Source organism: Malus sylvestris, chromosome 13 (assembly GCF_916048215.2).
Source record: "Malus sylvestris chromosome 13, drMalSylv7.2, whole genome shotgun sequence".
NCBI classification, from domain to species: Eukaryota; Viridiplantae; Streptophyta; class Magnoliopsida; order Rosales; family Rosaceae; genus Malus; species Malus sylvestris.
The window spans coordinates 8083-239362 of NC_062272.1; the positions used below are offsets into that span (position 1 = coordinate 8083).

A 231280-nucleotide genomic window follows, 5' to 3' on the forward strand; every position below is an offset into this window, starting at 1 on the left:
ATTAAGAACGGTTTTCGCCTACACATTCATAGAATCGTCCTCTATCCAAATTTTCCAAGAAACGGGATAAAATATATTGAGGATAAAATATGTCCTCATAAAATTACGTTTAGTCAACGAGAGACATTTTCATCTTTTCACTTCTCGATAAAAAAAATGCATATATTTTTAAAATTTTCAGGGTATTACAGTTGATTGGTACTCTCTACCAATTTATGATGAGTACCATAGTAACATTTTGACTACGATGGATGAAGACTTCCATGTCCAGTTTCATCAAGAGGTAAAAGCTTCGCAATTGTATCAGAATTATGTTTGGGAAGATTTTGTTGCTCGTGCATCATGAGAAAACCTTGGAAAATAATAGTTGCTGAGTTTGATTCTGAGCTTGGATTACTCTTCCAAGCCTATTCATCACTAGAAACTATTTGGAAAACTTACTTGCATGCTTTGAAGTCAAGTTACATTATGAATAGATTAAACAACACATGGTTTGGAAGGCTGCAATGGAACTTGCATCAACTTGTGGGCAAGAACACTTGGAAAATTCAGAAGTTTCTTTTGCTAATATGGATGAAGTGGAAAATATTGATTGGTCATCCTAAAGATCTAGGAAGACTAAACAAAACTCGAGGACAAGTTTTCTTCGAGAAGGGGAAAATGATGCAGGACAAGAAAAGAGCAGATGCATTTGGAATGGAGCACATAAATTTTCAAAAGATGAATTCATGTGCTGAAATAAAGAGGGTTTTAATACAAATGGCTGATCAGGTTAATTACAAGGCCTTTTTTTTTTTGGCTAATCATAACAGCTAGAGCATTTTTATGGCTGATAATAGCCTTTGTTTATGAAATTTTCAGTTTTAAGTGTTTTTATGTTTATTGCATTTTCAATTTCTGAATGTAAGTTACAAAATGGTTATAAAAACCATTTCTTTGTGTAAGATGGAGGGGTTGGATGTTTTTTATTAATGAAATTTCTCAAAGTGTTTCTTTGTTTTAGTTTTGTGTCTTTCTCTTTGTGAGATTGTTCTGCTTTGTTCTTCTAGTTGTCTACGTTGTAGACTCGTACTAGGAGACGGGGTTTTAGGCAACCCTAAGGGAAGGTACCCCTGTGGCAAGGCAACCTTAGGAAAGGTAACCCGAACCAAGGCACCCTGAGGCAATGCACCCGAAGGCAAGGTACCTTTAGGGTGCGTTTGGTACGTGGGATGGGACGGAACAGAGTGGGACGGAACCGTTCCGTCCCACGTTTGGTGCCTTAAAATTGTGTGGAACGCGCGTCCCACGGAACGAAAAAGGGTCAGATTTTGGTTCCCCCTCCCCCCCTGGAACAGGTTTTTCCATCCCGTGGGACACAAATTTTTTTTTTTTGGACAACAATACCCCTTTTATTTTTCATTAATTACATTGTCTACCTCCCTTCTCTCCCGTAACCTCCCTCTGTTCTACCACAAACCCAGTAACCCAATCCCTTCGGGTGCGTTTGGTACGTGGGATGGGACGGAACAGAGTGGGACGGAACCGTTCCGTCCCACGTTTGGTGCCTTAAAATTGTGTGGAACGCGCGTCCCACGGAACGAAAAAGGGTCAGATTTTGGTTCCCCCTCCCCCCCCTGGAACAGGTTTTTCCATCCCGTGGGACACAAATTTTTTTTTTTTTGGACAACAATACCCCTTTTATTTTTCATTAATTACATTGTCTACCTCCCTTCTCTCCCGTAACCTCCCTCTGTTCTACCACAAACCCAGTAACCCAATCCCTTCTTTCCCGTAACCTCCCTCTTCATCCACCACAAACCCAGTAACCCAATCCCAGCAAACCCATCCGACGACGACGACGTCACCACCGTCACCAGCAAACCCCTCTTCTTCTCCGGCGTCGTCACCACCGTCACCAGCAAACCCTCTTCTTCTCCGGCGCCGTCACCATGGAGCCGTCACCAGCAACCCCTCTTCTTCTCCGGCGCCGTCACCATAGCCAGGCCGACGACGACGACGACGCTGCACGGAGGATGATGACGACGTTGCAGGGAAGACGATGACGACGCTGCAGGCCGACGACGACGACGACGCTGCACGGAGGATGATGACGACGCTGCAGGGAAGACGATGACGACGCTGCAGGGAAGACGATGACGACGTTGCAGGGAGGACGATGACGAAGCTGCAGAAATTGATTGAAATGAATTTTGGGATTTTTCTGTGTTTGATTTTGGGATTTTTCTGTGTTTGATTTTGGGATTTTTCTGTTTTTTTTTTTCTTCTTGTAATTGTTTGCTGGTGACGAGATCTGAAATTGATTGGAGGGTTTGCTGGTGACGAGATCTGAAACTGGATTGGTTGCCGAGAAAACGAAGGAAAACGAAAACTGGGGTCTGATTGTTTGAGTTCATACTCGCACTCAGCAATTGTACAAACAAGGCTAAGTTAGTCACAGAATAACGAGTACCACACAAGCAGATTGCGCCAAATAAAAAACAAGGACAATGTTACATGATCTCAAATTGAATACAAAAAAATGAATGAAAATAAACACCGATAAACAACATACACTTGGGCAAACAAAACATTTATAGGCGCCTCAACTATTATAAGGTGTAACGGCCAAGTGTCAAACATATAATCTTGTATATTCCATAAGTGAATAGGAAAGATGCCCTTGACTCCGTTATACAAGTCCAAAAGAAGATACACGGTATTCAGACGTGAGGGTTAGCGGGAAGGGAGCGACCAATAAGTCTGCACTGTTCTGGAAGCAAAGAAGAAATGACTTGCCCGTTGAGTGGAAAAAGCTCTCCATCAATACCACAACCATTGTGGGTGTGCTTTCCTGATACCTTAATCTTCACTGACTTTGCCTGCAATGAAAGATAAAATGAGAATCCCCCTATACAACTTACTGTAAATTATTATTTATCAAGAACCTGCCCAAGAAACAGGAATTAAAAATCCCAATCCGTCCCAACCCCTAAACTCCAACACAAGGGAAAAGTTACAATACAAAATCCAACCAACGATGAAGCCACTTACTGTTTGCTTGAACTAGAAATGCACCAAAAATTGTGAAGTTTTGTGGTTCAATAAATGCAGTTTGTCAAACAAAGTGCAAAGACATTACTAAAGTACCTTGACATTTTCCACGTATGGCAGTGAAAGGTGTTTACCCATCTGCAGTAGCATGAAAAATCTCAAAAGCCTTAACCGCCCACTTCCATGAACTAGGAGCAAATCCAAGGTGTTGTCATCATGCTCAGCTTTTGGCGCCACCACTTGAGAACTCTGAACAGTTCTGCAAGCATGATTGCAAACCAGAATACCGAGGAATTGACCCTTCGTAACAACCCATTTATCTTCATACCTAGGAACAACTTCCTTTTTTCCTGCGTCCACATCATCTGATGGCCCTGGTAATTCAATAGGATTTTCCACATCCCAATTAGGTTCACTGTCCCACTTGGGTTCCGCATCCCAAATTGGACCTGGATCAGACAGCGTTGATGATATATCCTCTTTATCATTTGTTCCAGCATTGCACCAAGAAGATCTGGAGGCATCATGTGTGGCTGTCAATCCAGACCATCCTTTATCTGCTCTCGACTTAGAGCGGGTCCTTGGCCAATTTGGAGTTGTTGACAGAGGAAGCTGAGGATGAATAACTTCTGGCTCTGCAGTTACATTGCTCCTTCCCGTTGAAAGTCGTTTTGATTTCGGATCTAGGCCACGTACGTACTCAGATGGTTCAATGCTAGCATGACTGCTACTGCAGTTTGTATCCAAGTCTCCACCAGACATTCGAGTAGGAGTCATGATGGAGTCGATACTTGACAAACTAGAGGCTCTTGGAATCCCATCCGTGTTTGATCTCCTCATGATGTCTCTGTATAGTTCTGACATGTCAACTACTTCCCTTTCTGAGAGTTTTCCTTCTACGTCCTCTTTTAAAGCTGGAAGATACTCAACTTCATAGCTGTACTTTGGTAGGCACAAGAATTTGAGAAATCCAGCAACAAAATAACGAAGAGGACCAAAGCGCTTTTGGTATTTCTCAGAGAGCTCCAATACTGCAACCAGTCCAAGAAGAATTAACATTCTAACAAATATAATTTCCCCACACAGACTTATTTTGATTACTACAAGTAGACCAAATTAAGAAATGTTGTTCTCAGAGATCCAACTCATCTATCAATCACCAATTGATCAAAATGCTAGGAAATAATCTAAACAACATTATTGAACAACCAGGCTGTGGGAAAACTGAAAATTTTTACAAATACACAACAGAAGGAGACAGCTCGACAATTTTTATATCAGATGGATCTAAAGTGACCATCGACACACAAGACAAACAATAAATACTTAGAAAAACCAAAAACATTCAATCCAATTAAAGTAGTTTTGCTAAATCCCAACAGCGACTAATTAATAATGAGAATCAGAATCAGACAAAGTATCACATTAACAGACCTTAGCCACCAAGTTTGCTAATAAATATGCATTACAAAATACCATCACTCAATATCTAGATGGAACTTAATCATATGCATTAGGAATTACCATCACTCACAAAACCATAATATGAGACTGTCATCCCAAAGTGAATAACGCCAGTCTGAATCCACTCAACAGCAAAAACATCTGTAGCTGTAAGACCCCCCTGAAACCAAGAAAACAGCACATAATTTCTACTTCAATGAATACTTTTTAGTTTTCAAATGTGTCAACAACCTTACAGATAAATGTAGCTGATAGGTAATTTCATAACTCAAAAAATGGAGATAATAAATAATGGGATCTTAAATGTTTATGCAATGCAGCTGATAAAAAGTTAGCTGGAATATTGTTGGGTATTCACAAGTGTTGAATTTGATTGTCTTCCCTTTGGTGTATTTGGGGTGTTGAATAACCATCCCTTATCCATTTCATGCTATTGGCAAAGGCATAGAAGGGTGAAGAGTCTATTTAATTAGTGTTTTACAATATTTTAAACTGTTACAAAGTAAGTTGCATTGGTCACACACTCACCTAGTTGATAGGAAACTGACTGCAGCGAATTTAGAGAGCTTCCCATGCACACATAAGAAATTGAGGTTAAGACCTAATTGGTAAGAGGTTGATTACCAAATAACTACAGAAAAATTGGATAAGGTACCAAAAGAGACTTTGTTTTTCATTGTAAGAGTATTAATTTTCTATTAATACGTTTTTACAACCATAGTATATTGTCAAGTTTAGTATATTTGGGTTTTAAGCCTTCAACTCTTAAGCCTAGATACTAAACTCTCAACAGAATTCAATACATACATTAGAATAACAACAAAGTACACCATGACTCAATCACAACTCTGTGATTGCCAATCAGTCACAATTGTGTGCTTGCCAAGTAAATCGTGCCTCGATCACAATTGTGTTAGTTAAAAAAAATGTTGTGGGTCCATCTGAATGGTTGGCAGTTCGAACTCTGGATATGTTATAGCTCAAACTGATTCCTTCTCTCCACGTCCTCCACACTACTATTTAGAAGGAAATAGCCTTTTAACTCTTTTCGCCGATTTTATGACTTTGGTGATGTTAGGCTGATATTTCAGAGTAAGATTCGAGTCATGGCAACACAAAAAAGAAAAGTGAGACACACGGATCTATGACTTACGATGTGGTTGTAATTTTGCCTTGCATGTAGGGTAGTTTTTCAGTTCATGCGAGCATCTATTTGGTGTTGGTCTAAAATGGGAAGTCAGCCTAATTGATGGAAAATTCTACTTTGTAGTATATACACTACAACTGAATGTAATCTAATTTCTTTTATTAACATGATGAACCCTAAATACATTACCTTGACAATGGCCATTGCAGCAGAAACTGGATCTCTAACTCCAAGGACTGTCCAAACTAATGAATTATCAGAACCAGCAGGTATAATCCCAATTGGTATAGAAATTCCTTCTTGTTGGTTGTCTCTACTTAGTAAACCATTTAGAACCTGTACAGAAATAAAGTTAATGAAAATGTATAAATAAAGAAAAGGCCAAAGTTTAATCCATTGAATTCAACCAAGCCAAAATAGAAGAAGAAAATAGAATATGGGAATTTTTTTATTTTTCAAATTTCTTAGCCGTCAAACTCCAAAAAATATAAATGCGAGGTTGTTTTTTCATTTTTGTTATTAAAAGATACAAGATATTCATTAAGAAGAAAAAATAAACTGCAGCACAGGGAACAAGATGTTCCCTAAAACTACACCTGAATAGAGAACAACAAAACAGAAAATCAATGAAAACAGAACAAAAGAACTCATACACAACAGTGCTCCAATAGCACGAAAGAACCAAACCTCAAATTCTGAGAAAACTGAAGCCAATAAGGACGTTAACAAACAAAATGTGTTCCACAAATGATTCACAATCCTTCCCCTAGCACCACTAAAAATACTCCTATTTCTCTACATCCAAGCAACCCGAAAGTATTGCCTTCACAGCACCAAGCCCATTTTCCTATCTCCCAAAAACTCCGGCTTCTCACCTAGAATTTTGCCCAACTCAATTGGGTTTCCCAAAACAGCCTTATCCACAGAAAACAGACCGTTAAATGATTCAAGACAAAAAACAACTCAGTCACTCTCCTAACTCCAAGTCATTCAAGATTTTTTCAAAACCCAACAATCCCAAGACAAAGGAAAAGATAGACGGCTCAAACACAAACTACAAATATAAGCATTTAAAGATCTTGATAATCTATATGAAGGAGAAAAAAGAGAAGAGAAATATTTTCCCCCTTCCATCCCAACACCTCACCCTTTCGCCATTCCCCTAATCCAAATATTCAGAATAAAAAAAAAAGACTTCAATCTCCAATTTTTTTTTTCTGGTCAAATTGAACCTCTATAAATGACGTTAGAATCCAAGCCATCCTCATGTGGCCCCTATTTACTCTTAATGACATCGTACCAAAAAATCATCCTCCACTGGAAATCGCCATAACTATTTCCCGAGTAAAGCCTTATTTCTCTTCAGCAAGTTCTCTCCATCGCACCTAGACTCTTGCCTTTTCTTTCACTTTCGTCACCACATACCATTTAGCCATCTTAAACCCTTAAATCCTCATTAATGATGTTACCATACCCCTTCTTCCTATTTCCTTTTTGCACAACTCAATTTGCTCAACTCCAACTTTAAACTTTTAGCTCGGTTCCCTTTTTAATAACCTCCCAGCTTCAACTCAATTCTCTGAATGCTTCTTTTTCCCCAAGTGGAAACGACAAAATGTCCAACTTGCCCATCAAATCTCCCAACTTCTCCAAAACATTATGATCTTTTGCAATTATATTCACCGTCCAGCTTGATCCACTCCAGATCCTACCACAGCTTCTCTTCTTTTATACAAACTAGCTCCCCACCACACTCCAATTGCCCAACATCTCTTCATGCTTCTAAATATCTGATTTCCCTGCATTTTGTGTGTCCCCTACAATTTGTTGCTGTCCACAGTCCCAACCACACTGACTTTCACCTAAGATCTCTGTCAAATCATCCTCTCCCACGTCTGGTATTTCAGCTTCATCCAAAGAGCCATCTTCCTCTGTCAATGCACCACACTGGGAAGGATTCTTTCATCATCCTTGGTTTCAGTTACAAAATCTATAGCCCCCCATGATAGAAAATGACAGTTTATGGAAAATATTTTCACATATATGGCGGTCCTATAATCAATGCATGCTTTCATTTTTTTTGGCGCTAAATCATTTTAATGGTCAAAATATGTGTTGTAGACAGTTAAAGTATCTGTTGTGGGGTGGGGGGGGGGGGGGGTTCGTCGTGGAGTGAAGGAGAGAGAAAATAATAAGAATCATGGATAGGTACCGGGAACATCGAAGTAGCAAAGGATTTACCTCATTAATAATTCCATCACCCCCAACACAAATGATTCCTGAAAATAAAAAATTATAAATGCACAAAAGCTATAAAGATGACAAAGAAAATCAGAAAGCATAAGGAAAACCAAAAATAAGCAATGTGATTAGATATTGGATTATGTAGTAGTACCATCAGGACAAGTGCTAATGTCAACAGTAGAGGCAAGTTTCCTAGCATGACCTGCAGACGTTGTTTTAACTACCTCCACTTTGAAACCTGCAAGCTGTCACAGTTCACAGCTCCAATATGAATATAAATATGACCACAAGCTCTGGAAGAGTGCATTAACACTATCACGATTAGAGATGCAGTCCAACTCTACCATTGAGTTCAAATATACAAAGAGGAATTATAAATACTTATTTCCTATTAGATAGCTACATCAATGGGTGACATACAACAGCTCAGTTTAAGAGTCGTATCCATCAAATAAAAATAATACTTCTCCTGAATACCAAAAGGCACTATAATCAATATATAGGGAAAGGTAACAGAATATACATCATACCTTAAATATAGGTTCAACGACGTTGTGAAAAACCTTACTTGAACGGCCACGTCCAGATCGTGGATTTAATATAACAAGCATTTTTGGCGGACTCTTACATTTGAAAATTAATTCAGGAGGAGTATCAATTGGGATTAATTCTGAAGAAGCCTGCTTTTTAGAAGATAGCAATGGATGAGGCAAGCAATTCACATAACACTGCTGATCAGCAAACCCCCCAACCCACTGAACTGCCTCTTCTATGCTAGAAGCCGAGAATCGAAAGTCCTTACGTCTTCTGCGAGGCTTTATAAAACATGGAAGGCCACAAGAACCCTTTTTCAAGGGATAAGAATGCACGGTGAAATGTCTGAGACCAACATGGTACGAAACCTGTGCAAGAAAATAAAAACATTACTGTTTCCTACTTCATTCCAAAGAGGGAAAGGCAGCCTTGTGATTTGTAGCTGTTGTAACATTCAGCTATAGGAGGAGGAAGTTCTTACTGAGATGACATCATCAAGATGCAGCATGTGAGAACCCCAAATTAAAGCCTTACTGGTAAGCTTGCCAGCAACAGCTTCCTGGTTGGGAATATCAGCAGAGGAGGAGGTGGTTTGTTGTGCATCAGTAGAAGAAGAAGTGTTTATACTGCTGGTTTTTCTTTTGTCCAACACTAATTTTCCGGTGAAGACGACATAACCCAACAGATCAGACTTTTCATCTCCAGCAGCAGAAGCCGGAATGTCAATCCTGTGCTCGAAGGTCTTTAGTGTGTTGGGATCCTCAGTGGAGGCAGGGGTTGGAGTCTTGGAAGCCTTGATCTTCTGTCGCTTCTGTTTCTCAGGGAAGACAATTGGGGAGGAGTGTTGGCCCCCAGTTGCAGTAGCTATCTGGGAGCACAATCCCAGTCGCCTGAGAGACTGCTGGGGCGTCGTTACTCTCAAACTGTTCTTGGAAACTCTCCCACTCTTCTGCATATTATTTATATCTTTCTTTTCTTCTTACTTTTCCTTGTAAAACCAGAATTATTATTCTGCTTATGAATTGCAAAAGGGGAGATCGAGAAAACAGACGAAAGATGTGTTGTTAGTAGGGATAGATGAGCGGCAGCAGCTGGAGAGGAGGTTTCAATCCCAATTCTAATAGTGAAACGTTGATTACGCAGTAACTGCGGCATAAAAATGACTAGATCAACCACCCTGCATATTTATTGTTTCGAATTAGAGGTTAATTCTTCATCAAAAATGGATTCATTGAGCACAAATCGCCATTTCTACAACTGGGACCGGAATCCTCAACAAGTCGAAAAATAATTACAATCCTATTACAATTACAATTACACTTACAATTACAACAATATAAGATATAAAAAATAATCGAGACTCAATCCGCTGGAATTGAGGCAAAGGAAGAAGGGGGCGACTTACGAGCTGAGCTGAGCTGAGCTGAGCCGCAGGTCCGTCTTGTTGCTCAGCCGAGGTGGAGATGGCGATCCTTCGGAATACAAAGTCGCACACTCAATCAGACCTGAAATGGAAATTCAGCCCGCTTTCCTCTTCTTCAGTCGGTCCGCGTCGGGGTCGGCCCTCAATTATCAGTTTTTCCTCTCTTTTTCTATTCACCGGGTAAAGGACAGGAACTGAAACGGAGCTAGCTCCCCTATTATCTTAGGGAGTCGTTCTATTTGGACCAGTTGGTCGTGCAAGTTTTTCTATTTTGTACTTTTTCTTTTGATATTAATAATTATTATTTTTAACGGCACATTTTTTATCATAAATAATTTTGAAATTGGTCTAATTCATCCTTTGATCATTTAACTGAAAAATCGATCAAAATCATTTTTAGATTTAACTACCGTATATCAATGTAGTCTCTCATCAAATTCATTAAATTTTCTAGAAGAATGCTGGCCTACCATACAAGAACCACACAACTAATAATTTTGTGTCACATAGAGAGTATAAAAAACACTCTTGAAAATTAAAAAAAACTAGAAACCAAATAAGAAATTAACAACCTTCCCTCCAAATACTAGTTTTCTCCTTTACATTTAGCATGCAATGACTGGTTGGGTGAAATGGCAGATAAATTGCAGAGAGGCAAACAATCGTTTCACTGTTTGATTTCTCTTCAAAAAAAGCTCATTGCCATTAAGGAATATAGTCTTCGTCTATTTGTTTGATTAGTTCAATGACCAAATGTTGTTTAATTTGCTTAATTTTTTTACAAGGGTGATCATTTAGACATTGCAGAGTGGGTCCAAATGAACGGTTAAAGTCTCATTAACCTACTGGTCAGTTAGTTTTTAATTTCAACGACACACCGCAGACTCGAAATCGATAAAAATTCATAAATATAAATTGTGAGTTAATTAATAATTAAAAGGAAACTAAAATAGGGTCAAATTAATCTCTCTTATAAAAAGAACTTTTTAAAAATATATATATATTATTATAAGATGAGAGGAGAGAGTTCAAACTATTACAATAATTTGGAGAAAAGACACTTTCAAACCAAAACCGCATAGGTAAAAACACAACACTCTATCAACTAAGCTAAATAAATAATTTGATCTCATCCCACCTATCATTTTGATTGTCTAGTTCATAAACCTGCAAAAAATATGGAGTGGTGAACTTTAACAACTCAATATGGACGTACCTTATAAAAAAGACTCAATATATACATGAACATTAATTGACAAAACTAAATTAAATGTCATGTAACACGTAATTCAACTATAACATGTTATCAATAATCAACTATATGGGTTATATTTCATAATGCAACTAATTAACTTCAATTACTCAACCCGTTAATCTATATAATAGAACAAGTAGACATGCATTTTCCATACTTGTAAGTCAATCATTCCAATTTTTTTCTTTTGTTAGTCATCTTTCCTCAACTCCTTGTACCCAACTCCAAAATACCCAATAAAAATCATGTGCACTTTAGGCTAACTTGAGACCTGGTACATAACAAAAGTTAAACTCAACTACACAAAAGATTCTTTCAAATTATCTCAACTTCATAATTTCGAACTATTATCTCAACTCCATAATTCCAAACAACTATCTAAAATGAGTGATTCACAAATTTGTCTCATTTATTTTTATCTTTAACATATATCACAATATATTCTCAATGAATAACATTCTAGCATAAGCGTCAAGGGTGGACAGCTAACCACTTAGCTCTGGAAAATTCTCATACAAAGAGCAGTTTTTCTCACCCATGGATTCAAGGAGGAAGAAGAAATTTATAAAAAAAAAAAAAAAAAACTAAATCATCTAAGACTATAATTCCTAATAAACTTATGACAACTCATCATGGGATGGAAAAACCTACCAATTTCCCCTTCGAGACCATTAGAAAGGTATACCAAAATAGGATTGCTCATCTTGATCAAATTCCCATTGATATAATTTCTCATAACTAGGCTCCCTCTGATTGAACTACTCGTGATCAAACTCTCACTGATTGAACTACTTGTAACCAGGCTCCCCCTAATTGAACTACTCATGGCAGATTCCCCATGATCGAACTACTCATAACCAAGCACCTCCTAATCAAATTACTCATAACTAGGCTCCCCCTGGTCGAACTATCCATGACCAAACTCCCTTTAATCGAACTTCTCTTTGACCAAGTTCCTACTTCTCTTGACCAAGCTCCCTCGATCGAAGTACCCATGACTTGACCTTCTCTGATCGAACATCTCTTGACCAAGCTCCTCTTGACCAAACTTCTCTTGACTAGACTCCCTTTGATCGAAGTACCCATTACCAAACTCCCATGATTGAACATCTCAACTTCATTGGCAAAGGAAATTATAGAATTTTTTACCATAAAACATCGCTCATCTTCATCTTGGTCCAATCAGCATCAGATATATTGGTTGCTGTCTCTTAACACCTTTAATAAAGCATGTCCTCCATTCTTGATTTTTGTGTAACCCCATTTGAGCTGTGTGGTGTCTCTCATTATCTCATAGTAGGAAGGGTTGATATGCATAGTTGCATAAAGAAGCGTTATTGGTAAATTGCAAAGTGACCTTTAAATGAAGAGCTTTTTAGCAATTACTCAATAGTTGTGGTTATATCATATTGGTGTACCATCCGTGTACAGGTCATTGAAAAATATCTCCTACTTTAGCTAAATTCGAAGGATTTTCGTGTGGGGCAGGGGTTTGGAGAGCGAGTTGAGAAAAAAAGAACGCAAAAGAAAGACTGGGTGTGCGTTCACGGAGAGGGATTTACTAGATAAGTGGAAGATAGACGGACACAGGAGCAATGAGTATCGCAACAGTGGCAGCCGCCGCCTCTTCATCCCTGAGCGCAGCAGCAGATGTGGGACAGATGAAATCGTTCTCATTTTCTTTCCCTTCTTGTTGGGCAGTTTCATTTTCACATCACAAACTCACTCCCACCCCTCCTGCCCACTGCCCACGGAGGAGGAAATTAAGTAGAAGGGTAATTTGCGAGGTCGCTGCCGCCGATGTATCTCCATCAACATCATCAGATGAAGCCACCGCCGCCGCCGCCTCCTCCAAGATCGGAGCTAGGGTTACAGTGAAGGTGCCTCTGAAGGTGTACCACGTGCCCAGAGTTCCGGAGGTAGACATTACTGGCATGGAAGGTGAGCTGAAGCAGTACGTTGGGCTGTGGAAGGGCAAGCGGATTTCAGCCAATCTCCCTTATAAGGTGCAGTTCGTCGTCGACGTTCAAGGCCGTGGCGCAGTTAAGTTCTTCGCCCATCTCAAGGAGGACGAGTTCGAATATCTTTAATCAATTTCGGTATCAGTCTCTCTCTCACCTCACACATTATATATCAAATAAATTATAGTTATATTTATAATTATAACTGTAATAGCAGTTAGTTCTGTCTCGTTTCAAAGAAACTGCAACTGCTACGTATTTAATCACATTCACATGGATCAGTCTGATCTATTATTATTTCTCGAGCATTGAGCAATATGCAGTTGAGTTTTCTTGTTCGTTAGCCTGCCTAACCTCCTAGGCTCCTAACCTCCTCACCTCCTGCTAGATAAAAGTTGCATTCGCATTGATGCAGCTTCTGACAAAAATTTGTTGCGAATGAAATAATAGCAACAAGAAGTTGAAACAGATTGTGTTGCCTCCTTGTTTCATTTCACAGGCACAGAGACTATTGTTGTTCATCAATCGATTGCCTTAGTTTTTCTTGATAGATTGAACTAATGATTGTTAAGATGGAGAACACTCCAGTTTGGTTCAAGCTTAGGCCATGTTTGAGCATTAATCTTTTAGCTTAAACTCCGGGCAACTTATACAAAGTCCAATCTGGAGAAAGGCCAGATCTGGAGTGGTGACAACTGACGAGCTTATAGCTTATCAGTGTCTAAAGCCAGCTATGAGAACCCCGCACTAAATAATTTAATAAACGGTTACTTTTTTTTTTTTTTTGCCATTACGGTTCATACAAAAGTAATGTTGTCTCTCGGGACTTGGAATGGTAATGGAAACTGCCTTCTAATCCGTAGGAGCCTCCACCCAAATTATACATTGTTCAGTGTTTTCTGCGTATGCATTTCAACTACCTCGCTTAAGAGTTAAGTGCCTGCCTTTATTGGTTCACTGTTCTGCATAGCATTTCACCTTCCAATCGCTTACGTTTTGAAAACAAGAGATCATATTTGCAACTAAATGCAGCACTCTTTTATAAAAAGAGTTTCAATATACACTCTTATAATTTTTCAATTTTTTCTAATCTTAAATGTACTCATCTTAAATATACCAATTTATTATATGTAAAATGTACAATTTTTTAATATAAAATGTACCCATTTTTTTTATATAAAATCCATTCAATTTTTTTCTAATCCATTTTTTTTAACTTATATGTGTACATTTTATTTCGTTAATTTGAAAATGTGTCCATGCTAAGTTTAATAGAAGAAATTTAATAATGTTATTAAACCTAATATTTTTTTTTTGTTTGAAAAATGTACCCATATTTTGATACAATAATTTTTTTTTGTTAGTTTTGATGAATGTATCCATGTTTATATATTTAATATTTCTAATCTCATAAATTATAGGTTTTATTTAAAATCTCATTAATATAAACAACTATAATTTTTAATTTTTAATTTAAAAATATAAAAACCTACATAAAAATACATTATCACATTAATGTCAGGGACTTAAAAAACTAAAAACCACCGAGTTTCAATCAAAGAACATTGGTAGTTAGGAACCGCATCCGAAGTCTCTTTTTATATAATTTTAATTAGTTATTGTCCACATGGCACAAATTTGACATCATTATCAATAAAATTTTGGGACGCACAGTTAACACATTATTATTTAATGATCAAATTGATGGATTGACTAATAGATGTATGACATTAATTTGTGTATGACATTGCAGTGTTTAAAAGACGCAATATGAGATTGCCATTGAAGGCAAACTGGAGAATGCAAAATATAATTTACCAATATATAATTGTTAATGCGGCCAAAGGATACAATTTGATGCTCAGATTAACCCATAAAAATAGAAGATACGATTGGATGCTGCCATGTTGGTTACGAGTGAAACGGAGTGGAGCGATCTCCACTAAGCAGAAATGGATGGAAAGTTCCCAAAACTGCAAACAGGACGTAGAGTGACATGTCGTCAATTAGACTCTCGTTTTAGTTAATAGTTTAGAGTTAGCTTGTACCAGTTCTCCACTTAGGATTAATGTACAACCAGGGACTGCCCGAGCCTGCCAGGCCACAGAACACAGAGAGCATTGAACCATCAGGGCGGTGTTGCAAGAGAGAAGAGGGGTTCACAACTCCAAAATGCACAAACTCCCTCCAAACTGCACTTTCACTATGCACACTTTTTCAGTCATGAAATTTCCTGAAGAGCTAAATTCAACTCTTGTGCAGACTTTGCAATTGATCCTCCTCTTCTATGGGTAAAAAAGAATGCACAAAAGAGTATTGACATCTCCAGCATAATTAATTAAATGAGGGAAAAAAACCCCTGTATTGAAGCAAACTAAAGAAAAACAGGCACCTGGTAAGAGCAGGCAAACTGCATTTGACCTTTTCAAGCTCCATAAAACAGATGTTGCAACGCTCCAGCCTAGGATAACCATTTCAAATAGATAGCCACCTCAAAGCTGATCATGGTTAAATCTAGATATAACGTAAAGAAAAATGTATATCAGAGCAATAAAAAGCATACCTTTTCTCGGCTTCAATATCAACGCCAACAGATGATGATGCAGATATTGCTGAATAGATCACAGAACCAAATACTCTAACCAACTTGAGCAGCATTTCCAAAGAAATGCCTAAATGCCTGAATAAAGATCAGGCCCGTCAAATAAGTATCAAAATTGCAGATGAAAGATCCCAAGCACAAAACCTAGTAAAGAATGGCTGTGATTTTATTTGTTAATCAGGAATGTTATTATTGCCTATCAAATTCAGCTTGACTACCACAAGGGGTCTGTCATTCTACCACAAAGCAACCAGACCCAGGATCATATATATTCTTCACCCAGGTAACATCCATCCTTCACCGGAAAATTGCTACTAGAGGCCCCTCTTTCACAGCCACCAACACCCTACCCCGTTTTTTCTTTCTTGATTTCATAAACAATTGTTCTAGTTAGTGATTTTATGGGCAATAGATGGCATGTCACAATTTCATTCATACCAAACCTGTGAATATGGTGCCCCTAGTGCACCAGAAATCCACATGCCATTCCATTTTAAGGGGAAAAAAATAATGTGGTGTCGAAGCATCACTCCTAAAAGAAATGATTGAAAATAAATCACTTCAAAAGCACAAAGCATATTTAGTTGAAAGAAACAATAGACTGGTTTCCCAGAGACAACTTGCACCAGCTTTTCCAATTTCAAACCCAAAAGTGCGACACGCTCAGAAATCCACAGAAAATTATAACTAAACAAATGAATGGATGATACTTCTATGTGTATGCATAGCGCTTTAAAAAACACTGGGGAGCAGAGGACACCTATGACATAGTGAGCCCCCTTATGCGATAGAACAAAAGAAAAAGACAACAAGTTAAAAGGGGAATGTATCCCATAACTCGGATATAACAGAGGAAAACCAAAACACAAATGTATTACTTATGTGCAGCTGATCATAAATAAAACTCAAAATGAATATATAAAAAAGAAAAGTTTCTGGAAGCTGTTTGATGTCATTAAGATTCTAGAAGGCCCACTACCTGAATCCGAGACAAAGACCCCAAATAAATAAAAAGAGAAAAAAGGAAGATACTGCTAAAACTTCTTACCTATCCATGTTACTTTCTAGAAGGCCAGTGAGGAGTGGCAGAAGACAAGTGCATATATCCAGCGTGACAATATCAAATTTTTCTGTCATAATGCCAACTACATCTGCAATGACCTGGATTAAAAGCACAAACATTATACAGAAACTTTAATTCTATACAATAACTAAAAGGGATGATTGCTCCACATTCAATAGTATCTAGAAATTGAGGGCTCAAGAAAAACTTTAGTTCTATACTTACAGCATGATCAGCCATCTTCTCCATTGCACCAAGAACCGCCTTAACATCATTCCTTTCCCAATATCTATAGACTACCTGCAAAGAGCTACCAATAACATTCATGAATTTATTAGGTGATAGTTAAATGTATTCTGTCAGCAAATTGTCACTATTATTATTGTAACTGAGCAATGATTGGTAGTTCCTCATTGCAGCTCAGCCGTTCTTATATAACCTCCCACAAGGAACCATTAGTTTGAAACCTATCCCAAACCCTAGGCCCCTATCTATCCCCAACCTATCTGCCATTCAAAACACTACTAGCATAAATAAAAAATTATAAAAAATAAATAAATAAACACACTGAAATAACTGCTATTAACAAAACATTCAAAACATCTCGCATTTCTGTGGCTACAAAGATGCAAACAGAAAAATAAAGCTCAAGAAATTTTATAGAAGGAAGAAAGATGGAATACAATGAATTATTGAAAGATAGTTGATCTAAGCTTTGTTGACAACCCCAATTAACAAGCATTGAGCTCCCATCAACTTACCAATGCCCAAAATTCATGTAAAGAAAGAAAAGATGCATATAGAAAACAATAGCACCACATAAACACTTAAAAATAGTCTCAAAACCAATAAATATAACCTGTAATTTGGCAAGACGAGATTGCATGGAGCCAACAAATAGATTGTGTTTTTCCAGGAGATCTGCAACAGCATCCTCATCACTAGCAGTCACTGTTTCTTTTTCAGTAGATGTAGGATAACCTCGTTGCTTAAACTTCAAACAAAAAGAAGATGGTATAGGTTACAAATTTTGTCCACCAAAACAGAACACCATCCAGAAGTTATCATGAGAAAATGATCAATCTTATACACTTCCATGGTCTCTACTACAGTGCTCTATCCATGGTTTCTAGTCAGTCCTCATATCATGACATTATGGGGAAAGAAAAGTACATTGAGAATTGGGCAATCAATTTGCAATTAAGTTATCTCATGGTTAATGTCATTCTTTAAAAAATGACAGAATATTCCCATGTCATTTTCTTAAGTGCAATATGTGATGTGTATCAAGAAAGAAAGATGGCACCAAAAGGCAGAACAAAGATGCGGCCATACCGCAATTAAAGGGGTAATGTTTGGTGCAGATGCTGTTCCCATGGTACCATTGGAAGTAGGTCCCTCGTAGTTAGAATTTCTCTCTCTTTTCTCCCAATTTACAGCAATTGAGCGCATTCTCCCTAGATATACCATACAGAGCTTGGGTCATACTTCACTAGACTAGTCTTATAAATGACGCACAAGCAAAAACACTATACCTCCTCTTTGACCTTCAGCAAAATGTGCATCTCCACTCACCTTGTGCCCTGGAGCCTCATCTTAATAACAAAAAAGAAACAAAAGTGAAAAAAATAGAAGCTTAAGGTTTGACAATGACACTCAGTCTCAAAGGTATGAAAAAGATGGACAAACCCACATGTACAATGCCATCAGCCATTAAGGTAAACATTACAGATAATATAGAATAAAATACTATACAACAGAAAAACCAAACTAAAACACATGGGAAATGACGACAATGAATATGCAAAACATACACATGTTCTTATAACAGCCATTAAGAATGCGCATATGGAGAATCCATTTTCAGAGTAAGGAATTTTCCCAGTCCCTTGGTTGGCAATACCATCCACAAAGGGTTAGTTGCTTATTTTGGTTTTCATGATCAGCCGTCCATCTGCTTGCCTTCACACTAGTGACAATTCCTTTCTTTGCGTGACTATCTGATAAAAACCTATGTGGAATATTGATTATCAATCATTTGAGGAAATGAGATGCTTGTGGTTCTACTGTATGCTTGGTTCATGCTACCAGCCTTGTACAACCTTTACAACTGATTATGAAAACTGTTTTATTTCCAAGATAATGCAAGAAACCTATAAGGCTATTACATTATTTTGGTATCACAAAGCAATTATTGAAGTAGGGGGTCAGGCAGAGGGGAGGGCGACCTCCCAATTCACACACACGAAGGTTTGAGCAGCTGATATTATAAATTTAATATTTACAATATTCTGCCCATAAAGATATTTAAAGTATCAATATAATCTCCAGTGTTCACACATTGAAGGCTTGTGTAGCAGAGACTAGAAAATCATCAGACTTACGATAGTATGGCTCATTTATAGACATGTCAGTGATGTATAAACAACTTCAAAACAACCACCCCAAGAATCAAGATCCAAAATTAGACTAAATGACAATATATTGAATATATTGGATATGAGTGGAAAGCGTGCTACCAAGATTAGATACATACAACTTTCATGCTGGTAACTCGCAGTCGGCTCCATCATTGAACTTGTTTCATGCTTCCCAGGCCCAAAACATATATCATCCTTTGTGTTTTTTTCAGCATGTATTTCCCGAGTTGAATTTATAACTGTTGAGAAGCCATTCTTATCTGCCGCACTGCTTAATTCAATAGCCTTAGAAGCAGGGGATTCAGACACTGAAGACACAGCTGGCTTATCCACTTCTTCTCTGCTATTGGACAACTTCCGGAGATCAGTTGCCTTTGACTGCAAAGAAAACGCCAGTGGCCTTCCAGCAATGCCAACCTCTTTTCTAGACTCAGCTGACAGCTCCGACCTCATACTAGTTCTTGGGACAATTACAGGTATGACATCAGACTTGTTAAATGTTGGAATATTAGCTGTTGAATGGGTCTTAGTAGAACTCCTCTTCAGGGTTGTTACAGTAGGAACTGCCACTGAACTAGCCGCAATAGTTTTTGGACTGGAATTCAAATTGATCCTTTGAGGAGTAACAGGAAAACTTCCTGTGGCTTCATTCAGAGGATAATCATCAGGCATTAAAAAGTCAACATCAGACTGAAGTAATAACATAAAGAAATGTAAACAAGCTAAGGTAAGATCTGTGATAAAAAAAAATTCTAAGAATCTCAGTGACACCACAAAAATTAAAAATTAAAAAGGCTAATAGTTTGCCTACATGCAATAATTTTTGGCTCCTTAACGAGATCTGAATTCTGAGAAACTGATAACCTTCCAAGAGACTTTGTTTCCTTCACTAAACAATCTGAATTGTGAGAAATAGATAACCGGCCCAAACTAGATTTAGCAGCATTTTCATTGAGCACGGAGAGATTCCCACCAGACAATGATTTAGATTCTGAGTGCCCACTCAATCTGCTGGCCTTACCAATTGCATACGGTTCTATGCGCTATACCAAGCAACAGATAAGTTTGAAATCAATAGTTAATAGCACCAGGGCTAGAAACCAAGAAAACACTCCAAGAACAAAGATAAACTGAATAATACCAAGATGTCTACAACCCACACTCCAACACAACTCTGATTGTATGAGCATCCAAGAAGCTTTCCCTCATGAACAGTAAGATCTGACAATCGAGACCATCCCACCTCCACAACATCATGGCATCTTATTGGCTCCCACGAGAAAACCTACATAGTAAAATTATAAAGTATGCATATCTGATAATCCTGATTATTATGAAGGATTATATGAGCTTACCTTTAAACTTTCATGCAATCCACAGAGTAGGGCTCTCCCATCCGGGCTAAAAGTCAAAGAACGCACTCCAGTTGTCTGTTAGAAACTAGAAATGAGATAGATAATCTCCTTATAGAAAGAAAATCATGAGAATCTTAATTTCTTGGCAATATGGACCAATATTTTTACTAAATAAGAGCCAAGAGCAGTATTCATGAGGTACACAGTACCTCAGGTCCAGCTGAGCCAATTAGCTCAAAGGTTTCGAGGTCCCAAAATTTGACTGTCCTATCCGCTGAACCTGAAAGGAAGTGAGGAAGGGAGAAGAAAGCAATATATGTGAAATACTGTACAAGGACAGATGTGCAGTGTAAATGATTACAGATTACCAGAGTTTACAGTTTATATGCAGGAATAAAAGCAGAAGTAATAAGCACTTTATATAATTTGAGCAGCATGTTATGCACATTTATTGATAATTGAAACAAACCACACAACTTTGAAATGACACTATTATTTTTACTTTCATAACCGACATTGACAGCAGCAAAAGAGCCACTCTAAGAAATGAAGCACCTACTGTAGACAGATCGACTCGCAAGTTCCCATTAAAATAGGATACACACATGAAAATTCACTTGTCAGTCATTGGTGTTTTGGGGAATCTTGAAGACGTCAAGGTCAGAACATGGTAGAATATGTACATGACTTTTCTATGGGTAGAGTTTAAGGCGATCAATAAAGTAAAATCAGCACTGATATTGAAATTTCAGACATACAAATCTACGTTTGGAAAGGAAAAATGTGTCAAAAATAGAAAAACTCAACAATGTTCTTTAACAAAAATACTAACAACAAAGCCTTATCCCACTAAAAGTGGGGTCGGCTGTATGAATCCTAAAACGCCACTATGCTCGGTTTTGCGCCAAATCTTCCGTTAGCTCCAACTACTCCATGTTTTTTCTTAAAGTCTCTTTCCAAGTCTTCCTAGGTCTTCCTTTATCCCTTTTGCCTTGAGCCTTTATCTCATAATCACATTTTCTAACTTGAGCATCTGTAGGTCTCAATGTTTTAAAAAACTAGCCTCGGGGCACGCCTAGGGCACCTTTGAGGCTGGGCACTAAGGCTAACGCCTCTATTTTGCTGGAGTGGGCGAAAGGCTTCGCCGGAGCCGCCTAGGCACGCCTCAGGGGTTTTTTTTTTTTTTTTTTCCAAACTCCCAAACCCAAATTTTGGGTAGGGTTTTAACTGCCTCATACCTCTTCCTTGCACTATTCCGCCGGAGCCGCCTAGGCATGCCTCAGGGGTTTTTTTTTTTTTTTTTTCCAAACTCCCAAACCCAAATTTTGGACAGGGTTTTAACTGCCTCATACCTCTTCCTTGCACTATCGTCTCCCTGCCTTTTTTTCTTATTTTTATTTTTTTTAAATAATGAAGGTGTGTGCTGTCTGCGTGCATTATTATATGTGTGCTCATTGTACTTTACATCCTCTATTATATATATATAATATAATATATGTATATATATCACGCCTAGGCCGGGCTATCCCTCAAACGCCTAGCCCACGCCTTTAATACATTGGTTTAGGGTTTAGGGTACATTGGTAGGTCTTCGGTTCACACGTCCAAACCACCTGAACCGATTTTCTCTCATCTTATCTTCAATTATGGCCACTCCTACTTTACCTTGGATATCCTCGTTCTGGATCATGTCCTTTCTCGTGTGCCCACATATCTACGAAGCATTCTCATCTCCACTACACTCATTTTTTGCACATGGTGATGCTTGACCGCCCTACATTCCGTGCCATAAGCATTGTTGGCCTTATTGCCATCCTATAAATTTTTCCCCTAAGTTTGATCCCATAACACACCCGATGCACTCTTCCATTTAATCCATCCAGCTTGTATTCTATGGTTGAGTATCTCTCAGTTAAAAAAGTAATGTGTTTAGGTCTCGCAAAATAGTTGCTACAATTTGTAAGTATATTAATGTGTATCTTTCCGGACTCATGTCCCACCCAATTAGCCTATGGGGACTACTTTGTAAGCTTTTACTGTCAGAGTTAGTAAAAGAATCTTTCTAATTTCTCTATTGTAGTGATTCCAATCATGTTTGGCATGATGTCATGGCCAGAGTGATTCCAGATATCTTCTTATATCCATATGGCTTCTGATTGTCATCAATGAGATTCAAACCTAGATATATCCAGATATTCCATCTTAAGTCACATAAAGATGTCTCGGAAAGATATTCATATTCCAACTTATATTTATAGATTTTGTTGCCCCATTAAACAACACAAAGCAACAAACACCAGGGTATCCAATGATCAAACTGATCCAGTTAAGAACCAGATAATAGGTAAACCGATTTCAATAAGAAATGAAAACAGCAGGTAAAACTACTATACATAGCAAGAAAGAAGCAGCCTATAATGAAGCAATGGCCTATGTTGAGCTGTAGGATGACAAAATGGCACTTCAATATATAAACAATAATCCGATACCTCGCAGGACTATCAGAATACACCGAGGATATTGACACCCATACTATAATATACAGCTAATAACACCAACTCAACGCATGACTGATGAGTACAAAAGAAGATCACTAACCTGTTGCTAGCAGAAACTCATGGGGATGAAAGTCTATGCACTGAACTTGGCCCTCATGACACTTGAAATCATGCAGCATCTTTCCAGCAGTCAGGTCCCACAACTGTGAAATAATAGACTTTAGTTTATATGTTGTCTGAAGAAAATGGCAAATTGCATAATTTGTCTAAAGATTACATGTATCAACATCCAAAATAATGGCCAAAGAAAATAGAATTAATTATTTTGCAAGAGGAAAGAAATACTAACCTTCACAGTGTTGTCCTCTCCACAAGAAACAACCCAGCGGCCATCCGGGGTAAATCTGATAGCATTGACCCCTCGTGTATGGCCTTTGTATGTGTGAATACACCCCTTCTTCCTGATATCCCATATTTTGAGATTTGTGTCTAAGGAGCCAGATGCAAAGAACTCCCCAAAAGGATGAAAGTCCACAGATATACAATTGGATCTGTGACCGGTAAGTGTGCGAACAACTACACAAAAAATCACATAGCAAAACCAATAAAGGATATAAAGACAATTTGACACCATAAAATAGATATCTAAAAAAGCTCCAGTACAATTTCGGTTGGGGGTGTTCTCTTGTTTGGAGGAATTTAAATTAAAATATTGCAAAAAAAAAAAAAGAGAACAAACGGCATACTCTTTGCCTCCTCTAAATCCCAAAGCTTAATTGTCCCACTTGCAGCTCCTGCAGCTACTAAGACCTCTGAAGAATCAAAGCTTACTGAATCAATTCCACTGGTGTGTCCAGACAAACTCTGGGCATGAAGGCACGTTGAGAAGATAAGAATTAATGAAATAACAAATTTGTTCCAAGTTGATAACTATACAATGTCGCTGGAAAACTTGCAGCAGCATCAAATATTAACCTCAAAAGGAGAGAGGGAGCGAAGGTTACCAGTAAGGCATTGGGTTTCCCAATGGCCCAGAGATTGACCTTGTGATCTTCTCCGCCGGTGACAAGAACTCTCGAAGATTTTCTGCCAATCTTGAGGCAATTCACAGCTGCAGAATGTGCTACAAATTCCTCTGAGCCACACCACAGGTTAAGGCTAGAACTATGGGAGATATTATTCTGAATCTGATACCCATACATACACACACACAACAGTGTGTTCAAGTATAAAAAGCAAAATCATAGATTGTGTGTGCGTGCAATCTACAAATGAAGGAGGGAAACTGTAGAGCACATAGCGAAATAAATAAACCAAGAGGAGGATACGTAGCTTGTAAGCGCGTTTAGTAGTCATGGGGGAAGAAGAAGAAGAAGAAAAGAGAAACCCTAGCCGCCCTAGGTAAATATAGCAGCAGCACTGACCAAACCAGTCTGCCGTGGTCCACACACTGAAATCAAATCTCAAATCTCAAATGTCAAGGTGCTGCTGAATACGATGAGGACGGTGATGATTGTGGTTCCATTCCGGATCTCGAAGAATTCACTGCGTTCCGTTCCGTAACGTTCAGTGCCTTCACATTTCAAAATTGAAAATTCAAATACAGAACAAGTTAAGGGATAAAAGAGAATAGATCGGGAGAAGAGAGCGATAGGAAATATGAAGAGTAGAATACAGAGGTACATTACGTTGAGGTTTCTCTCTTTTGTCGCTGTTGCTGCTTCTTCTTCACACTCTCAAAGTTGTCACAAAATCTAAAATTACATTTCTTGTCAAAGTTGAAATTGAAAATGTACGCGACAGAGGGACAGAAAGACGAAAGACAAAGGTACCGTACAGCAGAGAGTAGTAATTAATTAGTAATTAGAGTATTCTTAAAAGATAATTAAAGTTGGATGAAGAATTTAGTAGTTACTGTTACAAGCGACAGCGACTCAGCGAGTATCCCTCTGCTTCCAACTCCAATTTCATTCATTCATTCCCCGGAGCAGACAAGACCAGAGCAGAATAGATTGCTCAAATAAAATGACAACGGCGGGGCGAGTGGCAGCAGCAGCGCCAATATAATTAAGTGCACGCAGAAGCACACGACCTTGAGCCGCTTTCCTTTCACGACCTGGGTATGAATTAATTGGTTTCAAACTCCGTCTTTACAAGATTTAAAATTAAAATCTGTTGTATTTTTTTTTCTTTTGTTGAAATCTGAACCCTAAACTCTCAAAAAATACAAACTCTAACCCACCACACCCCACCCCGGACCCACCCAAAGTTACAAATGGGACAGTTATAAATTTAAAAAAAAAATACTTTTATTAAGAGCTCAATTAGAGAAAATCTCTCATCTGTCCCCTTTCAATCTTCTTTCTTTCAAATATTTAAAAATAAACTAACGAAAAGTTAAAAAAAAAATTAATTTTATTGAAAAATAACAAATAAATGTGTAATGAATAGTACTAGAAAAATGTACAAATGCGATTTTTCGTTAAAAATAAACAGTATCGAAAGTGTTTCGTTAAAACTTCCAATATTTTATGTTCTCATTTTGATTTTTTGTCACTTCCATTTTGCTACTAATATCTATTTACTCATCACTTTTTTTTGTCTTGCGCTTCCAAAAACTATATGCGGTCATTTCTCCTGCTAATCATCATAAGCTGATATTTGCCTCCTTCCCATTTGGAGGGAAATACTCCTTTTCACTGGCCACATGGTTATAGTTTATATTCAAATGTCATAATCAAATAGTTATCTATATGCGTCGAACAGATTAATTGTTATTGTAAATAGTAATATTTTAACGATTAATAATCAATTAATTTAATTCATATGAATTACTAAACGGTCTTCAAATTAAATAAATTTTTGTAAAGATATATCTTAAAGCGTGCGTCAAGATGACGAGTGGGTGAGTAAAAACAGCATTGCCTGCTTGTATCTCCTTCCTTCCCCAAATCAAAATTGACAGGACTGGCCACCCATCACTCACCTTCCTCAACTCTCCACCTTATCCAATTTTCTTTTCTTTTCTTTATGGGACGAATTCTCGTTTCCTTTTCTTCATTTTTTATATTTTATTTTGGGTTTTCAATATGTTTTTCATTTAATGTATCTAATTCTCATACATTTTGCATATATATTCATGAAAGTCAGGTTTAAAATGAGTCATGTTACCGATCCAAGACAACCTAATTAAAATAAATAAATAAATTATTGGACGTACACACATGTACATACATTATGTGAGAGTCACTTTTAACGATCACATACTTATCTCACTTTGTTATAAATTCATTAGAGATGTTATGACACACCCCGATCCGGAATGTCCGGACTCCGAATTGAGCTGTTCTGGCCGACACTAGGAGGGTGACGAAGCCATAAAATGTAGTGATGTGGAAAATGTGAATAAATTTGAACCTAAAAGTGCCTAAGCATAAGAGTGCGTTTGTGAGCGAGAATGAACTCATTTCACACGTGATGTCAGAGCATAAGTAAAGTACAGTCAAGCATGATGAGAATTATACCCAAGAAACCTTAAGCATAGTGATGTTTGTGAATCTTAAGCATAAGTATGAAATTTGTGTACAAGCAAAACAACCCAAGAAACCTTTTAAGTCCGTGGAAAGAAATACCCAAGTTTTAGAGCTTATACATTGTGAAATCTCATTCCTGGATTTCATTGTTATAATCTACGTATTTGTATTATTGAGATTTTATATTATTTTTCGAGAAATTATATTAATTTATTTCGATTTAGATTTTAATTAAATTAGTTACAAAGTTTGAAGTTTGGAAATTAATTATCTAAAATTCATTGACCTTTCGAGGTCACAAGTAACGTTTTCGAATAGATCTTGAAACTATAAGCCCATAGGTGAAAACTATTTGCGAATCCAGACTATAACGGTATAGATACGGACATTTGAAATTGTGTTACTAAACTATAGATTTTAAATTTATTTTAAACTCCTACCTTGTGGGAAGGAGACCAATCAAAATTTATGTTAATTACCACCAATCAAAAGGGGGAATAAGGAGGGAAAGGAGAGAGGTGAGGAAACACCCAATCAACCTTGACCTGATTTCAAATCCCAACCCGGTTCCTTGACCCGGTTGTATCTCTTCCGTCCGACTTCCGATTGAGGTGATCTTGGTGTCTATGGAAAGCTCTCGGCGAACCCAACATATTTGTGGTATTATAGTTCTCAATTTCTAACCCAATTTTACAAACCGAAGCCACAAAGTCCACGGTTTTCCGGAGTTTTCTCATTTTTTCGTTGAATCCGACAATGATTACCGTCAATCACCACCACCAATAGACTCCCCTCAACCCCTGGAGCAAGGCCCAAGCATTGGATTAGGCGACGGAGTTCGTTTTGGCAATGAATCGAGGAACACCCATTTCTAGGTTTTATGGCGGGTTCGAGGGCAATTGGAGCTTTTCTCGGCCAAATTGGACTTGGCCACATGTATGAAACTTGCTCCACTCACTGAGATCTATTTTCTTGTAAAATTTGGTAATTTTTTGAAATAGTTAAATTTTCCGGCGAGTCGGGCGGCCAACCGCCACTCGCGGCAGCGCGTGCGGCGGCGCATGGTCAGTGGGCCGACGATGTCTTTTTAAGTCCAATTAGATGTCCTGAATTCATAATTGATATCCGTATGAAGTGATTTGATTGTTTGAACTTAGTTTCATTATGATACATCACTTCATCAAAATTTGAATCGACAATCCGACCGTTGGATTGTCGTCAAACTTTAATGCGTTATATAACATAATATTTGAGGATTATTGGAACTGATAGATCTGGAATCCGAAGTACGGATCTTCCCGAATTAGATTTATAAGTTAGTAAAATTAATTGTTAACCGCCACCTAATTCTAGCAATTGGATAATTGGAACTGATAGATCTGGAATCCGACGTACGGATCTTCCCGAATTAGATTTATAAGTTAGTAAAATTAATTGTTAACCGCCACCTAATTCTAGCAATTGGAGGAGATCCGACCGTCGGATCGTAATGAGATTTTAGTACGTTGTTCTTTGAGCATAATGTGGTTCTTAGGAAGTTACGGATCTAGATTATGATATGCGAATCTTCCGGATTAAATTGCTAGGTTGTGGACCCCACCGTTGATTTTTGGTCAACATGTCTTAAACCATTTGAATTACTAAAATTAGTGAGGCTTTGCGGACTTGTCTCAGCAAGTGACTTTAATATATGTGATATGGTGATTACTCGATTCTTTATATTAACATCCTTTGTGGATATGACATGGTTTTATAAATGTGTTTTTTGTTAAAATGTGATTCTTTTATAATTAGCCATCGATCTATTTTATTAAATTTGATTTGATTCATAGATTGGTAATATTTGTGGAAAAGTGATTCGAATTGCATATTGAAATGTTTATGAAATGTGTTTGAAAATATATATTTGAAATGTTGAGAAATGCGAGGGCTAGTAAGGGACCGTTACCCTAGTGTCACGGGGTTAGGTGACACCGAGTCTGCACCATGTAGTAGTGGTACATGGATGATCTCGCTTGGTTACTCCGCAATGGGGGACCATATTATTTATGGATCGCGCTTGGTTAATCCGCGATGGGCAATCCTTATGGTCATGTATACTTAGGAGTGATCATGCTTGGTTAATCCGCAATGGGTGATCTAAGGGTGGGTTCGGTTCCATTCGGTTCAATTTTTGGCCGAAATCGGAAACCAAACTGAAGTTATTGTTCGGTTCGGTTTTTTTTCAGTTTTGGTTTTTTTGGGTTCAGTTTCGGCCCGCTTCAGTTTTTTTTTATTTATTTGAAGCTTGAAGAACATGCTTCCGTGCCTTGAGCATTCTTAGTGAGAAATCAACCTGCAACATCAGTTATTAAAATTAACAAACTTGTAGTCAAATCCATGAAGCATTCATATAATGAACGCATGAATTAACAAACATGCAACATCAGTTATTATAAAAAATTAAAAAAAAAACCCACAATTTATTCTTTTTTCCAGTTCACCCAGAAAACCAAGAATTAAACCTTTACCTCCATCTTGCAGATCGAACAAAACAAAATCAAATACATACCAGGCAAATCCCGTGGCTCACATTTGTAGAGGTCGACCTCTGGGATAATTTCTAGCTCAATGGTGTGACCATTGATTTTTCGATCTAGATAGTAAGCAACAAGCTCTTCATCCGTTGGGTAGAATATGAATCCAGGAGGAAGACTCATGGGTGCCATTGCAATTCTCTTAGAGTGTGAGAGAGTTGAAGTTAAATAGAGAGAGAGAGAGAAATGATGACTCATGGGTGCCATTGCAGTACTCTCTGAGAGTGTAAGAGAGTTGAAGTTAAATAAAGAGAGAGAGAGAGATAGGAATTGGGAAAAATGGTTTTTTCAACTAGGGTTAAGGAAAGATGAAAGATGTGAATTGGGAAAGATAAAAGATGGGGATTGGATGAAAGATGGGAATTGACAACGTATTAAACAATTACGATCCAGCTTGTTTTAAATATGCTACTCATAATGGTATTAGCAATAAAAAACTTGCTGTCAAGATGGTTGAAGTGGAAGATACTCAACCAAGTGGGAATGGGTTAGAACCCCTTTGGGTGTAATATTTTTTTTTATAATTAAAATATATTCGGTTCGGTTTTTGAACCTTAAAAACCGAAACCGAACCAACCTAATTGGTTCAGTTCAGTTTTTTTTCGGTTCGTTTTTTTTTTCAGCCTCGGTCCGGTTTTTTTCAGTTTTTGGTTTTTTGAAAAACCCACCCATAGGGTGATCACTGCCTAACAGTTTTGTAGGTGTGACTCTACTTGGTTAATCCGTGATGGGGGATCACTACCTACTTGGTTATCTTGACCTTGCTTGGTTAATCCGCGATAGGGGGTCACTACCTACTTGGTTATCTTGACCTTGCTTGGTTAATCCGCGATGAGGGGTCACTAGTAGTCCTGCTTGGTTAATCTGCGATGAGGGACCATATTATTTATGGATCGTGCTTGGTTAATCCGCGATGGGCGATCTTTATAGTCATACATACTCAGGGGTGATCATACTTAGTTAATCAGCGATGGGTGATCACTGCCTAACAGATTTGTGGGAGTGACTCTGCTTGGTTAATCTGCGATGGGGGATCACTACCTACATGGTTACTCAGGGGTGGCTCTGCTTGGTTAATCCATTATAGGGGGCCACTTCCTGTTTGGTTACTTATGTAGGTTTCGGCTGAACTACATCCACCTAGCCCTAGTTTTTAATGTATATATGAACGATGATTTTTGAGAATTTTATGATTTGAACTAGAAAAACCGTTGGATGTCTGGGTGACTCCTTTGGAGTTTCCAGTGACTTAACTATGATTTCGTAAAAATATGATTTATATTCGAGGTTTATAAACGGTGATCGATGGTCTTTCTTTTATTGAATATCACATACTTGTATTATTGTCACTCACCCGAGTTTCGCAGTTTATCCAAGTTCTGGTTGGCTAGTGCACCATTCACCTGATGTAGGCACTGATTATAAATGTGATAAATTTGGGTAGACTATGAGAAACGCTAGATATTTTGGATTCCGTTGACTAGTCTGGAATCCTTGCTCTTGTTCATTTCCATAAGGTTAGTCTAGAACCCTAGATTCGAGTGAATGAGAATTACCCACAATAGACCTTGTGAATACAAATTAGAATTACCATGTTATTATTCATAATCCAAGTAGGGAATTATATGGAGTTCCTTGGTTAAATTCGTGAATTGATATGTTATCGCATTGTTTGATTAACGTAATTAAATGATAAGATCGTGCATCTTTGATTCATGAATTGATTAATTGAGGGGATTGTGGAATGATGCTGGATATGAGTGTTGTTATTATGATTATTTTAGTTGATCAATGTTTCTAGAGAATAATATTGTGCATTGTTAATTCTTTAAGATGTTACACGCTATGAGTTGTGATTTTATGTGGGAAACATGATGATTTATGTGATGGATGAAGTGGAAATATTAATCGTCATGTGGGATTGTTATGTTGGATATCATTGTTATTGTTATGATTAGACTTGTTGATAAATATGGCTAGAAATATGATTGTGCTTCGTCGTTTGTTCTTTGAAATATTGCATGATATGCATTGTGGTATATTGTTGGGACATAACGATTTATGTGATGAATATTCGAGTTTAGTGAAATAATGAACTACGAATGGCTTGATTCCTATTTAGGGTACGTAGGCAGTCTAACAAGGATGTTAGATGCAGCCATAAAGTCTACGAAGAATTATTGCTTAGTTGGATCTTAAGTTGTGTTTTGCCATTTCCCGAAGGCGGGGGTATGTTAGAAATAAGGGTATTTAGTGACGTCACGTGTCGATCCTGGACGTATGTCGAGATCGGGGCGTGACATACATAGTGATGTTTGTGACTCAAATAGATTACCTACTAGAGCTAATAATAAGTATTTTGTCACATTTATAGATGATTGTTCGAAGTATTGTTATATTTATTTGATAAAGACCAAGGTCGAAGTATTTGGTAAATTCAAGATTTACAAGACATAAGTGGAAAATCAATTAAAGAAAAGGATAAAGAGACTTAGGTCAGATAGAGGTGTTGAGTTCACTCTTACCGATCTTAGTGTTTTTTGTAAAGAGCATGATATTATACATGAAGTAACCGCACCTTATTCTCCACAATCAAATGGAGTTGCAGAAATGAAGAATATGACCTTACTGGACATGGTGAATGCAATGCTTTTGAGTTCTGGATTACCAAAAAAAATTGTAGGGTGAAGCAATTTTGACTGCATGTTTTATATTAAATAGAGTAATCATTAAAGACAACACTACTACTTCATATGAAATTTGGAAAAAGAGAACACCAAATCTTCAAGTCTTGAAAGAGTGGGGGTGTTTGGCTAAAGTTGCAATCCCAGAACCTAAGAGAAAGAAGATAGGACCTAAAACTGTGGATACTGTTTTCTTAGGTTATGCTCATAATAGTAGTGCCAATAGATTTTTAGTCATCAACTCTGAAATAAATGAAATTTCGAATAACACAATATTGGAGTCTAGGGATGCAACATATTTTGAAGACATATTTCCTTTCAAGACTTTAATGCAAAAGCAAATGGTAGACAGATCATGCACTAGTACTGACAAAGTCTCTACAAGTATTAGCCATCAAGTTACAAATGAAGAAGAACCTCCAACAGAACTTAGAAGGAGTAAGAGATCTAGAGTGGAGAAGAACTTTGATGATGATTTTTATATTTTTTTAATTGAAGGTGATCCAACAACATATAAAGAAGCCATGATCTCTGTCAATGCTCCATTTTGGAAAGGAGCTATAAATTGTGAAGTTAAGTCTATTTTACAAAACAACACTTGGGAGTTAACGAATTTACCATCCGGTACTACACCAATTGGTTAAAAGTGGGTTTTTAGGAAGAAACTGAAGCCTGATGGAAGTATAGACAAGTACAATACTAGGCTAGTAGCCAAAGGATTCACTCAAAAGAAAGGAATTGATTATTTTGACACTTACTCTCATTTGTCTAGGATTACCACAATTAGGATCCTCATAGCATTAGCTTCTATACACAATTTAGTAGTTCATCAAATGGATGTTAAAACAACATTTTTGAATGGAGATTTAGATGAAGAAATTTACATGGAGCAGCCCGAAGGATTTATAATGAAAGGTCAAGAACATAAAGTGTGTAAGTTGGCTAAATCGTTACATGGGCTCAAGCAAGCTCCTAAGCATTGGCATGAGAAGTTTGATAAAGTCATTTCAGAATATGATTTTGAAATTAATGAGCATGAAAAGTGTGTCTACTACAAGGAATGCAATGGACAATGTATTATTTTATGTCTTTACGTCGATGATATATTATTATTTGGAACAAGTTTGGAAATTGTGAAAGATGTTAAGTCTTATCTATCAAAGATATTTGACATGAAAGATCTAGGAGAAGCCAATATTATTTTAGGAATGAAAGTAGAAAGAACACAAGCAGGTTTTATTATAAACCAATCTAGTTCAATTGAGAAAATACTTAAGAAGTTCAACCTTTTCAATTGCAATCTTGTCTTGATACCATATGAACCAAGTGTGTGCTTACTTAAAAATAGTGGTGAACCCGTGTGTCAACTCTAGTATTCTCAAATGATTGGGTCTTTGATGTATATAGCAAATAAAATTAGACCTGATATAGCTTATGCGGTTGGAAGGCTAAGTAGATACACTCATACTCCAAGTAAAGAACACTGTAATGCTTTAAGGTGAGTATTTAAGTATCTAAAAGGAACTATGGATTATTCTATACACTATAAAGGATTTCCTTATGTTGTAGAAGGGTACAGTGATGCAAATTGGATCACTAATAGCTCTAAAGTGAAATCTACTTCAGGTTATGTATTTTTATTGGGAGGAGCAACTATATCTTGGGGATCTAAGAAACAAACAATAATTTCTAGATGTACAATGGAATATGAACTCATAGCTCTTGATACTGCATGTATAGAGGCTTTTTGCTTGATATCCCTTTGGTGAGCAAGCCTATACTTGCCATCTCCATACATTGTGATAATAAGATCGTGATAGATTTAGTGAGGTAGACACATACAAATAAGAAATTAAATAGACATATTAATGTTAGATACAAATATGTGAGAAGCTTGTTAAATAAAGAAGTTGTTTCTTTGGACTATGCGAAGTCGAAAAAGAACATTGCAGATCAATTGACCAAAGGTCTATCTAGGAATGGAGTCCTAGATTTGTCGAGGGGGATAGGCTTAAACCCATAAGGAAGTCACCTAGGGAAGAAGCTCAACCTTTGTGATTGAAGATCCCATGAAGAAGGTTCAATAGGTAGAAACAATCCATATTGTGTGACCTATATTCCAGCACTCTAAAATAGGAGATTTGAAATAAAATCCCCTACGCATCCCTATGACAATTGTGCTGATGATATGTGATGTTAAGGAAGGACATTGTCCTGAATGAGTTCCAAGGCAGGCAATCTCCTGCAAAGTACATGTCACATGTACTCTTGGAGGACTCACCTAAGTGAGAGTACTCGTGAGGCTGCGACTGTGATAATTGGGTTGTTCTCTAAAAACACTCATGAGAATCAAGATTAAGTGCATGACCATTAATAGCGCTAACCCACCCCAAGTTTTTTATCAATACTATGCGTGTCAAATGTTGTAATATGACTTAGTTCACTATGATTCATTCAAATGAAAATTATGAATACTAAGTGTAGGTTCAAGTCCAAAAGACACCTACACCCATTGCATGGTATACAAATTGCCCAAACTTCCGTTTCTTCATTTGTGTCTATTTTATTCCTCATAGAGTTTTGAATATTGTGGGGGATTGTTGGTTATTTTAAATTTTTTAATTATATTTTATTTTAAAGATTCAAAACTTATTATTATTTTATTTTATTTATTTTTAATATTTAAGAGTTGTGTTTTATCTGAAGAGTCATAATCCTTTTCTAAAAGGGTATGAGAAATCCTTTACATAAGAAACCTCAGACAGAAAATAATATACGCTAAAACCTTTTTTGTCTTCCTCAGTTCTCACATCTTTGTCAGTCAATTTACATTTCTACTTTATAATTTTTGGGCAATTGATCACTACTTGGCAATCCGGCCTGTCGTTGGCGTGCATAACAGATCAAACATCCTGTGAGGCTTTGGGTTTTATCTTGGAGTTGTAGGCACCGCCTTAACCTGCACGTAGGGAGGTGTCTATGGCTTTAGGGCAGCGACGTCACGCCTCTCTTTGGTTCACAGGCCATATATTCTTATTCCTTTTTCCTAATTTAATTTTAATAAGTCTGATAGTGATTATACATTTGATTTGTTATATTTGATCATATAAATAGTTGGTATATTTCTGCAATATATTTCACATTACTTTAGTCTAAAGAAGGCTTTTCAATTGCACTGTACCAATGAACAGTTTTTGGAGCCGAATTTCACTTTATTTACGAGGCTGCCACTGACTCTCTCCACCGCTGATCTTCATGCCGCATGTTGATGATCGTGGAAAGGCAAGGTGCGATGGTCATTTTAGTCTAGGGTTTCGAACGGAGTGCGTGGGTTCGAGACTTTCATTTCCTTTCTAAAGCTGCAGTGGTACTCGGTGACACCATGCTGTCGGGGGAGAGAGAGAGTGAGCGAGCAGAGAGAGAAGAGAGGGAGGGAGGGAGGGAGAGAGAGATAGGGATTTGGTGAGAGGAAGGCATGCAGCTTGCAGGCAGACAGAGTCACAGGGCGTGTATGATTCGAGGGAGAGAAATAGAGGGGATTGAGTGGTGATGCTCGATTTGGGAAGAGAAAGAGAGAGAGAGAGAGAGGGAGAGAGCGATTTTGGGGTTAGGCGAACTCCTTGACAGCTTGCAGCTCCATGCTCCGTCTCCAGATTCGTTGCATGTACCAGCCGAAATGGCTAGGGCCCTGTGACTAGGGATTGCAGAGGTACAGAGAGAGGGGGAGTGGGTGGGAGTTGGGATGGCGGTCGAGTTCAAGTCTGGCTTGGGCGACGCCTGGTACGACGTCCTGATAGTGAAGGACAGCTGTGATCGACTGAGAGTGAAGTTCGTCGGCTTCGGCGACGACCATGATGAGGATTATGAAGGTGAGCGAGTTCAGGCGGAGGTTCAGGTAGGTGTCCGTACAAGTTCAGGACACGGAGTGCATCTCTGCCTCCACTAATACGGCGCCGTTTTCTCAGCACCACCACCACCAAAGTCTCAAAGAAATGGGCCGTGAAGGAAGTGACGAAGTCCAATTTTCCCGAGTTCCTGGAGGAGTTCAAGAACCACGTGTCCACTTCCGACTTCGTGCCCATCTCGCTTCGACACCGCCGACAAGTCGTATTGCAAGGCTAACTACATCGCCGAGCGGTTCTACCTTCTCCAGTTTGCCGCCTGCTCTTTCACTCTCAGAGCCTCCAAGCTTAGCCCTTAACCTTCCGTACATTCTCACTATGCCTATACATACACATATAAATTTATATGTATGCATCTATAGAATGTGATTTGATGATGTGTGTTTGCTGATTTTGGTGCAGATACAACTTCATACTGTTCCCAGGGGATGTATTGAAGATGGGGATGCCAACTTATAGCTTTTCAGTTCAAACATCACATTTGACTTCCATGGCGGAAGAAGGTTTTGATTTCAATGCCTGCATATATAATGGTAAGTCTCCCCTGTGAAGTTTTGGTGTTTAATTTCACTCCCCAATTTCTAATTTTGTGGAATATGATTTTACCCAAGTTAACATTTTTACGAAAACTAGAGAAGTTACATCAGTTAAGAAATTGTCTTGATGAATTTGGGAAAGTGTAATTTGGGATTCTGCAAGTTTGTAACTTTTGATGTTGTTATGATATTTTGTGTTTTTTTTCCTTCACGGCAGCTATGTTGGTCTCTCCTCACCTCTCCTTTTTGGTGCAGAAGCGTGGATTACATTCTGCAGATTTGATTTCATTCCTGGTGGAACTTAGTTTTCATGTTAATGGCGAGGTATTAGTTATATGCTCTTTATACATGACTATTCTCTTGCAGTAGCATATGCTTTATTGAATTCCCCCATATTTTTTTTGGCTTATTGTTATTTCCGACTAAAATATGAATAGTGCTGCAGTAAATGTTGCCATAAGAACTTTTCATAGTATTCACTTTTTTATTTCTTTTGTAGAAAAGTGTTTTCTTCCATATGGAAAGTTTCTACCTGGAATTAATCTCTCACCTCAGGTTAAGGTCTGTACTGAATCTTGATGCTTTGGAACATTTCTTTTAGTTGTAAATAAGAAGTGTGTTAAATGTTTATGAGTGTTGTATTGATGTGCAGGCACTGAAGGCAATGTTGTCTCCTGATTTCAGCCTTTGTCTCTGCTTAATTCCAGAAAGAGTGGTATAGTTCTCTCATTTGCTTTCCTCTTTCAGTTTATTACATACTCGGTTACAATTTCTATATTTTCTTTCACTTGGGTGACCGGGGTTTCAAATAGGTTGTGCACTCTGTGTGTGCGAGCCAGAATTGTAGTATGGTTTTCAAGTTGCGTGTTTATTCATGTCTCATTAGTTTCTGGTTCTCTCTTTTATCATCTCGACAAATTTCGTTATCAAAATTTGAGATATTTTTGGATGTTGAATGTTTTTCAATGTTGGCCAACGAAGGTTATTCAGCTAATTCCCTCTGTTGTTTACTCTAATTCTTTATTAACAAATGGATGAGCAGTTTAAGACACTAATTGTTTTATCTCACTACTTGGAATTATGTTTGTCTCTGTATCCAAACATTTGACATGTTGTTAGTTTAGGTCATAGGAAATCATAGCCACGCACCTTACCAGCAACAAATAATTTTCATTTTAATGGAAAGGGCTTCAAAACTTTGCATTTTAATAAAAAAAACCAACTAATAACTTTATTTAACGATAAGAACAAAAAGAAAAAAACATAAAATATAAACATGTGTGCCCAGTTAAGTTTCATAAACAGTGTAGTACTGTTCCTCTGTCATCTTCTTTGCTGAGGATTTATTTTGAACCTCGCGGAATCAAAAAGACAACTTTAGAGCTGAAGTTTGATTTTTTTTCTATTTAGTAGTGAATTTGTCGCACGGTGGAAATATGTGGAATGATATTTTTGCCTTTCAATTCTAATTGGCAATATGCTACGAATTTAATCTCAGGTTGCATTGTTTTTGTTATTATGTATATTCTTGATTCGTGATTGTAGATGAAGATGGTTGATATTGATATACACTATCTATCTGTATTTGGTTTTCCGTTTATTTAATTTGGATCGGGTTTTGGAAAATTATCTTTGGTTGCTGCATCGGCGGCTCAGTTGGCTTGCAAGTGTAGTCCAGGCAGGCACAAAAGAGATCACTACTTAGGTATTTTTCTATCCATTCTTAAATTTGTTAGATGCTAGACGATTGCTTTGCTACTGCCAGGCATTTATATTGGATATGAGATAGGTGGAGTATTCTGAATTTGGACACATTATGCTAATGGTGTCATTAATGTAATCCCATCTTTTGGACACATTATGCTAATGGTAATCTCATCATGCTTAATTACCATTCTTTCTTCATGTCATTATATTCAAAGCATTACCATATTAGATAGGTGGTGTTAGCACATAATCCCATATGTATCTTAGACTGTACTATTAATATCATGATCTGAACATAAGGGATTAGCACAGTAATCATACTCGGTAATCATGTTATGCCTGACATCAAGGCATGCACTATTAACTTCCAATGGTTAACGAATTGGGTTTTCTGGAGTTTAAGTTCTTGGATCAATTTGAGATTTCAAATGAACCTCTGACCTACTAACCTTGATAGAGGGGCAGAGTATGAAGAAAATTGTGGGCAATGACTGTCTAATTCTTTCACATGAATTAGCATATTTCATTCCCTTAAAATTAAAGGCAAACTAATGAAAAGGGCTTGAAAACTTTGAGTTTTAATGATAAGGACAAAATAAAGGGTAAAGTGAATAGTACCAAGATTGATTTTTTAGTGTAAAAATGTGGTTTTTCATTAAAGTGAACAGTACCGGGTGCTTTTCGTTAAAGTTCCCTAAAATTAATTGTAAGGCTACACTCACAATGGGTTAAATGTTGAGCTCTGACTCTCTAATACTTTCACATGAATGAGCTCGGACTCTCTGATGTTTGTTTATAAGTTTTTGGGTTAATTTTACATTGTAATTGTTTTCCCCTAATTTGAATGATTAATTGTTGAACTTTTCTTTCCTCCAAATCCTCATGTTTTCATATTGACAAGCCAAAAGAAATTGAAGATGCAAAACTGGTAATTGAAGCTTTAAGAAGTAAAGGTGTTTCTGCAATTGGTGTTGTAAGCTTTTGTTGGGGCGGTGAGTTCATTTATCTGCTCTCCATAATGTCTATCTATTTCCTGGTTTATTAGTATAATTCCAGTTTAATAATGTCTCATATGAGGAAGTGCTTATTTTCCTGCTCAATTCATTATGGCATAGGTTTTCATATAACCTTGAATTATGTATGCTGTTTCTAGGCAATGCCCGTGCGATGTTATCAAAATATTATATGTAAAATATGTTGGTTGGCAATCCATTGGTAGTATATCACAAAAATAATAATTGAACGTGTTTCAGTTGCCTTATGCATATATTATCTTTCACCCCTCATATGCAACTGAGACCTATTGACCCTTATGGGGCCGGGTATATATGTGTTATTTTATGAAATTAATACCATGATTTATTAGGTACACCCCACAGTCATGAAGACAATTGTATGTGGGATTTGTAATCACACTTGAAACATCACTGAAAAATTAATATCCCCATTACGTTTCGATGAGACCAAATCTGTGTGTTTTGAGTTCTTAAGAAAAAAGATTAACTGAAAAATTAAAATAGTCCGCATTTATATCCATATCGAAATTCCAAAGAATGTGTGTTGTATTATTGTCATAGCTTTCTGATTAAGTAGATATCAGAGAGTAAGTATGAGACAATGTGAATAATTAGAGGAAGTTAAAGACATCTTTGCAAGTAAGCAAAAATCTGACCATGAGATAATTGGGTTTTAACAAAGAGTTTAGAGAGAGAGAGAGAGGAATAGTATCATATTTGATGATCCCAATCGTTTGTACGCAAATATTACTTTAGTCTAAAGAAGGATCCTAAATTGCTTTGGCTGCTGAAGCCAATTCCAAAGAGGGCGATGTCTTCTACTTGCTCGCCCAAAGGTTCCCATATTTTGCATTTTTTTGGTTTTTTTTTTTTATAAATTTATTTATGAAATTTGATGACTAAGTTTTAAATAATGAGAAATTAGTTTTTCGCTGTGAAATGTTCATTTTTTTATGTTTCTATTAAAACAATGAAATCTTAGGAGGGTGTCGTCAAACTAAGATTTTAAAGGATTTTAAAAGATTTTAAAAGTGATAGATTTGATAGGATTTAAGATGATTAAAGAGTCCTACAAAATTCATATGGATTTTAAAGAATTTGAATGAATTGTGGTGGATTGTGGGGGGAAGGATTTGAAATCCTAGGGGGTGAGGTTGGATTCTTTTTAGTTTTGGTTATATATAGTTTTTGCTTTCAAATCCCACAAAATCCACAACTTTTTAAAATCCTTTAAAATCTCAATTTTTTTAATACACGTAGATTTGGATGGATTCTAAAATCCTTTAAAATCTTTTAATTGACTACATCTAGATTTTAATGGATTCTAAAATCCTTTAAAATCTTTTAATTGACTATACTAGGATTTTAAAGTCTTTTAAAATCCTCTCAAATCCAAGTTTGACTACACCCCCCTTAATCTTCTATCAAATGGGCTGTAATTTCATATGTTCTAATGTAAACTGTTCACTGATTATGGTTATAGTGGGTTGGTCTGAATTGCAGGATTATTAAGGTCTGGAAAAGTTGTAGCCTTAGATGGACCAACTATTTGAGGCCAGACTTGAAGAGAGGTCTTTTATCATAATATGAGGAGAAGATATGTGGGACAAAGAGGTGAGCGAGAGAAACGGTGAGGTTTTATTTTCTGATTTGGATTTTGAAATTGAGTAATTTTCTGCTTTGTCTTTTGAGTAGGTGTGAGATTTATTTTCATGCCAGGGGTTCTAATGGATGGATCGGATGTAAAATTTTCTTTTCAAATTTCAATCCCCCCTGAATCTCTTCATTCCAACCAAACATTTGAGGATTTGGTTTTAATTGTTTGTTTGGACTTTGATCTTTTAACCAATTATTTGGATGCTAGGAAAATTTACATGCTATTTGGATACTAGGAATATTCATGGAACTCAAACAAGATTGTTTTCATAATTTTTTGAGAAATGTGGAATTTTGTTTAAGATGGTATTGACTATTTTTCAAAATCCTATAATCTGGTCAAAGTTCTGAATTTCTATTAAGATCAATATTAGTTGTTTTTGGTTCAAGAAATTTTATAAATCGTTTTTGGTTCAAGAAATTCCAACATTCTTTGTTGGTCCTTGAAATTTTCATTGGTATTGAGTATAGTGGTTTTTGGAGCAGGTTTGCATGGAAGATGAGAAGACGATCTCTGTGTCCCTCGAAACAAGTATTTCGGGAAGCTCGATGATTCGACTATGTTTCGCGAACAAGTTTGTTCATTTTCTAAATGTTTATATTTAGTCTATTTACACGCAGGTGTTAAGCCATACATATATAGATGTATGCCTGTTATTTGTTTTCCCCATAATTTTCATATAATTTATGAAGAATGTATAGGAACGACAATGATCGAGTGGATTATGCGAGTCTCACCGTATAAACTGTAAATTCCACATGATTGTTCCCCTTACCCCTCTCAAAACATAGTTTGGGTGGATTAACTAAGATATGTGTAGTTAATCTTTTTGTTTGTCTACAAGTCATGGTTTTGAACTTTTGATGCTTGGTGACTAACAATGTTACATATAATTAATGGGGCAGGCAGTGGCACATATTTAGGCAGGGCTTGGTGAGGCAGACCCCAGATGATGTATGCCTACACTAGCATGACCAAGGTGGTTAACCCTGCTGGCTGGAGCGATGATAAGCACCCTGAATGTAACAAGTAAGCAACCTATGTCAATTAAAACATGATTAAACATTTTCATATAATTAGTTTTGAGAGTCAATAATATAATTTGAAATTGCAGCAACGTGGCCTGCGAAGAGTACAAGTGCATGGGTCCAGGTTCAAGTACATATAATAAGAGAAATTTGAGCAAAGAACTGACTGACAAACAAGTCAAGGCTTTTATTAGCCTTGGATATATTCAGGGTATGGTTGCTTCCTCCTCCAAATCCAAAAGTGTAGTTATATATATATATATATATATATATATATATTACATATATACACTATTAATTTTGTTAGTACTAGGGAAATAGTTGATTTTTCTAAGTGCATATATATATATATATATGTATATATGGGTTCGATTACAAAATTCTGTCGATTGAAAATCATACTTTATGTTATCATTTACTTGGTACATGAAGATGTTTCATTTTGAAAATGAAAGATAGACTATACTTGGAACAAAATTCTTGAGACTGTTGAGGTGTGCCTTTATAAAGCATATTCTCAGCTTTTAATGCATTTTCAATCTGATCTTTAATTTGTTTCAATTAGGCTCATGAAGCTTGATTACACTCTTCATTTTCAATTGTACCAATTAGGCTCATAAAGTGGTTCAAAGGGCTCCAAGAGCTTGATTCACCAATTTTTTACTTTTCATGTAAAACTTCTTTCAAAAAGCCAAAACATCTTTCATTGTAAATAAATTTAACCATAGGTAACAATCTTTTATCCCTTCTTTTGGTTTTTTCCTGCATTGTTTAGGTGGTGAATTGCGCGGAAAAATGGGGGAGAGGAGTACAATTTATTTAATTTGAGCAAAATAGTAGCATTTAAGCTTAGTTGAGTTGGATTGTGAGAATTAGAGTCAATAAGGCGTCCTCTGTTTATATCTGAAATCTGAATTCATTGAATGATCAATGAGGTTGTAGTGAGAGAAATTGAGAAAGTCAAGAAAAGACTGTCCATACAGTATGTTGTATGTTTCGGGATATCTGAACATCTTAATTTCTGCTCAGGTTGCTGAAAGTTTGTAATTTTACTTGCTGTAGTTGATTATGTCTGCCACACAAATGGTTATACAACAATGTGTTAACAAAAAATATGATTAAAAATAGTTGATTTGTAGACCACAAATGGTTATACAACAATGTGTAGCAAAGAATATGATTCTAATGTCGATTCGTTACAACAGAAGTGAACTTTTTCTACTTTAAGCATGGAATTTTTGCTTTTGTTTTTATTGTTGTTGTCTTTATTGTGGTTATCTGACTGATTAATTCTCCAAGATATATTGAGCAATATCGTGCTGCTCAAAGAATTTCGTATGTGTTCTTTTCAAAAAAAAAGAATTTCGTATGTGTTTACGCGTATTTTTGTACTCTGAATAATTCGAATCAAATTCCATTGCTCCTAAGCTAAGGTCAGAATTTGTAGCATATAAGGGAAGGTTAGCAGATACTTGCCAATTATCCAAAACTAGATATTAAGGTCTTTAAGCTTAATATCTTTTTGTATGTGTAGCATCTGCTTGGAAAAGGTTTCAACTTTAATGTCTGTACGTGTTATTACTCTTCACTGATTGTCAAGAACCAGGATTAAAGAAAAGCATCCTTTAAAGTTTAAACTAGAAGGGGGCAGGTTATAAATTACAGGTGATATGAAACTAGAAATATAGTCTTATAATTTGTGTCTAAAAACATAATAAAGGATATTATGTCCATCCATGATAATAATAAGATTTTTATTTATGTGGTTATGAGTTTGAAGTCTCTTTGATTAAACATTTTCTTTCTCACTCAGGGGTTTACCATGAACCACCTCTTTTTGCAGCTACTATACTTTGATCAGGAAGAGATTGGTGGATTGAGCCTTTGCCTACAAGTACCAAGACTTTTCATCTTTAATTTTGTTTGATTATGAATTATTAGCGTAGTTAGGCACTACAATAAGATCATTCCTTTGACTGAACTATAGAATATAGATACAGATCATTCCTTTAACCTTTTCCTATGTATGCTTTATTAGCTGACATTACAGAATATTCAATTAGCATGGGTGATTGTATTGTTAACATAAGGGATCTCTTTAAATTTTTTATTGTGTATTGACCAATTGCAGGTAGACGGTTCTATGCTCACATAACTTTCCTGCTTGATTCTTCGGATGCCTTCCGTGCAATGTTTGAAGGTGGTATAATTTTCTAATTTCCCCTTTGCAGCAATTTCTCTTTCTTTGCTTGCATTAATTTTGTATTGTTTTTTTTTAAGAATTTTTTGTGCATATTTTTGGGAATTTTTATTTGGTTAGAGAAAGGGGAAGAATATAAGGAGAGGAGAATTATAACCTTCGAGTTTCTAAAAGTTTTAATGCGTTTCGCGTCCTGCATTTTTGTAACATCTGTACAAGTTGTCACTTAGATCTTTTGGTTTCCGGCTACTTTAGTTTTTCAGTATTGAATTGTAGGATTAAAGTTTTTGATTGAGTTCTTATTTAATTCCAGATTGGAATGGGTACAATCTGAGCACTCCTAAAACTGAAAAGTTCTCCGTAGATTGTGAGAATGGCTGTGTCAGATATGGTTTATCGTCTATGCAAGGATGGCGTACCACAATGAAGGATGTTGTGATTACATTAAACTTTTCTCTTCCTATTAGAAGTTTTCAAACATAAATTCTTTTACGTCTCTTCTCAGAAGTTTCTACTGTTGTATCCTTTTCCGTTTTTATTTAGCATGCTATAGTTTGGATTCAACTAAATATGATTTTACTTGACATATTCAATTGATTGCATAGATCTAATTCCATTGGCGGATTATTATCTGTCCTTAGTCTGAATGTGTCAGTAAACATTGTTTGTTTCACCACCAAGTACGATTATTGAAAACATATATAATAGAGAATTTATTTACTTTTTGATGGACATACTAGAGAATTTGTAAACATGCTAATAGAAAATGCTCTTGATACGCACTAGAGAATGATGTGATACATATTCCGGGTCCTATACATATAGTTGCTGTTTCTTATGGAAACAGAACTTTTTTGGCAACCATGTCTTTGTGATCAAGAATGTTCAGTTCCTTCCTACTAATTATGCAATGTCTTTACATGTTAGCTCAGTTGAATGTATATAAAAGCCAAGCTGCTTATCTTATCGACCTCATTCACTCATATGTCCCTCTGTTCATTCATGATTGTGTTGAATTTATTCAGGTTAAATGTGTCTTATTCATACAGTTATACCTGAAACAGTGGTTCCCGCCGCAACGCGCGGGCTTATTTTCTAGTCTTGTACTAAATTAAAGAGAGTTTGGTTACTCTTGGAAGTTGGAATATACAAGGCAACATCACATTTGGATTTAGTTATAGCGGCTTCAACTTCAAATGCTGAATCTTTTCTTCAAGCAACAGTCATGTTGAATGCTAAGCTAACATACATGCAGGTAGGTCATAGACACACTACCACTGAAACAGATGAGATTGCACAAGTTTTACTCATTCCCTTGAGGGGAGGCCCATCCGCCACAAGACGCAAACACACACACATAAAAATCAGCGGAGAAGAGGAACTAATTTGCTTCCTCCAGATTGTTATTAATAGGAAATCAAGTTTTGGTCAAATGGTAAATAGGAACAGCTCGTAGATTGTAAACCATGAATGCGACAAACATTAATAAGGGAGACCTCAGAGACCTCTCATCAACACCATGAACATTCTTATTCAACTGAACTCAACTCATACATGGTTAAGACACTGGCTTCAAAACATACATTTTGCATGCATGAGAGTCCACAGTGGCTGTCAAGTTTCCGACAAATCGTGCCTTCAATGTCTTGTGCTGCATGACAGCAAGGAAGGTATCAGTAAATATCTCCCATAAATTACAACACAGCTGCCAAAAGTAGCAAGAATTGAGAAAAAACAGATGATTGATAATACAAAGGATTAGTATACCTCCCAGAGGTCTCTTGCTTCAACAACACTGTTTGTCGGGATCTCAATGTCATCCCAGTGAGCTGTGACCGCAGTTCGCCAAGGGCCTCGGTTGACAAGGAGTAGAGCTACTCTGTATCCTGAAAGGGGCCCCGCCCAAATCTGTTCATTCAAATTTCAGAGTTATACACAATGACAGAATACTTACGTTATGTATACATATCACAAGAGATTTGCTGGCATTTTCATTTTTACCTCGAGATCCCCTTCTGATCTGACCTTTTTAGCTTGGACACCAAGTGGATCTGTTACAGTTAACCATCATAAAAATCAAAATTCCGTGAGTTCTATTAGTGCAAACTTGATCGTTCACTTCACTCACTAGGAAGGAAAATCAGTGTCCGTCCAAAGCTTGTACTTACCTTGGTTTACAGAGATAACCTCTTTATTTGCAATGATTTCCATGTTCTCTTTTGTGATATTCCTCACATCGCAGCCAAGAAGAAGGGGAGCCTGCAACACAGCTCATGTGTAACCAAACAGATGACCTAAAATTGCACATTTCATATAAAGAAGAGCATCTAGCATATTAAACGTTTATGGTACCTTAGAAATGGCCCATATGCTAAAATGGACTACATATTCATCTTTTGTCATTCCTCCATTCCCCACTTCTAACATGTCGGGATCTGTTCAAATTTTCAGCAGATAAATAAGATTAACCTCTTAGTGAAACATCAACACTCAACAGTGTGCCCAACCCAAATGACAGTATATGTAAAACTGGGTTGTTGGTTGCATTAGCGGAATATTCACCATTCCAGCCACCAGGTCTGGCAAATTCAGCATAAACTTCATTCATGTCGGCCCTAGAGATCATACTGCCAAGCAAAATGCCAGAAAAAAGGTATTATGTGAGAGTGAGACCCCAAAAACATGAGACCAAATTGAGAGTCAACGGAAGCACATGCATGTTTCTACCTTTCCCATGTATCAGAAATGTCATTAGTAGTTCTCCAGCTATTTCCTACTTTAGCACCCCATTGAGCAGGGTGCAAATCTCCCCTAAAAAACGAAATAGAAAACAAATTTAAGAACTTAGGCCTATTACTAAGAAAAACACGATACATGGTTCTTGAGTTTAAGCAAACAGGACCATTACCATTCACAAAGTGAAAAGAATATGGGACGACCTGCTTTCATCAGAGCTCGGGTCATTACAGGGTACCTACAAGAAGAGTTGAAATATTTGTAGAAAGGTATTTGTCATATGGAGACCTTATCCTGGGAAAATTAAGTGCAGGCAGGAAAGTACTTTGTGCGGTATCATCATAGCTATTCTAGGTATTTTACCTAACAGTTGGCTTGGAGTCATCATTATTACAGTTATCATACTTCAAATAATCAATTCCCTGCAAAGAAAGTGCATGAGCATTTCAAGATTCTGTGACAACATATCGTCATTGGAGATGTTATGACTCCCTTCGATTGAGTGAAGTGATTACAACATATATATCGTACCCAAGCAGCAAATGTTTTGGCATCTTGCTCTTCGTGGCCAAGTGAACCAGGCATGGTTTTGCTGCAAGTGAAGTACCTGCAAATTATAAGCGAATGTACTATTTGTTTAGTTGTACTTCAAGTATATATCAACATTCAAGAACAGCTCTACATGCAGTATGTATTTGTAATGGGATGGGGTGTATGAGAGTTAGATGTGTTACCCTGCATCTGAGTAAATTCCTAGCTTAAGACCCTTGCTGTGAACATAATCCGCAAGAGCTTTAATGCCTGATGGAAATGTTGATTTCTTGGGCACTAGATTGCGCTGCGTATGAAATTTTATGCATGTTCAGTACTTTTACAGCCGAGCTTGTTTGTGATGAAAAATAGAAACAAATACCTTGTGATCACGAGCAATTTCGGCCCAGCAATCATCTATAGATATAGATAGCATCAGCTTTTATTAAAATTGGAAAGTACCAAGCTACCCAAAAAACAAAAAAAGAGAGAAGAAGGATACCTATGTTAACATAGGTATATCCAAGTTTAGAGAGACCAGTGGAAACCAGTGCATCAGCTGTCAAACCAACCAGAGAAATTAAGCAAGCTTTGGAAACAAAACATGGCTTTGATGAATAGGCAAGAGTTAAGTTGCTGGAGTTACCGGTTGCCTTGATGATTTTCTCATCGATTTTGCAGTTGAAGTGATTCCAACTATTCCACCTAATTAAGCAAGCAAAGAAAACAACATTAATTATTTAATCTTAATCCCACAAGCTTGCAAGTATTTGAATAAAATTGTAGTTGTGGGTTGCGGCACATGTTGATACATATAATATCAGGATTTAAAAGCAAACGGTCTCTTGTTGATATATATAACACTCCAAGTGTGTAAAAACAGCAGAAGGAAAATAAATTGCTTCCCATTTCGTAAGTTTGCTGAAATGTATATATCTTAGAATCTGATCTGACTGGCTGTGGCTGACCATCGATTAAAGGAGGCAAGAATATTAATTTTATGTAGTTTGTAAATGAGTAAAATTCTACCCCATGGGAGGAGTGAGTCCAAGTCCGTTGGCAAGCAGATTTCGTCTGAGTTGCGAAGAAGCTGCTGCAGCTGAAGCTGAAGAAGCAAACGACACAACCATTGCCATTATCAACAACATCACAATCATCGTCATCATCGTCACTAGTGCACCATGATCACAATCACCACCATCCTTCTTCCCCATATTGGCTGCTGCTGCTTCTCCTTCCTTACTGTCTCTTACTCTACCACTCACTCCCCTCTAATGTTGACTCACTTGACCAGATTCCTCTGCTACTAATACTACTACACTCACTGATTCTCTCTCTTTATCTTAGGATAACTGGATAAGAATGCTCTATATCCAAAAAAAAGGAAATTAAAAAGAGAGGATCAATTCCGTTGGAGAGATATAAGGAGATACGAACTTTAAATTGTTTTACACTACAATCCCGTATTTTAGACTTAAAAAACCGAAGAAAAAAAAATAAATTAAAGAGTATAATAAGATAAGAATTCCACCGTTGTGTGGTGTTTTCGTTACGGTAAATATTTTCACCTTAATTTTTGTCAAAGAATTCCGCCATATAAAGAAAGTTCGCGTAACTGGTAACTAGCCAATAAGGACAAATAGTGAAACCCTCTAAATTAGTAACATTAAAAATATTTTCTAACACCAAATAGTAAGTAAATAAATAAATAAAAATATTTTCTAGATTGGATTGGGGACATATAAAATATTTAATTACATTATTGAAAGTGTGGTCTGAATCTTCAAATATTCAATTAATATTTGGAAAAATGGAATAATAAATTAAAAATCTTTGGAAATAAAGGATTATTAGGATCACCGTACAATGTATAACTTTTAACGACGAGGAGAAGAGAGTGACCTGCTGAAAGTGAACGTAGGTTGAATAAATAGACACAAATGAAATGGAATTACATACACTCTGACACTCACATGGTTTTCATGCGATGCGCGATGCGTTGCGTCCCGAATCCTGACCAACTGACAAAGGCCTTCTCTTAGCTAGCTGTATTCCTCGAAATTAGCAATTGACACCACCCTTGGCTATCTGAGCTCCAATCTTTATGTCACCTTCCTTCTCACTCGTGGTGTGATCAATAAATGGTTTATGGTCATTGTAGCATTCTGATGTAAGATGTAACAATAAAACTTACACGTGTAAGTTGTTCTATATTGTGGTCTGGTCACAATGGCTCTCCTAGCTATGAGCCTATCTGCCTTCGCTACATGGCTCCGGACTCATCGATTCTTGTTGGCGTTGCATTTGCATGCGAAAGGTTCTTGAATACGGCACTTGGATTGGGTGTGAGTGCGACAAGAGGGTGAGATCAACAGAGAAGAGGGGTAGGGCAGGTAGGTTGCTTTTTGTCTCTTTGCATGAATGCTTGGTGGGTGGGAAGTGGGCCTACTGCTGTTTTGAGCTTTACGACTGCACAGCGCACTAGGGGTAGCTAGCTTTGGCTTTGGAGGGAATCTACTTTTCAATCGATTGTATTAATTTATTTATTTGCACATCATCACCTTTGTCTTAGGCTTTTGGCTTCGTCTTCGGCTTTAAAGGGAATCTCTCTAGCTTAATATGTAAGGTCCAACCACATACTATTCAGCAGTGAATGTGCCAACAGGCCCAACACCTAACATAATCAAGACCACAACCAGAAAAACTACAACAGTGCACTTGAGCGAGGGACTTTAAATGTTCCATGGAACTTGGGGTAAATTTGTTAGGAATGCACCATTGGGGTAAACTTTGAAATGACTCCTGGAAATGTCATTCCAAATCCCATTTTATGTTTTTTAGTGTTCTTGTAGTCCAGTTTTCAAAACTGGCTTGAGACTGAACTTCTTTGGTATTTTAAAAGTCTCTCGTCCAAACACAGCGGTAAGATTTCCCCGAGCTTTATTTCTACACCCGGGCAAAATCAAGCATACTCCCATAATAGCTCATAGCTTGTGCAGCATAAAGCAATAAAAATGTAGAGGTACCATACCCTCTCACGTAGCTTCAGAAAAGAAAGGTAACTACTACACTTTTCAGTGCTGTGATCGCTAAAACGTAATAAGGGGCTAGAAACCAAAACCCATTTAGTCCATCTCAGCCACATTGCTTTACCGTGCAAATGTTGGTACTCTGCAAACCTCAGTTTTACTTTACCACACATATCTTAATAACAGAGGCGACTCCAATGCGATGAAGTGCCACCACAGCATCCCCAGGCGTGCACAATCCCCTCTGTGTTGCTGACTTCAGAGCAGCTTCCAGGATCACCTCTGTGGATTCTGCATCGGTAGCTTTGGCAGACCCTTCAGCCAATAGAGGAATCAACCCCCTGTAGATCAGGCTATGTCTTGCCGGAGTCTCATCACTGCAGGTCCAATCAAAGGAGTCTGTGGTCAGAACTGGAACCACCACTGACAGTATAGGAACAGCTGGCCGGTACTTCACCACCAATTTGGCTGTGCTCCCACCTCTTGTCAACACAACAATGAGTTTGGCTCTGGCCTTATTGGCTGTTCTGACAGCAGAGGATGCAAGACTCTCCAAATGGCTCATTGGAAGAGGCGTCGACTTCATCATCTCCTTAAAGATTGCCCTGTAATCAAGGGAAGATTCTGCCTCAATACATATACGAGCCATGATTTTCACGGCGAGTTCTGGATAGGACCCAGCTGCACTCTCACCACTAAGCATGACACAATCAGTGCCATCAAGGACAACATTAGCTACATCTGTGGCTTCAGCACGGGTTGGCCGTGGAGACTTGATCATGGATTCAAGCATCTGAGTGGCAGTGACCACAGGCTTGCCCACAAGATTACACTTATATATCATCATCTTTTGTGCCAGAAAAATTTTCTCAACTGGGATTTCCATTCCAAGATCACCACGGGCAACCATGAATGAATCTGTCTCTCGCAATATCTCATCAAAGTTGATAACTCCCTCCTGGTTCTCAACCTATAAAAACCACAGCAAACTTAACTGGTAATTAATGAAAAAAACAATTAGACATACAAACCCAAAAAGTAAAGCTACGGATCATTTTCTGACATCAATGCTGGGACAATCGAACATTAACAGCGAGGTTACTGGTGCATACCTTTGACATCAATTGTATGTTATTGGCATGGGGTCCAAGAACTTTACGGACATTAACAAGATCTGATCCCTTGCGTACAAATGAAAGAGCAATCATATCAATCTTGTTGGGCACGCCCCATTCCAGAATATCTTCCTTATCCTTCTCCGTCAGTGTGGGAAGATCCACCACAATACCAGGAAGATTGACATTTTTTCTTTCACCCAGCATTGCAGTGTTCTCACAGCGGCACCTAACTGTACCAGCTGCTGGATTACAAGATAATACAGTGAGAGTAATGGTGCCGTCTGCACATAAAATGGTATTTCTCGGCTTCAAATCCACAGCCAGCTTCTTGTAGCTCATGGAAATCATCTCTTCATCCCCCTTGATGCTGTAATAAGTAGTAATAGTAATTTCCTGCCCTTCCTTAAGTTGAATGGGTTTTCCACCCTTGAGGAATCCAGTCCGAATCTCAGGCCCCTACGAAAAGTGGAAGTAACAAGCGCTCAGTTTCAAAATGTGGAAAGTGGAACATTATTGTAGACCAGACCATCTTTAATTATTGTTAGAGTTTGTTAGAATGTGGATTAACAATTTTTTTATATACTAAAACTTGCTGTCATATGTAGGCTTTTTCCACCTGTAGAGCCAGCATGTGGATTCAACTTAAGATTGAGAGGATTGTGATTGCAAGAAATTGAACGTGGGATCTAATGCTCCGATACCATAATGTAGTAGTTTGCTTTCTAACAGTTATATATATTTTAGTAGAGGCACGAACTTAATCTTGTAGCAATTCTTTCAGTTGTAATAGTGACCAAGCCTACCCAGTGTTGTTTCTCTCAGAAACATGGGACATAAATAAAACAACTTTCAACCGTTTACTGATATAGACCACTTATCTCAAGAGGATGTGAATAGTGAACTACATGAATCAGCCAAATGATATTGGTAGAGGCTCAGAAGCTAAATTCTGGAGCAAGGAACTAGAAGATATGCAACCCTTAAAACCATGTGTGGGCATCGAGGCCCAGGTGATAAATATTCATATTCATGTATCCATTCCATTGGAGTAGAGTGGAGTAGAGTAGGAAAAAGGCATCATATATGGATAATAATAGGACAAACACAAGAGTCGAATTGGATAATAACTAAGAAGAGGATAATTAAGACTAATGGTGAATAACACAGAGAGACAATTAGACAAGGCTATTTATTTATTCCTTCATTCATTCCAGTAGTTCACCAGAAAGCAAAGCGGGAAAACAAAAACAAACAAACAAAAACAAGAGTAGGATGAAAATTACACAAGTGAGGGTATATATATGTAGCTGCAGAAGTATGTATGTATAGGAAAGTGAAATCGAGAAATTAATTAGGAAATAGAGAGATAGATAGGGACCTTTGTATCGAGCATGACGGCGCAGAGGATCTGAGTGTTGTGCATGGCAGTGCGGAGATTGTCGAGGGTCTCCTGGTGGTAGTCGTGGGTGCCGTGAGAGAAGTTGAAGCGGGCGACGTTCATGCCAGCCCTTAGAAGCTTCTCGACCATGGGGACGGAGCGGGAAGAAGGGCCCAGGGTGCAAACGATCTTGGTCTTGGGGATGCGGCCGTCTTTGGGGAGCTCCTTGAGTATTCATTCTATGTCTATGTTGGCCATGCTTTGAAATCTGAATTTGATTGACTTTCTTCTCTTCTTTTCTCAGCTAGATAAGATAGATAGATCTTGGATCGATGATGATGATGATGATGATGATTTTATCTTCCGATTCGAAGTCGATTCAAGTCGATTCTGAGCTGAGATTGATTAGCAATTAGCAGCACACAAACAAAACAAAACAAAACAAAGGAAGCCCTTCTCTCTCGGATTTTTACCTTCAAATTCGTAAAATAAAAAACAAAAAAAATAAACAAACAAACAAACAAACAACAAATAAGAAGTAGCAAGGTTACCAACTTAGTTACCAAGCCTTGCTCGTGGCGGCGGGGGCAGCTGGTGTGACAGTAGCAATAGTAGTACGGAGGAGGAGGGAACAGTAAAGTTGAAGAGAGGAGGCAATCACAAATCCGAGTGAGCAGTTGGGGAGACTGTCTGTCTTTTGGTGAAAGAGTAAAGTAAACAGTGGGCTTAGAAACTAGTGGACTAGACCGGACGTGAAAGAGTAATGTAAATAGTGGGCAACTTTGAAACCGGTGGACCCCACTAAGATGACAAAAATATGCTCAATTTTTGTCAAATCATTTTGGCCTATTTTTTATTAAACTGAGAATAGTTTTGTCATTTTAATCTTTATTTAACATAACTATTCATTGAATGATCAAAATGATTGATAGTGGACAACTTTAGAGCAACTCCAGCGTTGCTGGTTGCTCGGGAGACAGGCGAGGAGAAAGGGCCCGACGGCCGGGGGATGGGGCTCCAGCGTTGCTGGTTGCTCAGGGGACAGGCGAGGAGAAAGGGCCCAAGCGAAAGGCCCGGCGGGGATTGCCAGCCCGAGAGCCTAAGGGCTGTGTGACGTATGGCTGATGTGCGACATCGGTGCATGCGCTCAGTGTTCTCTGCGTCCTCCTTCCTCCTTCCTCCTCGTCCTCCTTCCCCTCCTCGTCCTCTTTCCCCTCCAGCTTTGACGAGGATAATAACGAATCTGGGCCGTTCGATGGAGAGCACAAAATCGCGAGGGTTGTAGACGGAGATCGGAAACCCTTTCTTGGCGATGTTGAGGGCGAGATTTTGCCCCATGACTGCGAGGCCTGCCATGCCTATGTGCGACAGAGCTGGTGAAGCTTCCATGGCTGCTGCTGTGAAAGAGAGAAAGAGAGAGTGAGTGAGAGAGAGAGAGAGAGAGAGAGAGAGATGACCGGTCAAAATTAGGGAAAAATAATAATATTTTATGGATTGGGTGAGAAAAAAAATATTAATATTTTATTACTAATTGCCAGGGGGAAGGGTTCCAATGGTGGAAATGCAAATGACAATTACTGTTTATTAAGGGCTGTTACTGTTCACTAAGTGGATTGAATAGTGGATTGCCAGGGGAGGGCTCCAAGGGTGGAGTTGCTCTTAGGGACCACTTGTATTGATTTCAAATCTCAGAGAACAAAGTAAAAATTGTGCAAATCTGGTGGACCATTTTGACTAAAAAAGCCTTAATTTTTTCATAGAGAAAGAAAGACAAAAATGAAAGTGAGAGGAGATGAGGGGATTATGAGAGGAAATAATTTTATTCCATAAATATAAGGGGTATTTTGATATGGGTCCAAAGTAATTAAAAATTGGACCTATTTCAAAAGTAGGCCTATAAAATTGGACCTATTTCAAATTTTCCCTAAATAGAAACTCATCCGAAGAAAATAAGAGACTCAATCGAACATTTTGAGAAAATAACAAGGAGAGCATTGGCCTAATAAAATACTAGCATTTGCCTACGCACTTTGTGTGTATGAACACATTTTTTAGAAAATGAGAATGAGAGAGGGAGAAAGAGAACATGAGGGAGTTGGAGGTTTTTGTTTTTGTTTTTGTTTTTTTTTGTTTTTTTATAAATATTGGAGGTATTTTAACATTACATGTAGGTGATGTTTCAATAAAAAAAAATTAAATTTCGGACCTATGAAATTACATTATTGCCCATCATTTTTTTTGTGTGATAGAAGACTAATTTGTTTTTTCACCTTCTTTTAGTTGACAAAGAGGGTTTTATTAATTAGTAGAGATTATTCTTACCATCTATTTGTATCATCTTTTTAATAAAGATGAAACCTATATGTATTAGTGAGTCACACCTCTATTTTAGAGATTGTAAACGTAACATTACTCTTGGCCCAAAAACCTCTCATTCATTCAGCATTATCCATTTTTAGGGTGTATTAAATTGGGATTTTGAGAAATTTTAGTGGATTTATAAATTCATGAATTTTTATAGAGTTTAATTGATTTGTAGAGATTCCATGTAAAATTTTGATTAATACACTACGAAATCTCTCAAATTCCTTTTAGGGGGGGTGTATTCAATTGGGATTTTGAGGGATTTTAATTCTTTTAATGAATCAAGAGGTATCAAATCAGAATTTTAAGTGATTCTCTAAAATTCAATGTGTATTCAATTAGGATATAGTTTATTAAAATTTTTAGAAATCCGGGTGTATTCAATTAGAATTTTAAAGAAGTTTATAACGTTTCAGATATATTCAATTATAATTTGAATTTAAGGAATTTGGAGAAGTTGAGGAATTAGAAGAAATTGGAGAGATTTTGTAGTGTATTTTAAGCATCCACAAATCTCACATATCCCCATGAGATTTCGAGAGAATTGAATCAAAATTTTACATGAAATCTCTACAAATCAATTAAACTCCATAAAAATTCATGGATTTACAAATTCATTAAAATCTCTCAAATTTCTAATTAAATACACCCCCTTAATTCCTCAACTTTTTCAAATTCTTTAAAATCAAATTCTAATTGAATACACCTAGAATGTTATAAACTTCTTTAAAATCTTAATTGAATATACCTGAATTTCTAAGGATTTTAATAAACTATTTTAAAATCCTGATTGAATACACATTGAATTTCAGAGAATAACTTAGGGCTCGTTTGATATCCTACCCAAAAACTTTGATTGTTCCTAAAAATAATTTTCAAATAACATCACTTAAAAACATTTTTCTTTTAAATCTCAAAATTTCAAAAATCTATTTGGTTGAGTTTTTAAAAATAATTTTTTTAGTTTGAATTCAAATTACCTTGAGCATAAACTGAATGAGAGAGAGAATTGGGAAAAATGAGAGAGGAAATAGTTGGCGAGGAGAGAGAAAGACAAGGAGAGAGCTAAGAGGTGAGGGAGAGAGCAAAAAATTACGATGAGAAGGTGAGGAATGAGAAGAAAGAGGGTGATGATTACGATGAGAAGGTGAGGAATGAGAAGAAAGAGGGTGATGAGACAAAGGCTGAGGAGAGAGAGAAGACTGGATGTGACGTGGGGAAAGAGGAAAGAGAGGGTTGGGAGAGAAAAAAGAAAGGGTTAGGGGAGAGCAAAAAAAAAAATGTTAAGGAAAAATCAGAAAAAAACTCTAAAAACTCATTTTTAATGTTTTTAAGAAATAGTCTATGTTTTTATGTTAGTTTTGAATCCAATTTTTTAAAAAAGTTCTACCAAACAAGAATTCAACGCCTAAAACTCAATAAGTGTTTTTCAGTTTAAAAAGTTGAACTTAAGTAGGATACCAAACAAGCTCTTAAATTCCTGATTGAATACCCCAATATTCATTAAAAGAATAAAAATCCCTTAAAATCTCAATTGAATACTAAGCAAAAGCAACTGCAACTGCAACTGCAAGCAAATGTTCACCACAGCAGCTACCATCGTCATCGTCCTCTCTTTCCTCTCCTAATTTGAATTGAAATGTTAACAGAAATATGGGAAAATCTTGATTCCGACTCCAACATGTGTTATTATCTCCCACTACGTTTAACAAACAAATGATTGTGGCACATCAACATTCTCAATTGAACCAAAATACCAAAATTTGTATATATATAGCAGACCTAGGAAATTCAGACCCTCTAAAAATGTATGGCCATCCGCTCATTGCAATCATAACTTTTCCCCATTTTTAGCTGTTCATGCAGCCACCAACTTATTGTCGTTTTGGTAGCCATCCGTATTGAAGTCCATAAGTTCCTGAGGTACGCCAATAGAGCTGTTAGCCATTTCTCTGATCATTGTTTTAACAAACAGTTCCCCTGCCCTATACGAGGACCGGACCTGAAAAATTAATAGATGCAAAGATTTTTTCACCAAGAATGGTAAACTAGGTAACTGCATTCAAACAAGAATAGCAAAGAAAGATAATCCACAACATCTATAAAACTGACGTTAATGAACATCTTACCAAGGGCCCACTGGCTACATAACGAAATCCAATAGACTCCCCATATTCCTTCCATAAAACGAATTTCTCAGGGGCAACATATTCTTTGACAGCCAAATGTAATGGAGTTGGCTGCAACAATTTTAAGCAACTTAAAATCATAATCTTTATCACAAAATTCTACTGGGATATAACTTAGTCTCATTTCATGATTGCCTCAGAAACAGTAAAAGAGGATTGCTTATGGAAAATAAAAACTACCATGGGCCAGATTACAGCCATTCTTCAAGCATACAACAAGAATTAGACTGTCAAAAATCCAAGTCCAACCTTGGACACTCAAACAAAACGACACCAGCCTTACGGTCTGTAAGTTCCAATGTATTTGCATGAAAGTAATCAAAGCTAAATACATGAAAGCTATGCATCTTTAACCAACCTGTAAATATTGTCCAAGTGTCAATATATCAACATCTATAGCCCTTAAATCAGCCATGGCTTCCTTCAGCTCATCGTCTGTTTCTCCCAGGCCCAACATTATAGAAGTTTTTGTTATCATCCCCTTCTTGCTTTGTTTTGCATGTCTTAGAACAGATAAGCTTTGCTCATACCTGCATTACCACATTAAACAAACTTCTTCAGCCCATTGACTTCAGTTCCTAGTATACGACAAATACATACAAAGCCTGGACAAGTATTGTTATGGTCCTTTTTAGCTATCATTTGTGTGACTTACCTTTTGTTATGATACTGTTACCTGAAGTACATGAAAGTTTAATCCTAGGTGGATATTGTATCGTTGAATGTTATGTTAAACTTGGAGCATGCATAGCACATATGTGTCAAGGCCATATTTCCAAACATGATTTTATGAGAGAAATATGGTATGCATGTAAATGATTTAAAAAATATGTTTGTACAAAAACTGATGCACGTCATATGGTGCAATCATCTGGGTCGGACCACTTATGCACTTCTGTACGAAATACATAACCGAAAGACTTTGGATCGGGAGTGCAGCTAGCTTACCCAGCGCGAGGGTCTCTGACAATTCGCTGGAGGCGTTTGACAGTCTCAATGTTGTGTGCAAAAACATCAAGTCCAGAGTAAAGCAGAGTGTGTACAGCCGTCAAGTCACCGCGAAAGTCTGAAGTTAAACACTCAACCATGATGTCAGGCTTGAGAGTCTGCAGAGTCAAGTGAGTGTGTAAAACATTGTATTGTTGTATTGTATTGATGAATGTAAGAAATTATTATTATTAATATTATTATTATGTAAGAAAGAAGTTGTCGATTTTGCAATGCTCTATATGCTCGTCTGAGAGTCTTTATGTTATGTTAAAAGCTAGGTCATCAGACATGATATAATGCATTCAATCAATCAAAGTAGTGAAATTGAAGCAAGCAAGCTGATTAGTTAGCAACCAACCAACCTTGAGGGTTTGGACGGTGCGAGCAAAATGTCCGCTTCCACCGTCGGCCAGGTCATCGCGGTCGACACTGGTTAAAACAATATAATCGACGCCCCAGCTGGCAACGGCGGTGGCAGTGTGAAGAGGCTCCATGGGATCTGGAGGTGGAGGGGTCCTGCTGGTCTTGACGGCACAGAAGCGACAGCCGCGGGTGCAGGTGTCGCCGAGGAGCATGATGGTGGCAGTGGAAATGCCATCGCCACCTCCATTCCAACACTCGCCGATGTTAGGGCACTGGGCCTCCTCGCACACCGTCTTGAGATTCAGACGGGACAAGGACTCCTTGACCTCCTCGTATTTGTGTCCCTGGGGGGCTTTCTGCCTTAGCCATTCCGCCTTCTTCACATTTGGGTCTCTCCCCGTGTAAGGCCCCATTCCCGTTCCCGTTCCCGCCGCCACCGCTTCACATCGTATTCCTCGTCGTCGTCCTCCTGATCGCACATTCAAGGCAGACATCCGGCCTTTCGGAGCCTCAATCGGGATTGGGCTGATTGGCCAAAATGATGATGAAACTTGGGATTGCAGCTGAATCATCATCGTCGTCTTCGATTCCTCCTCAATTTCCTGTCTAGAATACCTAGATTTCTACAACCCACCAATCTAATCCAGTCCAGGAGCTTAGGAGTTTGGACTTACCACTCTGCAACTGCAAATACAAGGTCCAGGTGTGGAAGAGGAGGGAGAGCTTGTCATACCTGAAGGCGCGCTCCAGTGCATTGCTCTTGCAATCCAGGAGGAGGGAGAGTTTCCCCGTCGATCTAAAAAATATTTCAGCACAAATGACGGAAATTACAAGGGGGAGCAAGATTACAAGAGGAACCCCACTCCAACACCGATACTCTCATCAATTTTACCACATGTCCAATTTGTCCAATTTGTTAGGCGTGAGGTATTACCACAAAATGACTTTAACACTCCTCCTCATGTAAGAGCAAGTCCACCCTTAAGGACTTTGCGCCAGCACCAGCGCATTTATCCACTCAAATGAACAGTAATAGACTGGAGTGAACAGTAATAGGCCAAGGCATCTCCACCCCTAAAAAAATGCGCTGGTACCCAGCACATTTATTTGGTGTGTTTTTTTTTTTAAGTTTATTTCGGATAAGATTTTTAACCAATTTCAGATAAAATTTCAAATAAACTTAAAAAAAAAAACACACTAAAATAAAATTACATACTCATCAAATAAACTAAAAAAAAAACACACTAAAATGAAATTACATAAACTCATCAAATACACTTTATTCTTCAACCACAAGTTTTTTGGTATTTTTTTTCACACAAAAAGTATATGAAAGCTTTGGTAGAAAGTGTAGAAAATATTGAAATGTGGTGTAAGGTGGAAGATGAGAGTTAGGTATTTATAGAAAAAATAAATAATTTTTTTTTTAATTTTATGTATTTTTTAATATTTTTTCTGTATGTTTTAATAAATTTTAATTAGTTAATTAACGTGGACCGTTGATCTGTGATCGGACGGTATATTTTAAAAGTAAAATTTAAATTTTTTTTACCGTTGGAAATCCAACGGTCTAGAAAAACTAGCCGTTGGAAATCCAACGGATATAAGAATGCCACGTCGCTGATGGGATCCGGAGCACAAGTGGGCTGACAGCCCTGTCGGCTACTCGCGGCAGCGCCTGCGTGAAGCGCACGCGCCAGGCAAACTGCCCAGCTTCTTGCTCAGTCTGTTTTGGGCTGGGCTCTTGCCCAGCTCGGGCTGGGTACCAGTCAAATTGAGGGGTGGACTTGGTTGACAGGGTGCTGGCCCTATTTTTCTCCTGGGTCCTGGGCAAATTCCACTCCGGTGGAATTGCTCTAAGGACTTTAACATTTCCCCTCGTGTGTAATCTCATTTAATGGTTTACACAGTAGAGATCCATACATCGGTAATTGAAACTCAGAAGTTGACTCGTGATTCACACGTGGAGATCCACACATCGGCGGCAATTGAAACTAACCAGTAACTCTGTATATCCATTTAAGTTTCGTTAAGCAGGATCTAATGTATAACAATAACATATTTGTATTATCTCATTTTATTGACATTAAGTTGTGAATTAAGTGAAATTAACCAGTAACTCTGTATATTGAAAATTGGTATGGCCACAAGAATTTTATTACAGGTTTATGAAATTAAAGTCAAGCATTTGTATCCTAGTCTTAGCAGGTGGTGTTATTTCTATCAATATTTCACTCACATTTTGAATTTGCTCATGATTGTAGAAATGCAAAACTTGGTTGTTTTGTATTTATGGTTTGTAGTTTTGATATTTCACATTCACTCTCATTTGGTTTTTTTTTATATTCTGGTTTTGCATGCTCTATTGCATCACGTTTTGCTTGCCTATTACTAATTTATTGGCTGTTTCTTTAAATAATTGTAGTTGGCTTGTAGTGTATATACATGTGTAACTGACTTATACAAAAATGTCAAAATGACTATTTGATTTAAAACCTTGGTTAAATATCCTAAATGTGGGGTTACATGCATGTTATTTTTTATTGATAGAGTTTTTCTTATTTGATTAAGACGATGATAATTATTTAACATTTGTCAAGAGAACTCAATGGACCTATGAATTTCATATTGAATAAAATATAATTAGAAATTATGGGGTTGTCTCCATTTTGGTTATATAGCTTTAATGTGGCGATTACCAATTTTTAATTAGTTTATGCCAATTAATTATGTTGATTAATATTATTTTTCAAGTGAATTATTATATTCAAAAAAGCTTAGCTCTAGTTTGGTATTGAGATGATTTAAAAAAAAATGGATATAAAAAAAAGTTAGAAGAGTTTTTGATGTTTGGTAAACTCTCAAAATCAGTTTTATTTCAAAGTTGTGAATGAAAATAAGCCCAAAACTTAAAGCTGGAAATAACAGCTTCCAAAAACCAGCTTATGTTCAAAAACACGGGTGAACAGTAATATTTAATGAATTTTTCAATAACGCAAAATTGCCTCATCCTTTCCTCACACTTTCAGAACACGCCTCTCGTATCAGCATGCCTCTCGCACCCAAACCAGAAAACTTCATTCCTGGCGATCTCTCTTGTTCTCCCAGCGATCTCTCTCGTTCTCCAGGTCACGTTCTCCGGCTCGGCGTCCTTCCTCTGGTAAGCTTCTCTTGTCTAAAATTTTGTTATTCATTTGTTTGGATTTTTAAATTTGGGGATGGGAGAGTGAGAGTGAAAGAGGGGTGGGGGAAAAAGATTGGGGATGGAGGGTCGGGAACAAATTAATTGGGGAAGGTGATATGGTTTGTGGAAAAAATTAATTGGGAAAAAAATTAATTGGGGAAAAAATTAGGGTTTGTGGAAGGTCTGCTTCTGATTTATCTTAGGGTTTAGGTATATAAGAAAGGATGAAGCTCTGCTCTACTTCTGATTTGTCCTGCTACTGATCTGTGAACTCTGCTCTGCTTATTGGTGGATGCAGGTTTTTAATTATTTAAGCTTAGTGTATATGTTGTCTACTATAATTTCTCTTTTCGGGTTGATTTTGTGCATATGATCCATCTATCCTATCCTTATTGGGTTAAGGTTAGGCTACTCGAACAAGTGCCTAATCTTAAGCGCCTTCATGTGCAAAATTGGTTGTTCATAGTAATCTTTTTATATCTCTGTTATGATCAATTGTTGTTCATATTGTTTCGATTGTGGTTAACTTAAGGTGGTTTTGTTCTTCTTCTGTTGTGTATGCAAACTATGGAAAAAATGTGAGATATATGTAGCAATGTAGTTGGTATTGTGATTACGGGAAGGCTTCTCGTAGATTGGCGAAATTTGGATTTTTTTTTTTTCGGACATGGTGGTATATCCATGTATTTTTGAATGAGACTCTTAGGAATTGAAAGAGATAAGAAATTAATAACATGAGAAAAAGTAAGGCCTTAATCCTAAAGAAAACACAAAAACTGCACACCAAAATAAATGAAAACTATGATTTGAATATACGTATGGATGGCGCAGGAGCAGGAGCATGGGGGGCATACCTCTGGATTTGTTCTAGATCAAACAACAACCTTTAGAAGGTTTCTCTGCATATCGGTTTAAGCCAAATATATTCTATTAGAGGGGCACCTCTATAGTTGTTTATATGTGTAAAGATCCATGATAATCCTTTAGAGTTAGATAAATATATTACACTGCTCGATTTGGGTAGCACCATAGCAGTATTGTCATGCAAATGTTTTACCTCAAGTATCTAAAGATGTTTGCTCTGTTGTCAATGTATTAAACTGCTCCCTGTCCAATGTGTTTGACATATGTTAAGTCAAGGAATAGACAAACTACAGCACAGTCATCTACATTGGAAGTTGGGTACTTCTGTCTCCACGCTCGAACTGCTGTCTCTACCAGTGCTCGAGCTGCAGAAGAACGTGCTCGGGCTGTTGTTATAAATCTACCACTTCTTTGTTAGAGAGGACATCCCAAATCTGCCAAGAAAGTTTTAATCTTAGATTCCAAGAGCACGAGGAATAAGAGGGGGAAAAGGAAAGGAAATGTTATATATATCTTTTGTAAGTAGCATAAATTAGCTGGCTACGCACCCCATCAGTAGCCAGGACTATAAATTCATCCCTCTCTGTGAGACGCCAATAGGATACATCTAGTAAGCAAACCACAGTTGACCATAGTATGCATTCCTTGTATACTATTGCAGGTAGATGAAAGCCATTATCCAATGTACAAGGAAAATTCACTCTCTAAAATTTATGAGAAGTTATTTCTAATATTTCTGGCCCCAAGACCTGTCATTGAACTGGAGCATCCAGTACGCAGGTGTTGTATCAGTTACTTCTGACATTTATCTTTTTCTTTGTTGGGAAAATATGAATTTACGGTCTTTGCTGAATGTTGGTGTGGCATAAGACTTCTAGCATTGAGTATTTATGTGTGTTTAGGCGTTTCCAGTCCCTTCGTATATTTACTTTAGCTCACACTACACTGTTGTAGACCTTTCTAATACTAAAGTTTTTTCTTGGTGTATTTTTCCCCTAATGTTAAAGGGCATATCATGCATTACTTACGAGAAAACAACACACGATGCCCTGTTGCAGGTATATTTATTTTTTGTTCCCCTACATCGGTTGGACTTATACTTTGGTGAGATTGCTAAACCCTTTTCCTTTTTCCTCCTATCAGCTTGCCCTGCGAAATTGAAGTCAAATAAAGTGAAGGATGATCCACTGTTAGCCGCTGATATTGATGAATTGCGTAAAACGCAGAATCAGAATGTCACGGCTGATGTGATGGACATCACTGAGTTTGAAGAGTGATTGGATGATTTCGGGATGTGAAAAGTTTCTAAAATGACATTTCAGCTTTAGCTATTTCAACATGCTTTTAGGTCGTTGTGAAGTAGTCGTGTATTCTGTAGAATGGTTTTGTATAGAGTGACCTGATTTTATGATATTGCATATGTAGTACTAGTAGTTGAAAGCACTTCCAGTTCCTTCTCTCTGTTGAATTCTTTTAGACTGCATTTAGACATGTGCGTTAACATGAGGCATTTAGTTGGATTTCCTAATTCAAATTGTATTGGATAAATCTCATTATTCTATATTTGAAGTGGTTTAGAGAGCAACTGTGAAAGAACCCGTTAACCTAGTTGTACAATGAACAAAGTTGGAACTCACAACTTCTATGGGCCGTGCCATTAGGAAATAGAATAGCGGTAAGTTTGATGAATGCATCTAATTAGACTATTTTCAGGTATATTAACAATATTGTACTAATGAATCCTAGCAATTTAGTCTAAAATATTTCAATTGAAGTAGTTTGTCATACTAATTAATATTTAAGATAAAGTTTAAATATTTTGCTTTTAAAAATAACGTATATTTTGTAATTCACCTTTATTTGTTAAGAAAATTAAATTAATGGCACATATAGTATTTTACCCTTTTTGGTCATTTCACATAGTCATAGCTATTTTACATAAAAGTTTACCAAACATTATAATACTGCTTTTTTTTTCTTTCCAAAAGCACTTTTACAAAAAAGTTTTCCAAACACTCTGCTGTTTTATTTCACAACTGATTATTCTCACAGCACAACAAAATTTTTTTTTTTAAAGCACAGCAATACTAAACTAGCCCTAGACTAGTTTTCGAAAGTCAATCAAATCCAATCATGATGAAAGGTTTGTAGAAATTCACATTTTTGCAATATGACTATCTACTTTAAGGTATGTGATTATTCCTGTATTTATTTGAGACTTTCCTAAATTTGTGGGGTGGTCATAGGAGCAAGTTTTGCATAATAATATTAATTTACTAACACTTCATGTGTGGCAATTATACGTTATAGTGTTCATATATAACGGATATGATTTCAATTCCTTACCAATTCACTAACAATAATATTATTAGCAAGTATGGCAAACGGGCTACGACAGAAGGCTTTATATCCTTTGGATACGTACTAGTTTCAAACTTGGTGCAAAAGCCACTATTGGCCTTGAGAATACTATATAAATTGTGGGGGTTTGCAACTTATTAGTTCCTAAACCATTATTAATTCTATAAGCTTTCTACTGAACCCAAAAGATACGTAGAGTATCCTAGCTTGCAGTCATGATCTGATGTCAACAACACCCATTTGAAATATGTATATAACTAGAATAAAACATGTCATTGCCTCTTCTTCCTTCATTTGTCTCTTTGGCTGCTATGCTGCTTCGACTATTCCAGTAAATTTTATTTAGACAATTTCTTATAACTATTGGCATATGATATAATCTTCTTTTGCATTAGCTTTACCCGTGTGATATAGCATGGTATATTTAATTCAGTTTTTACTCTCAATTTGTATTCGGTTTATAATGATCATCAAAGATGTATCTTAATTATTAAAGGAGTTATGATGGCGTGCCATTGCTAATTGGCCATTACTGCTTACTCATAATTTTTATTCGTGTTTTGACATTTACCAGCATGCTATAATATCTATGAGATATTGTTGAATACTTGCAAATTATTATTTTTATATCTTCAACCTGTGGGGTGGAGAGTCCCTTCACGGAAAAGTTTTTTTGCAGATGGTGACATACTAGAAAAATGTGGGGGTATATCTCAGCACAAGGGATTGGAAAGTTATATTCTGGGTACAAAACACATAAGAGGTAGTCTTGATTAATGACTGATGTGTGACATGCAGGTTGAAGAGTTGAGGCTAATTAAGTGCCTAAACCTGTTTGAGTTTTTCAATTATTTATGGGAAAGACCATTGTATATCCCCCTTTACGGAAGATGTCAAGTTTATCTAAGTCTGTATAGTGATAGCCTAGGGATAGCTTGAGCCAAATATGAATTTATTTAGGGAAAGGCATCCTCTCCGGATCCCTTTTCACCTAGTCCGGGATCCGGGTCGTTGAAAATTTGATCCAACGGTTACAAACAAGAGGCCCCTTTAAAAGTAATAATAAATGTAGCCGTTGGATCATTCCAACGGTTCGAATCCTGAACTAGGTGAATTTGGTGGAAAGGAATTCGAAGAGGATCCCTTTCCTTTATTTAGCATATGCATATGCACTTGTCATAATTAATTTGATTCTTCCCTCTTTCTTATTTTCTACAAATAGGGCTAAGAGAATAAGACAGGTTACATTTCAAATTGACTAATTCGCATATTTCCTCATTGGTTTTTATGGCTGCTATATTGTTTTCCACAATGTCAATACAATTTAATTAAGAAACAATATAGACATGTAAATTTTATAGCATTTTAAATTGTGGGGGGCTTTCCATTTCAATTTTGCTTGGAGGAATTAAAGTAGATGCTTTGTACGATTATTAGTATTATAAATGAGCTTTACCATACATCTTTTAGATGTAATCACTAATGAGTTTGTTCAAGTGAAATTCAGGACATCAATGAAAATTGTTGGGGTTGGAGGAGAGACCCTGCGTAAAGTGGGAGCCTTTTGCACTGGGTACGACCTTTTTTTTTTTTTTGGAGGAGAGCCCGGTATGCTGGATAAACTTTGACGTACTTGAAAATGTGGGAGTATGCTAAGTTTTTTATTTGGGCAGGTGTACCGAAAGTTCCATTGACCATTCCAAAGGCATATTCTGAATGCTAAATAATTTGAGGTACTATATAGTTTATATTAATTAGAAATGAATGGTAATTTTTTTTTTTTAAACAGCTTATGGTAACGTTATACGTGCAAATGCCATATTATGTTGAGAAGTCATGCTTGGGAGAGACAGCTTAAATAGATATGCAGGTGCACCTTGGATTGGAACATGAGTTGACACTCATTTGGAAAAAGATATTTGGTGAGGCTTAACAACATTTTTGTTATATCCCATTTTATATGGACGTGACCCTGTGTTTGGTTGAGAGATATCCCACTATTGTGGAAGACAACAATGTGTTTGGTTTGAGGTATCCCACTAATTGTGGAAGAGACTATAAATTTATCTGTGTCTGTGTGGCGATAGCCTAGCTATAAGAGCTTGAGTTAAATATAAATTTATTTTGCATATATGCATTTGACATAATATGTTTGAGGTCAGAAATGGATCTAGCTAATCCTCTTACAAATCCACTAAACTAAATGCTAGTGATGATTATTACATCGAGGAGGATGAGACGTATGCCTATAACATCAATCAAGAGTGATGGTAACCCAACCAATGTGAATGGAGACCCCAAGAAGTAGGTTCATATGGGTAAGAACAAGTCACTTGTTGATTGGGCGTGCTTTATCAATTTATATCAATAACTCTATTGAGAGTCTATCCATGTGGTGTAGAGAGTGCAACTACAGTAGCTTGTGATGTTAAACTTATGTTCTTAATGAATACCATAACGTATATATACTTGGTGTGCTTGACTACAATGTACATTTGATGGATTCACCTATTTGAGTGTGGGAGTGGGGCCGTTTCCTATGAGAGCTTAGGCAGGTTCTCTAGAGCATTTATGAATACCCAGGTGGGCGCATGGCCTATTCGCGCCAACCCGCTGAACATGCTCGATTCCGAGGATTCAATGTGGATGGTTAGTCCTATGATTCACGCAAAGAAATATTGATTAATAGAAAAGTTAATTTTCACCAAATTTCTGTGAGTTACGGCTAACTCGTCATAAGGCTTGTTCATAGTCCAAAGATATCAGTACTGACGTGTTGGATTCTCACTTTCCTTTGGTACTTCCTTGTCCTCTTTAAACTTGTGTTTCTCAAATTCCTTTTGGTGATTCGATTTGTATTTTGTAATATGTGGGGGATTGTTGAAATTTTTAATTGGGTATTTCAAAATACAACTCTTCATTAGTAACTTTAATATTATTCAATTTGTTTAGAAGTCTTTATTTCAGTTTTTTATTAGTAAAACTAAAAACTGAAGCATTAACTAATTTATAATCGTTGTGGCTATAATGTCCAACGTTCTAGACCTTGTTAAATGGCCTTCATGTATAGCCTATTTGTCCTATATATAATATCATCCTCTCTTTGAGGCAAAGGTGATTTTTTGTGGAGTAATCATCTCTTTCCTTCAACGGACAAACCACACCTAGTTAAAAACAGTCCCACCATCTTCTCCTCTCCTAATCTCTCATATTATCTCAAATGCTATTATAATTTCCACCTTTTATATGTTAAAAGAAAGAATCGAGTTGTTCACTCGATTCAATTATTCCGAGTGTACACTTACAAAGATCATAGATTGTTGTATTCTGGAGAGTAGGGCACCATAATCTGGTACACCAAGACATTGTCTTAGAGGGGTAAAGTCTACTCTTAAGGACAACGACTACACGTTTCAACCTAAAATCTTGTCTAATCAAGGATCGACGAAGAACGTTCTATAACTACAAAAGATAAGTATTTTATCTTATTTGGTTATTTTATTTAATAAAATTGTGGTGAGAAAATTGTGATATCCTAATATTAATTTTATAGGATTTGTTGTAAGAGAAGTAACATCCAAATCGCCAATATTTCCAACAATTGATATAACTAGAAAGATAATGACATGCCCACTAAAAGCTCGACTTAATGCCTTGAGGAAAACACTGAAAATTAAGATATTGCGTGCACTTGGATTATTTATACTAAGACTCCACAATGTCAAAATCTCTAGATCAGCCAATCTAAACTTGTTATAAAGTGGAGCAATAGCTCTTTTGCTAACTCTGTTGGAACTTTCACTCATTTTTTGCCCTTTAAACCCTTTTATTTAGAATGGAGAATCTAACAGAGTTAGCCCAAGGGATCATTGATCTATATTATAACAAGTTCAAAAAAATAAATCAAAGCTCCAATTGGACCACAGTTTAAGAACAATTACTCCAATTTCTCTATAGATATAGATGATACACGTACAGTATGAAATCCGTACCATAAACCCAATAAAAACAGCCGAAAGTGCAAATTCGAGTAAACTACAGACCCTCTTTCTTTTGTCAAGAAACTATAAGCATTTAATTACCAAAATTACAACTGCATGGCAAAGTACAAATTAGAAAAATTACGAATATTTGAATGTAGCATCGCCTTATTAGAGGTTACTGAGTTGGCCTAGTAATGTGGGTGGGTAAAAATAAGATGATGATTATGAATAGGCTACTCCATGATTCGAAACTTGAAATGTAACCGTAAAGAATAGAAAGTGAAAGTTCGAAGGTATTCAACCCATTATTGAAAGTTTATTTAACACAAAGGACCCTCAAACTTGTTTGACGCATTGCTGGGAAGGGATATATCCACCGTCGAAGCTTTAGCGTTCGGCTTCACCAGTATTGCATGGCTTTTTTTTTGTCTTTCACAGATCGAATACCTTCGAACGGTAGAGATTACAGTCATTATGGACGGTAGAGATTACAGTCAACTCCACGAAGTTGGACTGCAGGTCGATGATGTGTGCCCAAGCAACTTGTACATCGCCACCTCATATTACTCCATCTCCACATATATCAGTAATTTCTCAGTACATAAATCCAACTAGTGTCATATTTAAAAGTGAAGTTTAAACAAAACTTTGACAAAATTTGAACTCATGCTGTACTGCAACCAAAAAATTTCCACATGATCATGAAACAAATGAGAATACGTCTATAAGGCGCGCCTTTGAGGTACTAACAAGCCCTCCCTCCTCCTTCACAACTTTACTTTTCCGTGCCAAACAAAATGGATGTGGTGCATGTGAATCAAGGAGAGCCCCGGCCAGAATCATCTGAATCTGAACCATCAACCATCTTTTCTAACGAATCTATGTCCACTGCTTCAGAAAGCGTATGTATCCGTAATTTATCTGCATCTTCACTGGGAACAAGAGAATATAAGAAGGAAAAACATTAGTCATGAGCGCCGAAAACAGAAATCTTAAAGTTTTGTTCGGATCACAATGGCATGGACATTTCGTTTTCCCTCATTCTTTTACAAGAATTCAAAGAGCTGAATATTAGGGATAGAGGCCTACTCTGTAACACCAAATATTTCTTTGACAATTAAGGAGCTATCCCTCGAACAGAACTCTGGAAGCTGCAAAAATTTCCCATGAAGATTATTAACATATTATACTCCAAAAACCCTGATTTTCCATGAAAATAACTAACCTACCAAACTAAAGGTAGAGAATTTCCAAAATAACCATGATGTATCATCATAAAATGCCTCAAGAACAATGGAGCTTTTGTGATTATCCGCAGATTTCCCAGAAAACTTTTATGCTCTTCTACAAATCTGGAGTTATACTGACGCGGCAAATTTAGTGTATAAATTTCCAGGACAATCACTAACTCACATCATGCTTCAGCAAAAGTTCAGAATCTGAGGCTATGATACCGAAATGACCCATTTCTGTGCACACAATTCATAGTTTTAATTCAACCAGTGGAGTGGCGTCACATGTTTCAGCCATAACCCTCACGCTTCTGACAAACATGTTTAACCACTCCAAGGAGCAGTTGGGGACATAATTTTTTTTTTTTGACAGCCCTCTCATCACAATATGCCAATCATGCAACCAAAACATGAAAAGGGGAATAGGTGGGGAATAAATATCCTTTGAATACAAAAGTTTCTCCAAGGTAGGAAAACTGGTAAGGCCCTATTTGGAAACTTCAACAAATATGTGCAATATTTTTTTTTTCTTATCAAAAGGTAGTTTTCCACCATGTCTGACTGGACGAAACCATAACTGGAAGAATACCACAATATTTCTTTCATGTGACTCTATACGAGTAAGATTTCTAGTGACAATACAGGAAAGAGAAAAGGCGGGTGAGAAAAACTGAAACATACAAAAAGTATGTCAAAGTTATCATTTTGAATGTTCAGTCCCTTACCTCTGACAGATAGAAAACCTTTCCAAACAGGGCTTGAACAGCTAATTTTCTCTTGAAACCTCTTTCAGTGTAGCCTGAAACATCCATTACAACTGGGCCTGGAAACCGAAAACACGTTGTCAGCAACTGATAGCAAAGTTTTGGAAGGAATTTTTCCAACTTTTCATGGTATGGTTTTGTTATAAGGTTAAACAGCCAATTAGTTTAATGTATTTTGAAAACACATGGATTAAAGAAACAGTACTACGCTAATAAGATGGACAACAACAACATCAATAGAGTAGTATTAGTTGAAAGAGCGTTTTTGGAGCGCACTAAAAGCATCCATCTTTGGTATCTCATAGGTAGGAGGAAGTGATCTACTTTCACAATGTGTCCTCGTCAGATTATATATGTTCCCATCGAAAAGGCGACGATATGTAATTAGACCAAACGGGGTTATGAAAGCAGTTGTTCGATGAGCCAGCTTACCTTTGTCTCGTACAATTCTTCTTGAAATTTCATTCAGAATTTCAGCGACTTGAGAGTCATCGAACATGGAAGCTTTTCTGAGCTGAATTAAGTTGGAAACCACATCTGGGTTGAATGATTTTTCATTCAAAGTATACCGAATGTACTTTCGCAAAATTTCCTCCATGCCAAAACCAGTCTGGAAATTAATTAGCAGTGTGTTGTCAAACTCAAAATGGCAAAGTGTACCACAAATGAAAATTTATAAAAGGACACAGTACTCATTCAGTGGATAAATTTTTTATCAATGTCAGAAGAGATATACAGCTGAACTCGAAACTCGAAAGTGCTCCTCCAGAAAAACCATGAATCAAATTGAACGAATAAATAATTTTGAAGAATAAGACAGCAAACGCACTTGCTTGGTTCAGCAGTTAACAAAAGTGTAATCACGATATGGCAAATTATGACACTGCCTCTGAATTGCATATGTATTAGTTGTAGAAATGTCACCTTCTGCACAAGTTGGTTCAAGACATCGGGTTTGACTTCTGCACCATTCTGAAACAATTCGTCTATTGATTTGCATAGCATAGCATTTTTATTCACCTGTTTTGTTTGTCACAAGACAATTAATCAATCAATCAATTAGAAAATCATTCATAAACCCCAATAAACAGTTGACAGGAAAATAAGGAGAAGATGAAGAAGAAGACAATTGACCAGCTTCTTGCGTTTATGTCGAGGGGAAGAAAACTTTTTGACGGTCTTGACAAGGGCAATGACGAAAGTGAGACCGGCATAGGCGAGAGGGAGAGCCAGAATCCAAGGGAGAGAGCTGGTGCCCACTCTGGGTCCAGGAATCGCCTGTGTGACGGAGCCCGTGAACTCTACCACGTCCAAGGCCTTCTCCTGAATCCACGGTAGATCCTCTTCCACCTCTTCCACTGCTTCTTCTGCTTCCTCTTCTTCCGCTGGTGCTGCTTTACTGGTTTTGTTTCCACTGGAATTCGAATTCGAATGCGAATTACTCTTCACCGCCGCCGCCGATACAACGGCTGAAAAGGATCTGCTTGCTCTGAGTGTCAGACTGAGAGGTCTGAAACGACGACAATTAGAAGAAGAAGGAGAAGGAAGTACGAATACGGGACTGTTGGCGGCGAGGCCGCGGGGAAGCCGTTGCAGTTGCAGTTGGGAAGAAAAGCAAGTCGCAGAAGCAAAAGCCATGAGAAAGTCCCTTCACCTCAATTCGCTTGTCGCACGGAGACAGGCTTAAATCTACCCTGCAACCTTATTCTTTCGAAAATTGTCTCTCTTCCCCGTGGTAGTTGTGGTTAAAGTGATTTTTCAATCCTTTATGTTCTACAGAGTGATTTTTTTTTTTTATACAAAATATTTCAATTTGCAAATTGCAATAGGGAGAAAGGTTTTAAATCTAAGTAAATTGTAGCAATGATTTCTCAATTTTAACTCAATTGAAGCAATTGTTTCTCAATTTTAACCCAATTGGAGTAATGGTCATTCAACTAAAAATTCATTACTATTGATCCCACAACTCACCAAAATATGCAGCTATGATCTTTTTCGTCAACTCCATTAGAATTTCCGTCAAAATGAGTCACGTGCCATTACGTGAGGCTAAATCAATGGTCAAATATGGAAAATCAAATAAGAAAAATTGTACAATGGTCTCTCAATTTTAATCCAATTGGAGAAATTGTCCATCAACTTTAACTCAATTGGAGTAATGGTTCCTTAACTTTAATTCAATTGTAGCAATAGTCATTCCAACATAACTCATTTTGACAAAATTGACGAAAAGAACCATAGCTACACGTTTTAATGAGTTGATGGATCAATTGTAATGAATTTTTAATTGAATGACTATTGCTCTAATTTAATTAAATTTGAGGAACTATTATTACAATTTACTCTTTAAATCTAGAACGATGGCTAAGGAGTGCACAATTCATCACTTGTAGTTGATTTTTTATTTTAGTTTTGGAATGAAAAATCACAACCCAATAAAAAGTTGAACAAAATACTACGTAAATAATTTCAAAAGCTTGGTCGAGTGAAAAAGGAGTAAAGGATTGGAACTTTCTTACCAAATTTGCAAACTAAATAATGTGGTTATAAATAATTGGATTATTAATTAAGTGTCAATTAATATGCTTGTTTCTTATTAGTGACACATAATTTAATTTGTAATTTGGTTTAAAAAAATTGATCTCCTACTTTTTATGAATTCATTTTTTGGCGATATGATAAACAATACCGGACTACACTCCCGTAGTTCAAATAAAATAAATAAAAGGAGGGGACATCTAAGGATTTCAAGGAATGAAATTTGATGCATTTATTTTTTATAAACGATAGAAAGAAAAAAATTGATGCATTAAGTATATCAACATTTGGTAATAATTATTATAAACTTAAAAAGTAACTAATTTTATAAAGTATAAATTTTGATTTTTTTTTTCTAATTTCTCAAAGAAAATAGATTAGAGGGATTAGAAATGTATCACATGAGCATTGCAAAAGGCATGCGAGACAAATTGCAAATGACTACTTGGAAGGAAACATTTACAAGTTCTCTTATATACATCTATAATGCTCATGTGATGTATTTTCTAATTCTTCCTATATAACTTTTTGTGATTCATTTCTTCTTTATTTTGCCTAAATGTTGAAATCTAAAAGTTCCATCACCCAAACTAGGGCTGGGCATTTAAAATAAAAAACTAAGTCAACCGCCCGAACAACATCGACAATTTGGTTTGGTTTGGTTTTTTTTTTTTTCGATGGTTAAATCGAACCGCATCGACTTTAATAGGTTTGACAATCGGTTCTCAAAATTCTTAGGGTACGGTTAATCGAACCGACCCGCATATATTTTGTTTTATTTTTTTAACCATAATTAATAAATGTTCATTATTTACGAGTTACCGTCTTTCCACCACATGAAAACAAAACCTAATTAGTTTAAGAGTCCATTTGGAGAAGAACAGGGGGACCATTTGGAGAACGCAGCAGATGATGCTTTAGTGCTTACCTTGGGCTCCTTCATTTATGTTTTTCTTTAAGCAATCACTCATATTGGTGTTACGTTTTATAGCTTTTGGAGATAATTTTGTTATGTATTTTTATCTTCACACAAACCTGAACCGACCCAAACCAACCCGCCACTGTCGGTTAACCGACTTGATATGTGACATCCCACATGGCCCAGGGGAGTGGATCCTGTAAACTTTATATGTATATTCTCATCTCTACCTAGCACGAGATCTTTTGGGAGCTCACTGGCTTCAGGTTTCATCGGAACTCCGAAGTTAAGCGAGTTCGCGCGAGAGCATTCCCATGATGGGTGACCCATTGGGAAGTTCTTGTGTGAGTTCCCAGAAACAAAACCGTGAGGGTGTGGTCGGGGCCCAAAGCAGACAATATTGTGCTACGGTAGAGTTGAACCTGGGATGTGACAATTTGGTATCAGAGGCAATCTCTAGCCGGAAGTGTGCTGATGAAGACGTCGAGCCCCTAAGGGGGGTGGATTGTGACATCCTACATCGCCTAGGGAAATGGATATTGTAAGCTTTATATGTATATTCTCATCTTTACCTAGCACGAGATCTTTTGGAAGCTCATTGGCTTCAGGTTCCATTGGAACTCCAAAGTTAATCGAGTTTGGGTAAGAGCATTCCCATGATGGGTGACTCACTGGGAAGTTCTGGTGCGAGTTCCCAGAAACAAAATTGTGAGGGTGTGGTCGGGGCCCAAAGCGGACAATATCGTGCTACGATGGAATCGAGCCCGGGATGTGGTGGGGGCCCGGGCGGGGATGTGACATGATCGGTTTTAGACCTAGTTTGGTCAGTTTTGGTTTGCAATTTTGACCCAACCGACTAAGTCGGTTTGGTTTCTATTTTGGCCCAAAACCGACCCAACCTAACCCGTGCCCACCCCTAACCCAAACATATACCCAAGAAATTTATTAAATTCATATATAGGAAAACCTTTGCATCTATATCAAATGAAAGACATAACCACCATGGAAACTTTGAATCCCAACTAAATGTAAAAGATTTATAGGTCTTCCGTACTATGCCAAAAAATTGAGTTCGAATCTAATTAATTTGGTAAGAATCAAACTCCTGCAATGTAATGAAAATTTGAGTTCTATAGGAATGATTCTAGTTCTTGATTTTATCTTTGGAGGTGGATGGGGAACATTATTGGTGTTGTTTTTTTTTTTTTTTTAATCCTCTCTAAATTATGTTAGAAGTTCATTTAGAAAGTCCATTGGAGATACACTTAGAATATTGTATCAGTTCCCTTCAAATCTACTAAATTATTCTTTTCTAAAATTCTTTAGATTGAATATACATGGATTTTGTATAAATTTCTTTAAAATTCTAGTTGAGTGCATTCGAATTTTTGTGGACTTCTATAAAATATCTCAATTGAATATATGTACATTTTTCATACACACAACTAAAACCTCCCAAAATCTCAATTAAATGCACAAAACTCTTCAATTAAGGTCAATAAAATCAATTCAAATCAATTCAAGTCAGTTCCACTTACTAAGCTAATCTAAATTACTTATAACAAAACTCTTTTTATCAACGAAAAGAGAATGAGAAGACAATTTGGTCTTCTATCACAAAATAAAAATCGTGGGTAGTAGTATAATTTCGCACAAACCAAATTTTGTTTGTTTGTTTTTTTTTTCTTTTGAATCTTTTGATACCAGCGCCTCACTTTTGAATTTTTTGGACTAAACATCTATGCCTTTTAGAAATTTGATTAAAAAAAATTATTTTATAATTTTATGTATTAGAATTAATTATTTCATGTACCTACCCAAAATCTCACACAAAAAAAAAAACACACACCATAGCAAATTTCCTATAATCTAGCCGTTTGATTACCTTCTCTCCCTTTATAGATAATTGTATATAAAAAAAACATGGTTAGATTCAGTTTATTTTCACAATAATCCCTATAATATAGCAATGATTATCTACGATTTAAAATATTATTTTTTCTCAACGGTTTAAAATATTTTTAAATCTCACGAAATTAAACATACCTAATAAGTTTTTCTTTTAGTATATTAAGAGAAAATAGGACTAAAAAAAACATAAAGGTACCAATAAACAATGTGTATGAAATCTAACGTCCCTAAATGAAATATAGTGTACCAATATCAACAATATGTTGTCAAACGTACCAAAATTGTAAATAAATGTACCAATCAATGATTTTTACAAATTTAAACGTACCCACCGATAATAGGCTTTTTATTCAAAATGGTCACTGAGATTTGCATAACTTCTCGTTTTGGTCTTTGAGATTTGAAATCGATAGAATTGGTCCCTGAGTTTGTCCACCATCAATCATTTTGGTCATTCCGTGAAAAATATCCATCAAATAAGAATAAGATGACAAAAATACCCTCATTTTTTGTCCAATCATTTTGGCCTACTGTTTATCAAAATTGAGGGTAGTTTTATCATTTTAATCTTTATTTAACATAACTATTCACGGAAGGACAAAAATGATTGATGATGGACAATCTCATGAACCACTTATGTTGATTTCAAATCTCAAGGACCAAAGTGAGGAGTTATGCAAATCTCATTAACCATTTTGGTTATAGCCTATATGCATAATGTATTGTACATAATAGTAGTTAGTCAACAACTATATGTTAAAAAAACATCAAAGAAAAATAGTTTCACAAAAAAATTGAAAAAATTACACAGAACTTGTTATGTTGGATCACAACTATTTGAAAAAAAAAAAATTTGTAGGCAAAGCGCTTTAATGAAATCTTAAAAAGGCACAAATGTTTAATGATATAGAAAATTTGTAGGGGATATTAATTTCCTCTTTTTTTTCTTCAAACCTCACCCGCATGTCATCATAGTATCTCTAATTTAAAAAATAAATAAGGTTTTTTTTATTAGCACCCCACATAATGTTGAATACACTACAAATTAAAATTTAATATTAAATAACTTATATACCCTAATATGCATTGATAGTTTTGACCTTATAAGGTTTTAAAAAAAATTAAAAATTACTAAATGCTCCCCAAATGACTTTTAACATGTATATCACAATATTATTTATCTTCTTCAACTCTATAAACCACTCTCACTTTCCATTGTAGAACAAAAAGCCTAACCAATGAAACTACAAACCCATTGATTGAGAAAAATTATTTTTGATGAGTAGAACATGAAATCGACGTTTCGGAAGCTTCCCCTTGTTCAAAATGTACCGTCATAAGTGGTGAAGTTTAAACTTCATTGGTCTCAGATTACAGTCATCGCCTTCTTTTGCAAAGAAACTTCTGCCGTTTCACTTTTGTATGGTTACCCAAACATGCAGCTTCTACTTTCCTCTATTTGATCCTCTATAGCAATAAGAAAATCCTGGTATGACTTGAATGATTCTGTAACAACTGTACATAGCACAGAGAAAAAAAAAATCATTGTGAAGAGTACCGGGGGGTGTATGGAGAAAATATGGGGTGTGTATATAGAATGGTAAGGTGTATGTTGAGAGTGTGGGGTGTGAGATTATTATGGAAAAGTATGTGGAGGTGTATAAAGAAAAAATTTAGTTGAAAAAGCAAATGTAAGGTATATTAAATATATAAAGTGTATTCAACAATACGTGAGATGTTAATATAACAAGCCAATAAATAAACCCCATGTTGGAACCAAATTTGCATATTTTCTCTCCCTCTTTCTCTCTCTCATATTTCTCTTCTAATTCTCTATTTTCAATTTTTTTTTTTTTAAATATATTTACACACATGTAGTGTGTTGAAAAGAGACTAAGCAATCTTTGCACTAACCTTACATTTGGACCTTTCACTTGATCAAATATCAAATGTCATTTTGTACACGAAAACAAAATATGAAAAACAAAAGAAATATTTTGTGACCCTTACAACTTAACCGATTTGATTGGTTAAATTATGCATAAATTGTATTGACTTCAATTACTAATATTTTAAAATGGAATTAACCAATTTATACTCAAAACCCCCAATTCAAATCCCTCTGTTTTTTTTCTCATTCTATTTCATCCAAATTTATATAACCAAACAAAAAGCCTCAAAGAATCTAAACCTTTCTTTAGCTGAATTATGTGTGGAAGTGGAATAATGTTTAACCATCTTTCTAATAAGACCAACTCAAATTGCTTGGGCATCTTCAATGAAAGGCCAACTTTAAACAAAGTCAATGGTCACTGTTTGTTATAAGAAAAGTAAAATAATAAGAGAGGTGTAAGAGGTTTCTCCTAAAGCTTGGACTTTGGACTTTGAGATTCTCTGGACCATGTCGGGGGGTAGATTTTGTAGTCGTCATCTTTCTTAATTTTATCTTCTTCTAAATTGTCTTGAGAAAAGGCATCAGGATTAGCTTTAATACAATTCTGCAGAACTACAAATGGATGCACACAGTCTGATCCCTGTAAATATAAAAAGGACAAACAAGAAAACCTCATGTTAACTACTAGCATATTTACACTGACCTGAAACAGACCAGCCACCTAATGATAGTGAGCTTTATGAATTTCCAACTTGTAGTGTTACATAACAAAAACCTTATTCTTACCATCTATTTGTATCATTTTTTCTAATAGAGATGAGACATGTGTTGGTGGACCCTACCTCTATTAGAGAGATGATACAAATAATGGTACAAATAGATGGTAAACGAAACACTACTCCACATCCGCTAGGCTAGGTTACGGTTACCACTTACCAGAACGTAGAAACAGATCAACATGATAACTGACCAAGTAAATAGCATCTATTTTACAATCATAATCAGAATTGGTAAAGATCAATTTTCAAGAATTTTTCATTTGGAGGAAGGGAACAAATGAGAGAACGAAAATTGAAAAATGCGTTTTGCTCAAAATTTTCACCAGGTCTCTCCAGTCTCTTTGGTGACTAGATGGACGTATCTTCCATTTATGGGTTACTAAAAATCCAGGTCCACAGGCAGATGCATATCCTATCACTGGTACCCAACCCAATTTTAAAGCACAGGGGTCAGAGTTGAGATTACCTTTTCTTCCACTGTGCTCTTAAGATAACAGAGAAAAGCCTCTGAAAACTGAAGTCCGCAGGGCCCACTGCGTAAGCCGGCTATGCAGGGGCATTCCAGTGCCTTGTGAGCCTTGGCATCAAGAGACTGCAAAGTGCATAGTTGGACTAGTTGGATGGCCAATCATTCGTAAGCGAAAAGCAAATACTAAACGTATGCCCTTTTGAAAAAAATGTGCAATAAAAGATACACCCCACCCTGCATATCCCTTTTAAGAGAAACAAGTTTGGGGTCTTTGAAACCAACCTCATTTCCGTCATTGCCATATGCTGCAGCTTCTGTAAATGCACAACATGGCAGGAAGGAATGTCAAGTATTACATACTTTGTTAAGTAGTAGATGATGAAAAGAAACAAAGTTCCAGAAACTAAGGCCCCAGTATTACTATTAATGTATGATGTAGCTCAAGACACCCGTCCCAACCAATAACATGGCGGTCTGTATTATTAGTATACAGGAGAGTGTTGTGGAGCAAATTAAAGAAAAATTTGTCTAGAGTCTAGAAACACTTGTGAAGCGTCTGTCTGAAATCAGTTGCTAGGGCTGGGATCTTTGTACTGAAATCCCGAAACCGACCTGAAACTCCCGAATCGACTACCTTAAAAAACCAGAAGTCCCCAAAAATTTTAATAACCGAAACCGAAAAAAAACCCCAAAACTCGGTACGGGGATCGGTTACTCACTAATTAAACATGCAAAAATTAATTTATCTTCGATGAAAGACAGATCCACATCTTTTTGTTTTGATCACTAATTAATCATGCAAAGGGCTGATAATAACAATAAGAAGAAGAATGTGGTTTTAGTGGTGGCAATTGGCAAAGTAAACAATTTACAATCAACGTATTATTGTAGCCAAACAAATTTACTAGTCTAGTGTGTATATAATTAATTTATAGGTATATACTCAAGGATAGGACTTAATAATTCTGCAGCAAAAATACATATTCAGATTATTCCAATAATAAATCAATTCTAACAAGTTCCGGGAAGAAATTCACAAACACCCAAACAACGCCGTAAATAAATCACAAATACCCAATAAGAAATTAATACACACAAATTATATAGATAGGGCAGCGGAGAGGAGAGACTGTAGCGAAAGAAAGAAAGGTACCCACCGGCAATAAGAGAGTCTGTGGAAGCGGAAGGAGAGGAGGAGGATGAGGAGGAGACACCAGAACCAGAGTGGCGATCCGCTGTTGCTGCCTCGCTTTGAACTTGACCCATCTAATCCGTCTCCGCCCGCCCCTTCCTCCCGAGTCGGTCTCTCCGCTCCCCAGTTGTCACATATCATTACCCTTAATAGAATTTGGAAAACTCAGTCAAATCCCCACAGCCGGTCAAATGGTCAATAGTCAACAAATTAGAATATGTTGGAGGAGATGATAGACGGCCAAACCCATTAACTTCCCAAACCCAAGACCCAATAGTATACGTACTCGTCTCTTATTTTGTTTATAGAGCATTGGGCGTGGTCCTGGGCCCATCATCAGCTTCAGCCCAAATTTTAAAATAAGGCGAGCTGCAAGGCGCCTTGCCGGTGCGGTGTTCGTGGAATCTCCCGCGATCTAATTTCTCAATCTTGGCACTGTTGATTACAATTCAAGAAAAGGAAAAGGAAAAGGGATGGTTGTTCATTTGTGAAATTACTGGAAAAAGGAAAGAGAATGAGGAAATCAAATGGGTGGGAGAGCAGACGACGCGGCATTGGCATTTGGCAATTTATAGTATAGCCTAAGTCTAGGGGAGGGAATGTGTGATGTGTTAGTCTAAGATTCTGGTATATCGATCCATGACAAGAAGAAGAAGAAGAAGAAGATAGGTAGGGTTAGGGTTATGGTTATGGTAGAATATATGGACAACGTGAAGTTGGGAATGCTGGACGGTTTCTTGACGAGAAACCATCAAAAATCCCTGAAATTCCTTTTCAGCCGCAACAAATCTCCCAATGCGAATGACAATGGAGACGATGACCCTTCCTCTGCTGCTCTCAATTCTCCAAAATCCATTCCTCAGCTCTCTCCTTTTGCTAATTCCGTCGTCTCTCGCTGTTCCAAGTCTGTCTTCCTCCCTCTCCCAGTCTCCCTCCTCTTTTTTTCTTTATTGTTATGAATATGCTGCTCTGTTATTTATTTATTTTTTATTTTTTTCTTTTTACTTGGGTCGCTCGAGAAGCTTCTTCCCTTCCATTCCCTCTACAAGCATGTCCATTGTCCAAAAACCAGCACTGCATTTATGCTTCATTTGTTTTGCCAATTCCACCCTATAATGCGACTGCACCCATCATTTTATATCAATTTTTTTATACATGTTCTTCTTTGATTTGATTTTAGCATGCTGGTGCTGGTGTTTGGATATTACAAATCATATATCTGAATGAATGCCTCCGGTCCTTGATTTTTTTGGTCCATAACTATTACCTGGATGACGCAAAAAGAAAGATAAAATACATGTTCTTTTTACTATTTCTGCCCCTATTATTACTCTCCTCGTCATTGTTATCATCATCATCCAACGTAAAAACATTACATCCATGAAATCCATAGATTTCGTTGTGATAGTAAGCATCTACTGCTATGTATTATTGGTTTATAGTCTAACCATGATTCATTAAAATACATCTATACAATCTGTATCCTAGTAATCTTGACGCTAAATGCATCTCACCTGCTGCTGCAGGATTCTTCAAGTCCCTACTGAAGAACTACAGCATCATTTTGACACACAGCTACCCGAAAGTGTTAAGGAACTTTTGACTTATGCCAGGAATTTTTTGGAATTTTGCTCATACCAAGCACTCCATATACTGAGCAGTCATCCAGATTATTTGAATGACAAGGAGTTCCGCAGCTTGACATTTGATATGATGCTTGCGTGGGAGTCGCCTAGTGTTGAGACTAAACCCCAAGACAAAGTGAGGCAGCCTCATTGTTATTTTGGATCACTAAGGGTTTCTTTTCCCCCCTATAATTTGTCAGAAACTCAAGTGTAGCTCTTAAATCTTATCTTCGTTTCTGTGAATGATCTTCAACTGCAGGAAACTACTTGCAGTAACCAGGAAGTAGAAGACGAAGATGGCTGGTCAATTTTTTATTCAAGTTCTACGAATATGGCCGTGCAGGTTCTTTTTTCGTCAGTTTCCTCGTTTCTTTGTCTGCGATGAACACATTATTCCCATCTAACCGAGTTCTGTGCATAGAATGGGCTAGTTTCAACTTTCATCTTATTCATTCAGTGTAGTTACTACTTTGAAAAACTAATTTGTGTTTCTCCTTCAGGTTGATGACAAGAAAACTGTTGGGCCAGAGGCCTTTGCACGAATAGCTCCTGTTTGTGCTGCTGTGGCAGATATAATAACTGTCCACAATCTTTATGATGCCCTCACAAGTTCTTCAGACCATCGACTTCATTTCCTTGTATATGACAAATACATACGAAGTCTCGAAAAGTATTTTTTTGGTCCTTTTAGTTATCATTGTGTGACTTACCACTGCGTTTTGTGGAACTGTTACTCAAAGTACATGAGAATTTAATCCTAGGTGCTTGTCCTGTCGTTGAATGTTAAGTTAAATTTGGAGCATGCATAGCCCATATGTGTTAGCCATAGTTCCAAACATACTTTTATGAAAGAAAAATGCTATACACGTAAACGGTTTATAAATTATGTTTGCACAAACTGATGCATATCATATGTGAAATAATCGGGGTCTGGCCATGCATGCACTTCACCTTGTGTGATGAGATGAAATTGGTGTAGTGAAGTGGACAAGAATTCCACCATGATAGAAGAGAAAATATCCTATTTCTCGTCTATGGTAATTCTAGCTTTGGTTAGATTTTAAGGTTAGTAGAAGGCACACACATGCACATGCACATGTGCGCTCATCAGTTCCAGTGGCTATGGCATGTGGATTTTCTACTTTCTATCAAATATAACTAAAAAAGTGTTTGCCTTGTTATTGTGTCTCGTCGTTTAACCTTATTGATGTCAAATTTTTGTCTATTAATTAATGGCTCTTTTGCAGGGTCATTAAGGCTTCCAAAAATGCATTGGCCTCGTCCATTGAAAACCTTCAGCTTACAGAGGGAGAAATTGTCCTTGATGTTGATGGTACAGTTCCCACTCAACCAGTGCTGCAACATATTGGCATGTCTCTGTGGCCTGGTAAGTGATTGTATTCGGGAAGGTGGATCTTGCGTTAAGTAAATTAGTTTTTAAAACCATAAACTTTAGAGCTAATACAATTTGGAGACATGACTAAACCTTGGGAATGGTCTACTTCTTATATTATAAAACAAGAACCCCTCATGGCCTCCCTATAAATATTATTGGAGGGAGGATTTTCTCCGAGTGATTTTGCTACAGCCCGTCATGGCCAAGTGACAGTTAAATTTTTTTTCATCTTTATCTTTCTACGTTTTTGGAAATCCTATAATAACCAGCTCTGCATCGTCCTAATGAGGACACCTTCCCCAATTTTGAACTTATAATATTTTAAACGGATGCTTTATGTTCTTTTCCTGAAAACTTTGCTAAACAGGTTTGACTAATTCGGGTCATGGTCTCAATTATAGCAGGCTCCATTTTATGTATTAAAATTTTGTATTATATATAAAACTGGAAAGTGTTGCTCATCCAATCTTTGTTTATCTAGGACGGTTGACACTTACCAATTCTGCACTGTACTTTGAATCATTGGGAGTTGGTTTGTATGAAAAAGCTGTTAGGTACGATCTGGCAACAGATATGAAGCAGGTCATAAAACCTGAATTGACTGGACCATTGGGTGCTCGGCTTTTCGACAAAGCCATTATGTACAAGTCAACATCTGTGTATGTGATATATCTCGTCTAGCCTATATGGAACTTGTTTTACTCTATGATCGTGAGCTGACTCAATTTTTTTATTTGATTCTTTTATTCTTTATTTGCAGAGCAGAGCCAGTTTATTTGGAGTTTCCTGAGTTCAAAGGCAATTCTCGCCGGGACTATTGGTTGGATATTTGTCTTGAGATCTTGCGTGCACACAGGTTCATTCGGAAAAATAATCTTAAAGAGACTAAGAAATCAGAAGTACTGGCAAGAGCTATTCTAGGCATCATCCGATATCGTGCAGTTAGAGAAGCCTTCCATTTCTTTTCATCCCATTATAAAACCTTACTTGCTTTTAACCTTGCTGAAAGTCTTCCAGGGGGGGACTTGATTTTGAAAACTTTGTCAAGTCGCTTGCTGCTTTTGAATTCCGGTGCTGCCCAACATGATCTTTCTGGGAGTCCACATGCAAAATGGCAGCCAAAACTTTCTCCAGTTTCACTTATAGCACTTACTCAACTTGGATTTATGTTACAAAAAGATGTACATCTTGATGCAGAAGCAATAATAGTTGGAGATGTTTGTGTTGGTGAGATTAATCCCTTGGAAATGGCAGTGAAACAGTCAGTACTGGACACAGGGAGGGCTGAAGCTGCACAGGCAACTGTGGAACAAGTGAAGGTGGATGGAATTGATACAAATGTTGCAATAATGAAGGTTAATATTCAATTTCACTTGTTAAATTGGGGTTTCCATGCCAATATAACTTTTACCATTCTTACAAATTAGTAATAGTAAACAAAAGTGGATAGAAACATCTGAAAATTCCTTTGAAGAATGAATCTATTTGTAGTGCTTTTAGTTAGTGACATAGATTGCATTTGTTTTGTTCTTCATTGCTGAGGAAAAAGAAAGCAGTTTCTCCCTTCCCTAGCTGCTAAATATGATCTTCAATAGGCAACAAGTGCATTGTCACTCCTGCTCAACCAAAATATAGAAAAATTCGTTGAACCAGTGCAGTAATTCCAGAAACATGTATTGATGTGAGAACAAGTTACTGTGATTAAATTTTGTAGAATCTTTTTGTTACACTTGGGTGTTTTGTTTCTGCTTTAATGGAACCCCATATTAATATGTGGATAGAGACAGAAGTACTGAAAACAGATTGTATGCAGCCATTAAGTTTTTTGGTTCCACCCTGTACCTTTTATATCTTTGGAAGTGCATCCCTTCACAACTTTTACTCTGGAGGTATAATGTTTGTACTGCTTATGTAAAGATTATTTTGTACTTGTAGGAACTATTGTTTCCAGTGATTGAATTAGCTAGCCGGGTTCAAGTTTTGGCATCATGGGACTACCCTTGTAAATCAACAGCGTTTCTGATGTTGAGCAGCTACTTTATATTAAGGTAACTTGTCTGTGACTGGAGATTTCTGTGCCTGGTTCCAAGAGTATGATTTATTTATTTATTGCCCCTTACGGGGAAAAATTACCTCTCTTTTCGCAGTACAAATGGAGAGCTGGCTGTTAAACCTGGACTGCCAGAGCATGGGGCCTCTTTGTTTTGAGTTTGAGCCCCACATGAACTTTACAGTCTGGGTTTAACCGACTCTGTCAAGTTAGTGCTGGAACTAGATAGGAGTTGGGTTCCCCTATTAGTTCCTTAAGAACAATTCTACTTTATATAGAGGAGTTTATTGCATGGTCCCCTCAATTGGTACTGCAAATAGAGAGGGGTTGGGATTTCCCCTATTAATTGTTGCTTGTGTTGACCTAACTATCCCTCAATTCCCATTTCTTCTTTAGCTTTAGCTTGGATGGCCAGAAGTAATGTAATGTTAATTTTGTTGTACAGGGGTTGGATCAGATATATATTGCCATCAATTTTTGTATTCGTCGCGGTTGTTATGCTCCAGTGCAGGCACTTTAACAAAGGGAAACCTTTAGAACCATTCAGAATAACACCTCCCCATAACCGAAATGCAGTAGAGCAGCTGCTGACATTGCAAGAAGCCATCACTCAAGTTGAAGCATTACTTCGATCTGGGAATATTATTCTCTTGAAGATAAGAGCTCTCATGTTTGCGGTTCTTCCACAGGTATACTTTTGAAGCCATGCCAAATTATTCTTAAGCTCTCATAGGGCGGATTGGCCTGTTTGTATTTCCAACATGGTCGTGTAACATTAGAATTCAAATTTCTATTAGGAATTGGTTTTCTCTCTCCCGTCGATGCATTACATATCATAATTGGTATATCTGCAGGCAACGGACAGGATCGTTCTACTACTGGTTTTCATGGCAGCAGTGTTTGCATGTGTGCCATTGAAATATATAACTCTGCTAGTATTTCTGGAGGCTTTTACAAGGGAAATGCCATATAGAAAGGAAAGCAGCGACAGGTGGTTGAGGCGAATTAGGGAATGGTGGATCAGAATACCAGCAGCTCCGGTTCAACTCATTAAACCTGATGATCGCAAGAAAAAGAAATCACTTGACGATCGCAAGAAAAAGAAATCATAAAACTTTGCGTACGGTACAAACAATGCTATCAGTACTAGGTTGTAAATGGCCAAATGTGGTTCTATTTCCAGTTCAATTCGTACCCTTGTTTATTTTTGTACACAATATCCAGTTAAACTTTACATAGATGGATAGGGTTCTGCAAATTCTATTGTGATAATAAGTACATTAGAAGGGGAAAAGGGGTGCGCACACTATTTTTTCTGTTACAGTGAAAAAAATCAAATATGACATTCTATTCCTATCTCATTAACCCGCATTCAACCATGTAGAATTGTAACCAGAACCAAAAACTACGAAAATAACCATGCTGCTTCAGGTTCATGAGGGTAGTACCTATACCCACATCAGCTCCACCTTCATCGACTTTTGCTTGTATGGAACAGGGGCATCAGCGAGACAATAACTCTACCAACGAGCCCAGGTTTCAAATTTGGCCACTACATTTTAAGTTTCGGCCCCTTTTTTAAATTTTAGGCAAACTTAAAATGGCAAATTGAATTTAGCATTGATGTTTTCGCTGGCTTACAAACAAAACCCCGTACAAAACCTAAAATATGAAAAGCAAGGGGTGTGTTTAAGACATAATGAGTAGAGATTATGCATTTTTTCCATTAAACGTTATCTGGCCAAAACTCCCTGAAAAAGGCACGCTCAAATTCTCTCTCCTGCAAATTTTTCTCTAACTCCTGCATCTTCTTCATCTTCTTGGAGAGTCCCTTGCCTTTTCTTGATTGCCCCTCCTAAACACCAACAGCATAATTAGTAGTGCAAGAGTGTAGCCGGTTATAATGGTCAGCTTAACTTCGCTCTTCCTTCTATGATATATTGTCTAAATCATTGATCCACCACCTTTCTTTTTCAATAATTCTAAAAAGAGTTTCTTATTGATTGCCTCGGAGTTACGTGTTTAGAAGAAGATGAGTTGATGAACAACAATATTTTTAAAAATAAGCTCCATCGTCTAAGTCCTGTGTAACTTCATATTTTTCTAACTATTTTCATCATGGAAAACAGGAAATCAAACAAAAAAGAATTCGGTTTCTGAAATATTGATACACATGCAAATGAACTCACCTGGTCATTTTTTTTATTCAAGGCAGTAGAATCAGGGGGCTTTAGCGCCTTCTTTAACTTTTCTGCTCCCAGGCCCCGTTTATTATTCTTTAAGTAAGTCTGTACAGGCTCTAACCTTCCCTGTTTCATAGAAATAAACTAGTTAGATATCCCGTCTAAAAAACTAGTAGCACTTAGCAGTTAGCACATACTTACGATAAACTCGCTAAACCCCATTCCATGCATCAATGATTTTCACGTGCACCGAATAAGCCCACCAGGCTTGGATTGAAATGATATTATTTACCTTGCACTTTGTATTAGTGCCTGACAACTATTTCAGCCCATTGATGCGTAGTGGTTACCAAAATGAACTTGTTCTATTACTTTTTTTTTTTTTTTGGTTGAAAACTTGTTCTATTACTTGATTAATGGTAATGCTACCTACTGCATGTAGCAATGGTAGTGGAGGTATCACCAGAACAATAGTGGTAGCGGCTTCAGTGGTGATCCTAATGGTGTTGTTAGGTCATAGTTGTAACAGAAGTGGACCAGAGTTGTGGCTTTGGACATTACAATATCACCCTTCTTATGGAACTATGTATTCCACATGCAAGGAAGATGTATGCTTAACAGAAAACAATCTGATACTCTTGGATCCGTATTACAAACAGTTTTCTATGCATATCTAAAATGTGTCCTTTTCTAAAGTATGCTTGTTGGGGTTCATACCTTGGGTACTAGAATGTGTCCTTTTCTGCAACTGGAGTACAATTATACAAGCATACACAATTGACTGTCTCAATGATTGTTGACCGATCACAAAATAAGCTCATGCATGATTTCAAAACAAAATTAGTTGAAAATCACATGCATAACATAGAATTGAGAAAGCAGTTCAGACAAATAAAGAGGTTACGTGTCAATTTCTATAACTACTCAGAACACTACAACAGTCATGTTCAGGAATCCAGAAAAAAGTAAGTCAACAGAAACCAAAGCTTACACAAACAAGCGAAGGTGAAGGATAGTAATATACTAATAAAGAGGTTACTTGTTGAAGTAAAGTAGGAGTGAAGAAATCAGAAAGATGCTAATATATTAACCTGCTCAGAAATCCCAAGACCAGTTCCTTCTTTCCAACCATGTTTCTTCAAAAGCTGCACAAGATCACCCACAAGACAGTGAATGCATGACCAAAGCAAAAGGAAGAATAACATTGAAAACAAAGAAAGGAACTATAAATAGAAAGACAATGGGGGAATACCTGAAAGCCTATATTGGAGGAATTGATGGCTGTTGATGAACAACTTGAAGACATCATGCCGTTTCCCATACCTTCTTCCTCCTGTACCAAATGCATGAAGCTATTGTTCTGAGGTTAAGAGATAACAAATAATAATATACTACTCTGGCAGCTCTCCAATGGTTTTATACAAACTGGGTTATGTTTGCGTCTTATCATTTTCCTCAAAATTCCGATTTTCTCATTCTTTCACTTAGATTTACAAAGAAATTATCACTTACATCATTGATGCACATTCTGTTGTAACATGCGGTCTCGTTTAGTTTGCTTATGCACGCTTCTCTTACAATGGATTCAAAAACTAGTCTTCTAAGTTTCTTTAGCTCTTGCCCGCTTTTATGATTTTCTTGTGCATAATTTGTTTAGGAGCCTAAACACAAGCTCACAGGTCCTAAAATGGAGAAGAGCTGAAGTTTAAAAACAAACCAGAAAGCAGCAACAGCAAATGAAGCTAACCTTTTCATACTTTCGTCGACTAGAATCTGAAATTTCAGAAACCGGCAAGAATTTATTTGTTGAAGTATCTGCTCCTATGCCGCGTTTGTTGTCCTTCAAGTAAGCTTGAATAGGCTCTAGCCTACGCTGTTGACATGATAAACATGCTCACTCAGCTATGAACAAAACATAAACACATAAACACACAAACATGTAAATATATATATATATAGCTATATGTTCCGTGTGGTTTTAAATTAGATTTAACATATAACTTTTCTTGGCTGGAGCCTGGAGCCTGGAGGTATTAAGAAAAATTAATGGTTGATTGTACATAACGACGGATTTGATAAAATAAAGAGCTGCATCTGCTTCTTCAAAAGCTGCCTCCCAATTCTAATAACATATAATCACTTTAATATAAAAATTAATTCGAATCCTAATTTCGTACAAACGCTACAGCGGCTACAAGTCAGTGGATACCTACCTGAAACCCAATATTGGAGGAGTCTATAGCTGGAGCTGAAGAAGATGACCGCACCGTTACCGCCTCCTCTCCCATGAACACACAGATGATTGATGGCTTTCGTCCAGTTTTTCCTTTCTTTCTTTTCCCTTTAACCAAAAAGAAGGAAAAAATACATAAAAGTCGGGCTAAATTTGCCCAGCCCTAAATTATTGGAGCGCTGGTGGACCAACCCAGTTATTTTCTCGTCACATTATAATTTGAGTGTTTTGTTCCCCTTTAACGTTAAATTTCACCTGCTATAAAAATTTAAAATTATAATGTTATTTTCCCACTACTATTAATTTCTAAGATAGCTTCTAATATGTTATTTTTTCACTCACTATTATTTCAAAAAATTAAAATGTTATTTTTCTAACAACGAACTCTTCTTTAACAATAATTCATTAGCAACTAAATGACTCTCCACATACTCTGTTGTTGTGTAATTATGCACTCTAATAACAATCATCATTAGCTTCTTACACTTTGGTTGGAAATGGCATCCATATTTTTCATTCTATAAATCCTTCTATCTTCATGTTTTATTTCTTTTTGGCCAATACAGTTTACATAGTGTCCATTATTTTCACAGATTTTAGTTCTGGGTGATTTGAGTCCAACGTTGAGTTCATGAATCTTCAATCCACATATTTACATTTCCAAAACTCAAATATAAGTTTTGACTTCAATCATTTCTCTTCCAATACAAAGACTTAAATCTTAAAACGCTAAATGTAAGATGACCATCATCATGTTAATTTTTTTCATCGCTATAAAGTATGTGAATATCAGTCATTTTTTTCCAAATTATTTACAATACGTTGGGAGTGAAAACATTCACATTGGCAAACGGCCTCGTGCTTATGAGTTGGAGTGCATTCATAAAAAAATATAAATTTTTAAAAACTTTAGAACATTTCAAATGGGGATGTCAAATTAAAATGAAATTTGACATTTTTATAGTTGATGTGCCAAATAATATTTTGTAAAATCCACTGTTCCAACTGAGATGTCAAATTTGTTAATAATAAAATAATTAACAAGTGAAGAAACAAAAAAGAAATATGTGAGCCCAATATTAAAATAAAATAAATTGGCGTTGCCTTCAAATTTAACAACAAAGTAGAAATAACAAAACATGTAAGATTTTAGTATCTTCTAACAAAGTGAAGAAATTTCTTTTTAATGTTCCTCCACAGTCTCTCATCCTTTGGAATCAGACGATCGACTTTTTTTTTTCTTTCCATCAAAACAGACTACATGGAATTTTGACATATAGTTTAAGGAGGTGTATTCAATTGAAAATTTAAGATATTTTAATGGATATATAAATCCATGAATTTTTATAGAGTTTAATTGATTTGTAGATATTCTATATAAAATTTTTATTCAATTCCCTCAAAATCTCATGGGAAGAGGTGAGATTTGTAGATGCTTAAAATATACTACAAAATCTCTCAAATTCCCTTTAATTCCTCCATTTTTCCAAATTCTTTAAATTCAAATTATAATTGAATACACTTGGAATGTTATAAACTTCTTTAAAATTCTAATTGAATACACATGTATTTCTAAGGATTTTAATAAACTATCTTAAAATCCTGATTGAATACACATTGAATTTCAGATAATCACTTAAAATCCTAATTGAATACCCCTAGATTCATTAAAAGAATTTGTTGATGCACAAAACCGGAGGTCTTGGAACAACGTAAATCCAACCGTGAATCTGCAAGTAGTGTAAATAACACAAGATTTATCGTGGTTCACCCCAATGTTTGGGCTACGTCCACACTGATATTGTATTTCTCTGAGATGATTGTGAGGGAGAGAACCTCTGTAATGTGAGAAGGGATGTGAGAGGGTGAGAGGGCTTCAGGCCTAAGAGTTGGTCTTCTCTAATTGTGAGGAGTCCTTTTATAGAATAAGGGCTCCTCACTTATTACATATTTGCCCATTCCATAATTACATTTAAGTCCTCCGAGTATTTGTACGAGATCTGAATACGGAGGCCCTAAGTATGGTATAAACAAAATTAAAATCCCTCAAAATCCAAATTGAATAAACCCCCTAAAAATGCTCTTACATGTATATAAGTTAATTAATATCAAAATCTTTTATGAGTGTATTTGTGCTAATAGAAAAACCCATGTATATGTATTACAGGGTTTTCGCTTTTAGCGAAATAATAGAATAAATTTTTTTTGGCTAAATATCCAAAATGGTCTATGAGATTTGCATAATCAATAGAAATGGTCATTGAGATTCAAAATCAATATAAATGGTCTCTGAGATTGTTCACCATCCATGCTTTTAGTCTTTCCATTAAAAACCCTTCGAGCAATTTTCCAAGCTTTGTAACTCAATCGATTCTTACCAAATTCGATCCATAATATATTAAAATGAAGATAAGAAAATGTAGAACAAGATTATACCTATTTGGAAGCCCAATGTTTGCCGGAGATGCCCGGAAAATAGCTTGAAAGGTGACTGGTTCACAAGAAAACTGGAAAACTCGACGGTTAACTCACCTTGTTTTGGTTGGAAAACGACTCGAAAGTGGTTAACTATTTTCGAGTTAGCTACTTTTGAGCCGTTTTCCGGCCAAAACACAACCATTTAGCCGTCGAGAAAGGTACCATTATATTCGTCTCATTGAGAAATATGATTTTCGTTTTTGAATCACTCGATTTCGTTGAGTATTGAAGAAGTTATGAATGTTTAAAGTTTACATAGTTTCAGGCGAACCAGTCACATTTCAGGCTATTTTCCGGCCATCTTCGGCAACCATTAGGCTTCCAAATAGGTATAATCTTGTTCTACACTTTTCTATATTCATTTTGATATATTATGGGTCGAATTTGATTAATAATCGATTGAGTTACGAAACTTTGAAAATTGGCCAAAGAGTTTTTAATGAAAGAACCAAAATTATGGATTGTGGACAATCTCAGGGACAATTTCTATTGATTTTGAATATCATGGACCATTTCTATTGATTATGCAAATCTTATGACCATTTTGGATATTTATCATTTTTTTTATTTTTAAAAAGGAAAACTAATAAAAATGGTTTGAAAACTTTGAATTTTAACGAAAATGACAAAATAAAAGGAAAAATGAATAGTATCAAAATTGATTTTTTAGTGTAAAAATATGATTTTTCATTAAAATAAACAGTAGCAAAATTTTTGTTATTATTATTATTTTTTATTTTATTTTTTATTTTTAAGGACAGGTCCCACCCATCCCATCGGTTTATTTGGTAAATGCGTAATTGGCAACTCACGCAGGCGCAGCTCGTGTAATTTCGTAGGTTTCGTCTCTCGTTTGGGTTTGTTGCTGAAACCCTAAACAGAGAGGAGAAGGAAGAAGAAGAGATGGATTTGGACCAGTGGATCTCAAAGGTGAAGGAAGGACAGCATCTTTTGGAGGACGAGCTTCAACTCCTATGCGAATACGTCCGTATTTCTCTCTCTAGTCTCTATCTCTTTTTTTCCTCTATCTACAATTCTACATTTAGGGTTTTTACGCATATCTGAGTCGGTCGGTCGCTGTTAAATTCAAATTGGTTTTTGTAATCGCCTTGTCTAATCCGTTTGATCTTTCGATCAATTTGGGAATCCGATTTCTATATTGTTTCCTTTTAAAATTCGATCACTGAATGTAACTTGTTCACTCAAATTTTGTTCACAAGCGACCTTTGACTAGCTGGTGAGCTTGAGTAGCTAATAGACGGATGGGCTTCAAGATTCAAATTTCAATACATACCCCCTTTGTATAAAAGTAGAAAAAAAAAACCAACTTTATTTTGTTTTTGGTTCCCCCCTCCCTACTCCCTACCTGCATATGTCTAGGTTTGTCCATGCTTATCAGAGTATGTTACGGTTCAGTTCATTACACAATAGTGATCGTTATTCAACACTCTTAGTCGTGCTCACCATAGTTTACAACAATCTTTTTTTCATTACACGTCCATTACTTGATTGGCAAAGATAACTGCTTTTGGCTACCGAAATCCTGCACCTGAAATACCTAGTTTGGACGGCTAGTGTTACTTTGTGATTTTCTCAGTAAATATAGTAAGTTTTTCAAAATTTTGTGCTGGATTTGATGATATGAATGTCTCATGCATAAACATCTGCAGCGGTTGGAGTTCGTACACTTGTGCCTGTCAATTCTGACTTCCCTCTCATATCATGTGAGTCTCACCATATAACAGTGGGTCCCACACAAATGTCCTGAGAGGGAGGTAACTTATAACGGGATCATACAATAATATTTGCACGCACACATTAAAGCTAGTTATTGAAAATGTTGGGATCAGTTTTATTCTTCAAAGTGCAATGTAGAAACATTCCTGTGGCTGTGTAGGTTGTTGACTTTGGTCTTTTCTAATTGTCTATGTTTTTATTTGGTGATGGTGATCTGCTTATGAATAAATATAAATAGTCCCATGAGTGGTAGTTTCAGGTTTTATTATCTAGAGGAGATTTATAATTTTCATTGTCGTTGTTTGTCATTTTTATATCATAGGTAAAAGAGATTCTTATTGAGGAGTCCAATGTGCAACCTGTAAACAGTCCGGTCACAGTTTGTGGTGATATTCATGGCCAGTTCCACGACCTAATGAAACTTTTCCAGACTGGAGGCCATGTACCAGAGACAAATTACATATTTATGGTATTATTTGTATTTTTTTGTTATTAAATTTGATAAAATCTCTGCACGTCATCTTTAATACATCGTTTAGTTGTCTTCTGGGGGTGCTAATTTATTCCTGGCTTGTTGGCAGGGCGATTTTGTTGATCGAGGTTACAATAGCCTTGAAGTTTTCACTATCCTTTTGCTTCTTAAGGCGAGGTACAAATTTTTTAGACTTTTGTTGGAAGAATGTGTTGTAATAATGAGGTCATTACTTTTCAAATGATTACTTTAAGTCATGCACACTACTTTAGTGTTTTGGTACTTGTGCACCATATCCTTATGCCTTTGATGTGCATTGCAGCCCTATGATATGTCGTCTATGGTTTAGTTATCATTTGGGCCAGTACTAAATGGATAATTTCAGTAATAAGAAAGAGTCTTGGAAGCTATCAGTAATGGCATTTTATGTTATAAATTGGTGAAGAGTATAATATATAACCTATGAAGCATGGATACAGATACAGCGATGTGATACGACACGACATGGAGATTTGAAAAATATCTAAAAATTAAGATACGATATGCTATGGATACGACAAATATATATATACATATATATATGTAGCAAGAAAATTATACAAATTAAAACATAATTCATCATTCAAATTCAAGTTCATTTGAGTTGTTGGAGAAAAAAAGTTGGAAATCTAATCCTCTTTATATACTATAGAAGAAGTGTGAGAGTCGTATTCATGGTTTTAATTAGAGGGAAGCTCCTTGTATTCATCAACTTTCAATTATAGATGTCTCCTATTAATTTTCTCCTCCTCATTATCTTTTTTGAAAGTGTAAATCTATCCTAAAAGCCGGATACGTGTATCCCAAATGTGGTATACGCGTATCCATCAAGTCAAAGTCGTGTCCATTGACCATGAAACATATCCAACAAGTATCCAAGAGTATCGGGCAAGTATCGTTTCCGATCAAGATCAAATATTGGATGTGGGATAAGCGACCAAACAAAAGTATCCGTGCATCATAGTATATAACTATAGATAGATGCACACATATTTCACATATTTCATAGCTTACAGTTGAGCGCATTACACCAAGGTACCCAACGTTGGTCTGTTTGGTTATGAAAGGCTAAATTGCTGTATGCGTTCTACCTTTTTCTTTCTCTCTTCTCTCTCTCCTCTCTTCTCTCTTCTCTCTCTCTGGTTATCATCATTGCTTTTTTTGGTGGAGGAAGAAGGGTATGGGTCTGGGAAGATGTGCAGTGATGGCTATTTTTTTGGTAATTTTGAGGGAGAGGAATAGAAAGGATGTTTGACAATGTGATGGTCAGGAGGTGGATTAGTTGGGGGAGAGGGTTTGCTTCTAAACATCTGTATGGGATTTGATCTCTTAAGAGTTTGGGGATGGCTTTTCTTTTGCGGTACTTTTTTTTTGTTTTATATCGGAATGCAGCTGTTTATTGCTGGCTCCTGTTCCTTTGCTTATGTTTTTAGGTTCCTGGTGCATTTTGGAGCTTTCTAGATTTTTGATCCGGTGACATCTTGTCCATTGCTTTTTAGAGTTTTGTTCTCTTAAGAGCCTTGGAATGGATCTCCTTTAATGCTTTTTTGTTCCTATAAAAATTAGGCAGCTTTAATTAGTATGTACATCAGGAGACGATGAATTGAATGCTAGATTGCTTTAATTTTTTCCTTCTCTTGTTGACAATCTCAATATTTATGAGATATTTATGTTTTTCTTCTCGTAGCTAATGTTGTCTTCTTTTACTTGTGGCTATAGATATCCAGCTAATATTACCCTTTTGCGTGGTAATCATGAAAGCAGGCAACTTACCCAGGTATGATATTATTATAGATTGTATAGTGTTTTGGAACAGACAATTATTAACGATACCCTCTAGAGTTTTGTTAGATACTGAAATTGGGAGCAAGGGTTTCAATGTTGTTTTTCTTTGCTTACATGTTGTTCTTTTGAATATTATTGTGTTAAAGCTTTTAGTGGCTGAAATGAAATTACAGTTAGTGTGTTCAGAGGTACTTTAGCGTACTCTTGGTGCCTACGATACTCAAATATTGCAATGTAATGGAGGCCTAGTATAATGAAATTGTGTTACTGGCATTGTTGGTAGGATCAATCTTGTTCAATTATTATTTTTTATCGGTGCTAGGTATATGGCTTTTATGACGAATGCCAGAGGAAGTATGGAAATGCTAATGCCTGGCGGTATTGTACAGATGTTTTCGACTATTTGACGCTATCGGCAATTATAGATGGAACTGTAACCTTCTTTCCCTCTCGTCTATGTATATGTGTGTGTGTGTGTGCGTGTATGCAAATATCTCTTATCTCTATCTCTGTGCGTATGCATATTTGTAACTTTGATTGCGTGCTTTTTGATAGTAAATATGTTTTATGTGGATTGTCATCCCAGGTGCTGTGTGTCCATGGTGGACTTTCTCCTGACATCCGAACAATTGATCAGGTAAACCGTTTTCGATTTGTATTATTTTTGTTCATATATGTAAGCATTTATGTTTTTCATGCATGTTGCAGCAGCTGCCACTCTGCATTAGCCACTTCGAATGGATATCCAATAACAATTTTTTAGATTGTGTAGTTATGTGTGTTAAACGATCGAAAGAAGCAGTGATTCCCTTAGTGTTGGATTCTGGATCACTGGGTTCATGCTTTACCTTGTGAACTACATGTCTATGACCTTGCTTTCAAAGAAGTTTTGTTTATTTTTGCTTTTCCGTTTGCATGAAACATCATCATCACTGTACATACCTTTTCGTTCATCATCACTGTACATACCTTGTCGTTTAACAGATACGGGTCGTTGAGCGAAATTGTGAAATTCCACATGAGGGGCCATTTTGTGATCTCATGTGGAGCGATCCTGAAGATATTGAAACATGGGCAGTAAGTCCACGAGGAGCAGGTTGGCTGTTTGGGTCCAGAGTCACTTCTGAGGTAATAAGTTCTGATTACTAATCAAGTAGGAGAGCAGTAGGATACTCCCTGCTCTCTCTCTCTCTCTCTCTCTATTACACACACACACACGGGCGCACACACACATCACACCCATACTAAAGCTTAAAAATCTTGTTTTCTGCAGTTCAACCACATAAATAATCTAGATCTGGTTTGTCGAGCACACCAACTTGTTCAAGAAGGTCTTAAGTACATGTTTCAAGATAAAGGCCTTGTAACTGTGAGAGTTCGAACCTCTTTCATTGATTTTTTTCCTAATATTCTAAAAGTTTGATTGAGTAGTTGGGTTCTTGAATTTTGCAGGTCTGGTCTGCACCAAATTACTGTTATCGCTGTGGGAATGTAGCTTCTATCTTGAGTTTTAACGACACTATGGTAAAGATTACTAGCTTGCCTATTGCCTTTTACTTAATGGAAACTTTTAGACTCACTTTTATGATATGTGTAAATAGGTATCTTTTTGTCACCTTGACTATGTGCATAGCATATTTAATGTTGATTGTTTCTAGTGTCTGAACCACTTGGTTCTGAGAGACTTTCCAACATCCAAGAGCTGACTATTGCCATCTTCTAGAATCTCTCAATTTTAGACTCTGAACATATAAACTTTTGAAGTAGCTATACTTGGTTCGGGATCATTAGAAGGAATGAATTAAATCAATGCATAATTTGGAGAGTTTATAAACTCATGGTCAACCATATTAACACGTCCAACTTCTAAAATAAAAAGAAGTTCGTATGTTACTTGCATGAGAATAACTTTAAGCCATGCACCATGCTGCTTTTTGTTTTGGTGATGGAGAGAAGTGAAGCTCAGTTTTTAATATCCAATCATTCAGTTAGAACTTAGGGGCATGTTAATTTTGAGGCCATACTTTTTAGACATTTACTGCTTATTGTGTTAGTTGTGCTATATTGCTCTCTTCATTTGGTCCCAGAGTTTTTGGCTATTTCATTATTTATATTTATATTTATTGGAAAGTGCAATGGATAAGTAGGGACGGGCATTGGGCCAAAAAATTGGTCCATAACTCACTAACTAAAGGACAAATAATGGTCCTTACCCCATTAAACCCATTTACTAACATAATGGGTCTATTTCCATGTCTGGTTGCTGCCATGTACACCTGAAACTAAAGGACAAATAATGGTCCTTACCCCATTAAACCCATTTACTAACATAATGGGTCTATTTCCATGTCTGGTTGTTGTCATGTACACCTGAAAATAGCGCTTTTTTTGTTGTAATTTTTTACATCAAGTAGAATCCATAGCGTTTGTGATGGTTGGTGTTTTGTCGTTTAAAACAGGAGAGAGAGGTGAAGTTTTTCACTGAAACAGAGGAGAACAACCAGATGAGAGGACCGAGGACAGGAGTACCTTATTTCTTATGATCATTTGGAGTGATTACCTGCGTCATTTGTAAAATCATTTTAAGTCTTGGTATAGTTGTTGAGAGTACTGGAACAGAGAAGAACTTGAATATGTCGGTCAGTCGCTGTTGGGTGGATCTCCTTTCTGCTTGACTGTAGGTTTTCCATCTGGTCTGTCTGGCTGCTACACTATTTTACATTCATGGGTTGTGTATTACTTTTTTTTAGGTTGCTAATTGATATTCAATTCTTAATCCATGCCCGACGCATTTCGTTATGTTTCATTTCTGCCCTGTTTTGCAATTCATGTCTAGTGTATTATGCAGCAATGCGCGAATTACAACTAGCTTTTTGTTATTTAATATTTACGCCTATGTCCCATTTCAGTTCGCATCTTACATTTATTCTTGACGTGTATTTCTTGTGGAGGTTGAAGTAATCGTAATTAATAATTCTCTAGCAGCTAGATTTTACGAATACATTTTTGTTTTTAGGAATGGATTCATATTTTAACCCTTATACTTGACGAATCAAAATTCGCATCCGACAGAGTTTCGTTATGTACAGAGTTGTTTTATTTGTCTCTGCATTTCAAATGATATAAATAATCAGCCAAATTGAAAACGCTGACATGTTTCCTAAGGTTAATTAAGGGGAGCGGCGTTTGATAACTATTTCTTTTTCAATTTTTAAGTTTTTTATTTTCGTTTTCAATTTTCATCCTTGAGAAATTTTAAATTATTTTTTATTCACTAAGAATAGGACCGTCCCTGTAGAATACTAAATAGGCGTCCGGAAAGAGAAGAAAATGAGTATTTCCTTATTTCGGGTTCTAATTCTAGATCGGTGCAGTCCACTCGACTCGACTCAACTCAAATAGAACACTTTTGATTAGAAAGTTTCGACTTTACAATGCAGAGAGTAATTATCCCCTTACCATCAAAGTATAGTGCATCAAGTTTTTTTTTTCATAAGGAAGTTTGAAAACCATGTCGTTTTTTAATTTTCAGTTTCATGTCTTTTAAAATTGGGACAAAAAAAACTTGATAAAAGTTTGAAAATCACAATACAGGAGGGTAGTAAAGTGAGTAATAGCCCAATAGAAATGACTCATAGTGTAGACATTCCTCCTTACCAATCCCATCCCATCCCATCCCATAAAATTTTAATGTTTTTTAGAACATAATGTTCGTTAATTTCCATAACTCCATTGAATGTCTTAAATATTTTGAATTTGGTTAATATATTGCAAGCATGAGCTATGAATAAATACTTAAAAAATATACTGCTTGGGTCGTTGAAGTTCGATGTGGATGGGGCCCACAATTAGTCTATATTTTTACCACAATGAGAAATCCTTTAGATAAATGGCATGTATATATATATGGGAAGGGTTATTGACACTTCAAAAATCTCATTATACACTCCTCACAAGTGTATTTTTCTTGCTAAATATAGAAAGTTTGGAGTGTAGAATGAGAATTTTGGAATGCCAATAACAATTCCCTATATACATATCACAATCAAAATTGCATAGACAAAAGCTAAGGCGTAAATCCCGACTACGCATATAGAATGAGATTTTTCAGTGTTACTACGCATGCATAACGAGATTTTTTTAGTGTGCTAGGAATACGATTAGATAGTAATAATGCAAATAGTTGAAAACTTAAAAAAAAAAAATTAACCAATTTATCATGGAAAAGTTGTTAAAGAAGAATCCATATCAGAAGTAACAAACAAACAAACAAAACAAATCAACCATAAAATCTTATCTCTTTGCTTGGTTCAATCCCAACAGAATAGACGGACGACCAACCAAAGTTAAACCAAAAGTTGATTACGTCTCCTCCATTTGTCGTCTACCATTTTCTTGTGCTCCTCTCTGTAATTTTCCTTTCCCTTTAGCTTGAGTGGATTTCTTTTCAGAACCAAACCCCGCCAGCCAGCTATAATCACAATCTTATATAATCAATCAAATCTATGCCATCCGAGACACCAACACCGTCGTCGGAGAGCAGCCATGGCGGCACCTACCTCCAAAGCCTCCTGGACACGGCCCGCCCCTTCCTCCGGGGTGAGCTGGAGTCCGTTGACAAAAATCTGCCTTCTCTGGTGGCCGTCCTGCGCTCAGTTGGAGCTGGCGAGTGCTGGCATAAGCACGGCACCTTTCTCGAACACCTGGTTGACATCTACCGCATTCTCAAGATATGGAAGGCCCCTGACTCTGTCTGCCTCTGCGGCCTCTTTCACTCCGCTTATTCCAATTCATATGTCAACCTTGCCATCTTTGATCCTTCCACAGGCCGCGAAGTCGTTCGCGCCCATGTCGGGGAGGCTGCGGAACGCTTGATTCACTTGTTCTGCATTGTCCCCAGACAGCCTCTCATCCATGACGACCTTTTGTTCCACTACACCGACGCAGAGCTCGTGGAGCATCTCAAACAATCAGAGATGTCGCTGCAGCAGTTGCAGAACCAATCGGAAGCCGCAAGTCCGAATTGGAGTTGGAGGAACAAGGTGCAGTGTCTTGTTCCTGCAAATGGGGTTACAGTGAAGCACATAAAGACTGGGGAAGATGTGTTGGTATCGAGGAGGGTACTTGCAGTGTTTGTCCTGATGACAATGGCAGATTTCAGTGATCAACTCTTTGGTTTCCAGGACGAGCTCTTGGATAACAAAGATGGTCGCCTCGAGTTCAGGGGCAACAACTATGGAGCTCTGTGGCCAGGCGATGGCAAGCCAGGGCTTTGGATGAATTCCATATCAAGGATGGCTGCAGTGTACACTTTGATAGTGAGAGAGGAGGAGATGTTTATCCAAGAGAAGAAAACTATTAGTTCTGTTAATGCTACTGCTGGAAGTGGAGGAGGAGAGAATGCCGCGACGGACAAATGTAGAGATGAAGACATCGAGCTGGTGGTGCCACCAGTGTTTGACAAATGCACAAGGGTTCTCGATGCGAAAGAGCAATTGGCTGCAAGGGAATTGTACTGGGAAGCTGTTTGTGATGTGTCTCAAAAACAGGGAAAGAAAGGAGAGGAGGACAGAGCTGAGGAGTTGCTGTTGAGGTGTGTTGAGAAGAACCCTTTTATTGGGGAGCCGCATGTGGTGTTGGGTCAGGTTTATTTGACAGGAGCAAGGTTTGAGGAGGCGGAGAGGGAGGCAGAGAGAGGGCTAACCCTGATGCTGGAATGGGGGAGTGCTTGGGACAAGCGGATGACTTGGGAAGGTTGGATTGCTTGGGCAAGGGTGCTCCTCATGAAGGCAAAGGAGAGAAGTTGGCCACAAACTTCCTGGGGCATCCTCAACTTGGGCCTTGTCAGATAGGTCGAGGCTTCATCGCCATCGCCAAGCTTAGCCACCGCGTATCTACGTTCAATAATTAAATAAAGGGTGCCTCCTCGATGGAGGCTCCATCGTATCATCATATATACGTGTATCAGTCAGTCACTAGTGTGTGTGGATGTTTTTCTTGGTGTTTGGTACCTACACTGGCCAAGTAGTCATAACTAATAATGTTTGGTGCCATCATTCTCAAGTTATCATGTTTGTTTTCGGTTGACTTAGAGTGGTTTCAAATTGGTATTTTCATCAAAAGCAACCCAAGTAATTCAGATAGATGGTCTGATAAGTAAAAAACATTTGCCACGAACCCAGCATTTAAAGAGAAGATGGATTTACCATTTTCCAAAGTGAGAAATTCGATCGGAAGTTGGCTGGCATTCTCCCCTTGCCTCCCCTTGCCTCCCATCCCCTCCCCTCCCCTGCAATATGCGACTCATCCTTCCGTTTGAATGTATGATAATATCGCATTCCAGATGTACCAATATGAATGAAATTTGAATGAATTAAATTATCAAAGGTGGGTATTCGTGGCCTTCAAATTTTTAGCTTATCAAAAGACAAACAAACAATTAGCTAATTTCCTCCAAGTTATCAGCAATCTCCCCACATTCAAACCTAACTTCAACTGAAGAATGGTACTAGGACTTTCACATACACCCTTTGCAAAATCTTATTATTTTTCTCACCCTTACATAAATCCACCTATTTTTTTTTTAATAATGTTTGGTTCTGCTGAAATGAATAAATTGCCATCACAAATAGACACGTGGCTAAACAATTAAATAATTGAAAACTTCAACCAACATCACTCCCAACTGGCCTAGCATTTTTTTTTCGAGAGATACTTTCAAATAAATTAAAACCAAGACACTTTCAAGTTATTTTTGAGGACCCTAATGCCACATTTTTTAAATTATTTAATTGTTTAGCCACGTGTCTATTTGTGATGGCAATTTATTCATTTCAGCAGAACCAAACATTATTTTCGAGGACCCTAATGCCACATTTTTTAAATAAGCAATACGTAAGGACTCACCTCTGAACTCTCTGCGACTAGCTCTCCCATCTCTCTTATCACTTCTCTCTCTTCCATCTCTTCCGGCCTCTCCGTCTACTAAATTTTCAAGGTGATTTTCCAACCCTAAATTGATATGTTCCATACCTTGATTTTGATATTAATTTAGAATAATGCTAACGAGACTAAATTTGCAAACTAAATGATGTGTCATTAATAAGAATAAACACGTTTATCAACATTTAAGTAATAAACCGATCATTAACTTTTATGTCCTTTAGTTTTCAAAACTTTATCTCCAAATTTAGTCTTTTTAACATTACCCATTTATTTATCAGGAATTTAGTTGCATATGTGTATTGTAGATCATTTTAATCCATGAGTATTTAACTTTAATTGGGATCCATCTTCATCTTAGTTACCGGCATATTGAATGAAAATGTAATGTGTATCTACTTTTTACTTTTTGATTTGCCGTTGTTTTTCGTGCATTTGTGTTAGTGTAGGAGAATCTAAATAGAATTCAAATGGGCTAGGCTTTGTAAATTATTGTGGACTTTGGATTACTTGTACATCAAAACAGTTGACTAGTATATATTTGGATTCTCCTACACTAGCAATTTGTGTAGATGAAAGGAAGCAATGTGATGGCTAACTTTGTGTGTGTGTGTGTCATTTCGTGCAGGATTTTTCTTATCTGAGACATGGATATAAATAAATGGGTTGTGTTTAATCCGGTTTATATTTATTCAAAGAAAACTGTAGCCCAAGGAAGACGAATCAGTGTCGAGAAAGCTTGCTACTGAGGTTTACATTTGCATGACCATCTGAATCATAAACATTAATTAATTATGCATATAGGTCCAAGCAGTCGGCGTGATTTGTAGTAATACATGCATTTTGTGCTCCGTTTGACTGTTTTAGATAGATAAGGCTTATCCACGCGATCTCGTGCAAATAGGGAGAGTGAGGGTCTTGCTCAATCCAGCCATTGCCATTACTTCGGACTAAGGATTGCTTTATTGCTTTGAATGTCTCATGTATCATAGGCCTGTTGTTGTTTTTGGGGTACTGGGCAAGTAGACAATTCTTGTTTTTGCGAAGATATGTGTTACAAGGGAACTCTTGAATGGCACCCGCCCTTTGATGGCAGTAATATGATCTTACAGCATATGATTAAAAGTGAGGGGGAATGTCGTGGGGAGAAATCTCAATTATTATTCTTTTTAATCCTTGGTGCTGAGATGAAACTTACCTTGGAAACGTAGCCAGATACAATCGTTATATATATTGCTAAGCAAAGACTCTACGTCGTGATATTTGGCAGTTTTTAGCTGGTTTTCTCTGTTTGACAAACTTTTTTGGAGTTGTATCTGGTCACCCTTAATTTACTCTCTCTCACCTTATACCACAGGCTCTGATTAATCTGTGAGTCAAGCTGTGTTACTCTGCTGAGCTCTCTATTCTGTGATTTCTGGTCGCCACTTCGGGTTTCCTCGTGCTTTGGATTGTCACATTTTGGGTGGGGGCCGGTGGGTAAACAAGACATAGGGCAACAGTTGGGTTGGGCCAGATGGGGCATAAGAAAGTCCATGCACCTTTTTCCATGTTCGTCTCTCAACAAATTAATTTTATGGCAGTTTTGGTTCCTATACATCCTGGTATGGCTAAGTAGCAGGAGGCTGCTGCAACCACATCAAGTGCAAGTGCTGGACCTGTCAAATTAGGGAGACATGGAGTAGCCCATAACTTTCCCTTTGACACTGAACTGTATCGCAATGCGCAAGCTGCCATTGAATAGTTCAGTCAGTCGAAATTCATTGTCAACTTAGACATTTCTTGTTGGAAATGCATACACAAGTATCATGCTTAAGCTTAAAGCTTTACAAGTTACAATGAGAGATTGAGAGGAGACCATGTCCATCACCATGCCTGCAGCCCTGAATCTTCGACTTAATCTAGTTTTCCAGTTCACCGGCAAGCAAGCAAAGATTCATCCCGTCGAGTCAACATTGCCTGTCCATCCCGTAACATATAGAAAGGGGGCCATTGGTCCTTTCCCTTTAAATCTACCGCAATCAACGCCACCTATCTAATCCAGCTCATGTTTCATCATTCACTTTCTTCTTTTTCACTTTTGATATTTTTTGTTTTTTATAGACAAAAGTTCATCTAAACTACGTGGAACATAGAAAGTTTGAACACGGAACGCAGTGGGTTGATGAAGAATGCTATATTTTTTAGAACAATCCACAATGTTTTTAACTTTTGATTAGTTCATGATGATATTTTTGAAATACCAATAACATCTCACAACGCATTAATTTATAACAACAAGTTCCAACATTTTCTCTAATATTAACATGAATTTTGAATACGATACTTTGAAAATTTGAGAAAGAGAGAGCACACAAGTTGATAAAAAGGAACAAAATAAGTCAAAATTGAAGAACGATTGTTTGACAAATTGCTCCAAAAGTTCAACAACTCTTTCCAACTAATATTTAACATAATTACAACATATATACAATTATACATATCCATGACTAAACTAATAGGGTGTTATCCATATACAATTATATATAAACAATTGCTACCCAAAATAATTTGTCTCAATAACTGCAAAAATTCTGCAAACGCATTTTCTTACCAAGTTTGACAAGCATCGCATACGGAACCGATAGGCATATTAACACTAGTGTTCCTTGCAAATTAGGAAACGTGAATAATCATTAGGAATCAACAGTTAAGCAAGCCTCAGGAGTTAATCTAATTATCTTCTTTTTAATTATTATCATCATCATCAGTAGTCAGAACCTTTTTTATTTTCTAATTAATTTTGATTTATGTTGATATATTCAAGACTGTCATTGTCATACTATTTAATTAGAAGAGAGATTCTACCGTTAGAAATGTTTTGCAATTGAGTGGTTAATTTCTTTTTCCAGCTTAGTTGGCAATTATTAATTGAGATTTGATATTGAAAGAAAACCTGATCGATCAACCCTAATCTTGTAATGCATTCAAGTACAAGTAGGGTAGCATAGACTTTGAAAGCATTACAAGAAAAATAGGGTTCTCTCTCTTTTAAAATGGCATAAATAATAATAATAATGCAACACACGTATTCTTTGTATTTTAAAAGAAAAATAGATAATATGCTACGTTAATGTTGTGTTATCGAGTGAGTTATAGAGTTTTAAAACAAAAATACATGTGTTGCATAATTATTGGCTCGTGTGATTGAGTCTGAGAACTCAGTGATGTTCAAGGAGTTCACACTTGACACCGATTAATTACAAATGGAGTGGAATGAAAGGAGGGCGGAGAAATGATAGGCCTTTTGTTTGGCACAAGAAAAGATTGTGCAAGCGTTGAGTGTTGACAGGTGAAACCTGTGGATGGCAACGGCTACGAGCGTTGCGTTGCGAAATATAAGGGGTTAATTTTATTTTTCTTTTTGAATATAGGGGTTAATTTTTAAAAGTAAAAAAGTAGGGTTGATTTGGCTGCGGAATTTGAATCTAGTGCGCTCCAACGTTTCAAACTGGAGGAGGATCCTCGTGATCATCAAACGGTCAGAATTTTATTTATTTTTACAAATTACATTACATGTGAGGAAGCGAGAGACAAGTTCCATTTACTCCCCCGAGAGCCGACCTCACCTCTTTGCTTTTGTTCTGGTTACTATAAATAAGAGACGCAGACACTCGAGAGTTTCAGACACGTCTCCTCCTCCTCCTCCAAACCACATTATTACATGCCTATTCTCTCTCTCTCTCTGTCTTCAGACACACACACTTACGCTTTTTTTTATTCCATCTTTTTCATCATTCATCCTAGCTAGCTATTAAGTATTAATTAATCAAATACTTGCTGTCTAAGTGTCTACGGCAAGCAAGGCAAAAGTCCTCCACCCTCCTCTCCTCTCCTGCTGCTGCTTCCTTTCCAGCTTCCACTTTTTTTCTTTTAAGTACATATATCATATCCCCACCCACCTTCACTGGAAAATAGTTACGGTGTTTGTTTTCTGATGCTCTGACTACTGACTGGGACCTCCTCCTCCCAAAATGAGAATGCCTGTCCTCCTCCGCACATGGACATGCCGATGGACATGGGCTTGTATTTCCAATTCCAACCTGTTATTGCTCATGTTTTTGTCGATCCTGCTGTGTTCTACATCCTCAGCCTCGTCGTCATCCCCGGCTGTTTGCTCAGAAGCAGATAGAGCCTCCCTTCTCAGCTTCAAATCCAGAATCTTCAAGGACACTACACAAATGCTGTCTTCGTGGACGGGCAGAGACTGCTGCGCCGGAGGCTGGGAAGGTGTTGAGTGCAACCCAGCTGGCAGGGTTACTGTCTTGCAGTTGCAGCGCCCAGCCTCTGGACCTGATTACATGAAGGGCACCCTCTCCCCTTCCCTTGCCAACTTGAATTTCTTGGAGGTACTCGTTATCAGTGGCCTGAAACTAATTACAGGTCCAATTCCTCAGAGCTTCTCCAATCTCGTCCACCTCACCCAACTCGCCCTCGAAGACAACTCCCTCGCCGGCCCCATTCCTTTTGATTTAGGCCGTCTCTCCTCCCTCCAGAGCCTCTCCCTCAGCGGCAACCGTTTCAGCGGCCACATTCCCCCAAGCCTAGGCCAACTCCCCCATCTTGTCCAACTAGGTTTAGCCAGAAACTCCCTCACAGGTCCTATCCCACCCACTTTTCTAAATTTCCATGCTTTGCAGTACCTTGATCTCAGCTTCAATGCCTTGTCCGGCCCCATTCCAGATTTCGTAGGTCGCCAGTTGCAAAACCTTACTTACATTGACCTCTCCAATAACCAGTTATCTGGTCAGATGCCCATTTCCCTCTTCAGCTTGTCCAAGCTTTTGGACCTGTCCTTGAACCACAACCAACTGACTGGCATCATCCCTGTTCAGGTTGCCGGACTCAAATCCCTCACCACTCTTTCGTTGAGCGCCAATCGACTTACAGGATGTATTCCGGGATCCATTTCAACATTACACAACCTTTGGTACCTCAATTTATCCGGGAACGGGTTTTCGGATCCTCTCCCTCAGACCCTTGCCAGGGGCGTTCCTTCTCTCTTGTCCATAGACTTGTCTTACAACAATCTCAGTTTAGAGAGCGTTCCATATTGGATCACAAGCAGACAACTCAGAGATGTTCATCTTGCTGGCTGTCAATTGAGAGGAACCCTCCCAACCTTTACAATGCCTGATTCTTTGACCTCCATCGACCTCTCTCACAATCAATTTACCGGTGGTATTTCAAAGCTCCTCACCAACGTGACAAGCTTGCAAAGCCTCAATCTCTCCAACAACCAATTGAAGTCTGATCTTTCAGAACTCAAATTGCCTGACACGATTTCTTCTGTTGACATGCACTCAAATCAGCTCGCAGGGTCTCTCTCAAGAATCTTAAACGATAGGACAAGCAGCTTTTTGGAGGTTTTGGATGTCTCACACAATCAAATTTCAGGTGGAATTCCAGAGTTGAAGGAAGGCCTGAGGCTCAAATTGTTCAACTTGGGAAGCAACAAGATTTCCGGTCACATCCCCAACTCAGTTTCAAACCTGACCCAACTTGGAAGGTTTGATATATCAAGGAACCAGATGACAGGCACCATCCCTACAAGTTTGGGGTTGCTCGTGAAACTGAAATGGCTCGATGTGTCCATCAATGGGCTCACAGGAAGGATTCCAAATAGCCTGTTAGGGATTGAAGGGCTCAGACACGCAAGCTTCAGGGCAAACAGGTTATGCGGAGAGATCCCACAAGGGAGACCATTCAACATTTTCCCTGCAGCTGCTTATCTGCACAATTTGTGCTTATGTGGCAAGCCAATGCCACCTTGCAGGGGTAGTGGAAAGAAACAAGAAGCAAATATGATGAGCCAGTAAGATGCTGACTCAGACTCGAGAAAATATGAGCATTTTCGTTGAGATTACATGTCATATAGGAAACAGCAAATAGGACATCTCCTGCAAGAGCCAAGATCCAAGAAAGATAGTCACTTATTATCTATTTATTATAATCACTTTCAAATTAAGAAACCTTGTCTATTTACATACCGAGGAGAGAATGCATGTTCTTTCCTTCATTAAGCTTATGCTCAAACATTCAAATTCCAGAGCACATTGTGTAGTAATCATTTGCTTCAAAAAGTGCCCCGCAAAGGAAACAAGAATTGAGACCCATCAACACATAAATAAACTCAGATGGATTGCAGATTAAAAAATAGAATGAATCAACCCAATTTTTCAATGTAAGTAGGCAATTTATGTTTCAACATACACCAACCAATTAAAACACAAAAACACATGGAATTGAAATGCTCAACTACTACATTTGCATTCACAAGTCTACCGAAAGAAAAAGGGATGCTTGGGAATCATTCAAGAAGATACATATCATAACCAGTTTCAGAAAAGCCATAGATAGCTCAGAAACAAACAGCCTCAGAATTTACAAGAATCCAGAAACATGCATTAGACTCAATCCCTCCAAAGAGAGGAACATGAAACTTTATATGAAAAGATTTGTCAAGCTATCCTAATACTAATACGCTAGTACTACTCATCAACATCAGTTATTTCTCTGAAGCTTCTTTCTCCAAAACCCCTTCCGGTGTTTCACCCTGAATTTCCACACAGAAAAAAACCAGAATTTAATAAGAACTACAATAATAATACTAACACATTCAACAAGTAAGCTGAATAAGTCTTACATCCCTAGCTTCTGCAATGTCAGTCTCCAGTGCTATTTTGTACTCTTCTTTAAGCTCAGCAGCTTTATCCACGTAGGGCTTCTTCTCCTAAACACATTTTACATCAGAAACAAGAAGAAAACAGGATCAGACAAAGTCTAACGACCATTTCCTGTCCACGTGATAAGATTGAAGGTAACAAATCAAGACCAAAACCATACACAAAAGAATACAGAATGAATACAAATACAAACCTCATCAGTCATAGACTTCCACTTCTCACCACCCTCCTTTGCAACCTGAAACTCCAGTTTAAAGTTACAACATTAGAGGTCACCCAGGCTCATCAAACCGTAGCATATTGTACAGTAACGGAGTGCTGAAGTTGATAACAACAAATACCATCTTAACGCCTTTGGAATCAGGATTAGCTTCCTTGTAGGATTTCCTGAAATCATCCCTGCAGCATACAAAATCCACAATTGACCTCAAACAGCATCTCATACAAAACAGACATCATTCAAATACACAGCAGATAATGTAGTTGTAAATCATGGATAATACATAAGAGAAACAGAAACAGCAGGTGAGAGGAGATTTACATGAAGAGGAAGAAGGCGGTGAGAGGGCGCTTGGGTGCATTTGGATCTTTGTCCTTCTTGGCTCTCTTTGACGTCTTTGGTTGTGAAGTGGTGGTGGTGGACCTCTTTCTGCAAATAAATACCAAATTGAAAAAAGAAAGAAAGATGGATAGATAGACACATAAATCACACGAGATTGACAAATAACAGACAGAGAATGAGAAGTAATTACCTGTCAGCGGGAAGCTTCCTTTTCACTTCAGGGGGCTTTTCCACAACTTGAGCCTCTGGAAATTCATCCCAATTCCCAAACAAAGGAAATCAGATATGGTATTCTCACTTGTCAAAAAGTAAAACAGAAATTACACAAAAAATAAACAAGGCAAAAAAAAGGAAAGAAAAACAAACGTAACGCACTGAGGTTGAGCTTGATTTTGGCATCGAGGCTACAACTGTGCATGCTGATGAGTGCCACTGGCACGTCCTTGTTGCACTCCTCGCTGCAAATTATCACCCACATTTAACTCAATTAATCACACTAACACAACACACCTCATATACTAATGGATGGATCTGATCTGATTAACAATAACAAAATTTACAACCCAAGCAAAAAGTCATCCAAACAGTAACACCATGTATTTCTGGGTTTTCTTCTGATTAATTTTTGTGTTGATTAATTGAATTGAATGGCCCTAAACCCCGAAGAATATAGTAGAGGAAAAAAGAAAAACAAGTGTTGGGGTTTAGGGTAGAAACCATCGGGCAAAGGCACTGCCATCTTTGCCGCGAACGAGAGAAGGTGGTACGGTTGACAGGGAGTTCTCCCCGGTCTCAGTGGCCTCCACTCTCCTCCTTGCCTTGGTTGGGTTCGATTTCATTGACCCTCCTCCCATTTCTCTCCTCCTCCTCCTTCTTCTTCTTCTTCTATCAAAATAATGAAATTATGGAATTGAACGGAACCCTACGCATTGCAAGCAAACGAATAATAATATATACACTTATGTAATGATGTTTGAGTTTGAAATTTGACGAAAACACAAGAGGGAAAATTGGTTGCCGCCTAAACTATTTTAGAATCCCCCGCCCGCCAGATTTATTTCTTTATCATCCATTATTCCTGTAACTTTCCCCAAATTTTGACGGTTTAGATTTAACGTCTCTTGTGCTCTCTGATTGGCCTGGGTTACCTCAGTCTGAGATCCATTAGTGGGCTTAGATCTTTTCTCGAACTCCCCTTTCTACTGGGCTCATCATTTGTCCCGCAGTTAAGCCTGACCGCCCAAACGGAGGATGAGTCCAAGGGGGCTGGCCTGGGCCTGTTGATTGACCAAGGTCTGGCCCAATGTTTAGTGTGTTAGTCTAGCTGTGGATCAGTGTCTTTCCTTGTACAGTTGTACACTTGTACTTGTCCAATCTCCAACCGAACTCTCTCGTACTCGTACGAGGGAGAAGAAGAAGAAGTCGACGACATGCCCCACTTATAAATCCAAGTCCGATTCTGTTTTTGAAAAAAATTATTATTCATCTCAATGAAATATACCATAGCGCCTTATTTCCTAGTCTTTTTAAAATTAGTCAAACAAATTGAGACGTTACAAGGATACAATACTAATTATTTACTCTTTTTCCCACCGTAAATGAATTAGTTTTATAAAGGGGTTTTTTCCATTAGTTATATTTATTAATTTCCTTCTTTTATTTTTAATTTTTAATTTTTAATTTTCGGAGGTGATACTCGCGTAATTCAAGATCTCTTCCATTGTCAATTGTTCCAAACCCAACCGTACTCTCTCTCTCCGCCTATCGTCTTCTCCCCTCGCCTGCACTGCAAACCCTATGAACTAGTGCTGGACAAGGCCAATGACAATCGGCCATTACAGCTTTGCAGGTACGATTTCTCCTTTTTCCTCTGCATTTTAATGGGTAAAGCTTTTAACTTGATGACGAATTGATCCAGTGGCGCTACCACCCACTGCATGTTTCATCTTTGCAATTCATCCTTTTCTTCTGGGTTTAACTTATATATTCTTCTTCGCTACCTTTCGACTCCCCCAAATTTGTTCCAGTCGTTCAATTTTTCAATGGTTTCTAGGGAGATTTTTTTATTTATTTTTAAAATCTGGTGTGAATTTTGTAAGCAAAATCCTAGTTGGAGACGAGAGGGTCAAGTTAATCAGGTCTTTGCGAATTCTGATGATACGATTTCAAAGTTTTATGCTTTTGAGATTAGATTTACTAGCAACATCAGGTTTCACTAGAAAAGCTTTAGCCTTTTGATTTAGATTTACTAGCAACATCAGGGTTCATTAGTAAGCAAGCAGTCTACCACCAGGTTTCACTAGAAAGGCTTTAGCCTTTTGATTTAGATTTACTAGCAACATCAGGGTTCATTAGTAAGCAAGCAGTCTACCACCCCTTTTGATGAGTTCCTCCTGCTTGGAAACTTGAGGCCGAGATAATGCAGAAAATTTTACACATATATATTATGATGGTCAATCAATTGATCAGTTAAAACTTATATCTGATTATCAAGGCAATACTTTGGTATACCCATATGAAGTCAAGTGATAATGCAGCTTCCTCAGACCCTCACTGACACTGTGTCTACTAACACTGGCTTTTGGTAATTGGTATACACGTGTTTGTAGGAGAGGATTCCTAAGGCTTTGCATGTGTATTACTTATGCTGTTAGCAAAGACCTGCTTCTGGGAATTGATACCAATAGCTGTTGGATGAGTGCAGTCCTATGTAATGCAGGCTTATGAAGCTTCCTTTTTGCCCTTTTTTTGTACACTTCAAAATAATCTGCTCAACTTATTAATCTTCTGTTTTCTTAGGAAGGGGGGATGCACTTTTCTTAGATGTTTGGTCATGCGGATCATCTTTATGACTTCTTTGATTCAACTTGGAGATATTGCTCTTTTTTAAGTGGATGGATTGGCAGTTTAATCTCAAAAAACTGCACGGATGTGGTGAGTTATTTAATTTTTAGTAAAACCTATTGCTTCTCTATTTATATTGCTGCACCAAGAGATTTAAAAGATACCTCGCAATTTCAGATTGGCTTACCTGCAAGGAACTCACTTTCTAAGTTGGTTGAAGAAGGGGAAACTCAATTTTCAACCTTCATGGCTCAAAGGGAATTTATAGATATTAGTTCATCGGATAGTGATTTAGAGATAGAAGAAAGGGAATATGGCAACAGCAGAGTTCTTCCAAGCTCGCTATCTGGACCTGGCTCAAATCCAAGGAGTGGAGGTTAGATTGGGTTTTGTATTTTAATGCCCCCCCCCCCCCTCCCCCACAAAAATGTTTAGAATAAGTTGTATATATTATTAATTACACGACAATCGGTGGAATTTGCAGATTATTCTGGGCAGTTTAGAAAGGTGCCTTCTCCTAGAAGAGCATATGCTTCTAATGGCAACTCTCCTAATGTTAATCAGCACACACAGGTGAAACAGAATTTTAATCCCAGTTCAAGTGATGATATAAGAACCTCAAATCGACATGCTGCTCGAGCACATAATGATAATGTGGAACGGCCTCAGAGTAATCATTCGCAAAGTTCTAATATTTCTCTTAAGGACTATGAGGCTCAGAAGAGGACCCTTCCACAATCTATGCAGCTATCGGGACCGAGTACTTACGCAAGCAATGGCAAGGGCCTTATGAGAGACTATTCTAGTAGGGGCTATGACACCGAATTTAATAGGTCTGAAAGCAGTGGGAGTAGGGGCCAGCCTCCCTCTTTCATGCATGGAAAGTCATTTTCCGCTTCACAGTTTGCGAGTTCAAGTGACCCTGCATACCATTCTGGGACAGGTGACGAAAGGGTTCCTGGCAGTGATGAGAGACTGATATATCAAGCAGCATTAGAGGTACTTCCGCACTCAGTTCTAACATTCTTCCATTGCTATTGTTGGTGCAGTAAGCAGTTTATTCTTGATTTCTTTGTGAGGTTCAGTAAAACAAAAATTATCAGGGATTGAATTTTTGCGAAGAGACCTTAACACGTTCAGAAACCCAAAAGGGGTGGCCAGCCACATATATAGTGCAAAATGCATTTTGTTCGGTAGTCTTATGGTAATAAAGAATTAATTTTTCAAGGTACGAATCTTTGGGGCCAAAACCAGTTTGAAAGGGAACATAAATGTGTCCCTTTCTCATGTTGTGCTAGTAATAAAAATTATCTGTAGTCGTCTTTCCTTCCATTTTCTCCTTGATGGTGCTACTATCAATTCATTTGGTTGCATTAGTTTTTTCTTTAACCCTTGTTTCATTTCATTTTCCAATCACTTTTTTTTGTCAGACTCCACGTTCTTGCTTACTTAAACTCGTTATCTTGTAATTGGATACTATTTTTTTAATCTTGATCGTCAAGTTTAGCAGAGTTGTTGTAACAATACAGAGAGATGGTGGGTTTATGCTATTTCTTAAAGTTGTTGAGGAATTTATGGGTAAGACAGATCTCATAATTGTGAGGCCGAGGCATTAATAGTAGGTAACAGAAAGGTGATTGTACCAGGGTGTAGCAATTGAAAATCTGAACAGGATTGGTCCTAGATATGGTTGTCTTAGTTGCATAACAAGGAATCCTCTTTAAAGGAAGTTTGGTTCTTGCAGGATCTCAATCAACCAAAAGTTGAAGCTACTTTACCTGATGGTCTTCTGTCGGTCCCTCTTCTACGACATCAGGTTTTTCTCTCTTTTTTATAATAATTGGTTTCACCATTCTCTTGAATTCATCATTTTCATGAACTCAAGTAAGTTTACGCCCACAGAAAATTGCTCTGGCATGGATGCTTCAAAAGGAAACTAGAAGTCTGCATTGTCTGGGTGGAATCTTAGCAGATGATCAGGTTATTCAATAATAATCGTCTGACCTCTAAAGCTAAGCTTAATCCTTTCTACTTGACTAAAGGTTTCATATATATGCTAATTTAGATTCATAATGCTTTTATCTTACAGGGCCTTGGTAAGACCATTTCAATGATTGCCCTTATACAAATGCAGAAGTATTTGGATTCGAAGTCAAAATCTAGAGATTTAGGCAATCAGAAAACTGAGGCTTTAAATTTGGATGACGATGAGGACAATCCCAACGGTGGTTTGGATAAATTGAATAAAACTGAGGCACCTGATCATCTTCGATCAACTCCAGAAGTTAGTACATCTTCACGATCAATCAGAAAGCAGAGGCCAGCAGCGGGTACATTGGTTGTGTGTCCAGCAAGTGTTCTTCGACAGTGGGCTAGGGAGCTGGATGAAAAGGTTGCAGAGGAAGCAAAGCTGCGTGTTCTTATTTATCACGGAGGCAGCCGGACGAAGGTTCCTGAAGAACTGGCTAGCTATGATGTGGTTCTCACAACATATGCTATTGTAACCAATGAAGTCCCAAAACAACCTTTAGTTGATGATGATGAACCTGATGAGAAAATTGAGGAAACTTATGGAATACATTCTGATTTTTCAAGTAATAAGAAGAGAAAAAAGGCTTCAATTATTAATAAGAAGGGAAAGAGGGGCAAAAAGGGAATTGATAGTTCCTCTATTGATTGTGGTTCTGGGGCACTTGCAAAAGTGGGTTGGTTTAGGGTGATACTAGATGAAGCTCAGACGATTAAGAATCACAGAACTCAAGTGGCTAGAGCGTGTTGTAGCCTTCGAGCAAAAAGAAGGTGGTGTTTGTCTGGTACTCCTATACAAAATACAATTGATGACTTATACAGTTACTTCAGATTTCTTAGATATGACCCCTATGCTGTATATAAGTCATTTTACAGTACCATTAAGGTTCCAATATCAAGAAACTCAATCCAAGGTTACAAGAAGCTCCAGGCAGTTCTGAGGGCTATAATGTTGCGTCGAACAAAAGGTGAATATATTGTTCCGGTTATTTGATTTGCGTGATAGTTGGTAGTTGTTTATATTTGTGCACTTTCCCGTTTCAAAAAAAATATTTGTGCACTTTTACTAATCCATTAGGTTTGATGTCTTACACATGAGGCTTTACTTTCTCATGTTGAACTAGGTAACCACTTTCTGCGAGTTTCAGAATTCCATGTTGAGAAAGGGAATATTTTCTGGTTGAGAAATAATGGCAAAAATAGTATGGTCTTAAGCCATGCTTTGTAATTTGTACTTGCTTAAAACACTGTCAGAAACTTGGAAGAACTCATTTCTCACATTTTCTCCTCATAAAAGAAGTGAAAATGTACACTGAAAGCATGAAGCAAAATCTCTTCTTTCATTTTTCAGTTGTTTCAGCTGTGTGCCCAATTACATTATTGTATTTTGTTGTTTATTTTTGGATGAAATTATTCGCAACTAGTTATAATTTACTACTGTGCATTTCTGTTCAAGTTTATTTTGTGGTGTGGTTGTTGATCTGATAAATATATTCTACTTCTTTACATATTGTTTGGACAAACATGTTATTAAAAATTGTTTGTCACTGTGTATGTAGGTTATTAATAGGGGTGTGATATCCACACACCCCATTTTACTTCTCACACACCTTTTTAATTTTCGGATGTCGGATCAGATGAATTGAAGAAGATCAACGGACAAAAATTATCAAGGGTGTGTGAGAAGTAAAATGGGGTGTGTGGATAGCACATCCCTATTAATAAAGTCTGTTATTGTTCCGATGCTGTGAACTAATGTGGTTGTTTTTTACACCTTGGACTAATTTTGACTTAAACTCATTGGTGCTTATCATAATTGGTTACTTTATGTAGGAACATTGATCGATGGGCAACCTATAATTGAATTACCACCAAAAACAATAAACTTGAGTAAAGTGGAGTTCTCGCCTGAGGAGCGGGCCTTTTATACCAAGCTAGAAGCCGATTCACGCACTAAGTTCAAGGTGCTTTCCCCTTCAATTTATTTATTCTACTTGAGACATCTGATATTTCTTGAGTAATCTGAGATGTAAGTGACAAATGCTGCTAGTGGATTTATTAATGGGAAAATAGATCAGTGCTGTTCTAATGGGCCCCGTACATGCTACTTTGTTGCATTTTTTGAGGTACTTTATATTTATTGCAACCTGGTCCAGGTTGAAATTTCATGCTATAATAAATATACAACCCGCAGTTTGTGGAAACCTGCAGTTTTGAGGAAGATTCGTTTGTGATCTCGTGAAGATTTAATTTGGGTTTATAGATATTCGTGTGCTGATTTGTATTGTGTCTTGCAGGCATATGCCGCTGCTGGCACAGTAAATCAAAATTATGCAAATATTCTTTTGATGCTTTTGCGCCTCCGGCAAGCTTGTGACCACCCTCAGCTTGTTAAAGCGTATGACTCAGACTGTGTTGGGAAAGATTCTGTGCAAATGGCAAGGCGACTCCCAAAGGATATGATATCCCATCTTTTGCATCTTCTGGAAACTTCATTGGCTATTTGTCGTGTATGCAAAGTGAGCTTTCTTGAAACCCTTCCAAACATATTTCCTTTGTAGCTTATAAGGGCCTGTAAATCTTTGTAGACTTGAAAATTCTATTAAGTTAATACGAAAACAACTGTTCTGGAAACTGGTCAGGTACATCATGCACACGTGGAAGGCTGTGATGACTGCCTGTTCCATTGTTAAATGCAGAGTGTGGCAACTCTTTGCACTTCCTGCTTAGGATAGTTCCTTCCTCCAAAACTTTCTTCCGATAGTATATGCTTGTACTTACCATGTTAAAATGGTGTCTGCATTTCGATTAGTTTATAGCAAAGCAACTTGTTTTCTTTTGTCATTTTCTTGATTTATTTCTAATACTTGAAAATATATGTTATTGAGATGCAAAGGTTTTATAGATGTGAGTAGCGCAGGACCTAGAGAAGGTCACCGTCTCCTTTTCTGGTTTTCCCAATATACTGTGCATGATTGCAATGAAACCTTTCAATAAATATTCCTTTGCGTTGTGATGCTTCAGATTGAAACTATTTACTTCCTTTCTTAGCTCTTACTAATTATTATATACTTATGCATATTATCTCTCCTGGACTATTAATACTTATCCATATTATCTCTCCTGAATTATAGATGTTTTTCTGCGTGGTGTAACACATTGTTTCAAGTAAAAATGTATTTAAAATTTTGAAAGAAAAATATAGTCACACTTACTCGTTTTGGGGAGTTAGGGAGGAATCTGGACATGCTTAACTAGGAAATTTTTGTGCTGATGATTCTCTTTGCCAATTGAAAGTGTCAGATTATTAAAAGAATATTGTATAAATGTGGTGGGCCTATTTAATTCTTATAGTATTTGATGCTTTTGGCAGGATCCACCTGAAGACCCTGTTGTTACTATGTGTGGCCATGTATTCTGTTATCAGTGTGTTTCGGAATATTTGACGGGTGATGACAATACATGTCCTGCTGCTGAATGTAAAGAACAAGTTGGTTCTGATGTTGTTTTCTCCAAATCCACTCTCATAAGTTGCTTCTCCAATAATCTTGATGGTACTCGGACGAATTCTGAGTTGGGCGAGAAATCAATAGTGTTACAGAATGAGTATAGTTCATCTAAAGTCAGAGCTATTATTGAGATTTTGCTTTCACATTTGGAACATAACTGTGCTGGAAGCAATGGAGACCCTGCTTTTGGAACCGAAATCACAGATAGTAGATATTCTGGCGTTTCAAGCTCACCAAATAGTGGACCAATAAAAACGATTATTTTTTCCCAGTGGACTGGCATGTTGGATTTAGTTGAAACATCATTGAACGAGTATTGTATTCAGTACAGAAGGCTTGATGGGACAATGAGTCTGGCATCAAGAGACAGGGGTGTCAAAGATTTTAACACTGATCCTGAGGTTTTGGTCCTTGTCTTGATAAATTGGTCAAATAATGCATAATTGCTTCTACGTTAGTTCATTTTTACATGAGTAACCCTTTTACCACCTCAATCTGGTCATTGATTTTAACATCTTTAATGGTTGAAATATTTTGCAGATCACTGTTATGCTCATGTCACTAAAGGCTGGAAACCTTGGTCTAAACATGGTTGCAGCATGTCATGTTATCCTTTTGGACCTGTGGTGGAATCCAACCACTGAAGATCAAGCTATTGATCGGGCACATAGAATTGGACAGACCCGACCTGTTACTGTAACACGTCTCACGATTAAGGATACAGTGGAGGACAGGATATTAGCTTTACAGGTATGATCTTATACTTAATATTTCTGCCTTCCAAGTTCAATTTGCAGTGCCGATGTACTTTTTTTTTCTTCTTTGGGTTTTCTTTTCCGTCTAGTTCTGATGTGTAAAGAGAAAAGGTTGCTGTTTTTCTGTTATATTTAGGGAATATGTATCATTTTGGCTAACATGAAATACTCGAACAGAAGTTATGTCAGATCAAAGTCTTGATATTGTGTCATTGACTCCCATGTTTTGCAGGAAGAAAAGAGAAAAATGGTGGCATCTGCTTTTGGTGAAGATCATGGTGGGGGCTCCGCTACACGTCTGACTGTTGAGGATCTGAGATACCTATTTATGGTCTAAGAACACAACCAAGCGATTCACAATCGTGTTTCTGGCATTAGTATCTTTGCTGATTCAAAGAAAAAGCTGGTCTAGAAACAAATATTTAGAACTATGAACCAGGATCCTGTTAAATTAAGGATGCATGAAATTAGTAGTAGCAGCAGTAGTAGTAGGGCACTGCCCGATATTGTAGGCTCGCATGGGACTAATGGGTGGATTTGCATCCGAACCTGCATCTGTTTTTTTTGGGGGCTTTTTCCCGGGCCGAAGAAGGCATTTTTGTTCCCAACAAGTGGCGAGTAGCGAGTGAGCATAGGGCTAGGGCTAGGGGACTTGCTGTAAATATTTTCTAATTTATTTTATTGTACAAAAGAGTGTACTAGTAGTATAGCTTCCTTTGTTTTAGTTTTGTTAACAACATGGATGATAAATGTTGTTTTATGAAATATTATTTGCAATTATATCTTGGTAAAATCATTTAATTTTGCTGTCAGGTTGGTTTGTGTCAAGTAAATTATTGTTTTTGCTTGTTGATACTTGACAAAGCTAGGGCCGACCCACCAATATAAGGTCATCATCTTCCGCTACTCCTATTTTTATCTCTAGCCTCGGGTCAGTGAAATAGTTACTAGCTAAGCCTATGCTAGGGTTTTACTTCTCCTCTTCTCTTGGATCCTCCTTAATATATTGGGTTTCCTCATCTTTACTTGTATTGTTCATACACATTACACGTTATATACACACACGTCAATTCAAGTTTGCCCCTTCCTTCTTTTATTTCTTTCGACTCTCTTCACTTTTTGGAATGTTTGACTTTTTTGTATCATCGGTCATCTCAATTTCCTTTTGTTAAAACTATATTTTAACTAAAAGCTTTCACTAAAACGTGTGTTTTGTCTGTTATTTTACACTCTAATTTAAATCACTTTCGCTTTAAAAACAAGGGGTGTGATATCCACACACCCCATTTTACTTCTCACACACCTTTTTAATTTTCGGCCGTTAGATCGGATGAATTAAAGAAGATCAACGGACAGAAATTATCAAGGGGTGTGTGAGAAGTAAAACGAGGTATGTGGATAGCACACCCCTAAAAACAATGGACGTAATAAAAAAGAGAATTCAAATAGAGAAATTTGAGTGTTAAGTGAAAGCACTCTCTTAACCAATTACTTGCTTTGCTCTACTATTACTTGTCTTGGGTAGGTACATGCGTAGTTATTCATAAGTCACGATATATATTTCCACCCTTCTATGTCTTCCTGCCAATTGAAAGGTGAAAAGTGAAAAGGAATGGTCCACATACAAATAAATATGATGAGCACATATTACATTATTTTACACTCACTCACTCCACGAGAACAAAAAGCACACGAACATGTTTTAAAAAGTTTCATCTAAGAACCTCTTAGAACAAGTTTAACTAAAAAGACCATCTACTAAAGCTCACCTCGTTGTAATCTATACTACATATACCTTTCTTCAAATACTATATAGTTCATGAACTTGAATTCAAGCATACATTCAAAAGAAAAGAAAAAACAGAGAAAAAGGAGCTAGGGACGACATATTATAATTAATAAGCTGTTTAGCAGACATTGGGTCCAAAACCCACAAAACCATTGGCTCCATCAAATGAGATTTGGATGCCCTCTTGCTGGATGTTGCCTATTATGGAAAGTCCGGAGGCCGAAGGAGCAAATGCAAAGCAAAAGGTCCCCTTCTCGTCCACCGGAATCAGAAAATTGCTCGCCGGAAGCGTCAGGATGGGCCCACCCGAAAAATAAAACGACACGGTCGGCACCCGAACCGACACGAAGCCGTTCAGGTCATAGCATGTGTCAAAGATGGACACTCCCGACGACAGCCGAGGGAGGCTGGCCGTCTGCTGAAGAAAGGTATCGCGGAAGGCCTCGTAAGCCAACGTCGGGAACCTTGTCACGGCGGTGCCCGTGTCCATCACAACCCCTCCGTAACCCATCTCGGTTTGCCGGAATACGTCTCCGGATATGGGCACCCGCATCCCTCCAACTCCAAGGCCCGCCAGCCCCACAAAATACAAACTCGGGGCCCGCGGGTTCCGGATCAGCGGGACCCATGCAGCACCCACGGGCATCGCCCCACGACCGAACTCCAGGGACCCTCCTCCTCCTCCGCCGGCTGCGTTGGTACTTGTAGTACTAGAGCGGCCGCCACGGCTGACCAAACAATAAGTGAAGGCACCTCCGGTCAGGCCGGCGAGCTGACCAACAAATGACATGGCCCCACCTCCAAGGCCCAAGAGACCAGCGGCTCCCACAAACATGCCGCGATTCATGTGCCCGCAGCCGATGGCTACGTTTCGGAGGAGGGCGCGTCCCAAGGTAAGAGTTTCGAGGGCAAGCGTGCCCTGGGTGTAGGATCCGTCGCCGTAGGAGGCCTCGTAGAGGCATCGACCGGAGTGGCAACCGGGGTTCTGGAGGCGGCCGCAGAGGGAGGAGGCACAGGAGACGCTGGAATACGAAGCAGAGCGGGCGGGGTCAAAGATGGGGTCGGACTGGTGGTAACAATGGGTGCAAGGCTGGCACTGAACCCACACGATGTCACTGCCGGAGTCAATCACCATGTATTGGCTTCGTGGTGGGCTCCCCACTCCGATCCTCACGAAGTATTCTCCACTCCCTTGCTCCATACCCGACACCACCCCCGACCCAAAATCCAACGACTCTAACTCTGAGTCTGAGTAGTTGAGGAGGCGCCGCGTGAGGCTAGCAAACCTTTTGGCATCCCTTTTCATGCGTGCGCGGAAAAGGTGGCTATGAGAAGTATGGCTGCCTTCATTCCCATTCCTGTTTGCATATTGCGACGACATCTTATCCCTGTGGACCACCTTCACCTTCCATTTTCCTACTCCGGATCCGCCATTAGTGCTTCTTTCATATTCTTCATGATCTATATCATCTTCATCATCATCATCATTTAATTTGCTGCCGGTGGTGGTGCTGCTGGTGACGTTGTATGCAGCCCTAGGTGCCCTGTCATTACTTTGAATCGCCGTGATTGTTTCCTTCACGTTCAGCTCTTGAAACTCAGGGTACGTAAGGGAAGTAGTTGTAGTATTGGTGATGGTGGTGGCCACGGCGCAGCTGCTAATTATTAGGAGGAGAAGAGCAGACACCGTTAGCAGTAGTAATGGTGCTTCTGCTTCCTTCACGCGTACGGCTACCATGGCTTGTCTTTATTTAATTGCTTGAGAAGAGTCAAATTAACTAAGCCTGCTCTTAACTCCTACGTACTACTCATTTTAATAAGCTATTCCTTGCTTGAAAGTTGGGTTTGAAATAGTAGGGAGAAGGGATGTGGGATTATTTGGTTTGGGTTTTGTATATATAATGGCATATATATATATATATATATATATATATATATATAGGTGACGCTAGAAAGTCTATTTCCTTGAATCATGTTGTGTAGATTATATAGTGAATGTTAACGGTTTGATTCCTTCTTTAAATCAATCACCACATCATATGGTTTATCAAATATGATCTAAAAATATAGTCTCCCTAGCATTTTCATATAGATGTATAGAGCAAAAAGGTGAGATGGAATAATTGGGTTATCCCATATGTGCATGATCGATGGGGCTCGGTTCTATTTTGTTTTAATATTATTAATTGATGACATGAGAGGGAATTCTACTTTCTTGACTCTTGGGTTAATTGAGGTTAGCTAGTAGCTATAGCTACCTTTCTTCAGCTTTACTTTCTCAATTCTTCATCCTTTTAGGTTAATTGAGTGATAGCTTCACCGCAGTATGCCATCCATCAAGCTCTAATTGATGTATAACAGGCGGCTAAAAGGATCGACTGAAAGTTTAAGAATGTTTAAAATCAGCAGCAAAGCGAAGAAGACTCGTCACTTTACCATAATGCATTGACAATTTTGGCTGAATTCCATTATTTACTAGTTTAAAATTAAATTTTAAGATTTTAAGTGTTTTTCGTGTTTTGTTATTTCTTTAATTTGTTTTCTATTTGTACTCCTAAAAGGTGCATGTCTAAGAGGCCCTATATAAGCAACCATTAGTGGGAAAAAGTTGTATCATATCATTCAATCAACAAACTTAAGTTTTTTCATTTATTAGTGAGTTCCATATTACTAGTTAATTATGGCTTATTTCGTTCGATTAAAACGTTGTGTCGGTAATGTTGGGCGGATATCATTCATGGACATGTAGGATATAGATATATATATATATTTCCGGAAAAAGAAGGGAAAACGATAGAAAATAAATAAAATTTAAACAAATTAAATGAAGAATGAAAACAATGCTTTCTTTATTTTGTCAAAAAGAACGAAAACAATTCTATTTTATATATTTTTGACAAATAATATGATATTGTATCAAGAGAGTAACACTCTCACAAAATAAAGATGCATCATCACAATTGAGTATCTTACTTGCTACAAATATTTATTTTCCTCGCATATATATAGTCAGCCTTTTCCATAAGCTTTAGATAGACACTATTGTTAAAGCTTTAAAAGGGTGATGTTATGGAAATCATTTATTTAAATCATGTTTTATAAACTATATGACGTTCTTTTTAATGATTGAATTATTACTTAAGTGTTGATTAACATGCATATTTCTTACATGGTTTACAAATATAAAATATAAAATTGATCTGCTTCTCATTACTTGATTTAAAAATGTGAGAGAATTATAAACAACAGAATTTGTATGATATATAATGTCCTCAGTAGTGTTAGCCTTTTCATAGGTAGGTATGCACTATTGTATTATGTTTCTTTAAACACAATCACAGATTACATGTTATTATTAAACATTCATATAAATATATATATACACACACACACGCACGCAGGCTACATGTAAAATGTATATGGATGAATAGGATAATGTATGCATGGATGCAGTGGTGGATCCAGGAAATAATATTAGGAGGGGTCAGTAAGAATAGCGCGCGCAGTGTTCAAATTTTTTTATACCAAAAATAGCATGCATATCGCAATTTCATCGAGTCTTGGTAGGCCTGAAGTCATTTGAAAATGCATACTACAGACATGTTAATGTATGCAAGGGACAGTACCCAAGGTATTCATGGACATTCATCGGGTTTAGGTAGGCCTGAAGTCGGTTGGAGAGCAAGTATGAAGCCAACTCTAATCTTCAAAATGGCAACACTCAAGGTATCCATGAACATTCACCGAAATTCGGAGGGTCAGCACCTAAGGTATCTATAGATGTTCATCGAAGTTCGGGGGGTCAGCTGACCCCCCCTGCCCCTTAATGGATCCGCCAGTGCATGGATGCATGGATATACATACATATATATATACTCATATATATAATGATTGCAGAACATGATCAACATGCGCGCATGAGTAGGTAGTTGACCACTTGGTCCAGATCCCGCGCGGCCAGGGCCCATGCATGCATGAGGACTAGCCTACACGTATACTTTTCCATCGTAAGATTAACAAGCATGGATGCACAAACAATCTTGGCATTGGCATGGCCATCTCCTTCTGCAGGTGGATAATCGGTATCAATATCGAGAGAGAGAGAGAGACCCTAATTCCTACACACACATGCGTACGGTTCATTTGAACGGCATGCAAGCTTGACAAGGCATTTATTTTCAACTTTCAAGAGATTAGCTTAATTTTCTTATTTGCATACAGATGTGCGATCAATAGGTACGTACGTACCTTAGAAAAGTAGAGTGCCTTTTTTTTATCAGCATTGGAAATTGACGTAGGATAAAATATAATAACAAGATATATAAAATCGCCACAATCTTTCTCCATCAATGAGTGTATTGTTCGTTTAAAAGCAAAGATTGCATATAATCCAACTTTTGTCCCTATAATGGCGGCTGAGCTCACTCTTTTGGAGAGATTATTTTTTAGATTATATTTTGTAGATCATATGATGTAGAAGTTAATGATTAAATTCTTTGTTTGATTCATTAAATAAGAGATTTAATCATCAATCACCGTATCATGTAATCTATAAAATATAGTTTAAAAAAAATAATATCTCTAGCATCACCTCGAAAGAAAAATCAAACGACGATAAATGCCTAGCTTATGGGCAATCTAGCATCAGATTAATTTCATAACCGAGTGAAATATATTCAATTGCTTTTGGAATTATGGCTAGAAATTCCATTGGATATGGATATATTGACAATCAACATTTTGATGTAAAGATGTACCTGGATCGATGATGTACAACAGAATAATCTTGATTTGTAACAATAATAGGGTTTTGTTTAAAATCACTGAAAAGTAATCAAAGTGTAATGTTGTAGAACTAAATGATTCTAGCATGTCTCCACTAGCCAGTTACAGTATCGATAATATCCCACTTCCATAGCTTCTTTCCCATCCCATCCCATCCAGAGAGAGGGAGGTGGAGGTGGAGGTGGAGGTGGAGGTGGAGGTTGTGGTTGTGGCTTCCCAAAGAGATTCAGATAGATATCATACAGGGAGGGTTAATTATATAATATTCAAATGAAATAATGAATTAATACGACAAAGACCAACCAAAGTGAGCATAAAAAAATTAGGACATCAAAATAAGTGGGAAGATGACAGAAAATATAAAAAATGGATGAGTTGGGAGTAGAATAATTAAAGATGTGAGAGCACCATCGACAGAGGCATATTCCAATAATTGTACAATTATAGCACCTAAAAGTGGTTCTTATTTTTAATTAAGTAGTCTCTGTCTCTATCTCTATCTCTTTTCTGAGTTTTCTCTCCGACTCTCACCACTCACCACTCAACACTCACTGGATGTTATAAAACACGTAACGTAAGCACTTGCTTCACATAATATTCTTAGTTATATTATTATATATGCATCAAATTAAACAAGGCATTGTGGATTCCAAACAAGTATCAATATGCTTCATGGTATCTGGAAACCCATCACCATCATCACTTGTTGGTATCTCATCGTCTGCACTGCCCTTGTCATCATCAACAACCACCTTATCTTCTTCATTTCATCGTCATTGTGGCCTGCTTGTAGATGATGGATGATCTTCACTGGTAATACTAGTACATGCACTAGAGGATCTTCACTGGTAATACTAGTACATGCACTAGAGGATCTTCACTGGTAATACTAATACATACAAGGCATGACAACTTCCGAAAACGTGTATGAATAGAGAGAAACAAATTGTGCATGGTCGCAATTTGCTACAGATGATTCCACTCACAAAATTTTAGTTAGTGGTGATGTCAGTATACCATAAATAACAATAACTTGACAACATCCGAATTACATGCTCTCTTTCGAATTGTATCACAATTTATCTGTCTGAATTTAACCTCAACGACATTAACATATTCTTAAGCGCACACAGGCTTAACATCAAATCTTCCTAAATTAATTCACGTATCTCCTCTAATATGTTAGGCTTTGCAAGTTAAAGTTATTGCAAAGCCCCCCAGAATGATCTGCAAAGAATCAAGGTCTGCAGAGATTTGGCGGGAGCAAGAAAGGCACAGGTTAAGCAATGTAATGACTTTTCAATGCTTCCCTTCAAACAACCACGCAACAAGTTCATAAGAGGAAGATTCACCTCATTACAGACTCTTTTACAAAGGATCTTCCACCTGAGCTGCAAGAGCAAAGAATAATTATGAGCCCAAGACTCAACTTGTGACTTCACCAAGGGTAATTAAACTGTAAGCCAAGACTCACGCATATTCAAGGTGGATATTCATGAATCGGCGGTTTTCTTTGCTTTGTGATAGTGTTACAGAACCTTCAATGAGTTGATCTTGCTCCAGCTCAATTGGCTCATAGAAGTATAGCACAGTCTGTAATATTGATTCATTAGACGGGCCGATGAAATGTTCATAGTAAAATATAAATGGAAGATCAGGGATAACTACAAAATACTGTACCTGTTGCCAATGCGTTGGAGGGTCCTCAGGTGCAGTGGACAGAACCAATGCTTCATTGGGATTTGCTCGTTTCTTCCTCTGCTGACTCTCCACTGGAAGATTGTTAAAAAGCACGGATGGTGCCTGATTATTTGTAGGAGCTAATGTAGGTCCACTGAATTCGACATCAAACCAAAATGCAAACCCATGTAATGGAGCTGTAAATCAAGAAATAATTACAACCACAACAGCGTCTACTGAAGTAAATGAGATTAATACAATAAGAACTTCCTCCTCTAACAAAAAAAAAAAAGTTCATTCAATGCATAAACCCACAAAGAGAAAAGAATTCAAGGTTATAAAAAATATGTAGTGAAAACAATAATGAGACAGAAGAACTGCAACATATAAGAGAGAGAGACCTCGCATCATTGACTTGAACTTGTAGTTTGCCGTAACAGATTCTAACTCATGATGTGTAACTGTATGGCAATCCACATGCTTAACCTACAAAGTAACAGCATGATGCCTTCGATTATATACTTTCTACAGACAAACAAAAATGACAGAGCTTCAGATCATAGTATAAAGGGCATCAGATGACAGATGGAGGTGCGAGGCCGCTTAAATAGAAAAACCTCAGGCAGCTCCTTAATGACCTCAACTTCCCAAAACAGACATCTCAGAAGGTGTTCGAAAGAAGCATATTCACCAGAATGCTGGACCACAAGCAAAGTCAAACTATTTGTTTGACTGGGGAAAATAAATCTATAAATTGATATTAATGAGGAGCATGCATAGATGAATCCAGTAGCCATAACAAGAAGGAACCAACAGTTTTCTGCCAACAAAATGTGTAACGTCAAGGAAGTAGCTCATGCCCGAGTCATGATTACTCTACTTCACCTCAAGGTTGATTTATTGGTAGCAAAGAAATAAAATAAAAAAACAAACAAGAAAGCAGAAAAGGAAAACGTCCACATTTGGTGGGAAAGGTTATTACTATCAAGACAACCCATAAGTATAATGAAAACCATAAAAACACATAAAAATCTGGAACTATACTGAGAGAACTCACCACATGTGGCCATGTCAAAACATTCTCACCCACAATCGTCTCAACAGATGGCTCTTCAAACGCACATTGTTTTGCCAATGGCAACATGGCAGACACTGCAAACAAGCCAATGAAAGAAAATGATTCTGACCTCCAAGCAATAAAACTTTTCTACATTATACAAGTGGAATGGTACTTAAATAAATGCTGATACTAAGCTCAAGTAAGGATTATCTTTAACATAAGTTAAAAAAAATGTAAAAAAGCATAAAGTTTAGGTGAGCTTCTTGATGGTCAGTTTTTAATTTCGTGAGAAGGGTCACATTCCCCAAATATACTCCTGCACCGAAGTGTAGGAGTTGTGCTCCCCTACTGCAAATTTTACTTTCACATATTTTCAAGAGCTCCGCTTAGAATGGGTGTGGCCACTGATTGTGTCCTAGCAACAATTCCATAGATGCTGGTAAAATTTGACCAAGGTTGAAAAACTAATTGAAAAAAGTTAAATGGCATTAAGCATCGTCTTCAAAGACCCAATAAATAACCGAATCCAGGCAAGGCATGCAATGTGTGTTATAAGTTCAAATAATCTAATGTAGTACAAATCCAATATATGGCGATAACAATTGAGATCATGTTATTATATATGATGTATACTCACTGTCAATTCCATAAACATTGCGCCAGAAATCTATGCTTTCACTGTATCTATCAGAATGTGTGATAGGTGCCATGTACAACTGCAATCATACAAACTAAAAATCAGCATGACAAAAACAAATTCATTCATCGACAGCTGCTACATTGTACAAACTTGAGCTTGACAACACTACATCCCCACTACACAAGTTGATAACACACAATGATATGAAGCCAGCACCAGTGTAACAGATTTCAGAATTAAAGATGCAGATGTGACCGTAATTGAAAGATCAAAAACAAAAAGAAAGATACCGTTGCACTTGAAGGAAGTATTAGACCTCCAGGTTTTAGCCAGCGATCTCTTGCTGTGATCACACTTCCCAGCATACTCTATAATAGGAAGAAAAAAAAACCAAGCATGCCAACAAAAGAAATGGAAATATATCATAAGGTTGCAAACCATAAAGCAGCTCAAGTATACATATTCTGAGGTACAATCCTATATCCAATACTTCACTATACAATCATGAATACAGATATGTTAACAGCTACCTCATACAGAAGCATGTAGCCCATCCATTCTGAAATTATAACATCAACCTCCTCATCAATATTGACATCCTGCAGAACTATCATTTTTAGCAATAGATATTGTTGGCTTGTAATTTGTAATTCAGATCAATAATTTGGGAAAGCCAAAACAAACTCATCAATCTCTCTCTCTCTCTCTCTCTCTCTCTCTCTCTCTCTCTCTCTCTCTCTCTCTCTCTCTCTCTCTCTCTCTCTCTCTCTCTCTCTCTCTCTCTCTCTCTCTCTCTCTCTCTCTCTCTCTCTCTCTCTCTCTCTCTCTCTCTCACACACACACACACACACACACACACGCAAGGAAAGTCAACAAAATTGTCCTGGTTGTACAAGCATACCTCAACTCGCCCATGTAGTACGATGACGGTTTCAGATAGATTGTTTGCTTTCACAACTTCATTTGCCTGCTTACAAATGAACGAGATTAATCCAAATTACAAAGCCAATCCTAAAGCGTCACAATTAACATATTTCATCTTCATGAGAATGAACTTTTATTTTTTCCGGATACACCATGCACAAAAGTTCAAGCTAAAGATACATATAGGTAACTTTGACTCAGGTACTTCCTCAATCAGAGCTTAAGGGTAATGAGACATTTTACATTCAAGCAAAAACACTGAGAAGATCAGAAATAAATGAATACAGAATCAAATCACATGCAGATAAAGTAAAAAGCATTACTACAAGAACTTACCTGCACTGCAATGTCACTTGCATCAACAGCATATACCTGGTAGGTTGTAACAAAACACATAAGAGAATGCTATACAGAATGTAAAACAATGCCAGGACGGGACACAACATAGAAGTGACTTAACCAAACTACAAACATTAAAATCAGGGGAAGACTGTCCAGTTTTATTCATCAGATATCATTGAAGAGAACGAGCAAAAATGGCTGTGACATATTTTGAATCAGTAGATGGAAGTAGTGATTTGACACTACCAAAACCCATAGTTAAATGAAATGCATACCATCTTTCCAAACAAAACACTTTTCCCCATGTCAAAAGGAAAATTATTGCAACTAAACACATACAATTTGGTCAATATCTTATTTGCAAATTTATGAAATAATATTGAAAAAACAGCTTACACGTTTTGCACCAGCCTGAGCACAAAATATAGAAAGAATGCCAGTGCCACAGCCAACATCCACTACAACCTGCAAGCATCATTCAATCAAGAATTTAAATGAGCAATTCACTGCAGAAACAACCCTCTCCACAGAGACATGCAAACTGGGTAGAATAGGCATGTTCTGCACATGTGAGAGTATGATTCCCCAGTACGTTAAGTTCAGATGCATAAGGTATGTCTTATAAATATTACAGAAGAGGTATTTACATCCACAGAAGGCAGTACCAAATAGAATACACATCATTTCTTAACTACAATTATAGCTGCATTACTTTGCCTGCTATAGAGCTCTGGTGCTGCATGATTGCCGCCCTATAAGATTCAGTGCGTACACGGTCCTGAATGATGACAGATTGCCACATCAGTCAATAATTTATATGACGATCAAATTGGAAAAGAAAACCCTCATAGCAATGTATTTTTTCCAATGACAAAGCATAAACAATTGCCTTGAAATTTAAAACTACAAAGGCAGGGAACCTTAAACAAGATATACTGATGTTATGGGCCAAATCATTATACATGGGTTCATATTCTGATATTCATATTCGCATTCCCACTTGAGATGCATTCTCTTAAAAGACGAAAAGCAATGCAAGTATCAACAATGGAATATCGCATCAAACTAATTTCGTATCCCCGGCTGCCACCGGAAAATCAAACAGCAGTAAAAACAGAATGAAACCCTAAACACTAACACTCGAGACATTTGATCGCAATCGATTCTGGAAAAGCAGATGGAAAATTAGCAAGAAAACAAAAACATATGTGCAGCAAAATGCACCTTGATCATTTCTTCGTGGATGCCGACGTGCGCGTAGGAGTGGAAATAGGCCATGTCGAAGTCCGTACAAGGCGCTCCCTGTTGTTGTTGCTGCTGCTTATTGTGCTCAGAAACCCTAAGCCCGCCAAAATTACCACCACTGCCGAAGTTGTCTCTGAGCTCACGTGACCTCGCACGTGTTCCCCGGCGGACTCTATCCCTCTGGCTCATCCCGTGTGGCTGCTGCTGCTGCTGCTGCTGGTAGCCGTTACTGTAAGCCGGGGTCGAGTTCATTATTTTGGTGACAACTCGCTTGCTCGCGCTCGCTCGCTCACTCCCAAACCCCAATATTACGAGAGACCAAAAAGAAAGCGCCGTTTGAGGGCCTCCCTTTAAACCCGGCTAACTTCTAACCCTTAACGTAAAATTTAGGTTCTAAACCCCCCAACTTGCTCTGATTTTTGGGCTAAAAATCAATTTTGGGTTCAGACTGATCTTTGGGGTAAATTTAACCAAAGAAACTAACAATGCAAATGACCTGGCCCACTTCAGCGCATGGACACGTCAGAAAAAGAAGGGAGCCGCAACCCACTAAGGTCATCTCCAACCGACGCAGACAAAAGGTTTTAGGGCTAAAAAAAACTCAAAATAACACAAAAATCGTCTCCAACTGAGGGCTAGGCCAAAGGGCTCGTGGGCCCCACTAGGCCAAAAATTGGAAAATAGGGCAACCGGCTGGCCCAAAGGAGCCAGCCCAAAATTCAAAAGCAACGGCTAGCTGACACCACACCGTTGCATTTGATTTTTTTTTTTGGGACAAATTTTAAAAAAAAAATCTAATTTTTTTTCCTACAAATACCTAAGTCATTCCACCATTCCATACTATCTTACCTCATTTTATTTCAATTCTTCACATTCCATTCTCTTACATCTTCCAATAATATTTCCTTCAATTTTTTCAATAATTTTCAAATGACCACATCTGCAATGAAAGGGAGGGCTTGGACCCGAAAGGAAGATTAAGCTCTTTGCAGGGCTTATATACGGGTCTCGGAAGATAGTGTGAAAGGGAGTTCTCAAACAAGTGAAGGTGTTCGAACTCGTACGTCCAAAAAGTACTATGAGTTCTACGAAGGCACCACTCCACCGAATTCCCGAAACCACGAGAGTTGTTCTTCGAGATGGAAAAAACATCTTCATCCAAGTTTGAATAAATGGCATCAACTTAAATTGAAGTTGTTGTAGTCTTTAATATTTAAGTTGTAGTTTTTAAATTTAAGTTGTTGTAGTCTTTAAATTTAAGTTGTAGTCTTTAAGTTTAAGTTGTAGTTTTTAAAATGAAGTAGTTGAATCTATAAATTGAGGTTGTTGAATTTTTACATTGAAGTTGTTGTATTTTTGAATATGACTGAAAACCTTATTTTAATAAGGTGGTTTCATTTAAGTAACCATATTAATTTAATTAAAATAATAAATTATGTTTTGACCCCCTCGGTTGGAGATGGTTTTTTATCAGAGGGCTATGTTTGGCCTATGACCCTTTGGGCCATTGGTTGGAGATTATATGAAATATGGCCTCATACTGTTCATTAAAATATAATTTATTGGAAGGCTATAGTGCTAAAGGGAGCCCTCTGGCCCTCCTTCGGTTGGAGATGACCTTACACACCCCAAACGTGGAACACGCTCGTCTGCCTTTAGTGTCCGACAACTAGTGGCCCATTGTCAGGGCAGTTGTTAGCCACTTGCCGCCTGCCAACGACTATTTTTTAGATCGAATGGATGAGATTAATGGACTGTTTGTTGATCCAATGGTTCATATTCAGTTTTTTTTTTTTTAATATAATGTTAATATATTAAATCCAATGGTTGAGATTCAATATGATCAAATCTAACAGTAAAAAAAAGATCTAATGGCCCAAAATTAAATCCAACGCCTAAAACAATTAAAAAATCATCTAAAACAAAGTTTACCCAAAACAATTATTTATCGAAATCTAAATACTTTTAAGTTTAAATGTTCATAAAGGTACCGTTTGGTACGTGGGACGGGACGGGACGGAACGGGACGAGCCGTTCCGTCCCACGTTTGGTGCGCCTAAAAACTGTGGAACGGATTGTCCCATGAGACGAAATTTGGCTGATTTTTCGTTCCACCTCTTCCCCCTGGAACGACCCGTTCCACATCCGTGGAACACAAATTTATGACATTTTATGACAAAATTTCTCCTTATCTTTTTCAATATTTACATCATCTGTTCCGTGCTGTCCCGTCCCGTCCCGTCCCGTTCCGTCCTGTCTGCGTACCAAACGGTACCAAAATTCCGACGGTTGGATGTAAAAGTTTCCCTAAAATTCCGACGCCTATGCCATGTGGGCTTTGAATCTCATGTGTAGTAGGGGCACAAATGTATACATGTACAATTATCATAATTGTCTTGAAACAAAAAGTTGACTTAATCCAAATAAAAGGGTTAGGCTTTATCTTTTCCTTAAAGTTTGTATATTTGCTTAAAACCTATATCTCAATTGGTATTTATCACCCTCAAAAAACAAAGTCAGTTATTGACAAATTTTTAAGGTAATTTTCTTTAAAAAAAAAATCAATTCGTAAAATTATGTTTTACAAATTAAATACAAAATGCAATTGGCTAGTTAGTTAGAAATAAAAAGGTTGGGCTCGATGCAGGCCCGAAACTGTTACCGATATTGTTTTATGGGCCAAAAGTATCAAAAAAGCCCAACAGGCAGAGCACGCCGAATCGGCGGGTGGGGTTGGAATTGGATCACGTAGGAGGATTTTGAGTTGCCGTACCCACCAAGAATGGAAATTTGGAATGGAGCTGTTTCTTTCTTTCTTAAAATAAAAACACTAAATAAATAAAAAAAAGGTTAAATCCCAAAGGCAGAAAGGCAGAAAGGCAAAGGAAAAGGCCCCTCGTCAGTCTGCCCTCATCCTCTATCTATAAATACTAGTAGTAATCGCGTTGGTCCGTGGTCGTATCGAAATTCGAAAGATAAAGCAATGGCGGGTGTTGTGCCTCCAGGTCCAGGTACAGGTACTACCGCGGGAAGGGAGGCAGCGGGGAGCAAGACTCGGACTGAGAAAGTGGACTACACGAACCTGCCTTGCCCCATTCCTTATGAAGAAATCCACCACGAAGCTATCAGTTGAGTACCAATTTCTTCTTTTTTTCTTTTTAATTTATAGTATTTATTTAAAGCTTATGACTTTATTGCTTCGTGTGTGTTTCTATAATTTTAATATAACTCCTTCGTTGGCGGGGTCAGTATCTGTTATGATTCATTGTGTGGGTTTCCGGTAATTAGCTTTGATTTGCTCATAAACGTGTTATGCTGTGATAAAAATTCATCATTGGTTTACTTTTAGTGAACTCAATCATTTCACTTCAGATTGTATACTTTTCTCCGGGTCCAGTTTTTATCAGATTATATGCTATATCGTATATGTCACTGAAACGATAGCAGCTGCAATGCACTTGATGGTCAAGAAAACTGCATATTGGCACTAGTTTTTTGACTTGCGTCTCTGAATGGCAGTGTCTTTACGGCCACAACTTTTTGAGGGAATGCGCTTTGATTTTTTCAAAAGACTCGACCACAAGTTCTCCCTTAGCCACAGGTTTTTGTATTCTCCTCTCTCAACTTTTGTTTTTGCATTCCTTCCTTACCAGTCCTTTCTATTCTTCTGCTTATTTCACTGACTGTTTTCGCATCCCATCAGTTTCTCCATGGGACCTGTGACAATTCCTCGTCAATCTGCCGAAATCTTAAAGGTCCCTACTGCCAACTATGAGTTTGGTGCAAATTTTATAGACCACCCAAAGGTAGGTAGCTATTGCCGTATTTACTTATCCAGAAACCTCTACTGAAAGGAGTAATTTATTTTGTGTGCGTTTGTGCTTTTGGGGGGGGGGGGGGGGGGGTGATTAAATTTGTAGTTGATGCTTGTTGGGAGGGTATTAACAGACGGGAGACTTAATGCAAGAGTCAAGTATGACTTGACTAACAACCTCACTCTCAAGACTAATGCTCAGGTGAATATTCATCCTTGGATTAAACTGTTCCCTTTTTTCTTCTTGTGTAGAAAAAATGTGGAAGTACTGATGTAGCCCATTTATTTCGATTCTTATTTACAGCTCACAAATGAGCCGCACATGTCTAATGCCATGGTCAATTTGGACTACAAGGTCTGCTCACTATTTTTATTTACTTTCATTGATTTAATTTGCCTTGTTTGACCTCATTACATATACAATTAAGGAGTTTCTTTGGCTACTTTTCTTGTTTCATTTTACATATCTGGTTTCACTTCCTAACCATCACTTATGCCCATGTGGAAGTACGGATGTGTTGGGGGTTATAACTCTCCTAGTTCATGGTGTCTCTCATCTCATGTGTCATATGGTGCTCCTAGTTCTGACATTCCCACTTGGTACAGGGTTCAGACTACAGATCCCAGATTACATTGGGTAATGGGGCCTTATGTCAAGCGAGTTATATGCAGGTAATGGTGTTCTTTTTTCTTTTTCTTTTTACCCTCCAGATAATGTAGAAACTAGTACCAACTACCAATTAGTTTACTTTTGTGCCCATGTAACTTTTGGGATATTCATATTGGAATCAAACATGTCTTGGAGGTCCAGATTTATCGAGATATTCATAGTACATTTCCCTTATTTTAATTGTAATTTGTTTATTGATATTGTATATCAATATCAAGAACATGATTGACCGAAAATTGGCTCTGTTTTGGTACATGTCTTGTAACACTAGGCCGCTGCAGGTGGTTTATGCTAACGTTCTTACATTAATTTCAAGATGTTTTCTGACCTAATCTGTCTATATTCTATATACTCTTGCAGTCAGTGACTCCTCATTTTTCTTTGGGTGGTGAAGTATTTTGGGCCAGCCAGCATCGAAAGTCAGGTATCGGTTATGCGGCTCGGTTCAACACTGAAAAGATGGTAAGCTAGCTTGGGTTTCATCTTGCGTCACATGTTTGAAGGCAAATGATTTATCGTTCTGGCCATTATGCATGGTTTGTACATTATCATTATATTTTATTATTAACAAGTACTTTACTGAGAAAGGACAGAAAAGAAAGAGAAAGAGAAAACAAGTTGTTGGCCTTAGAATAGAGAATCAACTGACTACTAACACAGACAGAAAACAATCAGAACATTACTTACTCCAACAAGGAATAACAATCTTTAGGGAAAACACAGATTATCTCTGTAGGCACACCAGATACAAGAGTATCATCTTAATAGTCTTAAAAGTCTGGTCATTATCATTATTCTAATGATTAAAAAAGTTCAACGTCTTTGTACCCTAACAACTTTTTAGTCGGGTTGATTTTATTGGGTTACACAGATTCCTCCGTAACCAAATGTGATGCTCATGTCTTGCCTGTAGGTTGCCACAGGGCAGGTTGCTAGCACTGGAATGCTTGCATTGAGCTATGTTCAGAAAGTATCTGACAAGGTAGAAAAGTTGGTTTGTTTAGAACTTCAGGTTATATCTTATGACTGTATGTCTATTATTGTTTTCCCTACTTTGGAAATTGTGGCCTGAACAAGAATATTAATGTATTTATGCAGGTTTCACTAGCGTCAGACCTCATGTACAACCACATGTCAAGAGATGTCACAGCAAGTGTTGGCTATGATTACGTCTTCAGACAGGTAGATTCTGTCATCAGAAATGTCCTAGGTTCTTCTAAGTTTTGTTATGAAGGAATATACACTATTTTACCAGTTCATGATGAACAAAGTTGAACAAAGTGTGTTCATCAAAAGAAAACTTTGAGAAGTTTCAGTAAAGTTCATCAGACACGATGGCAATAGATATCTTTTGTTTTTAACGACAGGAAACATTAGAACTAGGTGAGCCCGGTATTTTACTCGATAAACCACAAATCTTTATTGGGTGTGGGCTTTAGGCTCCCAGGGTTTTCGAACTAGGTGAGGAGCGCTGGCAAGAGGCACTAATTGGGTTTCTTGCCTCTTTCCTCAACGCCAGTACGTGTGAGCGCCTTTTAACAATCCCACGCAAATATCACATGAACCTATTTGCTTATTCAGAATCCAAGAAATAATATGTTACTGTTATTAAGCAAAGAAGAAAAAGAAATCAATTAAATGCTATTTATGCTTCTTGTTTCAGAGTCGTGTTAGAGGGAAGATTGATTCCAATGGCTGCACGGCTGCTTATCTTGAAGAGAGATTAAATACGGGTCTTAAGTTTATTCTTTCTGCGGAGGTGAGAAATCAGCTGCTTTGAATTGTACAATAATTTCAAGCCAGATGAGATATATGACCAATGGCATCAGGCATCAGGCATCAGGCATCAGCTATGCTTAGATATATTTGTTGTATGATGTTTCCAAGTCATATTTGTCCAGCATTAACAGCATGTTACCAAAATTTCCGTTTGCAGATCGATCACAAGAAGAAAGACTACAAATTGGGGTGTGGGATTACACTAGGAGAATAGCTTCACAGATGATGCAAAAGGAAGGGGCTGGCTGTAGTAGGAAATTTTTGTAATTATTTCTAGCACCACTTTTGTGCCGCCTATTGTGAACTTTTTTGCCTCTATGTAATCATATAATTAATTTTATGTTATGAAGGTGAAGGAATTTCTTACTAGATTACTGATTATTATTATTTAATACCAAACCATGCGTGGTTAATTGAATACTAGTGACTGCGTGACTTTTATCAAATAGTTTTAACATTATCAATTGATCAATTGACAATGTTGCATTTTGGATGTTTGAGTGTGGTCGTATAACAGAAGGGCCCAACCCAATTTTTGATTTAAGACCTCGTCTAAGGGCTCAGTCTTGGAGTCATGTACAGTTGTACACAACTTGCATAAGAATTTGGAGTAGATTTGACATGGAAATAGAGAGAAGTGTACTGCTAGGGTAGTTCACACACTTATTTTTATTTTTTATATTTTTTTTATATTTTCGGCTTTCAAATTGAATAGCAATTGTTATTCTAGAATCATGCGACATGTTTTAGAGTAAGTCTAATAGAGTGACGATAAGACTTAGGTGCATAGTGTTTCATGTCAGAAAAATAAATTGAGAGTATTGACCTCTCATGGTCTCCTTTTAGCATCGAATTCATCGATTCCATTGATCTCCCTCTCTCAGTTCTAAGTAAGTATGTGTATGTACAAATTCATTATCTTGCGATAATTATGTTTTAATGTAGTTCTTAATCATTGTTGCAAGAACTCCTTAAGAAAATGAGGGGAGGGAGGGGCGCGCTTGCTTGGTATTCCTGATTACCTATAGGGGCAAGGGCTAAATTTTAATTAGAAATTTGAGGGCATCAAAGCAAACTTGTATATATTGCCTAGGAGTTGAGAGAGGCGAGAGAGAGAGAGAGGAGAAGAGAGAGAGAGATGAGGAGGGGGAATAACAGGAATACCAAGACAAAGAAAGCGGCAGCAGAGAAGGATGAAGTTGAAGAGATGCTGCAGGCGGCACAGGACGATTTGCTCCTCAAGCTGTCCGTCGACTCTCACATGTCCCACCGCCGTGTTTCTCTGGACGACGATCCCGATATCGACCGTCGCTTTCATGCCCTAAAACTCAAAACTACCAGTGGAGTTGCTGCTGCTGATGCTTCCGCCTCCAATTCCAAATCTAATCGGACCAATTCCGTTCAAGTGGACGAGGAAATAAAGGCAGTCCTCGGCGACGACCTCTCCGCTAGATTCGCCGCTCTCAAGTCTTCATTGCCCACGGCCACGGCCACTCGGTCCTCCTCCTCTGCAACCACCGCCACGTCATCTTACTACTACGATGACTTGGATGATGAGGAGGATGAAGTTGAAAAGTTGATGCGCTGGGCCAAGGACGCCGCACGCCTCGACCCTTCTCCACCTTCCGATTCCGATGACCCGGACAAGTCTGAATCTGACGACTCCGACGACGACAAGAAGAGAAAGGGGAATAGAATAGGGCCCAATTGTAAATAAATGAAATTTTGTGTTGGTCAATTTGAACTGATACATACAAATTTATGAATAAATGAAACATTGTTGGTTGGAAATGAAACATACAAATCAAACATTAGTGCGTACGATACGATACGATGTTGTTCTTCTTTGTGAAAGAATCAAAGAAAGCAGTAATCAACAAAACCAACAACAATGTTTACCCATGATGTATTTTAAACTGTAACTTGCCGAAGACACGGTAAAACTCAACTTGACTGCCAAACAATCTTAAATAACAATGATAAAAATGTTCTTCTTCCTTCACCAGTCTGCCTATTACATTTATGTTTACAGCGAGTAGGACGATTGTCAAGCAGCTCTATCAAATAAATAAATCCTTCTTCCAAATGGCTCCAGATAACCAACCGAGCCAGCCATGGGGCACCAATCCCCCTTGAGGTTGAATCACTCTCTCATAATCTGATAATCTAGTTCCATATCAACAAACAAAAACAAAACCAACAACAAAGATTTTGAACTCTTCCGCGTCCTGCAACTATAATGTTATTAAAACAATAAGACAGAAGAACCAGTAATGAGATTAACGGAACTCATCATGGTACCCATAGTCCTCTTCCTCGTCGTCACTGAAAATAGCGCTGTAAAATACATATGGGTTCTCTATCATCTCTCCCAGCGTTAGTCGCCCGTCTTTATCCGTATCAGCCTGCAATTCACAAATTTGTCAATTAAAGGCAGCACAACAACGGCACATATACTATAATACATCATCAACCGTTCCTACCATTCCAAGCTTCCTCCTATGCCACACCCAAATTTGGAACAACTTTTTACTTTATTTTATTTTCTAGGGGGGTATGGAGAGGTACGAAGGGAACTACATCGTTACTATCAAACTTCATTTGATGTCTTCAGTGACAGAAGAATGACAAGATTGCAAACTAATGTCTACTTGTTAATCAGCTGATAATTCCACCGTTTTATAAGGTAGATAGCACGATGGCAATAACAGAAGAACTGCCCGTAGCTTTAGAATCCAAATACCAACATATAGAGATCATACCCCATCTATAAACTTAAGCAATTTTAAAAAATTGATCTCCAAATTGCCTCTGAGTGCAAGATAAATCAACAGACTTTGACACTTGAAGATGCTCTGAAAGAATATAGAAGGTGATTCATCTCTTAACACTTCAGTTACGTATAAATTCACAAACCTTAATTTATTGTTTTGAAATGATTAACTCATCATATTAGGCAAGGAAAGGAACCAGGAAGCCCTTGCTACATGGTGAGAGCAGACTAATTACCACATAAAAAGTGCAACTAAATCAATGCTCACATGATCCATACAAGCATATCTAAACGACCCGAAAAGCACAAATGATAGATCCATCTAAACTAGGAAAGAAAATACTTCCCACCGTAAAAATGAATACCTGTGATATAATGTAATCTGCTTGTTGTTTTGCATAGTAATGTTCTGATGGATGTATCTTTCCAATAATAGGAAGTATCTCCTCATCCGACAAATAACTGCGGATATGCAAGGCGGAAACAAGTAAAATAAACATGAAAAGGGAAACCCTCAGAATAGTTACACATAAATAAAATCAGCTTAAAAGTACCCGTCACCATCTTTGTCAAGCTGAGCGAACAAATTTCTAGCTGGGGACTCCATCGAATCATCAGACTGATGTGTGGAATTGTGATCTTCTTCATCATAGTTCCTCACCAAATCAAAGAGGCCATGGAAGAATTCTTTGAAGTTAATTTTTTCATCTTTGTCGGTGTCCCTTTCCCTAAGGAGGCAAAGGAGCATTCAGACAATTAGAAAAGCTAAGCAACCATGTTAGAATGACATTACACAATGGCAAATAAGATGATGTGCAAGGGTTAATGAGAAAATACAAATACTACAAAAAGAGTTGGTAAAAAAGGAACCACCCATTTCAACTGGTTAGTCCCTGGTGGTGCCTATGTCAGTAGATGTTTCTTTTTCTCTTTTGTTCTAATATCAGTATGTTATCGGTCCATGGAGAAACCCAAAATTTTGAAAGTGGAAGTTGAAATTTTTTTGTCATGGTGCCTACATCTGACCTACAAACTGATATCCTACAAATAGATATTGCTCATATGGATACGGAAAACTAGAATGGAAATTAGTATCACCTTACTTCCTCCCTGCACAACCACGTAAGTAGCTTTGGGTTTTTGCTGTCAGCTGGGTGTAGAAAGCTAGAAAAGGATAAAGACGAAAAACACCGACATCAAGTTAAATAAGGTATGTGAAAGGATACTATGTAAAAGGAAGTTGAGAGACAGGTAGAAACTCACTCGTTGAACTCGGTTAAATTAAGAAGACCATCTCCATTTGCATCTGATGCATTAAAATGCTCCTCTTTCCACCAACCCATATCATAGCCAAAAGAACTGTTATCTGGTAGATGGAACATGATAAACCAAATCAGTAGCAACAAGAAAGTGACAACATACAAATGATCTAGTTGAAGATGGCCTAAATAACAAATGACCACCCTGTTTCAACTTTCACCAGATACAACTTTCTTTCTTCTCACCCGTTGTCGCCGTTGCTAGGAGCAACAGTCCAACATATTGCAGAATGGCACACTCACTTTAGTTTAATTTAAGAGATTGTTCTGGCGGAAACCAAAATGTACGAATTCCACACAGCATAATCAACAGCCATAGATTGAATTTTCACTTTTCAGCAGTTACTAAAGCACGTAGATAGATCATACAGATACATTCATACAAGGAACAAGAATACATGAATTTGCAAAGAGGGAATGACGTAAGTAACCTGCATTCTGAGCCCAACTCGGGGGCTGATACTCAGCAAAGGAAACAAAGCCGTCACGATTCTTGTCGTGAAGCTCCATATCCCTCTGAGTCCGATGCAAGACTTCCCTCTGGGCCTGGTTCAAGTTCCACTGAGTCAACTCGTGCTCGGTGACGAATCCATCAGCCGGGTCGACATCAACCTTAGGAAACAACAAGAGCAACCTGCTGGTGACGTTGAACCTCTCGTCGTCGTTCAAGTAATCCTCAGCGTCCATGAAGTCTTCCCACTCGGGCTGAGATTCGGCGGCGGGGGCGGAGTGGTGGGAGGCGTTGAAGGCATGATCGAAGTGCTGCTGCTCCCACTTTCGGTCCTCGCGGCGGCGCTCAATGTCGGCAACGAGAGGGTCGAAGGGGATGGGGTTATGGTGGTGGAGGGGAGGAGAGAAGGTGAAGTTGGAGCGGAGCTTGAGGCGGCGGTGGCGGTGGTTGCCAGGTTTCTTGGGGGAGTGGGAAATGAGCAAGAGGACAAGCACTGCAATTGCTAAGTATATGATTACTGAGACGGACGGCCTCACCATTGGAACTCTCAAATCTTCAACTCAACTCAACGCAAGATTTAGTCTTTTCTTTCTTCTGCTCTCTCTTCCTAGATTTGGAATTTGGAAATTGGAAATTGGAAATTTGGAAAATAGAAAAGAAAGAAAGGAAATTCAGAAGAGAGAGAGAGAGAGAGAGAGTGTGTGTGTTGGTTGACTGACTAGTGAATGGACTAGATTAGGAGAAGAATCTGGAGAGAATACAAGAGAAATGGAGAAAAGGAGGAAAAGACTGATTCACTTTAATTATTCAAATGATGAATGAAGTTGAAGTCCTGAATGAATGGGGGTTTAAGTTTCAGGTTTGATTTGAGACTTTGAGAGTATGAAAATATGAATTGAGGAAGGAAGTCCAGGAAGGCCAGGAAGGAAGTGTCGTTGGAGAGAGCCGGGAACAGGTGGATCTGCTCTGCCTCTGCTGCCACCCAACCCAGACTTCCCCCTTACAGTTGTAGAATTAAAATGTTCCAGTTTTAATGATAATTAGCTTGAGTTTAGTTTAAGTTATTGTTAACTAGTATTAAATATTATAAAAAGTATTTTTGAAATACCATCCTAAGAAAGCCCCTTTTTAAATTTTGCACAGGAAAGATCCCGTAGACAGTTGGTCTAAGGTTGGCGTGAAGGTTGTGGCATTTTTTTTTGAAAAAAACGTTATTATTTACATTAAAAATGATATAATGAGTTTTAATTTTATAATAAATTAATAATAATATAAAAATCGTTAAACTGTAGTAATAAGTGACAATATTTAACATCATAAAATAATCAAACATGTCAACAAACAATATCATAAACTCCTAGTTGAAAAAACTTTGAGTAAATGTGAGATTTTACTAAATCGGAAAAACCTACAGAACAAAGCCTGTAAGTTTTTTCTAGTGTTCCTGGTCGATGAAGCCCAAGCCCAGACCAGACAGATAATACATGAGCCCCGATCCAATTCCAAGTTCCAACCCAGAAGAATTCCGATTGGGATCTGGGATCTGGGATCTTTATTATTTTTTATTTTCTTAAAACAAACTTAACAATAATGAGAGTGGTCGGATCTAACGGAAACCACGAGGAGTCGAATCGACGCCGTTTGGTTGCAGCGAAAGAAGAGAAGGGAAGAGCGAAGAGCTAAGGGAAGGAGGGATGCTGAAATTCTTGAAGGGAGTGGTGGGCGGATCGGGGACTGGACCCAAAGATCTGCCCTACAACATCGGCGAACCTTACCTCTCTGCTTGGGGCTCTTGGACTCACTTCCGAGGCACCTCCAAGGTCTGCTTCTCTCACTCCTCTCTCTCTCTCTCTCTCTCTCTCTCTCTCTCTCTATATATATATATATATGTATATATGTGCAAATTTCATGATTCCAACGGTGGATGTGGACGATCATGACTGGATCTGAGGGAGGGTGTTTGTTTATTTGGGACGAAGGAATTCGAATGAAATCGATTGTTTTTTTTTTCTAATTGTTTGTTGTAAACTGTTCAGGACGATGGTACTCCGGTGTCCATATTCTCTATATCTGGAAGTAGTGCTCAGGATGGCCATTTGGCCGCGGCTCGCAATGGCGTCAAACGTCTCCGCACTGTAAGTTTAGCTCTTCAAAATTTCGTATGCAAAATTGCAAACGCAGCAATTATTCATTTCATTTTGCCGCTTTGCTTATTTACTTTCAGGTCAGACACCCAAACATCTTATCATTTCTTCATAGTACTGAGGCTGAAACTGTGGATGCTTCTTCTGCCGTCAAGCAGATTATCTATATCGTTACCGAGCCTGTTATGCCACTCTCTGAAAAGATTAAGGAGCTCAATTTACAAGGTATCCAAAGGTATTTCCATACATAAATCTATCTGCTCTTCTTCTCGTCTTCTTGTTCAATTTGTTTCACTACGAAAATCTTTTGATTTCTTTACATTATCGCACATACGAATCATATAAGTGGACACTGAATTTGTCTCTATAATTCACTTCATTTTTTCTCCTTGATGTTAGGGATGAGTATTTCGCATGTGGACTGAACCAGATAGCTAAGGCTGTCAGTTTCTTGAATAATGATTGTAAACTTGTAAGTTTTCGTAATTGGTATTACTAATATTTTGCATGTGGACTGCACCATATAGCTAGTTCTCATATATGATTTTCAGTTGTAGTAATACTGTTTGACTAGCTTTTGGATACTACAGGTTCATGCCAACGTTTGCTTGGCCAGTGTTGTTGTAACTCAAACTTTGGACTGGAAGTTACATGCTTTTGATGTGCTATCTGAGTTTGATGGCGGCAATGAGTCTTCTGCCGGACAAATGCTGGTAAGCATGTCTTCCGTTGTGATTCATCATTGTAAGCCTGATCCCTCTTATTTCAACTTATGTCCTTGTTACATAATATTGAATTATTTCTGTGTTTGTTTCTTTATATGTTGTTTAAAGGTTTCCTAGCTTTGCCTAAATGGGAGGGCTTACTTTTTAAAACTTAGTTTAATTATTTTTTCTTGTTTGAATGGCAATGGATGAAAATGGTGCTTGTTTCTACTAAGATAGTTTCTTGTGGATATTTGTGTTAAAAAGTTCCTAGGAATAGTAAGAAGTTGCGATATGTTTCTCACTAGTTCTCATCTTTCTTCAGCAATTCGCCTGGCTTGTTGGACCACAATACAAACCCATGGAGTTGCTGAAGTCTGATTGGGCTGCAATCAGAAAGTCTCCACCATGGGCTATTGATTCTTGGGGCTTGGGTAAGTAGTCTGCTGTTATCAGTTTCTCAGAACACGATTATTGGTTTGTTATTCCACTTCATCTATTGATGCTGAACTTTAATGATTCTTTCGTGGGGGTCTAGAAATGAATATTTGCCCCTGTTAGAAGCTTCATCCTTGCTTAGTATTATGGTACAGATTGAGTTGTTTTGGGTTGTTTAGTTGGAAAGGATCAGGAGGTTTTTTATTCCGGAAGGTGGAAGGAAGTGGATTGTCGTGGGGTAGTGTTAAATTTTGGCTTCTTCTATTTTCTTTGGTATTTTTTGAATTTTGATATATTTCATCTTGTTGTCTGAAGGCTGATATTTGTTTAGTCAGTTAGAGTTTGAAGGCTTTTTGTTGTCTGATTTGCTGATGTTGTACTGCTAATTTGTCATGTATTGGCTTTGATTATATTTTCAGTGAATGCTGGTTAGTTTATATTAATATAGTTAACATATTTATAATGAAAATATGTTGAATCATGTGATGCTTTGTTGCTGAACTGCTAGTTAAATACGCTAATCTTAAGAATCTAAATTCTTTATTTAAAATTTAAACTGATAGGCTGTCTTATATACGAGCTCTTTTCCGGTCTGAAGTTAAGCAAAACAGAGGAACTGCGCAACACGGCTTCTATTCCAAAGGTTTGTAGTCTTCTACTGTCAGCATGAGTCAATGATGACCGTATTCATTTTAGGATCAACTAAATTTTACCTCCTAAGGTTTGGCGGTGTTTTTCAAAATGGGCCACGGGGTTTGAATTTTGGCAATTTACACCGTGAAGTTTTAAAATGACATCAATTTAAACCTTCCGTCAAGAGTTTTCCGTTAAATTGGTGATGGGGCAATTTTGGGACCCATTTTTATGCTGACATGGGGAAGAAATATAGTAAAAGATTATTTCAAAAGCACAAAAAAGGGTACGCAGTTCCCACATGATCAATTTAACACCATTTGTAAGAAAATTACTAAAACCGCAATGTTGTGACCCATTATGAAAACAACTCCAAACCTTAGGGGGTAAAATGTAGTTGATCTTTTTAATTTCTCATGGCCTTAATCTTTTTGAAGATTCGTTTTCATTTGCATCTCTCTATTGTCTTGTTTCAGTCTCTGCTTCCAGATTATCAGCGGCTCTTGAGTTCCACACCTTCTCGTAGGTTGAATACATCGAAGCTTATAGAAAATAGTGGTGATCTTTCTTTCTTAACTCGAATTAATTTCTTTAATGTTGTTGGGAGTTTATAGTCTTGAGTATGTCAGTCTGCTTCACAGTTTGAGGATTGATTAGCATTTGATACATATACCTCCAATTGGTTTTGGGTTATCATCTATGGAATTCTAGTCGCCCTTTGTTCCCCAAGGAGGATTAAAGTTGTATGCATGTGGAGATTGTACTAAATATTTATGCAACTATGATCTTTGCTCCTTCTGTTGTTTATACCTTGGTGGTTTAACAATGTTATGTGTCATAGTATTTTTGTTTGCCTATATTTCAATAACTGTTGCAACAAATGGATTGGCAGAATATTTCCAAAATAAGCTAGTGGATACAATACATTTCATGGAAATCCTAAATCTGAAAGATAGTGTTGAGAAGGATACCTTCTTCCGCAAGCTTCCAAATTTAGTGGAGCAGCTACCTCGCCAAATTGTGCTGAAAAAGGTGTGCTTTCAGAATTATTATGTCATTTCTCTACTACGAAATATATAACAAACCTTTTTATTATCAAATTATAATCCACTATTTTGTAATTCATGTTATTGTTTTAATAAATTGTTATCATTTCTTCTAAAAAAAAATAAAAAATCAAATTATAATCCTACCATCTGGTTTCTACAGTTGCTTCCTTTATTGGCTTCTGCCCTTGAATTTGGTTCAGCTGCTGCTCCTGCTTTGACGGCTTTGTTGAAAATGGGTTCATGGCTTTCAACCGAAGAATTCAGTGTGAAGGTCATACTGTTTCAGTACTCTGCATTGACCTTATGTGTCATGAATGTTGTTTACTTAAATTACTCTTGAATGTGGAAGTTTTGTTTTTCCTTTGTTAGTTGATTTTATTTTTATGGTTGTGAGACTTGGGAGCAGCCTCTCCATAAATGGGGGTAAGGCTAGCCGACATTCACCTCTCCCAGACCCTGCGTAAAGCGGGAGCCTTGTGCACTGGGTACGACCTTTACGACCTAATCATCTGACTTGGGTATATGTCTTACCTATGCATTTAGGTGCTGCCAACAATTGTGAAACTGTTTGCTTCCAATGACCGGGCTATTCGAGTTGGACTTTTGCAACATATCGATCAGTTTGGAGAATCATTATCAGCACAAATTGTTGATGAGCAAGTATGCAGTCAATGATAGTTGGATTTTGTTTTGAAAACCTGGTAGATTTAGATTGATTCATTTCTAGTGTGTAGGTTCTAAATTTCCATGTGATGCTCAGGTTTACCCCCATGTTGCTACTGGGTTCACTGACACATCTGCCTTTCTCCGGGAACTGACTTTGAAGTCGATGCTTGTTCTAGCTCCTAAGGTTAGTGCCCCTAATTTTATGGTTGTATGATTCTCGCTTTGTATAGTTTATATTCTCACAAGCCACTGTTAATGTGATTTGAATCTTGAAACATGACACTTATTAGAATTAGTGTTAGCCACTTGTTACTCTTGTTTACTATTTTATATATTTTGCTTTACTCCATACCATTTTGAAGATATATCTCAACCTTTATGTGCTGCCCATGATGGCTAATAAAATTCCTGTCTTGTTTTAGGTTTAGGGGTCATTGTATACCTTTGAAATTTGAATTATGTGATTAGTCTCATCTAACAGGTTTGTCTATCTACTTTGTAGCTTTCTCAACGCACCATTTCAGGGTCCTTGTTGAAGTATCTTTCAAAGTTACAGGTATTAACTTCTGAACTAATAACCTTGAGTTAGCCTTTAAAATGAATGCTTGCAGTGTTTATTTTCACACTTTGTCTCTTCAAGTTGATTATTTTGAAGATTATCTTATGTGAGTAAATGTGTTTGGAACATAGAATATAGCCATTTCTTAACACCTGTTTTTTATTCTTTTAATTTATTCCTGTTTTGCAGGTTGATGAAGAACCAGCAATTAGAACGAACACCACTATATTACTAGGGAACATTGCATCCCACCTGAACGATGGGGTTAGTGTCATCTATCTGCCACACCTACTGTTTCTAATTTGATTCTTCTCTTCGGTGATAGAATGGTCCTATTGGTTATTTGGTGTAATTTCTAATTTTTCAACAGATTTGATAAAATATTGCTTGTCCTAAGATGATTGGGTTCTTATTTAAATGCAGACAAGGAAAAGAGTGCTGATTAATGCTTTTACTGCCCGTGCATTACGAGATACTTTCTCACCTGCCCGGGGAGCAGGTACTAGAATTTTCTATTTATATATTTACTAGGTTCTGTTTTGAATCATGTTTTAGTTTGTCATCATGTTAAACTTGTCTTTTCTTATGTTTGGTACATGTGTCAATGCTTGGATTCTATGATCAATGTGAAAATTGTGGCAGGTATTATGGCTTTGTGTGCTACCAGTTCTTATTATGATATCACTGAGATTGCAACTCGGATTCTCCCAAATGTTGTTATTCTTACCATTGATCCGGATAAGTAAGTAAGCTGCAGATGATTAGTATATTATTTATCTGTCTGGTTTTTTTCTAAAAGCATACTTTACGTTAAGTGATTATTAAGTGTGTTCTTGTTCTATGACATGCTAACAGTCTGTTCATATTGCTACCTTATAAAATCTTCTCTTGATCTGGTTAGTTCTTACAATTTAAAATTTAAATAGGACTATGTCGTTGTTTATAGCAGAAAGTAAGCACTGTGTTTCTGAAAGAAACTGCATCCCTGTGGTTCTGAAGTCACACTTCTGAGGTTCTCCTGCCTCTTGTCCATGGATTTTGAAAAGGGATAAGTTATTGTTCTAGGCATTTGCCGTATTAAAAAAAATTGAAATAATTTATGCAGTTATAACAGAATCTTGTAAGATTCTATTTCTGGTCACAAAGGTATTATAAGGTCGTCTACTTATTAATTTTAGCAGTCATAAATATCTTTGGACATTTCTTCAGTATGTTGTTCTGAATAATTGTATATTCCTTTAACTTTTTTGAATAATAAGTAATGATATATCTATATAGATTTTAACACTAGGAAATAGATGATAATGTTTTCAAAATATTTTCTTTTTCTTTTTGTAAATATGTTGGTGCCTCTTGTCGATGAGAGGAAAAGTGAATATATTGGAATGCTAAGGAGATAATCTTAAGAAACTTTTCTTTTCTTTCCCATTTCCTTCCCTATCGTTAGGATGGTTGGAAGCCAATTACAGCATCTAGTCATTACTTCGGTGAATGCCTGTGTGTCGTGTGAATGAAGTAGACTTTTTAGACAAGTTTACTACATCACTTCTACAACACTTGGATCTGCATACAATGTACTCAGAGTGGGATGGGATGAATTGCGCACCGAATATTGGTGTATCCCCAAAATTTTTGTAGCTAAAGGTTAAGGGGGAATACTTAAAAAAAGAAAAAGAAAAAGGAAACGCTTAAGGAGAAAAGAAAATTTTCGATTACATTTTGTACTGTCCTAGTACTGCTTTATTAATGGAATCCTTGTAACGGGAATTATACCTTTTTCCCCTTTGGTGCAGTGATGTTCGATCAAAGGCATTTCAAGCAGTTGATCAATTTTTACAAATAGTGAAGCAATCCTATGAAAAGGTGTGTTGTAATTCTTAACTCATTTGTTTCTGTTTCTCATAGCTTGTAGGTATATCAGAAGCAATTTTTGCTAGTGCATCAATTACCTTAAAGCTTATGGCATACACATCCTTTTCTTTTGATGTTGTTGGCTACCTTGTGTATATGACGTTTGCAAATTTCTCATTAATTGAGTTCTCATTTTTCTGTTCACAAGCACATATGATGCAACATGTGGTGTGTGAAGTTGACCTTGCCACATTTTTGTGTTCCATCATAATTTCGTCACTTGGTACTGTTCATCATAATTTCATTACTTGGTACTGTATGCCATCATCTTGTGTGGTTTTCGTGGTGCTTGTTTGTATCAGTGAATAAATATTGTTTGTAAAGGCAAAAACAGTATGTATAATAGCAGAATCTTTAGAGGATAAGGCTCAGAGGAAGTTTCAGAGACCTGATGTTCCATATCTTCGTGATTGTCAATACTGTGTCATGTTGATAATCTGCTAATTTCATTGTTCTTTTGTGGTCCATATATAGACTGATTCAGGAGATACCGCCGGTGTTGGCATCTCATCACTACCAGGAAATGCTAGTTTACTGGGGTGCGTTGCTTGGTACTTTTACTTTTCAAGATATTATGATTACAATTAGGTTATTGGGATTCAACCAAATCATGCTACGTAGAATATACAGGGTTCTTTTCTGAGTGCTTAGTCTTAAATGTATATTCATGCAGATGGGCAATGAGCTCCTTGACTCTCAAGGGTAAACCTTCTGAACAAGCTCCACTTGCTCCTGTGAATACCAGTGCATCTCTTACTAAAACAACTTCTAATGCAAGCTCAGGTACACATATTGATTACTTGGTTTCATTAAATGTGTTTAGCTTGTTGGAGAATCAACAACCATGCCAAGCAGAGATATTAGTTGGATTAAATGTTGAATGCAGGAGATCCAATAAGAAAAAAAGGGGGTTTGGGTGGGGTGAGATGGGATTGTGTGCGTTTGTTGGTTTCCACATCTATTTTGTTCCTACCTCCAGCACATAAGAGGGAACAATTTCTTATTAGAAAAAAAATGGATAGACAGGCCAATGATACTTTCTTGGGTTCCACTTCTTACATTGTTATTCTCTTCTAATCCTAGTGGTGGATACTCCAAGCACAGTGCCGGCTCACGTAAGTTCGACAACTGATTTTGCCGACCACCATATAACTGAGTCCCCAACGTCTACTGATGGCTGGGGAGAACTTGAAAATGGAATTCACGAAGAGAATGAAAGTGAAAAGGATGGGTGGGACGATGTTGAACCCCTGGAAGAGCCAAAACCGTATCCTGTTCTTGCGAACATTCAAGCAGCTCAAAAGCGGCCGGTGTCACAACATGTTTCACAGCCTAAACAAGGTAATTGAACTTGTGTATCAAGAATTGCAGTTTTTTTAGCTTCTGCTGTTATGCATTGATGTCTGAATGAATAGAAAATATTCCAGAAACGTATAAAAGTTACTGGTTATAATAAAAGAGTAAAAATGCATAATATTGGTTTGAGTTTCAAGTGTACCTAAATCGACGATAATTGTCTTGTGGTGGATAAATCATATATCTTTTATAACAATGAAATATTTGATTATCATATTGCATGCCTCCACAATGGCCTACAAAGTGTCAACATTGGTAGAAGCTTAACAATGCCTTATCTTAGTTCACCTAAGTTTGTAAGTGGTCAGTCTTTGCGGTGTTAGTTAACTGGAAGCTGTTTGTGTTATTCTGTAGCAACGAGTTTGAGACCGAAAAATACAGCCAAGGCTGTCAAAAATGAAGATGATGATTTGTGGGGATCCATTGCCGCCCCTGCACCAAAAACAGTTTCAAAACCTTTGAATGTGAAAGCAAGTGCAGCAGTTGATGATGATGATCCATGGGCTGCGATTGCTGCTCCTCCACCCTCTACCAAGGCAAAGCCTCTATCAGTAGCCAAAGGCCGTGGAGCCAAAGCAGCTGCTCCAAAATTGGGCGCACAGAGGATAAACCGGACGTCTTCGTCCGGGGTGTAAATTACACCAAACAAGGAGAGAAGATTTTGGTGGCTGGTGTTCATGTTATCATGGGTGCCAACAGGAATTGCGTATGAACTTTGTCCAACTCTTATGAATTGATTTGTAATGATATTCACTTGATTGTTTTGGTTTTACAGTCTACACACAAGACACAAGAGAAGCTGCCATTTTGTTTAGGTGATATATATACATATTATATAGGATGGACATGGACGTGCACTACTAGTCTACTACTACTAGTAGGGGAAGTTAAACTAAAACTGCCTATCAATTTTTGGGCATGTAAAGTAAATTTGTGAGATGTAATTTGTCAAATTCTTCTTCTAGCCAAAATGCAGCACAGGGGAAGTTTTCTACCCATGACACATTTTCCTGGCTCTTATCTTTTGACAGTTCTATATTTTTTCTTTGGGAAATACTCAAGGGCCATGCTCATAACTATGGTCTGAAATTTCTGGGCTATTGGGGGGCAACTTGGCCCAAAACGTTTTACATGCCGCGTGCTCTTATTGTTTTTTAATGTTTTAGTGTGTTCAAACGTCAGAGTATGTGTACGTGTATCTTGGTAGTGGTTGTTTACCAGAGAAAGAAAAAGTATGTGTACATGTACCGGATTTTGAACTTTTAATTTTCTTTGGAAAACCCTCATCTGCATGTATGTGAATTAACATTGATAATATGATAAAAAAGTGCAGAATTTGTTGTCTAAAATTGACCCCAAAGGGGGGCGGGCCAGTACCAAAGCTGTCCTCTGCTCTGCTTTATATAGACGCCGGCGCCGCAATTATGATTTGCAAAATTGAGAGAAAGGGGCCACATTTCAGTCTCAATTAAAATTTCAACTTTCAAGTTGTTTTCTTGTGCCCCTCCTTCTGTTTTGATTTTTGGTAAAATGCCCTGATGTGTCACGTTCTCAGGCTTGACAACTTGCATAATTTGGGCAGACGGACTAATTTAGAGGAAAAATAAAATTATGTGATCATAACCGACTCTTCATATTCGTTGTCTTTTACTCTGTGTTTATAGAAATTTTAAAAGAAAAATTATATTATGGTAGTTGCATGCAGAGAATCCTAAATCCCTGAGTATGCAAGACATTTGCAAATTATCAATAACAGCTGGCTAGTATTTCAAATAAAATTAGTAAAACGCATATGGTATTAGTAATACGGTGAATGCCGATCTCCCCCAACAAGTAAATAAGATCCAAATCAGATGGAGGGTAGAGCAGATGGGAAAAAGAGGAAAGAAAGAAAGTAATAATATTTTGTAATCTGCGATTGTGAAGTTGTAAAAAAAGGGAGAGTTGGGAGATTTTTTGCCATCCAAGGAAGCTTTGATTGCGGATGAGAGATATTTTTCCAATAATACTAAATTAAACCAAAAGTAGGAACAAGTGTGCCTCCGAATCCCATGGTTATATTGGATAGGCTCCTCTTTAACTCTTTAGTTAGTTTTGTTGTGTTGTGTTGTGTTGTTTGCCTCAGTCTCCTTCCCTTCCCTTCCCTTCCCTTCCCTTCCCTTGACAACCGCAAGTCTGCAAGTGCAAATAAAGGGCCACCAAAAGATTGAAAGGAAACTTTGATCACCTTTCCATCAAACACAAGGAAAAAAAACAGGTGATGCCTCCTGCTTTCATCTCAAATACCCAATTCCTCCCTCTCCTTTGTCACTATTTTTTTTCGATTTATATTTTTGTTTTGCTCTGAGACTGCACGCAGTTGTCTTATATCCCGACATCATACAATACATATGCTGATTTCGTTTGTTTGGATAAAAAGGACTAGAAATAATCGGAAAACCCCAATTTCTTTTCTCTCACTTTGTCACTCTCTTGATGGTCGTGGTTTTATTACGTGTGAGATGAGATATTAATGGGAATGGGAATTGTAGGTGTGTGAAATTGCAAGTTGAGTTGGAGAGTTGAGATCGTATGTATGTATGTATGTATGTATATTTCAATCCCAGCTGTGGATGAATGTGCAAAGGTAGGTAGTAGCTGTTGGGTGATGAGACCAAGTGGAGTGGACCATCCTCAGTCTGATGGATTCCTCCTTCTGCAGTTGCCTCTCTGGATATTTCGATTCAGGATAATCCATCCACATCATCCCTTCTTTTAATTCCTTGCTTTGTAAATTCCAACTTCTTTTCGGGGCTTTTTCTCAAACAGCCCTCCCTTTTTGTTTTCTTTCGATAGATTTATTTTTTTTCTCTTTTGGGTTTATCTAAATTTCTGGTCTGGATGCTTTCTATCTCTCCCAGTTTATTTGTTTTTATCAGGCCGCTTCTACTTCTCTTATTGTTTGTAAATGTGTATGCTGATGTAAACTCTGCAGTAAAATATGCAATCACAGTAAATTCCCCTTACCTTTTTTGGTCAATTTTCACTTTTTGGTAAAATACTGATAAATACAAACACGCACACGCACAGAGGAGGGGAGGAGAGAGAAGGGGAGAACAAGAGGTGAAACAAGCAAGGTGTCTCGCGTACTCAAGGGTTGGGTTTTGCTTTCCTAAAAGTACAATCTTTCTTGTGACACTAGTGCTTTTCAAAGTTAACTCATTTGCTTGCTGGTTAAACTGTCTCTCTCGCTCTCTCTCGCTCTCTCTCGCTCTCTCTCATTAGGTTTAACAGCATTTTGCTGGTTACTATTATCGCTGTTGTGAGTGGAACCATGATTGGGAAAAAAAAAAAGAATGTACAGGTGCACTTACGTAACAATGATTGAAATTTTTCATCTTTTTTTGTTTTAGTTTGGGAATGAATTCACAGCGGGTAAGGTTTTATTTTATTTTTGTTGAATTTTGAAATTTAAATTCTTGTCCTAATTTCCCAATTTTGAGTTCTGGATATGATTAGGGATTGGGGAAGTAGTGATGATGTGGATTATGGTAGTTTTATTGTTTGCTTAAATAGAGGATAAGGATGCTGTGAAAATTGAGTTTGAAAAGAGTGGGTCGCTTGAGAATAGCAGATAACTCCTTGTGGGCCTGCGCTGTTAAAACTGTTGATATCCCTATCAGTGGTGGTGGGGATGGGAGTGGGAGTGGGGATGGGGCTGCTGCTCAGAAACTGGGATTTTTGCTTTCTTACATTTCAAAGACTTGAAGGTTTTTTCTACTCTGTTTGGTTATTTCGTGGTCTGTTTCATATTTCACAGAGTAAAACCCTAATTACCATTCTACTACTAAATTTACGATTGGAATTAGTTATATATATATATATATATATATATATATTTTTTTTTTTTTTTTTTTTTTTTTAAACTGCCATTTATTGCATCTATGATATTATGGTTTTCAGAGGTTTCTCATGCTCTAACTGAAGTTTGTTGCCTTTTTGCTCATTGATAGGTCACCAACTCAGAAAACTCCAATTCTTGAATTGTGGAGCAAATCGCCATTGAAATCTTAACTGAGTTTCTCTTGCTTAGCGTCTTACGCATCCGTTTCCCATAATTTAGCCCGCCATCAAAGAAGTTGCTAGCTGTAAGTTGTAACCAACTATTGAAATAATTTAGATCCAATTCCCATGAACAATTCTAGATTCTTGATAGTCCAAGACTCGGTGACTGGTGTAGCATAAATTGCGGAGGAGGTTGCTATATTTAATCTACTCTTCTTCCAGTGTGAAATATTTGGATAGTGGAGTCAAACAAGGATGACACAGATGACTGTGGAGGAAGTGGTCAGTAGCTCCTTATGGACTCGAGAGCAGGATAAGTCATTTGAGAATGCCCTTGCAACTTATCCTGAGAATTCTTCAGATCGGTGGGAGAAAATTGCAGCTGATGTACAAGGGAAAACCCTAGAGGAGATAAAACATCATTATGACCTCTTACTTGAGGATTTAACCCAGATCGAAGCTGGTGTTGTGCCGCTGCCTTGCTACAATTCTTCTTCAGAGGGTTCAACTAGCCATGCCAGTGATGAAGGAACCAATAAGAAAGGTGGACATTCTGGAAACTATAGCAGTGAATCTAATCATGGAAGTAAGGCTTCAAGGGCAGATCAGGAACGCCGAAAGGGGATTGCTTGGACAGAGGATGAGCACAGGTTAGTATTTTATTGTTGATTTAATGATTTTCTTGCCCGATAGGTGACATTTGTAGGAGTATCTGAATTAAGCTAAAGATTGGTTATTCTTTTCAAGTCCTCTATTTATCTTTATTATTGGTAGTAAATTTTATCAGGAGTTTTCTTTCCAATGGTAAGTTTTCTGAAGTTGCTTTAGGCCCTAAGGTTTAGTTGGCTAAACTATATCGAGCTTTACCTTTTGAAGAACTTCCATATCCAGAATATTCCTTTTACGTTATTTGTATTTAGTATCAAGCTCATAGCCCATAGGTTATAATTTTTTGCAGTATCCTTGAATGATATTGGCATAAATAAAGAAAACATGGTATTTTCGTATTTAAACACATGACTAACATGGCAGCTGACTTCTCCTCATTTAACTTTTCTATATTGATGTGCAATTTGGTTAGGCTTCATTTGGTTTTTTCTATATTTCATATGTAAGACTTGTTAAGAATTTATGGATACCTTATCGACTGTTAGTTAAATCTGAAAACATGAAAATTTGGATAACAAAGAAAACGGCATTGTAGTAGAAACCATCTAAAATAAGAGCCTTTTAGTTTTGTATCCAGGCTCCTTTAATTAAAATTTTCTTGGGATTTGGTGTTCATGGATGGAACACCCTAGTGTAATATAATGATTTTGGTATATGCCTTACCTCAGCTATTTGCATATTGCACTACAGCATTGGGCTAAGAAACCAGTGTTTCTGGCACGAAGTGACTGGCAACTGCAACACCTTCTTTACTCAAATTGTGATTAGTTCTTAATTGTTTTAGTAGAAATATGTGCTCTGTAGATTTAGATGTGAACAGTAATTGTTATCATGAACACTGGTTTATTTATGGAAGTATAGAACTAAGGTATGCAGCTATGAAGATACCGTTTCAATAGGAAAGTGGCTTGAAATGACAAGAGACATGAAATAGCTCTGTCCTGTCACCATGAAACAACTAGGAAGGCCCCCAATCAACAACCCCATGGTAAAAACTTGTTTCTAGAGGCCGCACTTTTTGATATAGAAACCAGGTTCTATGGAATTTTATAGGGGAAATGGCCTGTTATATTACTGTTAAGTGGTGCCAACTGAAACGTTTGCGTGTTTTGATAATCTGCATATAGTACTTATAGAGGTGGCATTTCAGCTGAGAAAGATGGAAAGAATAGTTTACCCAAAAAAAAAAAAAAAAAAAAAAGATGGAAAGGATTGTGGGAACTCTTAAATGTAAGGGTTTTAAAGAAACATAAAACATCTGTAACAAAAAAGTGAGATCATATTTCGTTCATGGTCATTTCTTATATTTACAACTGAAATCAGCTGACCACATTATCAGACTTGTGGCCTGATAGAGCCGTGAGCCGTGTGTGGTATGCATCAAGTTCTTGGTGTCCGGTCTGCCATTTATTGTCTCTGTAAATGAATTTGTCCAACAGTGTTTGCTTGACTTAAATACGTCATATTCTGTTTTCTAGTATGTTTCTCAATATGTATGATGATTTTTTTTCTCTCAATTCTCTGAGTAGGAATTTTGGTAGTATTCATCTTGTGTCTCTGGGTTCTTATTATAGGTTAAATATTGATCACTTGCTAATTTTTTGGTGAGGGCTTTCTGCAATTTTGTGAGCCTCCAACACAGAGAATCTCAAGCTGATTCCAAATCCGAAAACTATATTGTCCCTATGGTGTTCCATTTATTATATATAGTTCCAACTTTTCTGTGTTTAGAAGTTTGGTGTCTGTTGAATTCACTGCTTATCTTAAGGTGTGTATGGTCCTTTAACATGTCCTAGGTACTGTCATCTTAGACCAACCATGTAATGTCTTCGGACTATTTGCTTCTGTGAGTTTTTCAATATAATGACTCATGTTTTTTTCTGTTTTTGTTCCATGACAGGCTGTTTCTTCTTGGCTTGGAAAAATATGGGAAAGGTGACTGGCGAAGTATATCTCGGAACTTTGTGGTAACAAGAACTCCTACGCAAGTGGCAAGCCACGCACAAAAGTACTTTATACGCTTGAATTCAATGAACAAGGACAGGAGGCGATCAAGCATTCATGACATCACCAGTGTCAACAATGGAGAAATTTCGGCAGCTCAAGGGCCGATCACTGGTCAAGCAAATGGTGCTGCACTAGGTTCCTCTGGCAAGTCCCCCAAACAATCTCCTGCTGGGCCCCCAGGGGTTGGCATGTACGGTGCACCGAGTATAGGGCAGCCAATTGGAGGACCCCTTGTCTCAGCTGTTGGCACACCTGTGAATCTCCCTGCTCCCCCGCACATGGCATATGGTGTTAGAGCCCCGGTACCTGGAGGAGTTGTTCCTGGTGCACCAATGAACATGGTTCCGATGACATATCCAATGCCTCATAGTTCGCATAGGTAATGTGATATAGAGCAGCAGCAGCTTCAGGAATCAGAATCATCTAGTGTACAAAGAGGAGGAGAAAACTTTTAGCTTGTGCTCTTGGTTGGGGTTAATTAGGATCAGAGTGCTCCGAGCCTGAATGTTTTACTTATTGGCAAAGCACAGGTTCAAGTGGTAGGTGGATGGTCCGTCGTTGCTTGTCTATTCTTGTTGGAATAAGCCATTTATTTGATTGGGTGGGGGGCAAAGAATGGCATGAATCTGTACAGGCAAATTCTGAAACAGATGATGGCATGAAGGCAAAGCAATATTTCTTTATTGGCGATTACAAATCCAGTCTACTAGTGTAGCATTCAAGGCAGTGACCCTTTTTGCATGTTATATTAGCATTGTCTTTGCTATAAAAAATTATTTATTTAAAATCTTGTTTTCAGATTTGTAAGTGATTGCCCAAAGTTTGTGAATTGCGAATTACATTGATGTGAAAATATGTTGGAATTTTCAACAATTTCTTGTATTTCTGACTGATCCATCCAAGTGTTGATGACCATTTGATCTAACGATAGCCGGTCTCCACTCCACTTTGTCGAAAGAAACTCTGTGTTTAAATGGTCTAAACCGCGGTCTGCCGGTTAGTCCTAAAGTCAAATACGGTGAATGAGAGTGAGTTCAGAAAGTAGTAGTTTCAAAGGCTTGAAAAGCCTTTAAAACAAGCACGAATGAGTTGGAGTTTTAAACTTGGATCGCACTTTTTGTCTTGGAGGCAATGTCTGCAACACCAACACCACATTCCTCCTGGCACCTACTCTCAATCATAAAACCCAGCAGGCACTCTATCTCTATCGCCACCAAATGTTCCATAAACCCTAGTTCCCCAAATCCCCCGGAATCGGAATCAAAAACCCTGTGGACCGTCTCGGATATCGCTGCCGCTGTCAACGGGAGGGTCGTAAAATGGGGTCCTCCTGGAACCATTTCTACAGACACCAGAACCCTGCGACCTAACCAGTGGTTCTTCGCCATTGCCGGCCCAAACTTCGATGCCCACGATTTCGTCGCCCCGGAGTTGTCCCGCAGAGGCTGTGCCGGAGTTATCGGCAACCGCGTCTGCGAGAATTGGGACAGAGGCTTTGTTGAATGCCAGGGTAACACTGTCGTTTCGTTGAAGAAGATGGCTAGTTATGCGAGGAACAGGTTTCACGGTGAAGTGGTGGGAGTGACTGGGAGCGTGGGAAAGACTAGCACAAAGTCCATGATAGCTTTGGCTCTTGAGAGTTCAACATGTTTGGTTCATCAAAGTCATGGGAATTGGAACAATGAAATTGGGGTTGCTCTGTCGTTGATTGGGATGCCGAGGAATTCTGGGGTTGTGGTTTTGGAGATGGGAATGAGCGGGAAGGGGGAGATTTTAGAGCTTGCGAGGACGGCTAGGCCGACCGTAAGGCTCATTCTAAATGTGGGGGCTTCTCATTTTTGCAACTTTTCGAGTTTGGAGGAAATTGCAATTGCCAAAGGGGAAATTTTGGCGGAAGCAAAGCCCGGGGACGTCTGTGTTTTGAATGCTGACGATCCACTTGTCATGAGCCTCCCCGTGCCATATGGTGTCAAAAAGGTCTTTCTGCTCTCCCTGGTCTGGGCGCTTCTTATTTTTTCTGTATAAAATGTAAAATGTGAATGCACCAATATACCAAAACAACACATCTTTGATCTTTCTCTTGTCCTGCTTTTAGTTTCTTTACAATACAAAATTGGGTGATTTGGAAAGCAAGCAATGAAACTCATACGAGAGCAGATACTGGATCTGCTAGTATTTTGCATAAGGTTATAGGTGAAGTCAGTTTGTTGTTTAATTTCTTGCCATAAACAGGTGCTGTTTGGTCGGAGACGGACAGTGGGGTGCCATGTTCGGTTGGTTGTATCAGAAAGCACAAACAGAGGTCTTGGAGTTAGAGTTGTCTTACAGAATCACCAAGAGATGTAAGCCCCTCCCCTCCCTCATACACATTCCTTGTCTGATTTAAATAACATTGTTTTCGTTGCTAGCTACTGTTTTTCGTTTTGATAAGCCTAAGTGCTCCCACTCACGCTCTTCACTGAAATGGTGGTTTCGTTTGTTTTCAGGGTAGAGTTTGTGATACCTAGTCCAGGCGTCCATTTGGGTGTCAATGCATGTGCGGCAGCAGCAGTAGCGACTCTTTTAGGAGCATCTCTTTCTCAAATTGGAGTTCGCCTGTCAGCCTTTTCTCCGGTTCACATGAGGTTGGAGCTTGAAATTGCTAGAAATGGAACCAAGATAGTGAATGATGCTTACAATGCAAACCCTGTGAGCACCAAGGCTGCCATTGACGTGCTTGAGAGTATTGATTGCAGAGGCAAAAGAATCGCCATACTCGGAGACATGTTAGAACTTGGTGGAATTGAGATGGAGTCACACGAGATGATTTTAAAGCAGTGTCGTAGTGCTCGTATTGATTTAGTTGGCCTCGTGGGGGAGAGGTTTTGTGCAGCAGCTGCGAGTATGAAGTCGCTTGACGAGATGAACATCGTATACGCTATTGACTCGGAAATTTTAGCGCAGGAAATTGTGAAGATGGTTAATTGCAATGATGTTGTGTTGGTAAAGGGTAGTCGAGGATTGCAAATGGAAAAAGTTGTGAATGCAATTAAATTAATGGAATCAAACAACCCTATTTAATGACTTTCTCATATATAGAGAAATAGAAATGCTGCCGAGTCTGATTCAAAAGTGCTTAAAATTTGAGCTTAATTTTGTGTTCTCAACTGAAGTTGATAATTTATTTAGTTGATGATGTCTTTTGTCACCCCAAGCGTCATAAAATCATGCAGAAAAGTTGGAAGTATGACTAAGCCACCTTTTTTCTGTGATTCTGCGATCCCTTGCGCATTCAAGCACGAGGCATGTTAGTGACTATAAAACTCTTTTGGCCAAACTATGTTTAGAGTGACTTTCGAAATGACTAAAGCAAATTCAATTTCCATCACATTAGTCATACTCAATAGACAATTAGACGTTCAAACAAACGAAGGACATCAATTGATGTGCAATATGATGAATTTAGGCCTTCCACAGTGGTTTGAGTGTGATTCGTAGAGTGTCCTATGTATATTGGGACTAAGGTGGTCCCAAGACCACTTAAAGTTTGAAAACTATACATGTAGAGTTCTCCTGAGGTTCCTTTTGTGCCCATTAAGTATTTGATGTAATGTCTGCTAGGCATATCTCGGCAGCACTCTGCAGTTTGCATCGAGAGCACTTGACAAATTTTCTCGATAACACTCATCAGATTGCTTCAACATATGTCGATATATGTTGACATGCGGGCAACACGGTTCAGTTGACAATAACAAACCCACCAAATAATTGACGAAATGCTTCGATGAATAAACTATAATTTTTTTGCACATTTTGCGCTCTGTTTTTATTAAAAAACTTAGACCTTTAACACTGAGACCCCCATTGCTCTAATTTTGGATCCACCACTATACAGTCTAAGTTTGATAACTATAACTCCTGCTACACTAGTGTGAGTCCAATATATTGGTATTACACTCAAATTCTCCGGTCCATTGTAAGAGTGTAATCTTTTTTATATGAGTTCAGTATATTAGTTGTAACAATTTAAAAATAAAAAAAAACCTCAAACTTAAGAGGGCTTGTATTCCATGATTCACCTTAAGCTTATATAAAATTGCATGATAAATATAAATATATAAAATGCAAGTAGAGAGTAGAATGGACATGCGGAGGAAGGGAAGAAGTATGATTATCTCTCCTCCTATGACCATTTCCTCCTCTCACACTATTCTTTTTGTCTTATTCTCTATATAAAAAATTTAAAACAAGATGTAAACATAATGTAATCGCAATTATTTAAATAAGAGGGGATGAAAGAGGAGAGAATCCTACTCCGGAAGGGAATGGGAGCTGATGTGTGTTTGACGTCTGGATCTCCCTTTTTCTTTCTTAGACGATGGGTTTAGATCACAAATAAAAAAGTTGGGAGTAACCAATTGTCTCTCTGGCCACACAGACAATCTTTTGCTTACAGGGGATGGACCATTTGGATTTCGAAAACAAAAGGTGGTGAGGGAGGATACCTCTCCACCTTTCCTCCTATATCCTTGCCTGCCGAGTGACTCGGCTAGGCTTAGCTTTAGCTAGCACACCTTTTTCTCTCTTTCATTTTATTTAACCCATTTATTTTGCTGGGAATTGACCAATGAATTAGAAAGCTTCGATTCAAAGATATAAAAAAAAACAAAGGTGTCTTTTAATTAGATTAAAAGGAAAGGAACGCCAAATTGGCCATGATGGTGACGATTCATCAAAATCTGTCCAGATAAGCACTTGCACAGTTGCACTTGCCCTGTCGACGGAGATGTGACACGACCCGACCAGCTGGGCCTGAGTCCGAGTGACATGGCTGGTTAAGACTTTGCTCTTTTGACCAATGTTAAACGCTTCACTTAATATGGAATATGTGCAAGGGGGATGGTCGGTGGTCCTCTTTGCTTCTCTCAACTAACTGCCGCCACCTTTTTCTTGCAACCGCAAATTTTATGGGTTCCCTGGGTTTGGCATGAGAACAATGTAAGAGAACTCATACTCTAACAAACAGCACACATACACACTGAGGACAGGGTGATGAATTACTTGTCCAACATATCTCCTAGTCTGAGTCCTATACCAAGTGATTCGGGTGATGTACAAATTTGGTCAGGAATAGTCAAATACTTGTTCCCTCCTTTTCGTCATCTTATCTTAATTAGTAGTAGTAGGTAGTTAGTGGTATTATAAGTATATTAGTAAGAGGAAAGGAGAGGAGAGGAGAGGAGGGAGGGTGGGTGGGTGGGGTGGCAATTGGCAATGGCATCAGAAAGCTAAAGGTCCAGCTCAAAAGTTTTCATTGACACATCTGAATTCCTCTTTTCCAAATACAGTTGGTTACAATATTATTATTATTATTATTATACTATTTGAGCAAAGTTAATTAAGTAAGACGATGCTTGTTCAATTAAATCTAATCTTAATTTATAATGATTGAAAAGTTAGCATAATTCCCAATTAATCAGGAATTAATCAAGATATATACTCTCCTTTTCTTCTTTTTTATCCCCAAATCCTTTGTCTTTTCCTGTTTGTTGTAATGCTTGGGCAGAGCTGATTTGGAAAATACAGCAAAAGATATATAACAACTCAGACAAACAAGGTGGACGAGACGGACAACACAAACACATTTGGAGATGGAAATGGGGGATATGCATGCAAAACCTTTTTTCTTTCGAGTTATTTGTTTGCACAACACAACATATAAACCTTATTGCTAAAATGTCTATTTCTTAAAGCAAAACTACCGATCCAAGATAACATATATGCCATGTCATTATCTTTTGAAAATGAAAAGATAATATTTTTATCTTTAAAAAAGAGTACGTGTAGTAGTAGGAGTAGTAGTGCCTTTATTCTCACTGATGAGCCATACATGACTCATGCAACCAAAAGTTAGATTCACCCCCACCCGCCTATTACCATCTTCCATCCCTTTATATACCTAACATAACGCTCACACAACCACAAGAATCACCAATTAAGCATCCATCCATCTCCTCATCACTTGTTCTTGTTCTTCTTCTTCTTCTTCTTCTTCTTCTAATTAACTTGCAGCCAATCCTAGCAGATACTTACTAATCATAATCAAATATGAAGGCCTCACGTCAAGGACAAGTTATCGGAATTCCAATGAACTCGGCAGCAGCCGCCGCAGCTGCGTATTCGTTTAAGAGTGCAGATCATACTGCTGCTATCCAATATCATCATAACATTCCAGCAGCGGCTCCTAATGATCGTGAAATCACTACTGGATCTTCAAAGCTCATCGGACAAAGCAGAGTGCATTCAGTGCTTAACAGGATGAACAAGCTTACCAAGAAGGCTGACAGTTTTGCCCATGGAGTCAAAGAACACGGTAAGCAGCACGGACGACGACTTATTCAATTTCACTAAATCACTTTATTGCAGCTCGCTGTGCATGTATACTAATTCAGAAATTAAGAGAAGTCTGAGTTACATAATAGTTTACTTCATTTGATTCAATTGTGCAGTGAGACTGGGGTCCAAGATCACAGAGACAGTCAAGTGGAAGCTGAGGCTGGGGGCTAAAATTGTGAAAGTAGGAGGAACGTTGGAGAAGGTGTTTAAGCATGCATTCAGCGTCAACGCAGGAGAGAGGCTGCTCAAGGCATCCCAGTGTTATCTGTCGACCACGGCGGGTCCTATGGCAGGCCTCCTCTTCATCTCGACGGACAAGATTGCGTTTTGCAGCGAGAGATCGATCAAACTGCCATCGTCAGATTCAGAGGGACAACAGCTGGTAAGAAGAGTCCACTACAAGGTGGTGATCCCAGTGAACAAGATCAACAGGGTCAACCAGAGCGAGAACGTGAAGAAGCCGTCGCAAAAGTACGTAGAAATAGTTACTGTGGACGACTTTGACTTCTGGTTTATGGGGTTCTTGAATTACCAGAAAACTTTGAAATATCTCCAGCAGGCTATTAATATTCCATCTCAAGCTTAATTAAGTAAGTACATGTGATCAAGTGAGTAATTATGCACATTAAGCTAGGAGTACTGGAAGACGAGGAGGAGGAGCTCAATACCATTAACTTACGGACAACGTGTATATATTTCTTTTTTATTAATGAGAAAATTCTCTTTTCTTTGAAAACCACGTGGCTCTTCATGTTATTTACAATCTCCGGTTTCGCAATGCACAATTAGTAATTCTTAAGCATAACTCGCACTCTTTCTACTGAAAGTCCATAGTAACACAACATGATCACACATCCTAATTTGTAAATAATTTCTATTTACCTGCTTGATAACAAGTAACATGAGTTTCATATGGCTTATAAATCCAGTCTATGTAGTAACAAGTGACCACATAATTTATTCCACTCACCAAGTACATGATTTTAATATTCTGACTTCCGACTCAAGCAAGGAAGGAATTCAACACACAACACAACAAACCAGCAAACCAGCATTTCATTTATCCAGTACGGAGAAGAGAGGCAGAGGCTAGCTCAAAACCAGCCTCACCAGTCATCATTCAAGCTTTCCAACAGATTAATTAAACTCCCCCTCACAGATTTTGACCTGCTGAGGCTGACCGTGTCCACTCACAAAGTAACACCTCAGGCTCAGCTAAACTCCCTGTGAAGTTCACTTTACAACGTTCAGGAAACCGCAATCCCCCTTCTTCACAACCTGCCTTTGTAATGTATGGGCACGACCTTACATCCAGATATTCCAAAGTCTCACATTTGTCCAAAACCATGGCTATACCTGCCACCGTTACTTTTGGGCAATTACTCACCTTTAAAAACTTCAAACCCAACTCAGTGTCACCTCGACCATTTAAACCCTGAAAGGCGACATCGGTCACCTCCTCACAGCACCCAATGTTGAGAACCTCCAAGTTTCTGCACTGAGCAAGGATACAGCACAACGAAGAGTCTGAGATATTTAAACACCAATCCATCCGTAGGTTCTTGAGATTACTCTTACAAGAAACAGCCAGCAATTTTATAGATGCATCTGAAATGTCCCGGCAGCCACCAATGACTAGAGTTTCAAGATTTTTGCAGAATCTGGCCAACGACAATACAGACTCGTCACTGATTTTGTAGCAATCCAACAACTTCAGCGTCTTCAGAGAAGATGAGCATGCCATGGAGACACTGGAAACTCCACTATCTCCAATATTGCTGCATTTGTTGATATCTAAAACTTTGATCTGGTGGCATCCATTTACAAGATCAGTAAGTCCAGCGTCAGTTATGTTGGTGCAACCTTGGAGCCCCAACTCTTCTAAATGGTAACAATTCTTTGAAAGGGCTCGCAATAACCCATCAGTAACAAATCTGCAGCCAGCAAGATAAAGGCCCCGAAGGTCTGCGCAGCCCTGGGCAACAGCTGATAATCCTTTGTCTGTCAACTTTCTGCAATATGACACATCTAGGGACTGTAGTGATGGAAGACCAGAGCCAATGAAAATGACACCGGCATCTGAAATTCCTGTAAAAGAAAGAAATAAGTGATACATGAACCAGGTCTATTGTGTTCAATACAAAAGACAACAAGCACACGCATTTCAAAAAGTTTTTCTGATTTCCATTGTGCAGTCTAATAAGAATGTCACAGTATGCAGTATGCAGATGGAAAATATGCGCCTCCAATACAAATATCCCACAATCTAAGGTACGTGCAGCTCTGTTAAAGGCAATAAAAACCCACATAAAAGTAGAGAAAGATCCCTCATCGGCATTTAGTTTGTAACAATTAGTCACCTAATCTACTGCCATAAACCCATGAAACAAGCAGATATCCAATATTCAAACAAATTCAAATAAACAGTGTCTGAAATTGAAAAAAGAAAACCTTTGCAGTTGTGCAGATGGAGGAGTCTCAAGCACTTAAACCCATCAGCAATAACACGCAGATCAGAGTCGGTGACACCGGGATAGAAGGACCTGGAAATGGACTGAGAGAGGTCGAGCTCCAGGACCCTGTAGAACCTGGCAGCCATTTTGCGAAGCATGTGAGGCCCCGCACGTGCGGAGAGCCTCTTCCTCTCCGTGCTCTGCAAGTGAAGCCACCGCTTGCAGACCAACCCGAACACCTCCTTGTCCCTCTGGCTCTCCAGCTTCGCTAGCACCGACCGGAGCTCGTCGTCCGTCAACGCCTCGTTGATACATACCATTATTGTTATTGACGGGGAATCGGTTGATGATGAAGAAGCCATTGATATTTGATATTGAAGGAGGAAACCCTAACCCTGACCCCAATTGAGATTATACATTTGGGGAGGGCTCAATCAGGATTAGGATTAGGGTTGAGACTTGAGACTCGAGAGAGAAAGATGAGAGAGATTCAAAGGGGTAGCCACTAGCCAGGGGCTCGGGTGTCATTCTACATAATATTGTCTCCCTGTTTCTGGTTTGCTTGCTCCACTTCTACTCTTGACATTGTGTCAAGTTGTCAACTATAAGTTACAAATTTGCATTATTTTCAGAATATAAATTTGAACTCTTTTTTTTATATATAAAGTTGCTTTATTTCAGAATATAAATTTGAAAAAAATTATATAAAATGGGTGGTTGTAGGCTTGTAAGTTGTAGCCTATCATATGGATACCAACTCCGAATAAAAAAATGAGTCAAATTATTTTTTGTTCACCTCTGCTCCGACTGGAAAGAGGTATACGGTCACCAGGGTTGGTCCAAGTCATGAGCCAACGTGGAATGGTGGATTACAATTAAAATAGATACACGGATCGACTCTTTTTAGTGCAGTAAAAAGAGCCCAAGTACAAGTTCTGCTATAGGTAATGTTTTGATGTCCCCCCGTTTCAATGCGTATCAAAAGATCAAAACTGCAAATGGGTACAACTAACATCATCATTCATCCTTTGGTAAAACTTGACAGTTGATCGATGAGAATAATCTGTTTGTATATATTGTCTGTAGCATGTGATGTGAAAACAAACAGCGGAAAATGGATATCCTGTGTTGCATTCAACCACCTCTACACAAATGAATTAATTGGATATGCTGTGTAAATTTAACCACAAGTAACAGAAAGAATTTTAGAATCATCTTCGGTGACTCCATGGTTTCGATCAATCAATGCGACTGTTTGCAACAAGGAAGCACGCAGTCCTCCAGAAACCCGGTTAGCTCACAAGTGTACAGTTTTGGGTCGTTTCTGAAATGATCAACGTGTGGCGTCGACACAAAGTTGCAAGCCCTAACCGCATGTCCCGCCCTCTTTTGCTCCTTTATGAATGATTCCACTGACCCTGCAGGAATCACCCTGTCTGCAGAGCTGTAGATATACAATTGCGGACAACTTGGTTGGCACGCTGACAATAGGCTTAACACATCAGAAAGCCTCCTGCAATCCCAACAATAAGATTCATATTACTTTCCATACAAGGAGAGAACAACTCTTGCCAATACTAATTTGACATTTGCTTTGACAATGGTTCTTCTAGGATTATATAACACAGGTGAGCCGTGATGTGAATGAATTCAAGCATAAACGGAAATTTGTAACATGGGAAGGTGCATGAAGATTCACGTCCACCTCGGATAATTCTATGAAAATAAAAGGGCAAGGAAGAATAAGATAGGCTACCTGTTCACTGTAGGAAATTTCAAAACCACCCCAAAGAACTTCTCCAAGACTACTAGCAATGCTGCTTCGGTTACAGCAGGTTTGGGTGCCACTACTTCATTATTGCTGCCAACCAAAGCATCCATCCCCGACTCATTTGAGTCCATTGTTCCTTTTGCTGCTACACTACGCTTTTTCAGAAAGGCTGCAGAGAAACCAGAAGCCCAGACCTGCACAAGGGCAAGAATTAGATAGCACACTCATCCAAACACAAATCATCTAAGATTCTAAGAAAAAACCTGGAACCCAGAAAAAACTAAAAAAACAGATCATTTGCATAACAAACCCAAACAGCTGTCTGAATGAGCCACACAAAACTCAGAAACCAATACGTTTTCTTTGGATATTCCTACAACATTTGGGCAAGGTGGTAGTGATAGGCTCTGCTGCTACAACTATATTGAGCAAAATGAAGTATTATATTGGTCAAATTCATAGAAACATGATCCACACTCTAAAAAATGACAGCAACAGGTTATGTCTGGTGCCAAATGGAGTATGTGTAGATAACTTTTTATCTTTTAAATATGATCGGTAGATAACTTCTGCTCTTTCCCAGTTACAGAACTGCAACTATCGTTTACCTGGGGGTCAGGTGCTGCAACAGGTGCAGAATCCACAACGCAGCCCCGAATCCTGCCCATTAGAGAAGGATCGTGCTTCTGGAACTGCTCCAAAATTACCCCATACCTGTAAGATGCAGCAAACCAGGAAATGGTTACACAGGAGAACGGGGAAATCGCACATGGAGTTTATATAAGAAAAAGAATATAAGTAGGGACTGGACTCACGTTAACCATCCAGTATTGCTAAAAGTATGGAACACCATGTTCTTTCCATGTTCCTCTTCTAACCAATCAGCCAAATGGCTCACAAGCGAGTCGATGTGCTCTTCAACTTTCCCGCCAGGTTGGTATTTGAGAATGTCAGACATGGGCAAAGTAAATGTAATAGCATGATATCCCCTGGAAGTATACCACTCGGCATACTTCTTGAGATGTTTTTGCTTTGCTCCCAACCATCCTAGCAAAACCACCACAGTCCTGAACTTTGCTGATGAGCAATCAGAACCGCCTGAAACATCTATGGCATTCGGTTCAGGTAAATGCCATCTGTACGAGACCTCAGATGGGGAGGTAGATGATATATCATGGTTATACGAAGCTGGCTTTCGTGCTTTAACCAGGTCTGCGGACTGATACAGATTAAGAAGAAGAGGTGAAGATGCAACCGATGAATATAGCTGCTTGGGAACAAAATTGCAGCCCGTGTTAGGAATTGGGAAGTTAATGTTGGGCACAGGAACTGGAATTCTAGAGACAAAGGACAAGTTTGCGAGCTTAGAAACCGAAATATGTGAAACCCAGGATGAGTTCCAATCTTGCAAGGAGGTGTTGTGTGATAAACCCGACGTAGAACAAGCGTCATTGGATCGGTAAGACGGCAATTTATCAGAGATGTCAGCAGAAACCGAGGCAACAGCAACGGCAGCAGCCGCAACGAGAGGTCGTTGAACCATTCCAGACAAGGAAGCCATATTGTTGGTAAGGGCGCCCAAAATATCTCATGCGAATATCAAGCAACCACCATTCAACATATGAAAAGGAAATGACAAGCAAGCCAAGCGACCAGATTTCCCAGAAAGCCAACAATTTCAAGCACGGGAATCACCTGCAGAGAAAATGAATGAATGGAAATATGACGATAAATACAAACCACCAAGAAGAATAGTCAAGCACCAACAAATAAGGAATTGGGATTGTATCAAATTGGAATAAGGAATTCAAACGACGAAAGAAATAATAAAAATTGGAATCGGAATTTATAAGCGCATGAAAAACACGCAAGAATTAGAATTTAATAGTGGATAGAAAACCGAAAAGTGGGTTGGTTTGGGGAGCGCATATTCGTTGATTGTCAAAAGAAATATTCTCACCGCGTTGCTTGTACTTGTAAGTTTCTAACAAAAACTAAATCGGGCTGTCAATGTCGTTTGACAGACAGCCCGATTATCACCACCACGCGCACCCGACACCGACCAACCAATAGCAATTTGCAAGAACCCTCCTCCTTGCCTGATCCTTCCTTTCTTCGTTTTCTTCCCTGGAGATTACCAAAGCTTTCCTGGATTCTGATGTTTGTTTTTGTTTTTTAAAAGCATAGAAAATAAAAATCCAAGCTGGCGGTTCAAACACAAGGTCCAGTAGAACAATGCCACGTTTAAAATAAAAAGAAAATAAAAGTTTAGAAGTTTAGGGGCTGATAGGGTCGGTAGGGAAAGGCAGGAGCTTCCGGCAACCTAGGACCGCGAGCTCATTGGCAATTTGGCAGAGCAGATAAAAAGACCGTTTTGCCCAATGGCCTTTTTCGTGTTTTTAAGAAATTTTCCTATTTCTTCGTTTGGAAATAAAAGTTCTTAGGATTCATTAAGTTGTTCATTCTGTGGTTTAATTGAATTATGTCATCTTTTAACGTAAAAAACAAAACAAATAAACAAAAAAAAATCCTATATCTAAATGAGATGATTTAGAATTCAATTTAATTTAATTCGATGACGAAAATAAATATTGTGAGAATGAATAAACAATTTTCAGAGAAAAGGTTGAGAGGAGGCTGACCTGACTGAAGAAATTAAACCAAGGAAGAGAAGGAGGTGGTGAATGGCGAACGGCGAGGCCCCTCCCTCCCCTCCTCTTCCCTTCCGCCTCTTTTCCTTATCTCTCTCTCTCTCTGTTGCTGCAGTGCGGGCTTGCCTTTTCCCTTTCTCCTCTGTTGGTCCCCCCGCGCCTCTTTTGCTTTTTCTGTTGCTTGCGGTGCGGTGCGGGATTACCTTTTAGTTATATTAATCAATTAGACCCCAAAAAGATAAATCAATTTAGGATTGTTTATTTATAACTGTAAGGAATTTATTTATGTGCTTAAATTAAGCTAGATATTTTCTATATTTTATATTTTCATACCTGAAAATTTATGAAATTCAAGACATGGAAATTACCAACAGCAGCAATGCGCGGACTGTAGCTTCCTAGTTAGTCTGCTTGACTGTGGTAAAAAACAAGGTAAAATTCTCCAGGACCTTATCGATCCGAAATTAATAAATAATCATGACTTACCATCATTTATCTATTTTTTTAAAAGAAAAACAAAATATGAGAACTATCAAAAGAGTTTTTGCTTATTTGGTATTTATGGGCACTTGCACAATCAAATATTTGGGATAAGAGGATATTCGTGGAGAATATTCCCACTAACGAAGCAAAAGAGTCCGGAGACATGGAGAGGAGGCGATCAATATTTTCCATACTGTTTACATAATAATTTGCTTCTTTTATTTCTTATGCGGAGAATATAATCATTATATTAGAAAGCCAGAAGCACACTTTGATGTTTCAAAGCTTCACAAAAAAAAAATTAGACTAAAAATCCCCTTAAACAAAAAAAAAAGAACTGACCGAATTTGATACATGAAAACACACAAGGACAATTTTGTAAAAAAAATATAAATCTAAAATTCATTTTATTAGAAGAAAAAAATAAAAATAAAATAAAAAAGGGGAAGACGTGTATTAAATCTCACTAGAAAAGGGGGCCAATAACCCCACTCCTCCATTTTAGGAGAGAGATTATTATCCCATATAAATGTATAAAAAATTTAAAATTTTATTTTATTGGGAAAAAATGAAAAGAAAAAAACAACAAATAAAAAAGGACGGATACTTCAAATCAAGAAAAAATAGTTTGAGGACCTAATAAATTGTAGGATCACATTCAAATTGCAATAATTTCCTTAACTCCCGTGCAAAATATTTCATAAAACTAAAAAATTTAACTTTTTTGACCAAAATTGTGAGTTATAACTCATGTTTTCCAATTGATTTTGATAATTTTAGCAAGATTCATTTTAAGCCAAAATGCAGCCACTCTAGTTGCACCGCATGTTTACTATAATTAATTTAGGACATTCCAAATATTTTCGGCACATATAAATATATTTTGAGTCCCCCTAATAGTTTAAGGAAAACTAATGAAAATGGCTTGAAAACTTTGAGTTTTAATGATAAGGACAAAATAAAGGGTAAAGTGAATAGTACCATAATTGACTTTTTAGTGTAAAAATGTGGTTTTTCGTTAAAGTGAACAGTACCGGGTGCTTTTCGTTAAAGTTCTCAATAGTTTATACTTATTTTTCTATTTTTCAACATTAAAAATAAATAAAAACTAGTTTTGGGCCCTAATCATTTGTAGGATCACATTCAAATGTCTTGCAACATTTTTCTTAATTCCCACGCAAAATATTTCCTAAAACTAAAAATTTCATTTTTTTTTTACAACAACTATGAGTAACTCACGTTTTCCAATCGATTTTGTGACTTTATACAAGATTTATTATCAGCCAAAGTTCGAGTTATTCTAATCGCATAATGTTTACTAAAGATAATTTAGGATAAATATTTTCAACACGTAAAAATATATTTGGGGGCCCTTTATTAGTTTATATTAATTTTTCTATTTTAAATTTTTTTAAATCAAGAAAAAATAGTTTAAGGACCTAATAAATTGTAGGATCACATTCAAATGTCTTGCAATAATTTCCTTAACTCCCACGCAAAATATTTCATAAAACTAAAAATTTTAATTTTTTTGACCAAAACTGTGTGTTATAACCCACGTTTTCCAATTGATTTTGAGAAATTTTACAAGATTCATTTTAAGCCAAAATGCGAGTCATTCTAGTCACACCGCATGTTTCATAAAATTAATTTAGGACATTCCTAATATGTACGACACATAAAAATATATTTTGAGCCCCTTAATAATTCATAATTATTTTCTATTTTTCAACTTTAAAAATCAATAAGAAATAGTTTTGGGACCTAATAATTGGTATGATCACATTCAAATATCCTGCAACATTTTTCTTAACTCCCACGCAAAATATTTCCTAAAACAAAAAATTTCAATTTTTTTACAAAAACTGTGAGTTAGAACTCATGTTTTCCAATCGATTTTGTGACTTTATATAAGATTCATTATAAGCCAAAGTTCAAGTGATTCTAGTCTCATAATGTTTACTAAAGATAATTTAGGATATTCCACATATTTTCAACACGTAAAAATATATTTTGGGGCCCTCTATTAGTTTATATTAGTTTTTCTATTTTAAACCTTTAAAAATCAAGAAAAATTAGTTTCATGACCTAATAAATGGTAGGATCGCATTCAAATGTATTGCAACATTTTACTTAACTCCCGTGCAAAATATTTCTTAAGACTAAAAATTTCAATTTTTTGACAAAAATTGTGAGTTATAACCCATGTTTTCCAATTGATTTTGAGAATTTTTACAAGATTCATTTTAAACCAAAATGCGAGTCACTCTAGTCGCAACGCATGTTTGTTAAATTTTAGGACATTCCAAATATTTTAGACACATAAAAATATATTTTGTGTGCCCCTAATAGTTTATACTTATTTTTCTATTTTTCAACATTAACAATCTATAAAAAATTGTTTTGGGACCTAATAATTGGTAGGATCAATTCAAATGTCTTGCAACATTTTTCTTAATTCCCATGCAAAATATTTCCTAAAACTAAAAATTTCAATTTTTTTACAAAAACTATGAGTTATAACTCATGTTTTCCAATTGATTTTGTGACTTTATACAAGATTCATTATAAGCCAAAGTTCGAGTGATTCTAGTCGCTTAATGTTTACTAAAGATAATTTAGGATATTCCACATATTTTCGACACATAAAAATATATTATGGGGCCCTCTATTAGTTTATATTAATTTTTCTATTTTAAACCTTTAAAAATCAAGAAAAAATAATTTCAAGACCTAATAAATGGTTGGATCACATTCAAATGTCATGCAACAATTTCCTTAACTCCTGCGCAAAATATTTCGTAAAACTAAATTTTTTATTTTTTGATCAAAATTGTGAGTCCACGTTTTCCAATTGATTTTAAGAATCTTTACAAGATTCATTTTAAGCCAAAATGTGAGTCACTATAGTTGGTCTAAAATATCCATAATATCCCGATATTTCCATCGAAATTTCCGTGTTTTTGGACTACCGATATTTCCGATATCATCGATATTTTAGACCTTGCTAAGTCACTCATGTATCTTACCATGCAATGTATAAAGTGTAAAATATTGTACTAATTCATTATATATAAATGATTATGGTGTGTTTAAACTTCTTTCATTAATTACTACATATTTTCTACACTCACAATATTTGCCAGCTCGCTATATAATCAACTTAAATATATTATATCTATCATGCAATGCATTTCCTTCCAATTTTTTGTGATAAACTAATAGATAATTGACTAAATAAACATCCTGCAAAGTTTCAATAAAAATTTCCAAGTTTTTCTTATAATTTCCATGGTTTTTATTCAATTTTTATCGATATCGATAATATCCCGATATTTCCATCCACATTTATGTGTTTTTGGATAACCGATATTTCCGATATCATCGATATTTTATACCTTTTGCACTACATGCTTACTAAACTTAATTTAGGACATTGCAAATATTTTCGACACATAAAATTATTTTTTGTGACCCCCTAATAGTTTATATTTATTTTTCAAGTTAAAAATCAATAAAAAATTGTTCCGGGACCAAATAATTGGTACAATCACATTCAAATGTCTTGCAACATTTTTCTTAACTCCCATGCAAAGTATTTCCTAAAACTAAAATTTCAATTTTTTACAAAAAATGTGTGTTACAACCCACATTTTTCAATTGATTTTGAGAATTTTTACAAGATTCATTTTAAGTCAAAATGCGAGTCATTCTAGTCGCACCGCATGTTTCATAAAATTAATTTAGGAATTTCCTAATATGTATGACAAATAACAATATATTTTGAGCCCCTTAATAATTCATATTTATTTTCTTATTTTTCAACTTTTAAAATCAATAAGAAATAGTTTTGGGACCTAATAATTGGTAGGATCACATTCAAATGTCTTGCAACATTTTTCCTAAACGCAAGATATTTCCTAAAACTAAAAATTTCAATTTTTTACAAAACTGTGAGTTATAACCCATGTTTTCCAATCGATTTTGAGAATTTATACAAGATTCATTATAAGCCAAAATTCGAGTCATTCTAGTCGCATTACAAGTTTACTAAAATTAATTTAGGATATTCTAAATATTTTCAACACGTAAAAATATATTTTTGGGCCCTCTATTAGTTTATTTTAACGTTTCTATTTTTAACCTTTAAAAATCAAGAAAAATAGTTTCGGGACCTAATAAATGGTAGGATCACATTCAAATGTCTTGCAACATTTTTCTTAACTCCCACGCAAAATAATTCTTAAAACTAAAAATTTCAATTTTTTGACCAAAACATCAAGTTATTAACCCATGTTTTCTAATTGATTTTCAGAATTTATACAAGATCCGTTTTAAGCCAAAATGCGAGCCATTCTATTAGCACTGCATGTTTACTAAAATTAATTTAGGACATTCCAAATATTTTTGAAGCATAATATTTTAATTTTTTTGTTGAAACATAAAAATATATTTTGAGACCCTCTAACAGTTTATATTTTTTTCTGTCTATTTTTTAACTTCATAAAATTAATAAAAAATAGTTTTGGGACCTAATAATTGGTCAGATCACATTCAAATGTATTGCAATATTTTTCTTAACTCCCACGCAAAATATTTCCTAAAACTAAAAATTTGAATTTTTTGACAAAAACTGTGACTTATAATCCACGTTTTCCCAATCAACTTTGAGAATTTATACAAAACTCATTATAAGCCAAAATTCGAGTCATTGTAGTCGCATCGCATGTTTTCTAAATTTTTCTATTTTTAAACTTTAAAAATCACAAAAAATGGTTTTGGGACCTAATAAATGGTAGGATCACTTCAAATGCTTTGCAACATTTTTCTCAACTCCCGTGCAAAATATTTTCTAAAACTAAAAGTTTCAATTTTTGACAAAAATTGTGAGTTGTAACCTACGTTTTCCAATCGATTTTGAGAATTTATGCATGATTCATTATAAGCCCAAATTCGATTTTAGTCACATTGCATGTTTACTAAAATTAGTTTAGGATATTCCAATTATGTTCCACACGTAAACATATATTTTGGGGCATTAGTTTATATTAATCTTTCTATTTTTAACCTTTAAAATCAATAAAAAAATAGTTTCGGTACCTAATAAATGGTACGATCACATTCAAATGTCTTGGAACATTTTTTTTTAACTCCCGCGCAAAATATTTCCTAAAACTAAAAATTTCGATTTTTTGACCAAAACTGTGAGTTATATAACCCTTATTTTTCCAATTGATTTTGAGAATTCATACAAGATCCATATGAAGCCAAAATGCGAGCCATTCTAGTAGCACTGCATGTTTACTAAAATTAATTTAGTACATTCCAAATGTTTTCGACACATAAAGTTATATTTTGTGACCCCACAATAGTTTATGTTTATTTTTATTTTTAACCTTTAAAAATCAATAAAAAATAGTTACAGGACCAAATAATTGGTAGGATCACGTTCAAATGTCTTGCAACATTTTTCTTAACTCCCACGCAAAATATTTCCTAAAACTAAAAATTTCAATTTTTGACAAAAACTGTGACTTATAAACCACGTTTTATAATCGACTTTGAGAATTTATACAAGATTCATTATAAGCCAAAATTCGAGTGATTCTAGTCGCATAATGTTTACTAAAATTACTTTACAATATTCCAAATATTTTCAACACGTGAAAATATATTTTGGGACCCTCTATTAGTTTATATTAATTTTTCTATTTTAAACCCTTTAAAAATCAAGAAAAAATAGTTTCATGACCTAATAAATGGTAGGATCACATTCAAATGTCTTGCAACATTTTTCTTAACTCCTGTGCAAAATATTTCATAAAACTAAAAATTTCAATTTTTTGACCAAAATCGTGAGTTATAACCCACGTTTTCCAATTGATTTTACAAGATTCATTTTAAGTCAAATGCGAGTCATTCTAGTCGCGCCGCATTTTTACTAAAATTAATTTAGGACATTCCAAATATTTTCGACACATAAAAATATATTTTGAGACCCCTTAATAGTTTATATTTATTTTTCTATTTTTCAACTTTAAAAATCAATAAGAAATAGTTTCGTGACCTAATAATTGGTAGAATCACATTGAAATGTCTTGCAACATTTTTCTTAACTCCCACGCAAAATATTCTCTAAAACTAAAAATTTCAATTTTTTGACAAAAGCTGTGAGTATAACTCACGTTTTCTAATCGATTTTGTGAATTTGTACAAGATTCGTTATAAGCCAAAATACGAGCCTTTCTAGTTGCACAACATTTTTTACTAAGAATAATTTAAGATATTCAAAATATTTTCAACATATAAAATATATTTGGGAGCCCTCCATTAGGTTATATTAATTTTTCTATTTTTAACCTTTAAAAGTCAAGAAAAATTAGTTTTAAGACCTAATTAATGGTAAGATTACGTTCATTGGTCTTACAACATTTTTCTTCACTCCCGTGTAAAATATTTTCTATAACTAAAATTTATAATTTTGTACAAAATTTATGGGTTGCAATAATGATATATGTGATGTACCCTCATCATCCATGAATCCATCATGAATGTAGCACAATCAGAAAGGTAATACCTCTCTCTCTCTCTCTCTCTCTCTCTCTCTCTCTCTCATGTGTGTGCCATTCATTATTTTTCGGAAGAGGATGACGGATTTCATCCTTCTTTTAAAAAGACGAAATGAAAATCAAATCATTTAAACATACTCAAGATTGCGAATCACCAAATTCAATACGTAAGAGCCTCAAGTCATGTGTACCAACTCTATTACATACGCCTACGTCCACCTCATCATCCATTTCTATATGGACGTACCCCGTGTCAACCACCACCCTACACGATGATGCTCGGTCAGCATCCTCCCCAATACAAAGATAACACTTCTCGTACAGACCCTCCTTCGGAGCCAGATTTAACAAACTAGACTTTGGAACTGATAACTTGTGTTTGCTGCCTGGAAATCCTTCCTGGTCCTTCGAAGCATTCATTATCAGACGATGCTGCCGACCCAAGAGTTGTGAGACATACTTCATATCTCCCACAGCAAGGCCACGGCGAACGCGAGTAGACGAGACTTGTCCCCTGTCTTTCAAATCACTCCACTGTATATTTATGGAGCATTCATTCTTGTCCATAACAGGGTTTATGATATAAGCCCCAATGCCATACTCTTCACACAACCTCACCAGCTCTGTCGCATCACCCGCAGCTTTGTATCCAAATCGGTAGTTTTCACCTGCCACAACCAGCCACTGCAAACTCCATTTCTAACTTAAAGTATGTAATCAATGGATTTCTTTAAATTAACTTACCTGCCACAATCCCACGCACTCCAAGCTTTTTCAATAATTTCTCAACAAATTGCCTTGGTGTTAGACGTCGAACACTTGAAAATTCAATCTCAAACTCTGCAGGTGCCATGTCACCACAGTACGAGGCCCAAGAGGAAAGAACCCACTTGCGATCACATTTAGCAACTGTGGAAGCCCTGTTCAATTGAATTTACAAGAATATATGAAGTTAATTTAACAAAGCTAGAACCACCCAAACAAGGAAATTGAGTTCCAATGTGCAGCTCAGATCATAACTAATGACAATACCTTGGTTTCCAACCCAGTACTTCAGCCATTCCAACAAATGACAAAAGGAACGGAGGTCCAACCTTGGATGCTTGAACCGCAAGTTCTCGATGACCAATGTGAAGGGCATCAAATTTTCCCAGTGCGACTATTCCTCCTGGGAATGATAACAAAAGAGAAATAAGTTGCATATCTTAAGACGAATACAGAAAGTGTACCAAAGAAGTTAATATATAATGAACAAATGGAAAACCTTCTTTATGAGGATACAAGGTGATATGCAGCAAGCAACCAAAAGTACAGGCTCAGAATCAATGAGGGGAAGGTCAATCGAAAATATAGAAAGATATATTCCACGAGAGTCGCATCCATCTAAAGGAGCGTGAAGAGTTACTTAGTAATGTTTAATTAAGTTTTAATTAAAGTCAAGCTAGAGTCCTAGAATGTAGAAGATGCAGTTGAGTCTGTTCACCACGTTTGGATTTATTTCTGTTGCTTAGGGTTGCTAAACTCCAGAAAATCTGCACAAGTCAAGTTAGTGGTTATTGTGGAGCTTGGCTAACGCTATTTCAGATGTAAACTTATTCAGTCGGTTATAATGAGAATCCTCAGCTTTCAATTACTGAGAAATAGAATTGTTCAAAGCATTCTTTACGTTTAGTGTTTCCAGTTCCCAATATCTGGTATCAGAGCCCCTTTGGCTCTGGAAGAACTCGAAAAAGAGAGTGTCTTGCAGCAGTAAGAAACATTGGCAACTGAGAAAGCCAGAGAGTTTTGTTCAACCTGTGATTCCACGGGTTGATGGTTATTACGACAATTGGAGCATGTTGATGGAAAACTTCCTCAAATTAAAAGAATACTGGCACCTTGTGGAATCAGGGATCGAAGCCCCAGTAGAGGGAGTCACGTTGACTGAGCAACAACAAAGGTAAGGGTGCACCGTTTCTTCTCTTAAGAGGAATAGGAATGTATTAAATTTCCTTATACAATTAGATTGGGAATCCTAGAAGTCTAATTGGAATAGGTAAGAGAGTGTACTTTCTTATTCCATATAGAATAGGAAACTTAATTAGAAAATAGGCATGTAAACCACACTCTATACTTATAAATAGGTTGCGGCAAGGCTACGGAAAGAGAGAAAAGCCATGGACAGCCGAGAGGGATAAAGGGTTATTAGTTCTATAGTTTTGCAGAAGTACTGTAAAACTCTACTATTAATCACAGAAGTCGTGGTTTATCTACCCAGGAAAATCACAACTGGAAGTAGGCAAAAGTTCTGCCGAACCAATATAAATCTTGTGTGTTTCTAATTATTCTCTAATTTGCTAAGTTTAGTCTATTGCCAGATACTTCAATCCACAGGAGAGTCAGAATATAACAATTGGTATCAAGAGCTTAGTTCAAGGTGTTCTATGATGTCAAAAGGAAAGGCAAACGCAGACCTAGGGCCTGCATTAAAACCTTTTGATGGCAAGGATGACTTCACAGACTGGCAAAGGATGATGAAGAATGTATTGATACAGCAAGAGTTGGATGACGCACTCGTTGCTGAGAAGCCTACGAACATGACAGTAGAGGCACGGAACAAGGTTCTCAAGAAGGCCACGAGCTCCATTGAGATCCATCTTGCAAAATCAGTCAGATCCCACATCACAGAAAAGATAACTGCTAAGGAAGCATGGGACAAGTTGGAGAATGTTTATATGGGCAAAAACATGTCCAATAAACTATTTCTCAAGGATGAACTACTCAGGATTCTACTGGAAAGAGGTGATATTGAAGATCAAGTATGAAGGTTTTAGAATTGCATAGCCAATCTTTAGAAGGTCGAAGAAATTTACAAAGATGATGATGTGGCTACAAGGGTAGATCAAAATCCGAGAAAAAAAGGAAAAGAAGGATGGTTGTTTAGAATGTGGTTTTGCCAATCATTGAAGAAAAACTGCAAAATTTGGAAGGAGAAGAACTGCAAGATGGAAGGAAGCTCAAGTTTAGCTTATGCAGTCACTTAAGAAGCGAGTGACAGAGAGCTTCTTTCAGTAACATCAGGCTCCAAGGCTTTCACAAGGTAGATTTCGGGTACCGAATACACATGCCATATGTGTGCAGTAAGAGAATGGTTCGGTACCTACAAAGAGGTCAGCAGCAGAGAAGATTTAATGGGGACGATTCACCATGTCTTATAAGAGGAATCATCAACGTTAGAATCAGAATGTTTGATTGAATGATACGAACTTTGTGAAACGCCAATTATATCCCTAGAATGAAGAAGAATTTGATTTCCTTGGGTACTTTAGACAAGGCCGGACTATGAGTACAGTTCTAAAGTAGGAACGACTCAATGCGATGTGACCAAAGATCACTAGTGGTAATGCAAGGTGACCTACAATCCAATACGTTGTATAAGCTAATTGGGATTATGATAGTTGGGGGAGCAGCTGTTTCCACAACGGAAGACTATTGAACTCTAGCATCACATGCTAGGGCACATAAGTTAGAAGAGGTTGCATGAATTGCACAAGAAAAGCCTGTTGGAAAGCGTCACATTGCAAACTGAACTTCTGTAAATATTGCGTTCTCGGGAAGCAAAGGAAGGTATCATTCACAAGTAGCAATGCAGATAATCGAAGCAAGGAGCAACTCAGCCATATTCACTTAGATGTTTGGGCCCAGCACCAACTAAATCCAACGGTGAAGCGAAGTTTTTTGTTATTTTCATGGAGAAAAGTTTGGGTTTATTTCATGAAGCAGAAATCCAAGGTTTTTGCAAAGTTCAAGGAATGGAAGACAGAAACCGAGAATCAAATTGGAAAAAAGATCAAGTGCCTGAGAAGTGACAATGGAGGTGATTATACAAGTAAGGAGTTTGCTAATCACTATAAGCCGGAAGGCATCATGAGGAACTTAAACTCTCATGAAAAGAGAGAGAAGCATCGATTTCATGCAGAATTGCCTAATCGTTTTTTAGCAGAGGTTGTTAATCATGCAAGCTACTTGATTAATAGGTCACCATCTACAGTTTTCGTTTTAAGATTGCAAAAGAGTATGGTCTAAGAAGCCAGTGGACTACTCCAAGCTCAGGGTGTTTGGCTGCAATGCTTATGCACATATTCCAAGTGATGAAAGGTCCAAGCTCAAACCTAAGTCTACACATTACATATTCTTAGGTTTTGAGAAAAGAGTGAACGGCTTTAAGCTTTGGGGTATCAACAACAAGAAGGTTGTCAGCCAAGATGTTGTCTTGATGAGACAACCATGCCTCTAAACAAAGCCGAAAGTAGTGACCTACAACACAATATGTTTTACAAGAATTCCGTTAATCAAACTAGAGGAAGATGAAGCTCAAGTGGAGCCAATTGAGCAAGTTGCTGAATCTGATAATTTTGGGGAAGAAGAAGAGCATCAGTATCGCTCAACAATTAAGAATCAAGTGGAGCAGGAAATAGGGCAGATTGAAGGCACTCCATTCCACTAGATATCCCAAGGGTTCGAACTCCAACCCACGATCCACCTGTATTCAAGAGATACATTGCACTAGACAAACCCAATCGAAACAAGAAGAAACATGACAAGTTTGGGTTTGACCAAGACGAAGTTAAATATGCTCTGAACATTAGTCAAGGTATCCAACTACTTATCAAGAAGCTATAGCAAGTGATGAGCAAGCTAATTAGATAAGTGCTATGACAGAAGAAATGGAGTCTCTTTACAAGAACCCTATATATGGGAGTTGGTTCCTATGCCCAAAGACAAAGCTAGTTGGATGCAAGTGGGTATTTAAAAAAAAAGGAAGGACTACATGAACAGCAAGCCATGAGATTCAAAGCAAGACTCGTGGCTAAGGGGTACTCATAGAAGGAAGGGGCGAATTATGACAAGGTCCTTTCACCCGTAGTCAAGCATACTTCTATCAGATTGTTTTTAGCAATGACAGCACAACATAACATGGAAATTGAGATGGATGTGAAAGCTGCCAAGACAATGGTACAAAAGGCTTGATTCCTTTATGCTGAAAATTAATTTTAGAAGATGTTTATATGACTGTTGTGTCTACTATCATGTTTAATTAAGTTTTAATTAAAGTCAAGCTAGGGTCCTAGAATGTAGGAGATGCAGTTGAGTCTGTTCACCACATTTGAATTTATTTATGTCGCTTAGGGTTGCTAAACTCCACAAAATCTGCACAAGTCAAGTGTGGTTATCGTGGAGCTTGGCTAACTTTGGGGCTCTGGAAGAACTCGAAAAAGATAGTGTCTTGCAGCAGCAAGAAACATAGGCAACTGACAAAGCCATTGAGAATTTTGTTCAACTTGTGATTCCATGGTTTGATGGTTATTACGACAATTGGAGCATGCTAATGGAAAAATTCCTTAGATGAAAAGAATACTGGCACCTTGTGGAATCAGGGATCGAAGCCCAGCATAGGGGAGTCGTGTTGACTGAGCAACAACGAAAGTAAGGGTGCACCGACTCTATTCTTAGAAGGACTAGGAAAGAATCAAATTTTCCTTATACAATTAGATTAGGAATCCTAGAAGTCTAATTGGAAAAGGTAAGAAAGTATAGAATAGGAAACTTAATCAAAAAATAGGCATGTAAACCACACCTTATAATTATAAATAAGGTGTGGCAAGGCTAGGGAAAGAGAGAAAAGCCAGACACAGCTGACGTGGATAAAGGGTGATTAGTTCTAGAGTTTTGCAAAAGTGCTAACTCAAAGAAGCCATGGTTTCTTTACCCAGGGAAATCACAACTGGATGTAGGCAAAAGTTATGTCGAACCACCATAAATCTTGTGTGTTTCTAGTTATTCTCTAATTTGCTAAGTTTAGTCTACTGCCGAATACATCAAAGAGCAAGATCCACAGGAAAGTCAGAATTATAACAGAGGAGACCTCCAAACAAATATGGGGCTCTTTGGAGAAGAAATATGAAGGGTTAGAGAGATTGAAGCGTGCAATGCTTCAAACCCTAACAAGGACTTTGAAACCCTACAAATGAAATCAGGTAAGTCCATCATTGATTTCTTTGCTAGAACCCTGGGAACAGCAAGCAAGATGAGATCCAATGGTGGCACCATAGAAGAAGTGAAAGTCGTTGAGAAGATTTTGAGATCATTGACTCCAAAATTTGACTACGTTGTCTATTCAATTGAGGAGTCAAAGGACGTTGTTAAGTTACGAGATGATGAACTCCAAAGCTCTTTGTTAGTGCATGAAACGCTTAACCGCACCATTGCAGTGAAGAACAAACAGCGCTGAACGCTTCCACTTTCTCTAAGCCCTTAAATGCTCGAGGAGGAAGAGGTAGTCAATGCCATCGAAGCGGTGGACGGTTTGGGAATCAGGATGATAGCAAATCATCTTGTGTTTTCAGGAGAGATGTTGTCTCTCAAGAAAAAGACGAGACCACTATGACGTCCAAGGTTGAGTGTTATAAATGTGGAAATTTTGGTCACTACAAGCATGAGTGCTACACAAAGTTGCCAAAAGAAAAGACGAGAATAATCAAACTTTGCTAAGAAAAAGGAGGAAGATACACTTTTGATGGCCTTTCATGCACTGACAGAAACTGATCAGGAGACAAGGTACGTGGACATTGGTTGTAGCAACCACATGAGAGGATGTAAGTCTTCCTTTGTTGATTTAGATGAAAGCTTTCATTCATGTTGTGAATATAACGTTTAAAATTGAGAAAAACAGAATGAACTCAAAAAACCGACAACAAAATAACCAAGACAAATAACACTAAGAATTAACATGGTTCGGCTATATGTGCCTACGTCCTTGGGAAAGCAACAACAATCTTTCACTATATGAAGAATGAGCACAGGTTGCAGACATCTTAAACTAAACCTTTGAAGCAACCCGCATTCAAGAAGTTGAGGAAAATGCTTGGTGTTTGTTCAGTCCAAAGCATTAAAGGTCGTACCCAGTGCACAAGGCTCCCGCTTTACGCAGGGTCTAGGAGAGGTGAATGTCGGCTAGCCTTACCCCCATTTATGGAGAGGTGATCAGTCTGGGAGAGGTGATCAGTCCAAAGCATTGATCATGAAAAATGTTATGTGCTGGTACAAAAATCCTAAAACTGTTTTTTGTAGATATCAGGGAGGGTGCTAAGAGTTATCTAGTGATGTTTAATTAAGTTCTAGTTAAATAAAGGTGACGTGGTAACTTACAGACCAAGTCAAGCTAGAGTCCTACAATGTAGGAGATGTGGTCGATCATGAAGAAGGTTATATGCTGGTAGAAAAACCCTAAACTGTTTTTTGTAGAAATCAGTTTAAGGGAGGGTGCTAAGAGTTATTTAGTCATGTTTAATTAAGTTTTGGTTAAATAAAGTTGACATGGTAACTTAGAGACCAAGTCAAGCTAGAGTCCTAGAATGTCGGAGATGTGGTTGAGTCTGTTCACCACATTTAAATTTATTTCCGTTGCTTAGGGTTGTTAAGCTCCACAAAATTGGCACAAGTTGAGTTGTTAAACTCCTCTATTACTGAGAAATACAATTGTTCACAGCATTCTTTACGTTTAGGGTTTCCAGTTCCCAACAAGGAGATGATGTTTTTACTAGATGAAAACTTACTAGAAACAAAGGGGGAGTGTTAAGATGCAACTTGTTGAATAACTTTTTTTACAAAAGACAACATGTTGAATCACTGAAAATGCATATGGGGACATCGGAATGGTGCAGTTCTGATGAACCGAATAGAGGAACTTGGAAGTTTTCTTAATCCTTAAACTCTACTCAAAGCGTGTTTGTTAGCATAGGAAACTTTGTGCTTTTCCGAATCTGTGGATAATTTCTTTCCCCTATTTTGCTTAGAAGTTATTTAAATGACTTTAGACTTGGGTGACATAGAAGGTTAGTTCTCGTCAAAATTAGCATCTGTAAATCTAACGTCACCAGATGCACTGTGTCACAGTGTAGAAGAATCGCAAATCGCAATATACTGACTTGGTACTTGAAGAAGCAGCTAAAAGGAATTATGGCATAATATGCTAACAAAATTCTTACTGTAATATATTGCATACAATATCAAACTAAGGAAAAAGCTTACATATATAATGTGATACGAAAATGCCGTTGAGAAGGTGAAAAGGGGAAAGTAGAGGTGGAATGAAACCTGCAACAGAGGACAATCCTTCGGGGGGAAGCTCGCGTTCATCTTCTCGTTGGGTTTGCAAAAGGGAATGGAATCAGAGTTTGACCACAGACAAACATGCCTACATATATTTGCATTGCAGGGTGTGTAGCTAAAGTAATCAACATTGAAACCATCTTAAGGAAAATTGAATCCATTGATTCATGTTAAAAAGTAATCAACATTGAAACCATATTAAGGAAAATCGAATCAATTGATTCATGTTAACTCCTACATCGTAATTTCTAAACCAAATTGAACGATAACAATATCAAGATGAGATTCTGAACAATGAACACCCTTTTAGATTTAAGATATGATTAAGTTGTAGCAAGGGGAAAATTTGATCACAAGTAAAATGAAATGTGAATTGCATTACTGAATGAATTTATAAATCAAGCAAAAGATAAATAAAATAAAAGGGAAAGAGCAGGGATGAGCAGTTGAGTAGAGTAGAGTACCTAAAACAATGGGGGAGGGCGGTAATGTCGGGGGAAGACGACTTAGAGCTGGTTTGGTATTGCTGTGCTTTGAAAAAAAGCTGCAGTGAGAATAAGCAGCTGTGAAAAAAATCAGCAGTGTTTGGTAAACTTTTTTGTAAAAATTCTTTTGAAAAAAAAAGCAGTCTGATAATGAGTCTTTTCATTAAAGGAGCACTGTAGCTCCATGTGCTTTGAAAAAAAAACCATTTTTTCAAAGCTACAAATAGCAACTTCAGCTTTTTCCTTTGATTTCAGCTTAATCTCACAGCAGCTTCCAAAATAAGCTCTTTTTTTTCAGTTTACCAAACACCTAAAACCCTCACAGCTTTTTTTCATAGATCTTTTTTTTTTTTTTTTAAGGACCTTACTCCCAAACCACCCCTTAGAAGAAGAAGGAAGGATGGACGAAAAACGAACCGCCCTTGTGTGAGAGTGAGAGTGAGAGTGAGAGTGAGAGAGGGCAGACGACAAGGGTAGGGGTTTGAGAGGCGGAGGGCAGGGGTAGCAGCGGAGGTGGGCGATTCTGGTGTTGTAAAACCCTAAGCCGAAGATAAAGACAAAGCCGAAGCCGAAGCCCAGCTGCGGATGGTGGAGGTGGAGGTGGAGGTGGAGGTTGAGCCGGTGGAGGTTGGAGTCCCGAAGTCGCAGGTGAGGGGTAAGACGAGAGCAGCCGCCACCACGGCTCAACATTATCTGCGGACGCGGACGCGGACGCAGTCTCACAACTCAACCCACACACTAAACAAGCTTCCTCTGTCCTGTTACTTTTGTTGGGGTTTCCGGAGTCGGATCCTCTCTGGATCCCTTCTATGCGGAGTCTGTGGATGGTTTAATCTTGGCCGTCCGTGTACAATCCTACGGCCACAAATAGATTGAATTATTTTTTTTTCACTTTATAACCCGCAAGTATTGTGGAATGTGGATCACTGGATTCATGAAACGTGCAAGTTCATTGTGGGGGTGGAGAGCGAATGGGACCCCCTTGGTGCGCACCGTTATAAAGTCGCAATTCTTCAACTTTGTGCCTTATTTTCCAATTCTTACATAATCATAACGATACAACCATGAACAACAATAATAATTGTAAGATAAATAGGACTTTTCCAGGGTCGCCAGTGAATTTTCTTGTCGGCGGAAACGTGACGTTTGTTGGTAAGGAAGAGGAGCACGATGGAGATTGGGCTCCCCTCTCCTAACCTCTCATAATGCCACCCCCAATTGGTCCGGTGGCATTCCGAGAGCAGGAAGTCTCTCGCTCTCTCCCCCATACTTTGTTGCCTTTAAATAATAACAACATTCCATATACTGTGGTAATGTCAAAGATTTCATTCAGTCATTCATCAATGTAGAGAATCGAACTTGCACTATAAATAAGAAAACGTATACATACATACTGGAGTAACTAGCAGCTCAGCTCTGCTCTGCTCTACAAATTAACAAAGCACCAAATCGCTTGCAACAACTAAACTCTGTGTCACAATTTCTATGCGGCAACCACATTCCTCAACTATAAAAATGGAAGGGGTTTAGCATAAACAACACAGCTAGCCCATCTCCAACAGAATAATTCTGTTACTTAATTTATCCTCGAGCTGTTCCGCCTTCCCCACCACTTCTTTTTCACCCTGTCAGCACTGCCCCCCTCTTCATTCCCAATCTTATGCATAATCAACTTTGTCTCCCTTAGTCTTGCCCCGTAATCCTTCTTCCAAGCCTCAAACATCTGCTTCAACCTTCTTAGCTCTTGGTCTGGATTCAGACTTGCTTCCACTTTACCAGACTTTACCTCCACCAAGAACTTGGCATCGTCACCAAAAACTTGACTCCTCTGATCAAATTCTTCAGTTAACCGGCTTATGACGCTCAAACCTGCACTCAATGGTCTCACCCCATTGCTATCTTGGCCTCTATGGTTACTTCCTGTATCCCAACTCTGGTCACGGTCATCACTTGCATTCACTGATGCATCAGAATTTCTCCCAGAATCATCAATGGCTAAGCTCTTCTTCGCAATTGAGAGGCTGGATTGTAGGGATCTCATTTGTTTCTGCCACACTTCTTCCATGGATTTCATTTTCAGCTCATATTCCGACCAGCGGCTCTCATACTGTTGGAGACGTTGGTGGAGGATGTCATTCTCCTCTTCCTTCTCTCGCAAGGCAGCTTCAGCCTTAAGAACGCGGCGCTGTAGTTCAGCAAGGAAAGATGCCTTTACCAGAACCTCATCTGACTCGTTAGCCTGTTTGAGATTCTTAACTGTTAATTATTCCCATGAAACATATGCCTGATTCCGTGCAGAATATTGCTATCAGATAGAAAACATAGTACGAACTGGTGCAAGTGCTCGCATAAACACCCACAAAGTCTCAAACAACATTTATGGCACTCACACCAAACAGCAGTAATTGAACCTGATGAAAGCCATTATGAGGCTCAATTTATACATGAAAGTTTTGCATCACTGGAAAGCATGCAAATAAAATCCATACCAGATGGGCAATACCAATAATTTGAAAGATACAAACGTTAAAATGTAGGTGCAAAGGCCATAATGAGGTAACAAGGAAGCTAGAATAGATAGAAGTGTACAGGACTACCTTCATGCTTCCAGGCTTCAACAATCCTATACTTCCTGAGCATTTTCTGACCAACCAGCCACGAAGAACTGCAAAGATAGCTTAAACTTAGACAAAATTATCAAATATATAGACGTTGGGTAGTATGGACTGCTTAACCTTTAACATGTTGACACAAGTTCAACAAGATTGAGGAACAAAGCTATTGCACCTGATTGTATCACGATTGATGCAGCATAAATGTTGTTGAATTTCTTCCTTGCAAACCTGCTTTTGACCTGCTTTTGTATGACAATAGCAGCTCTATGCCTCTCTAGTAATATTGAGTACTCCTTCCTGGTTTTCTGTCCCCTTACGACTGCATTAAGTAAATTACAATAAATAACCAAATGCTTCTTGACAAAATTTGACAAAGTTCACCAAACTAAACAATGAGCAGGTTAGTACATGATTGAAGCGTGGTGATTCCTCTCCTCAGCTCCTTGAGGTAACACCGGGCTTGGTGTCCTCTAAAGCAGCTTTGAACACGTAAAATACCATGGAGCGTACGGTTTCTGGTGTCCTCAAGCACCCCAATCTGCATCAAATTTCCACACCACTTTGATATCAGTAAAGAATAACATGTACGAAAGATATTCCAAACAGCTGACACGGCCAATGACTTTAGCTCAGGTTTTTAGATAATCTTGTATATAGATTTAAACACATCAAAATATCTGAACGGTGGAAAACAGTCAAATATATGCATAAAAGTGTTGGAACCTAGGCATGATAAAAGCATAGCCACACGATAGTCTTATCTCTACCCAGATGCACTAGTCTGACTGTCCAAAACAGGTAGCATATTCATTTTCCTTTCCTCAAAAGCAATACATCAATTTACCTGTCCAGTTCGGAAAAACAACTTTGTATAGCCCACTTGATACATCTCTGGTAATATGTTGAACTGGTGAAGAATAGCCACTGAAACACTAAGTGGATCCTGCGATGCAACATTCTCCAGCAGAAGAAAACCATATCTGATGCAACATTCAACAATGGCGAAGCAAACAAAAATGATAAGATACTGGAGACATGTATAAGGTATTTGAAAGACGAAACAGAAGTAAAGATATCTTGTGTTACCTTCTTGCAAACTTCTGGTGTGACATTCTGGTAGGAAAGCCAGATCTTGATATTCGAACCACTTCTAGAACTCCACAACATCTCAGCTGCTGCAGTACGAGTCCTTGCTCATATAGTCCAGGGGATTGAAGATTGTTGGGCTTGATACAACGTATGAAATGTGGAGTGGTGTTTTCTAGACGTTTCATCAATAGGAACAATTGACTCTAAATACCAACACAAATAAGTTAATTGAAAGAACACAGTTAGCAGATAGTTACTTCTGTATCTTATCACAATTATAATCTTCGTTGAACTCAAAGTCATGTTCTTAAAAACAGGAAAGCAACATACCTTAAATTTCGTTGCAACACTCAGCTTCTGGGAGTCTACTCCGCCACCTGTTTTATACAGGGGACCAACTAAAGGCTTCTCAGGTCGATTAAGCATACTAGATGCGAATATCTGAGGAAGGTGGCATGAGCATGATGAAAGAAGCTGAATAGAATCTAAATGCAGTAAGTCCCTGTTCTTCTCCAAAAATCCTGTTGTGTCATATGAAACCTGAGTGGAAGACCAAGTGGAACAATCAACAGTCAGGCAAGCAAGAAAAAGTTGAATAAAAAGCTTTTTCTCTATTCTTTTTGTCAGTACTACGAGATAATGTATAGAAGAATTGTTAGCACCCAATCCTCGATTTAGGTCCAAGGGGAGGGTTGGGCTTGGCTACGGTTCAGAAATTTTCAAATCTGATCAAGCAAGGAAATGTACATTGACAATTTTCTTTATGCCAGTTGTGCTTTAATATAATCAGGAGAAATTATAAAGAAAATAAAATATAATATAATTGTACATTAACAATTAATGAGAATATAAAAAAATTGAAAATCAATTAATCAAAAGGAGTACCTCTCCTGCATAATGACTGACAGCAAACGATTTGTCTCGTTCTCCTTTGAAACAAGAATTAGAACTCAGATGTTGCTTAAGCTTGTTGGCAAAGGTCAAATCAGTACCATTTGGGAAGGTGGACTCCTCATCTAACAGGGACAGTAATCCCAACGGCCTCTGCATTTATGTCACAAGAAGTTCAGGGACACTCGTACTATAAATTTAGTTCTCATATACTAATTGGCACAAGGGTTCCAAGCATCACTAACTTCATTGGTTATCATCCCTTAAACAAGGGACAACTGTAAAGGGAAGGAAAGGGATAAGCTCAGTACCTTTTCAAAAAGACCAAGACAATCTTGGTTGTCTTCAAATTCAACTTTTGTCCAATCAATTCCATCTTGGATGTATTCCTGAAAAGAATAAATAATAGCTAGTCAATAAATTAAGCATGTGCTCTACTCTAATAAACTCTTCGTTCGATTAATTCAATCCAAGCATAAACGTACCAATAAATTAAGAATCATTTAAGAATTTGATTCACAGGGCAAGCATGATGTACTTATCATGGGTTTTAATTATTTTGGCTTTAAATTATTACTGATGAACTAAAATGAGAAATATAATTGTGATGGCATGGTTGCTTTTAAACAGGCTGTGCAGTGCGAATGGTTTTCTAGTCTAATCTATGGACACAATAAATATCTAACTAGAACTCAATGAAACCCTGTGGAACAGAGAAAGCAAGGAATCAACAAGTCATTATTGTAGTTATAATATTAAAAATGAATGGGATACTTACATCCTGCTCTAACTTGAATAAGTGACGATTGAAGTGTTGTTGCAATCTCTCATTTGCATAATTAATGCAGAACTGTTCAAAACTATTTCTCTACAGGATTAAAAAAAAAAGAACAAATGTTCAGTTAAAACACTGTAATACACAAACAGAGATCCGATTAAAGCATAAAGAAAACATACATCAAATGATTCAAAACCATAGATATCAAGAATGCTGATAGATCTGCCAGTACGCCGTTTTCCTACTGCAAGTGATTTGTTAATTTGTTCAACCAGCCACTCAAACAGACATGCATAAATTGACTTTGCCAAAGCATCTCTTGTGTCGATGGCCTGAAAAATGCAAGAGAATTTAAATGGAGGACATGAAAATCATATCAGTATGCTTGGTATAGTTTAGTCAACAATTAATGGAACCCGCCTGGTCGTTACAGAACCAAATACTAATCATCTGAATTCTTTTGTACAAGTGATCTGAGAGAAAGAGATTCATTTTTGTATCTTTTTTATTTATACAGCCCAAGACAACTATTAACTCTCTGAAAGATTTCTTACCTGTGATAGCGTTAGCTTTTGGACAATACTGTCAATACCAACTCTCATATTTCGAGTTGATAAAGCAAGCTTAAGCTCATCTACACCACATCCAATCAATTTTGCGACATTGAACAAACCTGAAAATGAAACTTGAATCATTAAACTCATTTAACCAATGAAAACAAAGACAAAGTGAACTATATAGTCAGCAAGAAAATAAATCACAACAAGAGCCATATTTACAACCCCCCCCCCCCCTCCAAAAAAAACCCGCTCAAATAGTTCTCATTATGAAAATTGAAAAACAAAAATCTCCTCTTTCAAAAGGAATCAACAAATCACAAAACTTCAAGGAAATCTGTCTCAAAAAAGGAGGTCCCTTCTTTTTGTGGAAGAACTTCAAATCCTTTAAAATGAAAATTACAGCACAAAGCATTGATACGATGCCAACACAAGTATTACACTCAGCTAAGCTATATATTGTCCTAAGAAATTTTAGCAACCTTCTCACTTACCTTCTTATTTCAACCTTCTGACTTCTCATCATGCCACGTGTACTCCAATAGAACTCAACTAAAATTATATTAAAATATCACTACTTTTATTCTTTTGTTAGTATAAATAAATTTTAGTTTGTCAACAAAAAAAAAAAAAAAATTTAGTTTTGCATGCTAGTGGAATACACGTGGCATGTGTAGAAGTGAGAATGTTGAAATGAGAAGGTAAGTGAGAAGGTTAATATCACTCCCCTATTTTCGTTCATTCTATCCTCTCGAAGATTGTTACCTTCATCTTCTACAGGTTCAACATGATTTTCATTATCAATCACACTAAATGAGATGTTTCCCAGCCACAAAACTGCAGCAAGCATTGCAAATACACTTTGCTGGTCTTCTTTGTTTATATGGACAACATCTAGAGCTTCCTGAAAATGGTAAGATTCATCGTGAGTTCACATGCACATGATATTTCAAAATTGTTAAATGGCGAAATAGATACCTAGACTACAGATAGGTGTGTGCTGCATAAAATAGGAAAGAGTACCTTCACCACACTGAATTCTTCAGCATCATTAACCCCAGAAATGGAATAACAATTGCTTTGCTTCAGATATTGGTACTCATCTGCACTCTTCAAGTTCAGCATCTCTGTGACATACAACCAAAGGAACAATATACTGAATTTTCTTAAGCCAGCACACACATGCAAAACATACGTATACACAAATTAGTTACAGGCAAACATTATGAGTGTGTGAGTTGAGGGGTCTTTGTGACTCAATTCTATACAAAGCACGTATGAGAGTCATCAGCCATATAGTTTTCTGAAACTATAAAAGAAGACATAATGGACGATATGAGTTAATACAAAATTGCCTCTAAATATAATACGTATCTTATATATTGTTAAGTGATATATGAAGAAAATAGAAAAGGTAATCAGAATTATTAACCTCTAAGAGCAGGTGGAGCTCCAGCACAAAGCTGATAAAATATATGATAGGACCTTTCACCTTCAGTGCATTGGACCACTCTAGACTGTTAAAAAATTCAATTAGACAATGGACTTGTATGAAAAATTAAACAAACTACAAACAAGGATCAGAGTAAAAAATGATTACCTTTTCAAGCAAAACTATGTCGTACAGGGGAAACAGACACAATAAAAGGTCAGTCTAAATATGGTTTTAAAAAAATAAACACATATGTAAATAGAATTCGCTGAGGAAACTTGGGAGGACTGAACTTACAAGTTTGAATATTGGCACCAGATATTTTTCCAGTTTCACTAAAGTGGATTTCAATCAATTTTCCCTGCAACATATTTTCTCATAGTAATCAGTATTGCTACATGAAGGGTAATTAAATATACTCCACAATCTGTCTTCCCGCTTTTCCAGCCTTGTCCCTTCTCCCCATCTCTCCTCCTCATCCCCCTCTCCCTGCCTCTGCTCCTCCTCCCACTTCTCTCTCCCAGCTGCACCGGCCACAGCCATGGCGTGGAGGTTTGTCCTCTGCACCATGGCCAGACTGGAAACTGGTTCCTTTTTCTTAATTTAATAAGTAGAAAGAAATGAACCTAAAGAAAGAGCATTCATGTGAAAACTGAGAGCTTACAAAGCGACTTGAGTTGTCATTTCTCAATGTTTTCGCATTACCAAAGGCTTCCAGTATCGGGTTAGTTTTCAAAATTTCATGCTCTATTCCACTTCCACCTCCAAGTGCAGCCAAATATTGCATTGCTATCTTCGCAGTTTCAGTTTTTCCTGCTCCACTTTCCCCACTGTATGGACATGAAAAATAGATGTTTGGGTGTCACTGAGGCTAATTCTATACACAAATTAAATACATATCCAATATGGAGATAAAGCATTCATTAGGGACGCTGAAATAACATCACATATCTCAGGTGCTACATCATGAAAGTTACAAATGATATTACTTAAAGGAATAAGAGTTGATTTCTTAACAAAAGGTTCTTTTATACTCCTAAGCAAAATGAGGAATGCTTTATTTTAGAAGATTTATTATTCTGCAAGAATAAAAGGCTGTGCTTGAACTATCTGCTTCATTCGACACTTCTATTCTTCTTACTCTCTTATTTTTTTGTGTTATTTTGTATGTCTGTTGGAGTGCTTTCATAACTATACATCTTTTCTTATGATCAGTGTCCTTAATTGTGGTGCAGCAATCATGTAGTTTGGATCAAATTCACTCAAGGAACAAAAGGCTACAATTATATAACTGACTCATTTAAAATAAAATGTTAAATGGAACAATTGAATACAGAAAAGAAAATGTCACACTTTACTGACCTTATAATTATAGACTGATTTACTTCATCTGGAAGAAAAATAGGAGTAGGTTAGAATCTACAAATTAATGACACTAAGCTAATATGGTATGAACTGCTGAAAATTCCATCATATAAATTGTGAATAAGTAAATCCACCTCTAACCATTTCCCGAATGGCTGTGTCTGCAATGGCATACACATGTGGACTTTCAACTGCTTTACGCTTGTATGCTTCAATATATTCATTCCCATATAAAGAAACTCTCTTAAAGGGATTGACAGCAACCAACACCGGTCCCGCTTTTGTCTGAGATAGACAATTATACCCACAAAAGCATTTATTAAACGAAAGAAAACTCGGAAGTAGATTTCAAAGTAGACAAATACAATATAAACACTTACATAAATCATATCCTGATTGTATCTATACTGAAGATTGTACAACACTGATGGCTCATTTAGGTAACTAAGTTGCATGAGATCATCCACACCATCAAGGATATCTGGATTAGCTGAAACCAAATCTTCAGTTTTTACCGTTACCACCTACACATGAATAAAAAAATGAAATTAACTCAAAAATCAAACTAGTATCACATCATACTTCCATGGTTTTCAAAAGGTGTCTTACTTTATCGTTAGGAAGTGATATAACAGATTCAGCGCCTGAGGTAGACAATATTCTCCCCAGTTCCCAATTACGGTTTGGAAGTTGGAACCAAGATTGAAGCTTCTGAAACAATAATTCTAACGTGTATGAAGTACTAATACAACCATAATAAGTTATCAAGATCAACTCAAACCATTATAAAATAACTACAGCTAACTTTTTATAATCCCATGGCCATATCTGCTGTCAGCAGGTTAAGAATAGAATTACATATGCTTTCATGGAGATAGAGAAATATGAAAAAAGAATTACAAGTGAATCACCCATTTCGTAGAGCATTAATTTCTGCAAGGCACAGGCCAGAAGATAACAACCCTGGAGATTTTATAATATAACAATTCCCCCTGATGCAAATGGGATACTAGTTTGTTCTCACACCTTGAGGCACACACCACAAAATTCCTATATACAAACTGACAATCAAACATGCAACTAAAGGACACATGTATAATAATACAGCACACGTGCATCTACATTGATTGTGCGTATGCATAGATGATTATATGAATATCTATGAAAAAAAGTATATGCAAGCTAACAAAAGCAAAGGGGCAAATAAAACCCCTGATTTTGCAGCATGTAAGCAAGAAAGTCAAGGTTCTTTTCCTTTCATTCTACCAAGAAGCAAATTTAGCTAAAATTTCAAGTGCATGACTAAATACCTTCTTCACAGCATAAGGATTGGTGTCACCCCACCTATGTTCCCTACGGGATGAAGCTATTGAAGGCATAGATGGAGCAACAGAATCCAAGTCTTCATCACCCCTTGGGGGGCTGTCTTCGATGGAGATTGTGTTCCTGCCATATGGTGAATCGTCTACCTGTTCCATGTCGCCAAGAGGCCCAATACTACCCTCAACTCCCTCAAAACCACCATTTTCTGGAATACTCGAGGAGATGACATTGCTATTTCCCAAATTCCCATCATCAGATTTTCCAAATCGATCAGAAGCTGGTAGACCTGAGAACCTAAAATCTCCGGGCAATGATTTGATTGACTGGAAGGAAGGTGGGGCCCTGGTTTTCTGCGACATTTCCTCTATAGAGTTTCTGCAACCTTCAAGATCGAAAACCAAATAAAACTGAGATCAAAAGGCTTACTTTTCCAACAAAGAAAATAGGCATATCGAATTTTAGCAAGGTCCCACGAGATGACTTATCCAACAATCTCAGTGGCGGGGACCATAATCCAAGATACAGACCACACTAATTTTCTCTTGTCAGCCACCAATCAAATGTTCAACGCCAAATGATGCTTGGTATGATCCTTAAAGAATCTCAAACTGATACTGGTACCAAATCTCCAGAAAATTAATCTAAGCAAAGTTTATCTGAAGAAACCTAAATCAATCTCATCTTTCAACAGTTTGTAAATAGAGAACTGCTTCTTGAATAATCTTTAGAGCAATGCCGTTTAGGAGAAACAGATCTTTTCTTCCATGCTCTGTCTGGTTGCTAAGAAATTGAATAAAACAACAAAGTATGGTCGACTCGCAATAAATTGTCTTGACTCAGTCTAGTCAACTCGATGAGTTCAAGTTTTCAAATTTCAACACAAAGAAGCCAAACTTAACATACCAGGAAACTCAGATTACCCTTTTATTTACTTCATTCGTCTACTCAGAAAGTAACCACCAAATTCAAGTTTAAAACACACAGAATTACTCAAACTCGAACTGATCCACTTACCTCGAACAAAAAGTGGAACCCACTTCGGAATTCGACTCAAATCCTCCGATCAATCACGAATACCCTAAAAATGTGGTCAGAAACTCAGAGCTCAGCCCAAAAGTTCAAGGCAAAAGCTCTAACCTTTGACGAGGAAAGTTGAGAGAACGTGAGGAGGAAGACAGAATCCTTTCAGGAAAAAACCCTAATAATTGGGTTTTTTTTTTGGGAGGGGGGGCGCTTGTGAAAACCAATCAAAATGTTGAACGTGAATCTGACAGTATGTGTTTGGATTGTGAGAAAATGAGAAGAGAAAAATGCAAAGGTGTGTGGAGAGGAAGCAGCTTTTTTGGCTCTTTTTTTCACTGCTCCACATGAATCCACGATAAAAGAAAAATCGGAATTTTTTTAAATTTGAATTTTTTATGGTATTAAAATTTTATTTTTATTCGGGGCCTTGGCACAGCACCAACCGACTTTAAAACCAAGATATTAACGGTTTGGGGAATTGGAGGTGGATTGACGGTGTTGGCCCTTTCAATTGGTACAATGGAGACGAAATCCAAAACCGAAGATTCACGTATCAAACAAATGATACGAAGAAGATTCATATCTAAATTTGTAATTTGAATTCCAATTTGTGCTAATATTTAAAGGGTTTTTTTTTTTTGTTCGAATTATGGGTTTCCTAACGGAAACGTGAATCGGTCGTTGCTAGAATGAGATTTTGTTTATTTTTCATGTTTGTAAGTATAGTGATGGAAAAATACTATTAATTACAGAACTGTCTACAATTGTCATTGGCTTAGAGTTTAAGATTTCACTTTTATAGGAATTTTAGTGGAAATTTTTGATGAAAATGTTAACACTAATATTTCATAAATAATTGTTTTTGTACACACCCAAGCATGAATATGAAGCGAATTAAATCTTATACCACTAAATTAGCTAACATAACATGTCAGTCGTTAAAACTTAAAAGGGAAAATAGAAAAGAAGGAAAACAAAAAAAGTGAAAAATTAGAAAGAAAAAAGCATGGAATGGTTGGGCTATTGGAATCGAATAGCTTGACCTTAAAATAATGGATTGAATACGCAATTTTGAGGAGAGGTTTAAAATAGAAGGTGGGTCCTGCGCCTCCTCCTCCGATGCACAAAAGAAAGTAGTTTTGGGTTGGGTTGGGGCCCTTGGGGTTGGTCCGGGTTTTTTTCAAGATCTAAATAGTCCCTTTCAAACCAAATAAATTGCTACACTTTTAGATTTGGATGTGGACAGGGATTGGAGGGCGAAGAGGCAACGAGGTCTGATGTTAACATGGGAGTGAGAGCATGTGATTAGGGCACGTCAACACACAGAAGGAGACAGCCTCACAACTTTTTCGTTCCAACTTGAAAAGAAGAAAGAGCCGGCACTCGTCGGCAGGCGGGAAAACATTACCAATAGATTAGATTAAAAATTAGATTAGATAGATCCTCATGTCATGACTGCGTAATGCACTTGTACTGTCCTCCTTCCCGCCTCCCCCTCTCGTCTCCACCACCTCATTCTTTTTTTAACAATATTTTATAATACTAGCACGAAAAGAATCTCATTTTTTAGAAAGTCTTCTTATCATTTCTTTAGATTAGATAGATCCTCATGTCATGACTGCGTAAAAGCATCTTCAATGGAGGCTTTATTTTCTTGGAGGTTACCACATTTGTAGCTCTAAATGAAAAATTTCATCCCCAATAGGTTGAAAAATAGGACTACATCCACCACATGGGCTAGCAATTTGAATCATTAGGTAACAAAAAGTTAGATTACATCTAGTCCCAAAAAGTAGGGGACCCACACCAAAGTGAGGCCCCAATCTTGGGTTTTTTTTTTTTTTAGTTTAGAAATAGGTGAGCCTCATTTTTAATTCCAATACATGATTTAAAGGGTTTATTTTCAATTGTTTGTTCGATTAAGAAAACATATACAAACAACAACCATTTTTTGTGCGATTGATTAGAAAAAAATGTTGTGCTTTGTGTTTAATTTTCTAGATTGAAAAAATCATAAGAAATGATGAAATTTAACATTGGTAGTTTAGAGACCTAAACCAAAAATATAACAAATAACATAACTAAATTGTGATAAGATTATCAAATCCAATGGTTGTTATGAAATGAAAATTTTGTTTGATTTCAGAGAATGTGTCAATCAGAGAAATAAACCAACGGATGAGATTGAGATAACATAATCAAATCCAATGGTTGTTATGAAATGAAATCTTATATTGTCTGATTTCAAAGAAACAAACCAACGGATGAGATTGAGATAAGAAAGCCTACAACAGTGCATAAGTGATGAAATTTAACTTTGTCATAATTTGAATTTTTTTAGGTTAAAAAGTTCATAAACTAAAATTTCAGATATAACACATTAAAAATTCAAGTTAATAAAAGTTAAGACAAAAATAAATTTACCGCGCAATCAAATTACTACATAAATAAAATATATAGCCTCATATAGAGTCCGAAGGATGTATAACCCCTTATTGGGAGAAATTCTGTTAATTTCTTTCCTTTATTTTCAATAAAATTGTAAAAACTGCAACAAAAAAGTAAAAATTAAAAACAAAATGGTTATGAAACGAGATGATCAAACGAGAGTATGAAATGCAAGGTACTCCAAAGATAGTGTAGAAACTTCGAAGTTAAAGATATAAAATGACGGATCAAGATTCTCTACCCTCCTAATCTCTCCACCCATCCATCATCTCATATTTGAACGGTCACGATTAAGTCACATCAACATTTTATATTTATTTTTTTATAGAGATAATAAGACAAAAGGTAGTATGTGAGATGAGGGGATGTAAGGGGATGAGAATATGAGGGTAGAGAATCCTCCTCCTAAAATGACACCGTTGGTAGCCACTAGACAATTGTTTTTCAAAGCAAACCCAACTACAACCTTAATACTTACAAATGAACAAGAATTATGTATCTTTGGTGGTCCAGCCACATTTTTGCTGTGCCCTTTGATGATGAGAAAATAATGTAGTTGGACAGTTGAAATTAATGTATAAAATAGAATTTTGGTACATATATGTTAATTAATTAACATATTCGTTTTTTGTCAAACGTAAAATTTTGGGGTAATTAAAGACAAAAGGTTAATTGTGCCAAAAGAAAAGAGTGAGATGGATGGATGGATGTTTGAAAAAATTGGTGGCTGAAGCTGTAATATCGATGATTCGAATCTAATGAAACACGAAGCCATGTGAAGAACCATAAATTTGGATCAACTACAAATAATATATAAATTAATAAAGAGAATAATGAACCGTCCAAGAAGAAATTAAGATTTGATCGAATAAATGAGCGTTTGAATTTTTCTTCTGGTTTGTTTGTAGAGTACGTGTCCTCTTTTAATATCGATTAGTCTGCTGCGAGCCTTCTCACGAGTACAACAACACTGCTTCAGACGTAATTAATCAGATTATCTTGTCGAGATATTGCGTGTGGGTGAGGTTTGTGGTCAAACTTTTGACATAATTAATTACTGATCATATATATACCTCATAACTCATTCGTATGATATGACAGCCTGGTCAAACTTTTAACATAATTAATTACGGATCATATATACCTCATAATTCATTCGTATGATATGACAGCCAACCGAACGGCAGCCAACCAGAAGAAAATACCCGGATGCATGGAAAAGCCGAAACCAACCGACGTACCAACCAAACGCGAATAATCAGACTAAGCAAGCATTAATTAATTTAATTTTGGGTGAGTTGGGCCCAATACCCCAGCAGCGTATCATTAATTAATTTATTTTTGGGAATATGGAAGGTCGAGTCGAGTCGAGTGGTAGAAAGAAATGAATGACCTGTTTCCTGTAGGTTACATATTAGGTCATCCGATGGGTACAAGGTAATTATGACAAATGTTTTATGCGTACATATATATATATATATATATATATGTATGCATGCATGCATTCATCATTTCATTGAACACGTATCTATATACTCATCCGTATGTGGTGATCTCGTTGGTCTAAAAAATGCATGCATGCATGCATGCACGCACGTTAGCTGTTCTCCATAACTCCATCTAAATTAAGCAATTGGGCTAACCTTGTTGCCTCTTTCTTAATTTTACTATAAATATTTATTAGGAGATTGATGGATCGAGGTGTACAACAGGAGAGACTGGGTGCAGCAAAAAGTAATTGAAAAGGTAGTTTCCACTTTCCACTATATGCAGGCATATATGGATCGATCATGTTCCACTCCATAGACACAAAACAAACTCATACAGAAAAGGAAATAGAAGGGGAGTCAATGACTCAATGGTCATGCAAAAAAGCAATAGGTTATGGTTAAATTATTTCATAAATTAGATTTCTTATGAATATCGATCGTCTTCTTAATTAAGTTACAGACTCGTAAGCATAATGTCATATATTTTATTATTATAAATTCATATATTAAAAAACATTCCGGATGTGCTGCTCATGAGAATCCCCATCTTGAGCTCAGGAGAGGATCCAGTTCCCAAGCAAACTACCAATTTGCCCGGCCTGCCATTGCCAATTTGCCATTTGTAGCTTAATTACATGTAGTTTATTATTTATAGTTATCTACGTAGTTTGCCTGGTCTGCCATGCCATATATGTTGTTATGTTTGCTAAAGGTGGACTGATGTCGAGTGGATATCTCTTCTCCTAATTAGTCACAAGTCATCTGACAACCATTAAAAAAAAAGGTCTATCGTGCACTTATTTTTCATTTCTCCTTTCGCTCGAGAATAATGCATTTTAAAGTAACAACAACTCTTACAAAATCGAATAAAGAAAGATGAATACTTGCAGAGAGTGATTAAATAAAGTATCCATGTGGTTTTGATTGGGGCAAATAATAATAAAGCAAGTAATATATGGATCTAGTTCTCATCAGTTGGACCAAGCTAGCTAGAAAATTGTAGGATTTATATTAAACAATGCATGTGTTTGTAGTTCTCAATTAGCATAATCAGATATAAAGTGAATGGAGGGATCGATCAGCCAACGGAGAAAAATAAATAAATAAAGATGGAAAGGTGGAAAGGTTGGGGTGGGGGTGGGGTGTGATCTCTCAGTCTGGCATATCATATGCCCTTCAATAATTAAAGACGCTACTACCTTCAGCTATACTCGACTTATAACAATAAATAATAGAGTTGCTAGAAAGTTTTCCGTGTGAATTATCGACTACGAAAAGAGACTTGCTACAAAGTTTTCCAGCCTCCATAAACATCAGCTAGCTCGACAGATCCCAAGCCAAACGAACAAAACACGCACCTACCCTGCTTTCCAAGACAAGTTGCACACGTCCAATTTACATATAGTCTAAACTACTCTAATTTACATATAGAAAAATCCCGACTTGGGTGCAAGTCAAGGTCAGCTAGCTTAACAAACGTCTGTACGTTACACACACGTAATTATTAGTAAATGTTTTAGAGCTAGGTCCCCCGTTTAATTGGCAAGAGGTTGGACCGTTACAACACTCACTACTATGGTTTGGTGGGCTCATAAGAGGGGGAGGGGAAGGGAAGACAGACCATCACAATAAGAGTGCGCACAGGCACAGGCACAGGCAACAAAAGTATTGCAATTTCATAATTTAACTATAACAATAGAGCTATGTAGAATCTACATCAAAACCCTAAAAACAAATATATATAGAATATAGAGAACTAACTACAAGGAAAGAAAAACTAGTTATGTTTATGTCATTTAGCAACAAGAAGAATAAGATGAACATTTATAAGTTCATAGAACAACGTCTCTGCTCTCAACATCTCCATCAATACAACAGGTGCCGGTCTTCAAAAGAAAGTACGCTTCTCCATTCAATTCACCATCATGTGATCAAATCCTCCCCCAGCCTGCAGTGCAGGAATCCGGCTCACTCCAACGTTCTGCAGCAGTTGTTGCAGCCACCTTCTAGTAGTTGGATCTTCCTGTATGCATGCATAATACAAGAAACAAAATGAAATCAACAAAAACAGACATAGCAAAATTAACAAACATCTTAGCTAGTTTGAAACCATAAATTCAGGGGCTAGTAGGTGGCGAAATTAAGCTAGTTTGAAACCATAAATTCAGAGGCTAGCAGGCGGCGAAATTAAGGACACTAAACACCTCAAACGGGACACTATTACTAATAAAGCTCATGCTAGGGATTATGAATCCCAGGATTATTTTATGAGGAAACAACACGAATAAACAGCTGAGATACTTACACAAAGGAAATTGTTAAAGCTAGCATCTCGTAACACATCTGGAAGGCAACTTCTTAAAGCATCACAAGCCCTGCACAATAAAAGACCAAAGAACAAATTTAGTGTACTAATGAAAATATGAACCCAACCCAATGAAAGAGAAAAAGCCAAAGCTGTGGAAAAGAATCAAATAATTATATCGAAGATAGCATAACCAAACCTTGGATTATCTGACAATCGAAGATAGCATCGGATGATGTGTTTCAAAAGGCGTGAGGAGGGTTGATCAGCCAGTGCTGCAACCATGGTCCCCAAAACTCGACCTACGGCAAAAAACCGCTCTGCTGTAGTACAAATATAGTCCAATCCCATATCATCCAACAAAATCTTTTGAACTATAAATGTGGCAACCTGCCATAACAAGATCCTTTGTCAGATAACTAAGAACTTTTAAACCATCCCCGTGCATCAGAGAGAGGGGCCTTCTAAAAGTAAAATGACATCCCTTAGGAATATAGTTCTTCTACAAAAAATTAGGTATCAGATAGAAAGCATTCCAAAGAGAAACTTTAATGAAATAATCAGGACACTCAACTGTTTTTGAGAGTTCACTACCCAATTCCATAGTGCGAAGGCACAGTGGAATTATTTCTGTTGATAGAAGGAAACTAATAACTTCTGTATCATCAACCTGGAAAAAGAACAATATAAAAACAATATGATCATAAGAGGCTGGTGAATAAAAATTAGAGCGAATATCCATTTCTTGTATCTGAGCATGCCTCTGTGCAAGAGGAGGGGCGGAGAATGTGGGTGCAACAATAGTATGACAGGGACTCAGATATTCCCTTGCCTGAATTAAAGATTCATTAGAGAACTCAAGGTTATAGCACAAACAAAGGAAATGGTCAAGAGAAGTTATCCCATAAAAAAGTACCTTCACCAGGGCACCAATGACTCCTAAACTAGTAAGCCTCAAGTACTCAAATGGTCTTGCCTTGCTTGTTGTATTGAGAAAAGGATACAGATATAAAGGTATATGAGCTGCAACAGAGAAAAGTTGAACGGGAATAATAATTTAGAGGTGAATAAGTTAATGCAATTATTAGCATCTGCAGAAATATTCCTATTCTTAAGCAATGCACACAAGGAGAGTTACATGAAAAAAAGCATGATAAAACATAACTTAATCATGAAATGCATACTTAAGCATCCAAAGACAAGGGGAAAGACATTATTTCCCAAAAGAAATCGAAAACAAAGACAAAGAAATGCCAGTGAAAGGACTTGACACTCCCTAAATATTTGGGGGCTAAGTCAGCGATTAAGTACCTAATAGCTAATACAATGTCAAGAAACCCTTATAACAAGTAACCGTAACATAATCAGAGGGTAAACTCTTACAACAATACCATAAGAGAAAACAAGGGAGTTAATATCCAACCTGAAATCAATGCATCAAGATGATTGCCACCACAAATTCAACTTTTAAACAAATATATGTGTACAGTACCATATTATATCTAGGTTAGAATTATTTTAATCAGTGTTATGCTGTCTTACACTGCGTAAAGCGGGAGCCTTGTGCACTGGGTATGACCTTTTTAGTGTTATGCTGTCTTACACTGCATTTCCATATCCATGTTTCACGAGAATAAATCAAACTTTTTAATATGCTGATGTTTTCAACATAGACATGAACTTTCTGAAAAAAAGGTCGTACCCAGTGCACAAGGCTCCCGCTTTACGCAGGGTCTGGGAGAGGTGAATGTCGGCTAGCCTTACCCCCATTTATGGAGAGGCTGCTCCCAAATCTCGAACCCGAGACCAAAAAAAACTTCAAGACCATAAGAATTAAGAACTTCCATTTTTTAGCTTGCGAAAACATTATAATGGAGATGTCATAGAGAAAATAACAGTTAATGTTTCGTGGCATACATTAATAAACAATTGGACAATGCATAATTGATTGTCTTGATACGGTTGAATACATTTGAGCCTTAAGGGAAATATAGCTTAATTTATTTAAACAAAACCAAACCAGAAATATAAGCTATATAGCATCATACTACAAGTCTACAACAGGTAGGATAACTTTACATACTATAAAAGATAAAATGACAAATTACCATTAAGGAACAACATTCTTGTATCTGGGTGTGAAGCTACACACTGCAAGAAAATACAAAACGTAACACAATATTAATAGAATTATAGTGAGAAATGAAGAATTGAATATCAGTTACTGAGAAACACAGAATTGATCTTTGAATCTAAGCAACATAAATGGTAAAGAAAAGAAAACTAGTAGCATAATCATCAAATCCAGATTTCAAAAGATAACAACGACTACCGTCTGATTTTGATTGACAAAAATATGGGCTTTTCAATTTTTTTATTGTAAATATGGGCCTTGTACATAATTCATTTACTCAAGCTTAAAATTCAGTCCCTAAGTTAGTTTAAAAGAAACCATAAAAGGGGAGTCAGAAGGTGCTTCTCATACGGATGAATTACAAAATCATAAGTATATAAAAAAAAAATATACGTATATAACATAAATTTGATACTTGAAACAGGAAATCATGTGACCTGGAGAAGAGCAAGAGCATTGCAAACTCGATTGGATTGTGCCGGAGTCAGATTTGGTGGTGATAGGACAGGGTATATTGAAACTATCTCCTGCAAATAAAAAAGAAACCAACATCAGGGAATAGCTCCAACAAGCATCCATCAAAAATGGAATGTCAACAAACCTTAACATATGAAAATCTCACTCTAAATTTAAAGAAATGTAAACATTAAACAATTCAACAGCTGTGATCAGAATAGGTAAAGAAAAGCAACAAAGAGAGTCAGCAACGAGTGAAAACTGCTAACGAACTTCGTTCAACCGAGTTGAAAAAGTGAGATGGACAATAAATATATGACAAGCATACATCAGATGTAAAACATGTGGGACTTATCCCAAGCTACCAACTTAAGCAACAATACAACATACCTGTAAAAGTGCAGCAATAGTACCAAAAGAATTCCACAATAAAGGAGCCAAATCTTGAAATAATTCTCTCTTCTAAAAGTATAAACAGAAAGAAACAAAAGTACCTGGATGAGTGCAGCAATAGTACCAAAAGAATTCCACACGAAAGGAGCCAAATCTTGAAATAATTCCTTGTTCTAAAAAATGAAACCAAAGGCACACAGATTTTATAGGGCAGCATATCAATGTTGTAATATAAACTGCACAACCACCTAAAGGAAAGTCACGGGCACAAATATTCAACTATAAAATCTGCTGTAAAAACCTACTCAAGCTTCCCCATGATCATAAACATATAACATGTAAAGCATATAGCATATGTATCAATCAAGATGCTCCGAGTCGTTTATGGGTCCTATTTAATAAAAAAAAGGGTAAACTTTTGAATGCCCACTTATAATGATGCAACTGTCAAGCTTCCGAATCCAGTTTCTCGCTACAGGAAACAAATTCACTTTTCTTCCTCTTGTTAGTTATAAAAATGAGAAGAAAACAACGAAATTACATAAATAACAGTCAGTTACATCCAAAATTACAAGCCTCAGACTCAATGCTTCATTCTTAATATAGGAAGTGACCAATCAAAATTTGCAAAAGTTACCTTTGAAAGTTCAAGAAGTGCGTTTTCTCGAAGATCAGGATTACTCAGGTCAAGCACCAAGTGCTCTGCGGATGCCATTTTACGATCTTTGTTTGCATGAGCTCCAGCGACACTTGGTGCTGAAACGCTTGGACCTCCGAATTGAACATTTAATGAAAGCGACTGGGGCCGGTTTGCCATTAATTGCAACACACTAACTTCTCACTACTCAGGTATGAGACAGATTTTACTATCAAGTAGGGGTAGCCAGACAGCACCTTGACGTACTTAATTCAACTGATTAATCAAAAGAGAGAGAGTAAGTATGGAAGTAAAAGGCCATAAACAGAAGCCATTAGCAAGAGGGAGAGTACGAGAATTTTATATGGTTACCAAATATTTAAATTTACTTATAAAGTGCCCATTACCAAAACAACCACTGTGTATAAATTGCTATTTTAAGTCTATGGACTGTCAGAAATGAAAGTTCCAAAATAGCAATGTTTGGCAGTCCGAAAAACAAGACCTACTGTGAATTGGGTAACTGATGCAAAATCTTTTCTCTTTTGGTAAATCTTTTATATACAAAGAAGAATTTCCTTCTTGATATTTCGACCTTAAGAAGACAAAGAACGGAACATTACTGCAAACGAACAAAAAGAAAAACGTATGCGTATTCCTACAAAAATTATGAAATTTCTCTCACAGGCAGACAGAAACACGCACAGGGAGAAAAAGGTTGCAGAATTATTTCATATAGATGTTTAAGCAATTGAATATCAAGTTATCAACCAAACCCAATTCAAGGTAGACTGGAATTGGTTAACAACATCCTGGGTTTGTAAATCATCCCCTAATCGCTCAGGAACAGAAAGGAGGAGGGGAAAAAAGAGCATGCATCAGGAACACAAATCAAATTGCTGCCACAATTGCATGAAATGAAGAGAAATTTAAGCCACCCAATTCACATATACAGCAGAATCACCAAGTTTATAAAAGCAATTAAGCATCACTGATTTAAACTAAACATGGACAGATTCTTACGCTTAAAATAATGATACAACAAAACAGATGAAATCCATCTCATCAACCTTTTCAGACAACTTAATACGTAGATTCATTGTCGATATCAAAACATGAATTTAATAATTAAAGATAAAATTAAAAGATGAAGGGAGGAGGAGGAGATGATTGGGTGGTCGGTGCCTCACCTAAAGAAGAAGCCTTTGGATGACAATGGAGACGTTGCTGAATGCTGATCTCGCTCTCCCTCTGCTCTCTTCTGTCGCTTTTATTTTTAATTTCTCATTTGGGCTTGGACTTCAACTTGGGCCATGTGCAATGAGAGTGCTCAAGTGATAAACTTACCTGCCCGAGTTGACCCACATGATTTATTGTGGCTTTGTTTTTTGGGTTTAATTAAGGAGGATTGGGGTGCCCTTAAGGAGGACTTGCATGTTACGGACGGCGGTCATGTAACGTCTCTAGTCAATAATATAAAAATGTGTTGGTATTCTTCTTCATTTGTAAGTAAAATGTCTTAGGTTGGAATCTCGTCAAAGACAAATTTGAACCACATTATTACCAATCCATTGCGGAGCTTAACCCAGCGGCCCAACCCCTCCTCTTAGTGTAGATAATATCGTTAGTTCTAGAAAAAGAAAAAAAAAGACACTAACAGATGTTCTTATATTATTGATACTGAACGTCATTGCTTTAGTGAACTCAATTATTAAAAAAATACTAACAGATGTTCTTATATGTAATCCCCACTCTTAATCTCCAAAACCTAATTAGCTTAAAAACTGGTGGTCAAACCAATGCTATATAAAAGCAACTAGATATATAAACTTGAACACATCTATCAAGCATGATCTGTGAAAAATACACAAATAACTAGAGTCTAGAGTCAGTAATTTCCTCTGAATTCAAGCCTTCTAAATTGGTTGATACATTCTGTAAACAAATCGTACAACAGGAATCGGGGATGGATGCATTCTATCAATCTCAACAACGGCTTCACTGAATATGATCCGCTCCAATCCTCCAAGCAACAACTAAGCTGTAGTAGGCGATGAAGTAATTCGGCCTCCTTTGCAAGTTTGCAACCCATTATCAGTTCAACAACACAACACTACTCTTGATCAAGTACCCTGCCCACAAAATTCCAAGGAATTCGATCTTCACTTTACAAAAGGCACCCCCGAAGGAATCCGTCGGCCATATTCCTCGTATTGCGGCCCAAAAAACTGCCTCAAGAAATACTCTTCATACGGAATTCTTTGTGCAAAGAAGCGCCAAACTACAAGTGCAAATGCAATTGTTGATACGGGATTACAGAGCATTATCTGAGTACCCACCGACCATATGAAGAAACCACAGTAACCAGGATGACGAACAACTCTATAAACTCCATTCGTGATCAATCTGTGATGCTCTGAGGCATGAGTCCTTATAAGATGTGTGAAGGACTTACCAGCTGTAATTATTGCCATCTTCCGTATGATTTCGCCTATTATGACCATTGCAAGGCCTAAGTTGCTGACCCACCAGTGTTCCTTGAGGCCAGGGAACAAAATAATTTCAACACAGTATTCCACCAAGGAAAAAACCATCGCAAGAAGATAGTTTTTGCTGATCAGAAGTGACTTAAGAGTAACGTTTGATTTCCCGTGAATGCCAACTGCTAAAATGTATTCAGAACCGTGAAAAAATATTACTGCCAGGAACATCTGAGACAACTGTCTGCAGGCCGTGTAACTGAAGAGCTGTGCCATGTTTGCTACAATAGTGTGAATCGACTTTTGGCTCTGGTTTACTGTAGTTAGACCTAAGAGGAATAACTGCCTCGATGAAGTTGCAGCAATCTTTGCCCAAAAGCTGTAACGAAGAAATACGTTTACTTCAGACATGGCACAGAAAAACCATTATATGCAGTTGAAGCCAAAAATAGTCTCTCGACATCACGCCAAATATGCTTCAACAAGGACATATCCTGCACAAAACAGGATTAAGAAGGTCGAGGATAGTTCACATTTCAAGGAAATCACCAGGATTCTGATATGCTAAACATCTTAATGAATACCAACTATGAAACCATACGTGCAGATTTTGAACAAAACAATCAAATCTGACAACACAATTACATGAAATTAAAACACAAAATCAATCAAATTTCAACAATCCAATTTTCTGATTTCTAATTTCAATTTCATGACAAACAAATCACGACCCGCAACTTAGCAAAAAGCATCGAACCTGAGATCTAATTTAACACATGAAATTTGAAAAAACAGAAACGCATATAACCTTAAAAACAAAAGGAGGATTATTTGGAATATATTAACCTTCTGATTATTTCCAATTCAATTACCACAAAAAAGAATGAAAACTGTGATAGAGAAAGATTACCTGATGATGATTGATACTGAGAGGTACTAATCTGTATGCGCTTGCAGGGGATCTACCGTTCACCGCGGTGTTCTCTTTGCGGTTGTGGGCGAGCGAACTTACCAAATCCAGTTCAAGATCAAGGAAGAAGCTTCGTTCATATTCATTGTTCGAGTCTGTCCTCACTCCTCACACTAATATGATCAAATTACGTTCTGGTCCACCTAGTTTGAGCCAAATTTCATTCAAGTCCTCATAGTTTCTTTTTCGTTGAAAAGCCCTAGTTACAATTGGTACTAATTTTTCCGCTATAGTTGGTTATAATCAAGAAGGAACTATCATTAGAAAAACTGGCGTTCTAAAACAGTGATTGAGCACGAATTCTTTATAGGGTGTTGCTATCAACACACTCATTTTTAATTCTTATACATCCTTTTCAATGTCTAACATTTGGAATGAATAAATTGAAGAAAATCAATGAACAAGAATTAACAAGAGAGTTTGGAAAGTAAAAAGAGTGTGAATATCATCATCTTCTTTATATTTTCACTAGGGGTTAGAGTATGATGATTTTTTGAAGTGCAAATAACTTCCTTCACGAGAATACTTCTTTTAGTCAATCGACAATATTTTGAACTTCTTTTGGATGGTTTATCTTAATTATCAAATTCCAACCTCCAAATTTTATAGTTTTCAAAGTGTAGGGACGGGGCATTGGAAGGGTCGTTTAATTACCATTTCGTTTTTATATTTTAGATTTTGGTTTCAACTCTCAATTTTTTGAAAATAGAAAACTTGTTTAGTAACTTACTTTCATTTTTAGTTTTCAAAAACATAAAAAAGCTCGAGAAAGTGGTTTTCAGTTTTCATTTTTTTTTAAACAAAAGTAATTGTCAAATAAGATTTAGTTATAAAGAAAAAAAACAGTAAAAACTGAAAAACGAAATTATTATCAAAATCGTTCGAGCTAGAGCTTACGAATAGCCCATTTGGACCTCTCGTTTCTTCTCATTAAATGATTGATGCATAGCAAATCGAGTAATTGACGTCCCCTCACTCTTAAGAGGTACCAAAATTTTACTTGACTTTTGTAGGCATAAATCATAATACCAGTGAACTCAGCATCATGATTCGTTGAGGCTGCGAATCAGTGTATTCTTTCACACATCCCAGGGAGTGCAGGTATGAAACCTGATGCTTTTAACAAGCTGAATGTTTAAATTATAAGGTTTCCTCCAAACAAAAAGAAGACGAACAATGGCACTGTTCATCTTTGAAGTTAAACCCAACAGCTGAAATCTGATAAAATATGAAACAATCGACTATCAAGTGGTTCTGTTCTGCTACACAACAGCATCGTGTTTCTCAGATTCACAAGGATCACTTGATTAAATGCCAGATGGGAAATCAATCCTGGAAATCTAAAAGGGCAAGAAAACAAGCACTCGTTCACACTCGAAATCCACTACATTTCAACATCATAACAAACATATTATCTACCCCTGCGACGTCGTAGCAGCCAACTGCTTCACTTTGGCTTGCAAAACTGCCCCGGCTTCATCTGCGATGCTTTTCTTTTTAGAAGCAACCTGCACAGAACATTGAATTCATGATTTCTTTCTAAATGGGTGATAACATCGATACAAAACGCAGAACGAAGGATCATCGCCAGCAAACTAACAATCAAAGTTGAAGAAGTTTGCAACCAAAGGACTTTTATACTTTAGGGAAACGATTCCCGCACAAGCGTTTTCTCTTTCTATACAAACCCTAAATGTTTTTCTATCAATTATGATTGACTTATTCAGGCCAGAAACAAACAGGAGGTGTGCAGAATGCGGAAATCACTTCCCTTTTGATATTCCGCTTTATTCGATTCATTCCTAATTTCCTCAACCAACAAAAGTAACATCTTTCCTCCTACAGGAGCTATTCAACTAAACTACAAGTGAAACGAAGCATACACAATCAAATCACCCAAACAAAATTTGAAAGCTAAACTGTTCCTACCAATTAAGCTCCTAATTCAATTTAGTAAATGAGTCCACAATGTGTAACAGAATAAATCCCAAACCCTAGCACTATCAAAATCAATGGAAACTACTCAATATTGAAATATAACTTTTTGCAAGATTACATGTTAATTAATCTCTAATAATAATAATAATAATAAATGAAAAGTTGAACATACCTCGACAAGTTGGTCAAAATTAGATTTGAGCAAGCTGATCTTACGTTCGCAGTAATCTTTGGCCTGAGGCATGGTTTTCTCGATGAAGTAGCCGGTGCCAACGTCGACCAGGACTTGGTGGGCGTCGTGGAGGGTGCCGGGGACGTAAAGCGACGCCGTAAGGGGGACGAGCATCTTCTTTCCCTGAGGGCGGAGGGAGAGGTCGTGGAGGGCGGAGGTGGCGATCTCGAGGCGGGCGGTGGCAGTGCGGATGTTGTTGAGGGAGTCCTGGAGAAGATTGACTTCCAAATCGGTTTGTTCTTTGACGGCCTTCAACTGCTCAGGGCTCAGCTTCTCCATCTCCGCTCTCACGTTCACGCTCACCGCCTTCTCCTTCTCCATCTCTCTCTCGATTGATTCTCTAAACACTCTCTCTACACTCCAGAGACTCCCGTGTTTGTTCCCTCCCAACTCTGCGACTCTGCAATTTTATATTGTTTACTTTATGTTCCTATAAATAAGTAAGTTGGACAACATTATCACGAGTAGCCCCTATAGCTCAGTGGTAGAGCGTCAGTCTTGTAAACTGAAGGTCTGTAGTTCGATCCTGCATGGGGGCAACTTGATTTTTTCTCAGTTTTTTTACTACTCGCCTTTTTTCTAGTCTACAAGACAATGCTCAACAAAATATCTCACATCCTTGTCATGGCTTGGCTTTGGTTGCTTCTCTACCCAAATATCTTGGACTTGGAGGCTCCTCAATCATCGTTGTCACTCCCTCGTATAATATGCAAGTAATACAAGTATACTACATCTACAAGTCTCCTCCTCCTCCTCTCCTCTTCTTATCTTTCGTCTCTCAGACGTGGGCTTATTAGCAACATAGAAACAATTAACATCGGAACAGAAGAAATGCCGGCAGCAGCATCTCTGACTCTTCCTCTTCTTCCTCTCATTCCTGCTGCTACCGCTACAAACGCTATAACCAGAAGCAGCTCCCCATTCAGATTCAGATCAGCTACTACTTCATCAAATGTCATAACAATTACTAGATGCAGGGCCACCAGGGGAAGGCAGAGGAGCGTGGTTGTTTGTTGTTCTGCTTCTAATAATACTAAGGAAAATGCTAGCAGTTCAACTTGTAATATCACAGATTTTGATCTGTACGATCTCATGGGGATCGACAGCAGTTGCGACCGCTCACAGATCAAAACAGCCTATCGCAATCTGCAGAAGCGCTGCCATCCGGACATCGCAGGTCCAGCAGGACATGACATGGCCATCATCCTCAACGAAGCATACGCTCTTCTCTCTGATCCTAATTCACGTTCTGCTTATGACAAGGTACTTATTTAATCTACTCACCATTGTATAATTAATCAACCGAACAACTCCCTTGTTTAATTATGATATAACAAAATTGACCAATGAACTGCCTGCAGGAGCAATCGAAAATCGCACAGCTTCGAGGATACACAGGGAAACCAATATACTCGGCATGGTTTGGTTCAGAGAGCGAAGAAAGGGCGGTTTTCGTGGATGAAGTGAAGTGCATTGGATGCTTAAAATGCGCATTATGCGCTGAGAAAACATTTGCAATAGAATCAGTTTATGGAAGAGCCAGGGTTGTAGGACAGTGGGCTGACCCTGAATCCAAAATCCAAGAGGCCATCCAGGCTTGTCCTGTCGATTGCATCTCGTAAGTGTTTTCTCATTTCTTAATTTGCCCTTGCATTTACATATAAGTATAAATTAATCTGGACGCTGTTATGCTAACCGTGAATGAATCTCTGACTAACTTTTCAATTAGTACCTACATTGTATAGGATTAATCACCTGAACTAATTTAACATATATCATAGGATTGTGGAGAGGGAAAACCTAGCAGCTCTAGAGTTTCTAATGTCGAAGCAGCCACGAGGCAGTGTAAGAATAGGAATGGGGAATGCAGCAGGCGAGCGCGTCGCCAACATCTTTGTTGATGTCAAAAAGTTTCAGAACACATTCCAGGATGCAAAAGATAAAGCTTCTAAGTCGTCAACAGACCTACAAAGTGAAGCAAGACTATCAGCTATTCAAGCCATCAGATCAATCTCCAACTGGTTGTATTGGAAAACACCCTATTCCTCCTATTCAAATGCAGCAGGTGCTAAATCCACTACTCCTCTCCTATTAATGGCCGGTAAATCCCAGGATCAGCCGAATATTGGCAAGCTCCGAGATGCAGCTGCTGCTAGGAAACAGGCAAGAAATCATCAGACCACAAGGCCCCTCCAGAGCAGTTCGTCAAATAATGAGGAGGACTACTATTGGATGCCATTAGCCAATGCTCTTCCTGCAGCATCAGCCTCATCAACCCAAAACGACAACTCCAACTCATCAACAACAACAGTTTCAGCCTCATCATTAGACGAATGGAAGCAAACGAATAATAATGCCATTGGTGATAATGGTTATAGATCACAAGTAGCACAAAGGAGGCCCAACCCCATTAGATGGTTGGCTCCTATGGTGCCAGCAACATTGATGGCTGCAGTTGTAGGTTTACAAGGAGGAGACAGGGCGGCTGTCAGCAATGGAGGAGGGATAAAGGAGCATATAGGTGGCTCTTTTGCGTTGGAGATAGTTAACAGTTCTTGGTTACAGATCCTATTGGTTGCCATTACTTGGTACATCATCGGTATGATCATTGTAGGAATTGCAGATGCCTTTCAGAGCAAGAAAAGTTAGTAGGATTCATAAATCATACTTACAGTAGTTAATCACAAACAAAAGTGACAATTACGTTATTATATATATAATTAATTTAATTAATACGTAGGATTGTTACATATTCTGTATGGGATTTCTTTGTCTAATGTAGTTTTTTTTCTCCCTTTTTCTTTGATCTGCAAAGTAGAATCACATAAAAGGAAAGAAGTTGTATGTAGAATCCCATTTCTAGAATCTGTTGAAATCTAATAGGAAGCTATATGTTTTTATTGTTCACGTGCTTTAACTGTTGATATCCCTAGGAGTCTTGACCTCCAAGCCAAATCTTGCAGTACTTTCCATTTTTATTTCCATGACACTATTTTGTGTGCAAAAACAATTAGTTTTCCTGCCATTTAATTAAGATAGCATCTCAAGGCCTAGACAGTAATAAATTTGGGGTACAAACATGTTGATCCTTGAACAATGTCCCTTTTGTTATGGGCAAAGGAGGTTTCCTATTCTATTTGGACGTAATTTAGAAAAGTATATAAGGATTTCTAATCAGCTTGTGATATGCGTATCCCCTTAGGCTCTATCTCTATATAAGTAAGCATCCATACGTGAGAGATTCAACAATGATCGATGTTCGCGAAGAGGAGAATATAAGATTGAGACTTGGCATAAAATGAAGAAGCATATGCGTTCAACTTTTTTAAACCCCAAATATAATCCAAGTGATCGTGACAGTGTGAGCAGTTCAGCCCTTGGTGGTGTTTCCGCTACACAGGTTCAGAATGCAAAGTCAAATTCGAGTGCACATCCTTTCAAGGCTCATAACAGCCATACTGATACCGATACCAATAATGATAGCAATAGGAAAAGTAAAAGCAAAAGCTGCGGAGACAGTATGATCATGTACAAGTGGTCGGAACATCTTCTAAAGGATTTAATTGAAGAGATAGCGAAGCGGCTAAGCCTTAAAGATAGAGTAAGAATGGGGGCCGTGTGTCGATCTTGGAGCAGTGCAGCATCAAACTGTCCAAAACAATTAACAAGAACAAGAAACAGCAGCCAGGAATTGGAATCTGTTCCCAAAATTCTAATTCCATGGGTGATAGAATCTCATTCTTCTCGATATTCAACAAAGGTGATGTGTAGTATGTACAATCCAAGTGAAAACAAAATCTACAACAACCTCAACAGGTTTGCACTATTTCCTGCACCAGTTGGTCCAAAAGATGACGACGCCCCTATTAGTAAGCATGTTGTAAACTACCGGGGAATCCGGTGCTTGGGATCAGTGGACGATTGGCTGATAATTTCGGATTGCGTATGGCACAAAACCTGCAGGACTACTAACCTTGAGAGTGCCAAGGTGAGGGTCTACTTGTTCCACCCAATGACCGGTGATCATGTTATTGTTGTGCGGAAGCGTCAAATATGAAACCAATAACCAACAACGGCAAAATATGATAAGACAAATAATCCAAATGACACAAGGATTTATACTGGTTCGGCGTAAGCCTACGTCCAGTTCCGAGACGGCGAGGAAATTCCACTAATATCAAAATGGAGATTACAAATAGAGTTTTAACTCTCAAACCCAAATCCCACATACACCCAATAGCTCTCACTCTCACAAAGAACAAATGGAGAAGATGGAAACATATACCAAATTCCTTCTCTCCCAAAAGCCACAAAATGTAGCACAAATTTCTTAGTTTGAGTGATTACTAACAAAAGGGGATTACAAACAAATGGGGAAGGATAGAAAACAGCAACCCTTCTCTTTCTTCTCTCTAATCTGCCGTTCCCAACTCTCACTTTTCTAAAGGCATAACCAAATGCCTTAATATAAACAAAAGGCCCCGCCTTCTCTCTCTCCTCTTCTCTCTTTCGGCTGCACTCATCACACAAGGCCACATATTCTTTGCCCTTGTAAAAGCCACAAATCAAGGGCTAGACATCATAATGATGTCCCCCTTTTCCTTATTCTATTTTATTAGCCGAAAAGTATTTTGGCTTGTTGTCCACTTGGTCACAAATCCAACAGTTATGCTGCCAAGCCCAGGCCCAACCCCAACCGCAAGTTCACACCCGGACCAACCCAAAAATAAATCTTTCTTACGACAGATGGTGGCCTGTTCAGTTCCCAAGAATACTAGTAACAATGCATGCATTGTGGCAGCAATTGCAGCAGACAGACGTATGCTGTTGTTTTGCTGGCTAACTGATGAGAAATGGACATGCCAATTGAACAACAAAAGAATTTGTGAAATTCAATTCCATGACGATGGCAAGTTGTATGCACTAGAGATGGAAGATATTCGCCGTGTGGTTGTTTTTGATCCCCAAGAGGTTCTTGCAGATTCTAATCAAAGCACCGAATTCAAGGGCAAGACATTAGATGTAACAGTGCCCGATCTTATTCCTTATGAAATGCATTCTTCGACAGCGTCCTTGTTCAGTTCCTCCAAAGGTGATATCATGCTCTTTTGGCGGGATGAGCCTTACACATTTATAGTGTTGAAGTTGAAGTTTGATGATGCAAATGGTCCACCCGAATGGGTAAAGATGAACGGCAGTCACTATCTCAAGGACGAGGTAATCTTTGTAGGTCGCGGAGGAAACACCTCGGTTCCTAGGTCCAAGCTGGACAACTACTCACCAAACTCGGAGGAGTTTCTAGGATTGGGAGGTGGAAACTGCATCTATTTTCCTAGCGAGGTAGATGTTCGTAAGATTTGTGTTTACAACGTAGCTCAAGGGACACTAGTCAAGTATCCTCCTACCCGGCGTGGACCAGGCGCCCTTAAACCTGTTAAAGTTCTAATTGAAGTGTTTTTAGTTGGATGAGAAGTAGGAATAAGGATAAGCTCAAAACTCAAATACAATGGAGAGAAGATTATGATGGTGGTGCTCTCTGTTCTAAACTTGTACAGAGAGTAAAACTGCATATATCATTGCTTTACCCGCACACACACTGTGCACAACGGTTGGGTTACAAAGCATAATAGCAAGAGGATGATCTCTGCCACACATCTAGATGGACACAAGGAGATCTTCACACCTGTTACAAAACCCTTCTTACAATATGACCTCTACACTTGGTTTAATTACCAAAGTGAATACACAATTAGACACAAGACTTATTTACTTCTAATATTCATGTAAGCTCAATAGCTTATACACTAACACTCCCCTTTAAGCTTTGAGCTGATATAACTCCAAGTTTGTCCCTGAGATAGTTGAATCTGTCCTTTGGTAATGCCTTGGTGAAAATGTCTGCCACTTGTTCTTTGGTAGGACAGTAAACCAAGTCAATTATCCCTTGTTGCAAGGCATCCTTGATGAAGTGATATCTCCTGTCAATGTGTTTTGTCTTCTGGTGAAACACAGGGTTCTTGGATATTGAGATTGCAGATGTGTTATCACACTGCAGAGGGGTTGCATCAACTTGTAACTCTCCAAAATCTTCCAGAACAAATCTGAGCCATATGGCCTGAGCTGTGGCTTCAGAAGCACTGATATACTCGGCTTCTGCAGTAGAAAGAGCAACACAGTGTTGTTTCACAGAGGCCCATGAGAACACTCCACTTCCAAAAGAAAATGCATAGCCTGAGGTGCTTTTGCTGTCTTCAAGAGATCCTCCCCAGTCACTATCGCAAAAACCAATTAAGACTGCCTTCTTGCCTTTCTCATACTTCAAACCATAGTCCAATGTGCCCCTAACATATCTGAGCACTCTCTTAGCTGTTCCATAGTGTTTATTGGTAGGACAATGCATATATCTAGCTAATAAACTAGCTGCATACATTATATCCGGCCTTGTGGCAGTGAGGTACAACAGACTTCCTACAATCTTCCTGTACTGCTCCTCATTTGCAGCACCACTTCCATCATCTTTACTTAATTTCTCAGAAGTAATGAGAGGTATGGAGACAGGTTTACACTCCTTTAGACCAAATTTATCCAATAAGGAAGAAGCATACTTCCTTTGATGGATAAAAATGCTAGTATCTGTTTGTATAACCCCCATCCCCAAGAAATGATGAAGTACCCCGAGATCTGTCATCTCATATTTATTTTTCATGTCTTCTTTGAACTCATCGAGCATCTCCTGGTTATTTCCAGTGTATACTATGTCATCAACATAGATAGAGACAATTAGGATATCCTTATCTCCCCTTGTCTTAGTATAAAGAGTTGCTTCACTCAAGCTCTTTATGAATCCACACTGAGTGAAATAACTATCAATCTCTCCATACCAGGCTCTAGGTGCCTGCTTCAATCCATACAGAGCCTTATACAATCTGTAGACTTTATCTTCTTTACCATTAATCACAAATCCTTCGGGTTGTTCAACATAGACTTCTTCCTGCAGTTGTCCATTCAGAAATGCGGATTTAACATCAAGTTGATATAATTTCCAGCTTCTCTGTGCAGCAAGAGCTATCAAAGTCCGAATTGTATCTAGTCTAGCAACCGGAGCAAAGGTCTCATTGTAATCAATTCCTGGTTTCTGCACATACCCCTTGGCAACTAGTCGTGCCTTGTTCTTTTGTACTGATCCATCCAAGTTCAACTTGGTTTTGAATACCCATTTCACCCCAATAACATGTTTATCACTTGGTCTATCCACCAATTCCCAAGTTCTATTCTTCTCAATCATGGTCAGTTCTTCTTCCATAGCTTTTATCCAAGCTTGATCTTGAGCAGCTTCTTCGAATTTTTCAGGTTCCACAATACACAAATTGCACTGTGCCATAATATCATTTATGCTTCTCCATTTCACTGGAGTATGATCATAAGACTGAGGAATCTCAACAGATTCTTGAATGCTGCTTTCTTGTTCTTCAGTATGAGAGAATGTAGAGGAACTGGAGGCACAATCTTGAATCTCACCCAACCCATGTGAATTCTGAATGTGGGTCACAGCAACAGAGTTCTCTGAATGTTCCTTCCAATTCCAGGTCATAGTTTCATCAAAAACTACATCTCTTGAAAGAATTAACTTCTTAGTGCATGGATCAAACACTCTGTATCCCTTCTCACATGTAGCATATCCAACAAACACACATTTGACACTCTTAGCATCTAGTTTCTGTCTCATTTCAGATGGTATATGCACATAGCAGATTGATCCAAATACTTTTAGGTGACCAATTCCTGGTTTTCTGCCACTGTATGCCTCAAATGGTGTCAGATTATCCAGTGCTTTTGTAGGTGATCTGTTTAGAATGTACACTGCTGTATGCACTGCCTCAGCCCACAGAAAATATGGCATGCTTTTATCATGAAGCATTGTCTTGGCCATCTCTACAACTGTTCTATTCTTCCTCTCCACTACTCCATTTTGCTGTGGAGTATAGGCCATAGACAGTTGTCTTTGTATTCCTTCAGCCTCTAAGAATTGGTTGAATTCATTTGATACAAACTCACCTCCTCTGTCACTTCTTAGGCACTTTACTTTGAAACCACTCTGTAATTCTACCATGGCTCTAAACTTCTTGAAACAAGTTAGAGCCTCAGATTTTTGTCTTAGGAAGTAAACCCATGACATTCTTGTATAGTCATCAATGAGAAGCATAAAGTACTTATTCCTAGCAATTGATTCATTTTGCATAGGACCACACAAATCAGTGTGTATAAGCTCTAGAGGACTGCTTGCTCTCCAAGCTTTCTCTTTTGGAAACCAATCACGATGTTGTTTCCCAAACTGGCATCCTTCACATACACCATCAATGTTTTCAAGCTGTGGAAGACCATGGACCATTTCATTTTCTCTGAGTTGTTTAAGGCTCCTGAGATTTAGATGTCCTAATCTCTTGTGCCAAATCCAGGTAGAATTTGAATCGGTGCTAGCTTTCAGAACAAGTTGGCTGGTTTTCCACAGAGAAAGGGGATAACATCTGTTTTCCTTCTTCTTAACTTTGATCACAAGATTATCAAGAGTAGGTCCATCAAATACACTACACAAGCCTCCTCCAAACAAGAGATAGTATCCATGCTCATCCATTTGCCCAACGCTCAGTAAGTTTTCCTTTAATCCTGGCAGATGCATAACCTCCCTGATATACTTCTTGCCTCTATTAGTGTCTATTTCCAATGAACCCATTCCAGCAACATTCACTAACACACCAGTAGGCATTTGCACTTTTCCAGCAACATTTGTTTTTATGTCAACAAGCAGATTAGCATCTCCTGTCATGTGGTTACTACAACCACTATCAATATACCAGTTTCCATTTACATTTGACTCTGAGATCGCACTATTAGCATAGAACAAATTCCCTGTCACTTCCACCTGATTTGCAGAGTTTGCCTTTTGCACAGTCTTCCCTACAGTGCATTCTCTAGCCCAATGACCAAATTTATCACAATTATAACACTTAGGTTTCCCCTTATATCTACATTCACCAAAATGGAATTTGGAACACACTCTACACTGTGGTTTAACTGCATCTTGCTTCACATACCCAGAAGAGTTTGAGTTCTGTGTAAGATTAGTGAATGACCTCTGTTGAAACTTAGGCTTAGATTCCCATTTCTTTCCCTTCGAATTCAAGTGCTTATAGGATTTGAATGTACCAGATTGAGCATTTCCACTGGTTTGTCCTTTTGGACTCATAGAGAATGAGGCAAAAGCCTTTTCAGTGACATCAACACTATGCAAATCAAATCGTTGTTCTTGACTCTTCAAAATTGCTACAACCTCCTGCAGTTCTACAGTTTCTAAGCACTTGGTATTTTCAATAACTAGACATATGGGATCATATGGTTTACTGAGACTAATGAGAACTTTTTGTACAAGCCTTTCATTAGACAGAATCTCACCAAATGTTTTCATCTGATTGATCAATTCATTTAGCCTAGTAAGATACCCAGACAGAGTTTCATCATCACGCATCCTAGCATACTCAAATTCACGTCTCAGATTTTGTAGTTTCACAGATCTTACCTGATCACCACCATGGTACTCACCATATAGCAGATCCCATGCCATCTTCGCAGAATCTGCATTGGCTATTCTAGGGAATATCTGATCTGAGACTGCGTTCTGGATAATACCCAGAGCTTTTGCATCCTGCATATATGCTGCGACCATTTTCTCATCGTCTTCTTCTTCTTCTGAGCTTCCTTCAGCCTTCTTCTTCTTCTTTGTTTCTGAGATCGTAATCCCTTTTTCAACTAATTTCCATAACCCATGAGATTTGAAGATCGTCACCATCTTGATTCTCCAGAACTCGTAGTTCTCACCGGAGAAGATCGGAGTTCTCACCTCAGAACTTCCAGATCCAGCCATCTTCGAGCTTTGATGATGCGAATACAAATCGAAATCGAGTTTTATGGAATTCCGGCAATGTCGCTCAATCTGAAACGAGCTCAAGTGTAGCTCGATTGATTTTTACGCCCAGATCTCAAATGATCGAACCAGGCTCTGAGGCCATGTTAAAGTTCTAATTGAAGTGTTTTTAGTTGGATGAGAAGTAGGAATAAGGATAAGCTCAAAACTCAAATACAATGGAGAGAAGATTATGATGGTGGTGCTCTCTGTTCTAAACTTGTACAGAGAGTAAAACTGCATATATCATTGCTTTACCCGCACACACACTGTGCACAACGGTTGGGTTACAAAGCATAATAGCAAGAGGATGATCTCTGCCACACATCTAGATGGACACAAGGAGATCTTCACACCTGTTACAAAACCCTTCTTACAATATGACCTCTACACTTGGTTTAATTACCAAAGTGAATACACAATTAGACACAAGACTTATTTACTTCTAATATTCATGTAAGCTCAATAGCTTATACACTAACACCACATCGGATTTCGGTTTGGTTTACACCCAAACCTGTCGTCAAAGACTATACAAGTACTGATCCAGCTCCTGTCGTCGGAGAATGTCATCCAACTAGCACTGACGATTGTGACGAGGAGGATGATGAAGATGCTACGATTTGTTTCTCCAACAATTTCGTGCTGCTACAATCTCTTCGTCCAGATTGAATAATATTCGTAATATATAGCTAGCTATACTTACAGAACATGGAACCTGTTCATTTGTAATTGAGGATGGTATTAATATACTTTTGTTTGATTTTCTACCTTCGTCAACAAGGTAATTAGCTACACACACACACACACACACACACATATATATATATGTATATTTCTTTGCCACATGAAGTGAGGAATTACCGGTTTGTCAATATCATAGTGGCAATCAATCTTTCTGTTTAATTTATGGGCAAAAATTAACTATACACTATTTCATCAAACCATGAACATCCACTCCACTCTCCTATAATTGAGCGGCAGTGATGACTAGTACGAAGAATAAGGTAATTAAATTACAAGGTTCAAAACACAGTGACTAACTCCCCTAAATTATTAAGATTGTTTAGTCATCGAACTAAGTAAAAATAGATGGTCAAGTTCAGTTAAAGCATTAATAAATTGTCTATCTATTTGTTACAATTGTTTTGCTATACAAATCCCCTCCTCAACCTTAACGAAATCATGAATACCTACCTGTGTTTTTGGTTTTGACTTGGACTCTAATAAAAAGGAAAAAAAACCTAATTAAATTTGCTCAAAACAAAACAAAAAATAGAGGCCGAAGCCCTAATCACATCGTATCAATCGCGACCATCTCCCTTTGCCAGAATAACACAATCCCTTTCCCTGCAACTTCCACAGACCTCGCCGCCACCCCTTCATCCAACTTCACAGGTACCCTTCTGATTTTCATGTTCTACTATTTTTCCAGCTTTTTGGTCAGTACCTCTGTGTTAATCTGCTAGATGGGTTTACTTTTTGGTTGGTATTTAACTTAAAGTTTTGATTTTTAGTCAAGACCTGTGATCGTTGCCTCATTGGTTCGTCTGAAACTTTATAGTATTAGCCAACTCCAATCATTACTTTTTTGGTTTTCTGCCTGTGGGATGTCGTTTTACAAAAGATCACGTCATTTCGAATATTTATTAGTTGTACTTGCGTAGCCTGAAAACTCTGCCGATAGTAATAGGATCGCTCCAGAATCTTTTTATTTTGAAAAACTTCCAAACATTCTATAAATATGGTAATGGTAGTTGTGATGATTATTATGAAATTATGAATAAGACAGATCAATTTGTTAGTGTTTTTAATGCAACACTACTACCTGCTGCAGTCGTATTTTCAACATACCTGTGAATGTACATGGGACCATCGATAATCACAAGCAGTAGCAGCAGCAATAGTGATAGTGGTGACAACGTCGACAACAGGTGGTCCGACTATTTTTGTCCAGGGTCACGAGATGTGAATTGTAGAATCTACAGCCCAAGTGATAAGAGAATGTACAAGTTCGCACCATTTCCGGCACCACCACCAGATGATCACAAACACATGCTCAGGAAGCATCTCTGTATCAAATACTATCGGGGGATCCAGTGCTTGGGCTCTGTGGACGAGTGGCTAATGGTTGAAGACCGCACATGGCACCGGCCTTGCCAGGCTAGTGGCGGTGAGAGTGCCAAGGTCAGGCTCTACTTGTTCAACCCAATGACAGGTGAGCATGTTACGCTGCCATCTCAATCTGCCGACATCCATGTGATCTCGCCCAAGGATTCATTCTTAGAAAAGATAGTGGCCTCTTCAGTTCCCGATAGTGATCCTAATAATAATAATAATAATAATAGTTGCATTGTGGCAGCAATTCCAGCAGGCGGGAAAGCTTTGCTCTTTGGCAGGCCAACCGATGAGAAATGGACTTGCCAGAGATGGTACCACCGAAAATGTGGCGATCTTCTATTCCACGATGATGGGAAGTTGTACGCAATGGTGCAGGAAGATATCAGTAATCTAGTGGTTTTCGATCCCCAAGAGGTTCTCTCCTCCAAAAATGAGTACAGGGGAATGACATTATTTGTAAGAGTTCCCCACGACATTTCTGGTGAAATGGAAGATGCGAGATCGTCGTTGTTCAGGTCCACCAAAGGTGACATTATGCTCTTCTCGCGGAGTGAAGTGAGAGATATATATCTGATGTTGAAGTTGAAGTTTGGTGATCAAACTCGTCGAGCTGAACGGGTAAAGGTAAGCGGTAGTCATGATCTCAAGGACGAGGTAGTCTTTGTAGGAGATGGAGGAAACACCTCGATTTCTATGTCAAAGCTAACCAACTCATCGATCTCCGAGTTGTTGAGCCTGGGAGGTGGAGGTGGAAACTGCCTGTACTATGATGGCGAAGAAGTTGTCCGCCAGATTTGTGTTTATAACGTTGCTAAAGAGACGCGAGTGAAATATTATTATTCGAGCAGGAAAAAGCCGTACCGCCTACACGGCAGTGGCGACGCACGGGCACCAAGAATCCATGGACTAAATTTCATGCATCAACCATCCAAGGACCAGTCAAAAACTTGACGCAAATACATATGCTATTTGATGATCTATGTAACGCGTTGCCTACAACCTCTCATCTTAAAAATAACTTATTAGACCCATCATCTTCTTCCCCAGTCCATAAAGCACTTTCATTAATGCCACAACGTAAAGAAAATACGATGTCCGTTAGCCGGGTTACATATTTCAAAGGTTCAATGCAACTCCAACCAATTTCAAATTACAAGATATTACCCGAAATGAATTACATGTCTGCAGGGCTTAGTAGCGATACTTGGTGGAGTAGTCCTTGGGAGCAATGACCAGACCGCGTCCCTTCCTTGCCCCACGGTACACTGTCTCAACAATGTCAATGAACTCTTGCTTGTCCTTGAGAGCCCAGTTGATCTTGTTGTTGTTCCCCGTGCCAAGATCAATCATAATGTGCTTGTTTCTGAAAAAGAACATCACTGTCGATGGATCGTACAGCTCATACATTGTGTTGAAATCAGGAACCTCCGTGATGTCCACAAGGTAAATCACAGCAAAGTTTTTTAATGTCTCAGCAACTGAAGCCAGCACCTCATCCATCTAACAAACCGGACATGATAACCAACCACAAGTTAACCGGCAGCTTTCAAATTAGGGTTAATAAATATATCCAATATACCGAAAAAAAAGAGAGTTGATAAATGAAACAGGGATCAGATAAGAGGCTTAAAATAAATCGGACTAATTTTCATGAACACGGTCCATCTAACTTAAATTTTTTCATCACAATAAAGAAATGATCCGTATGAAAATAAATCGTTGCCCGTACCAAAGCTAATCACCACAGTGAACACTACAACAACAACAACAACAACAACAAAGCCTTTTCCCACTAAGTGGTATATGAATCCTAGAACGCCATTGCGCTCGGTTTTGTGTCACAGTGAACACTAAACAGCCCAAAAAAAAAAACAGAGAGAAATTCATAGAACACTGAAAACGGTTTACAAGATCAAACATTTACGATATTAGTTGATAATTTGGATTGCTCGGGAATCAGTTTGGAATATATCAATATAAGAGATTACTAGAATTTCGAAACTGCTTCATACTTGGGTAAAATTTTACTAAATTAGTCTAAGCAACTCAAATCTTCAAGCATACTGCAAATACGAAAAGTTTACATACACCAAAGAATTTCAAAGGATATAATTACTATATGCATATACGAAATAAAACCCTAGCAAAAGTCAGCCACACCTACTCAGTTGCTAAAGAACCATTCCTGATGCCGTCTCTCTCCAAAATAATAGGATTTTACCATGTAATCGAATCAATTTTGAATTAAAAAAATAAAGAATCATAAATAAATAAATTAATTAAAAGAATTGAGGATTTAGGGTTAACGAAAGTTGCGAAAAAGGAATCCGAACCTGCATACAGGTCTCATCCCAATCGTGGCCGAATCGGATGAGAACGAGACGCTCCTCCTCGGCGAGGATGGCCTGATCGACGGCCCATCCTGAGTGGAGGTGCGGCAGCAGATACGACATCGTTTCCCGTCGACCCTCTCCCTCTTACTCTCTCCCAAGCTTTTCTCTCGCTCTCAGAAAAATCTAAAATAGTTTGACAATTTTTTAAGAAAGAATAATGGATACCACGCGCCCCAACCAACTTATACCAACATGTAGTCGGTCGGGCATCGTTGCTTATACGAGTAACATTTTAGAACCGTTGGATGAAACGAAGGGTCCAGATTAAAACTTGAGAAAGGTAACGGACTGAACCCGTATGACCGGAACCGGAATAACCGGCGAGTCCCGGGTTCCGAGCATCTTGGATTTGGCTCTGCAACTGTTTTGCCTCTCTTCCAATTCGTTTTTCGTTCAAGAATTAATGAATTAATATTAGAGATAAGAAAACAGCAATCGCGTGAACCTGAGATGATCAAGCCTTTCCACATTAATATCAAAACAAACAAGAAATTCGTTAAGAGTATTCAACCTCGTCATCCGAGGTTCCGAATTCAAATCTCCTCCACCCGGCATCGCTAGTATAAGAAAAGGAATCAAGGCTACGAAATATGAATCAAGCAATTGAATTAATTAATGGAAAGGGAAAAGGAAAAGAATTACCTGCATGCAAGTGTCGTCCCAGTCATGGCCGAATCGGATGATGACGACGCGCTCTTCCTCGGCAAGAATGGCCTGGTCGACGGCCCACCCTGAATGCAGGTGCGGTAGCAAGTACGACATTGTTATTGTTGGTCGATCGACCTAAGTAATTTCTTCAGTATTTCAAACTTTGATCTGCAATTTGTGTATCCAGATCACTCTCAGCCTCACGTCTAAATTCCTTATTTCATAATTATTCGCAGGAGAATGCCCATGACCCTATCAATGCTTGTGACTGGTTAGGATCGTGGAAGCCTCCAGAAGCATCTGGACCTGTCGCCTTTTTTCTTTTAATAATTAAAAGAAAAAAAACTAATTTGGTGGAAATTGCAATGTGGAAACAACTTCACTGCTGAAAAGCTGATGAGCTATCATACGTGGACACGTGTACGAGTTTGATTAAAAAAATTAAAATTTGAATATGTGTGCGCGCGTGATAGGTTATCAGCAACAACGAAGTTTTGTTCTTGCAATGTGCCCTCGACTACAGGTCATATTTGATAGCGTATCCTTAATTTAGTGAAATTGCTATTTTTTTCTTATGTGTAATTGTAAAATGTCATGGCTAAACTATCATTTTAATTAAAATTGAATCTTTAAGTACTTTTTAAAAAATTAACTACATAAATTTTAAAAAATAGTCAATTGACCCCTCTTGTTAGATTTTATCCACGATGCAAAGAACGGATTGCCCTACTTTGAGATTCAAACTACTGTTCAGAAGAAGAATACATTTGCTCTGGCCAACAAAACTAGGATCATGTTATGTAAACTTTGTTTGAGGGTCCGGTATTTCAACATCTTTTTCAAAATAGAAGTATATTCTCTCTGGCTAATGTGATCAAGGTTATGCCTGCACTATATTCAATTTGATAAGCCCTTTTCACTTTAAGTTAACACATCTTTTAAAAGGCTCAGTCATCATTTGCTTATTACCTTTAAACTAAAGTTAATATATTTTTGAAAACCCAACAGAAGAAAGTAAATTCGAGTTCAACAAATTAAAGTAAAAAACATGTCGAAATAATAGTCTGAGTGAAAATTTTTATTGAAAAGGACCTTAGTATATAATTAAGAACCTGTAACATATTTAGAAAAAAAAAGTTGCATATTCCCAAATATTGCTTTTACTGGATGAAAAAAAGGGGTGTGCTATCCACACACCTTTTTTTACTTCTCACACACCATTTATT

The 231280-nt window shown here is 37.6% G+C and overlaps 35 protein-coding genes, 3 long non-coding RNA genes and 1 other non-coding gene across 71 annotated transcripts; 19 read left to right on the top strand and 20 right to left on the bottom strand.

Moving 5' to 3' along the window:
* Positions 1-1214: 1214 nt before the first annotated feature.
* On the top strand, positions 1215-2322 carry LOC126596394 (uncharacterized). The gene is made up of 2 exons (XR_007613957.1): positions 1215-1337; positions 1626-2322. It is a non-coding gene; the product is annotated as an uncharacterized LOC126596394 (long non-coding RNA).
* A 120-nt stretch (positions 2323-2442) lies between these two features.
* LOC126596393 (sphingoid long-chain bases kinase 1) lies at positions 2443-10095 on the bottom strand. The gene is made up of 9 exons (XM_050262963.1): positions 9828-10095; positions 8904-9599; positions 8419-8790; positions 8040-8133; positions 7886-7923; positions 5834-5980; positions 4558-4657; positions 3130-4064; positions 2443-2861 (listed from the first exon to the last, which is right to left on the bottom strand). The coding sequence occupies exons 2-9, from the start codon at positions 9375-9377 to the stop codon at positions 2703-2705; spliced, it is 2319 nt and encodes a 772-aa protein (XP_050118920.1). The 5' UTR covers positions 9378-9599; positions 9828-10095; the 3' UTR covers positions 2443-2702.
* Positions 10096-12553: 2458 nt separating this feature from the next.
* Positions 12554-13358, top strand: LOC126596418 (ferredoxin-thioredoxin reductase, variable chain). The gene has a single exon (XM_050263003.1). It carries the CDS (start codon positions 12696-12698, stop codon positions 13188-13190), a length of 495 nt encoding a protein of 164 aa, XP_050118960.1. The 5' UTR covers positions 12554-12695; the 3' UTR covers positions 13191-13358.
* A 1474-nt stretch (positions 13359-14832) lies between these two features.
* LOC126596417 (katanin p80 WD40 repeat-containing subunit B1 homolog KTN80.4) lies at positions 14833-25159 on the bottom strand. Of its 7 annotated transcripts, none has more exons than XR_007613959.1 (21): positions 24915-25158; positions 24688-24753; positions 24328-24572; positions 24004-24134; positions 23746-23863; positions 23349-23575; positions 23100-23202; positions 20711-20781; positions 20502-20576; positions 20288-20431; positions 19958-20189; positions 19263-19790; positions 18262-18321; positions 18062-18183; positions 17586-17720; positions 16952-17026; positions 16712-16824; positions 15625-15741; positions 15454-15522; positions 15110-15346; positions 14833-15034 (listed from the first exon to the last, which is right to left on the bottom strand). XR_007613959.1 is itself a non-coding variant. In XM_050263002.1 (21 exons), exons 3-21 carry the CDS (start codon positions 24353-24355, stop codon positions 15283-15285), a joined length of 2328 nt encoding a protein of 775 aa, XP_050118959.1. In that variant the 5' UTR covers positions 24356-24572; positions 24688-24753; positions 24915-25159; the 3' UTR covers positions 14833-15282. The 7 variants fall into 7 exon arrangements, 5 of the variants coding, with proteins under 5 accessions (XP_050118959.1, XP_050118958.1, XP_050118957.1 ...); XM_050263002.1 differs by having other exon boundaries at positions 14833-15346; positions 19958-20035; positions 20120-20189; positions 24915-25159; XM_050263001.1 differs by having other exon boundaries at positions 14833-15343; positions 24915-25159.
* Positions 25160-34930: 9771 nt separating this feature from the next.
* On the top strand, positions 34931-36614 carry LOC126596966 (uncharacterized). 3 transcript variants are annotated; one of them, XM_050263691.1, is made up of 4 exons: positions 34931-35087; positions 35365-35999; positions 36097-36227; positions 36448-36614. In XM_050263691.1, exons 2-4 carry the CDS (start codon positions 35785-35787, stop codon positions 36597-36599), a joined length of 498 nt encoding a protein of 165 aa, XP_050119648.1. In that variant the 5' UTR covers positions 34931-35087; positions 35365-35784; the 3' UTR covers positions 36600-36614. The 3 variants fall into 3 exon arrangements, with proteins under 3 accessions (XP_050119648.1, XP_050119647.1, XP_050119649.1); XM_050263690.1 differs by lacking the exon at positions 34931-35087 and having other exon boundaries at positions 35238-35999; XM_050263692.1 differs by lacking the exon at positions 34931-35087 and having other exon boundaries at positions 35243-35999; positions 36486-36577.
* Positions 36615-36879: 265 nt separating this feature from the next.
* LOC126596078 (uncharacterized) lies at positions 36880-44938 on the top strand. 6 transcript variants are annotated; one of them, XR_007613824.1, is made up of 10 exons: positions 36880-36945; positions 37887-37935; positions 38839-38929; positions 40437-40567; positions 41096-41184; positions 41516-41639; positions 41725-41849; positions 43452-43532; positions 43770-43841; positions 44864-44938. It is a non-coding gene; the product is annotated as an uncharacterized LOC126596078 (long non-coding RNA). The 6 variants fall into 6 exon arrangements; XR_007613822.1 differs by having other exon boundaries at positions 44888-44938; XR_007613823.1 differs by having other exon boundaries at positions 44903-44938.
* A 264-nt stretch (positions 44939-45202) lies between these two features.
* Positions 45203-48591, bottom strand: LOC126596076 (alpha-galactosidase 1-like). Of its 2 annotated transcripts, XM_050262546.1 has the most exons (15): positions 48135-48586; positions 47752-47810; positions 47608-47664; positions 47488-47522; positions 47309-47412; positions 47106-47181; positions 46938-46996; positions 46747-46812; positions 46566-46649; positions 46401-46465; positions 46191-46273; positions 46007-46097; positions 45840-45889; positions 45606-45746; positions 45203-45489 (listed from the first exon to the last, which is right to left on the bottom strand). In XM_050262546.1, exons 1-15 carry the CDS (start codon positions 48317-48319, stop codon positions 45397-45399), a joined length of 1248 nt encoding a protein of 415 aa, XP_050118503.1. In that variant the 5' UTR covers positions 48320-48586; the 3' UTR covers positions 45203-45396. The 2 variants fall into 2 exon arrangements, with proteins under 2 accessions (XP_050118503.1, XP_050118504.1); XM_050262547.1 differs by lacking the exon at positions 46566-46649 and having other exon boundaries at positions 48135-48591.
* A 1437-nt stretch (positions 48592-50028) lies between these two features.
* LOC126596075 (pyruvate kinase, cytosolic isozyme-like) lies at positions 50029-53368 on the bottom strand. 2 transcript variants are annotated; one of them, XM_050262544.1, is made up of 4 exons: positions 53194-53368; positions 52631-53025; positions 51247-51708; positions 50029-51104 (listed from the first exon to the last, which is right to left on the bottom strand). In XM_050262544.1, the coding sequence occupies exons 2-4, from the start codon at positions 52778-52780 to the stop codon at positions 50292-50294; spliced, it is 1425 nt and encodes a 474-aa protein (XP_050118501.1). In that variant the 5' UTR covers positions 52781-53025; positions 53194-53368; the 3' UTR covers positions 50029-50291. The 2 variants fall into 2 exon arrangements, with proteins under 2 accessions (XP_050118501.1, XP_050118500.1); XM_050262543.1 differs by having other exon boundaries at positions 53182-53368.
* A 3103-nt stretch (positions 53369-56471) lies between these two features.
* On the bottom strand, positions 56472-59396 carry LOC126596077 (lipoyl synthase, chloroplastic-like). Its single transcript, XM_050262548.1, has 5 exons — positions 58536-59396; positions 58132-58289; positions 57542-57713; positions 57124-57234; positions 56472-56996 (listed from the first exon to the last, which is right to left on the bottom strand). Exons 1-5 carry the CDS (start codon positions 59109-59111, stop codon positions 56853-56855), a joined length of 1161 nt encoding a protein of 386 aa, XP_050118505.1. The 5' UTR covers positions 59112-59396; the 3' UTR covers positions 56472-56852.
* A 2111-nt stretch (positions 59397-61507) lies between these two features.
* Positions 61508-67092, top strand: LOC126597179 (uncharacterized). 2 transcript variants are annotated; one of them, XM_050263951.1, is made up of 4 exons: positions 61508-61696; positions 63592-63688; positions 65625-65708; positions 66453-67092. In XM_050263951.1, exons 1-4 carry the CDS (start codon positions 61586-61588, stop codon positions 66461-66463), a joined length of 303 nt encoding a protein of 100 aa, XP_050119908.1. In that variant the 5' UTR covers positions 61508-61585; the 3' UTR covers positions 66464-67092. The 2 variants fall into 2 exon arrangements, with proteins under 2 accessions (XP_050119908.1, XP_050119907.1); XM_050263950.1 differs by lacking the exons at positions 65625-65708; positions 66453-67092 and having other exon boundaries at positions 61514-61696; positions 63592-64169.
* A 2379-nt stretch (positions 67093-69471) lies between these two features.
* On the bottom strand, positions 69472-72668 carry LOC126597224 (uncharacterized). The gene is made up of 6 exons (XM_050264003.1): positions 72059-72668; positions 71849-71944; positions 71357-71534; positions 70886-70983; positions 70018-70079; positions 69472-69860 (listed from the first exon to the last, which is right to left on the bottom strand). The coding sequence occupies exons 1-6, from the start codon at positions 72560-72562 to the stop codon at positions 69746-69748; spliced, it is 1053 nt and encodes a 350-aa protein (XP_050119960.1). The 5' UTR covers positions 72563-72668; the 3' UTR covers positions 69472-69745.
* Positions 72669-77439: 4771 nt separating this feature from the next.
* On the bottom strand, positions 77440-80766 carry LOC126597221 (mitochondrial intermembrane space import and assembly protein 40 homolog). 2 transcript variants are annotated; one of them, XM_050264001.1, is made up of 4 exons: positions 80592-80766; positions 79717-79748; positions 79432-79557; positions 77440-77807 (listed from the first exon to the last, which is right to left on the bottom strand). In XM_050264001.1, the coding sequence occupies exons 1-4, from the start codon at positions 80698-80700 to the stop codon at positions 77760-77762; spliced, it is 315 nt and encodes a 104-aa protein (XP_050119958.1). In that variant the 5' UTR covers positions 80701-80766; the 3' UTR covers positions 77440-77759. The 2 variants fall into 2 exon arrangements, with proteins under 2 accessions (XP_050119958.1, XP_050119957.1); XM_050264000.1 differs by lacking the exon at positions 77440-77807 and adding an exon at positions 78517-78826 and having other exon boundaries at positions 80592-80761.
* Positions 80767-80913: 147 nt separating this feature from the next.
* LOC126597215 (uncharacterized) lies at positions 80914-87058 on the top strand. The gene is made up of 10 exons (XM_050263991.1): positions 80914-81530; positions 82153-82387; positions 82511-82594; positions 82752-82921; positions 83499-83638; positions 84129-84306; positions 84408-85002; positions 85583-85695; positions 86143-86386; positions 86552-87058. Exons 1-10 carry the CDS (start codon positions 81310-81312, stop codon positions 86807-86809), a joined length of 2238 nt encoding a protein of 745 aa, XP_050119948.1. The 5' UTR covers positions 80914-81309; the 3' UTR covers positions 86810-87058.
* Positions 81613-111794, bottom strand: LOC126597219 (high mobility group B protein 7-like). Of its 2 annotated transcripts, XM_050263997.1 has the most exons (9): positions 111571-111794; positions 111229-111311; positions 111044-111098; positions 110833-110940; positions 110633-110690; positions 110485-110529; positions 110252-110338; positions 110118-110161; positions 81613-81661 (listed from the first exon to the last, which is right to left on the bottom strand). In XM_050263997.1, the coding sequence occupies exons 1-9, from the start codon at positions 111705-111707 to the stop codon at positions 81628-81630; spliced, it is 651 nt and encodes a 216-aa protein (XP_050119954.1). In that variant the 5' UTR covers positions 111708-111794; the 3' UTR covers positions 81613-81627. The 2 variants fall into 2 exon arrangements, with proteins under 2 accessions (XP_050119954.1, XP_050119955.1); XM_050263998.1 differs by lacking the exon at positions 81613-81661 and having other exon boundaries at positions 109828-110161.
* Positions 87299-90273, bottom strand: LOC126597220 (zinc finger CCCH domain-containing protein 18). The gene is made up of 6 exons (XM_050263999.1): positions 90094-90273; positions 89628-89753; positions 89133-89213; positions 88972-89025; positions 87887-88006; positions 87299-87552 (listed from the first exon to the last, which is right to left on the bottom strand). Exons 1-6 carry the CDS (start codon positions 90166-90168, stop codon positions 87424-87426), a joined length of 585 nt encoding a protein of 194 aa, XP_050119956.1. The 5' UTR covers positions 90169-90273; the 3' UTR covers positions 87299-87423.
* Positions 93387-99532, top strand: LOC126597218 (phytochrome-associated serine/threonine-protein phosphatase-like). Its single transcript, XM_050263996.1, has 10 exons — positions 93387-93575; positions 94651-94797; positions 94910-94977; positions 96559-96616; positions 96947-97057; positions 97211-97261; positions 97609-97752; positions 97898-97993; positions 98077-98148; positions 99084-99532. Exons 1-10 carry the CDS (start codon positions 93495-93497, stop codon positions 99165-99167), a joined length of 912 nt encoding a protein of 303 aa, XP_050119953.1. The 5' UTR covers positions 93387-93494; the 3' UTR covers positions 99168-99532.
* On the top strand, positions 100968-102711 carry LOC126597217 (uncharacterized). The gene has a single exon (XM_050263993.1). It carries the CDS (start codon positions 101130-101132, stop codon positions 102474-102476), a length of 1347 nt encoding a protein of 448 aa, XP_050119950.1. The 5' UTR covers positions 100968-101129; the 3' UTR covers positions 102477-102711.
* LOC126597216 (DNA damage-repair/toleration protein DRT100) lies at positions 107156-109672 on the top strand. Its single transcript, XM_050263992.1, has one exon. The coding sequence runs from the start codon at positions 107580-107582 to the stop codon at positions 109422-109424; it is 1845 nt and encodes a 614-aa protein (XP_050119949.1). The 5' UTR covers positions 107156-107579; the 3' UTR covers positions 109425-109672.
* Positions 111795-112391: 597 nt separating the features above from the next.
* On the top strand, positions 112392-120769 carry LOC126597213 (helicase-like transcription factor CHR28). Of its 2 annotated transcripts, XM_050263990.1 has the most exons (13): positions 112392-112702; positions 113463-113563; positions 113653-113787; positions 113875-114073; positions 114182-114696; positions 115442-115513; positions 115600-115677; positions 115787-116693; positions 117559-117689; positions 118023-118244; positions 119099-119635; positions 119775-119984; positions 120222-120769. In XM_050263990.1, exons 3-13 carry the CDS (start codon positions 113677-113679, stop codon positions 120324-120326), a joined length of 3087 nt encoding a protein of 1028 aa, XP_050119947.1. In that variant the 5' UTR covers positions 112392-112702; positions 113463-113563; positions 113653-113676; the 3' UTR covers positions 120327-120769. The 2 variants fall into 2 exon arrangements, with proteins under 2 accessions (XP_050119947.1, XP_050119946.1); XM_050263989.1 differs by lacking the exon at positions 113463-113563 and having other exon boundaries at positions 112393-112702.
* An 823-nt stretch (positions 120770-121592) lies between these two features.
* On the bottom strand, positions 121593-123676 carry LOC126594749 (protein ASPARTIC PROTEASE IN GUARD CELL 2-like). The gene has a single exon (XM_050261008.1). The coding sequence runs from the start codon at positions 123514-123516 to the stop codon at positions 121897-121899; it is 1620 nt and encodes a 539-aa protein (XP_050116965.1). The 5' UTR covers positions 123517-123676; the 3' UTR covers positions 121593-121896.
* Positions 123677-127476: 3800 nt separating this feature from the next.
* Positions 127477-132852, bottom strand: LOC126597227 (probable protein arginine N-methyltransferase 6). 2 transcript variants are annotated; one of them, XM_050264008.1, is made up of 14 exons: positions 132434-132852; positions 131922-131987; positions 131606-131674; positions 131204-131239; positions 130845-130910; positions 130474-130542; positions 130234-130311; positions 129941-130019; positions 129301-129395; positions 128645-128729; positions 128244-128440; positions 128038-128156; positions 127916-127954; positions 127477-127807 (listed from the first exon to the last, which is right to left on the bottom strand). In XM_050264008.1, the coding sequence occupies exons 1-14, from the start codon at positions 132704-132706 to the stop codon at positions 127801-127803; spliced, it is 1278 nt and encodes a 425-aa protein (XP_050119965.1). In that variant the 5' UTR covers positions 132707-132852; the 3' UTR covers positions 127477-127800. The 2 variants fall into 2 exon arrangements, with proteins under 2 accessions (XP_050119965.1, XP_050119966.1); XM_050264009.1 differs by having other exon boundaries at positions 127477-127954; positions 132434-132850.
* A 2472-nt stretch (positions 132853-135324) lies between these two features.
* LOC126595616 (mitochondrial import receptor subunit TOM40-1) lies at positions 135325-139086 on the top strand. The gene is made up of 11 exons (XM_050261896.1): positions 135325-135582; positions 135974-136055; positions 136158-136260; positions 136375-136470; positions 136573-136623; positions 136875-136940; positions 137299-137400; positions 137852-137920; positions 138037-138120; positions 138602-138697; positions 138875-139086. The coding sequence occupies exons 1-11, from the start codon at positions 135438-135440 to the stop codon at positions 138929-138931; spliced, it is 951 nt and encodes a 316-aa protein (XP_050117853.1). The 5' UTR covers positions 135325-135437; the 3' UTR covers positions 138932-139086.
* Positions 139087-139766: 680 nt separating this feature from the next.
* Positions 139767-140526, top strand: LOC126597377 (uncharacterized). The gene has a single exon (XM_050264173.1). It carries the CDS (start codon positions 139856-139858, stop codon positions 140432-140434), a length of 579 nt encoding a protein of 192 aa, XP_050120130.1. The 5' UTR covers positions 139767-139855; the 3' UTR covers positions 140435-140526.
* Positions 140527-140655: 129 nt separating this feature from the next.
* LOC126597374 (uncharacterized) lies at positions 140656-144291 on the bottom strand. The gene is made up of 6 exons (XM_050264165.1): positions 143241-144291; positions 142754-142856; positions 142589-142654; positions 142045-142218; positions 141856-141952; positions 140656-141122 (listed from the first exon to the last, which is right to left on the bottom strand). Exons 1-6 carry the CDS (start codon positions 143797-143799, stop codon positions 140997-140999), a joined length of 1125 nt encoding a protein of 374 aa, XP_050120122.1. The 5' UTR covers positions 143800-144291; the 3' UTR covers positions 140656-140996.
* Positions 144292-144727: 436 nt separating this feature from the next.
* LOC126597370 (uncharacterized) lies at positions 144728-153716 on the top strand. The gene is made up of 21 exons (XM_050264157.1): positions 144728-145080; positions 145297-145395; positions 145485-145639; positions 145804-145876; positions 145995-146117; positions 146434-146542; positions 147110-147189; positions 147656-147737; positions 148072-148211; positions 148389-148499; positions 148772-148888; positions 148989-149078; positions 149397-149450; positions 149643-149717; positions 149877-149952; positions 150096-150195; positions 151247-151316; positions 151839-151903; positions 152038-152147; positions 152448-152705; positions 153075-153716. The coding sequence occupies exons 1-21, from the start codon at positions 144955-144957 to the stop codon at positions 153353-153355; spliced, it is 2394 nt and encodes a 797-aa protein (XP_050120114.1). The 5' UTR covers positions 144728-144954; the 3' UTR covers positions 153356-153716.
* A 2021-nt stretch (positions 153717-155737) lies between these two features.
* On the top strand, positions 155738-160322 carry LOC126597375 (transcription factor SRM1-like). 5 transcript variants are annotated; one of them, XM_050264170.1, is made up of 4 exons: positions 156402-156520; positions 156713-156847; positions 156987-157414; positions 159334-160322. In XM_050264170.1, exons 3-4 carry the CDS (start codon positions 157020-157022, stop codon positions 159821-159823), a joined length of 885 nt encoding a protein of 294 aa, XP_050120127.1. In that variant the 5' UTR covers positions 156402-156520; positions 156713-156847; positions 156987-157019; the 3' UTR covers positions 159824-160322. The 5 variants fall into 5 exon arrangements, with proteins under 5 accessions (XP_050120126.1, XP_050120124.1, XP_050120125.1 ...); XM_050264169.1 differs by lacking the exon at positions 156402-156520 and adding an exon at positions 155738-155855 and having other exon boundaries at positions 156713-157414; XM_050264167.1 differs by lacking the exon at positions 156402-156520 and adding an exon at positions 155863-156134 and having other exon boundaries at positions 156713-157414.
* A 112-nt stretch (positions 160323-160434) lies between these two features.
* Positions 160435-162503, top strand: LOC126597371 (uncharacterized). Its single transcript, XM_050264158.1, has 3 exons — positions 160435-161417; positions 161673-161782; positions 161927-162503. Exons 1-3 carry the CDS (start codon positions 160572-160574, stop codon positions 162498-162500), a joined length of 1530 nt encoding a protein of 509 aa, XP_050120115.1. The 5' UTR covers positions 160435-160571; the 3' UTR covers positions 162501-162503.
* Positions 162504-165383: 2880 nt separating this feature from the next.
* On the top strand, positions 165384-166551 carry LOC126597376 (GEM-like protein 4). Its single transcript, XM_050264171.1, has 2 exons — positions 165384-165792; positions 165929-166551. The coding sequence occupies exons 1-2, from the start codon at positions 165528-165530 to the stop codon at positions 166399-166401; spliced, it is 738 nt and encodes a 245-aa protein (XP_050120128.1). The 5' UTR covers positions 165384-165527; the 3' UTR covers positions 166402-166551.
* Positions 166552-166672: 121 nt separating this feature from the next.
* Positions 166673-168836, bottom strand: LOC126597373 (uncharacterized). 2 transcript variants are annotated; one of them, XM_050264164.1, is made up of 2 exons: positions 168267-168836; positions 166673-167894 (listed from the first exon to the last, which is right to left on the bottom strand). In XM_050264164.1, exons 1-2 carry the CDS (start codon positions 168628-168630, stop codon positions 166969-166971), a joined length of 1290 nt encoding a protein of 429 aa, XP_050120121.1. In that variant the 5' UTR covers positions 168631-168836; the 3' UTR covers positions 166673-166968. The 2 variants fall into 2 exon arrangements, with proteins under 2 accessions (XP_050120121.1, XP_050120119.1); XM_050264162.1 differs by having other exon boundaries at positions 166673-167903; positions 168267-168833.
* Positions 168837-169267: 431 nt separating this feature from the next.
* Positions 169268-172873, bottom strand: LOC126597372 (uncharacterized). 3 transcript variants are annotated; one of them, XM_050264161.1, is made up of 5 exons: positions 172682-172873; positions 170855-171734; positions 170648-170753; positions 170025-170233; positions 169268-169781 (listed from the first exon to the last, which is right to left on the bottom strand). In XM_050264161.1, exons 2-5 carry the CDS (start codon positions 171598-171600, stop codon positions 169511-169513), a joined length of 1332 nt encoding a protein of 443 aa, XP_050120118.1. In that variant the 5' UTR covers positions 171601-171734; positions 172682-172873; the 3' UTR covers positions 169268-169510. The 3 variants fall into 3 exon arrangements, with proteins under 3 accessions (XP_050120118.1, XP_050120116.1, XP_050120117.1); XM_050264159.1 differs by lacking the exon at positions 172682-172873 and adding an exon at positions 172000-172194; XM_050264160.1 differs by lacking the exon at positions 172682-172873 and having other exon boundaries at positions 170855-171973.
* A 6982-nt stretch (positions 172874-179855) lies between these two features.
* On the bottom strand, positions 179856-189131 carry LOC126596226 (FAD synthetase 2, chloroplastic-like). 2 transcript variants are annotated; one of them, XM_050262738.1, is made up of 6 exons: positions 188778-189131; positions 188358-188413; positions 187879-187931; positions 180775-180910; positions 180487-180662; positions 179856-180410 (listed from the first exon to the last, which is right to left on the bottom strand). In XM_050262738.1, the coding sequence occupies exons 1-6, from the start codon at positions 189066-189068 to the stop codon at positions 179881-179883; spliced, it is 1242 nt and encodes a 413-aa protein (XP_050118695.1). In that variant the 5' UTR covers positions 189069-189131; the 3' UTR covers positions 179856-179880. The 2 variants fall into 2 exon arrangements, with proteins under 2 accessions (XP_050118695.1, XP_050118696.1); XM_050262739.1 differs by lacking the exons at positions 187879-187931; positions 188778-189131 and having other exon boundaries at positions 188358-188398.
* LOC126596228 (uncharacterized) lies at positions 187818-188926 on the top strand. The gene is made up of 3 exons (XR_007613920.1): positions 187818-187926; positions 188353-188413; positions 188778-188926. It is a non-coding gene; the product is annotated as an uncharacterized LOC126596228 (long non-coding RNA).
* A 593-nt stretch (positions 189132-189724) lies between the features above and the next one.
* LOC126596225 (myosin-1) lies at positions 189725-199828 on the bottom strand. 2 transcript variants are annotated; one of them, XM_050262736.1, is made up of 23 exons: positions 199443-199828; positions 198416-198810; positions 197715-197816; positions 197486-197629; positions 197240-197390; positions 197103-197130; positions 196405-196570; positions 196026-196101; positions 195741-195827; positions 195332-195435; positions 195074-195212; positions 194306-194424; positions 193931-194083; positions 193752-193841; positions 193285-193362; positions 192968-193126; positions 192413-192622; positions 192080-192285; positions 191838-191973; positions 191402-191531; positions 191166-191312; positions 190976-191043; positions 189725-190617 (listed from the first exon to the last, which is right to left on the bottom strand). In XM_050262736.1, exons 2-23 carry the CDS (start codon positions 198785-198787, stop codon positions 189955-189957), a joined length of 3528 nt encoding a protein of 1175 aa, XP_050118693.1. In that variant the 5' UTR covers positions 198788-198810; positions 199443-199828; the 3' UTR covers positions 189725-189954. The 2 variants fall into 2 exon arrangements, with proteins under 2 accessions (XP_050118693.1, XP_050118694.1); XM_050262737.1 differs by lacking the exon at positions 199443-199828 and adding an exon at positions 198956-199370.
* A 5216-nt stretch (positions 199829-205044) lies between these two features.
* On the bottom strand, positions 205045-210651 carry LOC126597017 (uncharacterized). Of its 2 annotated transcripts, none has more exons than XM_050263767.1 (10): positions 210505-210651; positions 209315-209590; positions 208779-208850; positions 208266-208355; positions 207803-207845; positions 206611-206717; positions 206269-206364; positions 205894-206084; positions 205695-205764; positions 205045-205412 (listed from the first exon to the last, which is right to left on the bottom strand). In XM_050263767.1, the coding sequence occupies exons 2-10, from the start codon at positions 209492-209494 to the stop codon at positions 205302-205304; spliced, it is 960 nt and encodes a 319-aa protein (XP_050119724.1). In that variant the 5' UTR covers positions 209495-209590; positions 210505-210651; the 3' UTR covers positions 205045-205301. The 2 variants fall into 2 exon arrangements, with proteins under 2 accessions (XP_050119724.1, XP_050119723.1); XM_050263766.1 differs by lacking the exon at positions 210505-210651 and adding an exon at positions 210338-210466.
* A 484-nt stretch (positions 210652-211135) lies between these two features.
* LOC126597500 (protein-S-isoprenylcysteine O-methyltransferase A-like) lies at positions 211136-212883 on the bottom strand. 2 transcript variants are annotated; one of them, XM_050264290.1, is made up of 2 exons: positions 212705-212883; positions 211136-212288 (listed from the first exon to the last, which is right to left on the bottom strand). In XM_050264290.1, the coding sequence occupies exon 2, from the start codon at positions 212203-212205 to the stop codon at positions 211477-211479; it is 729 nt and encodes a 242-aa protein (XP_050120247.1). In that variant the 5' UTR covers positions 212206-212288; positions 212705-212883; the 3' UTR covers positions 211136-211476. The 2 variants fall into 2 exon arrangements, with proteins under 2 accessions (XP_050120247.1, XP_050120248.1); XM_050264291.1 differs by having other exon boundaries at positions 211136-212173; positions 212705-212882.
* A 1079-nt stretch (positions 212884-213962) lies between these two features.
* Positions 213963-215323, bottom strand: LOC126597700 (prefoldin subunit 5-like). The gene is made up of 2 exons (XM_050264508.1): positions 214875-215323; positions 213963-214272 (listed from the first exon to the last, which is right to left on the bottom strand). The coding sequence occupies exons 1-2, from the start codon at positions 215253-215255 to the stop codon at positions 214180-214182; spliced, it is 474 nt and encodes a 157-aa protein (XP_050120465.1). The 5' UTR covers positions 215256-215323; the 3' UTR covers positions 213963-214179.
* Positions 215324-215401: 78 nt separating this feature from the next.
* Positions 215402-215473, top strand: TRNAT-UGU (transfer RNA threonine (anticodon UGU)). The gene has a single exon. It is a non-coding gene; the product is annotated as a tRNA-Thr (tRNA).
* Positions 215474-215616: 143 nt separating this feature from the next.
* On the top strand, positions 215617-217841 carry LOC126596586 (chaperone protein dnaJ C76, chloroplastic). The gene is made up of 3 exons (XM_050263214.1): positions 215617-216197; positions 216296-216552; positions 216716-217841. Exons 1-3 carry the CDS (start codon positions 215766-215768, stop codon positions 217581-217583), a joined length of 1557 nt encoding a protein of 518 aa, XP_050119171.1. The 5' UTR covers positions 215617-215765; the 3' UTR covers positions 217584-217841.
* Positions 217842-228049: 10208 nt separating this feature from the next.
* LOC126596587 (thioredoxin-like protein YLS8) lies at positions 228050-230251 on the bottom strand. 2 transcript variants are annotated; one of them, XM_050263216.1, is made up of 2 exons: positions 230049-230251; positions 228050-228513 (listed from the first exon to the last, which is right to left on the bottom strand). In XM_050263216.1, the coding sequence occupies exons 1-2, from the start codon at positions 230166-230168 to the stop codon at positions 228205-228207; spliced, it is 429 nt and encodes a 142-aa protein (XP_050119173.1). In that variant the 5' UTR covers positions 230169-230251; the 3' UTR covers positions 228050-228204. The 2 variants fall into 2 exon arrangements, with proteins under 2 accessions (XP_050119173.1, XP_050119172.1); XM_050263215.1 differs by lacking the exon at positions 230049-230251 and adding an exon at positions 229347-229565.
* Positions 230252-231280: the final 1029 nt, after the last annotated feature.

What these genes read in the sequence shown, in the direction of transcription:
- LOC126594749 (XM_050261008.1), bottom strand. Translation starts at nt 123,516, where the DNA reads ATGGTAGCCGTACGCGTGAAGGAAGCAGAAGCACCATTACTACTGCTA.
- LOC126597220 (XM_050263999.1), bottom strand. Translation starts at nt 90,168, where the DNA reads ATGGGAGAGGAGGCGGTAACGGTGCGGTCATCTTCTTCAGCTCCAGCT. An exon ending in GTCTTGGGATTTCTGAGCAG is followed by an intron (nt 88,007 to 88,971) that starts GTTAATATATTA and finishes TCTATGAAACAG; the next exon opens with GGAAGGTTAGAGCCTGTACA. An exon ending in TGAATAAAAAAAATGACCAG is followed by an intron (nt 87,553 to 87,886) that starts GTGAGTTCATTT and finishes GTTGGTGTTTAG; the next exon opens with GAGGGGCAATCAAGAAAAGG.
- LOC126596417 (XM_050263000.1), bottom strand. Translation starts at nt 24,355, where the DNA reads ATGACTACTAAACGCGCTTACAAGCTAC. An exon ending in TAAACGCGCTTACAAGCTAC is followed by an intron (nt 24,135 to 24,327) that starts GTATCCTCCTCT and finishes GGTGTGGCTCAG; the next exon opens with AGGAATTTGTAGCACATTCT. An exon ending in GGAGCCAAAAATTATTGCAT is followed by an intron (nt 19,791 to 19,957) that starts GTAGGCAAACTA and finishes CTCTGAATGAAG; the next exon opens with CCACAGGAAGTTTTCCTGTT.
- LOC126597216 (XM_050263992.1), top strand. Translation starts at nt 107,580, where the DNA reads ATGAGAATGCCTGTCCTCCTCCGCACATGGACATGCCGATGGACATGG.
- LOC126597218 (XM_050263996.1), top strand. Translation starts at nt 93,495, where the DNA reads ATGGATTTGGACCAGTGGATCTCAAAGGTGAAGGAAGGACAGCATCTT. An exon ending in CGGCAATTATAGATGGAACT is followed by an intron (nt 97,058 to 97,210) that starts GTAACCTTCTTT and finishes TTGTCATCCCAG; the next exon opens with GTGCTGTGTGTCCATGGTGG. An exon ending in TGAGTTTTAACGACACTATG is followed by an intron (nt 98,149 to 99,083) that starts GTAAAGATTACT and finishes CGTTTAAAACAG; the next exon opens with GAGAGAGAGGTGAAGTTTTT.
- LOC126596077 (XM_050262548.1), bottom strand. Translation starts at nt 59,111, where the DNA reads ATGATGATTCAGCTGCAATCCCAAGTTTCATCATCATTTTGGCCAATC. An exon ending in GTCAGAGACCCTCGCGCTGG is followed by an intron (nt 57,714 to 58,131) that starts GTAAGCTAGCTG and finishes GTGGTAATGCAG; the next exon opens with GTATGAGCAAAGCTTATCTG. An exon ending in ATGTAGCCAGTGGGCCCTTG is followed by an intron (nt 56,997 to 57,123) that starts GTAAGATGTTCA and finishes TTAATTTTTCAG; the next exon opens with GTCCGGTCCTCGTATAGGGC.
- LOC126597224 (XM_050264003.1), bottom strand. Translation starts at nt 72,562, where the DNA reads ATGGCTTTTGCTTCTGCGACTTGCTTTTCTTCCCAACTGCAACTGCAA. An exon ending in GACATAAACGCAAGAAGCTG is followed by an intron (nt 71,945 to 72,058) that starts GTCAATTGTCTT and finishes CAAACAAAACAG; the next exon opens with GTGAATAAAAATGCTATGCT. An exon ending in AAGAATTGTACGAGACAAAG is followed by an intron (nt 70,984 to 71,356) that starts GTAAGCTGGCTC and finishes TTCGGTTTCCAG; the next exon opens with GCCCAGTTGTAATGGATGTT.
- LOC126597370 (XM_050264157.1), top strand. Translation starts at nt 144,955, where the DNA reads ATGCTGAAATTCTTGAAGGGAGTGGTGGGCGGATCGGGGACTGGACCC. An exon ending in AATTTACAAGGTATCCAAAG is followed by an intron (nt 145,640 to 145,803) that starts GTATTTCCATAC and finishes CCTTGATGTTAG; the next exon opens with GGATGAGTATTTCGCATGTG. An exon ending in CACAAATTGTTGATGAGCAA is followed by an intron (nt 148,889 to 148,988) that starts GTATGCAGTCAA and finishes TGTGATGCTCAG; the next exon opens with GTTTACCCCCATGTTGCTAC.
- LOC126596076 (XM_050262546.1), bottom strand. Translation starts at nt 48,319, where the DNA reads ATGGGGAAGAAGGATGGTGGTGATTGTGATCATGGTGCACTAGTGACG. An exon ending in CAGACCTGGTGGCTGGAATG is followed by an intron (nt 46,274 to 46,400) that starts GTGAATATTCCG and finishes AAATTTGAACAG; the next exon opens with ATCCCGACATGTTAGAAGTG. An exon ending in GGTTATCTCTGTAAACCAAG is followed by an intron (nt 45,890 to 46,006) that starts GTAAGTACAAGC and finishes TAACTGTAACAG; the next exon opens with ATCCACTTGGTGTCCAAGCT.
- LOC126597227 (XM_050264008.1), bottom strand. Translation starts at nt 132,706, where the DNA reads ATGAACTCGACCCCGGCTTACAGTAACGGCTACCAGCAGCAGCAGCAG. An exon ending in CAATGTTTATGGAATTGACA is followed by an intron (nt 129,396 to 129,940) that starts GTGAGTATACAT and finishes GCTTGTTTGCAG; the next exon opens with TGTCTGCCATGTTGCCATTG. An exon ending in GTTCAAGTCAATGATGCGAG is followed by an intron (nt 128,441 to 128,644) that starts GTCTCTCTCTCT and finishes CTTGATTTACAG; the next exon opens with CTCCATTACATGGGTTTGCA.
- LOC126597500 (XM_050264290.1), bottom strand. Translation starts at nt 212,205, where the DNA reads ATGTCTGAAGTAAACGTATTTCTTCGTTACAGCTTTTGGGCAAAGATT.
- LOC126597217 (XM_050263993.1), top strand. Translation starts at nt 101,130, where the DNA reads ATGCCATCCGAGACACCAACACCGTCGTCGGAGAGCAGCCATGGCGGC.
- LOC126597215 (XM_050263991.1), top strand. Translation starts at nt 81,310, where the DNA reads ATGGTTATGGTAGAATATATGGACAACGTGAAGTTGGGAATGCTGGAC. An exon ending in CTACGAATATGGCCGTGCAG is followed by an intron (nt 82,595 to 82,751) that starts GTTCTTTTTTCG and finishes TTTCTCCTTCAG; the next exon opens with GTTGATGACAAGAAAACTGT. An exon ending in AGCAGCTACTTTATATTAAG is followed by an intron (nt 85,696 to 86,142) that starts GTAACTTGTCTG and finishes TTTGTTGTACAG; the next exon opens with GGGTTGGATCAGATATATAT.
- LOC126596075 (XM_050262544.1), bottom strand. Translation starts at nt 52,780, where the DNA reads ATGGTCGAGAAGCTTCTAAGGGCTGGCATGAACGTCGCCCGCTTCAAC. An exon ending in CCGTCATGCTCGATACAAAG is followed by an intron (nt 51,709 to 52,630) that starts GTCCCTATCTAT and finishes CACTTTTCGTAG; the next exon opens with GGGCCTGAGATTCGGACTGG. An exon ending in ACATACAATTGATGTCAAAG is followed by an intron (nt 51,105 to 51,246) that starts GTATGCACCAGT and finishes TGGTTTTTATAG; the next exon opens with GTTGAGAACCAGGAGGGAGT.
- LOC126597017 (XM_050263767.1), bottom strand. Translation starts at nt 209,494, where the DNA reads ATGGCAAACCGGCCCCAGTCGCTTTCATTAAATGTTCAATTCGGAGGT. An exon ending in ATGCTCTTGCTCTTCTCCAG is followed by an intron (nt 207,846 to 208,265) that starts GTCACATGATTT and finishes ATTTTCTTGCAG; the next exon opens with TGTGTAGCTTCACACCCAGA. An exon ending in GCTTTAACAATTTCCTTTGT is followed by an intron (nt 205,413 to 205,694) that starts GTAAGTATCTCA and finishes GCATGCATACAG; the next exon opens with GAAGATCCAACTACTAGAAG.
- LOC126597371 (XM_050264158.1), top strand. Translation starts at nt 160,572, where the DNA reads ATGTCTGCAACACCAACACCACATTCCTCCTGGCACCTACTCTCAATC. An exon ending in TGCCATATGGTGTCAAAAAG is followed by an intron (nt 161,418 to 161,672) that starts GTCTTTCTGCTC and finishes TGCCATAAACAG; the next exon opens with GTGCTGTTTGGTCGGAGACG. An exon ending in TTACAGAATCACCAAGAGAT is followed by an intron (nt 161,783 to 161,926) that starts GTAAGCCCCTCC and finishes GTTTGTTTTCAG; the next exon opens with GGTAGAGTTTGTGATACCTA.
- LOC126597373 (XM_050264162.1), bottom strand. Translation starts at nt 168,630, where the DNA reads ATGGCTTCTTCATCATCAACCGATTCCCCGTCAATAACAATAATGGTA. An exon ending in CCATCTGCACAACTGCAAAG is followed by an intron (nt 167,904 to 168,266) that starts GTTTTCTTTTTT and finishes TTTCTTTTACAG; the next exon opens with GAATTTCAGATGCCGGTGTC.
- LOC126597375 (XM_050264169.1), top strand. Translation starts at nt 157,020, where the DNA reads ATGACACAGATGACTGTGGAGGAAGTGGTCAGTAGCTCCTTATGGACT. An exon ending in TGGACAGAGGATGAGCACAG is followed by an intron (nt 157,415 to 159,333) that starts GTTAGTATTTTA and finishes GTTCCATGACAG; the next exon opens with GCTGTTTCTTCTTGGCTTGG.
- LOC126597377 (XM_050264173.1), top strand. Translation starts at nt 139,856, where the DNA reads ATGAGGAGGGGGAATAACAGGAATACCAAGACAAAGAAAGCGGCAGCA.
- LOC126596225 (XM_050262736.1), bottom strand. Translation starts at nt 198,787, where the DNA reads ATGTCGCAGAAAACCAGGGCCCCACCTTCCTTCCAGTCAATCAAATCA. An exon ending in CATTCGGGAAATGGTTAGAG is followed by an intron (nt 197,131 to 197,239) that starts GTGGATTTACTT and finishes TTTTTCTTCCAG; the next exon opens with ATGAAGTAAATCAGTCTATA. An exon ending in ATCAATCGTGATACAATCAG is followed by an intron (nt 191,044 to 191,165) that starts GTGCAATAGCTT and finishes CTATCTTTGCAG; the next exon opens with TTCTTCGTGGCTGGTTGGTC.
- LOC126597374 (XM_050264165.1), bottom strand. Translation starts at nt 143,799, where the DNA reads ATGGTGAGGCCGTCCGTCTCAGTAATCATATACTTAGCAATTGCAGTG. An exon ending in AATTTAACCGAGTTCAACGA is followed by an intron (nt 142,655 to 142,753) that starts GTGAGTTTCTAC and finishes ATCCTTTTCTAG; the next exon opens with CTTTCTACACCCAGCTGACA. An exon ending in TTGTGCAGGGAGGAAGTAAG is followed by an intron (nt 142,219 to 142,588) that starts GTGATACTAATT and finishes TTGCCTCCTTAG; the next exon opens with GGAAAGGGACACCGACAAAG.
- LOC126597179 (XM_050263950.1), top strand. Translation starts at nt 61,586, where the DNA reads ATGCCTCTCGCACCCAAACCAGAAAACTTCATTCCTGGCGATCTCTCT. An exon ending in GGCTCGGCGTCCTTCCTCTG is followed by an intron (nt 61,697 to 63,591) that starts GTAAGCTTCTCT and finishes CTAATGTTAAAG; the next exon opens with GGCATATCATGCATTACTTA.
- LOC126597219 (XM_050263997.1), bottom strand. Translation starts at nt 111,707, where the DNA reads ATGGGAGGAGGGTCAATGAAATCGAACCCAACCAAGGCAAGGAGGAGA. An exon ending in GGAAGTCTATGACTGATGAG is followed by an intron (nt 110,339 to 110,484) that starts GTTTGTATTTGT and finishes AAATGTGTTTAG; the next exon opens with GAGAAGAAGCCCTACGTGGA. An exon ending in ACATTGCAGAAGCTAGGGAT is followed by an intron (nt 110,162 to 110,251) that starts GTAAGACTTATT and finishes GTGGAAATTCAG; the next exon opens with GGTGAAACACCGGAAGGGGT.
- LOC126597700 (XM_050264508.1), bottom strand. Translation starts at nt 215,255, where the DNA reads ATGGAGAAGGAGAAGGCGGTGAGCGTGAACGTGAGAGCGGAGATGGAG. An exon ending in ATTTTGACCAACTTGTCGAG is followed by an intron (nt 214,273 to 214,874) that starts GTATGTTCAACT and finishes TGTTCTGTGCAG; the next exon opens with GTTGCTTCTAAAAAGAAAAG.
- LOC126596966 (XM_050263691.1), top strand. Translation starts at nt 35,785, where the DNA reads ATGGGCCGTGAAGGAAGTGACGAAGTCCAATTTTCCCGAGTTCCTGGA. An exon ending in AGCTTAGCCCTTAACCTTCC is followed by an intron (nt 36,000 to 36,096) that starts GTACATTCTCAC and finishes ATTTTGGTGCAG; the next exon opens with ATACAACTTCATACTGTTCC. An exon ending in CAATGCCTGCATATATAATG is followed by an intron (nt 36,228 to 36,447) that starts GTAAGTCTCCCC and finishes CCTTCACGGCAG; the next exon opens with CTATGTTGGTCTCTCCTCAC.
- LOC126597372 (XM_050264161.1), bottom strand. Translation starts at nt 171,600, where the DNA reads ATGGCTTCCTTGTCTGGAATGGTTCAACGACCTCTCGTTGCGGCTGCT. An exon ending in TTGCAGCACCTGACCCCCAG is followed by an intron (nt 170,234 to 170,647) that starts GTAAACGATAGT and finishes GCCCTTGTGCAG; the next exon opens with GTCTGGGCTTCTGGTTTCTC. An exon ending in AAATTTCCTACAGTGAACAG is followed by an intron (nt 169,782 to 170,024) that starts GTAGCCTATCTT and finishes TTGGGATTGCAG; the next exon opens with GAGGCTTTCTGATGTGTTAA.
- LOC126596393 (XM_050262963.1), bottom strand. Translation starts at nt 9,377, where the DNA reads ATGCAGAAGAGTGGGAGAGTTTCCAAGAACAGTTTGAGAGTAACGACG. An exon ending in GTGATGGAATTATTAATGAG is followed by an intron (nt 5,981 to 7,885) that starts GTAAATCCTTTG and finishes ATTTCTGTACAG; the next exon opens with GTTCTAAATGGTTTACTAAG. An exon ending in TTATGGTTTTGTGAGTGATG is followed by an intron (nt 4,065 to 4,557) that starts GTAATTCCTAAT and finishes GACTGGTTGCAG; the next exon opens with TATTGGAGCTCTCTGAGAAA.
- LOC126595616 (XM_050261896.1), top strand. Translation starts at nt 135,438, where the DNA reads ATGGCGGGTGTTGTGCCTCCAGGTCCAGGTACAGGTACTACCGCGGGA. An exon ending in AATCCACCACGAAGCTATCA is followed by an intron (nt 135,583 to 135,973) that starts GTTGAGTACCAA and finishes TCTGAATGGCAG; the next exon opens with TGTCTTTACGGCCACAACTT. An exon ending in GGTTCAACACTGAAAAGATG is followed by an intron (nt 137,401 to 137,851) that starts GTAAGCTAGCTT and finishes TCTTGCCTGTAG; the next exon opens with GTTGCCACAGGGCAGGTTGC.
- LOC126597213 (XM_050263990.1), top strand. Translation starts at nt 113,677, where the DNA reads ATGTTTGGTCATGCGGATCATCTTTATGACTTCTTTGATTCAACTTGG. An exon ending in AATGTTGCGTCGAACAAAAG is followed by an intron (nt 116,694 to 117,558) that starts GTGAATATATTG and finishes TACTTTATGTAG; the next exon opens with GAACATTGATCGATGGGCAA. An exon ending in CTATTTGTCGTGTATGCAAA is followed by an intron (nt 118,245 to 119,098) that starts GTGAGCTTTCTT and finishes TGCTTTTGGCAG; the next exon opens with GATCCACCTGAAGACCCTGT.
- LOC126597221 (XM_050264000.1), bottom strand. Translation starts at nt 80,700, where the DNA reads ATGGGTCAAGTTCAAAGCGAGGCAGCAACAGCGGATCGCCACTCTGGT. An exon ending in CACAGACTCTCTTATTGCCG is followed by an intron (nt 79,749 to 80,591) that starts GTGGGTACCTTT and finishes GTGCATTTACAG; the next exon opens with AAGCTGCAGCATATGGCAAT. An exon ending in AGAGCACAGTGGAAGAAAAG is followed by an intron (nt 78,827 to 79,431) that starts GTAATCTCAACT and finishes TTATATTTACAG; the next exon opens with GGATCAGACTGTGTGCATCC.
- LOC126597376 (XM_050264171.1), top strand. Translation starts at nt 165,528, where the DNA reads ATGAAGGCCTCACGTCAAGGACAAGTTATCGGAATTCCAATGAACTCG. An exon ending in CCATGGAGTCAAAGAACACG is followed by an intron (nt 165,793 to 165,928) that starts GTAAGCAGCACG and finishes TCAATTGTGCAG; the next exon opens with TGAGACTGGGGTCCAAGATC.
- LOC126596586 (XM_050263214.1), top strand. Translation starts at nt 215,766, where the DNA reads ATGCCGGCAGCAGCATCTCTGACTCTTCCTCTTCTTCCTCTCATTCCT. An exon ending in CACGTTCTGCTTATGACAAG is followed by an intron (nt 216,198 to 216,295) that starts GTACTTATTTAA and finishes AACTGCCTGCAG; the next exon opens with GAGCAATCGAAAATCGCACA. An exon ending in TGTCCTGTCGATTGCATCTC is followed by an intron (nt 216,553 to 216,715) that starts GTAAGTGTTTTC and finishes CATATATCATAG; the next exon opens with GATTGTGGAGAGGGAAAACC.
- LOC126596587 (XM_050263216.1), bottom strand. Translation starts at nt 230,168, where the DNA reads ATGTCGTACTTGCTACCGCACCTGCATTCAGGGTGGGCCGTCGACCAG. An exon ending in GGGACGACACTTGCATGCAG is followed by an intron (nt 228,514 to 230,048) that starts GTAATTCTTTTC and finishes CCGGTTTGTTAG; the next exon opens with ATGGATGAGGTGCTGGCTTC.
- LOC126596226 (XM_050262738.1), bottom strand. Translation starts at nt 189,068, where the DNA reads ATGTTGAGCCGTGGTGGCGGCTGCTCTCGTCTTACCCCTCACCTGCGA. An exon ending in CGGTTCGTTTTTCGTCCATC is followed by an intron (nt 188,414 to 188,777) that starts CTTCCTTCTTCT and finishes GCACAGCAATAC; the next exon opens with CAAACCAGCTCTAAGTCGTC. An exon ending in GCCCTCCCCCATTGTTTTAG is followed by an intron (nt 187,932 to 188,357) that starts GTACTCTACTCT and finishes CCTTTTGCAAAC; the next exon opens with CCAACGAGAAGATGAACGCG.
- LOC126596418 (XM_050263003.1), top strand. Translation starts at nt 12,696, where the DNA reads ATGAGTATCGCAACAGTGGCAGCCGCCGCCTCTTCATCCCTGAGCGCA.